Source organism: Bactrocera dorsalis, chromosome 5, assembly GCF_023373825.1.
Source record: "Bactrocera dorsalis isolate Fly_Bdor chromosome 5, ASM2337382v1, whole genome shotgun sequence".
NCBI classification, from domain to species: domain Eukaryota; kingdom Metazoa; phylum Arthropoda; class Insecta; order Diptera; family Tephritidae; genus Bactrocera; species Bactrocera dorsalis.
This window is the reverse complement of record NC_064307.1, coordinates 761,228-1,015,928: the sequence shown is the minus strand read 5'-3', so window position 1 is coordinate 1,015,928 and position 254,701 is coordinate 761,228. Positions and strand designations below refer to the sequence as shown.

General features: G+C 35.7%; 30 protein-coding genes and 1 pseudogene across 48 annotated transcripts in view; 14 read left to right on the top strand and 17 right to left on the bottom strand.

The window, feature by feature from the left end:
- The first annotated feature begins 3,442 nt into the window (after positions 1-3,442).
- Positions 3,443-3,894, top strand: LOC105232740 (larval cuticle protein 65Ab1-like). The gene has a single exon (XM_011214554.3). The coding sequence runs from the start codon at positions 3,513-3,515 to the stop codon at positions 3,822-3,824; it is 312 nt and encodes a 103-aa protein (XP_011212856.3). The 5' UTR covers positions 3,443-3,512; the 3' UTR covers positions 3,825-3,894.
- Positions 3,895-7,822: 3,928 nt separating this feature from the next.
- Positions 7,823-8,295, top strand: LOC105232741 (larval cuticle protein 65Ab1). The gene has a single exon (XM_011214555.4). The coding sequence runs from the start codon at positions 7,897-7,899 to the stop codon at positions 8,206-8,208; it is 312 nt and encodes a 103-aa protein (XP_011212857.2). The 5' UTR covers positions 7,823-7,896; the 3' UTR covers positions 8,209-8,295.
- Positions 8,296-10,579: 2,284 nt separating this feature from the next.
- Positions 10,580-11,148, top strand: LOC105232742 (larval cuticle protein 65Ab1). The gene is made up of 2 exons (XM_011214556.3): positions 10,580-10,765; positions 10,830-11,148. Exons 1-2 carry the CDS (start codon positions 10,656-10,658, stop codon positions 11,035-11,037), a joined length of 318 nt encoding a protein of 105 aa, XP_011212858.1. The 5' UTR covers positions 10,580-10,655; the 3' UTR covers positions 11,038-11,148.
- Positions 11,149-12,906: 1,758 nt separating this feature from the next.
- On the bottom strand, positions 12,907-13,638 carry LOC105232743 (larval cuticle protein 65Ag1). Its single transcript, XM_011214558.3, has 2 exons — positions 13,374-13,638; positions 12,907-13,290 (listed from the first exon to the last, which is right to left on the bottom strand). Exons 1-2 carry the CDS (start codon positions 13,499-13,501, stop codon positions 13,092-13,094), a joined length of 327 nt encoding a protein of 108 aa, XP_011212860.1. The 5' UTR covers positions 13,502-13,638; the 3' UTR covers positions 12,907-13,091.
- A 2,610-nt stretch (positions 13,639-16,248) lies between these two features.
- On the bottom strand, positions 16,249-16,812 carry LOC105232744 (larval cuticle protein 65Ag1). The gene is made up of 2 exons (XM_011214559.3): positions 16,612-16,812; positions 16,249-16,539 (listed from the first exon to the last, which is right to left on the bottom strand). The coding sequence occupies exons 1-2, from the start codon at positions 16,725-16,727 to the stop codon at positions 16,350-16,352; spliced, it is 306 nt and encodes a 101-aa protein (XP_011212861.1). The 5' UTR covers positions 16,728-16,812; the 3' UTR covers positions 16,249-16,349.
- A 2,734-nt stretch (positions 16,813-19,546) lies between these two features.
- On the bottom strand, positions 19,547-20,067 carry LOC105232745 (larval cuticle protein 65Ag1-like). The gene is made up of 2 exons (XM_011214560.3): positions 19,901-20,067; positions 19,547-19,828 (listed from the first exon to the last, which is right to left on the bottom strand). The coding sequence occupies exons 1-2, from the start codon at positions 20,014-20,016 to the stop codon at positions 19,639-19,641; spliced, it is 306 nt and encodes a 101-aa protein (XP_011212862.1). The 5' UTR covers positions 20,017-20,067; the 3' UTR covers positions 19,547-19,638.
- Positions 20,068-21,658: 1,591 nt separating this feature from the next.
- Positions 21,659-22,238, top strand: LOC105232746 (larval cuticle protein 65Ag1). The gene is made up of 2 exons (XM_011214561.4): positions 21,659-21,856; positions 21,947-22,238. The coding sequence occupies exons 1-2, from the start codon at positions 21,741-21,743 to the stop codon at positions 22,134-22,136; spliced, it is 306 nt and encodes a 101-aa protein (XP_011212863.1). The 5' UTR covers positions 21,659-21,740; the 3' UTR covers positions 22,137-22,238.
- A 2,002-nt stretch (positions 22,239-24,240) lies between these two features.
- LOC105232747 (larval cuticle protein 65Ag1) lies at positions 24,241-25,428 on the bottom strand. The gene is made up of 2 exons (XM_011214562.4): positions 24,966-25,428; positions 24,241-24,672 (listed from the first exon to the last, which is right to left on the bottom strand). The coding sequence occupies exons 1-2, from the start codon at positions 25,088-25,090 to the stop codon at positions 24,483-24,485; spliced, it is 315 nt and encodes a 104-aa protein (XP_011212864.1). The 5' UTR covers positions 25,091-25,428; the 3' UTR covers positions 24,241-24,482.
- Positions 25,429-29,071: 3,643 nt separating this feature from the next.
- On the bottom strand, positions 29,072-30,135 carry LOC105232748 (endocuticle structural protein SgAbd-6). The gene is made up of 2 exons (XM_011214563.4): positions 29,593-30,135; positions 29,072-29,474 (listed from the first exon to the last, which is right to left on the bottom strand). The coding sequence occupies exons 1-2, from the start codon at positions 29,775-29,777 to the stop codon at positions 29,282-29,284; spliced, it is 378 nt and encodes a 125-aa protein (XP_011212865.1). The 5' UTR covers positions 29,778-30,135; the 3' UTR covers positions 29,072-29,281.
- Positions 30,136-42,614: 12,479 nt separating this feature from the next.
- Positions 42,615-44,406, top strand: LOC105232749 (endocuticle structural protein SgAbd-6). Its single transcript, XM_011214564.3, has 2 exons — positions 42,615-42,866; positions 44,089-44,406. The coding sequence occupies exons 1-2, from the start codon at positions 42,733-42,735 to the stop codon at positions 44,276-44,278; spliced, it is 324 nt and encodes a 107-aa protein (XP_011212866.1). The 5' UTR covers positions 42,615-42,732; the 3' UTR covers positions 44,279-44,406.
- A 3,158-nt stretch (positions 44,407-47,564) lies between these two features.
- On the top strand, positions 47,565-48,193 carry LOC105232751 (endocuticle structural glycoprotein SgAbd-5). The gene is made up of 2 exons (XM_011214565.4): positions 47,565-47,821; positions 47,886-48,193. The coding sequence occupies exons 1-2, from the start codon at positions 47,682-47,684 to the stop codon at positions 48,064-48,066; spliced, it is 321 nt and encodes a 106-aa protein (XP_011212867.1). The 5' UTR covers positions 47,565-47,681; the 3' UTR covers positions 48,067-48,193.
- A 7,650-nt stretch (positions 48,194-55,843) lies between these two features.
- Positions 55,844-56,488, top strand: LOC105232753 (larval cuticle protein 65Ag1). Its single transcript, XM_011214567.4, has 2 exons — positions 55,844-56,039; positions 56,128-56,488. The coding sequence occupies exons 1-2, from the start codon at positions 55,915-55,917 to the stop codon at positions 56,324-56,326; spliced, it is 324 nt and encodes a 107-aa protein (XP_011212869.2). The 5' UTR covers positions 55,844-55,914; the 3' UTR covers positions 56,327-56,488.
- A 3,376-nt stretch (positions 56,489-59,864) lies between these two features.
- On the top strand, positions 59,865-60,581 carry LOC105232752 (larval cuticle protein 65Ag1-like). The gene is made up of 2 exons (XM_011214566.3): positions 59,865-60,047; positions 60,138-60,581. Exons 1-2 carry the CDS (start codon positions 59,926-59,928, stop codon positions 60,334-60,336), a joined length of 321 nt encoding a protein of 106 aa, XP_011212868.1. The 5' UTR covers positions 59,865-59,925; the 3' UTR covers positions 60,337-60,581.
- Positions 60,582-70,641: 10,060 nt separating this feature from the next.
- LOC105232755 (protein lethal(3)malignant blood neoplasm 1) lies at positions 70,642-85,389 on the top strand. Of its 6 annotated transcripts, none has more exons than XM_049457269.1 (7): positions 70,649-71,201; positions 71,276-71,384; positions 81,807-81,944; positions 82,016-82,927; positions 83,041-83,139; positions 83,218-83,529; positions 83,575-85,389. In XM_049457269.1, exons 1-7 carry the CDS (start codon positions 71,160-71,162, stop codon positions 83,961-83,963), a joined length of 2,001 nt encoding a protein of 666 aa, XP_049313226.1. In that variant the 5' UTR covers positions 70,649-71,159; the 3' UTR covers positions 83,964-85,389. The 6 variants fall into 6 exon arrangements, with proteins under 6 accessions (XP_029408838.2, XP_049313226.1, XP_029408837.2 ...); XM_049457268.1 differs by having other exon boundaries at positions 70,651-71,201; positions 83,218-83,472; positions 83,518-85,389; XM_029552978.2 differs by having other exon boundaries at positions 70,642-71,201; positions 83,221-85,389.
- Positions 85,390-87,099: 1,710 nt separating this feature from the next.
- On the bottom strand, positions 87,100-87,732 carry LOC105232820 (uncharacterized). Its single transcript, XM_011214688.1, has one exon. It carries the CDS (start codon positions 87,730-87,732, stop codon positions 87,100-87,102), a length of 633 nt encoding a protein of 210 aa, XP_011212990.1.
- Positions 87,733-87,846: 114 nt separating this feature from the next.
- On the bottom strand, positions 87,847-158,184 carry LOC105232756 (DNA-binding protein D-ETS-3). Of its 2 annotated transcripts, XM_029552979.2 has the most exons (10): positions 156,551-158,184; positions 148,018-148,386; positions 147,618-147,955; positions 141,341-141,433; positions 117,675-117,725; positions 113,704-113,787; positions 108,790-108,837; positions 98,920-99,109; positions 88,167-88,375; positions 87,847-87,983 (listed from the first exon to the last, which is right to left on the bottom strand). In XM_029552979.2, the coding sequence occupies exons 2-10, from the start codon at positions 148,248-148,250 to the stop codon at positions 87,847-87,849; spliced, it is 1,383 nt and encodes a 460-aa protein (XP_029408839.2). In that variant the 5' UTR covers positions 148,251-148,386; positions 156,551-158,184. The 2 variants fall into 2 exon arrangements, with proteins under 2 accessions (XP_029408839.2, XP_011212873.1); XM_011214571.4 differs by lacking the exons at positions 141,341-141,433; positions 147,618-147,955; positions 148,018-148,386; positions 156,551-158,184 and adding an exon at positions 119,550-121,023.
- On the bottom strand, positions 158,045-160,980 carry LOC115066595 (uncharacterized; annotated as a pseudogene).
- Positions 160,981-161,983: 1,003 nt separating this feature from the next.
- Positions 161,984-163,366, bottom strand: LOC105232757 (transmembrane emp24 domain-containing protein B). The gene is made up of 4 exons (XM_011214572.3): positions 163,061-163,366; positions 162,712-162,975; positions 162,453-162,620; positions 161,984-162,381 (listed from the first exon to the last, which is right to left on the bottom strand). Exons 1-4 carry the CDS (start codon positions 163,286-163,288, stop codon positions 162,325-162,327), a joined length of 717 nt encoding a protein of 238 aa, XP_011212874.2. The 5' UTR covers positions 163,289-163,366; the 3' UTR covers positions 161,984-162,324.
- Positions 163,367-164,905: 1,539 nt separating this feature from the next.
- On the bottom strand, positions 164,906-186,886 carry LOC105232758 (protein SCAI). Of its 4 annotated transcripts, none has more exons than XM_029552982.2 (10): positions 185,619-186,886; positions 173,575-173,715; positions 173,327-173,509; positions 172,105-172,335; positions 171,898-172,020; positions 170,886-171,029; positions 170,506-170,819; positions 169,646-169,900; positions 169,364-169,567; positions 164,906-169,292 (listed from the first exon to the last, which is right to left on the bottom strand). In XM_029552982.2, exons 2-10 carry the CDS (start codon positions 173,670-173,672, stop codon positions 169,048-169,050), a joined length of 1,797 nt encoding a protein of 598 aa, XP_029408842.1. In that variant the 5' UTR covers positions 173,673-173,715; positions 185,619-186,886; the 3' UTR covers positions 164,906-169,047. The 4 variants fall into 4 exon arrangements, with proteins under 4 accessions (XP_029408842.1, XP_049313330.1, XP_029408843.1 ...); XM_049457373.1 differs by having other exon boundaries at positions 170,886-171,014; positions 185,619-186,880; XM_029552983.2 differs by lacking the exon at positions 185,619-186,886 and adding an exon at positions 184,892-185,183.
- A 2,836-nt stretch (positions 186,887-189,722) lies between these two features.
- On the bottom strand, positions 189,723-199,488 carry LOC105232759 (putative mediator of RNA polymerase II transcription subunit 12). The gene is made up of 3 exons (XM_011214575.4): positions 198,163-199,488; positions 194,337-194,699; positions 189,723-194,271 (listed from the first exon to the last, which is right to left on the bottom strand). The coding sequence occupies exons 1-3, from the start codon at positions 198,388-198,390 to the stop codon at positions 192,163-192,165; spliced, it is 2,700 nt and encodes an 899-aa protein (XP_011212877.3). The 5' UTR covers positions 198,391-199,488; the 3' UTR covers positions 189,723-192,162.
- Positions 199,489-199,636: 148 nt separating this feature from the next.
- On the top strand, positions 199,637-200,239 carry LOC105232763 (U6 snRNA-associated Sm-like protein LSm5). The gene is made up of 3 exons (XM_011214579.4): positions 199,637-199,798; positions 199,864-200,060; positions 200,119-200,239. The coding sequence occupies exons 1-3, from the start codon at positions 199,750-199,752 to the stop codon at positions 200,146-200,148; spliced, it is 276 nt and encodes a 91-aa protein (XP_011212881.1). The 5' UTR covers positions 199,637-199,749; the 3' UTR covers positions 200,149-200,239.
- On the bottom strand, positions 200,177-200,958 carry LOC109579996 (uncharacterized). Its single transcript, XM_019992652.3, has 2 exons — positions 200,626-200,958; positions 200,177-200,564 (listed from the first exon to the last, which is right to left on the bottom strand). The coding sequence occupies exons 1-2, from the start codon at positions 200,956-200,958 to the stop codon at positions 200,256-200,258; spliced, it is 642 nt and encodes a 213-aa protein (XP_019848211.2). The 3' UTR covers positions 200,177-200,255.
- Positions 200,959-201,390: 432 nt separating this feature from the next.
- Positions 201,391-202,500, top strand: LOC105232762 (uncharacterized protein C3orf38 homolog). 2 transcript variants are annotated; one of them, XM_011214577.4, is made up of 2 exons: positions 201,391-201,526; positions 201,588-202,500. In XM_011214577.4, exons 1-2 carry the CDS (start codon positions 201,397-201,399, stop codon positions 202,379-202,381), a joined length of 924 nt encoding a protein of 307 aa, XP_011212879.1. In that variant the 5' UTR covers positions 201,391-201,396; the 3' UTR covers positions 202,382-202,500. The 2 variants fall into 2 exon arrangements, with proteins under 2 accessions (XP_011212879.1, XP_011212880.1); XM_011214578.4 differs by having other exon boundaries at positions 201,392-201,526; positions 201,591-202,500.
- Positions 202,501-202,744: 244 nt separating this feature from the next.
- On the bottom strand, positions 202,745-208,400 carry LOC105232760 (serine/threonine-protein kinase PRP4 homolog). Of its 4 annotated transcripts, none has more exons than XR_002184059.3 (12): positions 208,197-208,394; positions 207,693-208,106; positions 206,516-207,623; positions 206,200-206,457; positions 205,889-206,121; positions 205,730-205,838; positions 205,226-205,658; positions 204,989-205,092; positions 204,630-204,919; positions 203,290-203,545; positions 203,139-203,209; positions 202,745-203,070 (listed from the first exon to the last, which is right to left on the bottom strand). XR_002184059.3 is itself a non-coding variant. In XM_011214576.4 (9 exons), exons 1-9 carry the CDS (start codon positions 208,214-208,216, stop codon positions 204,716-204,718), a joined length of 2,883 nt encoding a protein of 960 aa, XP_011212878.2. In that variant the 5' UTR covers positions 208,217-208,394; the 3' UTR covers positions 203,743-204,715. The 4 variants fall into 4 exon arrangements, 1 of the variants encoding a protein (XP_011212878.2); XR_002184058.3 differs by having other exon boundaries at positions 203,448-203,545; XR_007422789.1 differs by having other exon boundaries at positions 203,139-203,545; positions 208,197-208,400.
- Positions 208,401-208,920: 520 nt separating this feature from the next.
- LOC105232766 (glycerol kinase) lies at positions 208,921-213,314 on the top strand. The gene is made up of 5 exons (XM_011214583.4): positions 208,921-209,384; positions 209,450-209,551; positions 211,743-212,635; positions 212,697-212,934; positions 212,994-213,314. Exons 1-5 carry the CDS (start codon positions 209,256-209,258, stop codon positions 213,201-213,203), a joined length of 1,572 nt encoding a protein of 523 aa, XP_011212885.1. The 5' UTR covers positions 208,921-209,255; the 3' UTR covers positions 213,204-213,314.
- On the bottom strand, positions 209,625-211,343 carry LOC105232765 (nitrilase and fragile histidine triad fusion protein NitFhit). The gene has a single exon (XM_011214582.4). It carries the CDS (start codon positions 211,185-211,187, stop codon positions 209,778-209,780), a length of 1,410 nt encoding a protein of 469 aa, XP_011212884.2. The 5' UTR covers positions 211,188-211,343; the 3' UTR covers positions 209,625-209,777.
- On the bottom strand, positions 213,293-215,766 carry LOC105232764 (BTB/POZ domain-containing protein 10). Of its 2 annotated transcripts, none has more exons than XM_011214581.4 (5): positions 215,065-215,766; positions 214,517-214,998; positions 214,078-214,275; positions 213,700-214,017; positions 213,293-213,632 (listed from the first exon to the last, which is right to left on the bottom strand). In XM_011214581.4, exons 1-5 carry the CDS (start codon positions 215,235-215,237, stop codon positions 213,436-213,438), a joined length of 1,368 nt encoding a protein of 455 aa, XP_011212883.1. In that variant the 5' UTR covers positions 215,238-215,766; the 3' UTR covers positions 213,293-213,435. The 2 variants fall into 2 exon arrangements, with proteins under 2 accessions (XP_011212883.1, XP_029408762.1); XM_029552902.2 differs by having other exon boundaries at positions 214,078-214,272; positions 215,065-215,683.
- Positions 215,767-215,901: 135 nt separating this feature from the next.
- LOC105232767 (PHD finger protein rhinoceros) lies at positions 215,902-233,583 on the top strand. 4 transcript variants are annotated; one of them, XM_011214588.4, is made up of 8 exons: positions 215,902-216,496; positions 217,768-218,267; positions 218,332-219,168; positions 219,304-219,498; positions 219,583-219,799; positions 219,900-220,089; positions 220,165-220,721; positions 220,939-233,583. In XM_011214588.4, the coding sequence occupies exons 3-8, from the start codon at positions 218,684-218,686 to the stop codon at positions 231,499-231,501; spliced, it is 12,207 nt and encodes a 4,068-aa protein (XP_011212890.2). In that variant the 5' UTR covers positions 215,902-216,496; positions 217,768-218,267; positions 218,332-218,683; the 3' UTR covers positions 231,502-233,583. The 4 variants fall into 4 exon arrangements, with proteins under 4 accessions (XP_011212890.2, XP_011212887.2, XP_011212886.2 ...); XM_011214585.4 differs by having other exon boundaries at positions 217,432-218,267; XM_011214584.4 differs by having other exon boundaries at positions 215,902-216,604; positions 217,432-218,267.
- A 4,101-nt stretch (positions 233,584-237,684) lies between these two features.
- On the bottom strand, positions 237,685-243,410 carry LOC105232769 (JNK-interacting protein 1). Of its 2 annotated transcripts, none has more exons than XM_011214589.4 (5): positions 242,882-243,410; positions 242,074-242,483; positions 240,086-240,867; positions 239,824-240,005; positions 237,685-239,749 (listed from the first exon to the last, which is right to left on the bottom strand). In XM_011214589.4, the coding sequence occupies exons 1-5, from the start codon at positions 242,989-242,991 to the stop codon at positions 239,677-239,679; spliced, it is 1,557 nt and encodes a 518-aa protein (XP_011212891.2). In that variant the 5' UTR covers positions 242,992-243,410; the 3' UTR covers positions 237,685-239,676. The 2 variants fall into 2 exon arrangements, with proteins under 2 accessions (XP_011212891.2, XP_011212892.2); XM_011214590.4 differs by having other exon boundaries at positions 240,086-240,846.
- A 6,332-nt stretch (positions 243,411-249,742) lies between these two features.
- LOC105232770 (tryptophan 5-hydroxylase 1) lies at positions 249,743-254,095 on the top strand. Its single transcript, XM_011214591.4, has 9 exons — positions 249,743-250,025; positions 250,098-250,307; positions 252,013-252,157; positions 252,218-252,383; positions 252,451-252,501; positions 252,644-252,925; positions 252,993-253,119; positions 253,343-253,575; positions 253,648-254,095. The coding sequence occupies exons 1-9, from the start codon at positions 249,909-249,911 to the stop codon at positions 253,940-253,942; spliced, it is 1,626 nt and encodes a 541-aa protein (XP_011212893.1). The 5' UTR covers positions 249,743-249,908; the 3' UTR covers positions 253,943-254,095.
- Positions 254,089-254,701, bottom strand: part of LOC105232771 (hypothetical protein) — a 3,172-nt gene continuing 2,559 nt past the window's right edge. Inside the window, exon 2 of the mRNA XM_011214593.4 lies at positions 254,089-254,701. This exon is cut by the window's right edge and continues 117 nt beyond it. Within this exon, the coding sequence (XP_011212895.2) occupies positions 254,491-254,701 (211 nt within the window). The 3' untranslated portion in view covers positions 254,089-254,490.

Here is a 254,701-nt window from a genome sequence, read left to right as displayed (position 1 = left end):
ATCTGTCATTTCCATTGGAAATTTACAAAGAATTAAAAATTAATCTCGGCAAAAAATGGAATAACTGTCGTGAACTCACTACAAGAGTGCATCGATGAACTAAAATATTTGTATGGCTATGAAGCACCATCCTATTGCACTTTGAAAAACTGGTACAACGAATTCAATCGTGGCCGACGCTCGCTCAAAGACGAATTCCGTTGACGCAGCCGTTGTGCCAGAAAACATCGATGCCGTACGTGAACTGATAATGCAAGACCGTCATGTAACATACCTTCAGATAGAGGCATGCCATATTGCATGAACACCTGGCCGTAAAAAAGGTTTGTTCTCGTTGGATCCCGCACAATTTGACAATCGCTCAAAAAAAGGCTGGTGTGGATTGGTGTAAAGAAATGTTGTAAAAATACGATCGCGGTGCTTCAAAAGACGTTTATAAGATCGTCACAGGTGACGAATCATGGATCTATGCGTATGAGCCCGAAACAAAACAGCAATCGACCGTGTGGGTCTTCCAAGACGAGCCAAATCCAACGAAAAAAAAAGAAAAAAAACATTTTCGTTGATAAATATGCCTATTTTCATTATTAGGTCAGAAATATATCTAGCAGACCTCGTACGATAAATTGGCCATTGCAATTGTAATTGCTGCATTGCTTCTCAAAAATTTGCACACACCGTACCGTTCACAATACGCAATGATTTAAATGAATTTGAACCGCGAGACGCTCAACAGTCGGAAAACTTTCATGAATTGCGAAAGTAAATATTCTACAAAGCGCTTTATTGTAGTTGACGTATCGACCCATTTGATTCTTGCTGATCTCATCTCGTTCAGGGCCAATAACCGTCATGTTGCATTTTTTTGGTGACGTACAATATTTGCAAACGTATTTGATCGATTTCACCAAACTGCAATATTCAACAATGACATGAGTTTTTAATGGGAATTAGACAACAGTGGCTTAAATGTTACGATCCATGAGTTGTGGACTTTGATATTCACTCCTCTAAATTGAATACTAAATATTCCGCCATTATCGTCTGGTGAGCTACGCCGATAGATTGGATATCCATCATTTCCAGTTTGCGTTCCCGAAAGAAAAGCACGTGGATAGTGTTTCGTGCATTTATTGTCAGACATACAAACCGAAGTAGGATTGTGATGTCCGCAAGGTCCTTGAACTTTATTGGTTTTCACCACTTGGTATAATTCTTGATCTATCTCGGGATCAGGAATTTCCGCAGAATTGATTTCATCTGGTGTAACCACCATCCACCATCCAAAGAAGAATGTGTGCGTGCGGCAAACCTCTTTTTTGCTACTCAACAGAATACAACCTGCATCTATCAGCACCATATAAACCATACGTTGCTTCAAGATAAAGTCCATGAAACATCGTAGCTATTGTTTGAAAAGCCGTGCTGTGACATCGTGATGATCTTACTGATTGAACGCGATTTAATCTATAGCTATTTTGCATTGCAAGTGAAATTCATCCGCCCATAATTCCGCACGTATGTCATCGTATCCTGGGAGTATTTCTTGCCTTGTCTTGCCTTGGGCTACCATATGTTGATGGCAAAGAGAACGCTGACCGATATAGCGCGACCTCTTCGTGGCTTCGTAACAAATTTCAATCTGTAATTGATCACTTTGTGTGAAACACACATAAAATTTGCATTGAATAATTTTCAAAAATTTTTCTTTTGAATAGCCGGAATAAAAAAGCAAGCGACCGAAATTGAACGATTCAAATAGTTTACAAATCAAAATATTGAAAAATAAAACAAACAAAAATTTAAAGAATTTGTGTGCTGAAAAGTATCTTTTTGGAATCGTCTAATTTTCCGACTTTTCTTCATTAAAAATATAAGGTATTTTTATTTCTAAACCTTCTCCAATCCACAACGAACAGCCTCTGAAAATTTCATCAAGATGGGTGCATCTCTTAGCGTTACTAACAAACAAACATTCATTTTTATATAACGTTTGTATGGGAAAAAGAAAAGGGCTGTTTTTAGGGGTTTTCCGGCAATTATTCGAAATTTTCTCGCCGTAAAAACCATCTTAAACGAATATTAAAAAAAAGAATGGGCCAAATTGGTCTAGGCGTTGTTGAGTTATGCGCTTAGCAACACCTTTAATGGACATGTCACAAATCAATAAAACAGACAAATTAGTAAAACTTGGCTTTTAATTATTTCCTCAACCAAATGTAAATAGACTTTTCCCATTTTGTCGCTTTTAAAGAAGACTCCACACAAAACCATTACAGTAATTGGATAGTGACCACGTTGAACTCTCGAAATGTGAATTTTTGAAGTCTCGGGAGTTTCTGCTTAGATTGTTTTGGTTTTGCTTATTACAAACTTTTTCAACAGCGAACATTTTTTCATTCAGAAAAAGGGTATTTTGTGGCTTTTGTTGTGTGCCACTGTAGGCCCTTGTATCTGTTGAGTCTAATTTGTTTCAGATGCGAAAATGACCCACCGCAGGCTACCATGAGGAAATCATCTCGAGTAAGTCTGGTCGATATATTTACTTTCCTTGACATAATTTTCTGTTCTCTGAGAAGATTTTTACAAAAGCGACCGCTAATGGCGAGTGGAGTGGGAGATAAAATAAATTTTTAAGATAAAAGGGTAAGGAAGATAATGAGAATTATAGATTATGAAGGTTAAGTGTTAGAAAGCCTATGAAATATGACGAATAAGGTGTGGTGAATAAAAGGATACATAACAATATGTATTAGCTGTAATATAAAGTAGGCTACAACTTCACATTGAATAAAATAATAAATTTAAAAAATTGAGAGCATTTTCGAAGAAAAGACTTCAAAACTTAAATCAAGTATATCCTAGCTCTGACATTTTCTTAACGTCGGAGTCATTTTTCGAAACGATAAAATCCAAGTTGATCATACTTGAAAGCCATCGACTCTCGAGTGTGTCGCAATCTTCTTCTAGTTGAAGCACTTAGTTAAACTACGTAATAATGCAATAAAACAGAAAAAATCCAATAAAACAATATATGTATATTTAATATTATCATTATAAAAGTTCTCAATACTGACGTTTTATGATATTTGAATATTCATCCCTTACTTCCGATATTTTCTCAGTACCTTCATAACGGTTTACATAATTACAATTACATCTACCATCGAGAAGTAGCTCGCAGAAAAAAAGATAACAACAATGTCATATTCTACATCGTTTAGCTGAACGCATTTCAAATACATTACATACATTTGAAACTGTAAATATGTTTGCATGCATTAAAAAATATCAGCCAAGCTAACTGGAAATATTATATATTATTACTTGTGATATTAACTTATATCACACTTTGGATTTTGATGACCGCTAAAACCAGATTTAACAACAATTGTGGAAGTAAACATATGAACATCGGAAATAATATAAAATGGCACAGCGGCTGAGCAAAAGTATCCACAAATTTGACAACTTTTATCGTAGCAGCACAGCTCCACCACAAACTAGTCAACATGAAAGCCGCCATCATCTTCGCCTGCCTCTTGGCTGTTGCCTTCGCTCGCCCCGATGTCTCCATCGTTCGTCAGGATGCTGATGTTCAGCCAGAAGGCTACAATTTCGATGTTGAAACTAGTGATGGAACCCAACACGCTTCATCCGGTGTCTTGCAAAATGTTGGTTCAGATCACGAAGCCATCGCCGTAAAGGGTTCCTACTCGTGGGTGGATGAGAAGACTGGTGAGAAATTCACCCTCACCTACATTGCTGATGAGAACGGTTTCCAACCACAAGGTGCTCATTTGCCAGTTGCTCCAGTTGCTTAAATTTGTGATCAAAGGAAGTTAAAGTTTTGTTAATGGAAAATAAATTAATTGCAATATTTGAAATTTGAAATCTGTTTTTTATTTACTATAGACATTTGCAAATGATATATACATATATTTTTTTAATATACAAGTATATATAGTTCAGAATGGCTTTGGCTTCAAGAATATAAAATATATATAAAATCATAGAACAGAATGAAATTAAATGTAATAATCTGAAGTTGATAACTCAAGCTGTAGCCAACGGAAATACACACGCTCAAATGGAAAGTTGGCAGATTGGCCGCGATTGTTCACCAAGTCATTCAATGGAATTGGAAAAAGAGTACCTAAGGTAAGACCCCTAAGAGAGTCATTGACATAACGGAACTAAGTGACCCGACGTAATTTTTTCGTATACCGCACTGAGGAGCAGTACAGCTTTTAATGTATTTTGATAGGTCTCTCGATTAAGCTGTACATAGTAGATATAGAATGGAACGATATTTATCAAAGAAACTATGCTTAACCAGGAGGCAGGGCAGTTTTATATAGTTTTCGTTACGCGTCGCACACTGCTGTCGTGTCTTAAAAGAATTTGGATAAGTATACCAAAAACTATCATACAGTTTCAACTAACTAGGATTCTACATAATGCTGCTTTTTCACGGCTAAGTCAGTGATTATTCCTGTAAGCCATAAACATTTGAGTGTAAACAAGATCAGAGAAGAAAATTATTGATAACGATGGTTTCGGGTAATGCTGAAAGCAAAAACAGTTAAAGAAAATGAATGTGATATTTACTATTAATCGTCATTAATTCATGTCAACATGGTGCATCTGATAGAGTTAATGGATAAAGTCAGAATCAACGGTAGTTCAACTCTTAGTGAGTTTGTAATTCTTCTTTTATAAATAGTATTAAAATTTTATTAAGTAGTTGTACAATTATATCGAAGTCAAAATGAAGGTAACTTGTTATTATAGGCCCTCTTCACGTCTTTCTCAATTTAGACGAGTACTAGGGCCATGCCTTACCTATGCTGGTATTTTTGTGCATTGAGAAAAATTGTATATATTTAAAATAAACTGAAGAACTTAATAAAAGTTGCCGTGTAAAAATGTTGTTAGTTCGCAAGCATCTAAATTGGCCAGCCATATACACCAACCTGGCAGATACATATATTAAATACAAAACCAGCTTAGTTTTTGTGAATAATATGTTAAACGAAATTAAAGTAAAACTGGAACTATTAGTAAATTTTATTATACGGATATATATTTAGATATGTATGTATATATATATAAATAATAGTTGCAGACAGAGGCAGGAAGTGCCGGTTGCAAATGTCAAAAAAATTAAACAAAACATCTCTTAGAGCAGTATAAAATAGCACAAGGCTTTTAATGAGTTCTACACTGAGCCAGCAACGTGAATTGTAAGAACACATAAAAGCCGGAGAAGCAAATAAACAAATTATAGCCTACCATGAAACTTTTATTTGTATTTTTCTGCCTGCTGGCTATGGTTTTGGCACAAATAAATTACGATTCGAGTCCAGATAATTTAGAGTTCGGGCCAGGTTTTCAATCGCAAGGCCATGTGGATGAGGGTTATGCTGCCGGTGAAGATCTCTTACTGCCACCACTTGAAGAAAATGAAAACGTCTACTGATTAACTGGTGAAACTAATTCGGGGATGAGCAAGAAATTATTAAAAAAAATTGTTGTTTGTACTTTTTAAGTATTGTTAAGGAATAATTAAAGGTCTAGTTCATCACGATCTGTGTATAACTGCTTTGTAGAGAAAATGTGTAAGATATAGATAAAAAATATACATAATTCGAGAATATGTAGTTGCAAAATTATAGCATCACAAGAGTTAAATGCAATATCATTGCCACAGTTGCGGGAGCACAGATGTGTTTATTTTTATATTATAAAAATTATGTTTCAAATAAATTTATTTTTTTTGCTTGAAAAAATGCATTTGTTAATTTATGGATATATACTTGTATAGAAATGAAATTGTAATCTACTTAAAGCAAACTTATCTGCTGGTTATCACATATTTATAATAAAACTTGCAAACATCAAAACCAGGGAAATACCTTAAGGTACTAACCGTCAATCTGAGGATCGGAGTCTAAACAATTTTATATTATATATACCTATCCTGTATATAACTCATACACTATTCGACATATTCCATATAAAGCTTGTTAGAAATACGAAAATCATTATATGTGGTATATGGGATTTGGGGGTAGTATTGCCCCGATTTACCTCAATCAGAGCGGCAAAAGTGCTTCGAAAAATGGTTCTAACTCATCCAAAATTGAGAATCAATAAAACGATTTTCAATGTTTAATATTTGTCTAGGATCTCTGATTCCGAAATATAAAAGACCACCTTCGTATATATAAAAAAAGTTCAGCAAAAGGAAGATATATAGTGTACTAGAGAAACCGTCCATGCTTTACTGTGGCTAATACATAGATGATACTACTAATACCATCTCTACGATTTCTAGCCAGCACCTACCTTTAACAGAAACGTATAAAGATTTCAAAAAGCATTTCGTGTTTTAATAAAGCATTGATTTTTGGGCGAAAAATACGGTTGAATTTGGGTTTTGCAACAGGGAAATCAACCGTTGAAAAGAGATTTGCTAAGTTGGAAAGAGGCGAAATAAACACCGAGGACAATGAAGGCAATGGACACCCTAAAGACGCGAAAGCTCTGTGCAAAGGGGATGCCGCACAAGTTCACAATCCAACAAAAATAACGAGTTGCTGATTCTGAGGAGTGTGTGAGTGCTCTTTAATGGTAACAAAATTTTTTTGCTTCGGTGTGACAATAGAAATCATTTCAAACTGGAGTCCAATGGACGGTCAGCCTAGTAGACTGTACATGATATACCGGTCCTCAAGCGTGGAAAGATGTAAAAGTCGGCTGGTATGGTTATGACGTCATTCCATTGGAATGCAAGTGGTATAATACTCTTCGGCTGATTACTGAACCAGTTATGATCCATTGCACTGCGTATTTGATTGCAGTTCTATTCTACTATTACCAATATTTAGAAATTGTATTATTTTTGAGGAAGGATAAGTTTGAAATTATCGCATATACTTCATCGTTTCCGTTTAAATATTGCACTGCTCTGTGTAATGCTTCGAAAATATTTCTGTGTATCTCAAATTATAATAGGCCTTTTTATTAACCAACAAATTTTTAGCTCGTGTGACACCAAATATTTATGAATCTGATATCAACTTAATTTTACGGTAATCCAAAATAATATTTTCATATCGGCTAAGAGTAAGAAACCACCTTTTGGTCAGGTGCTAGTTTTCCTCTAAAAATATATTTAATATACGAAATATCTTTAATATTTTTTCTAGAATACCAAATCCCGCATCATACCGCAAATACCAGATCTCGAAAGCTATGAAAGTTATGCACGTGTCTTTTTTGGAGGTTTATACCTAACCTCAAGACATGTAGATTCCGTATGGTTGATAATTAAATTGGAATTTCTAGTACTTTAATATGGAAAACATAAAGTATTAAAAAATTTAATCAAAAATGTAAAAAAAAAATTCACGAACGATTTTGAAAACTGTTCCTGCGGTATAAATGTTATAACCGATTGCTCATGGCCTGGTCGAATACGTTAATTTTTTTATAGCAATCGAAGCGAATTTGCATAAAAATTGTTGAAATAAACGGTAAATAATTTTATATTTAGACATTTTTATTAAGTCAAAAGAATGATGCGAGAACACATTGAAAGCAGCCATAATAAAATAAGAGAATTAAACTGGAAATTTGAGCGCTTCTACTATGCATTCTGCAGCTTATGCAATCCCACCGATACAATCTGCTCAATATAACGGGTTCATGATTAAAACCAGATTTAGAATTGATAAAAATAAAAACAAAATATAATTTCGTGAATGCTGATTAGAGAAATTTATGCAACTGGAATAATATAAAATGCCCGGATGAGTTGAGAAAGTTATCCACTAAGTTGACAACGTTTATCGCAGCAACATAGCTCCACCGCAAAACAAACCAATCACCATGAAAGCCGCTATCATCTTCGCTTGCCTTTTGGCCGTTGCCTTCGCTCGTCCTGAAGCTGAGATCGTCAAACTAGATTCCGATGTCGGACCCGAAAGCTACATATACGACGTCCAGACCAGTGATGGTACCCAAAAGAGCGAAGCTGGAAAATTGAAGAACGTTGGCAGTGAAAACGAGGCTATCGATGTTACCGGCAGCTACTCATGGGTTGATGAGAAGACCGGCGAGAAATTCACCGTCACCTACGTTGCTAACGAGAACGGTTTCCAACCTACAGGTGCTCATTTGCCCGTTCCCCCAGTTGTTTAAATTGTTGACGTGACGAAGTTAATGGTTATTCTAATGTAGGGTTTTTTATACTGTAAATAAATTGAATGCAATTTTTGAAAATCGAAATACTTTTATTCTATATTTTTGCTTGAGTACGAGAGAGGTATCCAAAAAATACATACATATGTATGTACGTACATCATAGTGCTTAAGTTTGGTGAAGAATGATAGATGAGAATAATAAGACACTAGCAGTTGGCATTGGCAGAAGGGAAGGCATGCGCATTGGATACTGAATTGTTAGAATATTATATTGGTGATATTGACAGGATATCTTTCACGGCTCCCATTCTAGTGGGAGTCCAACCGTGCATTTTGGCGACCGCCATGAACCGGTTTTTTGTTCTCAGCTATTGAAGAACTTCGTTGGGAACAGTTTTCATAAATTGAACAAATTGCGTTTTTGTTATGCTTTAATTGGTTTGTTGTAGTTGATGTAACAGCATATGGTATCGAGGTCATATATACACAAAAGTAAGTTTAATGGAGTCAAATTTTTTAAGAATTAAGCTTATATCTTGATATGATTGGTTATAGTTTGTGTCAATAAAATAATTATTTGTATAGATTCCAAGTCTATATCATTCATCTTAAACGGTAACTTTGCTTCTTCCCAAGTTTTAAGGAAAAAGAAACCAGCAATACGTTTAGCGTGCCAACCACCCCAGATAGCTTTTCTAGCTGCAAGGACGCGTAAGAAGTCTCCAAAGATTTGCTCGATCTGTTAGCTTTTTTGAAATGTGTATAACGGCTGATGTGAGCGGGGTACGAAAAAAGAGTTAGTTTTTATAAAGCAAAACAATTTTTTATGATTTCTTTTTGTGAAACAGTTAAAATATATTCACCAATGGTACATTATAATATTTATTATCAATAGTCAAGCCAATATGACATTTGAAGAACACTCCGTTAAATTTTCCTGGAGAAATTTAAAAAAATACGGCAATGCTTGCAAGTATTCGAATGAGTCTTGGAAAAAGTACACTTTTTTCGTTCCCATTTTTAACTCGATGCTGGGTCATCCGATTCTTTCGTTAGGATAGACCGGATAGGATTTTTCTAAATTCCAAGTTTTGTTGTCAAAGAAAATTTTGAAGTAAAAAACTTGATTTTTATCAAAAAAATAGAAAAATCTTTAGTGTTACCTCGTAAATTAGGTATGTATCGAAATAGTGTTAGTAGTAGTCCTATTTCGTATGTTTACTAGGAACTTGCTATATGACAAACGAGGGTGGTCCGATAACTGTTTAGTCACCAATAGAAAAGGCAACATTTCGATATAATGGCCATTAATTTAATTTTGGTTCTTTAAACTTCGCTTCAACTTCTTTAAACCACTTGAGACCTGCTCACGTCAGCCAAATATTTGACTGGCGACTGACGCTTTTAAGTTTGGAAGAAAAAGGACTCGCACTAGTCCAAATCTGAAGAACTTGGTGAATGGAATGCGGTTCATGCCTCGATTCGTAAAACTTGGTAGTGAAAACTGCGGAAAGGTGAGCTGGAGGAGCACTTTTATCTTTGCCAAATGTGGTAGTTTTTCTGCAGTATTCAATACGAAATCGTAGACTTTCGCCACCCCGTGGCGTTATTTTTGACGCACCAAACTGCGACAACGTTAAAACTTGTTAAACCAAATTTTGACAGTCGCTTAGAAAGCAGAAAAGTCAACTCATATACCATCCACTAACTAATAACCCTTCATTTCACTGCGCTCTTCGCCTTCCAAATACATATACAAAAACCAAATCACTGACTCTTAGTTTTGTTTAACATATTTCACTATAGCCAATTTCTTCATCTGGCAGTGACACGAAGTGTTTATTGGAACGCACACAGATAATACAACTTTAAGATTTACTTTTTACTTTCATTAACCATGTAATTGCTTTACGCTCGACCGACGTAATGAATTTAAGGTAAATGCATTTTTTCTCTTTATATCTTTTGTTTGTATATTTGAATAAAGAAATCAAAATGAAGAGAAACCATTTTCATTTAAGATTTTTTTTTATAAAATGTTGGCATACGCTGATATTTATTACCGTCAGCTTTTAACGCATGAAATTAAGTGACATCTTTTCGGAATGCATTTAAATACAGCAGAAAATTCTAAGAAGAAACGAGTTTTCAACAGAACAATAAACCTTTTTGTTTTCTCCTATAGACATTTGTATCAAGTTAATTAACAACAAATTCAAAATTAATTGAAACTCCGGTGTAAGTAAACAAAACTTAAGTTCTAACACAATTCGCTTGATATACAATTAAATATATATAGTTGCATCTTTTAGAATTCCCTTTCTAAAAGAAATTCGGTGGCAGAAAAGTCGAGTATAAATAAAAGCTGCGGAGTTTTAATTGCATTCAAAAAGTTCTAAGCTTTCGACAAAGCAACCCCTAGCCTTCGAAAGTAATCTGTTATAATGAAGTTTGTAATTTTGTGTGTTGCCATTTTCGTATTGGTCTCAGCACGCCCTGATGTGGAAATCATCAGATCTGAGTCGGATGTACAACCTGATCATTATACCTTCGAGTAAGTAAAATAAATACTCGTATGACTTTGCCGATGCGTGTTACATTTAATTTTAAAAATCTAGCTTGGAGACCAGCGATGGCACTAGCAGACATGAAGAGGGCGTCGTTAAGGATGCTGGCACCGATCATGCAGCCATAAGCGTACAAGGCTCCTTCAGCTATAAAGATGAGAAGGATGGTAAACAATATTCCGTTAGCTACATCGCCGACGAGAATGGTTTCCAACCGACCGGCGAACATCTCCCACCACTGCCTGCAATCCAGCATTGAACTGATCTTTCAAGCAAAGCATATCAACTTGAATTTATTACTTTTTCTCTTTCTATAGCAATAATTTCAGTTAAATAAATAAGCACTCGACAGCAGCAAAAAATTCAATAAGCGCGATTTTATTTAAACAGTAAACTAAAAGAGAGTGAAAGTAAGCGCGTAGAAATGATTTCAAGTGAGTGAAATTAATATGACTATTATTACAATGTGAAAGTAGGAACAAGAACAATACTTAACTTCAATAGAGAATTGCAATCTATTTCGTCTGTTATTAAACCGTTAAATGTACATGTTTATGGTTTTCAGTGATTCGATGGGCACCATTCGGTCATTTCAGTAAAAATATGTACACATGAAATACAAAAGTTTTTATAAATCCATTAGGGTAAGTCACGACGTCGATCTTATCAGGGATCTCACTTGGACAACTTAGAACGTCAGTCGATTGTGTTATCTCCTATATATTATAGATTCTTCCAAATTGAAAAGAAAGGGCTTGAACTTTACCCTCCTCTATATAAATCACAATTTGCATCCGGTATGACTATTCATCTTACCGTATATGTTCAACAAGAACTTTGCTAAGGACAAGTAGTTCAGAATATCACCTCCTCTCTAACTTAGGCCAAAAGCACAAGGATGTTGCAGTCACATAGAAGCGGGTTGTCGACGAGTGCATGCTAAGCACAGGCGAGGCATTGATCCAGTATTTGAACTTAAGGGGGGCGCCTGCTTTATAGACTTAAAAAAATAGATATTTTTGAGGATATTTTTGGAAAAGAAGGAAATAATTGATTAAAGTGAAAGTTAAAGTTTATAGTTATATATTTAAAATCTTTCAAAAATTTTCGGATACGAAATATTTGATATTCTGCCTTTGGGAAGCTTATCGCATGTGTATTTGACGGATGGCGGGCAGGGTGCAGGACGCAATTTATATATATTTGTTTATAATTTGTGTTTTAATTAAACTAAGAAAATTCAAAAAAAAAAGTGAAATTCAAAATTATTTTAAAAATTGAAAAAGGGGTTTTTGACCAAAAAAAATATTTCATGTTGTTTAAAAATATGTTCAAACTTGACTATTCTTGGTTTTTTTTAGTTTAAGTAGAAGATAATTTAACGCCAAAGATAATAAACTTTACCCCAATTATATACCCCAATTATATACCGCATTTAGTTGTTTTTTCTATTCTGCCCGCCAATTAAGAAAAATCGTAGTAATGAAAAACCGAGAAATCGCGCGTCAAAGTTTTCGTTTTCTGCCCATTCGCTTATATAAGTATCTGCTAGATGCTCGATCACTATTTCCCTTCTAGCTTCGACAATATTTCGAATTCCCATCTATAACTTTTGGGACATATTCCTAGATAATTTTTAAAGAGACTTAAGCAAAAAAAAAATATATTTTTTTGAAGCAGGCTCCGCCCTTAATGGGCCAATGGAGATTAATCTCGGTCCCATTCCAATGTAAAAGGACGAAGGCTACCTCGTCGGCTCGGCAGTTGCTAACGATTCTGCTATGACCAGGCACCCAAGTGAGACTAATAATGAAGTTGCTTGATGGTATTTCTAATGAACAGACTCTCCTTGACCAGCTTTAAGAGCATAGTTAGCGAGCCCAGCACTAGTATTGCCGCTTTGCTGTTGGAGTGAATCCTCACGTCTCTGAAATAGGCTATACTTCGTAGCTGTACGTCCACAGCCACCACCAGCCAAAAATCCACTGGAAGACTGTATGTTAGTAAACGTACGTATTTCCATATAAGTCACTGCGCGCTGTTTTCTACACCTGTCTTTCAATACTTACGTCAACAGTCTCACTGAATCAAAATGATCGATAATTGTTAAAATAGTTAAAATTCATAATTTTGTTTAGCTTTTTTGTATATTTCATACTGTTGCGTTTGACTTTGTAATACTTATATTATCTCTTCTATGACTACATGTAAAATACCCGTACAAAAATATATAACTCTTGGATTTCTCTTGCTACTAATTCTGTGAACAATTCCATGAACTCTTCCGTTATGCCTTGGGGACTCAAAGGATTTTTAGTGAATACCCACATTGGGTAAATGAGCACCTTCGGGCTGGAAGCCATTCTCATCGGCAATATAGTTGACGGTATATGTTTGGCCATCATCAGCGACAAATGAATATGAACCGCGCACAACAATCGTCTCATCTTCGGCGCCGATGTTTTTCAACTGACCTTCCTCGTTGTGAGTCTTACCATCGCTGGTTTCCAAACTGGAAGAAAAATGTTTAGTTTAGTTAATCAGCTGTTATTGTGATTTTTTGGGCATTTGCCCAAGTTTTCGCCCGGCACTTACGCGAACGAGTAACCATCAGGCTTCACATCCGAATCCAAGCGCAAAATTTGCGCCTGCGATGGATCATCGATGGGCACAGCCACGACGACGGCAATGAAAAATGCGGCGAACACAATAGCGATTTTCATTTTTGTTTTGATATTTTTGTATATACGAGTATACCGATTTGTAGGATATTTCCAAAAGATTCTGTTATTGCGCACTAAACTACACGGGTCGTACACACGCTTGACCAAGTTGATGACTTATGATTGCTGACCAAGTACGCAACACCAATTTATAGCGTTTCGACGACTAGGCCAAAACAATGATAGAATTATACTATAATAGACTATTATTTAGCTAAATAACAAAAAACAAAACAAACAACTAAGAGTAAACCGTGTAAAATGTAGTGTTTGCATAGATGAGCGGAGAAATCTCAATAATAATAATAATAACTAGTAAGTATAATTACTGGTGCCCGAAAACTATATAAGCTGACAAGTTTTATATTTTTTCTATAATTAATACACTCATCAGCTGAGACAAACGCGCATTAAACCCAATCACACACACACAAACTGTTTGGAAAAAACGCAACGGATTCTGCGCGTATTGTTGATGGCGCATGCAACTCAACTTCGGTTTTTCGCTTCTGTGTATTTGTGTCTGGGAATTAAAGCAATTCGTTGCGTATTTGGTATTTCGCAATTTATAAAAAATTTTATTTGGTGTTTATGAGTTTAAAAATAATAAAATTTCTCAAAAATGTTTCTCTAATATATATACTATGGCGCCGAAATGTAGGCAATAGTCATGAGATATTACGAACAAAAGTCAAATTCGAATTACTGAAAAAATTTAGTAAAAAATTAGGAAACAACTTTATGTTTAAGAGACCTAGGTAGAGAAAATTAAATGGAAACGCCTTTACCTCTTTCTTTGTGATTATTTTACATAAAATACATATCTATATAAATATATTTATATCTATTCTTGTTCATAAAATGTATAAATCAGTTCTGCAGAGCTTAAGACTTTAGCTTTTATAAATTGTACTGCGACGCATTGTAAAAGAACGCAACCGTTTCCGTAACGCAGCCTTGATGACCTTAGTTTTACAGGCGCACACTTATGTACACATAAAAGTGTAAACAAAAACCATATTTGTCATCCTCAGTTCAAAGTGCTTGTTGTAGATAAAGTCGTCATATTAGTGGCGGTAGTAAAATTAATTTTTTGTTCATTAACCTACACATACATACACACTCGTATACGACATGCCGTTGTTTTGCATGCACCTCAAGCTGCTATTGAAGATGGGTTTTTGTCTAAAAATGCTTTATTAGCATTTTTACTGAATTAATCATTTTAATTTGGCATATCTCATTTCTAGATTCCTATAACTCTGTTTCTTCGTCTAATTATTTATATTTACGAAATATTACTACCACATACGTATTTCTAGCAATATACATACATACATACACGTGTATAAGCAAGAGCTTTGACTAATTAATTATTGGCATTATTCGAAGCTTTAAAAATATAAAAAAAAATTATTTCAATAACTTTTATCTATTCATATATTTGTGACATATTTTTAGAGCCGTGTCGGCAGCAGCCTTTTGCGGTAAATTTTTATTAAAATAGTTACAAATATATTAAAAACTTTTTTTTTTTATAAAATTGTACAATATTTTCTGAACAGATGCCTCTACAGGGAGAAGGCTATAAAGAATAATATGGGCTGGTGGAAAGGAATTTTTAAATTTTCATGTAGATCGATACCAAACAGTGCAACCATAGCCATGCGGAATGTAGTTTATGAATCAAAGTTTGATTTTTGGATAGGTGGAAACAAGTTTAAAATGTTTATTTTTTTGTTTTTTTGTTACTTACAGTATTTAGTTCGTTTTCCAAGTCTAAAAATATGAAAATATGTCTATGTTAATCATCGATTTAATAATCTAATATTAAATTCAATGAATATCAATAAGTTTTTATCAATTTGTTTTCATGTTCACATTGCAATATTTCATTAATTGAATTAATCTAAATGAATGTGGGAAGGCACAAAAAGTGGCTGTCCTCACTGGAAGAAAGAGCATTAAGCTACTTCATTATCAGACCCATTTGGGTGCCCGGCAGAATCGCTATTAACTGCAAAGCCGACGAGTTCGCCACGAGGACACTCTTGTCCCTTTTATATTGGACAGGGTCCGAGTTGGATCATCTTTGGTTTAAACTTGTTGACCTCGCTTGCGTTTAGCTGGCGCTGGTCTAAGACCATTTTCTGTGCAGCTGCAAAATCCTCTCAACCTAGAGTAGATTGCAAGAGACCTACAGATATATTACCCATAGCAAAGTTCATCTTACTGCAATTGTAATAGTTATTACTGGCGATTGTCGAAAAGGCATTTTTTAGTAATTCTGAAAAATATTGCCGGACGGAAGTTATCAAAGTTGTATGTAGCAATATGAAAAGGCAATATTCAGACACTTTCTCTTCAATGTCCAGCCTTTGCTAGACTAAGGTTGAGACATCTCGGCAGTTTTACTTTCGGTAACCAGGAGTGGTAGTCAAAACTTCACGTATTCTAACCAAGGTACCTCAAAGTTTTATTTTCCTTTATTGGATTTATGAAAATTAAATTTTAATTTTTTCACCTTCATATATTGTGTTCTTTTTGTTTTATCTTAAAGTTTTAATAACGCTAACAAGATGTTACCTTTATATTCGAGTAATACGTATTTGTAATCGCGTTGTGTATCCTGATGCTGAAGAGATTATTAACAAAAATCAAACAGTCGTTTAATGTCAAAAAGGACTCGTTGTTCAGATCTCGTGCTAACGTTTTCAATTACAAACCATAAGCTCTTTGAAACTTCAAGGCGAATGTAGTATTAAATTTATATTTGTCTCTTCTTTATTAATTTAATACTAACTAAAACTAGTCAACAAGTAACAAGAAGTAGCATAATCACAGTAATTTAAGCGACAGGGATATGGGCACCTTGGGGTTGGAAACCATTTTTGTCGGCAATGTAGTCCACTCTGTAGGTCTGACCATCATCTCCAATGTATGAGTAGAAGCCGCGGACAGCGATAGCCTCGTCTTCAGAGCCCAAATTTTGAACCTCACCCTGCTCCTGGGCAGCTTTACCATCACTGGTCTCAACGCTTTAAAGTTAAAAGAGAAGAGGATAATATGAATATTTGCAAATGGGGTTTCAGAAGATGTTCGTGACTTACTTGTATTGGTAGTTCAATGGTTCGACCTGCGAGTCATAACGCAATGTCTCGGCATCCTTTTGTGGAGCTGCGAAGGCAACAGCGAATAAAGCGAAAAACACAATAACGAATTTCATTTTGTCTGAAGTGTGAATGCTGAGCGTGCGCAATCGTTGTGAACGACGTCGAGTTTGTGAATGAATAAAATTCGTCTGCGAAACGTTAGTTTTATAGTGTCTAAATGTAATCGCTAATGCTAACATCAAAAGTGTGTCGTAGGAGTTGCAAGAGATATGTCATGCTAATTAGGGCGACAAGCTACTTAGTGGAAGACCCAAAGCTAATGCTGCAACATGGTTTTGCTGTTGGAAAATGAATGCAAATAACATGCAAACTTTGGTATATAGCCGCTAAATATATTAGTGTCAAACAGGCTTATGCGGCCTGGAGGCAAACCACATGCCGACAAGACAACATTTTAGAGTTATCAAATGGACGTGATTATTAATAAATATCGTATTTTTACCGATTTGTATATGTGTGTATAAAAATAGTTAAATCTTTCTGGTCTGGCAATAAGTTTATGGATTTGCTATTTCACAAAACATCAACAAATTAATATTATCGGCCTATTTATAAATTCTGTTTTAAATAATGTAAAACGATTTCAGCAAGCCACATGAGTTGAATTACGAATTTCTGCACAAGTATATATCATATATAGCACTGCACTAAAATTTATGGCGTAGGTTATATGGAAGGAGTTTGTATCCTTATTTAAATTTTCTCACACACTTATATTATTTAATTTACCTAATTTGTCAATAATTTCATTAAACTTCTCTGCGCCGATTCATAGGCAACTCAAAACTTTTTATGAAATTAATTTAATAGCCAGAGGTTCTATCAATCTTTACCCCTAGGACTGGAACTGTTCGCGAATGAATTCATCTACGGCTGCTAACTGAAAACGAATTTGTGAATTTATAGGTAGAATCGGTTATCAACATTTAGTAGGATACCGTCTGTAGCTAATTCGTTTGTTAAACTATATATGTACGAGTATAGCTTCAGTAATGCTGAAGGCTATGGAACATTAATATGTAGGGTTTGTCCAGAAAGTAATAGGACTGATTTCCTTCTGCCGCGACTGTACAGCGAAGCGTACGCGCACCGACTGGATTTAGTAGAGGGCGTTTCTAGTTAACGAACATTTTCGCGCGACTTGTTTCTGTGAGTGGTGCAAGCCGAAAAGGCAGCGTTCGTTAGATTAGCGGTTCGCGATTAAATTCTGTGTGAAACTCCGTAAATCGGTTCGGTGGCACCAGGTCTTTTTGGAGGGCCGGGAAGAGGTTGCTGATGAATGGGCAATTCTAAACTGAAAACGATACTCATTGTCTTTTTTGACATTAAAGGTATCGTGCACCATGAATTTGTTCCTCTTGGACAAACTGTCACCGTCAAGTTTTACGGTGAAGTCTTCAAGCCAACAAGACTTCAGAGCCGATTGGAAGTTGCCCCACGGCAACGTTCCGGCTCACACCGCTTTTCTTCTGAACAGCCACCTACCTAGCCAAGGCCGACATTCCATTGCTTCCGTAGCCACCCTAAAGCCCAGATGCGGCCCTCCTGGATTTTTTTATCTCCTTCCCTGAAAAGACCTATGAAAGGCAAACATTTTTAGACGACAGAGGGGATCCAAACAGCATGAACCTTGGCTCCCAAGGCTACTCCGGAGAATGTCAACCGTTACGCTTTGAATGCTTGGAAATCGCGCTGGTAGTGCTGTATCGACGCAGAAGGAGAATATTTTGAAAGTTTTTACAGAATTGTTTTGATTGGTTCATTAAATTTTTTAAACCGACACAGCCCTATTACTTCCCGACCAAACCCTGTACTATATTGATAAGAATATTTTAGTAATGCAGTTGCTTTACTGTCCCTGTTAAGATTGCGGTTAAGATTTTGGTAGAAGCCTCACAGTCATCAGAATTACCACTTTGTTTGAGAAATAATCATGAAAAATGCGATTCTCATTATAAAAGTCTAAAGAAATGCATTGTAAAACTGATCCATAAAATGTCTGGAAGAATAGTTGTTTGCTCAAATTCCTTTATAACACAGTCTGAATAATTTATTTATCCAATTACAAAACGTACAACCAGCGGTTTAACTCCTCAAGAGATTATAACTCATTCGAAAAAGGGATTGAACCAATATTGCATAGTCTCGGGGCTATATGTATTATTTTCAAAACTACTAAGGCTGCGTTCACACTTTTTATTCTTACTGACCCTTTTCTAAAATAGTTTTTTATATAAAGTGTATTTTCACATTTCAATCTTTATATATAAAAAGTGACGTGTGACGTTGTTTGTCTGCAATGGACTCCCAAACTACTCAACCGATTTTAGTAAAATTGAGCACACTGTGTACGGTTCTAACCAACTTAGAAAGTAGAACCATTCATAAATAAAAAATACAGTGAAATTTTTATTAAATGAACGCTCTCTTAAGCGGACAACTCTATTAACTGGCTTGAGAAGGCAGACTTAACTTCTTTATATTTTCCAATAAAATTTGTTTTATATTCAAAATTAAACCTCAAGTACAATCCTTTGGATTCTTTTACCGGGACAACCTCTTCGCCTTTACACGTGATAAAATTTTCACTGTATTGAATAGAGTATTATATGAATAGTAGTTTGAAATATGTTCGGATATTGACATTGGATTTGAGAGCAACAGTTTTTTTTTTTACAAAAAAACGTACTGTAGTTGATGGAAATAGTACCGGAAACCTTATGCTTTGTAGAAATCGGATTTGTTCTAAAGTTCGAAGTGAAGCGGTGGTATTGCTATTGTAAATAACAAGTGGAAAGTTCAGCTATCCCAACATAAGTAAACGAGTTAATGCAAATATATCCCAAATTTACAGTAAACATTAAAAAAATGAAATACATTTTTTTAAGTATGTATTTTTGTTGTTTTTTTAATAATAGCTATAACTAGTTAACAAGGAACAAGAAGTAGTTTCATCACAGTCATTTAGGCAACAGGGATATGGGCACCTTGAGGTTGGAAACCATTTTTGTCGGCAATGTAGTCCACTCTGTAGGTCTGGCCATCATCTCCGATGTACGAGTAGAAGCCGCGGACAGCGATAGCCTCGTCTTCAGAGCCCAAATTTTGAACCTCACCCTGCTCCTGGGCAGCTTTACCATCACTGGTCTCAACGCTTTAAAGTTAAAAAAGAAGAGTGGGTTACACATATTTGCAAATGGTGTTTTAGAAGAAGTTCGTGACTTACTTATATTGGTAGTTCAATGGTTCAACCTGCGAATCATAACGCAATGTCTCGGCATCCTTTTGTGGAGCTGCGAAGGCTACAGCGAATAAAGCGAAAAACACAATAACGAATTTCATTTTCTCTGATGTGTTGAAGCTGATCGCTATAAACAACGTTGGGTTTGTGAATGAATGAAATGCGTCTGCAGGCGCTAGTTTTATAGCGTCTAAAAGTAATCGCGATCGAACTGCAAAAATCAAATATTTGTAGTAAGAGTTGAAAGAGATACGTCATGCAAATTTGTACGATAAACTAAATAATGAAAGATTCATACTATCGGCAATGCTGCTTAATCTTTGTGCGGTAAAACAAAATTTGAATTAATATACATACGTAGTAAATTACTATAAAATATATTCAGATGAAAGGTGATTATGTGACGAGGTAATGGCCAGAATATTTTATATTCTTATGCGATCCAAAATTTGCTACTAGGGAAGAGTAGTTTAAGGAAAATAAAAACATAATTTCTTACGGATCAGTGATGGGTTAAAAGGCCTCAAAATATTTCTTCCGAAATATTTTTATTGAGAATTCCGTTCAGAAAGCCGAATAAAGTTTTTAGGATGGCTTAACATACGTTACATGAAAACATTATTCATCCTTTACGAGCCTGATAAGGGTATATTATGTTAGGTATGAAGTTTGTAACATATAACAGTAAACGCCGGAGATCCTATAGGTATATACCATATACCTATGATAAGCGTGATGAGATGAGTGGGTTTAACCCCGTCCATTTGTCTAACCGTTACGTTGACGTGAACTAGTCCCTCATTTTTTGAGATATCTTTTATGTTATAAGAAACGCACCTGTGAATGGTGTTGCAGCAGCCGGATCTATAGTTTTGTTTGTTTACCTATAAATTTGTTGTAAAACGAAATTCTCCATAGAATACAGAATTGTAAAAAGAAAGAGTTTGCGAAGTTTGGCGAAGGAAAATTATGCACTTAACTTATCATAACTAATTTATAAATTCATATGCATGTTGTGTGTTAACTAATCACCCACATTCAGTTTAATTTATTTATATTTAATTAATTATTCGCATATTAACTAACCACACCAGCTTTGAGTTGTAATACCACACATATTTAAAACATCGATGGTATATATGTATGTATGTAATATATGGCCAACATAAGATCGTGTACACACACATGCACAAAACATTTGTAATTTGCGAATTTCATGCTCAACCTGCCCTCAGCTTGAACCTTTGAAGCGCCGGTATTAGCATTGCTGCTTTACACGTTTGTGTGCATGTTTAAATGCGTGAATATGTGTGTGTGTGTGCTTTGTTGGAGTAGGTTGTTGGTTACGAAAACGGTATTGTTATTGAACAAAAAGAAATGAGCGCATAAGAAAACGGGTTCCCAAAAGATGAACGTCACCTTTAGTCGCGGCCAATTAATGCATTACAACATTCCGCACATATGAAGCTGCGACGGAACGCCCTTAAAGTTGTGTTCAGCCAAAGCAAAGACAAAATGCTTCGATTTAAAATGAAAACAACAAAAATTAATAAAACCACTAGAAAGACAAAAAGACAAAATGATAAATAAAATTAACAACACCCAAAAATTTGTTGCAACGTCCGCTGCGATATTCAAGATCCACAAATAAACCAAATGAAACTAAAACAAGACCAAATCGTATAACAACAATGCAGAAGACCGTGCATGGCTTTAGCCTGTTATAAATACTCTGTCACACCATCAAATTGTCATCATTAGCTTACCAGCAGTCAACAGCGTTTTAGTAGCTCTTCAAATCGCTCCACATTTATCTTTTGCCAAAATGAAATTCGTCATTGTTTTCGTTGCTCTCTTCGCCGTCGCCATGGCCAACTCCGACCAGGATGCCCAAATCGTGCGTTTGGACTCGAATGTCGAGCCATTGAACTACGAATATGCGTAAGTAGAACTAAAAGAATTTTTACAATTACGTTCTACTTTTGAAAAAAAGAACAATCATTAATAAACAAATCGTATTTCTTATTGCAGCCAAGAAACCAGCAACGGCATCAGATCAGAAGAATCTGGAAAGATCAAGAACTTGGGCACCGAACAGGAAGCTATCTCCGTTCAAGGTTCATACTCTTACACCGGTGATGATGGTCAAGTTTACACCGTCAACTACATCGCTGATGAGAACGGTTTCCAACCACAAGGTGCTCATATTCCAGTTGCCTAATTTGTTTCAAAATTAGCGAAAAGCTGAAACGTTGTTGCCTAGTTGTAAATAGTTGAAAAAATAAAATATAAAATAATGGATTGTTAAGAAACACCAAAGAAACATGTTTTTTATTAACGCCTTTGATTTTTGTGACATAGACATTGGACGAGGTAATGAATCTATTTCAGTGTGCAGATATGTGTGATCCTTCACAAAAGAGGCTGCTTTTTAATTATTTAAAAGGATTGGACAACAAAGCAACATATAAATTATAATATGTATGTATGTAAGGAGCACGCATAGTGTCCATAAAAAAATCTTGCTTATAAAATGAAAATTAACAGACTTTTTACAAACTTAAAATACCAAACTTCATTTCAAAATTAGATGATATTTGGTCAGCCTTTATTTTGGCAAACGAAAAACTGTAATGGCTTTGCACTGAGAAGAAAAAATAAAAAACAAATCGGATTATTTGCCTGCGCTTGCCTGGATTACAGCAGCCAATTTGAAAAATGTAGTTTTACGAAAAAGCTACTTTCTAATGCCTGAGTGGCTACACATTATAAGACTTTAATCCAAAAACATTTAGACGAAATATGAGAAAATGTATGTGTTTCGAATTTTCACACTAGAAGTGTCCTTGGCATTTTGCCGGACTAGCAATATTCAGATGTGGCCGAGAGAATATGAGCAATTTTGAATAATATCGACGTTCCTAACAATGAAACATATCAGAGCAGTTGGAGAACTAGAAAAAACTGTCGTATTTACTTGCGTTCGCCTGAAAGCATAATGATTCAAATCTTTGGATTTAAATTTTTATATAGAGAGGAAAGAGATGAAAATAATCGGTTAGTTTGATATAATATATTCAATATATAATGTGTACGATTTCTGAAATAACAAGATTTATATTTAAATCTAAAATCGTAGATCGTGGAGCTTAAAATATAATAGCAGACAACTCCAGAGATAAGATCTACTTAGACAGCCAAGCAGCAGTCAAGATCAGAAGTGTATTGAAAAGCTGGGCAAAAATTGAGATATCACCAGAAGCGACATCACTTCTACTGAATGGCAGATCCGGATTGGTAAACGTGTCCGAGATTGGAAAATACATGCCTTTACGATAATCGGGACAATATCAAGGCAAGAAAGATTAAAACATGATGAAATGATCTATCGGGGTGCAAAATTGCAAAATTCATGTACAAAGCGGTAGATCAAAAATACACAAAGTTCCTGCCCATTCTTGGTAGAAGGTACTGCAGGAACAAGATTGGAATACTTACTGGTCACAGTCTGGTGGCGGCACACGTCTGCAGAATAAAGCTGACAAGTCAAGAAGACTGCAGGAAATGCCAAGGAGAAAGGACAAAGGGAAACAGTGGATAATCTGTTGTAACTTGTCCCGTTTTAGCAAGGCAACACTTCAAGCACGGATCTATGCGCAGCACACCAGCCTACCAGACCAAGCTAACCTATTCTAGTTCAGATATTATTTATATACATTCATCTTTTATATTAATCTTCTAAATTAGATAGTGTGCATATGTATGAAAACCAATTATTTTTTCGAAATTGTTCGTATTAGATAAAATATTAGATAATCGAAAAGTCATAATTCAAACATGTCTTTCTTAGGGACTCTTAGAAACATCGATATAAACGGTTAAATATTATGAGAGAAACAACAAAAACTGATTGTATACCAATTTTTATCTTTATCTCATAGAGCTGACTGTTCTATTCACATGAAGATGCACTAAGCGCATATTCCAACACTTAAATACTGGATTTTTGACTCGCGTATATATTCTTAAAAGCTGAAGGCTCGAAAGCCCGTTTTGTGCTATGAAAAGCGATCCATGCAGCGATACTCGGTGGAATCGAAGTTATAAAACTTATTTACCTTAACTTTCGAACCTTTTTTCCGTCAACTAGTTCAAATAATTGCATTTATAATTTTATGAAATTATATTTTTTGCTGTGAAAATTATTTTTATCAGTTTTCTTTGCCTTTACTTTTTGTGCATATATTTTCTACATCCTTTCGATTCTTTCCTATCAAATATTAAAGATTTCGATCAAGCCGGAACAAAATATCATTAAGACCAAGTTCAGTTATTTGAAGTCATTAACATAATGTACTCGGATTTATTTGCTCATGCTCGCATTACAATGTTTTGTGTTCTTCTTGTTCACTTATGTAAATAGTATCTGTGTGTATGTAGCTTAAACCTAGTTAACACAATGAATATAAAATCGCTGGATATGCCCGCTCGTTTGAAACTCAGTACTCGTACAGATCAGATGGGATTTGTGATAGAAAAGGAACGCCTACAAACAGTGTCAACCGTCTTAGACACGTGGCAGATGAGCGCCCTCCGGCTGGAAGCCATTCTCATCAGCTATGTAGTTGACAGTGTAAGTTTGACCATCATCGCCGACATAAGAGAAGGAACCACGTACAACTATCGCCTCATGATCGGTGCCGACGTCCTTCAGTTTGCCCTCCTCCTCGTGTAATTTACCATCACTGGTCTCAACACTGGAACCGTTGCAGGCACAGTTGCAGTTACCGGTACCGATATGTGGGTCAGCGGCACAACGCCAAGGAAGTAGTGTGAAGAAGAAAATGAGAAAGAACAAAAACAATTTCAGTAAGTAATTGTGTTTAATCGTCGAGGAATTATGCAAGCGGCTTGACCTTGCGACCTGACGCGAACGCAAGTGAATGGCAGCCAATTCAGCACGCATTTATACCATACATATGCACACTTTCCATTATGTGTATGTATGTATGTATGTATATACTAGACGTTCATGTTCATTAACACTTACAGAAATTTATATCCCTCAGGCTCCACATCGGAATCGTAACGTAAAACCTGTACTTCTTGCTGTGGTGCTGGCGCAGCCATGACGGAGACAATGCAAACAGCAACAAATACAATAACAAACTTCATCTTTAATGAGAAATTATGCAATCTTCTTGGAGTAAATGGGACACGGTTTCAAGCTGCTACTTCTTGCTTCACACAAACACACGCGTTTATCACGGGCTGAACAACGTTTTTTTAGTTGGCGACGTGGCGGATTCTTTTTTCCGTAAAGGTTAGGCCAATGATTTTTTGTATAGTTGGGATGCTGGATGGATGGTTGATTTGTTGGTGGGGCTGGCCGCTCGGTTAGTTGCGACTCGTCGGAGTACTGAACAATTAATGCTTGCCACAGCCTTTTATTACAGGCATTTTATACTCGTCGCGTGTGCACGTTTTAAAGCCCGGCGAAATACTCATAACTGTAAGTACTCCTATTCGTAATGGATGGCAACTCGATACTCGATACGCTGGCAATACAGACGAAGCGTCAACAAGCAAACTGACAATACTTACAGCTAATTGTAAAAATATATGCACGTACTTACATAAATATAAACATCCATACAGACACGTGGAGGTATGTGTGTAGCACCCAGCGCACGCCACTGCTTAAAGCGTCGCAAAGAAGATGCAATCGTATGTTGTTGCTGCTCTTTGAGGTGTGTGTGAATTTTGCAATTTTTAACAGCGGCGGCCGCAGCAGCAGGAACATTCACGCGAATTTATTGAAATGTAGAAAAAATGTCGAAAACTTGTTTTCCTGTTTCTTAAGCAAAAACAAATTGCTGGTATAAGTGTACTAAAGCACGTTGTGGTTGCACGACACTTGGGACTACACGCTCTGACCGAACCTTTGCTGCCTCATATGTGTAAGAAATGGTTGGCATTTCTTTAGACCATCAACTTTTGCTTTTCATTGAAGTTTCGTATGCAAATTTTTCACATTGCCTAAATTTTACGTGGGTCACATTTTAAATTTTCCGGATTGGTTAATTTTTTGGTATTTTTTTATTGCTAGAATATTTGGATTGCTTATTTTTAGTATAATTTTATCACTTATTTTTTAGGAAATAGATGTTTGCTTTTCCTAAGTTTGTCGGTCTATAAAATTGATGTTTTCCTAAAGTTCAGAATAACTTGCTCCTTACGTATAAGACGTGCTACTAAGTTCTGGCTTTTTTGTAATGAGAAGGTTGGATTTTATATTTCGGGATTTGACAGCCCTAATGTTTCAATCAGGCAAATCATAACTTTATCGTAAAGCCTGACATTTTTGATGTTGCTTACAGTAACTTGAAATATGGATCTCGGTCAAAAAATGAAATAAAATCCGAGCGATTATTTTTTACAACTTTCGACGTAGATTAAGTCAGTAACGGTGCATTGATGAACTTAATTAAACTTTTGGCGATGAAGCTCCATCAAAGGCTAGTGTTCATCGAGGGTATGGCGAATTCAATCGAGGTCGTAGATTACTCAAAGACGGGTTTCGTGAAGGTCGTCCAAAATCAGTTATTGTTTCGGAAACTATAAATGCTGTGCGCAAAGTGATATTGCCAGATGAGATAAAGGCACCTGTAGACATTAGTGGCAGCAGCATACCGAATGACTTCTTTTTGTTTCAGTATGTAAAAAATAAACAAAGAGGTCAACGTTTTTCGACACTGGAAGAGCCAGTTGATGCGTTCAGAATGCATGTTTTGAAGATATTTCATACGGTGAGGCAAAAGAGCTTTGAAAATTCTAATGAGTTAGGCAACGTGAGGCCGAGCGTTGCCATTCAGCAGAATTACTTGTTCGTGCTTTTCCTGGTATTGAGGTCATAAGGAACCCAAGTTCTTTGAATGCGAATCATTTCCAGCGCATGCGGTCGCTTTGAAAAGGTTCGTAGGATGACTTATGGAGCAATGTCTCCCTTTCACCTTATTCGAAGGTGTTTCATACAGACGGTGGTTAATATCGAAATCACCGTCATATAAACAGAGACTCTAATGTGGAAATGCAGTTTATTTTTCATATGTCTATGTTAAGTTTATTATGCTTTAAATAAATCCAAATTGATCACAATTAACTGCAGGAGCCATTTATTGACAAACTGCGTGATCTTAGTTGCGCACCTTATACTTAAAGTAATATGCTTTGTTGATATTGGAGATACCACGAACACTTAAATATTCTAAATTTTATTCTGCCTAATGTAATAAGCTGACCAAATTCTTGCCACCATTTAACTCTTTATGTACATGGCAACCATACCGTAACTAAAACGTAAAAAAGAAAATATTATCTACGATCACCAAAAAAATGATTGCCATAATCTTGCCGTCGGTGTAGCCTAGCACTATCTCATCTTTGAAATACTCAAAGGCGGCATCGAAAGTGTGATGGTCGCGGCACACACATTAACCGACAATACATACATACATAGATCATCAAAATCATGTAATGCTGCTATACATTCGCATGCCTTTATCCATTTATTTGCCAGATGTCAAAAGGCCAAATTATTGTTTGCACTTGATGAGTGATTGAACGCAAACCTACATAGCCATACCGAGGCGAACGTTGGCAAATGCGCGAAGTGAATTTGCGCATTTGTGGCGGTCAACTAGGTTGGGCAGCAGCAGCATCATCCACATCATCAACACCATCGGCAACCTCAACGGCAGCGGACGGTCACTCAGCCTGCTACTGCTAAGCCAATTGGTCGAATATAAAGTTTTGTTTCGTTTTAGTTTAGTTTGTTTGTTTATGTCTTCGTTTGCTACTTTGCGGCACTAATCTTGAAGTGTCAGTCAGTTAGTCATTCAGGCAGGCCAGACAGGCCGCCGGCGATAGTCACAACAGCAGCATCCCATTGCACGCTAACCTACTTCTATCAAGCGAACACAATATAGGCACATACATATATACTATGTGTGTATACATTTTTGATTGAATGTTTGTATGTACATACATATGTATGTATGTGCGTAGAAGTTGAAATTTGCATGCTCAAGCTCATAATCGCAAATTTACTTACTTGTAACTATTTGTTCATTTACTTTGTACTCTGTTTGTATAAATTTGTATGTGTGTGTGTGTATGCTATTCACGCTCACACTTATTGCGAGTGCAATCACATACTTGTACGTACATACATATGTATGTACTTGCCGATTTATAAGTGCTTGTACGTGGGTTGTTACTTTCGGTTAAGTTTGTAATCCGCGTTGTGATTTTTGCAGGATGTTTTGAAATATCTACATTCTTACATACGCACATACATACATTTTCATACATTTTAACTTTGTCAAACTTCATGCTTTAGGTATCATCATTCATGGATAATATCACTTATTATTTTGATGAAATTCGTGAGATTTTGCAGAAATAACGGTGCTAAGTCCGAAAAGATCTTTTCATACTTTATGAATATTTACTACGGTAATTTTAATGGTTGGTGCTGAAGAGTTTCTATGATATTGACCTGTAGTTAAATATTACCTCCAAAAGACGAATTTATAAACTCATACACAAAGCTATTCACTATAAAGTTCGAAAATCTTTAAATATGGGCAATTTAATATGGATAACTGGAAGTATTGACCCCATTCAACCCATTTGTAACTATTAGGAAAGGAATCTCTCTGAATTTCAATTACATATATGTATGTGGAGGTTTTAATATGTGAAAATTTTATACAAAGTGACTGGTTTAGTAAGACTTTCTATCCACCATAAACCTATAAATAAATAATTATTGAATAAATCGTAATTTTAGTAATCATTGCTCAATTTTCATTTATATTTATTTTTTGAAATTTATAACGATCGCATGCTTGTGAGCTTCGCAGTTCTATTGAGTATATTCTACAAAAGTAAACAAACTTGTATGAAGGCAAAAGTATAAACTTGAATCTCAAAATACATACAATGGAGTATGACGCATGCGCATAAAAGTAATGGGCGAATTAAAATCTAAATGAAGTTAATCCGCTATTACTGCTACGAATGACACACATGCAAAAGAGTAAAGCTAAAAAGGCTAAGCCTGTTGTGATTGTACAGAATTCAATAAAAGACTTTACTTCGATGCAGCGCTATTTATTAACAGTATCAACAACGACTAGACTATCCACATAATTCGTACAATACTCGTAAATTGCTTCATTTGCTTAGAAAATATTTACAATTTAACTAAAATATAACATCACAATACACGTACAACTAAATACTACCATATTCTGCTGCCGAATCTGCTTATAGATGCTCATAACCTAAAAAAATAAACACTTATGACGCTGGCTCTGGGCCCACCGGCAAATGGGTGCCTTGTGCCTGGAAGCCATGCTCATCGGCGACATAATTGAGTGTATATTGCACACCATCCGGACCCGTCCAGCTGACTGTGCCCTCGACCGATATCGCGCCAGCATGTTTTACCGTGGCCGTTTCCTTGCGTGACACGCCATCACTGGTCTCAAAGCTGTTTGTAGTGTGTGAGAGAGAGAGTGCGTGTGATGTGGTGAGTTGGTGGAAATGAATTCAAAAAGTATAATATATAGTTAATCCAGCATTTAAAATATAATTTATCAAATACATACGCAAAGTTATAGCCATTGGCACCGACATTATCATTGGAATAGTTAACAATCTGCACATCGTCATCACTGTGTGTTGCCGTTGTGGCTGTTGTTGTTGTGGCGGGTGTGGAATCTGGCACAGGGCTGGCGTTGATCACGCATGCGCCAGCGCATAGCAGCGCCAACAGCACACCAAAGCGTATCATTTCACGGTAAGCGCGCGCCTGATAATAGTACACGACTAGCGTTAGTTGGGCTCTAGCTTTGATTTATGACTTTTAAATGAATTTTGTCGCTTAAGTCTTTTGTCTTTTACGCTCCTATAAGTCGGCTGCACAGCTGTTGGTTGGTGCGTCGCCTCGCCTTAACTCTTGATCTCGTGTTTTCGGCCGGTCTGTCGACCTGTCTGCCAGTACTCGAAATCGGTGCAAACGTTTTTTCGGGACTGTTTAAAGCCGACAACTGCGCAACCAAATGCGCTGCGCAATAGCTTTATATACTACTAAATGGTAATACACAAACAATGCCAGCCACTCATGAAACACACACGATTCATGGGAGAAGAAAGAAGTTTTCTAACTTTTGTCCCAAAATAGCCGACAATTTGTAGACGTGTACAATAAAATACGCAAATAAGAGCATCTAATAAAAAGCCAAAAAAGCAACAGCAATAACATGAATATAACATGAAATCAAATAAACAACAATAACAACAATCTTACGGCTTCGAGCTGCTAATATATTAAAACGCTAGAATAGCCGCAATTGAAATTTAGATCCAAACTAATTTAGCATCAAGTCGAGTAACGTTTGTTTTAAAGTCGATCAAAAGCAAATCACACACGAATCAACAGTTGGCTTGTTGTTGCTGTCACCGCCGCGGTTTCTTGTCTCGCGTAGCTGCTGTGACACAAGGTGATGTTGATGTTGATGTTTGTTGTTTTGCGGTGTGTAGGTTGGCTCTGCTGCGGGGTTTTTGCGTTGTGCCGGCTGCTGTGCGAATGCGTTCAGCTCACCAAAAGCGAGGCAATAAAAAAGTCACCGAGGACTGGGGCAAATAAAACGACAAGACAGTAAGAGCAGCAAGCAATACACGAAAATGAAAGTTGAAGGTAAATACTAAATTTTACTAGCCATCTTTTGTCGTTCTGATACAGGCGCTACATATTAAGTCCAACGAAAATGGCAGAGAATACACCGGAAAAATACATCGTAAGAAATTTTCATCTGACGCGATTTATTCCTTGTTTTTGGTTACATTTGTGAGGAAAAATGTTGAAAATAAAGAATATTGATATTGTGAAGGCGACTAACTGTTGGGCTTTTATTGTTTGATAATTAAATTTGTTTAAATCGATTATTCCAATCTAATATAGAATCCAATCTTCAGGGGCAAACTGGGTGAGGTTCTTATGACTCGTAGGTAGTTTATTAGTCTATCATTGCAGTACGGGCAAAAGGCATTGAAACAGACTGTGGATTATTTTCTTAAGAAAATGCTAAACAAATATGATCAAGGTGCAGTATCCGACACAGTGCCATTAGATCGAACTTTATATACATGTGTACATCTGAGCAAATTTGATCTGGACTGGTCCATTTAAAGTGATTTATGACGAATCAAAGCTAAGTAATCATTGCAGAAGGGTTTTGGGGTATCTACTTTATCACGAACATATGCCAATCAAATATGGCGCTAAGCATTCAGTGAAGGTTCAGTGAAGTCATCGAAAACTAGCCTAACGCGAGTCGTCCACCCATAGCTGTTAATCACGATTACACTGAAAAAGTCAAATAAACAGAGCTTGGAAATGTTGGTCTTGACCAAAATTCGTTGAAGTCTCTGAAGGCCTGCCGAGGCTTTTAAAAAATGTATTGAAAATTGAATTGAGCGCTGGCATTCTTGTATTGGCTTAGAAGCCTATTTTGAGGGTGATTATAATAATTTATATTGATATATGTGAAAATGTCATTTTTTATCAGAGCAGACAAATTTGTTCTGATGATAATCGTACTTCCCTTTTATACGTACAGTATATACATATATCATATTAGCTATAGTTATTGCATTGATTTCTGCCAAGTGGAGTGTGCCAAAAGTAAATTAAATTTGATATTTCACCAACCAATACAAACTCTCTGAAATATACATACATAGTTGTGCACTTAGTACTTCCTAACAGATTTTATAATATCTACTTAATTACAAGCAAACACTTAAACGTGATCACGATTTTATATGCATGCATGTGTGTGTGCTCATGTGCATTAACGAGTTTGTTTACGAACACATTCATTTACTACCACAGCTCAATTATCTTTTACTCTCGTGCTAATGATTTCCGATTGGCATACTAACACACATTCCTCGTAATTGTGTAATGATTAATTAGAAGATGATTAGTGCGTTATTCGCCAATGACTAATTTGTTGTAAAATTCAAGAGAGCAATGTACATATACTTGTATGTATATAAACGAAACAATTTTTGTATTTGGTGATTTTGTATTTGAGCAAAATGCATTTTGCAAAAATAAATTAGTCAGGCAGCACTATCGCAAGTCATTGAAAACTGTTATATTTTATCTTATTTGTTATTGATATAAAATATATAACTAACGTTGTATTTTTGACGTCAGACAATCTTAAGGCTACTTTGCTAATTTTAGACAACTCCAATCTACAAATTCACCAACTAATGCGAAGATGTTCGCACAAGCGTTTTCTATGATCTACAAGCATGCACGCAACAGTATATTAACAGTTTAGGATTTGTTTACATAAATTTGTTATGCAATATTGTTAATCAATGCGAGCTCTTATGGCTTCTTAAGGTCAATAATACCATTAAAACTATAGCAGTTGATACCGCAGGCAGAAAAAATAACAAAAATGTTAATTCGAGCAGTTAGTTTTTAATTCTGCATATCATCGTATCTGTATGGGCATTGTTTACTACTTTATTTAGAAGACGGCAAGGTATTAATTTGCAAGAAATAAACAGTAGTACAAATAGTCAGAAAAAAACATAACACGTTTTAAAATTTACTTGAAAAGCCAAAGATATTTAAGTAAATGATTAAATGATAACTAACTATAACATAAATATTTACAACACAACATTACTTATTTTTAATCTTTTTTTATTTTTATTTAGGAATTAAGAAACATAACATAACAGGGCACAACACATTTTGAGATAACTTAGCTTAGTATGAAAACTCTGAGCAGCAGTTATTACAGCAAAATATAGCATAAGTAAACATTTTTATAGCACAGTAAGTTAAAGCACAACATCGGGTGGTTACTGCCAGAAATAATTTTTAGCAAAAAATTGAAAATCCATATATTTATAATAAAGCCAAATTTTAAACTTGTTTCTTATTTCTTACAGAAAAAAAACTGTCTTTACTTAGGCTCACCGTCAGATTACGTTAAATTAGAGGTAGCTACTAGCAAAGCCGAACTTCACTGTAGGGTCCCATCAAAAGTTTTTTGTTTCGAAAACGTGCGAAAGCTGTCGTGCAGGTGAATTTCTGAAAAATAGATGCAGAACAATATAGGTTGGTGAAATCAAAGGGATCTCTTTACCTCTTTAACCAGGTCGTTATTAGTCAGAAAATTGTAGTAGTAAACTGATATTTTTACGAGTTTTCTAATGTATTAGTGCTGGGTTGGTAAGGAATAGTGTAAAGCATACATACATTACGTAGATAAATTTGCTTTGCCATTGGTATTTCCGATTTTTCTAAAAACTCTTTAATTAATAATATGAGAAAAGAGAAAATATATCTGAAATAATGAATTTAAAACCGGTAATGTTAATACATATAAAAGTATGTATATAAACGTTTACCTTTATCTGTTTACCTATTGCACATATATGTATACATATATTCGGTTTATATATGTGAGTGAATGTATGTTTGCACACGTATAAAATAATTAGTTGACTCACCTTGATGCATCTGTAATATGGCAATCAAATAATAAACAACCAAAAGTATAAACAAACGCCCATAGCTGTTTAAATTTGTGAACTGATGTTCCAATGGCAGAGGGGCGATGTGTACACGGAATGTTGATAATGAATAATGCACTTTGCGGTATTTTGAAGCTGCTGCGGAAGTTGAAATGATGAAGGGCTCAGCTGGTTTTGAGTTTGAGAAACTATTTTAACACAAATTTATACTTGTACAATATATATTGTAACTATATTGATACCATATGAAGACGATTTATGCACATTTATATATGTAAATAAATGTATGCAGAACGACACTTTATGCTTATTTATAATATACAGTATGTCAACTATTTGATCACATACATTTCTAAAAGCATTCTTTTTTGTTCTTTTTTTATTTAAATAAACTTTTAAATAAAAGGGATAAGTTCACTAAGTAGGCCTATGCAAGGACAGTTAGTAAGTGCGGAATTACTCAAAATATGCCGTTACTTTTCAGAGAATATTTACAAATGTAGACAAACGCATATGATCAATTAGTTGACTTTGTGAAGTAAAGGAGTATTGATCGCCGTAATATTGCTCTGATTCAAGTACTTCTTTTGATTCTTCAATTAATGGTGCGGAATCGTTAGATTCTTGTTTTTAGTAAAAGGTGAGTATTTTTTTATTGTTTTTCTTTGTTATTTCTTAAGTTTGGCTTGACTATAGATGAAAAAATTAAGTGCAATAAAAATGGACGAAATTAAAAGGCTTATTCATTTAAACCCAACGCATAGCGAATTTGCAAGACTCGTTGGTGTTTCTATAGGCGCGATTTCAAAAATAAGACAATCAATAAGCCATTTATGTGTAAATTTTCGACTCCTGGTCGAAAGCCAATTTTGAATGCCACCCTGGAAAGGCGCATTATTAGGCAGATAAAGTTTGGTGTGCATGAGAATGCGGGCCAAATCAGACGTGATCTCTTTTGGAGGAAACCCCTAGAACCTTTGACTAGCCGTATTGTTCAACCAACGGTGAAGTTTGGAGACGGTAATGTAATGATGTGGGGGTGTATGAGGATGGAGGGGTAGGAGAGTGCGTAAAAGTTGCCGGACGAATGGATGCTAACCAATATGTCGACATCCTTCAACAAGGTTTGTGCAAGAGTCTGGATGTTTTTTTTTTTTTTGTTTTTTGTTTTACGAGGAGGAAGCATCGAAAGCCTGGACCCCAGTCAAAGTGGAACTTTAATCCAAACTAAACCTCCTACCGTCCTGTACCGTTCCCCCCGGTACCACCGTCAAAGTATTACGTCGGGAGGATGGTTGAGTGACACTCATGCGTACGTGATGGTCAAAATGCATTAGTTACAAGCTGCATTTACTTGGCCTCCCTGCCCGTCACGTCAATGTTAGTGTGTTTGGGTCGTCGTTGTTCGTTACATTTAACAGCTCTCTTCTCCGCCGCTGTTCGCTAGTACGTTGGGATTTCATAACCCTGGCTGCCACTTCGCAAGGAGCTTTCCATTTGTCTACTGATTCGACCATTTGATTTACCAAATTATCAGGAGTAGGGTCTACACTGAACGCATTTTTTAAATATTGCCTCTCATGGTTATGTTTCGGCCAATAGAAGAATGTGTGTTCTACATTTTCGATGGTATCGCCTCCGCAATAATCGCATGTGTCATTATTTTCGTGTCCGAATCGTTTCAAATATGCTTTGAAGCAGCCATGTCCTATGAGGATTTGAGTTAGGTAGAAATCTACCTCACAGTGCGGTCTGTTTAGCCATGGTTCAACGTTGGGGATCAGCCGGAATGTCCACCGCCCGTTTTCACTTTCCTCTCAGCGTTTTTGCCAGTGATTCACCGTCTCTGCCCTTGCGATTTCTTTCTGTGTAGTATGCGGTAACCTGTCATTTGTAAGACATTGAATTTCTTTGGCCAAGAGGTCTAAAGGCTGTAGGCCCGAAATTATTAGGGCAGCATCCTCCGATACTGTGCGGAACGCAGAGCATACTCTCAGCGCGCAAGTGGCATATATAGAAAAAAGGCCGCGACGGTAAGATTTTATTTCGAGGGCTTTTCCCCCATATCTGGACGCCGTACAGCGCGACTGACTTTAATACACCAGCTAATAGTCGTCTTCTGTTTTACTTTGACCCGCAGGGAATTTAGCATTAATCGGGTCAAGGCTCTGCACACTTTTGTAGCTTTGTCGCATGTGTACGCCTAGTGCTCCTTAAAGGACATCCTTGCATCAAGAATAATTCCCAAGTATTTGATTGTCGGTTGTGTAGTGATGCTTACACCCTTTATGCTGAACGTGGCAACTTCCCTAACTTTTCTGCCAGTAATGAGTACCGCCTCGGTCTTGCTCTCCACTAGATTCAGTCCGTTAGTTTCGAGCCAATCGCTTATTAACGTTATTGTCTTGTTGGTAATCGTAACTATATCGTGTATGTGCTTCGCTATAACCACAACAGCGATATCGTCTGCGAACCCAATGATGTGTACGTTTTTAGGTACCTTCAGTCGCAGTACTCCATCGTACATGATGTTCCAGAGTAGCGGCCCAAGTACTGATCCCTGGGGTACTCCACCGGTGACTTTATATTTTTTGGAGCCTTCGTTTGTATTGTGGCTCAAAGTTCTTTCCTCGAAATAGCTTACAATAATGTTGTAAAGATATAGAGGCACGGATAAGCTTTTTAGTGCAAATCCAAACCCGAGTCTGGATGTGGGGGCAAGAATGTGTCGGAGGTCATCTTTCGAAACACGCTTCTCGTGTAGCTAAAGCTTAGCTTCAAAATAACGGTTTTGAAGTACTCGACTGGCCCCCACAATCGCCAGACTTCAAGCCAATCGAACATGCTTGGATTCAGGTCAAGCGTGCGATTTATGATGTTCAAGGTGAGTGTCGGAATCTTGGCGATTTATGGCAGAAGGCTAAAAATTGCTGTCAAAATATTAGCGGAGATTTCTGTAGGAAAGTGGTCAAGTCCAAGCCCACACGAATTGAGGCAGTAATCAAAGGAAAAGGGGGTCATATTAAATTTTAAGTAAAAAAAATCATTTATGCCAACCAATTGATCAAATGTTCAGAGGAGACATTTTTTAAAATTCTATAAAATCTAGAAGTCTTTGAAAAGCAAATGTGTTAATTCTATTTTATTTTAATTGTTTTGTATATAAAACAAATAGAAAAGTTGCAAACAAAATCCTTTTTCTGATACCCAGGTGTGATCAAATAGTTGACATATTATATTTATTTTATGTATTTTATTCTAAACCTGAAATCAGATTAGAAGAGCAGAGGAAAATTTTTAAAGAAATTTTTCTTAACAACTAAGTTGTTAAACAAATTAACACTAATCCTTCAATTATCTCTTAACCATTTAAAATAAAATTTAAATAAATTTGTTAATGAATTTTGAACTTTGGAAATTGATAAACTAATTTAAACAATTAAAGACCAGCACTTGGTTTAGTCAAATTCATTGAGCACATATTGAAAGCGAGTCTCCTGCAGAGCTGCATAACAATAAGTAATTATATCTTTACATATTTGTGTGTATGTATTATACCTATATTCTCCATTAAAGCCGCAAGCATTTACTAACCAAAGTGTTGCTTCCACTACTGGCTGTAGCGCTGACAGCTTAACAGCGGTGGAAATGATCTCCAAGCGCCTGACAAGTGCGTTAAATGCATTTAACTTTATGGGTATAACAGTGTTGCCAGGTGTGTTGAATGAACAATAGATTGTCTGTGACTGAGAGATTCTACAAAAACATTTCAGTCCGAACGTCAATAAAAAGTTCAAAGCTTTTTTTTTTATTTCATCTAACGTTCCTTTTAGTCTAGTAGAGTGTTTAGTTTTCTGAGAAAATTTATAATACTAATGCTTATACATATATGTTTTATTAAGAAAGTAAAGATGTCGACAAACATAAAGCCCACTGACTGATGAGAGTTTTTTTTCGATTTTTAGCCAAAATAAGGTTTCCTTCTTAACACTTTAAATAAAAAAGTTAGTGTGTTTGGAATATATGAAAATAAGCGACGCTCATTTTGTGCAAGATGAAAGTAGAAAACCCAAAGACATAGTTGTTTTTAAAAAAAATTGAGGTTTTGTGAAAACGCTGTAAATAAAAAAGTTATATATTCTTCTACTTTGCTACATAACTTTTTCTACAAAACTCGTAGCTTTGCCAAAAAATGAAATAAACAGGTTTTAATTCTCAACAATTAAACCACGAACCTCCATAATAGAAGAAAACTGTCAACATAACTTTGTTTACTGATATTGATTTGAGGTGGTATTTTCGGCTTCGGCTCACCTTTGATACTATATTCGACCTATTGATAGTATGTTTCCGGGTCGTAAGCATGGATCCAAGACTCATCGCTAGTAATAATACGCTTTTTGCCATCTTGGTAGTGGGAAAGCATTATTTCTCACCACTTTTCTTAAGCACAAATGATCTTTCAAAATGGGCTTCGTTGATCCTTCCGATATTTCAACGATGCCAGTAAGATCTAAGACTGTTACTCGGCGATTCTAGTCTCAAGCACCAATTCTTTTATTTTATGGACGTGTTGATCATGAGTTGATGTTGATGGCCGTCCTGGACGTGGTTCGTCGTCAACGCGTCCTCGGCTCTATTTGATTAATTTTTACCAATCAAAACTACTTGCTCGACATAGATATAGAACTATATAATTATAATTGATCAGGATGACGTGACGAGTTGAAATCCGGGTAACAGTGTAACTTGAGTAAAAATTAAGATATGTTGATAAAACTACAACCACATCAATTTTCTATATAACACAGTTTTAATTCATATCGGATACTTTCACATTCCAGTATACAAATAAAGTTCCAATTAATGTTGCAATAATTATTTCTTGATAAAAAATATGTATGATACTAAAAATGACTTAATTTAAGGATTTTCGGACTTCAGGGTAATTTTATACCGCCTATATCGGGCCATATATCTCAGTTATCTCAATGTTTTACTAATAGCTGTATATCTTTGTGCCTAAAATGGATCAAATCGGGTGAAAGCTAAGCCTTGCCCCTATGTAACAAATAAGAGAATTTTTGAACATCCGACTGCCCTTAGTCTATACCGATTGTTACCATCAACAATGAGGTACCTTAATGAAACCCAAAGAGCATTCAATTGGTATGTTGATGATTATTGACTTAAATAAATGAAATCGATTGAGGATGATTTTAGAACTCTTTCACTATATTTTCCAACATTGCCAACACCTGAAGATATAAAATATTCGGTTGCACCCGAACTTAGCCATTCTTCACTTTTTTTGTTTTAATTACTTTTAAAAACTTTTAATCATTCCAGCTTGAGAAGCAGTGCTCTCGAGCATCATCAGAGGTGTTAATTCACTGGCCAATTTAGTGCATACGCTTATATAAATACTTACGAAAATCAATATTCATTGAAATGTTTATGAAGTGTTCACTTAAAGATAAAAGCCTCGAGCTGTCGCTCGTAAATATCGACCATTTTTTCTCAATTTTGCTTAATTCTGCCGTTAACAATGATATAGTACATCTCATCTTCTGTTCATTAAGATTTTTCTTCAACCAAATTAAACATTTCAACTTCCATACGCTGTTTACTAAGGTCATCAGCACGCTGTGATCAGCCGTTTTAGTAAAAAAAAACAAAAGCAACAACAAATTACAGCTAACCGAAATTGATGCTTGCGAGCAGTGCACCAACAAATTGAGCTGTTAACTTCTTAAGCGTTGGCGTCTTGAGTTGGCTAAGACACGCATTTGGTTTTTGTTGTTGTCCATATCTATCACATCTCATTGCCAAGAAGGAAGCAGATAGTTTCTTAGTTGGGTGACTGCAATATGCGAGCAAATCATCTATGCCATCAACAGCATTCGTATAATTTTTTAAGGTGCGAGTTCAAGTGTGAAGTGGGTGATACGAGTATACCGATATACGCTCGCAAATAGTACTAAATAATACACTGTACATATTTACTTGTACAATGACAACTACTACTACGATAAAAGGGCGGAATTCTTTATTACCATTCATGGCTTCAATGTTGTTTCTTTTTAATTAATTAATTTTAAGCTACTCTTGCATTGTACCCATACTTGATTTTCGGTTAATTTATTTATCTTAATCTAAACTTCACATACTTTGGCATATGTCTATGTATATTGCGGTTGTAGTTCTTCAGGAACATCAATTAATGAAGGCACAGACAAAACTGTCGTGATTTTCGAGGTTACCAAAAACATCATTGAAATTAATACCGCATGACGAGGAACACCATAAAGGTAGGCAATTAATTGTTATTGTATGTTTCAGTTTACTTTAGCAGCAGCTTCGAAATTTCACGCGAAGTGGGAAGTTACAAATATGTTGAATGCAAATATTAACATTAGTAACTTTTAAACTTGTCTTTTATTTATGTGCATATGTGAGTATAAGGTGTTTTATGGGTGGCGATTTTTTGTTTAATGGGTGTGTAAAAGAAGAAAAAATATTAACTTCGCAAGCACCAAAGTCGTCTGCGGTTTGTATCCATCTGTTTTTGATCCATAAAGATTTGATTTCTCTTTTTAGTCACCTAGTTCAATGTAAATAGTCAAATGAAAAAGTTTTCCGTACAATGACTATGATCTTGATCTGTCTGTTTGTATCTCAGCGATATCATTTGGCAGTTTGACAAATGAGAAGCTTTTTTAAGAGAAAAGATCACGTTCTAAAAGCTCAAATTTTAAAAACTGAGCCGCTAGTTTGCCTATTTACAAACAAATGGATATGACTAAATTTGTTAAGGGTATACTAACAAATATGCAAAAACAATCTCAAATACTGACAATTTTCAATATTTTTTGCACCCAGAACACGTTACAGTATATGTAGTACCGAGAAAGATCTAAACCAATTCTATACAGGTTTGTCTCAATATCCCATTGTCCTCAAGAAAGTATGCTCTAGAAAATACTTACACCTAATTATATATATATATGATTAACACGTTGACCGAACAATATCCTTTATGCCTTTTTCAGACATCTGATTTGCAAAAATAAGTGAAACTCATATATTTTAATGTTATGGCCAAGAATTTAATTTTATTATAAAAATAAGAGTTTGCCATTATGTTAAAAAAATAATTTCGGGCAAGTGACCTCCGAGCCGAGAGTCTCAATTTTGAAGCACTTTTTTGCCTCAATTAGGCCATATCTCATCAATAAAAAAATGCCTAAAAACATTCTAGTGGTGTTAAATTGAACGATCTTGGAGGCCTACGATACGAGATAATGCGCTCATTAAAAATTTCCTTCAATAAATTGGGAATGTCCATAGAGCACAACAAAAAGTGACTTTTTGAGATTGTAACGGCGACTCGGCAACGAGCTCACTTGCCATCTTTCCAACACTACTAACCATATACTTTACTTACAGTTGAAGAGGTCGAAGGCCATCCAGAACGAGGTATGTCTTCCACGATCTCTCGACCGTCTTTGAAGGATTTGTACCACATGTAGGCTTGTGTTTTTGATAAAAACTAATAATCGAAAGCTTTTTCGAACAATCGTAACAATTCCATACACGAAATCTCAAAAAAGTTAATTACAATTTCCGCGTGTAAATCAAGTAACAGCGAAAATCATTCTGAATTAAGTTATCTAAATTCTAGACTAAGACCATTATAAGTGCAAAGCTCTAATTATCTGTGAAACATGTTGTAAGAGTGTAAAAAAGATCTATTAATTCATATTACAAAAGTAATGAAAAATTCGACCGATATGATCTTCAAAAGAAGATTATGTTAATCTTTTAAAATATCTGAAATCATTATTGCTTATGTAGCAACGATGTGTCCAACTTCTATTACCATCCAATGTCTAACAAAGCACTCTCACAAACCGTGTTTAAACATTTTTTAAGTTGAATGGTTTTCAGTAGAACAATAGAAAAATGGTTAAAACAAAGGTGGCCAGAGCGCATAGAAGTTGAAATTCAACGTGTTGGCCACTTCACACATTTCCCAAAACGCACCGAGTAGCTCATAAATTACACCAAACATTGTTTAACAACCATTGAAGATCAATTGCTTTCACACAAATTAACAACAACACAGAAACTCAATTCAAGCACCTACTCAAAAGTACAAACGCCTGCGTGTGTGTACGCGTGGTGTAACATTGAATGGAAGCACTTAGATGCGCTTTGGCAAAGTAACAAAAACAATAATAGCAACAAGGCAAGGCGAATCGGCATAGCTCAATTGTCAAGCGCTAATCAGCAGCGTGGTGAAGTTCAAAACGTCAGTGCTGTTAATGGGTTTGTGCTGTCTTGCGGTTAATGACCGCAACGAGCATATTTTGTGCACAGGCGCGCACATATGCAACGCACACACATATACACCCGAGTCAAAATGACGATCTCCAAAACCTAGATAATCCGTTGAATTACATAATTTGCGCTTCATTATTCAACCGCCATGTACGCATGCGCGTAGTTGCGCTGAAATATGAGTGTATGTATGTGCGCGCACGCTTGCCTAAAATGATTTGCAGGCGGTTATGTTGAATGTGTTCGGCAGTTCATTATTGCCATTTTTCGATTTTATTGATGGATGCTGCAATGCGCTCTCTAACAATTTGGATTTTCAGTTTCATTTGAACGAAGTTTTATTGATATCTCCCTCGTATTTACCTTCGCAAGCACTTACGCACACATACCTACACACACTCGTATGCTGGTAACCATATGTTGCATATGGTGTGCCTGGGTGTACAAATGAAGTACACGCAGCTCATCATGCTCTTTTATCGCTTTATTGCTATTGTTGTTGGCGCAATTATTATTAGTTTACTTGTGTTAATTTATTTGCCTATGAGCGTAATGCACAGCGCACAGCGCATACTTCGCACATTCATAGGTAAATACATATGTGGGGATGTAAGTATGTAGGCACTCTCAACAAGTGCGTATAACCATGCTCATTATTGTACTTTATTGGATTTTCTGTAAGACATACGTATAAATAGCGACCGACTTTGGTAATTACACTGCATTAGTTAGCAAACGTAATTGGGATAACGACAAGCGCGGCAGCAATAGCTGAAGTTCAAGAAATAATAAAAATACCCTCTCAGAAATTAAAATATATAAAATCTCTCACCAAAATGAAGTTTACATTGAGCATCCTGGCACTCTGTGGATTAATCGCCTTCGCCTGTGCTGCGCCGCTCGATGACCCAGCTACGGCCCAAATTCTACGCTATGATAACGAGAACGCCGTTGATGGTTACAAATTCGGGTGAGTCCGCAAAAAAAGTGAAATCAAAAGTGTTACATTTGCGTGCGAAATTGTGGTTATGATACAAATAGACAAATCGAAAAAATGTATTTGAATTTATGTATAAAACATTCGATGGCGTGTAGTAAAGAAATTACTTTTTAATATTTACAATAAGGAAATGGAAAATTTGGTCAGCTATTTAATAAAACAACAGTAAAACTTTTTCAGTCCAATATTAATTGTTATTGTTTTAAGGTCCTTCGCCATAAAAATCAAAAATTTTTATTTTTGCCTGAAAATGTATTATACCAAACTTATAATTTATAAATAGCAAGACACTTAAAATTTATATATCATCTATTATTTCTACACCTTTTCCAAAAAATGCGTAAATATATGAAATGAGAAATTTTATAATTTTTTAATTTAATTTAATTTTTTTTTTATTATAGCTTCAAAAATGTCTGCTTCTACAAAATATTGCTCTAGACTTCTATGAGCTTGGAGACACCTTCTGTGCTCTCTTAGAATTTTTTTCAACACTTTAATAATTATTCCTATATAAAATATTTTTTTAAAGTTGTAAGCTATTCACAGTTGTGAGCTATTAAATCTGTTTTCCTTACCTCAATGGCATAACGTTGGATCAATAATTAGATACCAAAAACTATAAATTTGGCAAACTATAGAAAGATTTTAAGATTTTAGAGGAGGAATTTTGTAGGAAAAAATTCTTATCGTTTGCCTACTTCGAATATAAACCCTGTTAAACCTTTTTTAGGGTTCAACATTATTATTTCTAAACGATATATACATTTTCTAATTTTATGAGGTTTTTGGCTTGAAAAAAGGCTAACAATAAGATGCTTTTGGTGATTAAATAATTTATTCTGTTTCAGAATTTCTTATCACCAATGGTCATGACTGAAATTCAGATAAATGTATATTTCTAGAGTAACTTTATATTCTTGAAGGCATTTTATATAAAGCTTTCAAATACTCGACGGTTTTGTGCTTGAATATTTATTAAATTGCCAAGAGATTATAATTGTTGTGTTCAATCCTAGTAGTCTCTGTTATCCTTCACCAGAAAAAATATTTTAAGAAAATATCATTGAAATATTATTATTCAAATAGCTCACTCATTTTATTAAAATTATTTTTTCCGAAATTTTTCTTTAATTTTATTTACAAAAATTATTATCAAACAAAAATTAAATTGTAATTTACCAATTTACAGCTATGAGACTAGTGATGGTGTGTCGCGCCAGGAGGAGGCTGAACTAAAGAACGCCGGCACCGAACAGGAGGCCATTTCTGTGCGCGGATCGGTTAGTTGGGTAGCACCAGACGGTCAAACATACACATTAAATTATATCGCCGATGAGAACGGTTTCCAACCACAAGGCGATCATTTGCCACATGTCTAATGTTGCGCTGTGTAGAGGAGATACATTGAAATTAATCGTTTTTATATGCATGTAGTTATAGTGTAAATATACAAAAATATGAATTGTTATATAAGAAAGAAACAGTATTAAATCGGCTTATTACAATTCTTTAATATGGTTTAAATAACTTGTAAGTGTGTTTTAATAGCTATAGCTAAAGATTCTAACTGAATTTTAACCGAACCTAAGAATTTGTGAGAAATATAATTTTTGATTGTTTACGGTCGATTGCTTCAATATAGAATAATTTCAAGGCTTTAAGTAAATTCTCCGTTATCTCATTTTAAGCTATTCTCTTATAGAAAATCTGAAAAGCACATTATATTTAAAGTCAACAAATAAGTAAAACATGCTCAAGTTCGTTGCTTAAGTCTTCAGTTTTTGCTCACTATTCTGAAGCGAATTTCAAAGTTAATAGTACAGATATAGTCTGTATAGCTGGCTTAAATTATAAAAACATCGATTCTCCGAAATTTAGAAAAAAATATACAAATTTGAACTTTGGGTGCTTAGTCGCTTCCTGCCGTAAATAGAATAATGCAGAATAAATGCAGCGTCTACCAAGATGGATGATATTATTTAGAAAATTACACAAATTAAGAGCTTAGAATAGAAATATGACACCTTGGGTTTTTGAGTTTGTTAGGGGTGTACATAAAAAACATCGATTTTTTCATATTTTCAAAGCTCATCATTTCAATATATCTCCTTAAGAGGATTTGTCAAATATTTAATTAGTCCCGAACATTTCAATAATATTTCGAGCAAACCAGTACTGGGCGCTTTCACCTACAATTTAAGATGTTTTTTTCTATTTTTCTTGTAACTTTGTTTTTGCAACTTTTGTCATGTCTATTAAACCGATTTACTAAAAATTCGGTGTGGGTCTTATATAGGGTAGTCGAAAAAGTCTTTTCGTATTTAATAAACCAGATATGTACCATTTTGGTCGACCACTTTTTGCCATTTTTCCGCTAGAGACATTATCCCATCAGTGTAAAACTTTTCTGGTTTCTCGGCGAAGAACTGCGACAAATAAATTTTACAGGCGTCTCTTGAAGCCAACTTTACTCAATTAAAGGAGTTCTGCATTAACCGAAACAAATGGTATTCCGATGGTGCAAGGTCAGGACAGGTGGATGCATCAAAACTTCCCAGCCAAGCTCTCATAGTTTTTGCCGAGTTCTCAAAGATGTGTGTGATCTAGCGTTGTCCTGATAGAAGACGAAGCCCTTTCTGTTGATCTCATCAGTTGTTGACAGGAAAATATAGAATCAATCGTCCGACCAACCTGAGTAGCTCATAGTGGATAATTCACTTTCAATCTCACTAAACACTGAGCATAACCTTTCGAGCTGTTAATCCCGGCTTTGCGACCATTTGTTGAGCTTCACCACGCTTGGACCATGATCCTTTACGCACTTTATTGTCGTATTTGATCCACTTTTCGTCTCTTGTTACCATTCGCTTTAGAAATGGTTCGATTTCGTTTTGTTTCAGAAAAGAATCGCAGATGTTAATTCGGTCCATTAAATGATTCATAGACAATTCATGTGGTAAATCTTAAATCATAAATCTTCTTTTTATAGTCAGTCTTTTATAAATGCTTCAAAACCATTTGATGATGAATGCTATGTTCCTTAGCGATAACATTGCTGCTTATGTGATTATCTTGGTCAAACTTTTCCATAATTTCATCGACTTTTTCAACGATACGACGTCAGAGCACTTTATAGTACGACACAATGTGATTGACAGCACTGGAGATATACGACTACAAGCACACCTATGGACAAAATACGAAACGACTTTTTAGACTACCCACTATATGCTTATATAAATTGCAATTTTTTCAGTATTTTGTTTTTTAATTCAGGAAAGTCAAAAAATTTATTCTAATAAAAATAGAAATATGCATCCGAAATTTTTAAATATACTTTCATAATGGCTAATTTTGTGCCCTAAGAGGGATATCGGTTCGAATTATCTATCTTCAAATACTTCTATATTTGTTTTAGTACAGCTCTCAATCGTCCTTAGGATGATACGTTACAGTGTGGTGGTAGTTTATGTATATATGTATATTTGTTTTTTTTTTTTGCTTCCTTTTGTTAGTTTTCCCGGCTAATTTTGAGATTAATTTACTAGCTTCTTTCAAACTTTCATAATTATAAAATGTGGCAGTAATTTCAGCAGGTATTTATATTGTAGTTTCAATAGAAAAACTTTCTCTCGGTAACGCTCTCAAGAACCGCACTGTGCTGCACCGAAAGCACTGATGAGTAACATATTACTGTCATTATATAAATTCTGTTATTTATGGTATATGTTATTATATCTATCAATTATATTAATTCATCGCCGAGATGTATCAAGCGACAAGAAGAGAAATTCCGGTCTACTTATCTTGACCATTTCTATAAATTCATTAGAATGTCATGCCAAAAACAGAATCTTTCGAACAGACCAAATATATAAAAACTGCATGCAATATTCTTGTATGTAAACATACATATGTATGTATGTATGAATATTTGTATTGTGCTTGTTCTTGTTTCGCTCGCAGAGCTTCTAATTGCTGGCATCATCATCTATCAATATCATTTTTGCGCTAAAATACTAATTAATATATGGTATTGTATTATGAACAAATACTTTAATAAAGCATTAATTAATTTTTGACATGGCTATGTTGAACAGAAGCCGGACAAAGAAATTTCGGAGACGCCAACGCCGAAATGCAAGTCAAGTGTAGAAATACTTCACTTAAAGCACGGGGAAAATACACACATGATGCATAGATCTTTTGAAAATAAAAATAAAAAAAAAAATGGTTTTGAAAAAGTGATGCAAACAAATAACTCACTGTGGTCACAAACGTAGAAAAGATTGAAAAAAGAAAAAAGTGTGAGTTAATGTGTAATTAAAAGAGTTTTTGACAATTGGTACATGGTGAGGCAGGAGTGGCGGCGCAAAGTTCCGCTTTGTGAATTAACGACCGGCCTGTCCATCGGCTCAACAAAGATGTGGCTATACACAAACAAACATACAAAGACATAAGTGTGTGTGTACAAGTGGATTTTTTTGCGATGAGGACATTTTAAATATGTTTGTTTCATTTTTTACACTACCTACGATTGGTGAGTGTACCACAAAAATTAAAAAAAAAAGTTAATAATAATAAAAATGAAATAATCGTCGTAAAATAAGTGTAGCGCATCTTCTTCTTCAGCTTTCCATTTGGTATAAAAGGCTCAGCGTGGATTTGTGCAATATCAGTACAGCCAGTGCTTACACAGTGCAACCTACCAATTACTAAGGATTAAATCGATATCTCCAGTTTTTGCAGGAATTACAGAGAATCACTTAACGTTATATCAAAATGAAATATCAAGTAGTTTTGTTGTTTGCTTGCTTTGCCGCTGTCTGCTTGGCTGCGCCACGTCCGGATGAAGCTGACGAGAAGGCAGAAACACTGCGTCTGGAAGCCGAGAATAATGGCGTCGATAAATACTCCTTTGCGTAAGTTTACCTGAAATATGTAGAGGAGGGATATTGTATTTAGATATTTACTTACCCATTTCAGCTACGATACCAGCAACGGTATTTCACGCACCGAAGAAGGCGAACTCAAGACCATCGACGATAATGCGGCCATCGTTGTCCACGGCTCTACTTCTTGGACGGCACCGGACGGCAAGAAATTCGAACTTGTTTTCACAGCCGATGAACTCGGCTACCATCCCTCAATTAAACTAGTCAGCTAAATAATAACCCTGTGTTACTTAGCTTTACTGTGCAAATTTCGCCGCCGGAACTGTGTTTAAATTGTACCTAGTAAATATGTTCGAATGTGAATAAATATTAAATTGCATGCATATATGAAAATATAAATGTGAGTGTTTTATTTTTTATACTTTCGTGGTGGTAGCAATATTTTGATTTGAGCTGTTTCTTCATCAACGATGGCTATGGAGGTTGTTCTGGATAACCGGCGAATACATATTCAAGTGAAGTACGATGCAATATTTATGACCAGACGCCTCATGAGTTTCGGCCATTGGAGTCAGAGTCGGCGTCATTAAAGGCGTGGTATGGTATGTAATTATATTAAATTAACAATACGACTGAAAACGGGAATCTCTGAAGAATCAAACACAACATTTTCATTCGTTAATGCAGCAAAATGAATTGGGAACAAGAACGAACTTTTTCTGCAATTCGAAAAATATTGTAAGCCTGAAAACTCTTTGTTTTCTATGCAATTTACTTCTCTACTAAAATGGCCAGTTATTTTATGTTTTTATATTTATATTTCTTTTTAACATTTAGTTAGTTAGTTTTGTTCTTTTCATTGACTTTTACGAGATATTCGTAATCGCTTAACTGAAGAAAAATTAAATTCTTTTGTAGAGCAAAAAAATTCCTACAAGATTATTAACTTTACAAATAAAAATAATTGTTTTCCTTGAGTTATAAAACTCATAAAAAAGTTCTTTATAAAAATAAAATTTTAACCATTAATTTTTTTATACGGTTAGGTTTCCGAATAAGCATTTAGATCTTTTTTGAAGAGCAGTCAATTTCATACAAAATTCATAAAACGAAATATTTTTTCAAGCAGTTGGAAGCGAGATACAAAGTTTTCAATCTGATAATAAGAAATATTAGGAAAACGTTAGGAGGAGGACTTTCCCTTACAATTAAGAGCTCATACTTGGAGAGCCTTTCTTGGAGCTGTCTGTCAACCAATTTTGCAGAGTATCTAGTGAAAAAAAAAAAAATCGCTGTTTTTGACCCACCCTAATGTATACATATGTAGGTTAAAGTAGGCGGAAAAAACTTAGTTTCATATACTGAACTTATGGGGCGGTATGGACTAATCTCATTTTACCAAATTTGTAATTTATTTTCAAGACGTCTTTAGAAAAAAATACGTGAACTGAATGAAAATTTGTTAACCGGCTTATGAGTTAATTTTTTCTAGTGTAATTCACAAAAAGTAAAGATCAAGGCTTATCTTAATGCAGCACAAAAAAGGATAGAGGATCCTTATCAAGGTTATTTATATGCAGTTATAAGAGCTTTTTCTTAATATCAAAGCTTTCATATACCTATCACTATCGCTTCGGCTTGAAATTAGTATAAAGACATACAATCTAACGTAATCGGAATATATTTTGAATATATTCGTTGTTTAATTGATTTTTATTACTTAGCCAATTCTTAAACGCACAAAATGTGGTTTTGACGTTTTTCCTTTTTAAACTTTCTCGTTCTTAAACTTGCACTCATGCATAATTTAATAAATTTTGGATTATCTGGATTAATGCAGTTAGCAACACTTAATATTTCAAATAAAAGAACTCTTGACACGCTTATCTAATCACTTTTATATAATACATTGCACATTAAATCGGTTTGCTTGGGATAAGATATTTTAAAATTTAATTCTTTTAAGATGGAAATCATGCACGATGCAAGTTTGGATGCAAGGGTAGAAAAAACAAAATATTTTGCTCGCTATATTTCGACATATTTCATCCGTTTTGTATACTTTCCATCCCAGCTCTGTACATCGTTTGATTTATTCGCTTAAATTCATTCATGATTTGCATTGTTCTTGGACAAAAGCGACCTCGCTAGGCTAGTTTTGGCCAGTTCACACCAGTTATGCGCAAGTCACGACCGCACCACAACTCTTTTTAAATATTTCAACGAAAATATAATAACATTTCTTCAGTTTCAGCATATTAGCACAAAACTGTGGAATATAATGACTTATAAACCAACATTAAGTTATTTAAAAACCGTTTGCGTTCTGCATATTCCTTTGATTTAACCAACGTCCGTATTCGCACAAACAAAATTTCAGTCAATAATTCAGCTCAAAAGCGAAACCGGTATGCTCACCAATAACTAACTAAAAAACGTGTTTTATTTGTACTTTCGACAGTAAATACGGCACATTTTGATTAGTCTAATACATGAAAATGTCTATCCAAACCAAAAAGAAGCTTCACAATTTTCGAAGATGGAAAGTACTCGTGCTCGGTGGGCAGCTGCTATGCAACACGTGCAAGGCATTAGGTATTAGTTGACATGAACATATTAAATGACGGTCACTCAAAGAAGTAACGGAAGCTAGAAGCTAACATATACATAATTAGGAAATATGCTCATTAATATAAAATATTAAATTCATTAAGCAAATTATGCCTATTACTTTGCAGATTTAATCGACGTCAAAACTTAAAATTGCGCATATTCATGGTCGGAATAAGTCCATACATTTATACGCACATAACAAAGTAATATATTTTTGTTCACCTAAGCCTCAATGAAATTCAGGCAGAATACTTTCCTAACAATAGTGATTCTGTGTATCAAAAATGGGTTGAATCGGGTCAATACTTCCCTGAGCCCCCATATACTTAATATAAAGATTTACGTACTTCCTGGTGACTTTATGCTGGATATATCGGACAATATTTGAGTTATCTTAATGAAAATTTCAAAACAACTCATAACATAAACCACAACAGTATGTCACCGTTCCTAATGTGGATTCAATTGGGCAAAAACTTGATCTAGCCCCAAAAAAATAACAAATCTCATGCCGAATATATGTATAAGTCAGTGTACTTTTATATATAGTGTGTGTATACATATATATAAATTGCTTAGATTCCGATTCTAGGGTTGATGTTTTACATCTTAAGGTATTTCCCTGACTTTAATTCCTGCAAGTTGCAAGAGTATTAAATGTTCGGTTGCACCCGAATTTAGTACTTCCTTACTTGTTATTTGAATTAATTTATTCCTTTTTAGTAGTATTTAAATTGAAATTTGCTATTTTACTCGTCTCGTTCAGTAAAACGAAAATTAAATACTACGAACGTTGTAGTTTTGCAATCATGTAATCAAGTTCGTGTCTTAATTCGTTTTAAATTTGAAAATTTAGTTTGCTGTATGTATGGTATATTACTTTTTCGGACTTGACAGCATTCCCCTAAATAATTCCGGGAAGATTTTCTTTAACTTCAACAAAGACATCTGCCGTTTGTCCCGAAATATTTATTTTTTATTGCATAAAACAATGAAAGATCTCTTTCATTAAGCCTCTAATACAAAGAAAAACATGATTTAGAACAATTAGTAGTAATTTAATAATTCTAAATTCCCCAAATGTAAAATACATTTATTTTATTAAATTTAAATAATGAGATTTTTAATTGCTTACATAAAATTAAAAAAAAAAATCTCAAACATATACAAAGAAATTATTAGCGAATATATGCATAAATTAATATTTGTAAAACTTCTACGAGTATGAAGTGTCTAAACAGAAGCAAATTGACGGCAGAACGTAATTTCTCTTAATGATGATTACAGAGGGAGGATACAACAGCTCGCTGAAGTGCAAGCGAATATTGCAAAATCAACAGTTAGCTAATTCCAATAATTGCATAATCACCGGTGGGCAGGGCATTAATTATTACAATTAACAATAGGCACGATTTGGATTACACAAAAACAAAAACATTCCCTCAGTGGAGTAAACCGACTAACGGCAGTATTATTATTTACATTTTACTGCTAAAACACTCTAACAAGTTATATTTCGAAGCACCGCTAGATTGGAAATGCGCACAAAATTTGCCGCAAACACATTTTATAGTCTACGAGGGGTGGCGCACAACTGGAAACCTTAATTATGCATTAGGACAGAAAGTGAATTTGAAAAGCGAGGTGAGCTCATCCGCATGGAATTTGGGGAGGCAATAAAACACAAACTAAAATCTCAAACACAATAAGTAAGGTACCAAGAAGCAACGCGAAAATTGTGTCACTGCCAACTGTTGGCGAGTGCGTGTGCCAAATGCACGCACACAACTGCAGGACAGATCATAAGCGCGAGAAAGAGAGTGTGTATATGAGAGCGGCTGCTGAGCACAACTGAAAGATGAAGCAGAAATTGTTGTTTAAACAACAAAATGTCGTGCATTATTTACTATACAGTGGAAAAAAACAAAAACATATTTTTTATTGCCAATAATTTTTTTCATGATCATTTCATCTTTTATTTTTTTTTGCTTTTATATGTTGGCAATTTATGGTTAAATCTGTTTCAGCCTTCAGTTGACCAAGTTTTATTTTATTCATGTAAATTATTTTTTTCAATCTGAGTTTTTATTTTTATTTTTGAGAAACTTTTTAAAAAATACAAAAACAGAAATTCAAAAATAATGAAATTTTGGACATATATATGTATTCGCAGCTAATCATTTGGCATTTGGCTGAACACATTTTTCAACAGTTATTTTGTACTGCGGTAAAATGTTTTAGCAGAGTGAATAGTCTCTATGCAACTATGTAATGCATATACATAAAGTGGTGACGAGTTTGCGCGATTTTTACATAGTAAATATAGCTTCCATGAAATTTGTATATGAAGTGTATCTAATTAGCACGTATTTTTCAATAATGCGGCAACTTTTCCCAGAATTTGTGATATTACATTTTACCTTCCTTTAGCCTCTCAATACCGATCTTCACCATGGTTTTTGAATGAATTAATGAACTAATACACAATTTTAATAATATTTCCAAAAATTATATCGGTGGCTTATGGATAACATTAAATGGGTCATTAGAAGTCACCACTAAAAGGAAAGGTCAAACCATTAGAAAGTAAAATTAAATTTATATTAGAAGCTTGCACGCTATCCCTACTTTTCCTCAATAATCTCACTTTACTCAGAAGGAACCACCTTAGCAAATAGCCCACAAATATATGCAAATGATCGATTTAGTCATGCCCGTTTTTGAGATATCGGTCTAAAGTTATGCACAAATTCTTTCCTCCCAAGAACCTGCTAATTTGTCAGAATCGCCAATATTGGACCACTGTAGCATATACCTGCCTTACAAACTAACAGATCAAAGTCAGACCTTGTGTGAATAATTTTTTATTTGAAGATAATTTATCATGAAATTTGGCATAGATTATCGTCCAAGTTAACGATACCGTTTCCGTTTTTCTGAACGGACTACTACAGCATACAGGTGCCATACAGACTGATCGCACAAAGTCAAGACAACGATCTTTTTATACCCTTTTATGATAAAATATAGGTACGGTGTAGCTGAACTTAACCTTTTTTCTATTTAAGTCTAATTTTTTTTCTGTGAACTTTTTGCTTAGTGTAGAATGTAATATTTAGATGAAATTTATAAACATTAAGGCAAGCCTGCTGCTAATCTGCTAATATGAATATGTAAAAAGTCATCTTTGTATAAAACAAAAACAACAATAATAAATAAAACAAATAAAAACGACAAAACCGAGAAGATATAAAATACAAGATGATAAAAAAAATTCATTTATAAATAAATAAATTCAAGGGTAACTATCGAAAGTGATGAGAAAAAAGTCGAAGACCAAGACGTCAGCGGAGTAAAAAATTATGCCACACAAACTGCGGTCGCCGTAGATATTTTGAAGGCCATTATATGAATACAGGTAGAAGCAGATGCTCTACACAAACACACGTCTTTCTTAAGATATGCAAATGTATTGGCGTTTCAATGTGGTATAGTTGCTTTTGATTTTCTTGTGGCTTCTTGTTGCTATACGTATTAGCGTTAGTGTACTTTAATCGATGTTTTATTGTTGCTTTTATTTCATATGTTAATTAAGTATATACATATGTACATACAAGAGCTTCGGAGCTTATGTACACTGGAGTGTTGTTTATGTATGTACATACATATAAAGGGTGATTTTTTAAGAGCTTGATAAATTTTTTAAAAAAAAAACGCATAAAATTTGCAAAATCTCATCGGTTCTTTATTTGAAACGTTAGATTGGTTCATGACATTTACTTTTTGAAGATAATTTCATTTAAATGTTGACCGCGGCTGCGTCTTAGGTGGTCCATTCGGAAAGTCCAATTTTGGGCAACTTTTTCGAGCATTTCGGCCGGAATAGCCCGAATTTCTTCGGAAATGTTGTCTTCCAAAGCTGGAATAGTTGCTGGCTTATTTCTGTAGACTTTAGACTTGACGTAGCCCCACAAAAAATAGTCTAAAGGCGTTAAATCGCATGATCTTGGTGGCCAACTTACGGGTCCATTTCTTGAGATGAATTGTTGTCCGAAGTTTTCCCTCAAAATGGCCATAGAATCGCGAGCTGTGTGGCATGTAGCGCCATCTTGTTGAAACCACATGTCAACCAAGTTCAGTTCTTCCATTTTTGGCAACAAAAGTTTGTTAGCATCGAACGATAGCGATCGCCATTCACCGTAACGTTGCGTCCAACAGCATCTTTGAAAAAATACGGTCCAATGATTCCACCAGCGTACAAACCACACCAAACAGTGCATTTTTCGGGATGCATGGGCAGTTCTTGAACGGCTTCTGGTTGCTCTTCACCCCAAATACGGCAATTTTGCTTATTTACGTAGCCATTCAACCAGAAATGAGCCTCATCGCTGAACAAAATTTGTCGATAAAACACATTTCGAACCGAACACTGATTTTGGTAATAAAATTCAATGATTTGCAAGCGTTGCTCGTTAGTAAGTCTATTCATGATGAAATGTCAAAGCATACTGAGCATCTTTCTCTTTGACACCATGTCTGAAATCCCACGTGATCTGTCAAATACTAATGCATGAAAATCCTAACCTCAAAAAAATCACCCGTTATATGTATTAAAGTACCGGCATGAAGCGCCCACGCATTGTTTGAGCGGGTGGAGGTAAAGCCGTGGGAATATGCTTATCATACAACAATTAAATTGATACATTTTTTATATATATTTATATACATTTCTTTTCAAAATTATATTTACGCATACAAGTCTATATTTAATTAGAAATAAATATTTTAAAACTTAAGATATTTATTATTTCTTAAAAAGAAAATTATTGCTTCTGAATGCAAATATTAACCACATTACGTATTTGTATAAAAGTCAATATGCTTAAATGGCCCGGTAAATATAGAAAATAGGGATTCCTGATACAAATTTATGAGCTTACCTAATAGTGCTTAAACAAACTAATTTCATGCATTTATATATATTTATGCACAAACACAATATACAAAACATAACTTGTCAAGATGATGAACATCTACTCGCCACACACGCTTAAACGCCAACAAACATAGCGCGTGCGCAGTATTAGCGACTGAAGAAATTGCAATGTTTTGATGGCAAACATCTCGCATTTATTTTCGCGCGCTTTAGGAAATGCATTAATTTTCTTAAACATAACTTTGGCCTAATATTTCCAAACCTGTTCGCTGGTAATAAATATTCATTGGCCTAGACCGTCGATTTGTTATCAGCCATTTTTATATTCTCGCTATTATGATTTTAAACGGGTACAAACAATAACATAACAATAAAAAAACAGTTTTGATTTGCATTTTTCGGCATGTAGGAAAAATTGGCGTCTAACTAGTTTTACTATCATTCGAGTTAATTAGTTGCGATAGTTGCGGCAAAATAGTATAAATTGTAACAATCGCCATCACTATGTCATCATTCGCAGTTCGCTAGTCCTCGCCTCAACGCGTAAATCCTCAACTAAAACAAAATCAAAATGAAATTCGTCATTGTTTTCGCTGCTCTCTTCGCCGTTGCTCTCGCAGCTCCCGGCAACATCGATGGTGAAGCTCAGGTTTTGCGCTTCGACTCCGACGTGCAGCCCAATGGATTCAACTACGCGTAAGTTTACTTATTCCTGCCACCTCAAAGGATCTCATAATCTTTCAGGCAAATGAAACTATTTATTAACAATAAATTTTCATTGCAGTTATGAGACCAGCAACGGTATTAGCGAACAAGCTCAAGCTAAGCTCTTGAACGAAGGCTCTGATGCCGAAGCCATCTCCGTCCAAGGCTCATACTCTTTCGTCGCTGATGATGGTCTAACCTACACCGTCAACTACATCGCCGATGAGAACGGTTTCCAACCCCAAGGTGCTCATTTGCCCGTTGCCCCAGAAGCTTAAGTTGTTAATCTGATGTCTGACTAATTTATTGTTATTTTACAAAACGAAAAAGAAAAAATGAATTGTTGTCCGTCTCCAGTAATCTTCACACAATTGTTAGTTAATTGTCTAAGTAATCGAGGTTTAATAAATTTAAAATATTAATGAGAAACAACAAATAAACCGAAAGCTGTTTTTATTTGTAAATCTTAATCTTAGAATTTCTAATTTCATAAAAGTGGCCGTTAAGATTATATTGTTCTGTTCTGCTAACCTCGAAGGTTTTTAAGAATATTTACTTGTGATAATACCAGTTCGTGCTATTAACCTACTTGTCATTCAAGGCTATCTTAACTCCTTAAGAGAGCCTGCACTTTATATTTGCTAATCCTTGTAAATTACTTGGTGAATAGCTTTGGTATATCGTAGAAAGTTCAATCGATATAACAATACATGTACATTTTAAACGAGCTGTCTTTGGATATAAATGTCTACTAAAACTTTGCTAGAGGTCATGTTAGTATTTTTTAAAAGAAAATCATTTTATATTTTATTTGGGAGAAGAACAAATTAACGCTGATGGATAATACTGAAAGTAACGGAAAGATGAAATGATTAGCTTTAAGTATCGTTTCTATAGGAAGTTGCCTTGATTATACAAGTAGATGTACATATCTAATGAAAAATATGTATTATAATAAGTTTTATAACCCAGTTTCACACGATTTTCGTTTTAATAAGCGGTCGCATATTTCTAGATGATAGATCGAGAATCTACTCTTCGATTCTGGACATCCAAGATATTTGAAGAGAAGCCTTTTTATTACAGAAGCAAGCTCGATTATTTGCCACGAGATGCGCCCGCTAATAAAATCTACTATCTATTGAAGTTTGTCGCAATTGGAATCCTACTCAGCTCCTACATAGTGGATAATTTTCGCAATTAGCGGAGAATATAGTTTAATAATAATTTTTTTATTAAAGTATTTTGACAAGCCAGAATTGTTAATTATATAAACTATTGTTGATTGATAAAACTACTGTAATAGATGCAAAAATTTTTGAAACAAATTTGTGTTTTATGCAGTTACATTTGACTTAGTGTGGACCATTTAAGCATTCGGGCAATTTATATTAGGACCCTACGTTCATCAAATGTATAGTCCTGGTGACGAGCTGTGCGTTTATTAATATAATTTGGAAAGCGTCCAGCAATGTAAGAAATGGCGGCTCAAAAATGAGCCGAAACCAAAAATACCAAATTACCCTGAAGGCCTAGAAGACGATCTCACCCAAGCTTATAAAAAGTGTATGGAAAATTGGATTAAGCATTAGCACGCTTGTACAGGCTTTGGTACTAACCACTTTAACGATTGTTTCAGAAAAATGCTCACGTATTTAAAGGTAACAATCTTTTAATTTAGCGTTTATTAAATACTTATAAAAAGTATACATTTATATTTGGAAGACGTTGGGAGGTGTTCGCAGCAGGGTGGATGTACTAGTAAGTCGCAAACCGGACCGCTGAATGAAACGAATGTACATAGAGTAGCGGCTAACATTAAATCCCTTTTGTTTTGTGAGGTGACCACTGTAAAATTAATGAAATCGGATAATAACTCCGATATAACGGTTCTGTCAGAAGCTACTAAAAGCAGGATCAATCAATAAATAAATACGCCATACAAATTTTACAATGGAAATGGCGCGAGAAGGCTTTATAGGGGCCGGGGTCAAAATAAGACGATGATCGGGGCACTGTCCAAATTTAGGTTAAAGCCTAAATCTCTGGACCTGCTCTACCTATTTCAACTAAACTCTTATGTTCCATCATTACAGGTCAAAATTGGGAGAAATCAGATAAAACGCCTTCTTCCCATATAAAACTATTTTAAATACCATCTCATCTTTCAGTTTTCAGTATACAAGTCAAGAATCAATCAATGCATCTACATGCAACTTTGCACGAACTGTGTTCTTAAGGTGTACTTCCTTATAACTAAAAAATGTTCAAATCGAACCAAAACTCTTCAAGACCCTAGCTACTGAACGTGTTTACCCCTATTCCCAACTTTTTACCGAAAATGTCGGTCAATCCTTGAGATATATTATAAGAATTCAAACAGATTTTTTTCTGATAATAGTATCCCTCTATTTCAAAAAATGGATGAATCAGATTAATAATTACCTTAGTCTTCACATGTCTAATAAAAAATATTAAATATTTTCGAACTTTCGGTTAACTTTATACTGCAAATATCGGCAAAGTAGGGAGTTATTACAATAGAATAGACACCACATAACTAAAATCCGGACTTTCGAATATCCGGTTGACCTTATTGGCGATGGTATGTGAGGTTACTTAATGAATCTCAGAGTTAAAAATATGAAGTGATCTCAAAAATAGATTGAATCAGGTCAATTAACAATACAAGATTTTCACACATCCGCTTGGGTTGATACCGTATAGATTAGTCCATAAATATGATATCATTGCAAAATTAACTGAACGCGTAATATGGGATATAGTACAATAGCTTAATTCCGAAAATTTGCACCTGAAAGTATTTTTCCTTGGCAAGTTGTAAGATTATTAAATGTTCGGTTACACCCTCCTCCTCCTTTTCATTAGGAAGAATTATTCTGATCGGATCACTATAGCATATAGTTACCATACAAAGTAAAATATCAATATTATGTCTTTGAATGGAAAATGATTTACTTGTGAAGGGTATTTAGCTTCGGTGTAACCGATGTTAACGTTTTTCTAATATTTTTGTATTTCTTATAAAAAAATATTCCACATCTCTTGGGCTGTTCAAAGTTCTGCGAACTTTTTCTGACACTCATTCACATAGTTTTATATTTGTATTTATATCTATGTTGTTGATACGTGCAATTATGCTAATGGACACTGGATAAACTTATCCGCACATTACAAGTATCTGAATATTAAGTTTTAATATATAAATGTTTTAGTTTAATATTCTAACGTTTTCCGTATCACAGTGTTAGTGCTTAAACAACAAAGAAAAAACTTTAATTAGTTGATTTACTGACGACCGTCACAGCTTGTTTTTCACACGCGCCTCTGCTGTGATTCGATTCGCTCTCGATCCCCAAGCTTGGCAACTTAGCACCTACGTTTCATACATCATTGGGGTCAAGCTATAGCTACAGCCAGCGCTGTTCCGTCTTTTTATGCTTTAATGATATACATAAGTATATGTTTTTGAGTGCGTAAATGGTTGAGTTGATTTCCATATTCGAGTTTTTTTCGGTTTTTGGCCGATTCTTATTAAACGCCTCAACTAGCAAGAAATATTCACTAATGTCGGCCGTATCTTTAATTCATTTTTTGGTTAATTTGTTAGTTTAATGCTTTGATTATAATATAACAATAAAGAAGCTTTGTTGTTTTTGGACAGAGTTGTGATGGAACAGGCGTTGAACATTTGCATTTTAGATTAAAAGAAAAAAACTCAAACTAAATAACTAGTTTTTGCTATGATTCGAGATAGTTGTGGCCAAAACAGTATAAATTGTAACAATCGCCCTCACTATGTCAACATTCGCAATTTGCTAGTCTCAAAGAGCAGAGTCCTCAAATCAAAATCAAAATGAAATTCGTCATTGTTTTCGCCGCTCTCTTCGCTGTCGCTTTCGCCGCCCCCGGTGGTGATGGTGATGCTCAAGTCTTGCGTTTCGACTCCGACGTGCAGCCCAATGGATTCAACTACGCGTAAGTTTATTATCCCTGTCAGTTGAAAGGATCAAATGATCTTTTAGTCAATGAAGCTTCTAATTAATAATATTTATTTTTTCATTGCAGATACGAGACCAGCAACGGTATTAACGAACAAGCTCAAGCTAAGCTCTTGAACGAAGGCTCAGATGCCGAAGCTATCTCTGTCCAAGGCTCATACTCTTTCGTCGCTGATGATGGTCAAACCTACACCGTCAACTACATCGCTGATGAGAACGGTTTCCAACCCCAAGGTGCTCATTTGCCTGTTGCCCCAGAAGCTTAAGTTGCTAAATATTTAAAACAAATTGTTTAATTTTTTTTACAAATCCGTACAAATTCCCAAAATTATTGTTTTTCCCTCCTTGTAATCCTGATCCTAGTCGTCCTACCCTAACAACTGCCCTGATTGCTATTAACAAGGTGTTGTTATTGTTAAACGCTATGAGGTCAGTGTGATCAGTTGTTAGTCCTTAGAGTAAGCTACCAAAACAAAAAACAAGAGTAAAGAAAATAGTTACACCAAAAAAACCTGAATTTTTCTTGTTAACAATGCAAGGGATACTTAAATTTGGAGAAATTGCTATACCTAAGGGGCTAAGGGAAGATTTTATCTGCTTCTACCCATATTTGACATAGAACATGATATTATCAGAAAAGAATTTTGGGGAAATATTAACTGGGGGCCACATATACGGTACCAGGGGGCAAGAATTGTTGTAACCCAATTATTACAATTTTTGGAAATTATGTAGCACATCTAAAAGGTACTATATTTGTATACTGGAAAGGGAAAGTGTTCGAAGGAATTTAATTTATTAATATTTAAATGTCAAAATACGCATCAAATTTGACTGAAATCGGTCGAGCAGGTTCCGAGATATTAGCTAAATATGAAACAAAAAAATTCCCTGTGCATCAAACTACAGTTTTGTATCTCAATTTAGTGCTTAATTAGGGCATTTTATATGTTTTAGATTACTGGCATTCAGTGGGCGTGGCAATAATACGATTGCCCCCATCTGCAATACCACCCTCCTTGGGTGCCACTCGGATTTAAGCTTATGTCGTTATCCTGATAATTTATATATGTATAACCATACATCTATTTATATTAGTTTTAGGTGGCAACAGCCGTTAGGTGAAAAACGATTATAATCTGTAGCAACATTTTGCAAGAGTATAAAAATGGTGCGGCAGGTATGCCTGGAACCCATATAAAATTTGAGGATTCACATTACTTTGATATAAAGATTTGGATAAACCGACGAATCACAATAATAAATGTAGAAAGTCATAAGCTGTTCATAGAATATCTTATTGAAATGAAATGGGCATCACGTTCTGGTATTAGAAATGGAGGAAATCGGTTCAGCTCTTCCTCTAGTTAGCATGTACTCATTATAAGGATTTGCAAACTTTTGGATGACTTCATGCCGAGTATATGGTTCAACTAACTGCGACTAATTACCACATATTGTACAATTATTTGCATAGTCGCGCCCATTCAAAAAAAATATAAATACTTATCAACAATGAAACTGTTTCAGCTAAACAGTCACAATTCAAGATTTATTTCCACTATTTGCGTAAAAATATGGAAACAGTTATTCATAAATACATACATTAAATCATAGTGAAATTTATGCGATCAACTTTGAAATTAATAAAAATACAACTACATAAATAAAAACAGCTTTATGCCCATAGAAATCCAATTTAAACAACTGAAAGCAGCTTTGCAGCATACACATAGGGGACACTAACAAAAAGTTTCACTAAACAGTTTCACTGTACAGCAGGAGCTACAGAATCGTAGTATACATTTAGGCACTATAAAGCTTGAAGCTATGCTATATACACTTAAAAAAATTACCTATTTCATACTTGCAAACTAAATTGAAATAAATATATAACTATATATATGTATACGGATTCAGTAGACAACCAAAGAAAGATCTGACATATCAAACGTATACATTTATTATTTTCTTAATTGATCAGAGATAATTACTGGTTAAAATTTTCGATGATTGTGAATTCTTGCCATAGACTCCGAGTACCATCGTACTTCGGCTTGAAATATACAGCTTCCAGAAACCAAATCTAGGGCGGGAAACCAACTTTTTGATTGAATTATGATTTAAAGATCCCAAAATAACCAAAAATATGTATATAAATTCTTCTAGAACACTTTTCGTCTTTCTCTTGTGACAAAAAAGCACCCAGAAATTGTATTTATATTCCCCGAGTAAATGATATTTTAATTTTTGTATTTCTAATCAAATTTAGTGTGCGGAATCGTTTCATATGTAGGAAAAGACTTACGGGCTCAGTTTTATCAAAAACACAAACTAACGAGTTACATAAAGCCTTCAAAGACGGTCGGGAGATCGTTGAAGACATGCCCCGTTCTGGACGACCCTCGATCTCTTCAACTGATGAAGATATTAAAACAGTGAAAGATATGATGCTTGAAACTCGTCAGGCAAGTGTTAGAAAGATGGAAAGAGAGCAATTCGCGGAAGGAGCTGAAAGCCATCCAAAAAAGTGCTTATGAAAAGTGTTTCGAAGACTGGAAAAATCGTTGGCATAAGTGACTTACATTTGGTGGGGATTACTTTGAGGGCGACAAAATCTATATTGATGATGTCTAGTTTAAAACCAAACGATTTTTATTTATAAGCTCAACTGGGCTTCAAATAAAAACTAAAAGAACCTGTATAACCAATGAAATAAATATTTGCAAAGAGTATCAAAGAGCAAGGAAGCCGAAGAAAATTACATAACAGTACCGTTGCCGTTCTATGCGTCCTTCTATGTGCACATTTGTATACAATATTTTAAACGTATTCTTCTAAACATGGCAACAGCTACATTAAATTAGTGTACTCATCAATCAAAAGCAATTATCTGCATCAACAACACTTATTAAATTACAGTTAGTTTTATTATTAATTTGCATTTCCAAAGCTGTCGACATTCGAAAACTGACACCAGGAAATATTTATGCTGTGGCATATGCATTTGAATAACGGATTTATGCTTGACGCAGCTAAAGTTGTAAGATAATTGCAGCCGCGTGGATTTTAAACGTTGCAATGACATAAAAGTCAAATACAGTTGCCCTGCGGCAAGCGAAAAAAAAATATATGTACATCTGATTACATTCATAACATCGAGTAGTAGAAACATGACTAAAAAGTATTGTTATTATTATGTAATAACTCGGTAATAAAATAAAATATATCTATAATTTAGACATAAGCATAAACTTAAGCACACATCTCCTCGCAATTGTTTTTGTTGTCAAGATGCCTTGCTTAATTAGTATACGAACGTACATAATTATATACAAAATAGCTACATTAATCAGACACGAATCAATTGTTATCGCATTTTGATCAGAAAGTTAAGAACAAGCAATTAATTTACGAGGTCATTGCAGCAGCGATAATTCAAAATGTCAATGAAATGCATTCAACCGCAGATTAAAATGAGGTTGTAGCCAAGTGGACTGGTTGGCAACTAGTCGCCAAGTTATTAAGATGCATTATGGACATATGACAATTGCATATTTTACAAAATTTTCAGTCGCACTTGTATCTATAAATAGAATAATGATAATAGGATATACTGGCATGCTTCAGAAGCTAAATCAAACTGGTGTGATTTCGTTTTTGAAAACCGAATGATTTCATTTATTTTGAAGCCACTCCATTTCTCATCGCAATATAGTTTGTAGCAAATGACATTTGTTTTTAACTGATATGTATATATCAATTCTCTGAAAGTTTAAATTTTCTCTAACTAATATGAGTGCTGCCGTGAGAGTATTGCAAAATAATGACTGCAGGTTATAAAGGATTAGATTAGTAGGCTTTTAAGGCATAATTCAAATGCGATTGGAGTTACTTATGCATATCGATAACCATATATTAAGGCATCAAGAATTCTTCCTAGAGCGGTTATATGAGCAAATTTATAAATCTTTCTTATCAAACAAATTTAATAATTTGGATTAGGTTGAGGAAACGGACCGAAATGTAAAGTTATTAATTATTGCACTTAGACAGCTAGAAACGCCAGTTCGTTATGAGCACAAAACCGCTTCATATAGACAAAGTACCTTCAGTATGTCACACAATTTAATTTCAGCCACCTTACTTGGTTCGTGGTCTGACTACCGAGATGCTCTAACCTGGTATAGCAAAAATGGACAGTGGAAGAAAAGTGCTTTTGATGTTTCCTCCTCCCCTTCTTCCATACAACTTTGATAATTTGCGATGTTCTCAATTCAAGGGTGCCCTTTCGTGCGAGTTGATCCGTATTGCAGTTTCTAGGGACAATAACGAAGTAACTTGATGCTATTGCTAAAGGGGTCAGATAGTCCGTTATTAACCTTGTGCGCACTGTCAGCAACATCAAGGCCAGTATTATAAATTGTTCGGACGAAAAGGGAAAAATAGATATGACATTGCCTCATTACAACTGGGATTCTACATAATTGTTGTATTTCAAAGTGTTTACTATTATCAAAAGAATTAGATTCTATTTCTGGCAATGTGTCGCCAATAAATTAAACACAAGCGTTTTAATTAATATGCAAAGCTGAAAAGTGTTTACATCATAATTTTTACACAACATTTTTTCTTGCCTGTTGCAGCTACCACTATGTAGACATACGTATGTGTATAAGTATAGTACATCTATGAAAAGAGAAGCACATATGCGCTCACATATGACCATAAACTTGTGCTTCTCACATATTATACTTTATAATTATTTGCGCATCCGGCTCGCTTATGTTTGCCCATTGACACATTGGCTTAGCTTGCCACTTGATTTCGCACCGGCTCATCTCGTTCTGCTGTTCGATTGACAAACCACAATGTTTGGTTTATCGCTCTGGCAGCATTTTGCTTTGCATAAATCAACTTATTCGCTGATATGAAAACAAATATGCTCATCACTGCCTCATACCTTTACAATACATACAAACATCTTCGTATCTGCAACTGCGCACACACACATTCATAAGTTTTTGCTTGCAAGTAGAAAAATAATGCAAAATTACACACATGTGGAGTTTTTTTCTTCACTTCTCTCATCAAAGTTTGAGTATACGAGTCGTGAGAGATTCGTTGAGGAAAACAACATTTTTGACAAATCGTGTTTCTTTCAATGAATTTCCTGCATTCTTGTTTTGTGCATGCGCAAATGCTAAGTACTCGTATGTCTATTGCGATATTGCGTGGATTAGTGTAATTGGGCAAGTGATTTTGAGATATGGCTTCGGTTGTTGTTGTCATGATGTCTAAATATTGATGTTATCAAAAATGACTCGTCACTTGGAATTAGGAAGTACAAAGTGAGCAATACCAGAAGCGTCTATGTTGAAGGTTCGTGAATTATCGGAGAAAAGATGTATGTGAAATTGTAATCAGGTGAGTTTAATTTTTACTACACAATGCATAAACGCCCTTCCTTGAAATTTAGAGTTTATGTGGGGATAACTTGTTTATCATGGAGGGCTAATCAATTTTAGACAGTAGCGTGTGTCTCCTTTTGCGCCCAAAAATATAAATATAACTCCATTACAAGAAGTATTGTACTTTTAAGCAACAGTTATTTGAAATAATCATTGATCAGATTAGTCGCTTTAAAGGGTGTATAAGGCAGGATTTCATCTAAAGTACACCGTAGGATGCTAAAAATACTATTTAAGTGGTAGAATAGAGAAAAAGCTCCTTGTCCAATCTGCTATAATGTTAAAGCTATTGGGTCGAGAACTTCAGCGTCAACACGTGTTTGTAATGTAGCTTGACAATAGCATTATCTTGTGTCTAGTTATGTTTTTGGTAATTTTAATAAATACTTTGATGCAATTTTTTCCATACAAATTTAAAAAAATTTTTACATTCAAATACTTGATAAGTAAAGCCTGAGAGACAGAAATTCATTCTATGTCTTAAGAGGCCGTTATTTTACAAGTTTCATGAAAATCGCTGAAAGATCTAAGGCTATCACAAAAATCGTGTTTCAGAAGTGTTTCCACAATTGGAAGAAGCGCCACCACATTAATTTGGATGAACAAATACATTTTTTTTCTCAAAAAATATTAATTCCAGTTCCCATCCGCTTCTCGTAAATGCAAATCAGCTACTGTACAATCTTTCATAGTTGCAATGTCAGTGGTATTGATTTGGTTTTGTTGTTGTATTCAGTAATGTTTACAATTTCATCATGGGAAGATAAACGAAGGGACAACGTGGCACACAGCGCGTGCAACAACCAAATTGTTGCGAGAAAAGTTTGCAGATTCGATTATTTCAAGAAATTGTGGCATTGAATGACCTCTAATAAATTCAGGTTTAACACCGTTTGACTACTTCTTGTGGGGTTATTTGAAGTCATTGGTCTTTAGCAATAAACCAGACTCTCTTCAAGCTTTAGAAGTCAATATTGAATGTGCTATTCATGACATACGACTTGATTTAGTAGAAAAGGTGGTCGAAAACTTTACTTCACATTAAATAAAAAACGCTTCAATTTCCAGTCTGTGTTTTGTTTTTGAAAAGAAATTATATCACTCTTATTGGAAAATTCTAAATAATTGTAATAGTATCATACCGATATCATAAAAATCTTTCCCGTTATACCTTTTTAAGATTGAAGACGAACTAAAATTAAATAGCTTGGAGTATCTTATTTGTGTTACTAAAAGTGTTTTTTGCCAATAAAATTATATTTATGTTAATTTACCAGTCTGTTAACATCTATATGTGCCAATAACTGTCATTTAGCTACGATATCAATTATCGACACGACCTCCCAGTAATATATCCAAGCCAAATTTGTTAACTCATAAGTAAATTGGAGAGACGGCTATGTTAGTCAAAACAAAAAATAAAGAATAAATAATATCGCAGCTAAATCGATGGATACTCGCTGCCATTTAATAATATGTATATGTTCACGGTATAAATGCGCATAATCGTATGAAATATTCATAGACTGACATAAGTACATAATGCAGTTAATGCATTTTGGGCATAGACGCGACACGTGCAACGCTTTGCGGCGCATCTTTGGGCATCGTCAGTCGTAAGCAACACCGCCAATGCCATTGACCAAATAAAAAGTAATCAATGTTAATATCGACAGCATTTAGCAGAAGTTTTGAAGCCGTTGATTTTATGGCACTTAAATGTGGCTGCTGTGTATGTATATATGTATGTATGTTGGTGCAGCAAAATGGCAATGCGGCTTTAAATGCAGTTAGCTTTTGCCTCGTTGATGGGCAGTGCGATTAAAAGTCTATTACAAAATAATTTCCTTTAAGCCGTTGTGAGAACAGTGTTTAAGCCATTTGTAGCCTTGTAATACAGGTTGTTTTTTAGGTGAACACAAAATGATGCATAACATTTATACAGAAAAGAATTTGCTAAATGAAATTATTTAAATAAATTGCCAAAGTACAGTTGCAATAAACTTAGCGGATTTGCACAGATAAAACTATTGTAAACAATTGCATCGGAAATACAACAAAGGTTCATTTAGAACAGTTGCAATTGCGCAAGTAATGACTGAAGGCCGAATCTCTGGCTTGAGTTCAAAACTGGTTTCTCTATGTTGTTCAAATTTCGGTTTGACGTAAAGATTGTTGGAAACTAGGTCACCATTAAATTAATGGTACCGGTTGTTTTCCACGTTTTTACGACATCTAACTTTGGATAACCATATAAACAATATAGAACTTAATGAAGCTTAATAAATCATACACTGAAAGAAGAAATTGCGTTCTTGACAATTTTTACCGAGTTGCCCACTGAGATTCTAATAATATGGTTTCTGCATAGGAGTTAGTACGGAAGAGGTCTTTGATTAGTCAGTGAATAAGTAGATTTCGCCGTTGGATAATTTTACTCCTTGGTCGCATGCTCATTGCACCTATTCCAGAGGTTTATTCCGTCATTGGAGAAATAAAAGCGGTTCATTGCCAATAAGATAACGAACGGATTATTTCCTGTACTAGGGAATCCATCTGTACCACGTACGTTTCATATGTTCGGCATGATATAGTGGTAGAGAGTGTATTTACTTTTTCTTATAAATTATTTTATATTTCTTTACAATGATGCAATTAAAATGCGGATGTATTAATTAACATAACAATTTATATTTTTATATACATATAACATATTGCTTATATACAAAAAATATATTTATAAAATCAAATTATAATAGCCACTTGCATAATGGGTACCTCTTCCAATTAAGGTAGAACCAAGTCGCCGGTATTAACTTGTAAAGTATGAACAATGTGGCAGCTTCGCTTGCGCAATAACATATTATCTGCAACATCTGTCTTTGGCGCCAATTTACTATATACATTCTAAAGATTAATGTGGTGTGCTTTGTAATTTAATGGCAATATCGCAATGTTCTCTAGTCTTTTTATGGAAATGAGCAGACGGCATTAAAAGAAGAGGAGAAAGAATAAGAACTATTTTTCTCATGACTTTTAAGTGTAAAAGATAGTTGCCATTTAGTACGTCTGGTCAGAACTAATGACTTATTCATATTAAAAGAGTTTACTGTTACAGCATATAGTTTGAATTGAATGAAGAATAATGCTTAATTTATATTTATCAAAAACATATCTTAAAAGCAGGTTTTATGCATGTATTTGCATTAAAAAGTAAAATAAAAAACATGCCACTCTCACTTCTTGCCTTTTGGTTCTCAGACTTTCAGATTTCACAATATATTGTGTCTTCTTTTGAGGAGACTCAACAGGAGCTAAGCATATGTTGCAGCTACCTAAAATTATGTTCTCATGCTTGACTAATACATTGTTATATTAGCTGCTGTAATGTGATTGCTGTTGTTGTTAATCACATTTGTTTTTTTTATTCTAAATTCAATTTGACGAGAGCATTATCGAAAAATTGGTAGGAGCCTAAAACCGTGAAAACCGAAAGTCATTTAGCGTTACTGTGCTCTATATCTGTAAGGAGCTCTCTCGCAAGCATAGTTTTAGGTTAGCAGATCATTACAGCGCTTTTCAAGCAGAGATGGTTGTCATTAAGGTAGTTGTAGATGTTTTGTCTCAAATGCAGCCTCTTTCAAGGAGGTGAACATTCACTCAATTAGAACTCGCTCGTTTGAAAGGAGTATCTGATCTCACTATCGATAGCATCAAGTTATTTTATTAGTTATCACACTCTCTTGGGTGCCTAGTCATAGAGAAATCGCTAAAAACTGCAAAGCCGATGAGCGAACTCGCAAGAGAGGACAGTCTTGTATCGATTACTTCAGAATAAGAACGAGTTGAGTCTCTGTTGTGCTAGCCAACAACTAGATTCTGTTGGACTCTTACGTACGGAACTCAGTAGGTCTACAAAACTACTCGCACTCAATATCTTGCCGCAGTGTTAGGTGTCTTTACTGGTCATTCCCTAAAGACGTTCACGCGGTAAGGCTAAAAATTTTGTCGGAAGCTAGCTGTCAAAGTTTAATGAAGGAAAGTGAGGGGGAAACAACTAAGCACTTTCGCCTTCTTTGCAATATTTAGGTTGAAACCTTTTCTGTTTTTCAACACATAAAAATCTTTATTATACCCTCGGTTTGCTGCAAATCAACTAGTCAATAATTACGGAAAGTCGAACTTATAGAAAAAGGAGACAAAAGATGTTGAGAACCCTTGCTATACTCACTTTTATGTTTGCTGTCAGAAGTGAATTGACAACTCGCATGGAAAAATCGTATGAAGAATTCGAGAACCTTAAGATGAAACATAAATTACTTAGCAAATAGGAAATTAAAAAATCTCGTGATATATTAGAAAAATTGACACTTTGAGACGAATAAAATCATTTCTCCTTACAATCGAATAAGAATACCGAAAAGGTTATATTAATTTCCGATAAAACCCATAAGGTGCAAGATATGACGAGATGATTCATTACAATTAAATAATGAAATTACACTAACAATACGAGAACTAAGACGTTTGCTTAACCAAACAATTTCAGTTTTTTAATTATTTATTTTGTTTTTCCTTTCAAAAGCACGCAACAAATTGCGGTTCCGCAAACAAGCACGTTTTACCTTCAGACCGCTAAGCTAAAAAATGCTGATAAAAGATAACACAGACGCTTGAGTAAGCAGCTTCACAAACATAGCCGCACACAAATCCATACACAGCATTTGCTCACTGAGAGCTTACAGTGATTCAATGGATTGCTTCGTTTGACACGTGCGACGCATTCACAATAGACGACAGGTTTTCATGCACGTTGTTTTTGCATTGTGTCTGTGAGCGCAGCCACCCAACACCGCCAGCGCGAGTAAAAGTGCGCTGTCGCTGGCGTTCTACCTTCTATGTGAGTAGGTGACATCTACATATACACACACGCCATGTAGTAGGCGTAAAGTAAAGGCTTACTAGCATTACTATCTCTGTGTGTGTTGGTGGTTATAGCCAAGCAAGAAAGGAAGCAACAGCATCAGCACCAACACCAGGGCAAGTGAAGATCATAAAGCTGCGTTTGCGGCTGCGCATTAGTTTGTGCTGGTCTAATGTTTTATAATATTTACTTAATATTATTAACTTTGTCAATTTCGCTCAGAACACAACGAGGTGTGTTTCAAAACGGCGGTCAGACACGTTGCTCTAAGTAAGCGTACAGACAGGCAGGCGCGCAGGTATTGCTAAACTCGCTAAAAACGTCTCCACACACAATATTCAAAACCTAGCACCCAATTGAACGCGCCAATAGTTACGAACGCGCAGGCGTAGAACGAAGTGCAGCAAAGTGCTATTGTCGGCTGAGTGCAGTGCAGTGCGTGTCTACAAAAAATATAGAAAATCACAAAAAAATTTCATTCATAATAATAAAGCAAGTGCACCTAACCTTAAAGTGTTCCAAAATCTTAATAAATTATTTGAATTTATGTGCAAAAAAAAATAAATAGTTTGCAAGAAAGGCTAAATTATTGTTTGCAGTATTGAAATAAGAGAAACAAATTAACTTGTGCGTGGATAATTACCGTTACGCAATAGTTCACTTGTCTGCTCATCAATATTGACGAGCCGAAAAAATGCAGTTGCGTTTAGTGTCGACATTGCTTGGCGTGGTAGTCGTAAGTTGTTTCTTCGCCCATTGAGTTTTGGCGCTTTTCGGCACTAAATATATTTATTTTTATTTCGCTTAAAGCTAACGGTACTGCTTGATTACTTACCCAGCACAGAGGCTGCCTCGACTCAACGACCTTACGAGTTTGGTTTCTCAATCGAGAAGCAGCAACATCGTCATGAGAAAAAAGGTGCGTATTACAATGGTGGCATGCCAAAGATGTGGCGCCGCTATTGTTTTGATGTTGCAATGTGTTGTCTGAGCATACAGCTGTCTTCTATTTCGCTTACTACTTTTTGGTGGTAGTTTAGTAGGTGATAGAAAGTTCAGTTGCTTAAAAAATTAAATTCAAATTAGTTAGATACTTCTAACCTCAAGTACTTGTTTTTTAACATTATTTACAGTTTCATTATAAATAATTATATTAACTGCTGACATACAGTAACATAGTAATCCGCGAACCTAATGTTCAGATTGGACCCCTATAACATACAACGGTCCGATAAAATCATGGCATATATATTTTTCAGCACTTTTATGCCATAAAAAATTCACTTGTGAAAGTATTAGCTTCCATTCAATCAAAGTTATGGTGCTCTCTTGTTTCGAGGGTCTTACATATATAATAACATATAGTATAATATAGAGTAATTATTGGTTTCCTCACAATACAAATATTATGACAAGAAATCTTCAACAACTTTGAGATAACACTATTCACACTTCCTATCAAGGAATTAAAATGTGTTATTTTTAGTATCACTATTACCTCTACAATTGTTCTCAAATTTTATGTTGAAGACCTCAACCGATGTTGAATACTAATTAAAATGAAAGAAGGGTGAAGCAGTTTTGTACATCGAATACTATAATTCTGGATTGCACTTCAAAAATGCTTGGATTAAGGCCCCGCAGACGACACTTCAGCCATACAGATCCAGAAATAGATGGCCTAAGCAGATTTATAATGGGCTCAAGACGCTTTACAGATAAATGGCTCTATTCTAGAAGCTTTTTTTAGCTAGAATTTTCCAATGCACAACCTTTCGACTTCTGTTCCAAAGGAAATTTGTGTTGTATACGTATTTTCTCCCTACAGATGTTTTAACAGTCCGCCGGATAAACTCACATCGACATGCTTTCGAAGTTAATTCTTTTAATCATTTAAAAATTATTTGCTGACTAAGAATTAATATTATATGTCTTCTTTACAAAGAAGTGTAAATAAAAGTTACAGCTGGTCACATACACATACTTATTTCAATAGACTTAATGTTACAAAGATAACTAAGCAATATAAATAAACACAAAGTCATATTGAAATGATGGCTTAAATCATTTCTAGATGCTAATGTAAGCTCTCTTGACTACATATATTTATGCATTCCAATAGGTATATATACATATGTATGTATGTATGTGCACGCCCGTGACTACGAATTAGCTAGCCAAAGGCTATTAATAAAAGTGCTGATTGTGTAAAACTTTATGATTTTGGAATATTACCTGGGTGAGCTATGTGCGCTTATGTTTATGTTACTATTAAACATATACATTTACATATATATAAAAAAGACAGCAAGAAATATAATATAAGTATATTCTATATATGTACATCTGTATGGATTCGTGCACTTGCACTTTTGCAGTTAGATAACCTTTCGATACCAAAGCGGTCGGCTATTTAACAACTCATCATTGCGTCTGTCGATGCAGCAAACAACAATTGTTGCAGCATTACATACATACATACGTATGTATGTGTGCATTTGAAAATCATCAATCCTCTTATGGCTAAGTATAGTCTACACCGCTAAGTTTAAACGACAAACAATAATTCACAGAGATGTCAGCTTGAAAACATTAAAAAGACACCAGTTAGTCAATCTCGTTGGTTGCTTATGCCTGTGTGTGGGTGTCAAAAACGTGTCCGTGCGTGTATGAGCGCACAACAAAAAGAACGCAAGCGCACACTAATCGCCTCATTATGCTCAGAATAGTGCTGAAAGGTCAGTAAAATGTGTAGAATATTTAGAAATGGCATTATGCAACATGGAGGTTGGTGTAATTTATGGCATGAAATTTTATAGCTTTTCGAAAGCCTTATACAACATGTTGAACTACAAAGAACGAGCAAACTAACCGAAGAAATAACGCCATAAGAAAACTGGTACGATAAAAAACGAAATGCAAATTTTAATTTACCGGTTATTTATAAGGCGTAGAGCTGACGCTGTCTCATTGATTTTGCGCATGGCTATCTTGCCAAAAAGGACACAGAAGTTTCCAAATTTTGTGCTTTTATGCACATAATAGCGCAATATTAATAAACTTTTACATGTTTTCCCAGATTGTATTTATTTATATTAAGGTTTCTTAAAAACTTAATTTGATGTAAAAGGTTTGATATATATTTTAGAAGGTTCTGCTGTAGTTTTAAACTAGTTCAGTGGAATTTTCAAGCAAACTTTTTGATTAAAAAATGGTGTACCGAAGGAAATACAATAACTTAAGCCATAGTAGTTGCTTTCGAAACAAACCAAATTGATGTGAAGAGCAATTATTTGTAAATAAAACTTATATAACTTCAAAAACTTCATTCTTTTGCATTAATTGCAAAATTCTTAAATGAGATAGAAGTTAAAAATATAAATTTTTTTTAATTATAAACTACAAATTTCTATCTGTGACTGTTTAAAAATTAATATTTGAAAAGCGTTATGCCTTCGCATTATGCGCAAATGAGAGTTAGAGTATTTCAATTAGACAATAGTTAAGCTAATATATCTGCTGGCAGCTAAGCTTAAGGGTTTATAGTCAAAAATTGTAATAGTACAGGAGACCTAAACAAGCAAAACGTGGTAATTCTTTCTGAGAGTAAGGAAAAAAGAAGCATTTTATTTCTTTCATGCCGTTTTAAACATGTATTTGAGTGTGTAAAATATTTTTTGTATCTATAGATTTTGATATTCTGATTCACAATGGGGTCTACTAGGTTACTCTCCGATATTTTTTTATATAAAGTTACGACGGTATTTTTAGGATTTCATACTAGTTGAAACAAAATAAAAGGGTAATCTTATTTTCATACAGTTTTCAACAAATTTCCACTAGTAGAATGGCTTAACCCCTTAACATAATTCCAGCAGTTGTAATCCAAATGACGAAGTACTGACAGAATTATCAGCAGCTTGGCAGAATTTTGGGCTTTATCTGAACAACAAATGTAGAATTTTGACAGTTGACAACCATTGTAGCATTTCCACTTGAGAATTGAATTTTAGATAGATATTTTAATGATCATTTTTGGTAAATCTTCTTCAGTTATATTAAAGGGTTACTTGAGGTTACAATCTTGAAATCGTTTAATATTTTTTTTTTTTCAATTAAAAAATTAAATATTTTATACAAAATTTGTATTATTGCAAAAAAACGTATTTTATAAAGATTTTGTCATAAATTCAAAGGAAAATATATGTAGGTATTGGTTGGAGAAAAAACAGTGAAAATGTATTTTAGGCAGGAGTTTTTACAAAAACGGTGTTAAGAAAATAGTTGTAATTAAAACATTCGTTATTCAATACTTGATAAATTATATCTCGCAGACCTGTATGGAATTTCAATAAGATTGGTTGATTTGTTTGAAAAAAGTCTTGACAGCCAACCATGAAAGCACTGTATCAAGAAAAACGCTTTAATACTTTTGAAGTTATTATATAGCCTACCCCGCATTTTTTCCAGGCTTCATCTCTAGAACTATTCTCGAATCAATTTGAGCATTAAACAGATTTTATAGAATAAAACGAGATAATAAAAATTATTTTTTTCTGAAAATTAATTTCTGTGCAGATATTTTCTATTTAAGAATGAAATTTACAACTCTTGCACTATTGCCTTTTCCAAAATTCGTCAGTAAAAAATCAAACGACATACAATACAAAAACATGAACAAATTGCGTACTTATTTGGCTATTCGAATAATTCATGCCCAGATTGAAATTGAAATTAGCATAAAACCATTTCGTTTCACCCAAAATCGGCAAAAACCAGTAAGCATTCCAATACTTGACGTTCATAGACAAATTGGGCGGTAATGAAACTGACTTGGCTAATTTGAGAGTGTCAATAAATCACCTTTTAATTGCCGATTGATTGATAAATTTTATTATTACTGGCGCTTGAAAGATGTTTGCTGTGCTAAAGAGCTGTCAATTGGGACTAAGTAGCTGATTTGTGAACAATTGGATTCTCGACATAATTTATTATTTAGTGTCAAGTAATTGAGTGCAAACAAGGTTATTCTTCTCTCATTTTAATCCGTTTGTTAAAAAAATCATGTATGTCTAAGTTGAATTAAATTTTACTTTGAAATGAAAATATTAAAACTAAATTAAGCTCACGCACAACTCAACGCGTTTTCTTTAATTAAATCCATAGGAGACAGCCTTTCATGGCTTTTGAGTAAAGTAAATATGGATTTGCGAAAGCGCCGCATATAAATGAAATTATATTGCAATAAATTAGTTTCTGTATTATTTCCGAAACCAGTTATTGTTATAGATCTTTCAGGCATACGTCGCAATTATTGGGAATTCAATTAGCAAGTCGCAGAATGCTAGATAACACACCATCATCTTGAAGTGTTGACATTTCGGCTGGTGAAATTTTTGAATTTCAAGTAGAAAATAATCTAAAATCTGCGTTATATCGAAACAGGTGTTTGCGGTGTTTATTTTTTTCAAAGATATTGGCATCTAAAATTAGCAGCTGACGAAATCGCTACAATTGGATTATCTGCGCCATAACATTGCGACAAAAACATATTACAAGTACTTGTTTTTAATGAAATTGAGCTTTTTATTGTTCAACAATAAAGTAAACGCTTTTTGTCATAACCCTTTAAGTAATTGATATGTCACATAGAGAGCGATTGCCCAATTTATATTGTCGGCCTTTACAGATTTTTAAAAATGACGCTATTAATTTTAAAACAGAAGCCAAGTGGAACACTTACAAAGCGGTTATTGCAATAAATATCCTAATGTCTTTTATCTCTGAATTCTAATTAGATATCTTCAAAAAGAAAGACGGCCCTTTTCATATTTTTTCGTTTTCACGTCTCTGTCCATATTAATGACCCCATAACACTCCTAGTAGTTACTTTCGAATATAGCTTTGTGTTCCTTTAGTTGCTCCTTTCTGGTAAACTTTCGGTTTAGTAAAGCTGTAAATGTGAAAAAAATAGTTTTTGCATTTTTTCTTAATAATTCGAGCCACATATACTCATACTTCTTATTAACAGCAAAATCTTGGTGCCAGGATTTGCTATATTCTACGCTTAATTAAAACAAGTAAGAAAGAGCTAAGTTCGGATGCAACCGAATATTTCATACCCTGCAAATAGTTAGGGAACAACTTTATATTAAAAAATTGTTGCGAAAGATTTCAACATAAATTATTCGAGTAAATCGAATTCGAATGGAATTAACATGCAATCAAATTTGTTACTTTTATTTGGTAGTTCAATAACTATATTTTAATATATTGAGTTAATATGCAAAACGCCATCAAAAAGATCGGAATTGATGTTATTGACTACACATGTATATACGGTGTAAGGCCAACCGGAAGTTTGAAAATCTTTTAGTAGGTATATGAGAGATAGGTGTAGTATTGACTCGATGTCTCTGAGTTTCATTAAGTACCTCATATGCAATCAACAGTATACGAGAAGTAAAGAAGAGGTAGAGGAATTTTTCACCCAATTAGATCCAATTAGGAGAAAAATACGTCCACTAATTTTAACTAAGATCACTCACATACTGGCCGATATTTGTTGTATAAAGCCAGCCAAAAGTTTGAACTTTTTTTTTCAGCAATATGGCGGCCCAAGGGGTATTGAGCCAATTTAACTCATTTTCGGCAGACAGACATACTATTATCATTTCCTTTCCCTCCTAATTTTAATTATATTACACAATATTATAGGGTCTACATTTCCGGTATCTGGGACTTGAATAGTTATATTTCGATTTGGACAATTTTTATTCATAAGGTGGCACATCCCATAGGCGGTATTTGTACAAAGTTTTATCCGAATATATTGATTGGCTCTTGATTTGTATACTAAGAAGTAAATAAGCCATATTAAATTTAAATTGTTTTATCCGATTTCCCCCGTTTTCGGGGAGTGGGCATGGTTATTCTCCGATTTCACCTATTTTCACGCTGCCGTAAGAGCAGAAAAAATAATTAGTCTTTTAAAAATTTGGGTGATACAGCTTGCCCCTCATTATTGTGATTCGTTGTACACAATAGCTATTTTATATCTTAATGACGTTTTTTCGGCGTGGCAGTGGTTCGATTACGCCTTTCAACGAACTATAAATAGGTTTTCCGTTAGACTCCTTACCTATCGTCACATTTTAAACTTGTTCTAACATTGCGGAGAAACTGTTCTCTTTAAAAGCGCCAAAATAAAACACAAGAAAAAGGTATTTCCTTAAGAAAGAAAGGGATTATTTCTTGTAAAGGAAAGCCCATATTAATGTGAATGAAATAGCCAAAGTCTATTAATTATGCATAATTTGAAAAATATCCTGTCAAATTTTCATGGAGAAATATTAAAAAATACGGCCATGGAAGCAATTATCTAGATCGTCTCAGAAAAAAGTTGAATTGTAGTGTCTCTCATAACTTGGTGCTGTATCATATAATATGAAGTCAAGAAATCAAAACTATATCGTTAGATTATTGTTTTTCATGAAATTTTGGGAGTACTTTGAAGGAAAAAACTCGATTTTTATAGCAAAAAGATGAGTTAAGTTATTACTGAAAAATTAAAAATATAAACCAATTAAAAAACTCTCCAACGTTACCTCTCAAATTTTGTAGAGAAATAGTGTTTCAAAGTGATCGGTGCTGTAGTTTTGAAGTTATGAGGAGCACCGACTTTGAAAACGGACGTTGTGGGGAAAACCCTTAGAAGTTTTGAGATCTGATAGAAAACGTTCATAAGTTAGATACAAAAATTCTTATAATTTCGTTAATTATGTTCCCATCAACACATCAAAACATTCTTGGTATATATGTATTCACTTAAAACATAGTATTAAAAATAAGTTCTAACACCTGTACGAGTATGTATATATGTAATTTAGATATAAGAGGAAAAATTTAGGTTATTAATTTCATAAGCAAATAGTTTGGCATAACAGTATAAACTCGATGCACGACAGTAGAAACTAGATACCCGCATTCCCAAGACAAAAAGCACAAAATTTGTCAGCGAAAGTGCTTCTTAACACAATCCATACAAAGTCTTTTATTATGTAATAAATATCAACACTGTTTCCTAAAATTTACGGCTTTCTATCTGCGCATGTCCGAAAATCAAGTTGAACAAGGAACAAAAGCACTTTATTTCCAGTGAATAGCATACTATTGCTAATTAGGCGAAACATCAAAACTTTGCAGAACCGAAATAATCAAAACACAAAAAAAAGTAATAAATGCAAATAATGTGAAAATAATATACACATAAAAAATATAATAACATGTAGCCGTTGAACAAGTTTCGTTCCTGTATTTTGATATTGGGTATAATAGATACACTTCTAAATTGCAAAAGGAAGTGCTACAAAAATTTCGTATTGAAGAACTAAGCGATTTGCTTTATATTTTGGGGTGTGGTATTTTTTTGTAAATATTCAAACTGCAATAAGTTATGGCGATCTGATAGAGGTTATTCAAAGGGATCTGATAAGATTATTTATTACTTCTCCTTCAACTTGAAAAAAAAATTTCTATTGAATTTGAATATTTAGCATTATGTTATTAACGACTTTTGTTTGAAATAAATCAAACACACCTTTTTTAGACATAACTTAAAATAAAATTAGAAAATTTCGGTTACACCGAAGCTATAATACCCTTCATGCGTGCGATATTTTATAGCATAAAACAAAATATAGATTTTTATCTTGATTTTGATCGTTCATACAGTGGTCCGATCAATATCTCCAGAGATTGTAGCGTTGACTTGGAAATATATTTATATAATAAAGGGTGATTTTTTAAGAGCTTGATAACTTTTTTTAAAAAAAAAACGCATAAAATTTGCAAAATCTCATCGGTTCTTTATTTGAAACGTTAGATTGGTTCATGACATTTACTTTTTGAAGATAATTTCATTTAAATGTTGACCGCGGCTGCGTCTTAGGTGGTCCATTCGGAAAGTCCAATTTTGGGCAACTTTTTCGAGCATTTCGGCCGGAATAGCCCGAATTTCTTCGGAAATGTTGTCTTCCAAAGCTGGAATAGTTGCTGGCTTATTTCTGTAGACTTTAGACTTGACGTAGCCCCACAAAAAATAGTCTAAAGGCGTTAAATCGCATGATCTTGGTGGCCAACTTACGGGTCCATTTCTTGAGATGAATTGTTTGTCCGAAGTTTTCCCTCAAAATGGCCATAGAATCGCGAGCTGTGTGGCATGTAGCGCCATCTTGTTGAAACCACATGTCAACCAAGTTCAGTTCTTCCATTTTTGGCAACAAAAAGTTTGTTAGCATCGAACGATAGCGATCGCCATTCACCGTAACGTTGCGTCCAACAGCATCTTTGAAAAAATACGGTCCAATGATTCCACCAGCGTACAAACCACACCAAACAGTGCATTTTTCGGGATGCATGGGCAGTTCTTGAACGGCTTCTGGTTGCTCTTCACCCCAAATGCGGCAATTTTGCTTATTTACGTAGCCATTCAACCAGAAATGAGCCTCATCGCTGAACAAAATTTGTCGATAAACACATTTCGAACCGAACACTGATTTTGGTAATAAAATTCAATGATTTGCAAGCGTTGCTCGTTAGTAAGTCTATTCATGATGAAATGTCAAAGCATACTGAGCATCTTTCTCTTTGACACCATGTCTGAAATCCCACGTGATCTGTCAAATACTAATGCATGAAAATCCTAACCTCAAAAAAATCACCCGTTATTTTAATACATCTGAAAAAAGTCTCGCACATACTCGTAAGTATAAATCTTTTATCGTTTAGTTTGTATAGCAGCTTAGTGTATGCTATAAGAAACCGATGTCGGTTTTTCCAACAAATAAGAAACTTTTTGGAAGAAGGGACGAGTGCAAAATTTTAGATTTGTATCTCAAAAAGTAAGAGAAAACTTCACGAATGTACCGATAGACATAGGAAAATGCTACATCGACACAACTCATGACGATAATCATTCATATATGTATACTTTTTACATTTATTTGAAACATGAAGATTAGTATATTAAATATTATAGAGTTTAATATTATGCTGAAATTTAAAATCGACCATCTAATATCAAATCCTACTAAAGTGAAAAAACACATAATAAATCGTAGACGTGCGGATGATATACTTTATTGCAATGTATAATACTGTAGTCAATTCGTTATTGTATTTTTTTATTGAATTGAAAAGTTTCACAAAACAGAACGATGCATCGGATGTGGGCCAAGTTTGGAGAATCTTTCGAACCTCTTCTGCAGTGACTTTAATGCCAATGAAGCATCCTCAGTCGCGTTTTCATGCGGCGAAGCGTCTAAAAAGAGCATTCAGAGCTCGCATTCGTCACAGGAAGTGTGCAGAATATACGAATAAAACTACGAATTATAGGGTATAGGTCTACATCGCAGTTCTTCAACGTTTTCAATGCAGGAGTCGGTAGCTTGTTGTCTTTTGACTTAGCTTCTGCTGCCAATAGCACCGCCAGTGATCAAGTTCGCCTTTGAGCTTCAAACGTCCCACAATGTTGTCATTATTCAAAAGGCCTTTTAATCTGTCTATCAAGCAGTCATTAAGATTTTCCATTTCTTTCGTTTTCAAAGCACATATTTTTCCAGAATCAATAAACTTAGTTGAAATCTATCCAATACTTTTCTAGAAACGCCCGTCTTCAAATCTTTGCCGATTGTATCCAACAGAGGAATATACTCTGAGACTCTTTAGTATTCTTCGCAAGTTCTCACGCAAAAATTTTCGACTTTTGTTTATCGGCCGCAGATTCTTGGTTTTTCTTTGTCAATTTTCAGTTCAGTCGCCAATTTTTTCGTGTCTGAATAAATTGATCGAAAATGTTCCTCAGCTTTTTGTCTTCGATTTCGGAACGTTACTAGCAGATGATAGATACGTATCATATTTGATGCCTTTGCCAGATCAATCGATTCTTTCTGAAGAATCACGCTGTAGTTGCTTTTCCCGCTGTTTCCTTATTTTTCAAGTTACTAGTATATCTATGTAGAAAATCTTGGAAGATAAACCGCGGCGAATATGTCAATCGAACACATCACAGATGGAGCTAAATGCAGCATGTACTTCAAGTTACGAATCTAAATGATTTTATTAACAATTTAATTTGCTGAGATGCTACACTTTGTAGACCGTTTATTCCCTCTGAATCCGCCACTGCTTTACCATTAGCATCTTTTTTCTTTTTTTCCAACGTAATGTATTTGTTTTTTTGAAAGTAAAAAATCTGACATTTGAAAGTGCAACTTGAATTTTATTTTAATATATTTTTTAATGCTTCACCAACATAAATAATATGAACTTGTTCATCTAGATGAGCGCGGCATCGTTATGGGCGAATTTGGTTTCATAACCGCTGACGGCATTTATCACGTGACAGTCTACGCAACTGATGAGGAGGGAAAATTTCGTATATTAGCTATGCGCAGTTATCCCTATGAGGAGAATCCAAGTGAGTATTTGCGATTAAAGTGCACACCAAATGTTTAAAAATACAACCATATACTTGTGTAATTTTTACAGAGACAATCGAAATGGTGGTGCGCCCAAAGGCTAAGCCGACTACTCCAAAAGCTATCGCTCCACCTTCGCCTAGCACGACAACGGAGCGCGCCAAACCAAAACCTTTCGAAAAACACAATTTCAGTGTACAAGGTTGTTCCGGCTGTTTTATTAAAAATAACGCACCAACAACAACACAAAAGCCTGAAGATAAAAAGTATGACATAAGTCTCCTATCAAAGCCGCTCGCACCAGAAGGAACACCTGTTATTGGTAAGCAAATTGTTTCGCAAGTTTTACCGCAAGTTTTGCCACAAGTGATACAAGAGGTTCAACTAGTCGAAACAAGATTGAAACAAACAACCACAAATGTGGTACCCAGGGTAACTGCAGGTATAGGATCAGCTATTAATTTGGCACTATCAGAGAAGAATACACAACAGCAAACAACACAAAAAGTACACACTGCATTCCTGGAACCTCATCTAACAACACCGAAAGCACAGAAAACACCAAATTCACAATCCGCTGCCCCACTTGCGACACAAACAAATAATATAAATGCAGGAAAGCCAATTGCAGGATTTAGTACAAACACAAACCACCTGAGCCTTTCAGACAATGCACCCACAATCACACGAAAACCTCAACTAACAACAACACAAAAAGCACAGGGTTCAAAACCTACGCAACACAATTTACCACTTGCGACACAAACACAAATCAAACCGTTCGAAACACTTAACACTAACGGCAATAATTTAAATCCCGCTTTTGTGCAGAACAAAGCACCCAAAATTCCATCCGCAGTGGCAATTCCGCAAAATATTAAAACACTCGCCACACAAACTCAAGTAAAACTGTCAAAGCCATTTGAAACACTTAGCACAAACGCAAACCATTTGAGTCCTGTCATTGCGTCGAACGTAGCAAGTGAGTACACAAACCAAACTATATATTTAAATACACAGAGTTGCACTTTCGTTCATTTCGCTACAAAAATACTTTTTAGACGAATTTTTGCTATAATATTGCTACTTTTACAGATTCTGCACCACCTGGTACCACTTTAAATGCCGGAAAAGCAAAGACCTCAACCACCGGCGCAAATACACCACAAGCACCCGGGAAAACCGGCACAAACGGTTAGTGTGGTGAAGAGCACACACCAATAATTTCGGTTTGCTATAAATTAATTAAATTTTCTATTTCTGCAACCACAGCAGTTCCCAAAGCTCCGAGCAATCAACCCGCTGGCGGCGTTAAGGGTTCAACCAGTAGCATTTCAACCCCTAACACTCAAATTACCGCTCCGGCGATCAATGCTGGCAACACTGGCGGCGGAAAAGGCAACGCAGGCGGCGCAAATACAGGTATCGGTGGTGCTAGTGGTGGAAGTAGCGGCTTTGGTGGAACCAATAACTTTGGCGGAAATAGTGGAAGCAGCGCAGCAAAAGGAGCTGTAGGCAGTAAAGCAGGTGGTGCTGCAGGTTTTGGCAGCGGTGCGCCTGGCAGTAAAGTAGGTAGCGCTGCAGGTTTTGCTGGCGGTTCTCCTGGAAGCCAAGCTGGTAACGCTGCAGGCTTTGGTGGCGGTTCTCCTGGAAGCCAAGCTGGTAACGCTGCAGGTTTCGGCGGCAGTTCGACTGGCAGTAAAACTGGCAGCGCTGCAGGCTTTGTTGGCGGTCCCGCTGGCAGTAAATCTGCCAGCGCTGTGGGCGAAGCGGGGGATTTGTACCGCTTCAAGTATCTGCTTGACTACAATGGTCACCGGGAAACCGGCTCGCAAAATGGCAATAAGGAAGGTAGCTTCTACGCCATTGGCGATGACAATGTGGAACGCACCATTGAGTACATCGCGAATGAATTCGGCTACCAGCCGCGTGTGCGTTTCCGTAAATTGGACGCGCCTGTGCAAGCGAAAGAGAATACGCTGAAAGATTACGAGTTTGTGTGGTTCAGAAAGGCATAAGTGCCACAACAATGATTTCGCTAAATAATTTATAATTACATGCTTGTTTTTGTTTAATTTATTTATGCTGAAGTTGCTGTTGCAGCAGCGAGCGTATGTGTGGAGTGGCAGCAGAAAGAGAATACTCAATAAATTTAATGAAAAAAGAGCGTATTTCGAATTTTGAAATCGTTTTATTTCCACTCTGATTTCTTATATATTTTTAATTATTTTTGTAATTTCATTTACTTTATAATTAATTTTGCTTTCTTAATCACACTAAAACTTAATTCTCCAAATACACTGCAATCAATGGGAATTTGCACATTTATGTTTATTTAATTATTTAAATCTTACGTTTGTATAATAAATGTGAGGAGTTCCGTTAATTTATTTATACACATCGAGATGACTTTAAAATTACATTTTTTATAATAATGAATGTTATTAATTTGTAAATACATACAATTAGAGAAATGTTACTGCGAATTGGTACTAATCTTTATTTCATTTCTACATTTGTAGTACTGACCTTTTTACTTCATTTTCATTATTTTATACATTTATTTTGTTTTTGTATATTCAGCTGTCATATTCGATTCGATTTCTTAATTGCAACATTGACAAATACTCAGTAATTAATTAGAATGCAAGTGTCTTTTTGATTTAATATATTTCTTTTTTACCGTCAATTGTACATACACTTACACGCACACATACGTAGATATACATGTTATTTACTGTTATCGTAATTTATTTCATATAATATCATACACCAAGATATGAACAGACATTTAATACACACAGAAATCTTAATGCTCTTTCTTTTTTATTTTCTTTAAGACTTATGAGTACCGTTAAACATTAATTTTTAAATATACATTTAAAGTACATATGTAATATTTTTCGTGTTTTTGTTTATATATATATATATTTTTTTGTTTTTTGATTTCTTTTATTTATTCATTTTCGTTTGTTAAAATCAATAAAATACTTTTTATTTTTACTTATTTATATTTAAACTGTACATATTCATCTATCACAGTCCACCATTTTAAGACAAACATGAAATACTGTATACACATATTTTTATTTAACAGCTACACACAATCACACATTTGTAATTAGAATTATGTAAATAGTTAATTCTTATAAGTTGTTCAACTAAAATAACCGTTTTGGTTTGAGAAAAAATTATTTCGAAAAGTTCTAAAATTTTATACAATTTGAATAACCTCCAATTCTTAATTATCATAGTAGCAATCGAACCTCAAACACTGCCTTATAACTTCAGTAGGTTTATTTCTGAAATGCTAAGTAGTAGCTGCTTGAAATCCGGGAGAAGAGGAATGCGAAAATTGTCAGCGAAAAAGTAAAGCAACGGAAAACGTCATAACAACATTTGAAAATTAAACAGACCATTTTAAATTCCCAATTCAAAATTATTGGGTTTCAGAGGTTCAAAAAATTGTGTTTTTCCTATTTTTTTAATTTATAAAATCATATATTGTATTTTATTTATACAGTTAAATATATCAGAGATATATATTTAAACAGTATTTTGTGAAATTTGTATTTAAAAATTCTAAAAACTCAGCCGTTAGTAAGTGCTTTGTGAAAGTGAAATTAATTATAAAGTTAGAGAGTACTCGGAAGTTGAAACAGTAAGCTGCTTTTTAACAGTTCTTGATGCTCATTTATTAGTGTTGTAGATAAATGGGCACAACCTTGGTAAGTGCTCGATCAAATAACTAATGCAAATCAAATAGCATAAAAAATAATATAGTGATTAAAAAAGGGTTTATAGTTATTCTCAAACTATTTCTGGTTAAATTTAACTCGATGACTTTGTTTTTGCCTTACGACTTTGTTGACAAACGAACAGAACTCAAACCTAGTCGGTGCTGCCAGATCTGCCGCGCTGTGAATCTGTGCATCGACGGGAAAGTATTGGAGTAGGGAGATATATATCAAATGATGTCAGTTCACTATCTTTGTCATAAAATTCGGAAATGAATTCTCGCAACCTGTTGCAGGTTCGAAAGATCCGGAGAATCCGGACATCCATTTATGTTCAGTTCTTATTTTGATTATTTTCGAAACATTTTTTCTCAAACGTTGCAACGAAATATCGAAAAAAATAATTAATTTTAATATCATAATGGAATCACAAAATAACAAATAAATATTAATAAATACTTTACATAACTATTTTTCTCGTTACATACATACATATTTACACTTTATAATAACGATTAAATTTTTCGTTAATTTTAAACTTAAAATTACCTGTGGGCAAGTGGATTTATTTTTAAAAAGCGTCTTTTACGCTAAAATTATCTTACACCTATTGTTTAACTATTCTTCATTAATAAAATAGCACACGAGAAACTGTGCTTATAAATTTCGTTTAATGAAATTAATATTGCTGAAAATACACGAAGCATACATACGTACATCTATTTATTGAAAATGTATGCCAAAATTTACATTCTCTAGGAATTCTATAGTAATTTCCATAGAAAAACAAATTTACAAATTTCATTGTTTCAGGGGTTAATGCTAACAGTATCTTCAAATATGCCGCAAAGCTGAAGAGTGATGAAAGTATTCGAATAACATGCAAATCTAATAGTTTCTGATATAACTTTAAATCAGGTATATTTCAATGATAATGGAGCTGAAGGAGCTTAACGAGAAATAAAAAATTTATGTGACTACATATTTTTGCCGCATGTGTAGAAACATTTATACATCAAAGACTATTAACGTCTGTTGCTTGTTCGTTTTTACCTTCTTCTCCTTAACGATAATACTTTCAATGCTCGTATTTTACATATTTCCTTATCCGCTAATCTAAGCATGAACGATTTTTGTTTTGTACTCGAAATGAATGTAAAATGGTGTAATGGTCTTGGGTCTCCAGTTTGTGATTTATAAATATAATATATAGATACACCCACACACATATGGGGTAGGCGAATTGGGGTTGCTGGTCGGTTAGCAGCGGCTTGCTTGCCATTGTTTCTTCCAATTCCTACTGGTCGGTATACGAGCATAAGCATTGTTCTTGCGCACATTTGTTGGGACGACGCCTGGCAGGTTGGGCGTGCTGCTCGTCTCATCGTTATGCAAAACTTTCCGCATTGAAATGGCATCATTTTAATATCGTCGGTAAGCCTGTGTTCATTAATCGATTACCAACAACAAGAGAGTTGAGGTTGCCACCGCCCATACCCATGCCCATACCGACACCCACACCCACACTGATGCCGCCCAAACTTCCAAAGCCACTGCTCGCGCCGACGCTATGCGTTGGAGCAGCCGTTAGGGTTGCAGTTGCTATATTCAAATTATTGCCGCCACTGCCAATGCCACCAACAACACTATTGTGATGATGATGGTGATGATTTGCGCCACTACCATTGGAACTGCTGCTACTACCGCCACTGCCACCAAACGACGCTAAACTGCCAGCACCGCTACCGAAAGCACTCAATCCACCGCCACCACCGCCGCAGCCCGCTGCCATGCCCATCGCCGTGAGTCCTAAACTTGCATGTACGCCACCACCGCCACTGCTAGCGCCAATGCCAACGCCACCGGCGCCACCACCACCACTGCTGCCATTAATGCTGCCGCTGCCGCCATTGCTATGACTACTGCCCACCGAGGTGAGACAATGCAATGTGGCAGCGGCATTGATGGCAGCCGCGCTGCTACTACTGCTGCCGCTACCACTGCCGCTGCTAATGCCAACACTAACGCCTCCGCCACCTCCACCACTCATCGAACCAACACTACTGGCTGCGGCAGCTGCATGCGCGGCGTGGGCAGCATGGGCGCTGCTGCCGCTAACGATGGCGTTGCTCTCATATTAGAAGCCCCCGCCGGACGATGATGGTCATGCATAATGCGGATAGGAGCTGAGGTGAGGCGCAACATGCGACGGCGTCACATGGCCCATCGAGTGCGGCTGATAGAGATTTGTGGCCGGGTTGCCCCAATTGCCCCACGAAGCGGCCGATGGGAATATCGATGCTGTAATAGAGAAATAGAGAAGTGGGAATGTATTATTAGAAATTCATATCAGTGGAGTTATAAAAAACTTCTGCCAACAGTATAGTGTAATAAAAAGTTTACGATTTCAAAGGTAATAAAATAAAGACGTAAACAATAATTGGTGCTGGGAAAAAGAGAAGGAAAGTAAAGCGTGTAAAATACCTGACGACGATGTCATACCATGATGCGGACTCATAAATGAGCTCAGTTTGGCGCTATGATGATATGGTGTCATGAACAAGTCACTCTGGTACTTGTAGGTGGGATCGCTGGCGGCGGGTTGTGTGGCGGCGGCCAAGCCTTGAAAGTCGAACTTGTACGCATAACGTTTGCCATGCACTTTTGTCATAATGTTCTTGTCATAGTAATATCTGTTGGTGAGATAAGAATATATTATATTTAGTAATGTTTAAACATTATAACGGTATATGTTCGAGTTATGCTCAAGGTTTCGATAATAAAAAAAAAACTGTACTATTTGACGTGTTTAATATTCATTTAATCGATTCATAAATGTTTAGCCAATTAAGACGGGAGCCGCTTTTAAAACTCAAATCTTATCTCCGCATAATAAAGTGCTAAAACGAAACTGGTTCACTCACTAACAAGGCAGAGAATATTAATTTTTCAATCATTCACATAAAATCGAATTTATTTCTACAGGAAATATTTCGTCGCAAGGGAAGCTGTGGCAGCTCTGGTTATGATCTGTTTATGATGTTTCGAATATGGTAATCAAGGTAGTCCGCTTGCAAAGAAATATATTTACTATTCAATAAAAGGCTTGGCCTTCTAAATTCACGTGATTTAGAATTTGAAAAGAACTGATACTACTTTAGAACCTTTTGACGACTCAGCGATACTTGGTTTAAGTTTATAAATATGAACGGATTCATTACAAAAAACCAATTGAATAATTAATAAAAATGAAGTAAAGACCTCTAAAATTAAATATTAGCCTCAATACTTTCAATAGCATTATAATAGAAGAATAATAAAATACTCGTATATGGAATTTCCTGCATCATTCCATATGGACCTCCAAAAAGAAAAAAAAAATTATAGTAGAAATTGTTTAAGAAAGTTAAATTAAATTACAGATGCACGCCTAGCAAATCTATTCCGTGTGTTTGAATATATTCTTCTATCATTTCTAGCTCCAATACTTTACCAATATTAACACAATTCGCTCTTGGCAACTTTTCGAACTTTTCATCATCACTAAAATATAAGATTTGTGACCCTAAACAGTTTGGCACGCTTACAAGTTCAGTTTGACAAAACCTGTTTACAACCTACAATCCTGTCGAACCATTTAAAACTGCCGAAAATTAGTTGTAAATTTACATATAATCACATATACATACATATATGTGTCTTAGTATTTGACTAACCGGATATTCGAATAATTTTTTTCGGTTTGCAGTATCCGAATAGTCGTGAGTCATCGACTATTCGATTAGCCGCTCATGTTCGACGATCCGGTTAACCGTTCGTTTTCGATTATTTCCATAGTAAGCGCTCGACTTCTACACATTTTTTCTACGTATATTTCATAGTTTGTAGAAAAATTACAGTATATATAAACCCAATTGGCATTTTAACAGTTTTAAAACAAAGAAATCTCAAAAGCTGCTTGAATTTCAAACCATTTTCATATATTGGAATACTCGAAGCTGAGTCGTAGTAGAATTGTATTTACAGTCATACGAACGGTTACGAACAGGCTATTCGAGGTTTGAGGTTATTCGAATAATTTTAAGAGACCTAGTATGTATGTACTATATGTATAACAGGAAAAAATTAATTGAAATTAAGAATTAATTAGCAAGAGCTGGAGTGGTAGAATAATTTGATTTTATTTCCAACTTTTTTCGTTTCGAAAACGTGAAGTGTAGACCAAACATAAATTGTTGCGAAAATTTACATAAACTTTTATGCAAAACTATGATGTTTAGCATAAAGCAAAGCGCGCAAACTTAACGATGTCATAACCTAGTGTGCGTAGCATGTAGACAAAGCTAAGTTAATTACTTATTCAAATTTGATTTGATAAGAAAACAAAAGTTGACAATCCAGTATGTTGAGAAAAACTTTGAAAGAAATTTTGCATAATTTCATACTTTCATTGGACATACAAACATACGTTATGTATATTTTCTAATAACGAATAAAATATTTCTGTTTAGCAAAAGTTACGACAATCAAGAAAATAGTGTCTATTTGCTGTTTGAACCTTTCGTTTTTCGTGAGTTGTTTTTGGAAGAAGTTGGATAATAAGAAATAAGAAAAATATTTGGGTTTCTAAACTCCATCACACCAAGGGAGGTCTACACAATAAGTAATTGTTCAATATGTTATCTATCAGTGTTATGAATAAGTTATGAAATACCGAACTAAAGCACTGCCTAAGCTATCCAAAATCCAAAAATAAGGTGACCGAAATGAGATTGTCGACCTAGAGCTAGAAATCAATTATGTTACAAGCAATAAAAAAAACTTCATCTTTATATCTTTAGACACAAATCGATAAAGGTTTAAGTTTTGTGGATTAAATTGTAGGTATTTTTTGAATTTTTCTAAGCATAGTTTTAAATTGTTACTTCAATACTTTCTACATTACTCAACGCCTTTCCAATTAGAATGAAAACCACTTTTCTTCCAAAGTAAGTAACTATAAAAAAAGAACCTTAAAATGCTATAAAATTACTTAACACAACCGCTTTTATAAAATTTAAATAATTATACTTATATAAGAAGATTGGAATGAGATATCTCTATATACAATATGTGCAAGCGTCCCTTTGTATCTTGGACTATATTTATGTCACACATTAGGCTCTACATACACATATGTATTCCTATAATACAATATTTATGATTATATACATATATAAATAGAGTTGTGCATATTTGGAAATGTCTATTCCTTTGTTGATTGCCAAATTGTAAGCCTCCCCTTTATTCACAGTTGCGCTCTCTTTGTGCGCTGTTGCTCGTCCTTGGCTTTTTTCAAATTTATTTGCTTGACTTTTGTGCGAAGTAATTAAGTCACCGAGATTACTACTGTGCACACAAGCACATTCATCTCTACACACACATATCCCGTTACTATGTAAATATTGTTTTTACAAATACGAAATGTAATAAAAATTCTCTGTAATTGCTAGATGGTGTTAAAATGCAATCAAATGGGGTCCCATGAAGGCAGCAATTTGTCAATTTCGTGCTTTGTTCTTTTTTCGTATGATAACCTTAAACTTTTTATATCACGTGATAACTTTATTTAGTGAAATTAGTTAATCGATACATAAAAGATAATTTAAGATTAAATTTATTCGAATGATGTATTGTTAAGATATATTAATACGTAGGATGCCCTTTATATTCCTGGATTTGCTAACCCTCGTTAAGCTCCATTTATAACGAGGGTTTATTGATGGTATGGTTAATTCAATCGAGGTCGTAAATCGCTCAAAGACTAATTTTGTGAAAGACGTCCAAAATCAGTTGTTGTTCCAGAAACGATAGATGCCGTAAGGAATCTACTGAGACTAGCAAACTATCAATATTTCTTGAGGATTTGATTTTAAAAAAATTTGTTAGATCCCACACAATTTGTCAGTTGGTTGATTGAAATGTTAATTAAATACGATAACATGTCTATAAAATCTAGACAGGTGATTTATTCGCATGAGCCCACAGCAAACAGCAATCGACTGTATAGGTGTTTAAAATGAGAAGTCAAAAATTTTTGACCGCTGAAGAGGTGGCTTATGCATTCAGAACACATGTCTTAGAGATACCGCAATCAGAGTGACAAAAGTGCTTCGACAATAGGTTTAAACACAAACAGAAGTGATCTTTAAGGAAAATATTTTGAAATACAGTTAGGCGATTTTTGATGATGTTTTTGTGCTCTAACCTCGAAATATAAGAGACAACCTATGTAATGTATATCATATTTAAAGTCTCTGTTTTATATCCTGAACCGAGTATATTAAGTTTGCCACGAAGTAACAAGAAAAAGGAAACGGCGGAGACCCTACAAAATATATGTATATCTGTCTGCATGATAGAAATGGTCGATATTTTTCTATAAACTCCCCCAAAAGGGAAAACTTCCACGATTCATTCTGAACAACTTTGCTCAATAAAACTCACTGCCTCTATATCGGTTTTAGACCCATTGTCTCCATGGCAAAGTTCTTTAGAATGATGTGTTGAACATTTCCCTGTAAATAAACCTATTGTATCTACTCGACTAGTTCTTCGATTTTTAAGATATCGATCTAAAATTTTGCCTACGTCCTTTTCATTCTTAGAAACTGCTCTTTTGTTGAATATGGATTACCCTAGGACAAAGCTCCCATACAGAGGGTTCAAACTCAAGTCCTTAAATGGAAAAGTTTTTATTTGACAAGTTATCTTCAGGAAATTTAACATGAATTATTGTCCAACACAACTTTACAGACATTTATATATACTTTTACTTTTTTTATATACTCTAAAGAGTATTATACTTGTAACTTCGTTACAACCACTGCTAATATTTTTTCTTGTTTGCATGATAAAATGTAACGAAATATTTTATATTACTGGTTAATGAACCATTGGTCACCGCTGACTAAATACTATCCAAATTTGGTTTTCGTATAGAACTACACTAGAACTCCTCATAAATTCCGTAAACAGTGGGAGCATAAAACAAGTTGACAATTAAAACTTACCAAAAACACAAAAGATTTGACTATTTCAAAAAGTAATCGGCACCATGAGTGGGAGTGATATACTATCTTCTCAAGAACAAAGAGCGAATACCAAAAAGTGGGAACAAAAGCTTTGGAAAATGCAGGAGGCAAACCGAGAAAGTGAAGAAATGCATGAATTGAAAAGTCTGACAAACGATGGGGAGTGAAAATCAACTCAATCCAATTGTAAAAGTTTTGGAGGAACAACAACAGCAATGGCGTCGCCAATTTCTATCGAGTGGCGCAACCGTTGAATGGAACAAAACAAAAACGAATAATTGAAGCAATGGCAATGGCGTTCTGAGTAAAAACGTTAACGAAATGGAAACAGCAAATGTATGAATGCTTATATTTACAGCGCACGGTCATGTCAATACTTATGTATGTATATCATAAATGGTATGCTATGAAGAACAACAGGCTGGCACAGTAAATGGAAGGTGGCCATTGGAAAAAGCACTGAGTTGCGTTGGCTGAAAATTGATTGCTCTGCAACACTCATACATACATATGTACATATTCATACGTATGAAAGTATGTATGTATGTACACGCATGAATGCAAGCTTTCGCCAGAGTTGAGTAGTAGAGGCAACTTCCGGTCGAAATGAATGAACAAAATGCAGCCAGTCAGGCAATCAACCGAAACTGCAAGCGCTAGTGTATCCAAATAACAACAGCAAAGAGCAAGAACAAGCAGAGAAAATAACAAAAATGTCTATGGTTATTTGTAGCTTGTTGCTGAGTAGCTGAGGAGTTCGCAATTTTTCATTATCTTTTGAAGAATTTTTTGATTTCAATTTTCATTCGTTGGTAAAAGAGTCCGATGGCAATTGGCACGAATTTAATTTATTTGAAACAATTATTTCTGTTTTGAATTTCTTCATTTTTATTTGTTTCATTATTTTTACTCACAACAACCAGTTGACAATCGACAGGCGCATTCATTTGCCATTTTATTGACCAGAAGCTGACAAAAGAGCAATAAAATAAAAAGGAACGCTGCTTGTCGTAATTAAAAAGAAAACAATTAGTGACAGCAAAAAGTGTCAGTTGTCAACAGAAAACAAAAGTTGTCTTTATTTTTATTACTTTTATGGGTTTAATGTTGCCATTGAATGTCATTTGCTCATACAAATGGTAATTATGTTTGTATAAAGAATGTGCCGATCACTGTCTCTGCTGGCTCTATCTTCCATTTAACACATTATTAAAAAACAGTTTAAAATGCACATTAACTACGTATGTCTTTGTTTGAAAATGTGTCAAAGAAAATGTTGGTTTGTACACACAATCATGAATCAACACTTAATGCATTTATTGTAGTTTGCATATTTATTTTATAAGTTTTTACTAGAAATTTTGCTTGTACGAGTATATTGCATATAAATATTTATTACTGAACTCTTAGTTTGATGTCATCAGTTTTTTACACTATTCCCAGATTATTATTAGTATTGCATTATCAAATTTGGTTTAAGAAAAAAGATATTTATAGCTTTCTTCATCGATTCGCCGATTCTCTGTTTGCTAACTTTGCTACTGACCTCTTGTTAAAAAATTTACTTGTAGACAACAATTAGCTATTTATTTATTTACTTATTACAAAGACAGAGAAATAAATACCTTTAAAAGCAAATGCAAACCGTAACCAGAGGACCGGTTGAGCTTCCCTAACTCGAATCATAATAATCCGCAAAAAACTTGGTCTATTGCCAATGCAAGAGTTTGAGTTATGGAGGACTTCGAAATATAGAAGTTCGAGTTATGGAACTTCTACTACATATATTCCCTGAGGTTCAATAAGTTAGCACCATTATATGGATTAAAGTCATCTGGATTTTATAAATTTGTTAGATGGGGGCTAGGTCAAGTTTTCGCCCAATTTTATCCATTTTAAACACAAAGATACACTGTTATTAGTAAAACACACTCTCTCAGTTTCATTTTTACTCAAGCTACAGCTTGCACGGATGGACAGAGGAGCGGACATTTTTTATTGATATAAATATAATCTCGGTTTAAACGCGTTTTCCTTAATCTGGTGTGTTTTTGTTTTGGTTTTAGTACTTCTAATATAAAGTAAGATTTTCATTGAGTAAAACTAGACAATTTTTAGACTCTATATCTAGACATCTTCACGTTTGATTTTTATTAAATCTTAAAGCCTGCCGCATAATTTTTCACAGTAAAGAGCTTAAGAGTGGGGATCACGTGATTTATCGCGATAACTTCGTAATCTGTACACAAGAAACTATCAAAAGATGTTTTAGCCTCCATGGCACCAAAAAAATATTTTTAGGCTATAAAGCTTTCGTTTATATTTCATTAATTATAATAAGTCTCAAATATACTTTTAGATTTTTGCCCTCCTTCTATTCCTTGAAATATAGCTGAGTTTACATAGTATTTCCTTTAGCTCTGGTTGAAACGTAAGATCAAAACTGCCTATCTGTAGCGAATAACGGAAAATGTATATACTCTTTATCAGCGTCCTTCTCAATATTTTAATATTTACACAAAAGTGCCCAAATCAATGCCAATTGACCAATTCTCCACCCAATTTGCTATGTACATATTATTTAGTAAAAGCTGTCCGAAAAGAAAATAAAGCCTTATTTACCCCTTTTAAAGTATCGTTTATAAAATGAGAGAAAAAATGCTGTCAATTGGGCTGTCATTTGCAATCAGCACAAAGCAGAAGTACTCACACGTACTTCAATACACACGCACATATCCATATATATGCAAACACACACTTATACTTCAAATTTACATACACACAAACATAAGTGCTGGTATGACCGAAAGTACTGTCATTGTTGTCACTTGGCATGTGTATATACGCAAATAAGCCAAAGTAATCTCAACTGGAATGCCAGCTCAAGTGGAAAAGTGCCAGCGAATTGCCAGACAAAAAATAAACGCAAAAAATGGAAAAATTGCCGTATCTTTAAGCCAATTTGGTGGCTGTGATTTTTGCGAATTTTCTTACAAACAACAGCAAAGCAGTTGTTGCACTGCCAACCACAACAACAACATTGATATGTGTGTGTATTACAACAATCAAAAGCGGAGTCGTCGATAATGCATGCAAATGTTGTCAAGTGAAATTGTTGCTACCAATGATTTTCAGTCCACAATCACTTTGATGTCGCTGGCAGAAACGCCAACAACAACAAACCTATGAATGAAAAATTGTGATTATGTGAGTGTTAATGCTGACTGTGTTGGTGTTGCTGATAATGAAGCTACCGATTATGCTTGCTTGAGCCACATTCATCCCACTCACAATCAGAAGTGTGTGTGTGAGTATGTGAGATTTCATAGCTGGCGTCTTGTGTGTTTGGCATTTAAAAGGCGGTAGCAGTGAAGGAGTTAAGCGAATCACTAATGCATCTCATCGCGCGTAGACAGCTACAAGTGCATGATTCTTATGCTGTTCAACGCTCAATTTAACTTTGATGTTTACTAAGAAACTCAAGCCAACAACTTCTGCAGATGCTCGTATGTGCCCTAAAGTATGCTTTCATTTTTCTTGCGTTCATTTTTTATGTGCACAAAATTAACCATTCAAACACTTGTCGTTTACGGTGTGTTTGTTGTACCATATCACTTGCATGTGTGTGGGAGTATGTGTGCTTGCGGCCCATATGTGTCATGGGAGTGTTTGTGATTAACACTAGCTCAATCAGGCAACAATAACATTAAGTAAAAGCTAGTCATCAGCTACATCAACCTCAGATCAGCGCGGCATCCTTTTACGCATGTACGGCACATCCTCATTGTTGGCGTCAAAGTGTCTGGCTGTCGCCTTAATGCCTCATTTGTGCTGTTTATTCATGTGTTAATGTACAACATTAACCCTAAAATGGTATGGTACCTTGGAGCATCGTTGTCAGCATTTGGCACTCAGTGTTTGCATGTGTGTGTTATATGTTATTTGTCCTTTTCGGTGTTGTTTGACTGTTGGACACTTGAAGCTGTCACTAAATGGCTTACTTTAATCCTTTTTTCTGCATTTGTTTATTTGCCAATCAATCTTGCTCAAGGGTGTTGTTGGATTAGCTTGATTGCTCTGTTCTTCCTTTTAGTGAGTTAAACGGCAGAATTGTGCTTCTCGTCTTTCATATTCTTCAAGTAGTTTGGTGTTTCGGTCAGTTTGTGATTTTAGACGAATTTCGTAGATTAAACTTTTTTGAAAAAATTATATACTTTTAGTGGAAAACTTTATAGTTATGTACAAATTATGTGGACCCGTTTTTCATTCGTAAAATGCGGCTTTTAAAAGTATAACTAAGAACTGTAAGAATCTATCTTGAGGATTTTCTGATCGCGAGTTTGTTTATAAATATTGAAAGAGATCGGACAACAATTCGAGAGCATTTCTAAATAGAATTCAAATCTACAAAGTCTTCGGGTTGTTTTCAAGACCTCGAAAATCGGGAAACTATAAGTACCGAAAACCTAAACGCACGAGGCTTCATCTTTCAAAGAAGTCATAGAGAAATCTAAACCTTCTTAGAACCTTCAATATACAAAAAAAATCTTAAAACAGCAACTATAGTTGCCTTCAATGATAATCTATGCGAATATATCTTGTCTAATGAAATAGTTTTCGACATCGGCAGTACCGCCACTTGGACAGCTCTTTGAGGAGAAAAGTACGTAGCGAGATTTCAGATCAGTTAGCTCTGTATGATATGAAATAACAAATTAAAGTACATATAATTTTTGGAAAAAACATTGATTTCTTTAAAAAAAATTTGTAATAGATGTTAGGCTAAGTTAGGTTACAAAAAAAATATATGATGTCAAAGATGTATTGAAAAAAGATTTCGACTTCGCAAATATAATATTGTTCTACAATATATTTCTACTCCCCGTTTGCTGCTAAAAAAAACTTTATAAATACAATTAAGCTGCACAGTGGGCATTTATTGTGTAATAAAAATTTTCAAATTACATTTCATTTTTGTTGTTGCTGGCTATGGCTTGCGCCATCACCACGGCGGGTGCTCTAAACACACCACAATTTTTGATTTACTTTTTCATTTCCAATCCAAAAAGTATGCTGTGCTCTTTTATTTGATTTCGGCAGACGAAAAACAATTTATTGCAACATACACACACATTCGCACGGAAAACAGTGACATATGGCATATGTGAGCTTACCTTTTATACGTAAGAATACAAACAAAATTTATTTTATTGCATTCAGAATGATTGGGCGGTTCGGCACTTTAATCGCAAAGCACACAAATCAATCAATGAAAATGCAGAAATATAACATTTTGATTTTTGGTTGGAAAATAGCACTTTGTGCATGATTTTTGTTTCTTTTTTGAAAAAATAAGCAATCGATGGAAGTCTACAAAGACCAATAGCACTAATCAATACCCAATTACCCTGATAAATGCCGGCAAATTGGGCACATGCTCGCATTTTGAGAAAACTAATCACACATAAGGACAGGCGTTGCTATTACTAAATATACATACATATAAATATTCTAGATAGCATTGAGCTTGATAGCGCTTGAAAGGTGTGTAATGAGCCTGATATGCCCTTATGTATTTACACACAGTCTTCAAGACAACATAATCTAGTTAAGTATTCCAATCACAACCGTTCAACACAATAATTTCGCTCATCATGTGCCCTAATGACCGACCTTAATAAAGTGGTTCAAGCTGAGCAGTCATCACAGCAGCGCTGCCAATGTGGCATTCACGCTATGTGGCCACTTGTGCGCCGCAGTGATTGCTAATTAAGCACTAAAGCGGCATCATTCTGGTGAAGGGTGAGCCTAACGCGCACATACACACTTATCTACTCATATATAGTCACAGTGAAAATTCCACGAACCACCCTACTCCGTTTCAATTTGTTTATGTAATGCTGAAGGTATTAACATTTAATTCGTTGCACTTAAACCACAATAACAACTGTCTTTTTAATGTGCGCATCCTTTATTTTTGTTTTGTCACAAATCGCATTTGTCACAGTCGATTGTCAGTGCTTTGTGCCGTGCGTGGCAGCAACAATTGTCGTAAGGAAAAAAGTTTTGGCTCTTTCTTGTTTGTGCACTATTCATGCATTCATATTTATGAGTCGTTTATTTCTAATTCGTAAAAGATTATTGTTGTTGTGCATTCAACTTACCTTAACGCACGACTCAGCTTATCATAATTCATATTCGGTTTTGATTTGCGTTCACCCCATCGTCTGGCCACCTCATCAGGGTCGGTTAATTTGAATTCACCATTTGTGCCTTCCCAGGTAATGCAAGCCGCATTGCCAGAGTCGGATAGTAGTTCTAGAAGAAATTGCCATAGCTGTATTTGTCCCGAACCTGTTTGAGGTGAAATGAAAAAATAAGTTATTAATAAGTTTGTATTTTATAAATAAAGTGTGAAAGCCTATATTTATTAAATTTATATTCTATTTTTAAGACTCATGATAAAATCATGTATTCAAAGAGGTAATAAGATCAATTTCTATCTCAATCAATACAATATAGCTGCAAACGTTTGCTTCCTCATTTTCTGATTCGAAAAAGCACTAACTTCCATAAAACCTTACCCAAATACCAAAGATTTCTTACAAGAACTTTGATCGTTGATATTGTCACTCGATCTGAACAATTTGTTCAGAGATTGTAATTCATGCCAAATCCTGTCATTCATTGTGTCAAATAAAATAGATCCATACTTACACATACAGCTTTTGTCTATAGTGGTTCGATATGAGCTGTTCTGATAAACGAACAACTTCTTGGAGATAACATAACGTGTGAAAAAACTCAACTCATCACGATGAACATTCATTCATACATACTCTCCCACGTTTCCTCCTGGGTGTACACACCTGTTCAAGGTCTGGTCACCAATTTTAATTTAACCCCGGAAATGAAACCGGATAATATTTTAAATAATGTAAAAAATATCATATAAAAATTATATCAACAACCTGAACCTTTCTTGAGTAAAGAAAATTATCTCTGTTTTTCAAAAACTAAGATTTTAATCAAATTTCTGTTACATAGTTTTTATTTGCTTTCTTTGTACCTCGACGAAGAACATATTTTCCTTCAGCATTTATATTAATTAAATTCTGACGCGGGCCACTTTACGCCATTTTCAAATTACTAGTGCCTGAAAGTGTGACACTGCGCCGCCGCTGGTAGTCGACAACCATAACCGTGGAATTAGCAATTTCGCCTAGTTTTTTCAGTACTTTACTTTTAGCATGCTAACTCACCATAAGCCATATCCGGTACCTCCAACAAATGATTTAGTACAATTTCCTTTATATATATATACTTGCATACTTAATATATAATAATAAACACATGTATGCATTTTAAATCATTATGCTCACAATGCTTAACTATGTATAAGGATTTCCTTTATTGCTTGTATATATGTGAATACTTAATAGGTTTCTAGATTTCATTTAAATTTCTGGCTTATTTTTCATTAATTCTTTATAAAAGCTGCCTGAGAAATGTTTCATAGAAGTTTTAATAATTAAACCTACAAATTATCAACTTCATCCATCTGTGTTATACATATAACATTTGCTGGAGCCGCATAGCTTTGAAAGCAAAGCTAAAAACTGTAAAAAATTGTTTACGCTAAACATACTTGCAGTAGTAGTAATAGATTACCATGAAGTAATGGCTATAAGGTGGCGATTAACAATTATTTTCATATATGTACAATTCATCATCCTCCAACTTCGAATCGAAATCACAAGGTAATGAAAAAATATTGCATACATTTACAGTTTTATATGCATTTTCTCTACAATTTTTGCATATTGCTTGCCTTACGTGTGCTAATGCAACATTTCCTGTAATTTTTGATTTTTTCCACCAGCAACATCAAAGCGTACATTAAAATGTCAAGCTTTTCTCGAACTTTCAACACTTTTGCAGCGGAAAATAATTTTGCAATAAAAATTCATGCGCTAATATTTTAATTACCCACGTCAGGCCATTACGTGCGAGCAGTAGGAGAAGGACCCTCGCTGACGGCGGCGGCTCTTTTTGCGCACAAAAATGTACTCAAATAAATTATATAAAGGACATGAAAAGTATAAGAAAACAACAAGCAAGTCAGCAGGCGCTGCATATAGTAATAAATTAAAATATTTGCATCATTTTTCCACTTTCCAACACTTACAAGTAAATAATAAAATAAGTCAAAAAACTATTTCAGGTTACCCTTTTATTTTCAAAGGCACTTACTGCCAGAGCAAGAGTGCTTTAGAGCTTTGGTACTCTGCTTTGAGCTTCTGTTTCAGTTAATTTGCTTCAGCTGCAGCCACTTTTCAACGACACGAATGTTGCATCAAAGTGGCTAAGGCCAAAAACTATTCTCTACTACATATGTACATACTTATGTAATCTAACTGGCGGCTGCCTAGCAGTTTGTGTTAATTTCAAAGGCAGAGGCTACATAAAAGTACCTGCGCTTAAAGCCGCGACAAAAATGTTAATTTAATAAAAAGCGGAAACAATTAGTTGATTTATTTTTGCTTTGATGTTGTAGTAAATAAAATTTACATGAGCGGGAGGGGTTTAGAGTGATTTTATACTCGTATATGTGTATATATAACGTTTAATTATATACATGTATACATTAAAATAAGAAAACAATAACTCGGTTATTATTCTCATTATATTATTTAAAATAAAAAACAGTTTTTTTACCAGTACTTGGTTGTTAACGATCAGTTTGTATTACAGTTATACGCTATAGTAGTCCGATCCAAACAAAATATTCGGAGGTTGTAGTGTTGTCTTGAAAAATAGGACTTGCCATAATACATGAAGTTATTTCGTCATATAAAATAATTTTCTATACAAGCGCTTTACCCCGATTCATTAAGTTGTATGGCAGCTTTACGATATAATGGTCCGGTTCCAGCAAATGAGCAGCTTTTTGAGGAGAAAAGTACGTTCGCATGGCTGAATCGGCTCAGCTCGTCAAGCTCTTATTCTGCAGTCGATTTCAAAGGCATTCAGAATAGTAATTCAACGGTAATACTAAGGATGGTTACTATTTGCTTATTGGTATTTTTTACATTAGTATTTTCAGAAGTTATGATATTTGGAAGTTTCTATTGTATAAAACCGTATTTTTTCAATATTTAGAAAATTTCCTTGCCATTTTTGTTTATACTCGTATTGAAGCTTCTTTAGTTTTTAGTTTCTAGAAATGGCCTACAAATCTCTAATTCAGTATGCAACAATCACTATATCAGAAGCAAGAAATACGGCCGTGTTTTTAGAAACCAATCTTTATGAAGTAAAATCCAAAAATAAATTATAAAAATTCCTAATCTAAATATTTTCATAGTTGTCGTTGAAAACAGAGTAAACTACGATTCAAATTATAATATAGTGATGGAGCTAAAAGCGCGATTTTCGTTTTATGTAACTTTACTACAACGGTCAGACATACATGCATATGATTCACGGAATCTGAGAAAAAAGGCGAATCGAATAAGCTGATGGTATAGACAAAATCCGTTAAGAACATTCTAATGGGCTATTTTCATATAATCTGTTTTCAAAAGCAGTTTGATAATTTAGTTATTATGATATGATTTTTTTCAAGAGAGCAAAAAGTGAAAAGTAGAAGTCAGTTAATTCAAAAAGATACTAAATGTTTTGTTGTTATTTGAAGTAATTATGTTGTCAACACATTTAAAAGCCATTAACAGCCACGTGACCGCAAAACGGTTCAAATCATGAGAAACAATAGATTATTAAAATGACGATATTGTACAGATATATATATACATATGTATGATGTTCAAGCACACTTGTGTGCAGAAATAGACGAAGAATATACATTCATGCTACTCCTAAAACCTCTCTATTAATACCAAATTATTGGCAACAGAAGTATAAGCTTTCTCCTCAAATCAGCTTTAAGATCTCTACAGTTCTGCTGTAGACAGGCAGTACCCTGTTTTTATTGCTTCTTTGCCCGTCAGTGCTTACGATGATTTGCAATTAACGCAATATTCATGATGTTGTTGGCATTATCACACATGAGTGGTGTTAAAAAGGCATGAAAGGCTCAATAACAAAAGGACGCATAGATATTTAAGTATATATGCACCGCACATTCATACATTCAAGTTATGCCCAGACATACACTAAAAGACACAGCGCACTTTCTTTGGGGCTGACATTTTCATTCGAAATTTTTGGTGTATTCAGAATTGTTCATCCCTTATTGCTGCGCACACTCATTGCGAAGAGTTTGAACCCGGTTGGGAAATATTAACTGATGAATTTCAGCATTAACTCAAAGTTATGTTAAACCGGACAAGTAAATTTATAAACAAAAAATAGTTGGGATAATTTTTTTTCGAAAACATGTCATAAAAATGTGTACCTCTATTCAATTATTGCCTAAGCCTATAAAAACATACTAATGGTTTTTTGAGCAAATATTACCTCCGATTTTCCTACAGGGTATTGTCTCGTCCTCTTTTACTTGTATTCAATTCGATCTCCTTTTTCAGGCCTTATACTGTTTGCCACAAAGCACCTAATTGCCAAATGATTAAGCGATTTATGATTGCGTATACTTTGAATAGCATGGCGTAAATAATAGCAATATTCTATAGTATTATACACCTTCAACATTTTCAGTGACTCAATTAAATAATTACATATTTTGTTCTGAGAAATATTATTGAATTTAAAGTTCGAACATGTAAATATTTTTATATATTTCTTAATACCAATAAAAATATGGAAGTAAAGAATCTTTACGAAATCCTCTCATTAGGCATGATGAGATTATCTGTTTTTGCTATTGAGCCAACTCTTTTCTAAAATTTTTGTACAAGGTTTTGGTTGATAACTTGTTGCAATTTTGAAAGTAATTTTATATCATAGAAACCGTCGTTCATATCAGCAAAAAACTTTAATTTTACAAGCTTTTATTGAGGCAAATTTTTCACCAAGAATATCATATGCCATAAATAGGGACCAAGCTTCTGGAACTTCTGGTACGTCACTAATTATATGTGTGGCCTGGCGTTGTATAAATGGAACATAATTGTTGACAGCGGAGGTCTTAAATAGAAGTTTTGCTGTAAGAAATTTGTTCATAATAGATGATTCCTTGTCACTCCCAGCAAACATATAGCAAAACCTTTCTGACCATCAGTGCAGGGTTGGTCGCCGTTTGCGCCAATATTCGACCACGCCCGTTTTCACTTGGTATTGTCAAAAATTAACCACTTTTCTGAAACAGAAGCGATATGCAGATGGAAATTCGGTCCATGAAGTTTATTGAGCTAACTCGTGTGGCAACTACACTGCGTTCTCAAACTCTCCTCCTTCTGGTCTAACCAGGTCGAAAGTAAACGACGCGAGGTATAGGTTACTAAAGTCAAAAATTGTAAAAATAATGGTTTTCTTTTTACTAGAGCTTCCTGTGAAAAGTTTGTCATGACAACATCAATATAACGCCATACAAAATATATCAGAACGTCAATAAACGTCAAATAAATGTTTTAAGTATGGAGATTGCACTATGAAAAAAATAAACCAAAAAAAAAAAATAATTATATTTCTATATATAAACCTTAGACATTTATCTCCCTTAAAATTTTAAAGGCACCGAAAAAGGAACTCTCTGCAAGTAACGCCCTTAATTTCTTTATCTTACAATTTCACTTAGCGCGCTGCACCGTTATAAAAAGGATACTCAAAAAAATAATGTATTAAACTAAAGTGAAGCAATAACTTTCGCATACACATATCACAGAAGTAAATCTGAACAAAAGCAAGTTGCAATAATTTTCATGTTGCATGCTTAAGTGCATTTAGGCGAAACCTGGCTGGAGGCTAACGTCACTCCGTGGCAGGGTCTAAGCAAGCGTCCTAAACACGTAGCCCAAGCGGACCGGACCTGCTGTAACAAAGCGGTTCCGTGTAAAAAGGAAGCCATAATTAATCAAAAACAGCATTTTTGCCACCATCAGAGCGAAAGCGCACGGCAGTCAAACCGGAGCTGAAAATGAGTTTTCACAATATTTTACCACGATTCCTTTTTTCTCTTTTTTTAGACATAGTCGTAACGACAGTACAATTTGAGTGCAGTTAAAAAAGAAAAACAACGAAGAAAATAAGGTTCGTGGAGCTAAAAACTGCAGAGAATTAACACAAGCGCTTGTATGTAGGGTCTGTGAGCAGGCCAGCAACAAGGTACAACGAGGCAGTAAAGTACAAAACTGGCACTTCGTACTGAAGTACAACGCCTTGCTAGCGTGCAGGTCTCGAGAAATCACGACAACTTTAAGAAACAACACGAGCCTGCTGTGGCAAGAAGGAAAATTGAATGTGAATAACATAAAAGACGAAAGCGCAACATGACCACCCACTCAGACAGCCGTCCTTCCGTTCTGGCAAGTCAGTCTGTAGGTTCATCAAAATGGAGCTAAAATTTAAATGCACGCGAACACACAAACACGCCACCATCACAGTCCCACCAACCTTCTATACTATATATGATACACACGCACTCACATGCAGTTGTAAGCGTAGTAAAGGCGCACATGGACACAATTTGGTTGTCGCGCCGGAAAATAGTGGGCGCGATAGGACATTTTTATGCTAATTCCGTTAGCTTTCAGGGGAGACGAGGACGTTATAAAATGGCGTTTTCAACGTTGAATTGGTTGGAGAAAGTATGGATTTTTGGGACACAAACCCGTGCACACCCTTAGTTGACGAAGCCTTGTAAATACATGCATACAAATACCTAAGTGTGTGTGTGCAGCAGTCGTGTTGGGGAGCTGGTAGCGGTTTGGTTGTTGGCGGCTGGCGGTTGGCGAGTCAAAAACATTTCGCAATTGTGGTTCACGGTTGTAAAGGTTATGCAAAATAAGGTCAGCATATGCCAAGCAGTCAGCCAGGTTATGTCTTGCCCATAAATATTACTCGTGTTTTGTTTGTTGATTTCGTCTGTTAGTCAGAAATAAAATATGTAGAAGTGGGACATTTGAAATACATTTTTTGTGTGCCTATGTATTCTTAAATTTCATGTTTTTGTTAACTCTTTCGTCTAATGTGACTTTTGTCTACTTGAACACTTCATTGACGTTGCTTGAGCAGCCAAAGGTGCTGTTTCGTTACCGTTATGACTACAATTTTCGTGCTGAAAATACATAAATAAAGTTGCTTTCAAGATTTTATTTCAGTATCGAAATTCTTTAAATGAGTTGATTGCAATTTTACGTGAGTTTAGTTAGTGATATAACCGACTTTGTTGACTAAAACAAAGGAATCATATTTTTTTTGTCAGATTTATTTTTGAAAATACTAACTAGTAGTTGATATCAAAATTCTTAGAAGCGTCATAGGAAAGATCATTTCAGAAAAGAAGTGAACATTTGAATATAGTTCGCAAGAGTATTATTATGCAATCTTAGAAGGCAATTTGCTATAAACCGTTGTTTGCAATAATTTTGAAGTTATTAATTTGTTCCAAGTATTTATAAAAAAGTGTTAAAATCAAACTGGCAATGAATGATGAAGCTTGTTGTCAGAACTTCGAACTCTGCACGGCGTGCAAACCTGTACTTATAAATAAATTTCTTTTTCGAGATATCGATCTGAAATTGTGCACACGTCCTTTTCCACGGAATAAGCTGCCCCTATTGGACGATATTAGACCATTATTGCATTTAGCTTCTATACAAAACAGAACGATCGGAATCAAGTCCTTGTAAAGAATCTTTTTTATTATGTAGCTTCCGTCCAACCGAAGTTAACGTATTTTCTTGTTTTCTTTAAAGTTCTGACAGAATTGATAAAAGTAGGACTAAACATTTCAAAATTAATAAAGAATGGGCTTGAAGTAAAAATTAACTACTAAATATCAATTAAGAACCAATTAAATAAGAAAATAATTTTTTTATTTCTCCAGAACTTTTTTCGTTCTATCATATCATTGGCCCCAATATATTTGTGCCTACGTTTTTTTTCAATCCTCGAAACAGTTGTTAAAGTCAATTTCCAGAATAGCTTTCAATGCGTGTAACGATTCACGTTTAATGTTTTCAATTGACACAAAACGGTTTCCTATGAGCGGTTTTTTGAGTTTACTGAATAGTCACACGGAGTTAAATCAGTCAAATACGATGGATATTGGTTGAAAATTTGACGAAAAACTTACGAAGAATCATTGCAGTATGCGACGATGCATTATCGTAGTGCAAAAACCCAAAAGTTTTGGGCACATAATTCCGACCTCTTTTTGCTAATAGCTTCTCGCAAACTGCGCATAACATACAAAATTCATTCCTTGTTGAAAGTTTGGCCAGTCGAAGGGAATTCGGAGTGCACCACACCTCGATACTAAAAAAACAGTCAACATAGCCCTGATTTTTGACCAGCATTCAAGTGTTTTTTGCGGCTTCGGCTCACCTTTGCCCCGATATTCGGTCAATTGATAGTCTGTTTCCGGGTCGTAAACATAGATCCAAGACTCATCGCCAGTAATAATATGATTCATTACATCTTGAGATTCTGAAAACATTGTTTCACAGACGTTAAATCGACCCTCTTTTTGAAAAAATTTAGTGATTTTGGAACCAATCGTGCTTTCGCTTTTCTTAGGCCCAAATGATCTTTCAAAATGGTTTTCCTGATCCTTTAATATACTCCACACACAAAATTTTCAAACAGAACTCATTAATGAGTTAATAAAATTTTGGCTACTGATATAAAAACTGTCCGTTAAAAAGGTAAATACAAGTATATATGTATATGTATATTACATGCCCAAGCTGTAAGCGCACAAGATTAATGAGCATTTATTTAAGTCAGCCACGCCCATAAAACATTATATTTTTATGCAACATACAAAAGGCATGCGTTATGAATTTTTAATGAACTCGAAGCGAGCCACATTAACACTTTATTTCGATCAAAAAGAGTTGTAATTGATGACAGCTACAATCTGGAACCACGTAACCAAACATAATAGTCCATTAAATGCCACCTAACACATAACCCTTTCATACAATGCGCCAAACCCTTTCACACTGTCTGAAAACAAAAACTTGAATAGTTTCTCACAAAAGTCAACTGATAAATTTCTAGATCACGTGCGCCAGATTTACACACACAAAAATACAAATAATTTGCACACAATAAAAATATGATAATTTTACAAAAGCAGGAAGAAAAAAATCATGACATACAGAGGCATAGACAAGTAACCCAATTCGGGCCGCACCCCTATGAAAATGTAGCAAGTTCGAACTGCGAAAGGGATATTTTCACGAAACAGCTTGTCTGGTCGGCGCACGCCACACATACAGGCGCACTTCGTTATGGATGGAGATCTGCAAGGGTAACTCAAATAATTTGTACTTACGTTAAACTATAATTAATTCAAAGGTTTTTCGGGGGAACCCCTTAAACGCAGACAGACAGCGCCGTGAGACAATAACTTTTGAGTGATAAAAATCACACACTCGGCTCGGTTACACCTAACTGGGATTTGTATTCACACTAATAAATATTTTCAAGAGTTTCGTTCAGCTGCATTCATAAAAATGTGCATATGTTTATGCAAATGAACAGCATTGCACGAATTTTTCGTAATAGCATGTTGCAAGTGAATTTTAAGTAGTTTTTCTATTAACTTACTTATGTGCACACACATGCACTCACGAAGGAACTTTTTTAACCTGCAAAATGCGTGGGGTAAACTGCCATCTGAATGCAGTCACCAGGCAATAAGTTGGCTCGATACTCTTGCCAAAGTTGTGCACGTGCTCACTTGACAGCCGCTTGACATTTAAGTTGTCACATTGGAGTGTGTTCGAGCTGTTGGCGTGCGTGCGCCGATTTAATCTCAACACCTGCATCTTTATGCTTTTATGACTTTAAAACCAATACGCGCCTAAAACATTCAACTAAATATAGTAACTGTATTCACACAACTCAGTAATATATTTATATATGTATAGCGTTACGTCACTCACCAGAGCTGGCTAGTCGACTGCTGGTAGGCCCAAACATTTGATATGGATCTGGAATAAACAATTTAAATAAATAAATACTGTTAATACTTAATTTGCATACTTTATATATCAAAAATATATTTATAGCTGCAATCGCACGATATACTTCGTTTTTTAGGCGAGTCTATTTTTTTTTATTATTAATGTACGTAATAATGAAATGCAAACTTTGCTTATGTTAAAAATTATATGTAATAAATACATCATAAAAAATGAAAGCAAGTAAATGGTTTCTATCACAGGAAACACACAAAACTCTAATTTTCAGTTCACAATTATAAGACGAACATTAACTGCATATATGCACATATATGACCTCGTTTTAACTCGACAGGGACCAGAACACTTTTTTCCTGAAATTTACTAAACGATGTGTATGAGCGCATTTACCATCTAACAAATATGGGCGGGGCGGGTCCATTTAAACTGGGCGTGCAAACCGAATCGAGAAATGTTTTTCCTATATTTTGTACAACTATATTTTACGTGAAGTTTAATTCCTTAAAAATGTTGCAGACATTTTTTGGGGAGTCTACGAACACAAGTATTTGACTAACACAGATCATACAGTGTTGCCTCAAAAACTATTTTGAAGGCGATAATAAGATGATATAAAATAGGTTCCCTAAACATTTCAAGAGAGGAAATTACGATGGGCGAAATATTTCCCAATTGTGTTGAAACCTTTTCTGACAGGCCTCAAATTTACGTAGCCGTATCTCTTTTTTAGCAGGATATGCTTTGAGGGTGGAAAGAGTTCAGTCATTAACAATTTTTAGCTGTAAAAAGTAGTTATCGAGTTGTCCAGTGAAAAGACTTTACAGAAGAAAATCTTGATGAATATTTCATTCATCGCTGCTTTCTGAGCCCTAGAGAGTCAAATATGCTATGCACTATGGAAACCCAAGTTTGAAGTTTCATGTATACTTTCGTATATTTTACGCCGGATTAAACTAGTTTCATTCATCCTATACCAATCTCAGCCACTTTTATGATTTAACTTTTCTCTAAAATTAACCATTAGGTTCTAATTGTCGCTTCTGTTCGGAATCAGTTCGACTTCCAACTTACATGGGCCAAAAATGTTTCTGCTCATTTGGTGTTATTTCACAATTGGGAAAAATACGATTAAGATAAGTTTTTTATGGTAAAACCCCGTCGAACGACTCCTGTTAGAAAAATTTCGGAAGCTAGTATTAAACTAAAGGCCTGCGGTTCACTACTAACAACAGTCTCTAATAAATTATTTACATTTTAGTCAACATTTAGTACATATTTGCTTTCTGAAAAACGTTTTTAATTCTTTTTAATTTAAATTTTAAATCAAGTAAGAAAGGGCTAAGTCTGGGTTCAACCGAACATTTTGTATTCTTGCAACTTGCAAGAATCTAAGCCAGGGGAATACCGTAAGATGTAAAACGTCAACCAGAGGATCGGAATCTAAGCAATTTTATATTTACATATAATCTATATAACTCATACACTGATCGACTTATTCACCATAAGGCATAAAAATGTTTCTGGATTTCATCACATCCAAGCACCAATCATATAAAACAAAGTCAGCCGGATGATCGAAGATCCTCGTAATAGTTATATATAGGCTAGGTCAAGTTTTAGCCCAATTGTTTATACATATTTTAGATAAAACGATATACTCTTATGAGTAAAAGATCTTCTGTAATTTTCACTGAGATAATTCAAATTTTGGCTGATATATCCAGCATAAAGTCACTCTGAAGTTTGAAAATCTTTATATTAGGTACATATATGAAGACTCAGGAAAGCATTGACCCGTTTTAACCCATTTTTGAACACTGTGACATACGGATATGAGAAGAATGCTGCGTATTAAAATCCATCCCAACATCAAATTTTCACACCCGCTCACATAAAGCTCTCTCATACTATCTCGGAGATAAAATTTAATGCCTCTGGCGTCATTAGTTATTTGGTGTATTCAGACCGAACTTGTTAATCTGGTAGTTCGTTAGTTGATATTTAGTTAAAACACTTAACTGTGAACATACTTTTTGCTGTACATCAGTAGTGGGTGTAAATTTTGTTTCAAAACAGCTGATTCAATTATATTAAATACTTAAATTTGAAAAATTTATCAGAAACTAATTTGTAGTGGACAGCAAATGCATTTTTTTGCAATGAATTAAGTTAAATTTTGAGGCAACAACGCAAACAAAACAACTGAGCGATGTTACCAAATAACGAAAAAACTATCTTGCTTGCCAGTACCTCGTTACTCGGTAAAACGATAATCTGTTAATTTTATAAAAACAAAACCCACGTATAAAACTATCGAGTAACGACTAACGAATTAACAAAGTTGGTCTGAATACCCCTATTGGTTTATTGCGCTTTTAGTAGTTTTGAACCGTACAGTTATATGGGGAGTGATCGGGGTTATCCTCGAATAATGGTTAATAACGAACCCACATACCAAGAGTTATAAAGATATCTCAATTTTTACTGAAGTAATAGCTCGCACGGACGAATACACACAGTCAGCCGGATTTCAACTTTTCTCGACATCCTGATCAGTTATGTATATATAACCCAATATCTATCCCGCTTAGGTTTAAGTATGTGATACATACAACTGTTAGGTGAGCAAAACTAGAGTATTATAGTGACAACAGGTTGCAACAGTATAAATATACTATGTATATATGTATATAAATATTAATTTTGATGACGATGATATATGAGAATCGGAGAACCTTCCACTTATTTTATGAAGTCTTTCTACATACAACAAAGGAAACAAAAATAAATCTCTACATAATGCCATTTCTGATTGTAAAAAGAGAAAACTTGCGCGATCTTATACTTTATATTTATAACGGAATACAGAAATATGCATTACTTAGTGCCATTCCGGTACGGCCTGCAAGCGTTTCCGATTTATTTTTATTAAAAAAATGGCACGTGTGTAAGCGTACTCAAGGACTTCTGGTCACACATTTATGCAGACATATCCTTCTTCGCAAGTTTTTCATACACAGCAGAGCACTCGACGGTTGCCTAAATGCATTTCGAAAATACATTTGCGAGTACCGAAACTTGAGTGTTGTTTTCTAAGCGTATGATGCTTGAAAGTTTTCAGCCTGTTGCCCAACGTTGCGACTTTTGTCGACTAAATGAATTTGTAAATATGTATGCGACGGCAGTCATACGCTGATATACAGTATTTATGTTTTTCATATCCTGCCACCACCACTTCTAAACACTCATGAGGCACACATTCACTAAAATTTGCCCAGATTCTTTATTAAACGGCATTACTGTCGAGGCTTCAGCGTTCGCATTGTTTCAACGTTATATTCACACAAGTATATATGTATGTATGTAATATATATTATGTATGTAAGTACTCAGCGGAAAACAATTGCATTTGCAAAATAAACGCAATAATGTGTGCTCGCCGCTCGCTAATGGCTTGCACAATAGCTGCAGGAAGGTTACATTTCCTTAATATGCGTCGAGTTTATTCGCATTTATTATTTAACAATTACTGGTCGGACTCTCAGCATGCAATTGTAGATCGCATTTTCTCTTATAACTGGTATACTCTGCTGCTTGTCGGCATAAAGCCTGCCAATCCAACTTCCTGTCCGAAGCAGACTGCAATTCCAGCATAAGTCTTCAATGTATCAGTCTACTCACGCATGCTATAACCGATAATACATATGTAGATTTTACTATGCATATATGCACACCTCACTGCCTTCTTGTTCATTTTTGCGGGGCAAAAAACCTTTCTCCATTGAAATCTTAACAAAAGTCAGACATTTGGCTTTTAGTATGTTGGTTTTAGTCGTTATACGACCTTCTGACGCGTGCCTCCTATTGTCCATAATGGCACGCGTTCATCTTCGTGACATTTCGACACAGTTTACGCATGTAACCGTATTTTTTCCCATTCATATACGCCGCAAAATAATCAAAACGCATTGAATGTCAATTTTGACAAGCCAGATACCGCAAATGAGCACTAACTCAAACATCAAGTCTCCGTGAACGAATGCAGCTACACTTCATTGCACTTTTATATTCGAATTCGCTGATTTCCGCCCACCCCTGGTTCACCTAATCAATGCTCGCTCGGATTTTTTATACAGCTTCAACCTTAATTGAGAACGTTTTAAGGCTTTTCAATTGTTTCATTTCGGTCGCTTTTAGTTATGTTTCATTTTCCTCCACATTTTACACTCTCTTTCTCAAATATAAAACTCTTTATTTGTCTTTCAAGTGTCTGTGAAGTGGAGAATTTCGGTTTGATTTGCTACTGTGTGTAAATATGTTTATAAAATGTGGCAACTTTAATGCGCTCGCCAGCCAGTGCGCCAGTCAGTCAGCCTTCAAAGCACTCACAATACGAAGTAGCTTCGCTTTTGTTTTGGATTTTTTGTTTTTCGAGTATTTGGGCACACTTTAAAGTGGAGTGTATGGAGTGTTTTACCTTGCGCACAATTGCACACATTCACTTGCAACAATAGTTACTTGATGCGTGTGGTGGCCTAAGTGTTGTTGTCGTTCTGTCGCTTTTTGTTACGTCTCTGTGTCAATGTCGCTTTGATTTCGCATTGTTTTGTGGCAATATTTCCACACATGCAGCAGCGCTTTTAAAGCATTTTTAAAATATTTACTTATATTTTTTGTTCTCGTTTTAAGGTTTTCACTTGAGTGGCACTCAATGGAATTGGCATGCAGCAATTTGGCATAAAATCCCACATCATTCAGTACACTATGAGGTAAACGTATTCCAAATCACTTTAGTTTTCATTCCTTTCGAGCGTAAAATGAGAATAGAGCGAATTCAAATTATTCGATGTGAAAAAATTAATTTTTGGGACTTACCGGGCTGTCTGAGATGTGAATGCGGATCAAGCGATGACTTGCCGACGCTCACGCCCACGCTGCTTAGCGCATTTGAGCTGTAGCCTAAAAGAAAATTAAAAAAATTTAAAATTTATCACATGCTTAGATCTTTTTCCATTAAATATTATTCGAGTTTTAGTGAAGGCAAATTGAAGGGAATTTTTCAACTTTTAGATGTTATATACTGGAAGGAAAAATAACAAGAGAACATGGTAACTACGGCCACATCCCTCTACAGGTACGGTTCTTATAGCATAAAAAGGTATAAGGTCGGTCAGTGTGTATGACAGCTACATGTTATAGTGGTCCGATCTAAACAATTTATTCGGAGATTCAAGGGCTAGTCTCGGATAAAAACCCATGTCATATTGCGTTAAAATATATATATTATCAAATAGAAAAATAAACAAGGACTTAATTTTGATCAGATAGTTTATATGGAAACTATATTTTATAGTGATCTGATATAAACGGTGCGAAATTTCAGAAAGATATCTTCAAAACTACTTCGAGTAGATATATATAGCTAAATCGAGTCAGCCCGTGACGCTGTTCATTTATACACACACGGCAAACGTATTGTGTTTACTAAACTAAATATTTTTCAGTTCAAATATCGTTATAACAAAATATGAAACAGAACTTATGTATATGGAGACTACATAGCTTTGAAAAATCCGTATAACCAAGTACATGAAACTGAGTACTATTATAAAATTCCACAAGGTAGCATTGTCAAAGGATGACATGAAACTGATTTTTAAAACTTTTTCTCAATACTTTTGGCAGAAAAAACTTCTTCGAAAATATACTATGACTATAAGGTATTATAAACAAATCCAGAGAAATTACATACAACCTTCCTAAAGTACAGTATATTTTGCCCCGCAGTCCACTGAAAACTAAACAGTAATATGCTGAACATTACAAAACCCTGAACTCTAAATTATGGTACATAACTAAATTACTCTCTCCCTACAACGAGCATGTCTTCTGCAGAGAGCGCTTCAAAGTGACATAAAATCACCAAATTATGACTGACAGCTGAAGAAGCCACCTCGGGGCTAATATCTTATCAACCGCAAACCGATCTGTGCATCAAATACCCTTTTTCAGAGCATTGCACAAACACCAAATGACACTCAAAATAGCAAACAACAAAAACACCAAAACAAAACCGAAATCACCACCAAAGGTTGTTGGCATGAGGAACTTTTTAATAGATTGTGATTACAAAGCGATGAAACAATGCCGCAAGCGATTCAATTTAAAATTGTTCCAGAACGCAACAGTGCGAAAGGAAAACAAGCAACAACACAAACAACGAGCGCAACACAGCCAATCGCACACAACACAAAGCGGCCAGCCGAATAACAATGAAAGTTGTTGTGTTGCCAAAAAAGCGAAGGAGAAGTGACAAAAGTAGGCGCTATAGAAATTACACCCACGGGCGATGGCACACAACTGTGACACCGCCGGCAGCAGCAGCGACAAAAACAACATGCTCGTGCTTTTATTTTTCTATTTTGGTTGTCACTTTGCGAGAACACGCGTACAACAACGCACGAGTGTACGCAGCCAGCATCGAAAAGCGCAATCACAGTTAACTTTGTGCAACAACAACAATGGGTATGCTGGCGTTACGAATTGGTGTGATGTGGTGTGACAGCGATGTCGCTGATGATGTCCTTTGTGATGCCACTCAAGCGACAAGCGCGCACAATACAAAGCGGGGAGGTGGAGCGACTTGAAGGCAGTGTGTGGCATGGTTTAAAGCCAAACTTTTGGGTTTTCGTATTCCATTGAATTTGTGCTTTATGTTGTGAGTCACATGCAACGAAGCTGAAACTCCACAGGACATGCTGTGATTGAATACAAACTTTTTCACTTACTTTTGCGTGGCGAAGTATAAGAGTGACTTTTTATATGAAATGTTGCACAAAATTTATTTAATGGCAACAATTTTGAGTAAATATAAAGAATTGGTAAAGAGAAATTTTAAATGAAGAGCCATATTAAAACCTGTACCCTTTTGCCAGATTGGTGTAAGGCTTTTTTATGTTCGTGTGAGGTTTGATCGTCATATATGTACCAATTAGTTCTTTGCTTACGACAACAGAAATTACTAAGAAAAAACATTAAAGAACAAGTTTGCTTGAAATTTGATGTTTTCAATAAAATCACGACTACGAAATCGTTCAAAATATTGTAGAAGAGTTTTGAAAAGATTTATTTATTAAGAAAGAAAGTAGTTGACTGACACAAAGCACTCAATGAAGTTCCTGAAGTCATAGAAAGCCTGCCTCATGTCAGTCGCCCATCCACCTCGGTTAAAGACGAAAATATCGAAAAAGTTAAAGGAACAGTACTTCAAAAATAACTCTTAGGGATCGATTCAAAAAATTTTGGTTGATGTTTTTGGGTATGCAGCGGTTTAATTCTTAATCTTATACAAAAACGACGTTGACTGATGGCTTTCCCAGTCGAGACTTATAACGTCTTCTACTTCAGTTTTCTATGGTTTAACAATGTTTCAAAAGTCATAACGAACATACTTACCAACATATTTTCTAATTACCTTCTACTAAATTGTAATCAAATATTATCACTGATAGATTTCTTTAAAATTAGGTAAATGAGTACTTACTATTTACAATATATTACACATATTTCATTAGTTGAAAGATCTCATTTGATTAGTCTGCCAATTTATATTGTATGTATATTTGAGCACATTAGAGCTAATAATTTCCCTCCTTCCCACTACATGTCAATCAATAAACCAAGAGCTATCCTCACACCTAAATAACTTAAGTAAATTCCCTTTCATACACAATCATCTTTTCATGCCATTATCTCAAACAAATCGCCCAACCCAAATGCGCATATATTTACATACAAAACCCATGTTTCTGGTTAAGATTACGACTTCTTTCAACCAGTCATTCAATTGAGTAAACATATGTATGTGTGTAAGCACGAGCTCATTCGTATGAAAATATTATTTGTTGTTATTGACTGTCGATTTGTTTAAATTGCACGCTTGAGTGAGCTTATTGTAGAAAATTGTCGAATGAAGTCGAACAAAATGCACAAATACAAACATATGTACATATATGTGTATGGCTTTTGTGAAGGGAAGAAGGGCATAACCATTTAGGCGCATTAATAATGTCGATCTACCCTTTAGGAAAACATAAATTGCATGAATTGGCGTGAAAACTATTTATTGTAAGCCAACTGACGCCAATGACACTTTCTTGCAGGGTACTTATGTACATACAGGTATGTATGAGTGTATTCATTCTCCTCTATGCATACATTCGGTTAAGTTTACACACATGAATGGGCAACGCCTTTAATGTGCGTGTTCACAAGGACTAATCGAATACAAGAAATGATTTTCACACCTTTGCGCTGTCATTTTAACAGTTATGTATGTATATGTGTGTGTGTGAGTGTGTCTTTCTGGTAGGCGTCGATTTATTGAACTAGGGTAGGCACATGTACACGCACCCATCTCCATCTACAATGTGTGGTGCATATGCCATATACTATTTGTACAATCGACTGGGTCTGCACCTGTAAATGGGCGCGTTCTGCCGCAGGTGCTGAGAAACTTTGAAACCAAGAACAACTTTTATTGCCACTTAGAAGTTTTAGAGCGAATTTTAAGTAATTTTAAGCAATTCAAAAGTTTATTCATTATGTTATATGTATAAGTTATAATTACTCAAGAAAAAAAATTATATATTTATTTTTTTCATTGTAAAAAAACAATAGGTTCTTGAGTGAAAAGAGGCCTTAAATTACAAATCAAATTTTATTGTCGTTCCTGTTTCACATAAGAAGATGTTAAACTTTTCTTTTGATAATGCAACAATTATATACTCTTTCAGCGCAAATACAATAATAAATTAGGCAAGTTTATAGAATGTTGTTTAACTTACCCTGCGACTGCGAGGAGCCATGTGATCCCCAAGAGGACTTGTACGAAGAATCTGTAATGAAAACGATAAAATTTAATTACAACATTTATAATTAAGGAAATTGAAGAAGATAAATATATAAATAAATATTATAGAGATTTGAAATAGGAAGAGTAGGCGATTTCAAAAAGCCACTGTGTGAAGAAGACTTTTCAGTTTCGAAAATTGAAAAAAGTCAAAGGGAAATAAATCTATTGAATACATTGGCGATAACATGTTTTGCCAAAAATTCAGTCAAAATCGTTTTCGAATATAACGGCGCATTATCGTGGTCAAAAATCCTTGAATTTTACAGCCACAGTTCCAGTAGTTTGCAACGATTTGCTACACAACCAAGTAGTATTCTTTATTAGCCATTTGATCCCGTGGAACGTTTATGTATATAGTATACTTGGTTTTTTCGGTTTCGGCTAATTTTTAGACAGTTGCGACGCCATATTCATAAACCCATGTCTTATCAGCAGCAATAATGCGTTTAATGAATGTGGTGCGTCTCTATTGCGACTTCTACTCGACGTCGTTATTGCTAAGATTCACGCTTCATACTCAAAAAAAATCAACACGACGATTGTTCTCTGTTTCTTTAACTTGGATGGAGGACTCGAATCACACAAGCTTTCGACGACTTCACGACCTTCACTGTATGCTTTCTGCCTCTCAAATACTTATGTTCGTAATAAAGTACACCCCTAAAAAACTTATGCAACGTTTTCGAGGCTTAAGTAGCTGGTGGTGGTTATTCCATAGAAAACACAAAATTTCTGGCAAACTCTTTGTTAAATTTCTTTCTATGGCAAAAATCGCCTGACAATAAGATTTCGTACTAAATTTCATACTAAGATTCCGTTCCAATAACTTTGACATATCTGGAAGAGCAATTGTTGAAAATATCGATAAAATATTTATTCGATTGTTTCGATTGTCTAGGAACTAAATATTTCTGTTTGGAAGCATGCAAACAATAGGTAGTTGGATGTACAAGTGTCACATGAGTTAAGTGGCTTCCATTTTATCTGAAATTAATGCATAATTTCTGAAGAATGATATGTCTAAATTAAATTTATTTAAGATGTTTGGAGCAAACTAGACGAAGTTATGAGTACTTTTATTCCTGTCTTATGAGCGTATAATATCAGATTTCGAGCTTATGTTTTTCCCGCACTTCATGCTTTCAAATTTGATACCTATCACAAGTTCAACACTACTGCATTGAACGTTTTCAAGTATTGAATGTAATTCATATATATAATTTACGAAATACGAATAAAGAGTTTTATAACAAATCAATCATTTTGTTTTTTCAAATAATCCCGTCTTTTCGTTCAAAGGGTTCCCAAAAAGTGAAAAATTTCAATATCATAAAATCCTCCAACGTTGTCTGTGCAAAGTGATGATCTAACGATATGATTTTGATTTTTCGATATCAGATAATTCGGCACGAAGTTATGAGAGGCACCACAATTCAACTTTGTTCCGAGAAGTTCCAAGGAAATTGCTGCCGTATTTTTTTATAATTCTCCATAAAAATTTATAAATTATTCTTCAAATGTCATAATGTAAAATTGGTTTTTAACTTTTTCATAAAAAAGTATAAAATTGCGCTCTTCTTACACTTAACGAAAAAAAACCTCATGGACCAAATTTCCATTTGTGAATCACTACCAAATCGCAACAAAATCTATCCATTTCTGATGGTGGATATTTGGTCGGATCATCCCAACTGTACTAAAGAAATCATTATATTTTACCTTACAACAATCATCAGTCCATTTCGTCACAACATCTCAACACAACTGGTTGAAATTAAAACATCTTACAATATATTGTGGAACTCACCTGCGAATAACATTGAAAAATTGCTAAAACTTCCCGTCGAACGTGACAAATAATCAGCTGATGTTTTAATGTCAAGCATCATGGCACCAGGACACAAATGGGCGGCGGCAATTTTTGCGTTATCCAGCACACCGCCGACGGCAAATGTGCGCAGTTGCACCAAGAAACTCGCAATGCGCTCACAATTGTTTACAGTTAACTTTGCACTAAGAGTTGCACTAAACCAGCTTCAGTTTCTGATTTTACACTTTTTGGGTGCGAATAGCACAATGTAATTTGAATAACATCAATTTTGTTAGCCGCACAAGAACACCAATTTAAATTAGTCATAAAAGTCGCAAGAATTCGGAGGAACAAATCGGTTTATAGCTCAAACAATGTCGAACAGATTTCAAGTTTATACAGTTGTGAGCAATAAAATGGCAAAATTAGTATGTGGAAACATGCGCTCACGTCAAACCGCAACCGAATCCTTCAAATATTTATATTTGTATGTAATTGTGTCGGTCACACCGGAAGGTAATAACACCGGAGACCGACAATTTGGTTCACCGTTTTCACTAACTTACACACAAAAGTTTTTCTAGTGCTCACGTGAAGCTTGCGCTGGAACAATGCGCGCTCGCAAATGTTTGTGGGCGGTCGGCACAAGATGTGAATTGCCGTAACCGACACTCCTTCAATTTAATTTATTTCAAATGTAACAACGCGCATTCACTGAATGTGGATTTATTTATATGTGACTATGCCTAAGTATTTGTAATACATATATTAAGTGTAAATGTATAGGTGAGCGTTTTCAAATGTGTATGTGTAAGTGCGCGCTGGCCTCTGGTAGCGCGCGGTCGGGCTAGATGGTACCTTACTTTGGCACACTGGCGGAACAGGAAAAGGAACGGGAAAAATGACGATCGGAACCGGTTACCGTTACCGGACACCTCGGCTTCCGGACAACTATGGTCGCTGCCGCTGCCGCCGCCTTCACTGGAACGCTGACTCTTCGTTGGCTGCACAAGTACTTCAGCACTACTTATTTATATCTTTTTCAAGTGCGTACTCGTATTGGCGTTATGTTTGCGCATAGATTTGTCTGTATTTACATAAGTGGATTAATATGTAATTAATTTCGTCGGCGCTGTTCGTACAACAATTTGCTTAGTCTTTTTAGCTGCGCTGAGCCTCGTCAATAGAAAGTCACTTGAAAATTTTCAATTCTGAGAATTTGTGCTCAACAGTTTCTATTTCCCTTACTTTTACTCAAGGATTATTCACTAATATTTACTTAGGTTTACACCTGTGGCGCTGTAGGCCTTAAAGTACAATACGGATTATGTAAAACTACAACAAACACTTCAGTTCAGCTCGTAGCAGTGACTGCTATTTTTGTAATATATTTATGTATGGAATACTTTGCACGTTCGTCTTTATTACACCGGATTGCGACCGATCTGTGGCACGGCAACGTAACAATTGATTTCATTCCGTCACCAAATCGCGCATATCCTGCCCAGTTACCGGGCTCTGCCGCAGCCCAATTGCAGTCGCCGCACCGTACCGCACCGTGCCACACCGAACAACCCCCTGCCATGCTGTGTACCGCCAACACACCCAGTGCCAACCGCGTTGAGCGAAAAGCACAACAGCAACAGGGGTGAGTTTGCGGATGTGGTGAATGTGGGTTGGTTGGCTCAACGCTTGACTTCGCTACACACACATGTACAACACCCACCCACTAAAGGTTTGCACATTTGGTTTTGCTCACTAGTGTCGTTTCGATTTCATAGCCTCAACTACACTTTAGGGGTGTTGCTCTGCAGTTGTTGTATGCATGTTCGCTTAATCCCAGCGTTAGCGCGTTAATAGCAAGAGAAATACACTAGAATCACTAATACTACACAAAGCATGCAACATTAATAACGGTACATGCATAAAGCACCCATATTGCTGCCAACACCAACACTTGAAGCCCTGCTCACACACCAACAACCCATTTTCCGTTGGTACACCAATCAGCGTCAAGACAAGGTGTGGCCTACTCACACATGCACAGCGCGCACACAAAAGCAGTCGACGCACGCACACATTTGTATATGCACAAATACATACTGCGTGTGTGTGCGCTGGTTATTCTCAATACAAAAACGAGCTTTACAAATGTTTCTACGCATCAATGAGTTGACGAGAGATTCAACTGCTGGCAGAGAGAGTGAGAGCGCGTGCGGTGCTGGCGTGCGAATAGACAGGATATGTGGGTAGGAAGAAAGGAAACGCACAAGGAAAATAGTCGGAAATTTTTGCCAAATTATTGAAAAACATACAAATTAATATTGAAAAATAATAAAAATATATACAAATGTGATATGCAAAATTGCGCACCGCTGAAAGCCTGCAAGTGCGGTCTAGGTTAATAAGCGTATATATCACTATACCTGTAATATTGTGGTTATACGTGGAAGTCTTACTTTTGTCAAAAGTAAAGAAATATTTAGAACCATTTTCATGAACCCAATTTTTACTCTTTAAATTTATATTTATTTCTTCCAACATTTATTTGTTATTATTATCATCAAAACTAATCAGAAAATGCTAACATCGTTAAATATAGATTAAATGTATGAAACTATTGTAGCCTACGACCACTGAATAAAAAGCTACTTCTAATACAAAAATATCAATTTACTGTAAGCTCTATAATCAACTATAATCAATCTCGGTGCCTCTCAAACAACAACATTAAGGACAAGAACAGGGATAGGGGAATATTACAAGAACGGAAATAAGAGTTCAATCAAATATATGTACTATATAGTAATTAATACTGAAAATTTCAAAAAAGGAACGAAAAATAAAAATTCAAGATCAGTCAAAATTTTAAGAAGGATTCAGAATTTCAGCATAAAAACTCAATCGTAGCGCCACAACTCGATAAAAAATTAATACCTATTCCGAAATCAACTTCTCACACACCATTTTCTGTGTGGATGTGTATGGCAATTCGAAGCCTCTCTCCGCTGAACGGCTCCACAACACCATTGCCAGCACCAACAGCACGAAGTAAGCGTGCGGTGCCCTTTCTAGTGGGTGACACACGAAGCAACAAGGACGGATGTATTATCCACTTCCTTTTTCCTTCCACCAAACACAAGGATATTACCGTTTCGTCGTCATTGTCGCCGCACTCCAACACACATATAAATATTGCTGGGGTAATGGGTATCCACCATCGCACAGCACGTCAAACTCCTCGCGTCGCGCGCACTCTCTTTCTCGCATGCCCAGACGCTGGCTTGCTCTTTCCTTCATTATGACACAAGACTTGGTGGCGTTGAGCAGTGACTAGTGGGGCGCTTCGTTAGCGTGAAGATTGAGCAACACAATGGTGGCTCCAGCTCCATGCTATACCAACTATCATAGATATATATATATATATGTATGTATGTGTATGTTTACATATTTCTTTAGTTAGGGATATGCTACTAGTTGGTGGCAACTATTATGGTGCTCATAATGCAGGCAAACAGCTACTAACTTTAAACACTCATGTAGCCGCAAACGTGAGGCGCAAAGCGTGGGTGCAGCGCCCAAGTACCAACGGGACGATTGAGCGGTCGGTTCAAGGCGGGCCGGCGACACTGCGCTCAATAAGTACGATTTTTTCTCTAACTTTCCTTAAGCGTTTGGGCGTGTGTCATTGTGTTTTTGATTGTAGGCTAAGGAGTCTTTGAGAATGAATGGCAAGGAATGCGAATGAGTTCTACGCACACCGTTGCCATATGATAGAGGAAGGAACAGTTAAGTGGTGCCCACTCACGCCGCTGACTTACTAGCTGATTGTAGTAAGCTTTGTATGTTCTTATACAAGTATATGTATGTGTAAATGGGTATATTTATGTGTGTATCGGTGTATGCAAGTCATTAGTAACGCCTGCAAATTAAACATTTCGACATAACTACAAGCACTTATATACACATAAACATATACAATGTGCATATGTATGCATATTATGTACCCTTAGCACGTCATTTAGTTATGGGGATATTAAAGCTTGTAGCTTAGCGTATAAATACCTTGTACGTTCGAACAACTCGCAAATATTGATATGTACATAAAGCGCCTAGTCGGACAATTTCTATGAAATCTATCTAATCTTTAATTAGGTCCTGTTTTCTCAAAGCTCCCTTGTTGCTTTATACTCTTATACAAAAAATTATTTTCCCTTGGGCTTATTCTTGTTAATACAAATTAATTACTATCTCAAAGATAGATAATAGTTACTACGCACTAAATACGAAACGCAAATAAATGATCTTTTCGCATTACATTTCCATCAAAGTAGTAATATCTCCCAAAAGTTATCAATTTCAATTATTTCAAAGTTTAAAGAAAATTAGTTTTTGTATGCGAAATTCGATGTTATCAATCAATTTAGTTGCCATAGCCAAAAATCAATTGGTCGACGAAATATTTTGTTTCGTTGTGTAATTTGCTTAAAAATATGTCTCATTCTTTCTCTCATCTCATCTCATCTCATCGTTTTTCATATAAAGGAGATTAAACTGTTTCGTAACTTATGTCTGTTCTGCTGGACATTTTAGCAAACTTCACACAATTTCGATATCAAAAACAGAAGGAATAAGAATAGAAATGCATACGATTATGCATCGACTTATTTCATATAACATGGGGTTTTATAACACTCAGTGAAATATTTTCACTCATATTCTGATCGGTTTACCATTTTGAATGACAAAAAATGTCACATGACGACCTTTCAGTATCACTTTACGCAGAGCATCAATAGTTTCCAGAACAACATCTAGTTTTTACGACATTCACAAAATTCGTTTTAGAGTAATTTACGACCTCGATTAGTTACACCATACAACCGCTAAACACTAGTCCTTTATACAGATGAATTAAATTCATCGATATACTGTTGCTCAGTTAATCCACGACGAAGGTTGTAGAAAATAATAGAGCAAAAATGTTCGCAATATTATTCCAATTTTTGGACGAAATGAATGTTTTAAGTGACTGTAAACAACGCAAATGATGGTCGTTTGTCAAAAGTATGAAATGATATCAAAAATATAATATATAAATTGTTATTCCCGAAATATAAGAAGCAACCTCGTGAAATACTTATTTTGACGCATTTACCGTCCGATTACAATGTATAAAGTTAAAAAAGCACCTTATAACATCATTTGATGGCTGAGGAAAACCATATTTTTTCATATATATTTACATATTTTTCGGGGTGTAATGTCAGAATAATGAGAGCATATTAACTAAAAAGAGCTTAAAGAAACCTTCTTCGACAATGTTTTGTTAAGATTCTCAAGTTCGCATTTTTATTTACTATTATAGAGGAATTCAGTAAGTTCCTAAAATTTCTTCATTACTGAAAGGAATTATTATTGTTTTTCAAATGAAATTGAAAAACGAGAGAATGCGAAAGTGAAATCATTGAGATACCAGAAATTTGGGCCAAATCGAAAATAGATGTTACTTCATAAACAAATCTTAAATTTCCTACCAGTCTTGCTGCTGCGTGCACAAACTTATACATGCGTATAAATGTTCATACTCATACACACACACCAAGTCAAAAGCAGCCAGTGATTTTGCTCCTCTTAGGCTGTGTACTGGAAAATTCATTTTGACGCCAGCGTGCCAGTAGCCGGCGTTGTGAGAGGAAATGAAAAGTGTGAGGTATTTAATTAATTTTTGAGTTCACTGAAAAACAAAAAACAAAATTAAAAACACCGCAAAGCAACAACAACAACCAAAGTTGAGAAGCAAAAACGAGCAAAAATAGAAAGCAAACTTTTGCAAACGCCAAAGGCAATCTCTTTACGAGCCATTCATTTCAACCCCACCAATAGCTCGCACCTATCCACATAGACATCGCAATCCCGTTTGCAACTACTGCCAACCATGGCAGTGTGCTTACGGTGCTTTGTGGATTTGTGTGTATGTTGACTTAAAGCGGCACGTAAATTGAACTTGTGCACACTTGAAATTCCTACTTTTTGTAACAAAAAAGGCAAAAGGAGCAAATCAGAAGAATGCCTTAAAGAAAAACGAAAAGTGTAGTTGTAGAAATACTAAAATAATATATATATCTATACATATATACATTGTTGGTGTAGTCACTCAAATCAAATTGTTGCCGAAGTTTAATATCATTTATTTACCGTTGCGTAATGTTAACTTCACACACACGTACACCATCCTATACACACCTACAAGGGCTTATGTGTATTTAATAGAGTAATACCACGTTACTCATACGCCATGGCAAGCAATTAAATATTTTGTTCTGGGTGTGTAGAATAAAGGCGTTTGTGGTAACTAATGAGAGGTTCTAACACACACATGCACATACATTCCATACATTCATGGGATTTAAGCTACGTGCTAAGCAAAGAACCTAGAATATAGAATGTATATTATTCTAGACATTTACTTCATGCTTCATGGCACCGTGACCAAGCTCTAAAGTTGTGTGGGTGGTCCAAAAGCAATTTGCTGTTGAACGCATTAAGCGTAGCCGAGCGTGCAAAATGTCCGAGCAGCAAATAATAACCCTTGGAGCTAAGTGCGCGAAGAGTGCGGCACATTAAAGTAATGCTTCGAGGCGTTGTATGCTAATTACCGACACATTTTCTGAATTAATGTGCGCAAATGCATATATACAAATGCATACACACACAGCTAGTACTGGTACTAGTTTAAACTTATACTCCAATCCATTAAACATCATTCAATGTTATGACCGAAATGCCATTTACCCTCATTGTTATTGTTGGGTGGCGCAAAAACACGCCTTCTCTTGCGCTTGTACAACGCCACCAGCACGTCCCTGCCCCGCCCGCACTTGCTGCGTGTTGATTATCTAACACCGAAAGTCAACTAGACATCAACGCAAACATCACAGCTCGCTCATGGCTCAATCAACCGGCATTACTAATGCTCACCGGAGCCAGAGGGGTCAGTAGCCAGTCGCTGGTCCACAAATCGTCGTAGTATTATTTGTACGCAGATATACGTTGCGTTCACTATCTTGATTGCGCGCGACCGTTTTAATAATAAGAAACGCAATCAGTGTGCGATTTGTTTTCTTAAGCAACATATTGGCGCTGTGTTGCGGCAATATTGCTTGCAACACGATATTTGTACGGCTGCCAACGCTCTGCTAAATCAACAACAAACATTAACTAACATGCAACAACAACAATAAATGATAAAACAACAACAATAAATAATAATAATAACAACAACAAAATACACATATACTCTTGATATAGTTGCGTGTGCGCATATTTGTTTGCGTTATTGTTGTTGTTACAACAACACGTGCCCATTAATGACGTATGAATGATATAACACGCGATTGGCACGTGTCGCTCGCTTTACCACCAGCTTCCACCACCAACTATTGCTCATTTCTTCAGTAACTTAACTGTTTCTTGGCTTATAAAATTCTTGTTGTTATTATGATTTTAGCAACGCCCGCTCCTTCATTGCTGTTTTTTTAGTAATTTTTTTTTTAGAATTTTTTTTCTGCTCTTTTTCGGCATAACTATTGTTATTGTTGCCTTTGTTGTTGTGCTTATATTTATGTTGGTACTTTTGGTCGCTCACTGTGGTGTGACCATGCCCCGTTGCTGTGCGTAAACCAAACTTTCGTTGCGGATCAAAATGCAATAATGCGAATTTGTTGAGTGGCAGCTACTTATTTCCGCCTTTAATGTGTTACGCAGTTATTCTTTCATTTTTGGCTATGGCTCATGGCTAAATACTTTTGCTGCTTATGGTGAGTAGTTCTGTGTTTTTAATTATATGTTGGTATACATATATATTGCGAAATTTTGTAGAGGCATGCTTGTACTATATATATAACGTAGTAAATCATAACCAAATTTGGAATTCTTTTCTCATATAGATTATAAAATACTTACTAATCAAAATAAAAATAATTCTCAAATTTATTATTGTTGCTGCACCAATGAAGCCCTTGATTCCTTCCTTTTCCTTTACGGAAATGTTTCCTCTCTTCCTACTTGGTGACTACTTGAATATAGTGAAATTAGCTTTTGAATGAGACCTTCTCTTCCTCTGCTTCCATCAGCGGATACTGAATTGAAAACCTTCAAAGCTGGAGTGTTCTCTTCCATCCGGACAACATGATCTAGCCAGCGCAGATGCTGTCTCTTGATTCGCTTAACTATCTCTTACAGCTCAACGTTTTATTCACTGTTGTTGAGGCCAATTATGTACATAAACATGATCGGTGTATTCCAGCAGCTATAAACTCTTCCAGAAGATTGTGTAGAAGATTTCCAGGTCTAAAGCCAAACTAATAAGGTCCAATCAGTTGGTTGACGGTGGGCTTCAGCGTTTTACACTACGCTCGTTAAGACCTTGTATGCGATATTAAGGAGGTTTATCACCACTTTAATCGACGAAGATTGTTTGGGTCTCCTTTTTTGCATTGTGCAGATTAGGTTACAATCGTCTGCCATGCTTTTATCCGACCATATCTTGCAAAGAAGCGGATGGTTGCACGTAGAACTGATACTTCGCCGCCGTATTTGAACAGCTCGGCCGGCAATCCATCGGCCCCTGTCGCTTTGTTGTTCTTCAGCTATTTGAGCATCATCATAGTCGGGCAATGAAACATCTATTCCATGGTTATCGATTAGGGAATCGGGTTCGCCATCTCCAGATGCTACACTTACACTGCCGTTCAAGAGACTGAAGAAGTGTTCCCCCCATAACCCATTTAATCATCACCCAGTAGATCACCACTTTGGTTGTAGGACCCATGTCGCTAGAATCTTGAAACCTGCTGTTAGTCGGCGCATATTTTATATTCGATTTTCCATTGTTGTTGCCTTATGTTGAAACAATTATCCCCACAAATTAATGGTGCCGCAGCCACCGTATTCTCCAGCCCTAGCATCTATAACGAATCTCTGTTTATATGCGAACTAGTCCCTCAGTTTTAAAGATAGCTAAATTAAATTTTGTACACGTTCGTTTCTTTCCAAGATGCTGCTCATTTGTGTGATCCGCCGATAATAAACCACTACGTATATCAGATATAGATGCTATACAAACTCGATCAAAAATTCTTCAACTACATCAAACTACATATGATCAAAGTGTAACACAAGTGCCTTCTGGAAGATAGAGAAAACCCTTCTCGTTCAGAAAAAATTGACAATGTCAGGTTATTTTCCATGTAAAACCACAGCCAAGCATTGTAATTGAATTCGGCATATGATTCCGTTTTAGCACTATTTATATCGAAATCAAACCTGAGCTCGAAACACAAATATGAGATTTCATAATCTTTTTCTATAAAATATATCAGAGCTCAACAAAAAAAGCTATTTTTTCGCAAAATAAAATTTAAATACTGCAAAAAATTAACTTTCCTAATATATCGGGTTGATTGACTAATTGCACTGCAACCTTAGGTCTAGTGCGCGATCGTCTAACCCATAAAGACCCACCTAGCCCCAGTATATTGATAAAGTCCAATAAACTGCTGGACGCCAGCAAAGCGATGTGATCCCTATTTAGAAACATTAATCCAAAGGCTTTTAACCTTCGTCTGCGGACCGGTATGCAGTCAATTAGCAGATGTTCTAGTGTTTCAAGCTCTCTATCGCGGAACCGGCAATTTACGCTAAAAGCTAGGCCCATGTTGTGTAAGTGCTTCTTCAGCTTGCAGTGGCCAGTGTAGAATGCATAGGGAGATTGATTACATATTTAAACATACTGAGGTTGTAACTCCAATTACCAACTTGGTTCGGGTTACAATACACGAAAATACACAAAAATAAGCTTCCCATAGAAAAATTTACAAAAAGTCTTTGAGAATTTCCCACACTAAATAATTATCTAACTGTCGCACAGTGGACCCTCACAACAACACGTTGTCTCTGCAAACAAATTATAAAACGTAAACGACCTTCAACATATTGTCACTGTCCGATTACTAGTGCGACTGAACAATGCAACCGATAATTGCGTAATTGGTTGACACAAAAGACGCCGATGCACCCTTTTGGCCTACAACAATTGTTGCCCGACTGGAAAACAACAAACGGCAGTACTTGGTATGATCATATTAAAAAATGTCAATGTTGCATTGTTGATTTTTTTGGGAAATTTATTTGTGGCACAATAACTTTCACACACTCTAGAACAGAGTAGCCGAAAAAATGCGTGACACATCATCTAGTAAAACTGATAATCACACATTGTGGCACCGCTAAGTCAAACCCACCCCAACACTTAACCAGCAATGACAACAAACAGCAAACAAACAATTAACATTGCAACCAGAACGAGGAGAGGGCAATGCAATGAGTTCAGGTTGACAGCAGCGTACGGTGTTTGCTATCTGCTGACTGGTGGCTGGTGACTGTCGTGTGTCCACGCAGCGAGCTACTGCAGGGGTGGCGGCGCTACCAGTTGAGTTCACGTGTCAAACGCTATAAATTACTGCGGTTACAGCTCGCCATAGACAGCCGGGTAACTCGATATACAGTATATGTAGATATGGGTGTGCGTATATATGTGCGCACATAGGCAAATCGTCGACAGGCCATGGCCACTGTCAATTGCGCAGATTGACTTTGTCATTTCGAGTTCCCAATAAGAACGTGTATGATTTTTATATTACCTGCCACTTGCATGTCATCCCTTCAGTAGAGCGCAATGCTTCCCACGCGCTAAATAAACTACACATTCATATATAAAAACGAAAATTCGCCTGTCATCTCTATTTAGTTAACGAAAATGTAATATTGGATCGTGATGTCTTCATTAGCACGTAACCTTAGTCCCCTATAGATTTTAGATGGGTTTGCCGCATACAAAACTTTGAAGACAGCGGTAATATGTATTGATTGCCTCATTGGAAATTCCATGAAATAAATGAAGAAACCATGTAAACAATTTCTTCTAAGGACTTTAAACGCAATGATAAGAAAACAAGAAAAAAAGGTTAAATTCTGATTTTGATAGGTCTGTTTGAATAGATCCGAACGACCAGTTCGGAAATAGTGGCGACGCTTGGCCAATAGATGACTTAGAAATCCTTATCTTACTTTGTAAAGTGCGATCGCATTACGCTATGTTTATAGGATCAAATAAGATTTTATCGATTTTGTGTCGAAGAAACATCTGTGATAGTTTTTCTATTGTCTGACGCAGTATTGTTTTAACTGGATAAAAGGAAAAACATATCGTATTTTATAGTTACAGAAAAAGCTCTATGTATTAAAGCCTCAAGCCATCCGGACCTGGCAGCAAAGGATTACTATCTGTTCTTCTTTATGAAGAATTGTTTTGCTGTTTCACTTTTTGGCCAATGGGAACGAGTGTTCTAAACAAAGTTTGTATCCATAGATATTAAACTCTTTCATCATCATACCACAGCGTCTAGTAGTTTCCCATTTCAACATTTGAACGTCAGCTATCGAAAGTGAGTGACCTCAACGAAAATTGCCACAATTTCACTTTGTCAGGGCAATAGCCATAAATTAAACTATCGACACTACAACATTTAGCAGTACACTTCGACTTAGACTTACGGCGCACACACACGCTTCTCTCGCACTTTGTCGAGACAAAATCGCATAGACACATAAATCGCATTGACAAGTAAATTGCGCGTAAATGGTCAACAAATATTTATTGGTCACTTCAAGTAGAGGAAAAATGCCGCCACGCCGGGTTGAGCGACGGGAGAGCTGAAAATGGCCACAAATCTAATGCAAAATGTTTCGAAATGGCAATGCAAAGGCAATAGCGATTTGTGCGCGTTGACTGTTGCGCGCGTCGGCAATGCGGTTTCTCAGCCGGAGACGTTTCGACAGCGTTACCTCCGGTTGGAAGTTCCGTTTCCGTTTTGAGGTAAACGGTGTTTGTATGTTAGAGGAACGCGCAATTATATACGTGTATTTATGTGCAAAATACATACACATTCATATGCGAAATACATACGTAGCCTGCACATATCCAGGTTTGATGAGCGTGCTTTCCTGATGCTTTTTGGAATGAATTGCCTTTTAACCCGTGTAAATTTACGATCACACTTTCTATTAAGTTAATTTAAATGTTTAAATATCTGCAACATTTTTTCTTAATACCGTTACTGCTGAACGAATTCTCAGCAATTTAATAATAATTTCAGACTTCGACATTCTGAACAAATTTCGTCATGGCACTCCCGCCACTCCACAACCGTTTTTGCTCCCAATTTCATTTACTGTAACACCACACCCATCTACGTAATTTAATTTCCGGCCGCTCAACGAAATATTCAGGCACAAATTACTTTCCCCTCCTCTTTCTTATGGTGGGCCAAAACACCAGTAAGCGCTCAGCAGTCAGCACAGCGATTCGCAATTTAATTTTGTAACATAAGCATTTGGATTTTAATAAACTTCACGGCACAAACGGCATTGCATAGAACATTTAGCTGATAATCATCAGCCTGAATAATCGACATAATCTTCGGCATCGTCAGCAGTGGAGGCAGTAGCGGCGACACAAACGCTGACACCAAGGCGAACAGACGATTTGAGCTTGGCTCAGCCACCAGCTGTTCTTACAAAAACAACTGACTGAAGCCGAATTCGTAACTTCAAGTGCAAACAAATTCATATATACAAGTACACATATTATACACATATGTACATATGTATGTTCATGACGTTACTGTGTATACCCAATAGGGAGAGCCTTAATTTAGGCAGGCACATATTTAATTGATCATATATACACATATTCTTTATTATTACATAGAAAAATTATTAGTAGAAAATTTGATAAAATCCACTCTTCTATAAATATATGCACATACATATCTAGCAAACATATCTCAACCAAAATAGACAAAAGCTGTCTTCGATTCGCCATTTTTGAAGGCGGTCTTTAACAGTTTTTAGTACAATAAATGCTTAAAATACACGTAAGTGTAAAAAATTAATAAAAATAGATTTTAAAAACTTTAGATTTGAAACGAATTATTGTTATTTATAGAAAATGTAAAGAGTGAACGTTCTTCCAAGCTCGGTGGTTTTTGGTGTGCAAAGAAGCACTTTTTACCAAAGAGAAGAAAGCAGAACACAATTACGTCTCTAACATAAGTCAGGTTAGCGCAAGTTTACTTGAGCGACTATAACAGCTTGTTCGATCATCCACTCTCCAATGCTTAACGAAACGAATGCAGCTTATATACCATATGGTTGCACCGAACTTTACCGCTCCTTACTTTCAATTGTTAATCTTAGTATTAGAACTACTCAGAGGTTGGATCATAAAGAAATGTAGCAACACTTCTCATCGATGTAATTTTATGGAAAAAACTTTATTCCAAGGAATACTGCATGTAAATGCGATATAATTGCGCACATTCAACTCTTGGTCGTTTTTCCTGCAGGGTATGTGCGTATACATAACATAGGACAGCATGAAATTATCTAACAGCATGCGGCGAGTGGTGCGAATTTCACCGTCAAATATGTCCAGACTTGAATTTTGGAAAGTTCCTTACTAATATAAATTAAATTGTCTCGACATTAAATGGAAATATATTTAAAAAAATATTACAACACATTTAGTACCATTTTAGAATATTTAGAATATTGACAAAAGGCATTTTGAGCATACATATAAATTAGCGAGAGTTTTTTAAATCTTACACCGTACCTTTATAGAATAAGGTAAACTATGGTAATTTACAACTTTTATCAGCTACACGCCGAACTAGTCCCCCAAACAATTTTTTTCCATAAAATTTAGCCACGTAGTAGCCTTCTTAGTAAATGTACTTAAAGTTGTAATAAATTTGGGGGCCTTAAATTTACCAATTTTAGTCTTACATACATATATTTTATTTTAACACCCATAATTGATTTAAAAAATCAAATAATCCTTTAATAAATTTTTGATCAATATAAATCTAATGTTTTTCGGGCTAGTTTAATTTCATTCAGAAATTTCTAGTTAGAAACCGGTATAAATAAGACCAGTTTTTAGCCTCACTGCTGGGTATTCCGTACCTTTAGTATAGAGTATAGAGCATAGCATTCATTTTGGGCAGCCGCTTATCCACGGTGTCCTTATTGGCACCGCGTGTTCCGCTAAAGTTGAAATTTAATTCACCAAATGAAAGCGTCGCCTTTTTGGCAAGCACGTACCTACATAAATATATAGAAACATGCGTATAAACGAGTATACGCTCTGAAAATAAATGGAAAATGGTGAATAGTGAATGGAGATGAACAGTAACAACGTTTTTTTTAATATTTGGCAATTTTCTGTGCTGTGCGTTATACAATAGGTACTAAAATTTTATGAAATGAAATTCGGTGCCAAGTTTCTCATGTCATATTTCGCGCACTGACGCGCTTAGCTTGTTGGCACGTCTGTCGACGGCTTGTCAGAGATGCAAATGTAAAACTATTTGCATTTTTTCAACTAGAATGCTGTAAGAGCCATCTTTAATTGCAGGCGACTTAATTTACTTGTGCAAATGAAAATAAAATTTGGGAACCTTTACTTTTTTTCTTATCGCTTAAAGCTTACTAAGTTAAGAAAGTTGAATGAGATTAACTTGAAAGAAGCAAAACGAGCGATGGAATTCTAAAATTATTTTGATATGGAAGTTCTGTGAATGATCACTGGTAATTCCGTCTCAAAGATTTACATTGATTTTTTTATGAGTTGCGGCTATAAAAATTTATGAGGGGCCAAATGTAGTATGAATATGGACTAAGGTAGTTTACAATAACTGTGACTAAACTTTAATCTCCGGGGATATATTTAATATATAAATACATTTGTTACAAAAACTAAATCTGACATTCCTCCTCTCCTCAGAAGGCATAAACCCTCGAAATCTTTTTAATACCAGTAATTCCCCCACTCAGTTCGAAAGTTCATGATTTGTATTGAACTTCAACTGACCTTTCTAGCTTATAGTAAAACTTTCCTCGCCATGCAATTAAAATTTCCATAACAAAGGCATTAAGAAAGAGCTTCCTAAATATTATATTTTCATAGTTCGCACTGCAAAATTTTCTCACATTTCGCATTAAAATTTAATGGGCATCTAACCTTACAAATGTAGTTCTGCTCCTACCACCTCCGACAATAAGAGACACAGCATGCCAGAAGCTCAAGCTCTTTATGGCAATATAGTAAATGTGTGTGTGTTTGTGTTCGGTTTCGTATGAATTTTTATTATATGTGTAAATATTTTTATGCATGGCCCTTTTCGCAGTTCACTTCACTTGCGACCATTAGCCACTTTTCGCTCTCCGCCCTAGGAGAAACCGACGCTTGACTTTTTCCAAAGTCATTATCATCCCTTGGGACCTTTTTGCTTTTGGCTTTATTACTCGTTTGCTTTCATGAGTTGGTGATTTGGTGCTTGACGGTGCGTGTTACCGTTGCAGGTCGAACGGTGGTGAACGGCAATGATATGCATACCCATATGGGCATGTGTGTGTTAGAAGCAATGAGTGTCCGAGATTGCACGCGAGTTGCCATCATAAATCATGTCATGTTGATGTTGTCGATAATGTAATTGTTGTTGTTTTCATTGTTACTCCGATTGTGCCTCGTTTTTGTTGGTATTAGTGCTGATCGAAACAATATGGAAAATGTTCTACTATTTAAAAGCGCTAAACTTATGTTTTGGGTAGTGAGGTGGAAGGGACTTCGCGAAATTGTCAAAGAGGCTGGGAAACTTTCGATTCGGAACATTTTGTTCATTTCAGAATTAAAATGTACTACATAACTATTATAATACATATTTTCGGAGCATCTAAATTTTTACAAAAAAATGAAAATCAATGCTTTATTAAGGCAGGAAATACTTTTTGATTTATTTTTTGTATACTAACACAAGTTGCCTCACCTTCTCATTAACTAATAGTTATAATCTAAATAATAGAAATCATATAGATGGTATTAGTAGTACTACCTATGTACGTAACAGCCACAGTAAAATGTGGACGGGTCCTCTAATAGAATATAGAAAATAGTAAGATTATTGAGAGGTTTATGTGTATTCTGAGAATAAACGAAATTTTAAAATTTTAAATTTCGCAGGAGGATTCGATTATCAACATTTTTTGATGTAGATATCCCTGAACGATAAATTTTCAGCTTTAACGATTTTATTTTGTTAAAACGTTGCTTGTTCGTGAATTTTTGGCCAAAAACAATATTGAAACGACACCAGCCGCCATATTCAGACATGGCTTTAGGTACATTTTTCCTGTTTCCAAAAATAGAGAGAAACTTAAAGGGTCGTCGTTTTACAAGACACATGAAAATCGCGGAAAAAGCTAATGGCTATCCCAACAATCGAGTTTAAGAAGTGTTTCGACGGTTGCAAGAAGAGCTAGCATAAGGTCATAATATAGATAGGAGAATATTTTGTAGACGGCAGTACTAATGTAGAAGAATTAATAAATATTTTTTTCAAAACACAAAAATTATCATGATTGTTTGCACACACACGTTTAAGCATACATATCAATTATACCTTAAAAATGGGATCAGCCAGTCTCAAAGAGTCCTTGCAACAAGCTTGTAATCCAATTCTGCTATTATATTTTCATAAAAAAATATGTTTGCCTTTGAAATTGTATTACCTTTAGTCTATTCAATAGTCTTGGTTTCACTTCTTAGACTCATTTTAGTCATCTTTTGATATTAATTTGAAAATCTGCATAATAAAATTATCATATATAATATATAAACTTATTTATTTTCTACGTAATTTCAAGGCTCATTCTTTTTTCAATGAATTCCCTATTCAAGTGTAATCAATATTTGTGTATAATATTTTCCTAATACTCAATTGGCTTTTACACATGAAATCACATTTTCAATATCCAGCACTAACTTATGCTCATAAATCACCTAAAAAGCTTTTAAGAACACCCTACACATGTATTACGCTGCTGAATCACGCTTCCAACTAGTTCGTTCACGGACTCTCTCATTCCACTTCAACAAATCAATTCACGAAAATTTATTGCTCAAACGCACACTTTTATTAATTGTTGCTATTTTTTTACTCGTACCGCTTTTCCCACGCTAACCATTCGTGTACCAGCAAAATCTTGTTCCGTAACCCGCTGCCGCTCAGCCCACATCTCACCTCACTCCACTGCGTTCGCGTGCCTTTCAATTGCGTTTTGATCATTTTATGATCTCCTCGATTAGCTTCATTGTTCCAGCAACAATGCCAAGAGTCAGCTTTACTGCGTACCACCACCATCATCAACAACAACAGCAATAATAGTTCTGCACTGCACTGACTTGTATGACACAGTCTATTCTATTATTAGTGAGTGTGTGTGTGTCGAATTTGACTTTCTTTGGGGTGTTTCAGCCAGTAAACTGTCAGTGAACGTCTGCTACATGCCATTTTTAATAGGATTACCGCTGAAGTGCACTTAAGCGAGCGATTACTTGTTGTTGTGTTGTGATTTTTTCGCATGTATGTTTACAGTAGCAATGTGTTAATCAAATCATCTTGACAATTGTTTACAAACTTTCCCACTGCACTGCCCCGTTGTGCGTCCACGCGTCCCACTATCTGAGCTGCATTCAGCGATGAGAGAGAGTCCCATTGTCAAGCATATAACGTTGAAGTGGATGACAAGGGGATTGTTTAAATCGGCGATTAGTCAAGCTAAAGTGCTTAAAGTCGTCACTGATATCTCGTTTGTTTATTTATTGATGAGAATCTCGATTGCTCTCAAAAATCTGAGTAAACAATAAGTAGATTAGGAGACCATTACGGAACTCTAAATTCCCTAATAAGCGATTAGCCTTTTGGAATAAGAAACTAAGATAATTATAATAATGATGGGTTTGGTAAAATAACTATAGAGTTCGATCTCGGTAAAGATCCCGGATAGAGACTTTCATCTGCTGGTCAATACTGAGTACACCAGACCTGAGTGGACCGGGAGTAAGTCCATGTAGACTTACATAAAACATGCACAGTTTACATAAAAACTTGAAGCAATAGTTTACTAAACTCACAATACCAAAGAAGAGCTAAGAAGCATTAAGGTAGAGACAATTTTCTGTTTAATCTCCATGGGAGAGATTTCAAAGAGAACCATCGTTTGCCCCATACTGCGACAGAAACACCAAATAATTTGCCTTCCGTGTGAGAAGTCAAGAAAAAAGACGAGAGTCCTTCCTTCATTGCTTCATCAATTATATATATTTTTTTTATTATTTCATTTTATTTACAATCGGTCGTTTGACAATAAGCAAATGTTATTATATCTAAGATTCACTTTGATGCTAAAATTGCAATTTGTCAATAATACATACATAAATGCATTTGAAATATTAGATTTGTACTATATATCACAATTCACATGGAGTGTTTGCAATCAACCTGAGTGTTTTCGACTGATATCTTTGTACTACTTCTACGTTCGATTTACTTGCAGTTCCCCAGATTTGTATTCCATATGCCCAAATCGGTTTTAAAATGCTTTTATATAGACTAAGTTTCGATTTGGGTCCCATTAGCCAGGTCATTTTTTTCGTCTTGATTTTTAACTGATCTCGTTTAGTTTTTATATGTTGCTGCCATGTTAGTCTTCTGTCTAAGTGCATTCCGAGGTACTTATTGCTAGTGCAATCTGGAATAATTGTTTGATTGAGATTGACGCTGGGGCAATCTCCTGCTTTCATGGTGAAGGTAACATGCGCTGATTTTCTTTCATTTACCATAATGTTCCAATTTCGAAGCCAGGATTCAACTGCGCTCTGTTGTTTTTGAACAGTTTCAGACGCTTCGTTTGCAGAGTAAGCAGATGCAAGAATGGCGGTGTCGTCCGCATATGTGACAACAGTTATATTTTCGTCGTTTATTATTGGCATGTCGGCAGTGAAAATCGTGTACAGCGTTGGGCCAAGCACGCTCCCTTGCGGAACACCTGCTTTGACTTCATATATGTCGGAAGTGTCATCATTAATTCTAACGTAAAAATGTCTGCAATCTAGGTATGACCGAAGAAATAGGTAGAGTGGAGCTGGTAATTTAATTTTTATTTTATATAACAACCCCTCATGCCAGACTCTATCGAAAGCTTGTTGAATGTCTAAGAAAACTGCCGAACAATACTGTTTCTCTTCGAGACATTTTTGTATGGTTTTTATGATTCTGTGGCACTGTTCAGGGGTTCCATGTAGTTGCCTGAATCCAAATTGATGGTCTGGGATAACGGATAAGGAATTCAAAAGTGTCAACAATCGACGAAGAAATATTTTTTCGAATATTTTAGAGAATATTGTCAGCAAACTTATTGGTCTATAAGAGGTTATTTCATTCTCGGGCTTGTTTGGGTTCGGAATCATTATAATTTCGGCACATTTCCATTGCGTAGGAAAGTGACTTAGCCTAAAACCACAATTAAAGATTAAATTGTAATAATTGTTTGATTGTCCATGCATCAATATTATCTGGGCCAGGCGAATTAGAAATTTTCAACTGACACTTCTGATTGTACTTCAGTGAGTGTTACGTAATGTATTGGTTTATCCATTTGACATGGACTCTCAAGAAAAGTCTGAACATTTTGGCGCTGGTGGTTAGTATTGAGAGCAAAAGGCTTGAAAGTATTCGCAAGGTGGTTGCCAAAACCGTCGACTTTTCTTTTGCCAGATCTACACTAAGAGTTGCTTTCATCTTTTATCGGTACCTGTCGCTTCGGAGGACGTTTCAAGTATTTCGTAGCTTTCCACAGATTGTATTCATCGTTTTTATTTGCATGAGCGTTCTTAAGAAATTCTGCAATAGATTCTTCTTTCAGCTCTGCCAACTTGGATTTTAATTCTTTAATTGCTTTATTTAGCCTGGTTTGTCAACCGGATTTCTGCTATTCTACCAAATTCTTCGAAGTCGTCTTTTATTTTGTACCATCTGCGCTATATATTATTATATCATTATCTCTCTTATTTTAACCATTAGTTAAGAGGTATAGAAATATACCCAGGCCACCGATGTAATCTAATAACCCTGATACCAAATTTGTGTATTCTACGCCATTTTCATAAACTAAATCGCAAGCTCTCTGAAAGACTGCGTTCATCAGCTGATTTGTATCCTTGTTCACTCTTTTCTAAAACATTTCTATTATATCATGCACAGTGGCGTAGCTACAACTTTGGGCGCCCAGGGCCAAGGATGTTCTGCCGCCCCCCTTTATCTACCTACCTACTAGTTTCTTGAGATGGTTCGAACAAAGGTGAATTTTTACAAAATGTCTTCTATTTAAGAATATAAAATTTAGGAACTAGAAGCTACGCAAATTCTGAAGTTCCAAAATTCTCACAATACGGTTTTTGAGGAAATTTACAAGACATGTAGTATTCAGATGAAACCGAGCGCAATTGCAACCATAAAAGGAATTTCAAAATGAATGCCGCATTTGGTAGTAGTGAAATATTATGAACAAGAACACAAAGCGTGCCACCCGATCAAGAACGACAAAGTGCCTTTCATTGTCATTCCCTCGCTTACAAAAAACAGGCTTGGGCGACAAAAGGGTCCATATGTGAACGCATTCAAAAAGGATGAATGAAAATCAATTCTCTTCTTCGAAACATTAGGCCAGATTCTTCAAATGCGTTGACTAGTGGTGTCGTTGTTCCGTTTCCCCCAAAAAACAGGCAACCATTTCCTTGGAAGTGCTTCTTGGTCGAACAGCTTTCGCCAGGTTCGATTCATTTGAAACGCTCATACAGCCGACTGCTGTTTACTTTCGGGCTCATGCGTATAAATCCATGATTCATCATCTGTCACGTTGTCATAGACATATTTTCAAGCTCCGTTGTCGTTTGTTTTTAACATTTCCTTCGACCAATCGTCATCAGCCTTTTTTGAGCGATCAACAAATTGTGTATATCCCCAGTGGAACATTTTTTGTTTACAATGAAATATTCAGGCAATATTAATCTACTATATGCTAGGTAACATAACGATCTTGCAATATAAGTTTGCGCACAACATCAATAGTTTCCGGAACTAGAACTGATTTTTAATAACCTCCACGACATATTGGAGTGGACTACGACTTCAATTGAATTCACCATACAAACGATAAACACTGGCCCTTGATGGAGCTTCATCGCGAAAAATTTAATTAAATTCATCGATGCACTGTAGTGGAGATAGTCCACGTCGAAAGTGGTAAAAAATAATCGCGCGATAGTGTGCGCTTTTTAAATCCAATTTTTGACCAAGATGAATATTTTAAGTAACTGTAAACAAGGTTTTGAGTTGTCAGATTGCAAAATTTGGGTTGCGAAATCCCGAAATATTTTAAAATTTGAACAGGTCATTAAGCTGTGTCTAAGGACGATATACTTGTATTCAATCATCAATCAGGGATGTACATACCCATATGAATATATATACATAGGTATTACGGAATTCGTATTGATTCTGCAACACCAAGAAAATTAATTCACAACGCGCTCTATCGTCGACTTTATGCAACACATCATTACCGTTATGGGTTATTGTCCTAGCTGCGCCATAAAAAGCTGCGCAGAAACGGCAAGAAAACTTTTTTGGGAATTCTGCGGCAAATGCATATTGTTACGCACGTAAGTTCCCATAGCGGTAATAAGTGGAGTTGAGGTTATACTAATTATAAAATTATGCTTTACAAATTTATATGCATAAAATATAAAATGGTGAACTTACCGGCTATGCATTTGCTGGAGCTACGATGATTCTCACTACTCGTGCTTATCGCATGCGGCGTGGATGAAGACGAACACAGAGAGGACGATTTTTCTGTGGAAAAAAAAATCCTTTTGAATTATGGATGTATAGTAAGCATGTAGATAGTGTTTTATAAGTAAGTAAAAGTAAAACCACTAATTATTTTGAGAAGTATTTATTTTCCTTTTGAGTCTGCATAACTGATTTGCATATCTAAAATACAGTGTACAGTTACTTTTTAATAATACCTAAACACACGTTTGCATTTGTTCCGAGCCACATGGTCTGACAGCCATTATTTATCGACTATCAGAAGTCGAGTGGCTTCATTTTCCCACAAAGCAGCCGATCCCTAGTGATATAAATTTCGACATCGTTATTGTTGCACAGATAATTGTCACATAATCACAGCAATTATTTCTGGATGTTGATATTGACAATTTGCTGAATGGCTACGGTTAGATCTTTAGAAATCACTTCAAAGCCGTATACCAGTTGGTCTTACATATATACAGAAGGGTGAAAAAGTGAAGGGGACGGTACATATATAGGAATAAGCGGCCGGACGCGTCTAATGTACCGAAGCAGAACGAAGAACGCACACCACTACCAATACATCCACCAGCATCGCCACCACCACCACCATCGATAACGTTTCATATTCAATAAAATTTTTGCAAACTCATTAATCGAAGGGGTGGAGCTGACTGATGTTCTTTTATGTTGCACGCAATTATTGTTGTTGTAAATAGCGTGGTCTAATTGGCGTAAATCTTTGTTTGGTATAAACAAACTTGAGATTAGAATGTTAGAATGTGACCAGCAAGAAACAAACAAGGATTCCACATTATCCTTTTAACGCTGTATTGATGCGCGTTTCGCTCAAGTAGCTGTTTAATGCGCGTGCGAGCGTACGCTCATCATTGAGGTTGTAGCGTGACACGCCGAAAACATGTACGCACACACGGACAATTGAATCTGCGCGTAGGTGAATGTGCTTGTGTATATGATGTTGTTGTACAATGAGGCACACGCGTCGATAATGGATACCATGAAAGCTTTAAATATTGCCAATGTGGGAGCACTTCTTTAGCGCACATACAATGGGACTCAGGCCAAATTGTTTCGCTTCGTTTTAGCAAAAAATAGCAATTTTGAATGAGAAAGAATTTATCCAGCATTTTTTAATTTGTTTCAAAAAATTAAATAAGTTCTAGTTTTGTTACTGCTCCATCAGAAAAGGTGCACTCTTGGAAATTGTGAGTGCTGTTTCCGAAGACATGATTAGAAATTGGGTGGCTACTTGGTTTCTTCAGATGTCTTTTTTGCTAAATCAAAGCCAATTAAGTCTCTAGTATATCCTTAATAACCATACCTATCTCTACTCGCAGCGTCACAGGCAAAAGATTGAAAGGACAACATTACCAAAATGATAAACTTCATAAAAAAGTTTAAAGTCAACCTCGGCAGTAAGACGAATTGAAATAACTCCCCGCTCGACCTATTATTGAGGGACGCACTATAAGGTAGAACAACAACGGCTGAAACACTTCGGAAGGCATTGGTGCAGGCATCCAGGTACTGAAACCCTGCATCGCGGTGGCTTCCCCAACCATAACGGATCTGCTCCGTAAGGAGGAGAGAGTGAGCAGGAAAAGACATGGGCAGCAAGCAGACTCATGCGCCATTTAAAGCTGCTAATTAGAAATTAATTAGAAGTTAACAAAGTTTGAGAACATTATAAACTTTCACAAAAACAAATTCCGTCAACTAGTCGCATTTTACATTGGACAACGAAGGCCCAAGAAGGCCATGTCGAATGTACAACTAGGCATATACTCTTGTGTCTTGTCTTGGTTTTGTGAAATGGGGCTAGAAACTCCTACTCAGAGTACTGAGCCTTTGGGATTACGTGCGATAGAGGAGATGGGTAGATCGAACATAGAGGACCGTTTCTAGATATAGATTATATAGAAAGTCATTACAGAAATTACTGATTTACCCTATGCTAATTATAACCCAAATACTCATATATCATAGAAAAATATTTTCCTTATTTATTAATTTTCTTTTCTTCTTTAAGTATTCATAATTCTTTCAGATTAAAGAATCTTTAATACATACCCGAGAGTACAAGAATAAATCAGACAATACGAGTATACACTAGTAGTTATAGGCGACCGGTTCATATAGGTTTATATAGTATGTGTGCACGTGTGTATTTAATGCGGATGGCTGCATACGAAACCAAAACAGCAAAAACAGAAAAAGCTGAAAAAATGCCATCTTCACAATTTCTGCAATTATTTTCACTGCGAAAGAAAAATAATGAGTTACGCATGAGAGATTCTTTTCAAGCAACCCAAGCATGGCGCATCAACGCACACTGATACTTTTCACAAACACACACACAACAGAACACGCTTGTTAGGAAGCTTAAATTGTGGCATGAGATAACTTTGGCTTAACGACAACCAGGCCAACAAGCATGCCAACAACAACAACAACAGCAGTAATAACAATAATAATGATCATAAAAGTACATAAAAAGGATTCGCTAGCAGAGCACAATGCGTGCTGCACCCACACACCCACGCATATGGAAGAAACACAAAGGTTAAACGCATGCATATGTATACGGGTGTATATGTACTTATATATGTGCCCATGCCCTGTATCTTATATGTATTTATACTTTGCGCTTTTGTGGGCGAACTTTTGTTATTTTCCAGCATATAAACTTCTTCGGGGCATCTTTAGGTACCGTGTGCCATCAAAGGGCCACACAACAGCAAGCGACCAGCAAACGAAATATGAGGCATAAAGGTCGAAATGAAAATGCCACCATCGTTAAGCTGTGTACATGTGGTTGTTTATATGTATGCGTATTGCGACTGAACCCTTTCTCTAGCCACCCACGCGCACATTAGCTTGGACCAGCGCGCCACCCTTGCAATTTGCAAAAATTATCATAAGAAACGAAACGGTAAGGAAATATTTACTATCACCCAAGTAAAAGCATAATAAAGACGACCAGTGAAAGCCCGTAAAGTCATCAGGGCGTGCACGCCACCACTTAGCTTATGGAAAAGTATGTGATATAAAGAGTACCGGCTGGCCATCTACATAACTTTGGCTTTCGACTGACACTTTTGGTCCCATTTTTTATTACAGCGATTTTTATTATTTATGACCACGCTGATAACTTTTCACTTCCACTTTGGTCCGACAGAATTTTTGGGCAGCGAGAAATAAGCATTTCGCCGAGGTAACTCCGTACACCTCATCTTCGAAGGGGAGAACGGAGATCACTGGCTATGTGGCGTTGTAGTGAAGCTATTTTGAGCACCAAAAGCTTTGAGTTTTAGGGCCCATCTTTCTTTTTGTCAAACACATACCACTATAGAAACGACAAACGCTTTGCGTTATCCACTCACAATGGTAAGAGTTGAAGAATTTACGAGCAATTTATTCAAATCAAAGCTCATCCATCTTTGCTTGACTGCTTGCGAGAATTCCTTTCATTCTTTTGTCACATAAATCGCTTTAATTATGATTTAATAGCCGTTGTTGGAAATTTTTGTAGGAGAGGTCATTTCAATAGGCGTTTCATATTTATTTCACACAAATCCGAATCTAAAGTAAAATTTCTTCAAAATTTACTTTTATGAAGTTTCTACACAATGGTTGAAGCAAAAAATCTACGCTTTTCATACCTTTTACATTTTAATTCATGTGCAGCTTAAAAGAATGTTGGCTGAGTGAAACGTTGAATGATAAAGTGCCTGAAATCCCTAGTACGTAGCTGCAGTCTGAGTCTTCAACAGAAATTTAAATAGTTTAACATTTCAATAACATAAATTTCGCATCTCTACGTAAAAAATATTTAACGCCAGGCTTAGAACACATCACTTAAAAGAGTAAAGACCACAACAGGTCATTAAACATGGACTGGACCATTTAAACTACGCGGGAAAATCGAACCAATTAAGTTTATTTTCCTAGATTTATTTTCCTGCTTTTATTCCATTGAAGGTTTGATCTCGACATCTTAATTAGTCATTGTGTTGGATTCAGAGAGATAGCAGAGAATCTCAACATCACTTATGCGTCGAAACAATACATTTGGTTTAATGCTTCGAATATGTCAAGGCTAGACTCATACCAAAAAGTCTGAATCATTTACAAACACGACTTCGAGTGAATTTATGAATATGGCATGGAAACTGTCCAACAATCAAGAAAATAGCGCTCCAATGCGTCGAAACCGAAAAAACAACCGAAAATCGCTTAGTGTCATCTTAATCTAGGCTTATAGCAAATGTATGGAAAATTGTATATAGAGTGCCTAAGCTTGCATTCACTCAGAGGCCTATGTATTTTGAAGACGCTAGAAAAATTTTGTATTAAAATACGTTGCCATGAATTTTTTTGGTATGCCTGAGTAAAATTTGATCGAATTTTATGTTTCTCTAATTAAGTACGTGGAATTCCCCGCAAAATAAAAGAAAAGCTAAATATTTTTCTATTTGTTTAATATAATCATTTAAATGAAATCAGAATAATATTGAATAAACTAAATCAAACCAACTTTATTTGCCATAAATAGGCAAATAATTTTTTTTTTCACCATTTCTCTGTAAGGTTTACGTTAAATCCTTTCAACTGCGGTTCAATTTCGACAAATTCTTCTTTAAGTTGGAGTATACCGCTCAAGCATTTTTGATTTGGTCACTTTTTTAGTTGAAACAGATTAGAAACAGCGAGCGAAGCTCCTCTACTACCAGATAGTTTGGGAGTTATAGACTCTGACCTAGATAATAATAAGCTTATGTCCAATTTTCGAACTGACGCTGATGTCGTTATATTTTTTTGCCGCCCAAACCGGTTATTTGTAGCCGAGAGGACTATGAGGGACTCTAATTAGCTATTTGAGAATTTGATATGAAAGGAAATGCAGAGGATTAACCGGCTCAATGTGCTGGACTCATGTCGCCCGTTTAACTGCAATGAAAGTTTACGTTTGTAAACCCAGTCTTCCCTTTGACAATAAAAGCCCTTAGTTGTCAAGCAGATATTTGAAACTAAATTTCTAAGCCATGGAAAGAGAGTGACGATTTCTTACTGCCAAATATGTACATACATAGATTAATGTCAGGATTTCTGATGTCAAGCGGAAAGGTAGTCTGAATTGAGGTAAGACAAATCTTAAAATTTATTTTTAGGTTTACAATAAGAGTAACACTAGAAATTCAGACATTACCAACTAACATTTTATGGTGTTACAAGTGCAACAGATAAAAGAACAGAAGAGAATAAACCTTTCGCTGCCAAAATATATGATTTTTTTAAATAATAAAATAAAGGGGATACGCCAATTGTAGGTGATAAACCGCGAACTGTCACGCCCGAGACTCACACTCTCACGGCACATGGGAGCTGTTGGCTCGGTGTGATGTCGTTGTATAAAACGGATGAAACCTGTAACTCAAGCCATAAGGTACGCGAAGACTCATGGCCAAGTGACCATTTTATTGCCACCGCGTAGAATAGATGGCATGAATGGAGCGGAGGTAGAAACCACTTCAAACATGTTTGTGTGCATATGTACAGGAGGACATGCCTACAAGTAACCTCTCCCATACTTTGATTTTTTTTTGGCTTTATAATGTTGTTTTTTAATATCTCGAACGAGTTAAGTGATTTTGTTGCAAGTTAACTTTTTACTTGTTGGTGCAATTTGTACAGCGTCACAAATAGACCCATCACTCGATGTTCAGCGTCGAGTGGGTATTTGTGTGGCTCGTGTCTGCAGGCTTTTTAAATAGGAAATGTCCGTGTTATTCGCGGTTTGCATGTTTGGCACAAATTCATCACAAAAAATGTGGCAAAAAAGTTGCACCGAGTATAATGATGTTTTTACAATTTTGGCAGACAGCAGCAGTGAACGTACGACCTTCGAGTGGCCTGTTTATTGGCCAAAAACAAAAAATCTTAGAAAACACCACCTTTGTGGAAATTGAATTAGCAAGTTATGATCCTGCGAATTCTCGTAACTACCTTCGGTTAAATAAAGTATTCGCGGGATTTGCATATATTAAAGTTGTACTTAAGTGAAACGTTTTACTCGCTCTCCTTTTATTTTTACTACTGAGGAAATGCACATCCTGTGTTTAGTAACTAAAATATTAAATATCCTTACTATTATTTTATAATTTTTTTTTGGGAAATGTTGATGTCTTCATTGGCCACTTACCTCTCGACTTGCTCTCCACCGCGCCGACCGCTTCGTGTGCGCCGGGGGTCAGCGGTGGCGGTGCACTGTTCGCGCTGATGACGCCGTGCTGTGAGACGGGTGAACAACCGGTCACCGGTTGTAGGTTATCTAAGCGATAGCGTTGGCCCGTGGTGGCCGATGAGACGGTGGTGATGCAATTGCCGTTCAGCACTAAACTCGGCGCGCTCGCCACCGAATTGCCACTAATGCCGCCGCTGTTGTGCACAATGCCGATGCAATTGCTGCCATTTGTCGGTTGCACATTGGGCAAAGTGTCGCCAAGCGTATCGCTGAGCCGTTGCGTTGAATAAATGTCACTAAATATTAACGGTAAAAATTTTGTAATGTTGTGTTTTTGTTATTATTTTATGTCTCTCACCTAAACGCACTGGAAGCGCCGAAGAAGCTGCTACGATCTTGCAATGCCGCCTTCGCTTTCTCAACGCTTTGCTTCAGCTGCTCGAACGTGGACTGATGGAAGCGATATGTGGACCAATCGGGTGAGCACTGGCCGAGCGTCAAGCAGTCTTCGGTCTTCACCTGCGCCAGTGTCGGCGGCGAGACGCGCTTTAGATCGAGCGCGGTTTGATATGAACAGGAATTCTCATACATGACTGTGTCGTATATATGCTCGTTTGCTAATTGCCGCGCGTACTGACAATGTTGCTGCAAGTTGTTGACGTGGTCGAGCCGCTGTTGGTGCGGGTTATGCAGAGTTGGTGGCGGAACACCTGTTGTCCACTTGAGTCTAGGTAATAGAGAGAAAGTAGCATCAGCTGTTGTGGTGATATATGGATTTGAGAACAGACAAATAGTTGGAGGGAGAGACCTGATACAGATAACAGCTGGTTAAGGGTTGACAAAAATATTTTTCCTGAATTACATTGCTGCATACCCTAAGCAAGTTTAGAAGCTGCTCATTTGTCAGAACCGCCGATATCGGCATATTGTAGGATATAGCTGACATAAAACTGATCGATAAAAATAGATTCCTTGTGTTGAAAACATCTTCATTTGTGAAGGTTATTATAGCTTTGTTGCAACCAGAGTAAACATTTTTTTTTGTGAAAACAAGTAATGTAAATTTATCCACCGTTCTCTTGTTTGAAAGATAGAATTCAGAATAGAGAACTAAGAATTTCGAAAAAATTATCAATTGATCCATGGAAAATTTCCTGTTTAAGTCAGTTTTAATATGATCCCACTCACTTTTTTTGAATTTCGTCACCCCCGTATAAATTTACTATCAACAAACATTTACTCGAAGTTTTTTCATTTAAGAACCCGATTAAATACCAGTTTATAACTTTCATAGTAGAGTGCTCACCTCATCACACATTCAAACGTCATGGGAGCACTTAAATTGTTAGCGAAGAATTAATTTTATTTTTTACTAGCGAGGTAAAACAAAACGATTTCCTTTATATGTAGAAAGAGCTTCAGGCTCAACAAAAATAATATGAAACATTTCTCAAGAATAAATTTTCATACGTAATTGTCTGAAATTCAAATTATGACTGCAATTATTGCGAAATTTAAATTGCAACTTTAATTGCCAGCGCTTGCACTGTATTGCAATTCTGCGAGAATAAATGCATAGATAAATTACAAATGTGCTCGTATTTGATAAATGGCAGCCGTGTGTATGTAGTAGATACGCTTACCCATACATTTGCACATTTAAATGCATAACTGTATGCCACTATTCATAACTGCGTGTACCTTTGCAGATATAATTAACAGTCATTTTCATGCTATACTCCCCCGTAGTAAATAAGGCCAAGGTATATTTGCATATAATTATGTAGCAGCTATTAAATCTAGCAGAGATAAATAGGTTTCCCACTAAAGAGATATACATGGGTATAAATAGCGGCATTATTACATATAGGAGATATACAAATATATAAAAGGCTGGCAGGAAAACTTATAAGTAGCGAGCTTGTGACGCCATTTTAAAATTTATTTAGAAAAAATCAGGTAAAACTCCTATTTTAAACACCAGGAAAATGCTAATACCCACTGAAGAAAGTTCACAATGAGTTTTGAGTAACTACAGTGGCCACCATAGCAAAAAGGACGACTGGAAAATTATGAGCTTTAGAATAGTATATATATAAGTTCCGTTGGAAGGACCAAGTGGAGAAGGAACTGGCTTCGCTTGGAATATCCAATTGGCGCCACGTAGCGAAAAGAACGACTGGCGCGGGGTTGTTAACTCGGCTGTAATCGCGTAAGCGGTGTCTACGTCAATTTAGAAGAAGAATAGTTATAATAACTGAGAAAAATAATAAACGGCTTTTCCTAAATTTCATCTGGCTTAAAACTCGATTTGTGTCGAAGAACATCCAACAAAATTAACAAAAATTGCATAAGCATTCTTCAGGGCCAAATAACCATTATCTGGAACTGCTCTCCTTAAATTGGCTACTAACGCAATGAAAATACTTTACAAATGTAATATGAAATATTAGAGTTTAAATTTTTAAAGCAATGCTATTTCTTGCAGGCTACGTTTGATCTCTCCTATACAGTACGTGCAGTAATACCTGCTCCACAACGCACGTCGTAACCATTCACGGCTCATATTTTCGTTAACTGTCAGCTGTCATGCTGCACTAAAATAATTATTTGTTTCTTCGCCACCATTGTTGTTATACATTCAGCATTGTTATTGTTATTGCTGCATAAATTATGCGTATAATTTATGGGCTCGCCGAATTTACGGCATAACTATAATGCGTAGGTGAATGCTTTATCCTGTTTGTGAGGTGGGTCCACTTTACTGTAGAACCAGATAGATACTCGTATATATACGAAAATACACCTTGCAAACAAACGCACAAACATAACATTTGCAAAGTGGCACAGCAACATTATTCCATTTAAATTTACACAATACTGCAATAGATAGTTATTTACAATGGGCATGACGGTCTTTGGATATTCACATATTTATGTACAGGAGTACGTTTGTGTGCCTCATATTTCGTGCGCAACTATTTGAGCGTAAATTTCTATTTCAGCTGGTAAGCGAAGTCACCCACCGCCCACCTCTATTGCACCTCTCGCAAATTGCAATGGGAAAACTGGTGCTCTGAATGGCTTTGCACACTCACATAACCTCACATGTTACTCGAGTGCGAGACAAAAGCAGATTCAATGCGTTCAACGGGTATCTTGTATCCGCTGTGTGCTTTTCATGAAGGGCTTACTGTTTTGACTTCCCTATGTGCATAGATTTCGCAAACAAATTATGGTATTTGTACACTCGTATTTACCAGTAGGCGTTTTGGGTCTGTCCATGTGTTTGTTGTTACAATGTTTTGTTGTTGTTCATATTCAAATTTGCTTGTCCTCGAGATATCATCGGATGTTGGTAGTAGTTTGATTTATGCCTCCAAAATTTATACACCAACCAAATGTGTGAGCAAAGTCATTATTCTCAAAATTGGCTAATAAGGGTCTGTGTAAAATATTCCAAAAGTATGTGTTTGTATTTAAATAAAAATATAGCTTTAGCTTGATCTTAATGAAATTGAGTAAATCGAAGGCTTCAAGATTTACAGATTTTTTCCATTGAATTTCTAATAGCAGTCCGATGTGTAAAATCCTTACCATCCCGACCCTTTCGGAAAAATAAAGTACGTGTAGATTTCGAGCGCCCTTAAGCGTTCATTCACTGTGACGGGCTCAAAAAATCGATATTTTTATAATTGACCAATTGCTTTTACTGTAGTAAAGTAATTTTTAAAAATTTCAAGTCTTTTTAAAGACACAGTAGTTAGAAGAAGGAGCTGTTCGGTTCAAAACACAATGTTTTTTAAGTTTCCTCCATCGCATCTCAGAAACGATTTGATCGAATGACTTGAAATTTGTAGGTAACACTCAGCACATGTACACAAGATAGTATCGGGAATTCATAAATATAATTTTTGAATCATCATCCAATTTTATTTTATAGCCTTCACAGTAACATCCATTTGAAGCGATGCACATGCGCTTCTTCCAATCGTCAAAACATTTTGTTATAGGCACTTTCCGGGATGGCCCTCAGCTCTCGCGTCGAATTTGTTTTGATGTCTTCAATTGAGTCGAAGCGTGTTCCCCGAAGTGGATATTTCAGTGTGGAGAAAGGCAAAAGTGAATACGGTGCTTGCTCAATGATATTTGTTGAGTGTTTGGCCAAAATTTAACACAAATACGTTGATTTAAATTTTAAAATTCGACAAACACTACTGAGGTCGACTGACATAAACAGCTGCTGTAAACACACTGATTGACAGATCGCGCTTATTTTTGACATCATAATTAAGAATAGTTGTACCAACCTAGGAAAAAAAATTACCTGTCTTCCATATAAGCGGGAGATAAGAGAGGGAAATGAAGAATTCCAGATACTTTCTTGACAGGGTGTAAATGCTTTTGTCAATCAAAAATTTCAACATTTCGATTTTTTATAATAAAAAACAAATAAAGACCGAAAATTCGAAAAAATTTTTATAATTCACTTCATGTAGTGCCTCTGTAAAATTCTATGCAATAATGGGGAAGAATGACTATCTGCATATTTTGTAGACCATACAAGTATACCCGATTTTGTGGACTGGAGTGCTTGTCATAAAAACGATGTCTTATTTGAATAGGGTAACGACATTTACAGATATTTTAATTCCAATCTATACAATCGCCTACAAAGCAGACTCTTTTCTAACAAATACAAACCTTATTCGTAAAACCAAAGTCATCACTAGTAAGAGAGCGTTTAATGAATCTAAGGCCCTCTGCTATGTTGTGAAGCTTATCTTTGCGACCTCTACTGGACGTAGTTTTTGTGCAAGATTCTGCTCTTTTGGTAGAGTCTAACATAGACTTCATACACCAAAAGTCATTGGGAAGATGTTCAGATCTATGCTTGCTCTCTGATGCCAACACGACGATTTCCGAGCACTGTATCCTTGATTTTTTTCGGTGTTTTTGCCATGACTTGAGGTGGAAGGACGACTCACATGAGGCAAGCATTCGATTACTTCGAGGCTTTCATTGAATGCTTTGTGTAATTCCAATATTTGTATTGGGGATGAAGTAGAGTCTCCAAAATATCAATGCAACATTTCCAACGAATCCGTAGCATTTGTTCAATAGGAAACAACAAATTTAAAGCAAACTCGTTGTTCAACTACTTTTGGTAAAAATCGCTAAACACATTTTTCGTGTCGTAGACAAACAGTTGCCAAACACACACTAATTGGCACATAGAGATCAAACTTCGCACGAACCCAGAAAGCAAATTGAACCAACCCAGGTAAAAAATTTTGCCTATTCGATTCGCGTTCAGTTTAAAACCAGTCCAGGTCAAATTTGATCACACGTTATAATGGAAAATGCATCGACCTGGTAAATTTTGTCTTTCAAAATTAAATGTAAAAGCTTAACCAAACTGTAAAATAATATTACGGTATACTTGTACCTTTCTCGATAATAACATTGTTATGTCTAAATTCTATTTGAATATAAAATGTTGTCGGCCCACTGAAATTCTTCTATTTCTGCTCTCTCAAGATTCGTTATCGATTATAAAATATCGTTGATACCTTTTCTATATTCCCATCATAAAGCTATTAAAGAGCCTTACTCCATTTTTTTATGAAAAAATATAGAGAATACCATGAGTTGGAAATATGACACATTTTATAGACTACTCAAACACTAAAGCTCCACTGATAACACAAATTTCAATAAACCTATCGATAACAACTTTATAACGCAATAACAACAAAAATATGATATTTACCAACAAACAGTAAAACAACCAACTTTCTATGCAAAATGAAGTATTTGACATTATAATAAACGGCCAACACACGCCTTTGCCATCCCACATACGCCACCCCTCCCTCTTATTTGTGAGTATGTGCGCGAAGGAAAGTTAAAACGAGCATATATCATCAGCCAATACCAGCAAGCATTGAAAGCGTTTTGAGAGGATGAGGGGTAGTCGATACCGCCGCTGCAAAACGGTCATACGGCAGCTAATGTGTTCGGCTGCTATCGCCGTTCGCACCGGAAGCTGCTGGCGGATGGCTTAGCGCGTGTTGCGTAACGAGATGTCGGCGAACCAAGGCACCGGCACTGGCTGCTTGGGCGGTTGCTAAGACGGTGGTTGACGGTGTGATTGTTGCGGCCCGATAAATGCAAAAAATATGTTTCAACATCATTATCACTTTTTTCGGCAACTCCTCGGCATTCGAAAGACCAACCTACAATTCGTACTTCAGCCAGCGCACAACCTTACAACCCTCGGTAGCAGCATCTATTTAATCAGTGCACTTTATTTTTAATTAACAACGACGCTTCGGTGGCAGCGCCTTAATGGTTTGTAATCTCAGTTTTATGACACTTAAAAAGAGGTCGTATGCCAAAGAGCCAAGAAGTGGGTGGTAGCATAAACAAATTACGAGATTTTTTGTATTCATATCAAATTACTGTAAATTATATGATTAATTTTCAAGAGGTTATTCTGTAGAGAGTATCCATATAATTTTGTGAAATATTGATGATGGAATTACAATTTTCAAGTTATTGAAACTTATTTAGGAAAAAGGATTCAATATTATAATTTAGTTAACTACTTTCCCTAAATTGCCGTATGCTTTAATTTATAAAATTTAAGACATTGAAAGTTTTTTCTTTTCTCTAAGATTACTTTTTCTGCTGCAGATAGTTTAATTTATAGGGTTCAAGTAAACACATATTAGTTTTAAATTCAACTTCGCCTTTGCAACTAGCGTCCGTCAACTGGAATTAATTAATATCTACGAAGATTTTCTAGATTGAAATTTTAAGTGCAGAAATGCAAGAAATTGTTTACTGAGGCTTCAGAATATACCCTCCTTAAAACCAATGCAATGCTTACTTTATCAATAGAAAAATTTGATGGTTGCAAAGAAACGATCCATATCCACTTCGCGTAAAGTTTTCACATGTCCCAATTTACATGAACGATATTTCCAAACCGTTTTAATTATTTTTACGTTCTTCCAAAGCCCTTTCGTTTTTTAAATCCTTTCGAATTTAAGTAATGATCAATCCACTTTTGTACCTGCCGCACTTTATTAATAACAAGAAGAAGTGTTAACTAAATACAAAAAGCGTTATCAGCCAACGATTCTCATCAAAAATGTTACTTAATAAAGGAAAATAAATTTACATATATTGACTTTGATCGGTCAGTTTTTATGGCAGCTATATGCTACAGTGGTGCAATGTTTATTCGGAGATTGCAACAGATTGCTATTCTATACCGATTTTTTTAAAGATAACTTGTCAAAAAAAGATATTCGTCAAATATCGGCGATTCCGACTGGGAGGACAGGACGTGAGAAAATTAACAGATCGGTTTCTTAAAATCTGAGACCCCAATTGGCGTATTTATAGGCAGGCTGACGAACATGGTTAAATCAATTACTTCATTCTGATCGTTTAAGTATATACTTCATAAGGTCCCCGACGTTTACGTTTAAACCCTTTTAAGCGTACAAAAGTAAAAAAGCGCTGACTCGAAAAAATTTGCGGATATAATCATGTAAATATTGGCGAACTAGCACAGTTGAAGCAACTTGCAAAGACCATAACACACTCTCTGTTATCAGTATTTTTCTCTTCTAGTACTATGTATTTTATTTCATTTTTAGAAAGCTTTGCCCTTAGCTTATATGTTATCAAAATATTCTCGGTTATGAGCACTACTTTTCTGAATTAATATAAAACAATTTTCGATGCTATTAGTCAGCGTTCATGAACACGATTTGAAAGAATATACATACTTTAAATGCAAGAGTCGCAAGGTTAAGTTCAAAAGTTATATTAGTTATTTTTATCAACGTAACCATGCTAATTCTTATGTTATCATATTTGTGGAATATTTATTTCTTTTGCTTTCCTATCTCCGAATACGACAGGTATTTGCCACCCTTCAGAACTAACCAATTTGTAACCTACATCAAAGAAAACCAGTCGACAGCTAAAAATTCGCCCGATTAAACTTAAAAAACCCATCCTTATTTCAAATTCTAAATCTCAACACTATCTCTTCACAATTCGAGAACCTTGTTCCTCTATTTATTAATTATTTAAAAGTTTATCAAAATTGAACGTGTAATCAATCTTCATTCCTCGATGGAAGGTAAAAATTTAATCAGTGATGAGCTAAAGCGAATGATTTCGATTTTTAAGTTTTTTCGTTGAATGGTAGAGCTAAAAGAATGAGGGTAAAAATAATCTAAGCTTGGTCTCGTAAAAGTTAGACTGTCAGGTGTGTGGAAATGATTCCACCTTATCGTCTGCCTAACAACTCTTTAGCATTTGGCGTCAGGTAATTTTTTAGTCATACGGCATAGGTACTCATTGAACAGACACACCCAAAGTTAATAAAGGCAAACCAATTCGATAATCTTATCTGAGAACATTGTCAATTAAAAAAACAGTTAATATAAATAAACATCCATAACGACAAGGGAGCTCACTTGTCTCAATTTTTTCTAAAAGTATTTCTCATTCTCTCAGAACAAATAGATTTCTCAATACGAATTAGAAGTCGAGAAATGATTTCGAAACATTTAAAAAAAACTTGAAAAATTTGTTTTTGAAACATATTTGTATTAAAACAGGAAACAACGTTAACTTAGGTTGCACCAAGGCTAGAATACCCTTCACAAAGAACGTGTACAAAATATTAGAGGCGGACATGGCTAAATCGGCGCAACTCATCATGCTAATCAGTTATATGTACACTTTATAGGGTCTTCGACGTTTCGTAGCAAGCTTAAGATACCCTGTTCACGATATAATGTTTTAAAACTTTTTATTACTTTACTTTTTATGTAATTCTTAAAATGATTTTTATACTTTACCTAATATTGATGTGATTTACTGAAACGATTTAACAAAGAAACACGTTGCCTCTGTGGTTTTCTACTAAAAGTTTTCTCCTTTTCTATAAAATTAAAAAATTTTCAAGTTCTACGCACATTTAAATTCTTTATAGTTTTAACTATACAAGTACATATTATTAAGAGTTATTAAATATTTTACACAAATATTATTATTTTTTTATTTTTCATTGGAATTTTTTTTTTTCAAAAATATTCTTGGACATTTTTGTTATGTTTTCAACTTTTGTAAATATTTTGGTATCTAAATGCACTATCAACGATTTACTTAAATAGTTTTGACATTTTTCTAATCAAATCGCATTTAGATTGCATATAAATGTAGAATCAATTGTGCAGAGTCGTTCACCAGCGCGTATACGTAACCCGACAATTTGCTTGCCGTCGCCATTTTCCAAATGACACGCTTTGTAAAGCGGAAGTGAGAATTTGTCAGCAATGCAAGCCAAGGCCGGCAAAGTTTTATTTGCACGGAAATCTAAATTCTTTACTATTTACTACATTTGGTTGCACAGTGTATTTTTTTATTATTTTACAAACAATTAATATGTTGGCACAATTCACGAATTTTTATCAAAAAATGCAGTTGCAGCATTTTTATTTTGTTGTTATAGTTTAGCGTTCAAAATCAATTATTCCCGTAAATACCACATTTTTTCATGCAGACACATACAACCACATTATGGCTATGTAAGCACATGCATTATCGCATACGAAATCGGACAGCGTCGTCTGGAGAAAACCGAAATTGAATTATGACAAGGAACGTGAAATTAATAGCAAATCAGAAAAGTCACTCAAACGAGTTCGAATGTGTGAGAGCAAGAGCCAAGCGACGGTATTTTAAAATGTTGTTTTCACTAAATATTTATACGCCACAATTTAAGCACCAGCTTTTTTCTTCGATTAATTAGATTTGCTTCACGCCGCCAATCGCGACAAATGCCAAAATATAGTCTAGCCGCCAAATTTGATTTAAGAGCATCCACCTACCGTCCGCATTGACATATGAACGGCTCAACAACTTCTTCGCTCTTTTCTTATAACAGTTATTTATTATTTGCAGCACTCACATTATTGCCACAACACCATTTTCCCGTTAACTTGGGCATCCAGTATCTGTGTGCGTGCTTGAAAATACATTGGCATTCACTTGGCGTTTGTGTGCGCGTTTGATAGTTGTCAACGATTGTGTTTATGTGTGTGTGTGTGTTTGTGTGGAAATTTGCTATTATTTGTTTTGAACTACCCGCCTAACGGTCACTGACTAACTGGCGCACTGTCCGTTCGTGCAACGCTATGCGACTGCCATGCACTATTAGTTATTTATTTGCTCTAACTCGTCCTGATGAGCAGCGTTGAGCGCGCAACACTCTGCCGCACACCCGCACACACACATACTCGCATCGGAGGATACATGTACTTAGTGATTTTTATATGTGGTTTGTAATTTCTTTATATTATATTGCGGGAAGTATATGGAGCGCCGTTAGGATTTGTGGTCGCTGCATCTGCGGTTGCAGCTTCGTCGGCGATGGCGGCGGCGGTGACTCGGGTGGCTGTTGTTTCTGCAACTCCTACTGTTTTCCACTCCTTCAGTGGTTGTTGTGCTGCAGCAAGCGCCACGCACATAAGGGCGGCGAGATTTAACCGCAAAATAACGTAATTTACATTATTATGGCCGCAGCGGCGGTTGCGCAGCTCTTTTTTGACGCGGCGGCCGCAATTTGTATACTTTTACTTTTGTTATTGCTGCAGTTAACTCTCAAATGATATTAAATATATTTTATGTGTGCGTGTTTTCGCTCAAAACGCTTATCTAAAGTTGTTAGCGTGCTTGCTGTTGTTGCAACTTCTACCATGCATCCTGCAGAACAAAGCCAAGCTGGCCGAACCAGGCGGTTCACACAGCGTTTCTGTTTACATGCATGTATGTATGTATATATAATATATGAATGTCGTGAATATGTAAGTAATACTGCTACATACATATGTATGTATATATGTATATTTATATGCATACTTACATCTAGTAGATCATCCATTTCGTTTTAAGATGGCGTCTCACTTGCTACACCAACACACAGACTAGCACTTGTGTACTGTGTGCCTTCGTCCTGGCATTTGCGGTTTGCACACTCCTCCTACATTTCTCGCTGCGCTCGCCTGTGTCGTCTCTGTTATTGTCATCTTCGTTGCTGCAGCTGCTGGTACAGACAGTCTTACCAGCCAGATAATCGCAACCAGAAACCACAGTTGTTGCTGCTATTCCTACTAGGTTTTGTAACAATACTTTGTTGCTGTTGTTGTTGATATTTTATCCTTGCAAGGATGCGACGGATGTTAACCCTCCACCTAGATATCTTTCCCGAATGGTGGAACGTGCATGCTCTAACATTTACACTTACCCATACATACACACATGTACCCATACGCAAAGAAACATACATATATACAGACATATCATAAAATATGTGGTTAGTTTAAATGTTCATGCGGCGCATGCGCCGCCCAAAGCTGATAAGCAAACAAAATGCGCTTGCTAGCCAACGAGCAGATGAGCAACAGCGCCACCACACGTACACGAACACGCACACACTCGTTCACGCATGCAGCTCATAGCGACTATTTGGGGTTTTATCTCTTCGTGGTGGGCGGAGTTTACGCACTTTACGCGCAGCATGCTCCCGCGTCCATCTTTGGGGGTTGAAGCTGGAAGCAATGGCTCTGCAGTAATTATTTTAAGCTCTACAGTGTCAGCGATAATTGTCATGTAATTGTTAATACATCAAAATGATTATGAGTGAATTTGCTAAACTTCATCGACTTATTTATTTTTAATTTACATTTAATTTGTATATATAAAAATTATAATGCATTTTTTAAGGTTTTATTTAAAGATATATGTATGTACATACATACATATGTATAACAACTAACCAAGATTTTTAAGACAATAATATATTATAAAATAATCTCATTACTATTCACAACAGTTTTAAAACGCACTGTACTTAATTGTAACTTTAAATTTTATTATCTACGACCCCAAGCCTACAGTGGTGTGATTTACTCTAGTATAGGGAGCAGTTTTTCCTTTCTAAAATTATAAACTCAAATAATAACTAATTAAAAAATAACAAAATTTTATAAATATAAATACGAGTAAAAAAAATTGAAACACTAAAACAATAACAATTAAAGAAGTTCTATGTGAGATAACTAAGGGCATCCCGGTGTTGGATCGACGATGGTTACTTGATAGAAAAATCGATGTCCTGAAGTACCGTTGCGTGATTGGCTGTGTTAAAGGCAGTTGACAAGTCCAACGCCACGAGGATCATTCTCTAGCAAGGTGGTTTCTCGTGAAGGACTACCTGGGCGTTTGTGACGCTAAGTGCTGTGGTGGTACTGTGCACTTTTCGGAAGCCATGCTGGTGGTTCAGGCTCAGGTGGTGAGTGAAGATTGGGAGTAGGAAGGCCTCAAGTCAATTCACTCCTGAAGAAAGGAGAGTAATCGGACGATAGGACTCTGCTTTGTTCGCGGGTTTTACAGGTTTCAGTAGAACCTGGGAATTTCCACACTGCTTTCAAAAGTGGTCAACGACAGGTTGAGAATTTTGGTGAGATAGCTTACTCCCGTCGAGCCTAGCTGTTTTAGCATCAGCATGTTGATTCCACCAGGGCGAATCATCGTTTGGCTTTGTCTACCGAAGGATGCACTGGAAATTTCCGGCTAAAATAGCACGCTCACTTCTTCGGATCCGAAGAGGCATAGCCATTGAATTGAGTTTCAACAAAGCCTTGACAGTGGTCCAAAGCTTACTCACACCGATGGAGAGGCCACAGCACTTCAAGTGCTCTATCCATTTTTTCTGCTTATATTGGTTTACCATTTGGCGAATCTCCAAGTTGAGATCCCTTTTTTTGGGATCAAAGGGACCGGCATGGCGTAAGGTGTCGCGCTTGTTAGCTTAACCAGCTGCTTCACCTGGGAAATTAGGACGGAGTTCCGCTATTCTTTCAGCCGGAATGAAGTAAGCCGTAGCTGTTGCGATCACCTTGCGCTCGCCAACGATTACGTCCATAGGAATGGATAAAGCGGTAAAGGTGGTCTCGGTAAATTTTATGAAGCTGACCCAGTCAGTTTTGTTGAAGAGTGCGGTTGACCTCAGAAAAAAGTCAGAAGGTTTTTCCATCGAGATAATTATGGGCAGATAGTCTGATGCGAGAGTTCTCAAAGGTCGCCAGGTTATGCAATTTATCATACCACCACTCACAATTGTAATACCGGGCGAGATTTTACAGTTGCCCATAATTCTGGTGGGTGCCTCGTCATTCATTGTAAACAATGTCAGGCAGAATGACAGGTAGGAATGCCAAATATCGTGGTGCGGGTTAAAATCGCCTATATACACTGACGTTCAAGGGTAGTTTCCCTGCGGTCGATGTCGCCATCGAAAAACCGATATTGCACAGTGTTGTGCAATATAAAGGCTAAGCCTCCACCGCCATATCGATCGCGATCTTTATGTAAAACCTTGAAACCTGTGCAGCTCAGAAGATCTGAGCGGCTGTTTAGCTTGATTTCTTTGACCGTAGCTATTGATTCGCGTTCCCGGCTCATGAATGCAACTATCTCCTCGATCTTGCTCTGGAGTCCGTCACAGTTAAATTGTAAAATACGAGTTGAATCCGAATGGGAGTTCTGCTGACTATTTGAGCTCCTGTAAACCGTGGAGGCCCTCTGTTGGCCACTCAGATGGAGTGGCGGCGCAGAGAACGAACTAAGTGCAGATTACACAATCATAGCGGCTAAGGTCGCAGTAGTGCGTTGGCAGCTTGGGAACACGTAACTCGTGGTCCACTCCCTATGTATCTTAAGGCCTAAGCAGGTATTAAGATGGCTTCATCCATTGCATGTATTACACCTAACCGAAGTGGAGTTTGGATGGAGCCTTTTGGCGCAAACGCAGCAGAAGAATTCCTCCGGGTTGGCCTCCATGCCAGCACGAGTCAGGAGCATTCCCAAATTAAGAAAATTTATTAGAAATGTTTTAAGTGTTATTGTTTTTAAGCACTTCCAACGTTAATACTTTATAGTGTGGACAATGTTTTTAAAATCGATAGCCAAATAGAGCGTAAATGAACGCGTTGCGTAAATCGGAAAATTCGCTCAACTCGGCTTCGAGCGTCCTCTCTGTGGGCACCCTAACGTAAAAAATTATTGCGATGCACTTATTTGATAAAACTAAAAACTTATTTGAATAATTTTTTTTGTGCTGTTTCACATTCCATGACTATATGTACATACACATGGATATCTGGTCAATGACGGTCCAAATTCTTCTAAATTATGTTAAATATGATATCCGATAATAACATACAAATATCTTTCCCTTTTTCATACAACTTCTTTTATTTTATAAAAATACACACATTCTCACTTACATACATGTTAAGCTGAAAAATATTTATGAACATTTATGTGATAAACTGTCAAAAAGAGCACATTAGTATATAATTTCAAAGAATGCTTCAATCAAGTCTTTTTAATTCCTCCTTTCATCGAAAAGTAAATAAGTGGCAAAATGGAAATTTCTTAGTGCAAAAATGGTAGTGTTTGATTACAAAAATACGTAAAAATTAAAAAGAATTTCTTGTATTTGTTCGTAGCTCAGTAGCTTAAGTAGCAACAAATAAAATTAGACGTTGGAAGTACAAATCACCTAAATTTAAATTCGTGACTTCGATGACAATTTCACATCAAAAAGTTTCCGAACGAAAAAGACCTAAAAAGTAATTAAATTTTATTCTATAATTTAACACTTTTAATATTAAGAAAATTGTGAACGTGACCAACCTGTATGGAACATGCCACAATAATGACGGCAATTTGGCAAATGGAGAAAGTTTGAATGTAACCGTTATTATCATTGAGTAATGCAAAATCACGTGCTTCACGATTTCTGCTGTAGGACTGATGGTTCAACATGTCGTTGATGTTACGCTCCACAGTGCCAAGAGTAACCTAAAATAAATATTTTGAAATAAACACAAAATTGTTTAAAGAACAATCCTCCCAGCCTCATAGAGAATGTTCAATAAGTTTTATTACTTACTGTAAAATTTTGCAAATTCAGTTGCAGTTCTTCAATTTCTTTGGCATATTTGTCCCACGCATCATATTTCACGACTGTGATGTAAATATTAACCAACTTGCCGGCAAAACGTGAGAACTGATTATCAATGCAAACGGAATAATAACCACCGGGCGATACTTGGTCGGTATAATCAGCAGTTGCCTGCCACTGATAAGGCTTCACAATTTGATTCTGCGGATTGCGCACTGCAAAGCCGGCCATACCATCACCGCCGCGTACAACCTAAATATTACGAATTTTCAAAATCAATACTAGTACACATTCAAATATTTGGAGTTTCTGCCAAACAGCTGTACTCCGAACTTACACTGAACGATACGTAGAATGTGGCACCCGCCTGCACGTATTGGTAGTAGCAATCCTCTTTACCAGCGTCAATGTGCACCTTATAGTCCATGGCTACCGCTGGCAGATTCTCATACCATGGCTTATGGATTTCCTGTGTAGTTTCATCATTCGACGTAGTGAATGTTAAGAGACAAATTAAAATAAATGCCGATAGTAATAAACTTGTGTGCCACGTCAAAAAACTCATCTTTTTGTTTTGACTTTCACTGTTTCTGATTCGCTTGCTGTAAGCGCTATGGTCAAAACAACGGATGACAGCACAAAACGAAACAACAACAAAAACAAGGCTATGTATACAAATCACTGAAATCAGTGCAATGTCGTTTTGACAGCTACAACGCTATTGTAAAAATAAGGGTTGCCAATAGCACAAAAACGCAGCTGTTTAATGAACCGAATACTTTGTGAATGTTATATTTGTGACAATAAAATTATTTTTAAAATGTTTGGACGGAGAATAAGCGTAATTAATTTAGTTTGTTTAGTTGAAACCTGCATAGGTATAAAAAATAATTTCTTATAATTCAAATTATTATTCTTTGATTATTATTTTTTGACTATTAAATGGATTCGATTTTGATTTAAAAAGCTTATTACTTAATTATTTTCTAATCAAAAATTATTTATATACATAATTAATGAACTAAAAATTATTTTTATTTTAACGGCAAAATTCTGGATTAAAAATGAAAAATCGAATTAAGGAGAATCAAAAAAATAGAAAATATAATAAATTAGAAATTAATTACATAAATTAAACTATTGACTTTTATTTCTGATTTAAAATTAAAAAATCTAATTAATTAGAAATTAATTAACCGTAAATAAAAAATCTAATATATTAATAAGGAATGAACTAAATTAATTTGACTATTAACTCTTAATCGCAAAATAGGAATTGAATTTTAAAATTTATTTTTAAAAATTAGGAATTTAAACTTTACTTCTACACCAAAAATGATTAAAGTAAAATATACGCAGCCCTGCTTCGATTAGGGTGAATAAAAAATCAAATGCATTTTTTCGAACGTGTGCTTTATTTTTTCTCGCATTTTCAGCTTTTTATTTTATTCTTTATATTGTATGTATAATATTTTGCTGTTTTGCATTCGCCATTTCGTTATTACTTTTTCATTTATTTGATTTGCTATGCTATTTACCTTTTATCATTTCCATCTTCTATACATTTTATTATTATTGTTTACAATTTTCTTGTTGTCATATCTCGAGCATTGAATTCGATTCACATACATACATACAGGTATGTATGCTTGTCTTCAACTATTGTTATATTGTATTTGCCTTAAGAAATCACTTCCACTACCAATTCGTTTTGCTAATGATTATGAACGTGATAATGATGATGTTGTTGCCTTTTGTATTGGTGCACATGTACTAGTGTGCATTTACGAATATGTATGTACGTATGTATGTATGTGTTAGCATGCATGCACTTCGCATCTATGTATTTGGTATGTTTGTATATGACGTATGTAATTATTTATGCATAACAGCTTCAATTAATACAGTTAATTCGAGTTCGTTTGGCTGTTTGACATTAAATGCGTTAAGGATTTTTGTTGTTTTATTTAAGTGGTACACCTGCCAAACTTTACTGTTATTGTAATATGTATGAATGTATTATCTATGTTTGTTTGCGTGGGAGTATATGAGTAAGTGGAGCCTTTGGCCGGACATTACGGCAGTGAACCCCTAATTTGCTACTACGTATGTTTGTTTGTTTGCTTGTATGTATGTACTGTACTTATATATGCATTGATCAGATTTGGGGGGTACAAATGGATGAAAGCGCTTAAATTTTATTCTCAATTTGTTAGAAACTAACTTTCTTGGACTTCTTTTGTATGTATGCGTATGTGTGTATTGGCTGAAAGTACACGTATGTATGCAGTTGTTGCTCCTATGTAAATGCTTGCAATGAGTTTGTATATCAATATGTTAGTTGATTAAATGCAGAATATTGTTTATTTCATAAAATTTTATGCTTGGCTGCCATAATTTGTTGTTTATACTTTCGCAGTTTAGTATATTTGCTAAGATTTATGTTGAATTTATTAAATATTTTTACCGGCTCTCAAGCGAGTTTTCATTCAATGAACGCCAACCAGATTGCCCTGCATGACCCACCAGTTAATTACAAAATTTAATATATGTATATATATATTGTATGTATGTATATTTTTTAATATTACTTTAAGTTATTACATAATTGTTTTGTTTTATTTTTTTCGTTTTCACTTTCAAAATGATTAAACAAATGTAGGTGGCAAGTTTGAAACTCTTATGGGCGTGGTTTTTTCTGATTTTTTTTAGTTTATTTGAGAAAGGAAGTTACTTCATGGTTACGTAAGTACTTTTGGGTTTTATAAATTCCACCAACTTATGTATTTTTGTATGTACATATATACTACTAAGGATTTTGACTTGTAAATTTTTTTGCACGCGAACAGTATATAGTATATAACGGTCATTTAACAAAGCGTAATTAATAAAACTCCAAAGGTTATAATCGAGATTTATTGCAGTACACTACAGGTATATAAGGTAAATAACTATGTTTGTATAAATATGCTGGCAATTTTAGGCAAACATTTTGTTTAGCAAGATAAACATCTTACAATGGACTGAGGGTTAATTTGTCTTGAAAAATATGCATTTATGGAGATTTATATAGTTTTAAAAAATCACTTGCTCCTATAAGTTTCCAAATTAAATTATTTAAATATAAATATTGCTCAACAACAAGATCAAAGATTTAATGAGTGTTATATTTTGCAACAAATGTTTGCTTAAAAGTTTTGGACTCCTCAAATTGCTTAAAAATCAGCCTCCCTCAGCCGCATTGTGGAAACATTGCATTTACGAAAAAGCATAGGAAGAGGTTTGTGTTGAAACAAATTTGTATAGACATTTTTTGCTAACTCCCCCAGTAGTCTCAGTTTCCTAAGAAATATCAAACAATTTTGTTCGATTTTCCACACTTTTGCTATTGTTTTTTAATTTTTAGTTTTTGTAATAATCATCTTCAGCATAATGTTGTCAATACATATTACAGCCATTTTGCCATTTCACCATTATTACACGCATTTGCCCTTTTGTTTGTTGTCACATATGTTTATGTGTGTTTGAGTGTACTCGTATATACCAATTTCGTTCGTCTCCCACGCTATTTGCTGCTCTCATTTGCCTATTTAATGCTATTGATTTGCTTTGCTGCTTTCACTTAATTTTGTATACTATATATCATAATTCATTAGTATAAATTTATTATTTATATATATGTATGTATATATATTTATAAGTATGTATGTATATGCTATTTTATCGTAATTTAAATTTATAGTTATGGTATTTATATATATACTTTTGTTTCATTGCATCGTATAAAATTTTTCCCGCAAAAATATATTATAAAATGAGTATATTTTTTATGTATTCTTGTATTTGTATTAATTTGTCATATTTATCATCAACATACCTAGAGCATTATGTATATTACAAGTGAATGTTGTTGCTGTCTAGCCATTCACACAAACCTACCGCGTTTTTTGTTTATTCATATAGTAAAAATACAGTTTGCTTCGTACGTTTTAGCTCGATTTTCTTTTTCTTTTTGAATTATTTGTAGTTATTATTTAGTTTTTTGTTTTTTTTTGCTTTATGTATTAATTATAAGCTTTAATGCTTATTTTTCATTTGCGTATATGTAGAAAGTGAGCTAAATTTAACTGTATTTCCGGCTTTTATAATATTTACTTTTCTTTCATTATAATACTTAAATTTTATTTGTATTTTTATTAAATTTTTTTCTGCGTTTTAATTTTTCATGTATTTGCATACAACTTATGAATTAGCAAATCGGTGTTCAACTGTTGTGTTTTGAGTGACCAGTCATGAGCATAAAGGACATTTTGTTTGTTTTTGTTTTAGTTGCCTTTTGGTTGGCAGAAAGACTAGTTAAATAAGAGGTAGAGAATAATAGATATATGTAAGTACTTAACTGAATTAATTGCAGCTTTTAAAGCTTCATCTTAACTAACAGCACTGGATGCTTGTGGGCATCCTAATATTTAAAGCTTTTATACTCATACCGGGACGCAACAACAGCGTTTGCTGTACTTAAATGACTTTGCTTGCCGTTGTTGAAAAAATACAGAGAAATCTGGCTTAAAATTTAATTTCTAAAATATAAAAGCTATTTTGTCACAGAAAAAAAAATAGTTGAAAAAATACCGCCATAATTATTCAAATTTATGCGCCCGAATGTGGATTTTTTACGAATTTGTATGGATGAGGATATGTAAAAATTTACTGTCACGTTTTGTCCGAGGTAAACTCCTAAACTACTAAGCCGGATTTAGTAAGATTTATATCTAAAATAAAATACATGAATTTAGTAAAGTTGAGCACATTATGTTCAATTTGATACAACTCTTAAGGGATAGGATTGTTTATATCTCAACTAAAAATACGAGGTCACATTTTGTCCGGAGTATAGTGCAAAACTACTGCACCGATTTGAGTAAAATATAGCACTCGGTGTCCAGTTTGATCCAACTTACAAGATGGTATAGTTTATATACTAATTCAATATATAATATTAAACAATTTATAACTAAAAATATGACAAAATAAATATATATATTTGTACATGTGTTCAAAGTTGTAAAAAAATATTATTATTATTATTATTAAAGTTTTCAGTAAAATGCAAATGCAAAATTGCTGGATAAATTGTGACTAATTAAATAGACCTGAATTCTACGTACAAAAAAAATAAAATTCCAACAAATTTTTCAAAATTAAAAAATTAAAGAGGTATGTTTTACAATTCCATTCGAAAACAAAATAAGTTATAGAACTTTAAATGAAATGATAATCAAAGTTTGGGACAAGCTGGATTGTTCTTGCTTCAGATTGTAATACAAAAAGGTATTAAACATTTACGTATTTCTTAGAAATATTTATCAAGAACAGCTACAGTGTTTTTCTGTTTCAACCAAATTTTCACACATTGTAGAACAAATACTTAATAATATTGTATTCATAAATATAACCTATCCATAGACTGAACTTAAGCTTAACTTTATCGGTTAAGCTTTTTAAGGGGAAAGTATTGAAAAGAAATATATTACTTTTTAAAAATTATAAACAAATTATTTGCAAGTCATTGAGGCACAGCAAGCAGAAATCTGTATATCCTCTTTGTCAAAGCGTATACTCTTGATAGTTTTCTGTCCTGCCCATATTATTATAAATATATTTCGGCTTTTAACTTTACAAATTTTCCCAGCGTTATACATACATACGGAGTTTTATATGTATGCATGTAAGTACGTCTTCAAGACTTTATTTTTATGATATTCTGCATCAATTGAAGCTCAGCAATATTTTTCTGGTTTAGCACTAATTTATCGCAATAATTAAATCTCTTTTATTTCGCTCAGTTGTATAATTTGTTAGCTGTCATAAACCATAAAGTATATCTACAGTTTATTATAATTAATTGTGAGAAAAGAAATAAAATTATTTTTTTTTATTTTTTCCATTTTTAGTTTTTTTACAATTACTGCATTTGTAATTAATTATATTTCTTTTACAAACTTTCTTGTATGCACCTAAGTATGTATGTTGTAAAAAAGTCGCTATGGAACCGATACTAAGAAAAAAATAAATGTAAATAGTTATATATATTTCATAGAAAATTACAATAATTTTATTATAATAAATATCGTAATAATTAAATTTATTTCTTCTACTCGCAATCTTACAATCACTCCTCATCATATTGCCATTGCCATTGCCAGAGTTAACTTTTGCCAACTTGCGTGTTTGTCTTGCTATTGCTGTACTTCTAATGACTATTGTTTGTTTTACAAGTAAATTTAAATAATAAATATTTTTACAAGTATTACTAAAAAATCATCAGTCGCATTCGGGTCCGTCGGAGAAATGGCCGCGCACATCGAGCGCCGACGCTAATTGGAATATAATATGCGACAGTGATGGATGCTCGAGTAACTCATTGGATGGCAATGGTGGCTCGCATCGTGGTCTCATATGACGTCCACGAAAGCCACGATGCAATCTCAGTACAACATCACAGAAGACGAAACGTAGTATTAGCGTACGTAAGAAGTCATCACCGAAGAACTGTACGTACGATGAGTCTGCAATGCAAATAATTTTAATCTCACACAATCTTATTACCTACACACAAATGAAATAGGTATGTACATACCTATAAAACCTATGCCCTGCTCGATTTCATCGATGCGACAGCGCGTCACAAGTCTTGATGCCTCTGTTATGAAGCGGTCTACGTGCGATTGGCAGCGTTCCCAATGATGTATGGGCACATCACCGACATTACAGATGTAGCAGAGTGCCGTCAGTGGGGAATGCAGGAACAATGTGAACAGTGAACCATGATGTTGGACATCAGCTGTACAAAAGTAATTGAAATTATGAGTGATGACTACCATAGATAACATATTTATGTGGAAGATATGAATTTGATTACCTTGGAATGCGGGCGGTACATCCTGCGGTGACATTAATATGACTAATGGTTGGCCAAAGTACCGGGGGATGTGTTGAAAGACAAACGAATTATCCGAATCGATGATAATGAACATTGGTCTTCGAGTGAATGGATACAAGTCTCCGGGATACAAACAATGATTCTCCTTGTAGGACTTCCCTCGGCACGCTATGCCACCGCCTTCGACGCCATCACGCTTGACGCTCGTAGCAAGGCCACCCAATTCATAGCCATCTATAAATTCAATAAAAACAATGGTCACTAGAACAATATTCTACATTTTAGCAGTACAGGTTCAACAATATATTTTTCTTTTGATATAATAGCACAGCGAAGAAATAGGTTCACTATTCAATTTGTCAAAATTTCTGTCAGGATAGTTTATATTCTTTCATTAAATAAGCCGCTAGCTATTTCGCAGCGAACTCTAATCAAATTTCAATATTTTAGACACATCTTTTTTCTTGTGTCCAACATTAGGTCCTCAGTATATTTCAGAAAGTCCCATCCTGTATTCTCTATGACCGTTCTGCTTCAAACTAGTGACTTCAGAGTGATCTCAAAGATTGTATACAATGTGTGGTAGTTCTGGGACGGTTCCATATAGTTTAACAGACGCTAGAAATTGCTTTAACCGCGGTGACCACCGAAACCTCCTTAAATACATTCTATTATTTAATGCCCATCAAAGTAGTCTTTAATAAGTAGTACATGTTGGGGGAATTGTTCACTAAACAATTTGACTTGCATGACAAATAGAACTACTTCCGTAAGAGAATTTTCCTCACTTAAGAAAAATCTAATCAAAATAATTAGAAACTAAGGATTCTGTTACTTACAGTCCTCTGGATGTTTTGTAGTCGAGAAACAACCATCAGCTGACATGTATAAGAGTAATGCGCCTCCTGGAGGCAATTCTTTAAATCCACTAGCTAAGAACACCAGAAGTTGACTAATAGAAGGCTTGTATAGTAAATATTTGTGAGGATTGTCTCTATAATGACGGCCATTTTCTAAGTAACCCTTAGAACCTGGAACACCATATGGTGGTATACGGCTGGCAGCCGGGCTGGCATCGTGCCCGTGCATGCCATGTGTGATGCTCATCGGATGCGTTGATTCCGTTGGTTCCCGTTCGAGTGTTTGCAACATTCTACAACAATAAAAAGAATAAATATTCAATTTTACAACGTTTAGATTAGACTGCATTTGACTTTACCTAAACATGTCCATTGTTAACTCTGAGAACTTCGCCTGTTCGCACGCCGAGCCAACAATGAGTATCTCCTGCAGGCTCAACGTCATGTGCGGCGAACGTTCACATGGTGGCGTCGTTAGCGGCGACAACCTAGAACCGGAACCACTGAATATCAGTTGGTGAAGTCAAGCTATTCTAAAGAGACGGCAGTGTGGGCCCGTGCTTTCACAGAAGAATTGAGAATGTGATGCTATAAATGGTGTGAGTGTGTGGGAAGGTGGTGAGTGTGTGGAAGTGGGCAGTGGGCGTGCCGATTGTTACACGACACGCACTGAATATGAAAATTGCGGCGAAGGGATTTGCTGGAGTGTGAAGTGAGGTTGTGATTTGACTGATCAACTGACTGACATGTGTGTGCAAGTGACGCGTTGATCGGTGAGATGGAGTTAACTTAACAACAATAATGATAACAACAACAATGTCATAAGCAATTTACTCGTGAAAACCATAAAACATGCAGAACAAAATAAAAATCGCATTTCGAATTCGAACGTTTCAGCGAAATAAAACAGTTATGCGCGCTGTAATTATGTAATTATGAATGCATGAAATGTGCTGGCGATTGAGAATGAAAATAATGTATGCATACATGACTTTGATGTTGTTATATGATTGTTTCGGATGTTTCAAGTCTTCTGTGATAAGCACAATAACCTATATATAAATATCGTATCGCTTAAAACAACAAAATGTTATTAATAACCATAAACATAACTTATTTTTAAAGAATATTTTCTTTTTTTGTTTTTGTTTTTGCCAAATCAAATTAAAGTTCGAAATTAATATGTAACCAGAGTACCTCCCAAAATAAATATGTACAATTCAACACGCAGTATTATTTTACTCTTTTTTTAGTTAGTTAGTAAGTTAGTTTTTTAGGTATTAATTAAATTCTATTTCCTCCCACAGAAAGCACGGGCGCGGGCGACGGCGTTTTCACGGCGTCCGTGTTTAATTTTGCGTTTTGGCTCACCTGTGTGAAAGTATGATGGGATTGGAATCCGCATGAAGAACAGCCACGGCAGCTTCAGCTTTTATAAAACCTTTAATCTCTTCTAAAACTAATGACCATTCTAAATGGTCTTCTGGCTCGTAACTGCAATGGAAAATCGATTTTAGTTGAAATTCTTAGACAATTTTTCAATCAAAACTGATATGCTTTGCATTTATGCATAATTACGTTGTTGTGTATTCCTGTATTTGCTTTTCCAGTTCCGTCACTAGCTCACGAACCAGCTTCATTTTCTTCAACAGCAAACAAACAACAATAAATCGCGCATAGTAGCGCAACTTCTTCACCATTAAATCGGGCCGATCTTCTTTGATCGCACGCGAGTAATAAGCCCTACCCCTAATAGCTGCATAAAATTGATAAGCTTCGTTCAGGTAGTTCGTTTCGCTGGTTCTTAAACTGGGAAGTAAAAGAGTAATGATTATTTATAAACAGTTTGATACCGGTATAAAGAATTCCTAGTTATAAAAATTTGTTTCTGTTAATTTTAAAAGCAAACGAATTGTAGTGTATTCAGTTTTGTGTGCTTTCTAGAAAATAATCGAAACCTCAACAATTTTTCAATATCTAAAGTCTACATTCTTCTGTCGGGAGCTCTCCATGAACCCTTTTATCCGATAGGAAGCGAGTTGCTATTCCGATGTCTTTTGAATGCTAGGGCTGAGCCTATGGACCTAAAGTGAGCCTGACTAGCGCTTCTTGGAAATAATCTTTGTTCTTAAAGGGTCAGGTAATTTTTTTTTTATTGACTATGTAAAAAAACATGGGGAAAATTAAAAAAAAAGAAAAATAAATTGGGTTTTTGTGTTTTAGATGATCCAAACATGAGACATCGTGTCCGCTAGTGAAAAAACGCATCTCATTCACCCAGCCATTTCTCCGACGGATGTCATCAAAAAATTTCGAAAAAATTTATTTATACACTCTATGATATACCTCATGATATGTAAAAAAAAGTTTAATTGTAGAATAAAAATTTCTATGAAAAAAATGTCAAAAAAAACAAGCCAGATTACCCTACTGACTCTTAACTCAAGGACTATGCACCGAAATAAAACTAAATATATTCCCACTATCCTTAATTTTGGATAATTATTGGAAGTACGAAAAATATATAAAAAGGACAGAAGTGGTACAACAAATGATTTTCGTGCCTTCTAGCACTTTTCGTGCGGATTTCTGTAACATTCAATATCCACATCTATTACAAGACTATGCTCACAATGTGACGTAAATTACTTAATTTACAAACACATCTTTTGATTATTTATCTAAGCGTTTTTCTACTAAATCCCAATTTACAATGATCCAAGTGTAATTTGTAAAAACAAATAGAGACTTCATAGTATGCACCCATTCCGCAATAATAAATGTATTTTAAGCTACTTACTAGTAATGATAATAAAGCTGTCCAATTTTGCTTGCAATTTCGCCTATTTGCCAACGCTTCAGTCCGTATTTCGAGTCCAATACCATGCGATGCTGTTGTTGGAATTTCCATAATTTCGTGTAGACATCAAATGTGCGCCCGAAATACGCCTGCCACTGCCTGTGACCATATTGTGGCAGGTCTCTGCGAAAAAACAATTAAATATTAATATTCAAATTTACTGACCGAAGGTGTAGAAGTTAGCTTACCTGAGTCCGTTGAAGAGTTGCTTAGACTTTTCGAGCAAATGACAAAACTCCAGTACTAACTTTCGATCCTGTTCTTCTGTGGATTCCATTTTCACCATACCGTTTCAATTTCTAATGTGTTATGTGTAATTTATTAAGGAGCTGAAATGTAATGCCAGAACGTTGGAAAATACAAACTATGAATGAGTACAAGTAATTTAGGTAGAGATTAATTGAAATGATATTGGTTCTTGGAAGAAAGGTGTGGTTATCACACAAAAAGCAAGCGGTGCAGGCTTTACATAAAAAAATTTTCATTTTTAATACAAAATTGTTTCAGTGTTTTTTTGTATTATCGCCCTCACCGTACAAAATCAAAAACTCATTGCGCTCTTTCACATTTGTGTACTGAACTATGAAATACTTGCATACCGAATGAATGGGGAAATGCGAATTGCGGTTGTAGCGGCGACGTCTGTGGCATACTTACGAAAGTGATGACTATCCACAAGGTGTGCGGGGGCCTTCAGCAGATATCTATGAGTGGCACTCACATTGAAAAAGCGATTAAGCACTTGAATGTATCTAATATTCTCGCACACACGCACACACTCACAAACATTGCCAATTAAATCGTTCAAAGCAAAATAGTTTTAAGAAGCCGAGCACGTGCAGTGCGGCGCGGTGCGGTGCGGTGAACGTGGTAGACGTCAGTGGCTCAAATAAACAAACTGAATCATCTTTTGATTCAATAAACGCTGCTGAAGGCATCATCGACGCCAAACTTGGCGGCAACAACACTAGTCCGATATGATCATCATCATCAACAGCAGCTGTTGTTTGAATATGCACACACACACACATACACATGTATGTAGCGAGGTGGGTACACTCGTTTGTTTGCCAACTATGCACAGATATATGCACATACTAATGTATGTGCTCGTCTGTACTATTAGCTACATATCTGATTGCACTTGAAAGACAACAAAATATGGGAAATAGAAAAAATTGATAATATGAAAAATCTGCACTCAATGACAGGCTGCCAGGGGAATCAACTACATATTCGTACACGAGTGAAAGGCGACTTGGCGTAGGTGCTGCTGTGGCGGTAAAAGTGGTGCCAAAGGCACGGGAGGCACTGTGCGGTTAAATGTAGAATATGAGTGGCACACTTGACGTGCCAAGTGGAGATGAAGCATTGGCTTTTGGGGTAACTTAGCACAAGTATTCGATGATTTTGTTTTATTTTTTGTGTTCGATGCATCGATAACTGCTGGGTAGTGGTAAATATTTTCGTAATATATAAAAATGTGCATAATGGAGAAGAAACACAAAATACGTACGAGTATTTTTGCATGCTAAGACACGGGTATTTGATTAGAATGTGAGTGATTCCAAGCAAAATGGATATAAGTTTGTATTTGGATATTGTAGAAGAAATCAAAAAATTCAAAGCAAATTTACATTTTTTTATTAGAAAATTAATTCATATTTTATTTTATTCTAAAGTGGAATTTTTTTTTTCACTATTGGGCTATTTTCCCACATGTGTCTTATATTTTATGCCAATACAATTTTTGGTTTTACATATAGTACATCTTGTAATACAAACTTATTTTTGCAAAAAAAGAAAACAACAAATCATAAAAAATAATTAATAAGAAAAACCATGCAGTCACAGCACCGAAGTTTAAATACCCTTCACAGGTGCACTTTTATAACATAAAATGAAAAAAAACTCTATAGCTTGGTTTTGATCGATTAGTTTGTATGGCTGCTATATGTTAAACTAGTTCGATCTGAACAATTTGTTCGGATATTATAGCTTTACTTTCGATAATAACTTGTGCCAAATTTCGTGACGATATCTTACCAGCTGTTGCTATAGGGGTCCGGGAGGATATCGGGATATCGGGAGTTCTTAAAAATAAGCAGCTTTTTCAAGAGAAAAGGACGTGCCAATATTTTCAGAAAGACACCTCAAAAACTAAGAAACTAGCGTATCTACAAATTAATTAATATTTAGTGATTGAACATTTTTCTTAATTCTCTGAATGAGATGGAGTAACTTTCCACCCTCATAAAATGTGTAAATTAAATTACACAAACACTTTAAAATCGGGGTCGCCTAACGCATGTGGAATGCCCCATTTGCATATTTGCATGTATATATGTTTGTATTTAAGTACACGCCGCTCATTATAGCCCTCAAAACTCTAGCGCCTTGTTATTGTGCTACGGGGCCACTATTGACTTACTTATTTTAGCAACACACAAGTGCACCTATTCCATACATATATGTACAAATACACACAACTACACAAGAGGGTAGGCATAAAATGTAGAGTAGGCAGAAAGCATAAAAATACTTTTGTAAAAAACCACTAATGCGAAAGCACGGAATAAGAGCGAGAAAGTAATACCAAACACACACACACACACACATGTCAGACATTAAATTCCATACATATATATATGTGTAGGAGAATGTGCTTGTGTTAATATTAACTCAAGTGCGAACACCGCGTCACGCGTCATATGCAATGAGGCGAGAAATGGGCGAGAAAATATTAGTAGCCAACTAAAAATTCAAAAAATAAAAAGCCTTTGCACACAAACAAAACAGTTAAATATAAAATGGGTTAAACCAAAACTGGTACATTGTAACATTCTCAAAATGCATATGTAGAAATGTGTGCGAAAACTCGGTTGCGCTCTTTTAGCTGCCTATGAGAATGAAAAAGTTACGTATACGCCATGGATGTCACACGCAGCCGTCCGCAGGGTTACTGCTTTCAAATGCATTGATTTCAAAACACAAAGAAATAGGCTGCACTTGCATAAAGGTTTTGGACGAAAGCTGCAAAATTTGGAGCTTATCTGCTTTTGTTGCCAGCAATTGTTGTTTTTATTGCATTCATTGCAGTTTTTAAAGGCATTGTTATTTGGCTGCGGTTGGCTTTTGCGCACAGGAAACGCTTTTTGTTAAGCGAATAATTTTAAATATGAAGATTTTTAAATTTTTGAAAGTTATAATGATTTTTAAATACGGATCAGGATTAATAACATTTTTGTATTATAAGCAGATTGAAAGATTTGCTATTTTACCTGCCGAGAGATGATCTATTCTAAAAAAAACTTGTTTGATGTTGGTCAGAAATTGAGCGTTAACCCAGGTCCTGCGGAACGATCACGCTCACTTTCAACCCCCAACCAACTATAAAATCCAGTTTTTAATCAATCATCAGTTATACCATAAACAGCAGAGATAAGTTCGAAAAATTCGGTAGATTCGATTTTTCTATAATTTTTATGATTAAAGAAGAATATAATAGCGAATATACAATTTTTAAATACATACCATTTTCGATTAAATTGAAAAGAAAATTAGATTTTAATTTCCAATGTTGTATGCCTGGGTTTCAGCACTTTTAAAGCGTTCAATTTCCAATATTTAAATTTCAATGGTTTGAGAACAGGAAATGAAGAAAAACAAAAGCAAGCAAACAATAATCACAACTATATGCAGAGATGCGTTGAAAAAATTCCAACAACAATAACAAATAGTAGTAAATGATGCTTGTACAACAAGTGTACATAGTAACAACAATAACAATAATGGCTATGAATGCATCTTTGTGTATAAATAATGCAGTATTTGGTAGACAGTTTGACAGACTGACAGGGACGGCTCAAGTTTCCAAAGTTTACACAGATTCACCCAGCAGTAAATAAATGTTTTAGAGGAGTAGTAAAAAATTATATCACATTGGCCTGATTGAGTTTTATAAGTGTTTAGACTTAAATTGCAATATTAATTTGAACAGCGTATACTAAGTTTGCCACGAAGTTTGCAACACTCAGGAAAAAACTTCGACAAAATCCGTCCGCCTGCATGTACGCGAACTAATCCCTCAGTTTTTTGAATAACGATCTGAAATTTTTGCCCATGTTTCTTTCACCACAAGAATTATTATTACTTATTTGTCAGAATCGGCGCACTTTAGCATATAGCTGCCTTACAAAATGACTGATCAAATCAAGTTTTTGTATTAAAAAATTTAATAGATATCTTCAAGAAATGCGACATAGATTCCTGTTCAAGTCACCGCTTTAATCTTCAAAAATATTGCTCAAATTGGACGACTACAGCATATAGGTGCCTTACAAACTGACCAATCAATATCGAGATAAAGATCCTTCTCACTATTTTATGCATTAAGCAATGCGCCTGTGAAAGGTATTATTGTATATAAGGATCAGAGTTAACAGCTTAAAATTACCTATAATTGTTATTAGGTATATCGCCTACGAAAATGTTATAAGCAGAGTTCTAAGATATTTATTTATTTGTATGTAAATATTTTATACACGAATTATATACATACATATGTATAACCAAATTGACATTGCGGTAGATGCACTCCAAAACGAGCAATATTCACTCGTTTCGTTCTACATTTATCGTTCACTGGGAACATCTCATCAATTCATTAACCTGCACAATCATACTTATATCTGCATATGTATGTGTATATATGTATACATATAAGTATTTGCTTACTGCCTTTCAATTGCTTTAGAACAACAAACAGCAAATGTCGACAAACCCAGACGAATGCTCCGCCATCGTTCTCGTCGCCGACGCATAGAGCATGCCGCCAACGCTAAATAAACTTCATAGCGTATTTTTCTATTTCTATAGTGGGAAGCTGCTCAAAGTACGTACGTGCTGACTGGAAAATCCAACTTAGTAGTGAATCACATGAAGAAAAAACACCAAAAAATAAATAAAAACCCATATGGGTATACTACATATCACTGGGTGCGTATATAGCAAGAGTTAGAATAAATGTAGTCTAACGAGCAACGAGAGAACGCTGAATAGTTGGCGAAACGAAAAACTCATATTCGCACTTACTGCTCATCAACACGTTCGTTACATCGTACTTCAAACCAGCGGACGCGCCTCCAACTATGCAGCATTTTTCAGTAGCTATTCTCCCACATACATACTCATATACATATCTAACTTATTTATTTCCAAATGTGTGTTTGGTTCACCTCTTTATATTTTTGAACTATTTGCAGGTATTTTTTATGCACGTGTGTGTGTGTGTGTGTGTGTGTATTGCTGGATTCGTTTAAGTGCTCTTTTAACCTGTGCTCTGTATATACTATACATATATACAAGTGGCTACCCTCTAAACTATGGCGCTTTAACCTGCGACAGGCTATAAATAAAATCATCATTTAGGCTGCTGAAATGCTTAAATTTTGAGCGGCGTGCTTAGCAGTTGCCTAACAGTGGAAGATAATAAAATTTAAGACAGCCTCAACGCATCGTCTAAACTGTCACTCTGGCTCATCTGCCTTCTCGTCTACGTTGCTTACAATTTGTCTAGTGTTCTGCAGTCTACCACGTCTGCCTTTCATTCATTTGATTGCCCAGTTAGTTTAACGGTTTTGTGCAAATAGCAAGCATTTCAAACTTTTCTTATTATATATTATTATAGTCAACCAAACTACTAAATATATATAATGGAAGTTACTTATTTGTACATACATATTTACATAAGCACACAAACTCAAAAAGTCCACCAACGCTGGTGTTCCGTGAATCCGTGAAAAACATTTATTTTTAGATAAGTACTCTTCCACACCTTGTTTCTCAAAAATATGAACTAACTTAATGTACTAATTTTGTACTCCCGCAAAATGATTCATGGAGTATAATAGTTTTGTTCCCTTAAGAGGTTAAATGTAGTCAGAATTTTCAAAAAGTTTATTTTTTTTTTCGTTGAGTGTATATCTTAAAAATATTCTCTGAAAATTTCACGTTGATCTGATAATTAGTTTTTGAGTTGATCGATAAATAACAAAGAGAGCTCGGGCACTTCAAAAAGCTAGTGTGAAACGCGTTTTTCTCAAAACTATGTTTTTTGAACTGGTGCCAACTGTAACTCAAAAACCGCTCAGGAGATTTTAATGAAATTTATACAGCTTTTAGAATACATAATAAACTCGGGCCTGATCGAAGGAATTTTTTTTTTAAAATTTCGACTTTTTAAGACCATTTAACTGTTGATTTTTTCTCAAAAATTTAGAAAAAAATTTCTGAGGCCGCCATTTTGTTAATTTTTGAAAAAAAATCCTTCGATCCGGCCCGAGTTTATCTATTTATAAAACTAATTTTTTTGTCCGACTGATTTTAGATGAATCTCCAAGGAATATAATTGTCACCGCAAGTACCTTTTTTGGAACTGGGTCAACACAAACGCTTATAACTTTGGAAACTAATTTTTTATTTTGAAATTTTCGTGACTTCAAGTCAACACATTCTATAATAATGCCATATTACTACTTTTGTAAAATAACACGATTTAATAGCAAAAAAAATACTGAAAACTCTCATTTCTTCGTGCCTCTGACTACCCTTATCCTCTGTGTGTCCTTACACTTCAGTAAATTTAAAGCTCATTTTTCACAATCCGCAATCCCTTCAATAGCAACTTTGACATCATTTCTTTCTGACATTTCTTAATACGGTATGAAAAAGGCTGAAATCAGATGATAACTACCCTAACCCTCACTTAGTAACTATCTGACTATAACTTCTGAAGCTTTGATACCGAGTGTTAAGTTGTCCGTGCATTTGCTGATTTTATAGCGAAAATATCGGGGAATATATACGTGACTTTTAAATTTCCGTTTGAGTTCGGTTAATATCTCAAATTAAACTAATGAATTATATTAGATGTGCTTTGCCAAAGTTTTTCACTCCATTTGATTCCATGTAGTTATTAGTACAGCCCGCATATACTACATGTATTCTAATTATAATGTTTCTCGATATTCTAGATGATTTTATACCAAATACTCGTACACATACCGATAAATTTGTCAGTTATCTTAAGTACGATTGACACATCTTTCTGAGACTATTTTGTTTTAAATTTTAAATTTAAATGAGACCGGTCTAAGGGAAGACCTTTCCCTAGCCACAATAATATAGTGATTTTCGACCTAACAATTGACTTTGAATATGCAAGATATTTTATTCGCATTAAGTGAGTATGTTATATAATGTTCGGCTCCAATCGAACTTACGCGTTCCTTATTTGCTATTTTTGAACTTTTTTAAATTTAAAAACACGCTCTAATTGAGTTCATATTCATTATTCAGGTCATTTATTATATTGTTTGTGGATAATACAACGTAGTTCGATAACCTATATACCATAAATGGATCATAAGAAGCTTTCTATATCAGTTTATACATGCATTCTGTATATGCATACCGGTGTATAAGTATGCACATATGTACATAAGTACATACATATGTGTGTCTATATATTGCGCGCATCGATCCAAAAATAGGTTAATTTTACGCGCTCAAATGAATTAAATCCTCCCATAAATATACTCAAAATACATGTATTAAAATATATATGTAGACATATGTATGTACGTCCTTAACGGCAATTACGACGAGAGCCGAAAGAGTTGAAAGGACTTGCTGCTGTTTATAGATGTGCTTTATGGTTGTTGTCAGCCTTTTCATTATTGAAAAGTGAGAAATTTTTGTCACATGCAAGTCTACGCTGAAATTACATACATATGCATATAACGGTTTATTAGCGAGTATGCAAAAGGAAAATTAACATACATTGAAATTTATTTGTCTGCTAAGAAAGGAAAGTTTATTTCAGTCTCATGTTCATGTATTATGGAGTTAGTTTAGAGACCCTTTATATATATCAATACTATATAATTGTATTACGTAAACAATTTCCTTGTTTATTGTGCGCATTTAATGGTTGTCTTAAAGGTTTATTGATTTGATACGTAATTATTATAATTATTTGAGCGCATAACTCGGATTCATGTGTATATGTGCGGCTATACAAAAATTGTTGACACGCAATAAGCATATTACATTATTTATTTGCTAATAAAGTCATAATTGCAAAACAAACCAAGTAAGGGAGAGCTAAGTTCAGGTGCAACCGAACATTTTATACTCTGGCAACCTCAAAGAATCAATGCCGGAGAAATACCCTAAGGTGGAAAATGTCAACCAAAGGATCGGAATCCAAGCAATTTTGTATATACTATTAATATACCATATACTCAGAAAATTTTCCCTGCGTTTCATTGAGGTACCTTACATATGGAAGGTACCAATCGTTTGGAACAAAGTCAAGTGGATGTTCGAAAATCCTGGTAATAGTTATATGGGAGCTAGGTCTAGATTTCGCACAATTTTAACTCTTTTAAGCACAACGATATACTGAATGTAGGCGATGCCGCGCTCATCGTCCAATTTTCGCAATAGCTCCCATAAAGCCCTCTCATAACATCTCGGAAGTAAAATTTAATGACTTTGGCGTAATCGCCAGAGTGACCGGGCCTATCTTCCGATTTAATTCATTCCCATTTACGAACTCATAATTTTTTTTTGTACTAGTAACCCCCGTACCAAGTTTCTTCAAGATATCTAAATTTTTCCTCAAGTTACAGCTTGCACCGACAGAAAGACAGTCACCCGGATTTCAATTTTTCTCGTCATCCTGATCATTTATATATATATATTAGTTTTAGGTGAACAAAACTATTATACTCTGTAGCAACATGAATACTTAATTTTCTGAAATGTCAGCTGAAATAGCGGTTGTTGTTATTTAATACCCGCTTGGATGCTAAAGTTATGATTGATTGTCATCAAAATCATCTAACGGCAGGCTGTGTCGACAGGTCGGACCATTGTTAGAGGGGTGTTGGATGAGTGGAATTTGTTGGATTGCAGAGAGGTGACAGTATATACATACATGTATATTTGGTATGCCGTGCGGGGTCAATTCTTAATAAATACCTTGCTAAAATATAGACCACAAGGTTGTGCAAGAGTCACTCTAGATTCTCGTGACAACTGAATCTCTTCATCTGCTATAAGTGGTGGTGGTGAACCAAATCGCTGGGACGCATTCGGTTAATTTGTTGATGGGTCCCCTGTGAATGGCGGTCATTGCTTGTCTTCTGTTAGTTGCGTCCATAGCGACTATGAAAACATTTCAGCAGAACTGTTAGGAGACGAGTGCACTGTGTTCCTTAACCGGAAGCATGTAGGTCTCACTATATAGGTTTTCGACAGGAGACGTCGTACGAAGTGAAGTATTCTGAAACATCTCAAACTCTGCGTTTCACTACAACCAGGCGACCATATACATAGGTGCTACATAGGCCAGATCGGTCAAAAGATTTCGTTGCATGCTAACGCCTAGCGACTTGAGGACTTTGTTACGGCTATGTATGCGTAGTACAGAATTACAGGTTGTCAAGTTATTGCCTAAAATCTTAGTCGGAATTTCAATATCATATCAGTATAATATAAAGATCTACTTCTTTCTTTTCTCTGGTGGTTGCGAGAATTTTTAGATACTAAAATTAAACAGTAGTGGCCAAAGAACACTGACTGCTCAGATAGTTCACGATACACTCATTCAGCCGTAGAGAGAGGACCATCTATTAGCGTTGTCTAACACTACTAAGATGGTCCTTTTGATTTACGCCATGAACTATCCAGGCGTTTATGACGCTATGGGATGTGGGGATAAGGTATTTATACACAGTTTGGTAAACTTTGAGAAATATTAGTGATAAGCAATTTAATAAGAATTTGGATTTGTTAAAAACCAAAACACAAAACACCTGGCTTTAAGCATTAGTCAGACATTCAATATACACATTCACGATGACTACATATGGATGGCGGTATACAACTATAATATCCTAGTTCTCCTTTAAGAAGCGTGGGAAATATAAATCTATTGTGAAGTACAAATTTCAATAATTAAATTAGATTTTAGACAGAATACAACTTCCACAGTTTTTTATTGGCTTCCGAACACCTGCTTGGTAGTCATGGCTCTCAACAGACTTAATTCTGCACACAAGCGATAAGAAGTTATAAAAGTGCATTCACTTATTGTTACTATTGCTTTTGATGACTACCATATATTTCTGAAGAAAATAAATATTTCAACGTAGCCTTTTCAGAATGTGTAAGTGGTGTAAGAAACTTTCATTCACAATTAAGTCCTTTCCAAGAAAACATTTTTTTTAATTGCTCAGCAATTGAAAATTGTCAGCAATTAACACATTTCATACACACACACTCATCTTAGTAATGTAACGGGTTTTTCGATTTAATTACAGCTGGCATTTAATTCAATAATAGAAATTAAGTCACGCAATTCAGCGAATACGAAATGAAGGATTTGCGGTTATACTACACTATAATAATATACACAGCCTTACTTGGAGTAGGACTAGGACTAGGTATAAAATAAAATATTCTGTAATGAAAAAATAGCATTGTCTCATTAAAACAAGAAAATGCGATAACTTCGCCCTAACAGGCGTATTTCTTACAGTTAGAATAAGAGGCTATAAAAAAAGCTTTATTTAGATTTTGATCGGTCTGTTTATATGGCAGATTATCCCGTTGCCTAGGATAATAATCGATGTCAAATTTCGTGAAGATATCTGGTAAAAAAAGTTTTCCTTGACTTGATTTTCATCGGTTAGTTTGTATGGCAACCACATGTATACATATGTACATATGTACATTTCATTTTAATTTTGAAAGTACGCTAGATGATTGCCAAACATGTACATAGATGAATATGCGAGTATAAATAATATGTGAATAAGCTTTTACACTTTCCCATACACGCACACAAATATATTTTTATATAAATTATTTATAGAGTTGTGTACGTTTAATGTTATGTATGCGGAAATACAAATGCAGTGGCCTACTTTTAGGGTGCCAAGGCGGTGATTCTGTTTTTTTTCTGTGGTTGTGATGCTGAAAAGGACCTCAATGTGCTCATTTGCATACATACATACAACGTCATAAATAGTTGATTCTAAACATTCTTTTTAAATATATAAAGTATTTAAATTTTATATACTCGTATTATCACTTTTTATACATAAATAGGATATTATATTAGAGTACATTTCTGATTTAATTTTTATTAATGTGGAATTAGATCACTCACTCTTCACGCGAATTTTGCTTAATTCAATGGTTTAGATTTTCTCTTTTTTCACTATAGAACTTTTGTTTATTTGTCGTTAGTACCGCTTTTCATTGCGATCATCACTTTTTTAGTCTTTTATTACGCTTATTTACTTTCTTTTACCTTTTTACGATTTTTATAATTCAATAACAATTAATTCAATTAACACTTTTATTCACTATTCATAAGTAGTTTAAGGTACGTATGGACACACACGTATGTACGTATACTCATTCACTTACCATGCCTATTGACCTAGCCTAATTTATTTAACATTTATAAATATTTGCTTTTGGCACGATTTGACAGCCAACATTTTCGTAAAGCCACTCAAGCAACTACTCTCCACACACGCACCTCGCTCACAACTCATTGGACAACTATACGAATTTTTAGTTTCACTTCCGCATCTGCATTTAGCATCGGCACACGTTCTACTGGCGATAACGGCATTGACTGCGATTCCGATTCGAGCTCGTGAAGGCATCGTAGTGGAAATATACATATTTACCCCTGCAATACGAACTGATTTTCAGAGCTTCATTCAACGAATTTAACACAACAGACAGAAATCACACATGCACACATAGCCATATACTATACGAATGTAAGTGGAAGTGGCATATTGACCTTTGACAAAGTAATCGCATATGCTGCACGCACTAAACAAGGTAATTATCGCTATTTAATATTAATGGATGCGAATGTGAATTAATTAAAAAACAGCTAAAACTCTTATGGAAAATTTACGCAAATATTTTTGGCGCTTCTAAATACACACAAGCACAAAACTTGACCGCTGCAACCACGCACAGAGTCACCGTGCCGTTGGTGGCGCCTACGAGTCCTGCGCGTGCACGCGTACAAGCACACAGACAAACACTCGCACTCCACAAACCACCAACCGTGTATGTACAAGGATGCGTGTGTTTGCAGTTAATACGGAAGCATTTCCACACACGTTTGTACCTTTTTGTGAAACCGCAGCTCATTGTGTTGTCGTGTTTTTGCTCTTCGCCATTATCCTTAGCGCCGCTGCCGCTTACTCGTATACGCTGCCGCTGGGCAGTTGCCACTCCGCGGCGAGACACCCACTACAAGCGTTTCCGTGCCAGCTCTGCCTGGCTTCACTGACTGGCTAGTTTGCTGTTGTTGTTGCTGTTGCTGCTGCTGTTTTCGTATTTATCTTTGCATTCAATTCGTCTTCTGCACTTGAATGCCTTTTCGTCGTCGTTGTCTTTTCGCATGAATTCTGCTATTTTCGGTTTACTTTGACTTAACGTGACTTCGCTGTTTCACACTTTGCCGCGCTTGTCACTGCTTTCTTTGTGTTTAAGGTCCTTACATGTCCTGCCCGGCAGACAGACTCACCTACACATGCTCGCATAGCAAACCTGCAGTGTGCTTTTAGGCGTATATATTTTAAATTTTTTTGCAGTGACCACTGTTCACACATACATACGTCACGATATCACAGCGATATTAAACACCCACACGTTTTACTTCGCGGTGCGGAAAAACAATTTCGGCCCGTTGTTCGATTCCGTCGATGAGAGCACACTTCGAGGCATCGCTTCAAACAATAAATTCATAGCATTTGCCGGGTTGATTTGGATTTTTTCGAAACCTAATCGCGGAATTCTATTAAAAACTGGAAGTAAATCATTCGCGGCATTTTAGTAAGTCCACGAATAGCGTTTTGTGGCGCTTACAGTTGGTCGATTTACGGCGACTCCAGTTGTGCCCTGCTGCCTCTGTACACGCGTTCGCCTGACCAATTTCGCGTTACTGCGCGTGGCTCGGACCCGTCCTCGAACTCGGACTCGAAATGTGTGCCTTTTTAGTCGCTGCTTTTGCTTGTACTGCTGCCGTTCAAATTTTGACATATGTTCGTATGTGCGGATTTGCCGGTTCTGCGGTGTTCTTTCGTTCGGTGTTCGCTTTTTCTTTTTTGTGTAACTGTTGTTGTTGCTGTTGTTGCTGGTAACTCACTATTTCACACTGACTAGCTACTTGGCGTGTAAAAATTTTTCATCATCAATATATCAACTTTTCATCGTTATTTTGAATGAAATTTCTATCGTTTTTAATGGCTACACGTTTACACTAAATGATTAATTGGTTTTCATTAATTTAAAACTAGTTTACTAGCAATTATTTGATGATTTTTTCCTATTTAAAATTGTGCTCACTTACGTCTACGTATTGTTTCGATATTGAACTTTTTCGGATTTACATTTTTAACGAAGGGTGGTTTATTGATTTTTTACACACCGCACACACCACAACGACCTAACTGTAAGTATGCGCATGCGCAGTGAGCAGTGTGAGCAGAAAGTGCTGAGCATTTCGCCAACAATTTGATTGCTGAGGGTAATTTCGTAGTTTTTGTGTGGGCGCTGCTTTAGCGCTCACAGTGAGTATTGTACTAAGCTTACGTTTCCCAAAGTAAATGCAGATATTTCAAAATCGTTTATTACTCACCGCATTACTATTACAACAGGGTTCACCAAATGCTTGTATTTACTTTCTCAATATTCAACAAAAAAAAATATAAAAATATAACTCATTTTGAAAATAACGAAATTCACAATTACTATTTCTTTTACGAAGGGATGTGTTGCAGCGATTTTATTATTTTTTTCCAACAGCCCTCTAAGTTACTTATTCCTATTAACAATAACATTGAGGTTTTCGGTATTAATCCTGGTACTAAATACTGTAAATTGTATATATGTACCTTAAACTAAGATCTGTGAACAGTGGCGTTTGTGGTTTACTACTGTGGGCAAAAATTAGTAGGACTTTTTAATTTATGTTACGCGAGAAAACCCATTCTTGGAAATAAGATTTCTGGGTTGGTAAGGTTGTCAGTGACATTTATGTCAAATGTCTCATCGAAATAACCATTATTGCTAAGTGTACACTTGTCTTTCTGAACGACATGAAGTGAATTCGGTGGTTTTTACGATGAGCGAAATTATTTTGTGTCCGGGATCAAATTTGTGATGCCCAACGTTCAGAATGTTGGAAGAAGCCTTCGGTGATAATTGCTTGTTGCGAGTAACTGTTTTTGATTGGTACCAATTATTCAAAAGGGCACGAGAACGCGTTGACGACGGTCCACGTCCAGGACGGCCATCAGCATCAACTGACAACACGTCAATAAAATAAAAGAATTGGTGCCTGAAAATCGATGATTAATAATCAGAGATCTTACTGGCATCGTTGGAAAATCGTAAGGATCAGTGAAAACCATTTTGAAAGATCATTTGGGCCTAAGAAAAGTAAAAGCACGATTGGTTTCAAAATCACTTAATTTTTTCGAAAAATAGCGTCGTGTTAACTTCTGTGAACGTCTGCTTTCCGACTGCCAGGAGGTCATGAAACGCATTATTGCCGGATCAAAGTCTTACTATTATTTTCTTATAGTAAACAAGCGGAACAAGCGAACCTGAAGAGCTTCTTTAGCATTAGATGCCAAGAGAACGATGGCTCTTGTCTAAACCTTCATTTAGTACCAAATGGCTTGAAGAATACTTCCCGATCTGGATTTATTACCTAGCGCTGCTCATTGTCGCATTCTTATATATTTATTACGAAAAGGCGTCTACTTACCTTCGCGCAATTTTTCTATTTCATTAGTTAATTCTTAAACTTTGACATAAAAAAATTACACTTTGTTTTAAAATTCTTGAAGCTTTCATGAACGCAACGCTGCGGGGGGACATAGTCGACTTCGTGTTAATTTTTCGGATCTTGAAACCAAAAAACAATTTTTTTATAATACTTAAGGGGTTAGGGGTAGTCAGAGACAGGAAAAAATGAGATTTTTCAGATTTTTTTGCTATTAAATCGTGTTATTTTACAAAAATAGTAATATAGCATTATTATAGAATGTGTTGACTTGAAGTCACGAAAATTTCGAAAAAAAAAATTTAATTTCCAAAGTTTTATTATAGTTGTTTGTGTTGACCCAATTCCAAAAAAAGGTACTTGCAGTGACAACCTTAAGTCCTTGGAGATTCATCTAAAATCAATAGGAGAAAAAAAGTAGTTTTATAAATAGATAATCCTGCGCCTGATCGAAGGATTTTTTTTTTCAAAAATTGACAAAAAGGTGGCCTCAGGAATTTTTTTTTTTGGTCTTAAAAATTCGAAATGTTTGAAAAAATACAAATCCTTCGATCAGGCCCGAGTTTATTATGTATTCTAAAAGCTGTATAAATTTCATCTTCATCAAAATCTACTGAGTAGTTTTCGAGTTACAGTTGTCCAGTTCAAAAAACATAGTTTTGAGAAAAGCGCACTATAAAAATTATATTAAACTCGAAAGAACTTCTACTACAGTTACACCGAAGCTCCAATACCTTTCACAGCGCCAATTCTTGTAATATAAAACGATTTATATCTTGATATTGATCGATCAGTTTGTATGGTAGGTATACGCTAATTTGATTACTTTCTAAGAGATCAATGGCGCTTTTGTGTACATTTATCCAAGTCCACGACTTCATTTACTTTTAGTAAAGTCAACAACCTTTATTTACATTTGGGGTCAATGACCCCTTTGTATACATATTATGAGGTCAATGACCTATTTGTAAACATTTTATGAAATTAGTGACCCTTTTGTTTACATACAGTCAAGTCCACAACCTTTGGAGTCAATGTCGCTTTTGTTTTCAGTTTATGAAGTCGATGAGGTGTTTGTTTAAATTTTTGTTGAAATTTTTCCGAGGTCAATAACCCCTTTGTTTACATTTTATAAAGTCAATGACCTTTTGTGTACATCAGTGTCATACTTCATAAAAAAGAAAGAAAACCAAGAAAAAAGTTGACTTCGGTTGCACCGAAGCTATAATAACCTTCACAAATACAAAATGACAGATTTGACTAAATCGACTCAACCCAGATAGATCATTTTATTTATAGGGTGTTCCCTATAGGTGTTCGATCGTCATTATTCGACGATATCGTCAATGGATTGCAACCAAATTTAGTTAAATATATCATAGATTACGGACTAATTTAGTTTTATTGCCTTATTTCACTTCCAAACGAAAGGTTAAATTTAATATTTTGAGTTGATTTCAAAGCCAAACGTCAACCAGAGAATCTGCATTTATTTGATTAGGGATATGAGATTTAGAAAGAGATCTATGGTAAGTCAACCCCACGATTTGGGGCTCGATAGGTCGTAACCAAAATGTCGTTGATGAAATCTTCTTCCTAGTTATTGCAACATATGAAATATTATCCAAGATCTTATTTTTTTGGTTTCTGTTTGTTTTTTTTTTTGGTTTTTTAACACTTTCCTTACCTCTTCAACTCGTAAAATAATGATTTGAATAAATATATGTTAGCTATTTTTGCTTCCGAACACAAATCAAATTTTTCCTATATTTAACACAGTATATTATTTGCAATTTATTCATTTTAAACATATAAATATGTAGGTATTTTTTAATATATGTGTGTATGTACTTCATACCTACGGTGCGTGTCTCTTAAAAAATGCAAAGTATTATGTTGTATGCGCCACAATTATTGTATATAACTTACACTTTGTATGTATGACCGTACATATGTATGTAACATATAAGTATGTGTGTGTATATATTTGGTTTATTCCTCAATATTTTTATATTCTTGTGCTTATTAAATATTGTTAAACTAAATGCAGAAATTGCTGCTTCACACATAAGATTAAGAAAATATCGCCTCTATGGACGCATAATCATAGAAACTTTACAAGTATATAATATTTAAATATGTGCTATGTAATATCACAATTCATTGAAATAAAATCATTTGCTTTTAATTATTCTGTTAAAATCTGAGAAAGTTGTGGCAACAAATTTTAAGCTTAGCAGACATAAGTAGACCTAAAGGTGGGCATGCAATTCAGTCTTCAATAAAAAGATACTAACTATAATTTATAGGCAAAATACTAAATAAATTTTAATTATATTTTTAATTTTTGATTAATACTACTGAAACGTATTCGCAGTTTAGTGCAAGCTTATAACGTTACTTTTGTATTTCTACGTTAAAATTTTATTTATCTTTGGTTAAATATGAGCACTAGGTTTAACATTTCATACGTAATACATATGTATGTATATACAATAACTATAGTTAAGTTACCGTAATTAAAAAAACTATAAAAATTATTTTTCCCCTCACTGTATGAACGAAATCGTTTTGTTGCTGGCATATATTGTATCATTAATTTGGCTGTTTGAACTTTAAAGTAATTGTTTCGGAACTCTATTATTATTGTTATTACTTCGGTTGGTCTAAAAAACTGCCCACGGCTCTACTCTACACAAGCATACATAAACACTATATGCATATATGTATGTACATATAAACTCCTACAAATTTGTTATTGCATTGTTTACTTTTCGAGTCTTTTTTTTCGTTTTAAAATTTGTTCGAGAGTTTCGTTAAAAAATGCTTAAAACTTGGCTCGTGTAACGTTTCGTTTTCTTGTAATATCGTTGTATGTAACGGATGAGTAAAATTTCAGTATATTGTGCAATATAATATGTTAATATATTTGGCTGTACGTTTTAAAGTTTCTTTGTCTCATTAATGTTTTTAATATCTAAATTCATGCATACATATACATATATGAACATAGTCATAAGTTCGGATTTTACTTTTCCTTTTAAACGCTTCTTCAATAAAAATTTCCTTCAGTATTTATGCGGAGAACTTTGTACGAGATGGGATTTGGCATTATCTTCGTAGACACCCAACTAAGGCAGTTAAATTTAAAAAAGGACTATTTCCTATATTTTTTCAAAATTATGGTTTGGCATTTCAATGTAACCTAATTAAGTATTAGCTGAACTAATGTATTACTGCCTTATTATAAAAAATTCTTAGCACGTTTTTTATACATATCGGTCCGGTATTTGATACATATTTCCTCTTCAAATTTACAGAGGTTCCTAGAGAATATTCTACACGATTATTTTATATATTTATGTGTCTCCTATCGTATATTCCTTAGAGCGCACTTATGCCATCAGAGTATCAATAGACTTGCAGCAACTTGAAGTATAAAATACTTCTGTGTAACTTAATTTTGATACATTTTTAACCTAGATCCCATATAATCGTGATGTTAAGCAACAAATAGAAATTAAACGCCGATTATTTTTAAGTCCTGCTTTATACGGACTTATTATCGGAACTAAAAAACTCCAATTGAATAATGCCAGTCACGCGAATATATTGTGCTAGAAGCTAATCTTCTTTAAACTACATAGCCTGTATCTACAAAATTGGGGCGATATTAAGTCCGTAGCCCTCAACTCAACTAAAACACCAGAGTTTCGTCCTTAAATCCTCAATAAGCTTCTAAACTTTCTGTGGCCGACATTAACTTAATTTTTGTTTCCCCTTTTCCACTTTCTACTAGCTCATCCTTTCCAATGTAAACAATTCTTATTTAGACCAATTTTCATTTTCCTATTTCATTGGCCTAAACGAGCGTGGCCTACAATCGTGTCACTTCGGATACCGTCGCCACATCTCCCGAAACGCCAGTTGTTGTCGTCTGCACTGTGGAAGTGCCGGCGTCCAATGTCGGACGTGGTAAGTGTGAATAGTAGCCCATCTGACAGTTGTTGTGATGTGAAACTTTTGCCGCCTGATTAATTTGATATTGTGCCGCCTTGAGGGCTTGTTGCTGCTGCTTCGTTATACAATCACACGTTGTTTGCGGCACTGGTGCTGCAATGAGTTCTTCCGTTGATTTAGCCATAATCTTCGTTGTAGTCGTTGTCGTTATAAGTTCTTCGACGAATTGTGATGGCGGTGGCGCATAGTTTTCCACATCAGTGTAAGTGGAGTAGCGACCGTAGGGATTTTTACGTGGTATGGAGTGACGTTGTTGTGCGATTTGCAGTTTCATAGCGGGTTTTACGGTCACCGTGTCTAAGTAGCCATAGCCAAAGCCGTAACCGCTCACCGCTTTGGTTGTCAGATTATCCCATGACTTCGGCTTTTGTACGTATGTGGCTTGTGGATAGATCTGCGAAGGTTGCACTTGTGTGGCAGTAATGTGATAACGTTGTTGATAAACACCGTGTACGTGCGCCGTTGGCTGTTGTTGCTGTTGATGGTGTTGTGTATGCGGCTGTTGTTGAGACTGTTGTGCATGTTGTTGCGGGTATTGTTGGTAAGACTGACGAGATTTGGTGGAGTGTTGTCGGGATGCTGAATGCTCACTCTTTGGATCCCAGTACAAGGTGTCCGTACTAAGCGATGTGGTATAAGAAGTAGAGTCGGCTGGCGCGAACTCACTCGATGTACAAGAATGTAGGCTGCAGTGGCTCATTAGACCGGTGGTCAAATCATAATAACGAGAGCGCATGCTGCCATTATGAGAGTCGCAATTACCGTGTGGCTGTGGCTGTGGTTGTGACTGTTGCAGATGTTGGTGTTGCTGTTGTTGTTGTTGTTGTGGTGAAAGATGATGGTGGTGATGATGTTGCTGCTGTTGTTGTTGCTGTTGCTGTGGCTGTGGCTGCTGTTGCAGCATGTCTTGTGCGGTATGATGATGATGATGATGCATGTGATGCCGCGTGATACCCGGCGAGGTGTGTGAAGTCTGCGACTTAGGTCTAGGTTGACGTTCCTTGGAGTCACGCTCGCGATCACGATGTTTATGCTTGTGTGTATGTTCCTTATGACGTGTCCGACGTCGCGTTGGCACACAATGCGCATCACAGCACGGACTTGCCAGATCATAAGCATCTAAACTGATATTGTCGCCATTGCCATTACCATTGCCCCCCGCGACGTTCATACCGCCAGCACCACCCATTGTAGCTGCAGCAGTAGCTGCTGCTTTTTCTGCCGATTTCCACCGAAAGTGACCGATACAGGGATTACACGAATGACCATAACAATGCTTTGAGGACTTGTGTGACTTTTGTGACATAACTGGCGTTGTGGTTTGTTGATGTTGCTGCTGCTGCTGCTGTTGTTGTTGGTAATGCTGTTGTTCCACTGAGTGCTGTTTATTTGGTGGCTTATGCTTTTCACAAGTTCGCGGTGGCGGTACTGGAGCTTGTGCGCTGGCTCCGCTCTGTGCTTGACTCAAGACGCTACGATGGGAAAGACTCGCCAAGCCTGTGGCCGTGTCTACTGATTCTGTATGACGTAAAATGAAGTGCTGATCACTTGGACTACGCTGTATGCCCTCAATACCACAGCTGGAGGTAGCTAAATGCTCGCCGCTGCTATTGGATGTGACCGGTTTCATTACATAACGATAGGTCGGATCCAAGTAATGATATGTGAGCGTAAATTGTGCTGGTGGTGGTATGATAGCTTGCTGTTGCGACTGAAATCTTGCCATGCTGGGAACATCTTCGGTGGAAAGTGCCGGTCGATAGTACGGCAAATTTTCACCATCTGTTGGCGATGTACCGCTTTCGGCGTCAGTCGGTGACGTGGTGGCTTTCTTGCGCGCTGGTAAGCTATGTGTCTTCCACTTGCCTTCGAGTAGTTCACGTTCTCGCAGACAAATTCGCTCCAGTTCATTCATTTTGCTATGCAACAAGTTTTGTAATTGTATGTAGCGCATGTGGAGATCCACCTGTGAGAGGCACGTAAGTGATTACAACAAAATATTACTGCAATAAATTATGGATTCATACATACCTTACGCACACAGTCTTCAAAAAGCACAACCATACGCATGCGCGTATCACAGCTCTTTATAAAATCGACAATTGTCTTATGATCAGCTTTCTCCATATCACTACCGTTTATGGAGAGTATAACATCACCTTCACGCATACCAGCCTTATAAGCCGGTCCATCATATTCCACATAATCGACATAAGTGATCATTTCTACTTCTTGATCCTTCTTATAATGAATGCCATAGCTCTGCAGTGTGAAGCCGTACGAGTCATTCTTCTTTTCAATGATAATGGTACGTCTACGACGATCTTCATCGGGTTTCGTTGCTAAAAAACGTTCCGATCTGACACGTCCAATGATATGCGTTGACTGTGACATCTAGAACGGAGCAAGAGAGAAGGGAGTTTAGTTTTTTACACGTAACAATATACTATATTTAAATGCTACAAATACAAATAAACCGTAGCTTGTATAAAGTCAATCTTAACCTACTTTATAACAAAATTTTAGGTTATGAAACAAATATTTTTCATTAAAAACTTATTAGCCCATCTAAACTGACGAATCTCAGCGGTACGAACGTCCTCAAAACCAACTCAAAGTTCCTGCAAGATAAAAGTCTACGATTTCGTATTAACCGACCGACGATTGAAGGTACGTGAAATTCCTGGGACAATAGGCATATCTAAAGATGGCGTGAATCATAGCTTTCACAAATGATCGGAATTGCTTCGACGCGATGGATGTCACATTTTTTCATGATGTACTCGGATTGATGCTGTTTAAGCGCAATCCGAAGGAGTTTATGCACGACAATCAATGAAATTCAGACCCACCGGTACACAACAGAGACTAGGGAAAAAATTGGGGTTTTCATCCGGCGAACTTTCCCCAAAAAAAGCTGGGACAGCGCTGTCGTCCGCAAATACAAAAACCACAATTTTTTGGGAGTCAGAAGCTATGATATCCATCGGCTACTTGGAAAGGAGCAAATCGGTCACTTGGAAAGAGTTTCATGCGGAAAAACCCGCAGCATTTGGCGAAAAAATTTTGCTCCCCCATAAAAATGCACTGACTCAGACGCGATGCAATGAAATTAAGGATCAAAGAAGAGAAATTTTTCGTGGTCAATATGTATACTTGAGAGAGTAGCTGTCTGGATTATAGAATCTATTAGTCAGCCAAAATAAATGGTCATCGCTGACCATTTTGATTAATTTTGCCAGGTTGAATACTAATTATTCCGCTAAGATAGATGCAAAAAAACACAGAGTTTTTGTCTAATTAGAATTAATTGGTAGAGCTCTCTTGTTGTTGGTAAACCTTGTTGATACAAGGTAAGCCTTTGAGAGCCAAACAATTCACGGATTGAGAAATATGTAACGCTGTTTTACCATAAATAACTAGAAAACTGGCAAGTCTTTTCATGTTACAAGTCCATCAAGAATTATAATAAACAAAAAGCCGCAATAAAACATCATAGTACTCGCACTCACTTACATTCAGCCTCAAACCTTTATTTAGCATACTGGCTACATACATGTGAATGCGCATTGAAATAATTTTCTTTTTGGTTGTTGTCACGCCCAGAGGCACTGCTCACCATTTCTAAGCGCATAAAATTCTCGTTAGTTAATGACAACTTTTCCTATGCCGTCCCCTGGTAACTACATACATATGTATGTACATAAATACATATTTATTTATATGTTTTGTATGTTACTATAGTTGAGTATATAGAAATTATAAGCAACTACGGAGCATTTTTTCACAAACTGCATGTTTTAAATATGTTACTATATACCACTTAGCCACAGGTATATATCGTCACCTGAAATGCAAAATAACGTATCATCAAAAAATTCGAAATTGAGTGTCTTATTGATTACGCTTCACTACTTCAAATTACATACATAATATTACATATGTTCAACATTTTCTGGTTCTGCGGTCATATTTAAACCAGTTTTAACCAATTTTAATATTATGTTCCATTTTATTTCGTGTTTCATTCATGCCACTGAAAATTTCTGAAAATGTTGTTACGTTAGTTTGCATTTCAGGTGACGATATGTAGGTACATACATACATACTTTTTCATGTATTCATTAGTGGCACCATAAACCTTCTACTTTTAATGAGTTGAAGGCAAATAGATTTGAAAATTATAATTATATTTTATGTAACCACAGATAAATTTATACTTTTTCTGATATACATATAAGGAAGTTATCTACCGATTTTAAATTTTGTAGCACATCTTTTTATGTTAGATATGACGTTCTCTATAGAAATTGGTGTCTTATCAAAATTTTAATAAAGTATCTGATATACTATATACTTAGTTGCGAATTCATTTGCTTTTCTTTCCATTCCCAAAGAGTTCATGTAGAACAGAGTTGAGGATAACTCAGTACCAGAACTAGAACTACTAGTTTAATTATTTATTTGTTTAAACTATATATACTTATATGTACACACATATATGCAGTAACAGTTAAACCAGGCGCTAAATTAAAAGTGTGTGCCATTGACATCACTTTCCGATTATTAACACTTGATTGAACTCTGCAAATGATCTTGACCACACGTATCACCCCCAGTTTGACACTAGGGGGATTCAGCCCGAACTTGTTAATCTGGTAGTTCTTTAATCGATACTACGTTAAAACACCTAACTGTGAACATACTTTTTGCTGTACATCAGTAGTGGGTGTAAATTTTGTTTCAAAACAGCTGATTAAATACTTTTGAAAACATTTTTCAGAAACTAATTTGTAGTAGACAGCAAATGGCTTTTTTGCAATGAATTAAGTTAACTTTTAAAACAACAACGCAAACAAACAGCAGATAATCTGCTAACTTTACAAAAACAAAACCCACGTAAAAACTACCGAGTAACGACTAACGAATTAACAAAGCTGGTCTAAATACCTCTACTGATGACCCATGTGGTGCACGTGTTTGCTTCTTTTAACTTTTTATAAATAAGTAAGAAATTGGTGGCTGTTTGAAAAAGCTGTACTGTTTGAAAGTTAGGAACCTACACTTTAACCTCCAAATAATGGTCCTATATTATCTGATTAAATTTGACCCCAAGTGATCCATTTTGCATTGGAAGTCATTGAGAGCCTGTCTGCCTCATGTGAGAAATCTATCCACCTCTGTTTCTGACAATAACATCGAAAACGTTAAAGAAATCGTCGTTTGACATTGGAGAGATAAGATAGGATCTCAGCAACTTTTAAGGAGTGACTCGACACATTTTGGTTTATATTTGGGGTCATTACTAATATCATATCAAAATACCTCAATCTTTTACAAAAACGTCGCAACAGAGTGGCCTGACAACGTAACTGAGGAATTTAAATTTATTAAAGGCGTGGGTTTATATGTAAATATGACGTCGAAATTATCAAAATGATTTACAAAAAATGTGTGGGAAATTGCATTTAGCTTAACATGGCTCAGAAGCCTATTTTGACCAGAAGTGTGCACCGTCTGATGAGATGTGAAAGCGGATGTTTTGAGCATTTTTTTAACTTTTTTCATAAAAAATGTTTGTATTAACATTTGATTTACTCATCAATTCTTATTAAATATATAAAATAGAAAAAGAGAATTTTATAACTGAAAGAGGAAGTTTTTAATTTTATTTTCCAACAGCGCTCTTTTCCAATACTGAACAACCCTATTGAAAAGCTATTCAACTGAAAAATGTTTACATGTACATAGCTTTTTACTTGTGATGACAATATGATTTTTGCCTTATGACTTATATTCATCATCAGCAACACGGAAAGTAATACAAATTCACGTCAAATGCTTTTAGCATACAAACCTGCGAATAGTCGAGCTCCTCATCACTGGCATCCAGACTCTTGTGCTTATTGTGATACTTGAGACGGCCCAAACTGCCAGTACCGTTGACATAGTGGGTTGTTGAACGTTGTTGGGCCGGTGCCGCGCCGCCAATAACAATCGTACCCAAACTGCCAGCACTCGGGCCGCCAGCCGAGGCGATGCTTTGGCAACTGGTACTGATAGGATTTGCATTGACCGTGGCCATACTCGCATTTAATTAAGAACTCTTTACTTTATTATATATGAGTTGAAATTTGGCAAATGCACTTCTAACGGCTATATAACCACTATATATGTATTTATTCACATTTTGTGTACAAACCTTTCGCTTTGGCTAAACTATGAACTAAATCGCATATTTTCTTGGATACACACTATATACATATGTATGGGTATATGCTATTGATTAGTACTTTCTCTTATGGTAAAACACATTTGGATATCTCCAATTAAATTTAGGGTATTTTAGGTGTACTTTATTTAGTTCGCGTCATTAATATTATATAATTGGTATTGAAGTAATTTAATTGTATATGCATATGTATACGTATTTATGTTTGTATCCGCCCGCACAACGAAACAAAAACTCCTCACGCTTCACTGGGTTTACTCATTCAGCATGCAAATGTTAATATTTTCCGGCTTCCCCTTTTTACAATTTTTTCACTATAAATTTTTTAGCTTTTGATAAACATTTCCGATATTATTTAAAATGCTAATAGATTTTTTTCTTAATTTAACACAGTTTTTATTGTGTTTTCCGATCGTTGTTCTGCGCAAGCCGAAGTCATACACTATACTGTGGTACTTTTCACCACAAAAAGGCGAAATTGGTAATGTCATGCCCAAATGCCACCTACAGACACACTGATTAAAACATATTTACATACTTATTTATGTTTGTCGTTGAGCTTATATCGCATTATGTTTCGTTTAAACCACCTCAACATTCAGTTATAAGTACATGTATGTACATATACATATGTATTCACATCATCAATAATGCTCAACAGTGAGCGGAAGTGCCCCCATCTATAACGGTAATATATACAAACGCATGTACATACATATATGTTTTATAGGCATTTCAATTTTATGTCTGTATGAATTTTTGTATACTGATTGCAGTACGTTTGAACAACTGATTTTATAGGGCACATGTTGCAATTGGAAAATGTTAGCCTATGCGCAGGCGTTATATATCGGGATGAGAACAGTAAACAAAGCAATCGATAAGCAGCTGTTTATGCTAAATAGTTTTATTCAATAACCATTTAACCAAAAAAAATAGTATTTGAACGAAATAAGCGTTACATTTTAAATACGCTAAAAAGTTTTAATACCAAAAGCCTATTAAATTTCTACTTTATAATTTAATCGTTAACCGATTACTCTAATTCGTAAACAAAAAACTTTAAATGTCTGAATTGAAGTAGGCAACCCTACCCTGCCGGCATAAAATGTGACAATTGTTACAGCTACTAGAAGAACACTTATATTTTTCTTCTTTCAGTTTTTACCAGTAATTTTGTGAAATTTATTTAATAAATAAAATAAGTGAAATATGACTGCCGTACCACCACCTTCAAATGTATCAACTTTATTACCACTTGGTTAGTATCTCATATTACGTTTAACAAATCGTAGCAACCCCAACTAATTCTTACTGCTTACGCAGAACTTGTGGACAAATGTATTGGATCTCGGATTCACATTATAATGAAGAACGATAAAGAGATGGTGGGTACATTATTGGGATTCGATGATTTCGTAAATATGTTATTGGATGATGTGACAGAATACGAAAACACGCCAGAAGGAAGGCGTATCACTAAACTCGACCAAATTCTGCTCAATGGCAACAACATAACAATGGTAAATACTTTAGCTTTCTCTGCTTTTATTTCTATATATTACATATTTTCTTTTATAGTTAGTGCCCGGCGGAGATATTCCGGAATGAAATAACGAGTGGTAGAAGATTTATATATTATATATTTTAGAGTTTTAACTTTAGTATTAAGGACTATTGAATACAACTCAAGGTTATAAAAGTTTTATCATTCTTATTCATGGCGGGTAAATTTGTACACAATCTCGGTATAGGTTTCCTAGCTGCCCTTCATAAATTATGTCATTAATGGCTTTCTTAGCGTAAATCTGTTGTTCAGGCGTCATCTTTTGTAGTTCCATAGCCCAAGTTTCGGCCAACTTAAGTTCATACTCCCCTAATGATCCAGTATGAGAAATGTTCGCAGCGCTTGATTGCGTTCCATATTCACTTTTATTGAGTTTAATACTTTTGTCGGGAAGTGTAGAAGATTCATCAATGATTTCTATACTTAATGGTTCGCCGTCCTCGTACATAATATGAAAATTCTATTAAAATATACATATTTCAATGTAGCTTTGTTTCACACAGATATTGTTGGTAGCTTACCTCTTCTTTCGTTTCTATATGGTCTATTAGAAATTTCATGTCGTCAAAGTACCATAATTTGGACACATCACGTCTTTCTTGTGAAAGACGTTTTACTTCTTTGCGAAAATTGGTTCGCAGCGTATTAATTTTTTTGGTCACATCTTTCCGATTTATGTTTGTATATTTCTCTCGAAATTTACGAACTAAAATCTCATAAGCTTCATTCTTTTTATCTTTCTTGCGGTATTCCGGCGATTTGGCGTCCCATAACGCTGGAAGAGACTTATATACTTTAAGACAATCGATGATAAAAGCTCGTTCTTCATTTTTCTCAACTAAACGCATTTTCATTTATTCAAATTTATTTATTGCACAATGACAATCTCAATAAAAAATTATATTCTCAACCAAAAGTTGCACAAACTAAATTGAAGACTGCTTCAATTAAATTGACAGTAACAACTGTCAAACAATAAAATGTCGTTACCGATAGTGATGTAAAATATTGCTATGTTTGTGTGGTTAATTATAACAGTTGTTAAAATAAAAGTTTGTTATATATTAACTATTAACATTTTTGCATTAATATTATTTATATATACTTTTTTTAATTTTAATTGTTGTTAGGATTTACGAAAAAATTCACTCATCTAAAATTACGGCGCAAAATATTTTTACTATATTTCATGCAGCCCTGGTTAGTTAGGAAACAGCTGATTCATTTGTTTACATTTTTGCCATAATGTTGTGGATAAAATAAGGATAAATATCAAATTTAGAAAAGGAGTCATGCCAATCACCGAGCGGGAAAAATTAGGTATTGTGGACTTTTTAGTAAGCGAGGAGCAGAATGTACCTGCATTGTTACAAGTGGCGAGATCAGTCACAAAAAATATATGCGACGTTGCAACAGCGCAAGGTATAGTACATAAACAAATTAGTCGTAATTTAGTAAATCCCTAATCACTTTTCTTCTACAGAAGCACTTGACTATGTATATATACAAATTGGCGATACTCTAACCTTGCTTAACAAACGAGCCATAACTCGAGAAATGCTATTTAAATATCTACATCACAGAAAAATTCAAGTTAATGCAGACTTCACCAAGGGCGCATTAATTACAAAAATTATAGAATATTGGAATACTTTCCAAATCAAAACTGAACACATAACTCATTATAATGATAGTGTTGACAATCAAACGACTTCATCACAAGAAAAATCTTTTTTCAGTCAGGTCGATTCCACTGTTAACGATTGTAATAACAAAGAGGCTCCCTACCCCATTCACTTGCTGGCTCGCAAATTTACAGAATGGTTTTTTAACAATCTTAATACGAAAGAATTAAAAGTCGAAGATTTTTGGACAGATGCAACGCTCCAACTGCGTATAGCTGCTACGGATCAAATTAATGATTACGAATGTGCTGGTGATAATGAAGTTATCTCAAATCTTCTAAAATCAAAAGAACAATTTGGTTTCTTCTTCAATCCGAATCTTACACATGCTGGCGTTCAAGGACGAATGAATGTGCATGGCTTAGTGTTGGTACTGGCATGTGGTACGCTGCACACTGAACAGAATTGCGTTGGGGTATTTGAGTGTACATTTGGACTGCTACGTGATCCATTTGCTGAGAACAATTGGAAAGTGAAAACAATGCAATGCATTTTACGCAGTCAGATAGCCGCATCAATGCCTAGCTTATGCGAAAGTGAAACACTCAAAGAAGCACTTTGCTTGCCGATACCGGAAGGTGAAATTACGTAGGATATATACATATAACATCACTATTATAATTATTTATTTGGAATTACTAGAAATATTTATTAAAAATAGTCTAATTTCATTTGTATTTATTTGTTTCTAAATAAAGTTGTTAAAAAATATTTCGAAAGTTATACTGTCGGCGGCAAGAAAAGCGAAGAATATATAAAAGTATTGATTGATAAAAAAGAAATAAGTGTATGATAGGAATTATACCTAGAAAATAAAAATACTTTTTATCTAAGAGTTAATGAATTAAAATTACAAGGCAGGCCGTAATTTTAGCTTTATAACTCCAAGTATTTGCTGATTTCTTTTTTTTACTTGAAAATCTGGCTTCACGAAATTTATTTTGGAATATTGTACAACGGTACAGTCTCCGAGGAAATTATTCAAAATGGAGCATTTAGCTGTCATATAAACTGATCTATCAAAATTTAGTATCTAATCTTATGTATATGGAATTATTTTACATGTGAAGGTTTCTCTAGCTAAAGTGCAGCCGAAGTTAAAGTTTTTTCTTGTTTACATTAAAAATAATAAAATATTTGCATCGCTTTTCTTGTCCAACAAATTACCTTAATTTCTGTACTATATCTTGCAGTTTTCACTCAATCCAATTCCTCAGCTCCTCCAAACGTACGAGCTCAGCAGTTAGGTTTTTTGAAAAAGGCAATGTATCCTTCCCTTTCCTTAAAAAATTTAAATAATTTCTTAAAACAATTTGGTTTCGTTTGACCTTACAAAATGATGAACTTACTGCCGATGAAATAAATTTATTTTTTACACAGACTATAGTTAAAGCATTTAACATCGCTGTATAACAGCCGTCTGAAAAATTAAGAGAAAAACAAAATTTGGTTTAGATAAAAATGCAGTGTACATTTTTTAAAGTTCATAATTTCGTTTACATCTCCATTGCAATCACATGGCGTCGAAAATGATTTGGGATGTGATCCGTGCAAGCAAATCGATTCTCACGCTGCTCCGAAATGGAGATTTTTACGAAATTTAAGTTTAGTTTCATCTTATCAAAATAAGCATAGCTTCAATCCCAAATTATTATTACCAGCGCAATAACACAAAACATGCTGTACTCTCGTTCGACGCAAAATGTGGTGATAGGCATCAGCACGCCTGCGCTTATGCGTTGCACAGCGATCAATTCTGAAATTAAATTAAATACTATAGCATTGTTTGGACATAAATAAATTATAGTACTGGTATTAATACATGCGGGAGAACCTCAATCTATACATGTTTTTATGTACGATTTTGTTATTTTTGACAACACTTTCATCCTTTTTTAAGTTAAAATTGAGCATTGTTTTCGAAAAGAAAACAAAATTCAAATTATATACAAATTTGATATATATATATATGTATATATTTAGATATCTCTAATAGTACGACAAAGAAAAAATAAACTATTTTTTTAAAACTCCTCCACTTATGACCATGTTTCAGCCAAAACTGGAATAGAACCATTTTACTTTCACGTACATTGTGCAATATTTTTGCACACATGTATTTCGATTATTTTTAATTTCATGGAAAGTTACCATATGTAAAAATAAACATTTCTTATTACAACTTTTAAGAAATTAATGTTAATTTTAATGTTTTATATGCGATTTTTAAAAGAAATGAAGAAATTCTAATAGTTGGATTCATTTAAAAGAAAATTAATTGTAATGCATGGTAAATCAAAATATTATCGAATATTGTATGCATAAGTTGACTGTAACAAAAAATTAAAACATCTTGCAATATTTGAAATATTAACTAAGACCGTTTAATATGATACTAAAACTCCTGGATTTTTATATTATCATGATGTTTAGACACATTAATCAAATTAAATTATTGATTTCAATTCGATTTACATTCCAATTTATATAACAGTGCAGGTTATATTATGTAGGTCAAACTTAGAACTCTACTAGTTGACATGAGCTGACAGAATCTATTGGTTTTGTACTTTGGCAAAAATAATTCTTAATAACTTCTCAAACTAGCCGAGATTTCTAAATGGAACTTAATTAATATTAAACCGCAACTCAATATGTTCAGTTCTGTCGTCCTTCTCTAATACCTGCTTGTACACTACACTTGTGTACATAAAACATTTGTAGAAGATGTATCATATAAATTGTGTATAAATAATTGTATAATACTTAATTTATAAACACTAAAACTGCCAGCATGTACCATAAAATACATTACTAGCAGCATATGAGGAAAGAATTACATTGTGTGTATGCCTGGTGTAATGGCGTCCGTTATTTCGCATATCGGTTCAAATAGCATCAAAACCATTATTATTAAAAACGCCGTCTACATCTTTTCTTGAATGAAAGGATGTGTGAGTGCTTGATTCAAGGAAATCCGTTTCGATGGATCAAGTGCAAACATATTATCCAATAGATCTTTTAATTGCGTTACTTTACGTTGTTGATCATCTGGTAAATTCTGGTCAGCAATAAGTTCTTGTTGCAAATTTCGAGTAGCTTTTATTACAGGCATTACAACGATTTTTTCCTACAAAAAATAATATTGTTACTAAAGTAAATAAAACAATATATTCACGTATACTAATAAAATAATTACCCGTTCTGTGATTTTGTCAATTTCATGATAAAGGAAGTTGCAGCTCTGATCAAAATGTTGGTCTTTGAATTGACCCTTTCGAATAATTCGATTTGGTATTTTCCCTGGAATGAATAATTGAGAAAACATTTATAGGTTTTTTTGACAATTATTTATGGAACGTGTCGCTTGATGTATAAAATTAAATTAATGAATTATTTGCAAACCTGATGGAAACAAATTTCTTAATAGTATTACCTTTTAAGTCCATGAAAAATTTCAGCATTTGGTTGTTACTCTTTCCACTAAAGAGTATTTTACCCGTGTATAACTCATATATTGTACAACCCGCAGACCACATGTCAATGCCATAGTCATATGTAATGCCCAATATTATTTCGGGTGCACGATAAAAGCGCGATATCAAATATGGTGTAATTTCGTTGTCGTTAATAGTTGATGCAGAACCAAAATCACAAAGCTTCAAACACAAATTATTCTCATTCACTAAAATGTTGTCGGGCTTAATATCTGCGTGGAGTATGCCCGTCTTTTTGAGCAGCTTAAGAGCCAAAAACAATTGTTGGGTATAGCTCCGCACCGCTTTGATGTGTAAACCTACATTTTTCCCATATTTTTTAAGCACTTCTCGCAGGTTCATAGATAGTGGTTCAAATACCATACATAGATGCTAAATTTAAGAACAAAAATATTATTAATTCATTTATTTATTTTTTTTCAATGTACGCGATTGATTCTAACCTGTTTGTGAAAAAAATGTCTGAAAAGTCGTAAGCAATGGAATCTATCTTCGGGATCAGCATCATTTAACTTCTTCAGAATCTCCAATTCACGCAGACCAGTTTTGTGCCTAAAATAATTGGTTTCATAAAAGGAATTTAAAATTATATCTTTTCTTACATTATTTCGTTATTACGTATAATTTTTACAGCCACGTTAGCATTTCCACGTGCTTGATCACGAGCTCTTACTACGTTACTGAATACACCTTGTCCGGTGTACCCACTAACAACATAACGGTTGTCAAGAATTTCTCCAATGCGCACACGATAGTATCCTTCGGCATCGTCCCAATTGTCAGTCAATGCAGGATTTTCAATTTGCGTTTTATTCAACACTATTGTATTAGGAGACTGAACAAGAAAATTTTTTTTATAAAAAATCCAATTGATTTAAGCTGAAATAAAGACAGTTACAAGCAATCGACTCACATCGAAATTAGAGTCCACATCTTGATCTGCAAACATATCCCACTCGGGACGTTTTTCTTTTGTAGAATTTTTTATTTTTTTATCTTCGTCCATGTCCTTATCCTCCGCATGGGTGGGCTCTTCAACCGAAATCTTTGTTGGAGTGGTTTGTATCAACGGCGCAGGTTCTTCTAAATCATATTTGATAGGTGGACTGCGATCCCTTTGAGAATGTGTGAAATTTTTTGGTGGTGATGCCTCCTTTTTACCACCAAGTTTCTAGTAATACAAAAAACATCTTTATATGCTTTAATACATTATAAACGTAGTATTTTACCTTTAACAACTCTTCGCGCTGCTTTCTTCTCATCTCTATAATTTTCTCCTCTTCGTCTTCATCCTCGTTAATGTCAATATCTAAGTTGTCGCCATCATCACTACTTGTGTCTTTGATTTCAGCTTTTTGACCTTCACTGAGCGATCCACGGTAGCGATCCTTATCACGTTCTCGACCACGATCTTCACCTCTCCAGCTGTCTCTTTCGGATTTTCCATCGCGTTGACGCTCTCGTTCCACTCGTCGCCGATCCGATTCTAATTTACTACGGCTATGGGAACGCATTCTACGTTCTCGATCACGTTCACGCTCTCGGCCACGAGAGTTACCGTAACAGTCTCCACCACTACGCTCTTGCTGCCTAATTCGATCATCTCGCCCACGGCGATCACGATCACGGCTATTTTCACGTTCGCGTTGTTTATCGCGATTTATTTCAAGTCGAAGATCTTCTTTGTTTCTGTTTTGATCATGGATATCGCGCCGATGCCGACCACGGTTGTGGCTGTCGTCACGACGTCGATGAATATTTGTCTCCGATTCTCTACGCAGCGATCGACTGCGGCTCCGTTTGCCAGTATGTGGATGTCGATCTCGTGAACTACGTCGTCCACGCGTTTCCTGCAACTCTTGGTGAGCATGACGATGTTGTTGGTAATGGTCACCTAACGACTTCCTGCGAGGTGATGGCATACGCTCATCTTTACTAGCAACATAAGGACGAGATGACTTGCGCTTAGATTCAGGAGTACGATGTCCTCCGCTAGAATCATCCAATAATATAACATCAGGTTCATTTGAAATATATTTTTTACTATGTTTACTAATAACATTTTTACTGATTGACGATGAAGCTGACAATGAACGCGTTTTGACTGGCTGTTTGCTGTTAGTATTAATTTTTTCATCGTATGTAGTTCCCTCTGCCGTTTCTTTGTAAATACTGCGGTTTACGATTGGAACTTCATTGGGGAGACTATCTTCACTATCGGACTCTGATAAATATGCACCTAAACGAGCTTGAAGTAAAGCCTTCTGTTTCATTAATTCTTCGAGGTTGAGTTCGTCTTCTATGATAGCAACATCTGGACTAGCTACATCGTTTTGACTGTATTCAGAGAAATAAGAAAGTCAATAACATATACATATATCTTAACAATAAAGACACATAACTTACATTTCACTTTCACTGCCGGATGATGCTACTTCCATAGTAGGATAAATATTATTTTGAATTGTCTTGGTAATCTCCTCTACCAGACTTCCGGGGTCAGTTTGAAGATTTGTTTTTGTTATGCTGAACCCACCTCCATTCGCTTGCTGATCACATCGTGGATTGACATCTTTGCTGACTTTGTGCATTATTTCTGTGAACTTTTCATTAAGAGCGCCACTACGGTGTTTGTCACCAATATCTTCAGAAACTGATGACTCGCTGTGTTTGTGGTGTCTTTTCTTTGACTTCTTGTGCTTCCTATGGGATTTTTCACTTTTACTGGTTTTCCTATGTTTCTTTTCCTTTTTAGATTTTTTGTGTGATCCCGAAGCATATTTAAAACGTTTTTCCGTAGCTGAATCACTAGAGTCATAACTGTGAAGTGGAAATTTTTATTATACATACTTTTGTTATTTTAAACACGGAGGAGTCATAACCTCAAATGTATTTTTCATTGCTATTTACCTTTGATCTTCGCTAGACATGGTATACAAATTTTTTATGGAATCACCTAAGAATTTAGCTAGCCAATTGGCTTTTGTCAATATAAATAATGTCTTTGCACGCTATGTAAATAAATTCTATAATTTCTTGTATCTTGTAAAATGATATTTTTCCATACCAATATTTGCTAATAAAATATTGCAATGCTTTAAGCGAACTTAGCTGCGATTGATACCAGAAATACAGGGTAACATTTTAACAAGAACAACACTTTTCACAGCAAGCACTTGCGCTGCAGTTACATGTTCAGGATTTTGCTTTCAAGTTTTTCACACGAACTATTTGTAAAAATTTACGGAAATTGAAAGCCTTGATGTGTTGTAAAACAACTTGCTAGTTTCAAGACGCCGTCATCATCGAAACCACTTAAAATTCTTGATTTGAATTAATAATATAACTTGATTGAAGAAATTAACATCATCTTGACTCTGTAAGGTCGGGGGCATTAAAAACATAATAAAATGTCAGAATATTGAAGAGTTCATACAAAACTAAACAAATAAAACACAATAATATTTGTTCAATTCACAACCTGTCGTAAAGCATCGTAAAATCGAAAAAATTATAAATTTTTACAGTTGTTTTTTATAGTTTTACGATTTTACGATGCTTTACGACAGGTTGTGAATTGAACAATTATTTTATAATACACATGTATGTACGTTGAGTAATTTAGCAGTACAATGCTTCTAAATGCGACCGTGTTCAATTTTTATCAGTTTCTTATGTCATAAATTTATGCAAAACCGGAAAAAGATAAACAACGATAACAGTGATAAATAGCAAATAAATAAATAACTTTTTGGTAAAAAGCTTGTTTATACATACATATGTTTACGCAGATTATACAAATTCTCTCATGCTGGTATATCTGTTGTCAAGAACTATTCAATAAAAGTAATATCAATCTGCTATTATCGGCGTAAATATCAAAGTTCAAGGGTGCAGACATCAAAAACCACACAGCACGAAAATAAAGAAGTCGCCTTTTTTGTCAACAGAAAAATAAATTTGAATAATATGTCGCTTGGAAAATTAGTTGGATCCATTGATGAAGGAACAACATCAGCCCGTTTCATGATTTTTCGAGCCGGTACCAACAATGTCGTTTGTTATCACCAAATTCCCGTACCATCTATTTATCCGCAGGTTTGGATTAAAATATTTAAAAACTCATATTTACAATATAAGTAAATTGTTATCAATTGTTGTAGGAAGGATGGGTGGAACAAGATCCTATTGTTATATATAATGTGGTAATTGAGTGCATTGAGGAAGCCGTAAAGAAGCTCCAGAAACTAGGAGGTTCGGTAGAGGTAAATTGTGGAATTTGTAATACTATATACTTACTATATATATACTATACACGTAAACTAGTATTCTTTAACACGATTTAAATATATATATATTTTTATTAATTTAGTTATGTATGTATATACATACATAAATACAAATGAATAACAATTTTTACACATTTAACATTTCATAACCAATCCCTATTTTACAAAAGCGTATTTCTTTGCTTGATGCAGCAATATAAATTTATTGTCTATTCATGAAGCTGCGGTACTTTTGAGCTTCAATTATACGATCCTCTAGTGAGCGATCAGGTTGGTCCAAACATCGATCGTCCATTTTAGTATATATATGGTCGTTTTCCTTAAAGTCCCGTGGACGGCGAGGCAGAATGTGGAAATGTACATGCGGTACTGTTTGACCGGCATCGGGACCATCCTGAACGGTGACTGTTGCAGAAGTTGTTTTATAAAAATTCTCAAGCATTCTTTGCACCTTACAAACTGTTGAGAAGAGATCACAAATTTCGTGACACAACAAACTATCCAGACGCTGAGTCACTCGCTTTGTTGAAACCAATACATGCCCCTCTACAACGCAGCGTAGATTAGTAAATGCAAAACAATGCTCGGTTTCGTAAAATATAGTTTCCTTTTTAATAACATTATTAGCAAAATTATGATCTTGAGTAATATCTATTGTTCCCATTCCAAAGGAAGTTAGCGAGTAAACATCATTACGCTTATGTTGCATTACTGGCATGTTCTTTTGCACAGAATTATTTTTGGTTAAATCAATTTCTGCTGTTGCGATCGTCAAATCATTTTCCTCACAATTCGCCAACACCTTCCCCCAGGGGTCAACGATTAGAGCATGACCCCAACTGGTACGCTTACTGTTGTGTGCACCAATTTGAGCTGCGGCAATAACATAGCATTGATTTTCAATGGCACGCGCTCGTAATAATACCTCCCAATGAGCTTTACCCGTGGAGTAAGCAAATGCCGATGGATATGTGAGTATTTGGGCTCCAAATTTGCGTAAAATAGAACTAGCTTCTCCAAATCGTAGGTCATAACATATTTGCATGCCCAATAAACCTATAGGGGTGTTGACTGGGGATACCAGATGGGAACCTTGTGTCACTACATCTGATTCACGAAAACGCATTTCCTCTGTTTCGACATCAAATAGATGTAACTTTCGATAGACGCTCACAACTTCACCAAATTCATTAACCAGTACATGTGTATTATATATTTTATCGGTTTTAACATTGTTTGTATCGAGTATAGACTCATGAATACCACCCAGTGATACCCACATTTTATTGGTTTTAGCCAATTCCTTATACTGAGCCATAGTTGCACCTTCCAAAGGTTCTGACAACTCCAATGTTTGTTTTCGGTGTTCCCCAACGAAATCACAGCATTCTGGCAGAAATAAAAATGTCGCATTTTGCGTTTTCGCTTTGCAAAATAATTCTTCAACTTGTTTCATATTGTTAGCTTTATTGTTTGTGGCACACATCTGCCCGATAGCAATAACCTTGGATGCTTGGTTGGAGGACATTTTTGATGAAATATAGGCAAAGCCAAAATAGTCTGAAGGAACAGTTCCACCTACAAATTGCTTTAGTCTTTGGAATAACAGCATTGATAAGGCCACTTTTCAAAACTTGGTCACAGTGTATACTGTGTTTTCTGCTTTTATTGTCTTATTTCGTTTATTTTCTATTTGTGCAAAAAATGTCAAATTAATTGAGTGATAAGTAAGTTACTCACCATCTGTGCTGTTTTTTCACCATGGGGCCAGGGTTGTTATTTTTACTTCCATAGTCAAAAATATATTTATTCTGATGAGAATCAGTTTATTTAAAAAAATTATTCGAACTTAACTGTATTTTACTTTAATTGTAATAAGAAAATGTATATTATGCACAAATATTTTAAAGGTTTAAAATATTTTTTAAAAAACTAGTGGTAATGTTTTAACAATATTTTTCTATAAGAAGTATTTAGGTATGTATGTATGACGTCTGTCTGCGAACAATTGTACACATATGCATGTATGTACATATGTATGCATACACAAACAATTTTTCTTTAACTCATTATTATTATATGTATCAATTGGTCTTATGTTATAATTTTGAAATGTACATTTAATGCATTAATTCCATAAAAATACTTCCATGTTTTATATTTCAAGGACATCGTGGCTATAGGTATTACTAACCAAAGGGAATCAACCATTGTTTGGGATCGGGAGACGGGTAGACCATTACATAATGCCATTATTTGGCTGGATAATCGCACATCTAGTACGGTTGATGAACTAGTAGAGACAATACCAAACAAATCTCGTAATATCAATTATTTAAAACCGCTATGTGGTCTTCCCCTTTCCCCGTATTTCTCTGCGTTGAAAATGCGTTGGATGCGCGACCATGTTGGAGAAGTTCAAAGAGCCATGGAAGCCAATACTTGTCAAGTTGGGACAGTCGATACTTGGTTGATTTATAAATTGACGGGAGGTCCTAATGGAGGAGTTCACCTCACTGATGTGACAAATGCTTCTCGTACCATGCTAATGAACATAGAGACGTTAAGATGGGACCCACATTTGTTGCGGTTTTTTGGATTACCACTTTCTATGTTACCACAAATACGTTCAAGTGCAGAGCATTATGGTGATGTAACGGTTGGCATTTTAAAAGGTGTCCCCATTACGTCATGTTTAGGAGATCAACAGGCGGCACTTGTAGGCCAACAATGTTTGAGCCATGGGCTTGCAAAATCCACTTATGGAACGGGATGTTTTCTTCTCTATAATACGGGAACATCAATGGTGCAATCCAAGCATGGTTTATTAACAACAGTCGGGTATCAATTGGGACCACGAGCACCGCTAATGTATGCATTAGAAGGTAGTGTTGCGATTGCTGGCGCCGCCATAAATTGGATGAAAAATAATTTGGAGTTATTCGATTCGGTTAGTCAAGTTGAAGAGATGGCCAGCAAAGTCGATAACTCTTTAGATGTTTATTTTGTTCCGGCATTCAGTGGACTGTATGCACCATATTGGAATCAAGAGGCTCGCGGGTAAGTCCTTTACACTCATACTTGGATATAATATAAATGCAGAGGATACACTTTATTTCAGTGCCATTTGTGGTTTGAGTGAAGAAACAACCAGTGAACATATTGTACGTGCTACTCTTGAGGCTATCTGCTTTCAAGTACGAGACATTTTAGAATCAATGCGTAAAGACTGCGGCATACCAATGACGAAATTAATGGTTGATGGTGGTATGACTGCGAATAATTTATTTTTACAATTGCAAGCCGATCTGGTAGGCATTAGTGTGGTTCGCGCTAAAATGCAAGAAACCACTGCTTTGGTATGTTCAAGGAAGAAATGTGTTTTATATAGATTTTCAAATGTATTTACTATATTTAGGGTGCGGCTTTAGCATCTTATATGGTTGTAGAACCTAGCTTTGACATCACTGCACCGCTTGCTGGCAGCTCAGGCCAAATGACCACTTTTAAACCAACTATTGGAAATCACGAAAGGAATATGCGTTACAAAAAGTGGAAAATGGCTGTGGAACGTTGTATGAATTGGGATACTTCAACATTAACCGAAGCTTCGAAACTCGACTTCTAAGTTTCGGATAGTGAATAATGTTTTTGTTTTAAATTTACATGCTTATGAAATGTTGAGTACTAAATTCATCGAAATAAAAAATAAATCGATTTTTAGTAAATAGAAAACGTATATTAATATCATAGTTGCATTTGGTTATACATATGAAGAATCAGTGAGTAAATACATCCGTCTATATATCATAAATGAGTTCTCACAAATGCTAAGTTTTGTGTGTTTAGGACATGTGGATTTAGATTGACTCTTCGATAGTTCCACCAGAGGCCTGTTCAAGTTCGTTAAGCATTATTACTCCACCTACTGCCTCGTCAACGGCTACTGCGACAGGTGCACCAATGCCTCCACCGCCGGCCACTTCGACTTCAGGAACGAAAGGTACACGTGCCTCAGCATTAATATTCACTTCTGGAGGCCTTATTGGATTGCCACCTAAGTTATATATGAATTGTTTTCTTTTAAATGAGTACATTTTATTATTAATAATTGTGTATATTACTTGCGTCGAGTTCTAAAGGAGGATCTGCATTAGCCTCGGCCAAATTTGTTACTGATTTTGATTTAACACATTGAAAGTCAACGTGACGACTTTTCGCTTCCTCCTTCTCCCAAGACATGTGTATAAAAGGACGTTGTACGTAGCTGTAAATTACTTCTGCTCTACCACCTGGTCTTCGACGAATTTTTTCTTTGTGCGTTGGATATCCTTCGATTCCGCAGCGTATTTTCTTTAATCCACGATCTTTCATTACTTGCTTGGCAACGTCACGATTCTCAATATATTTAAAAAATCGATGCATAGCGGTGCTGTGCACAGCTGGAATTATACATATTCTAAGCTGGTAATAGAAATATTAAATATTTCTTAATTACGTACTTTGGCAGTATTCTTCACCCATTTGAGGAGGAAATTCTTCATCCCAGTCTACAACGTCGTCGTCTAATAATACTACAACATGACACTCTCGGTCACCACGTTGAGCTGACGCAACCATTAAGGGCAGTATTAAATCTTCAAGAAAAACTTCGAATTGTTGGCGGGCACCTTCGTTGCTGAGTTCATGTAGTAAACCTCCTTTTAGACGACAATACATGCGTGCGAACATATAAACGTATATGGGGGAAGGGGAAATAAGTACGTATTAAAAAGTCGAAACAACAACGAGAAAGAGGGGAGAGAGAAGAATGCTACTAAATAACACTAATTTAGTACAGATTTTTATGAGTAATGGTGCTCTAAATCTTATAATAACATGTTATCGATTCCTTAATGTTTAACTGTTTTGTGTATATAGATAGACTTTGAAAAAACTCACGTAAATTCTGGCATCGAACTGTGGTCGCATCAAATGGTATCAGTAAATAATCACACGCCTCTTTTAGTTCTGGTACAGATACAGTTGGAGGACAGCGAATTATTCCAGTTTTATAGTACTCCAAAATAGCACGGAAAACTGTGTGTGAAATCCCTTCAGCTACTTCGTATTCGCCGCGTTCATTAGGATGGACAAATTGAAAGCCTGAACTGAACATTGTTCCTAACATGGTGTTTGGATGTGCAGTTACCAAAGCTTGTTCAATGACGAAGCGGACATTGTCTACTAACAATGCAATACGATCCCCGGGACGCATTATAGCACCACTTCCAGGATTATTAGATGAAACAGCCCCTGTTGTGGCCGTCTTGTCATGTTTCGGAATAGCACCACTTGCCGCATTCATATTGATTCTCTGTTGTGTCAGCTGATGATGGGGCTGTGATTTACTACAAATATTGCGCTGTAAATACCCGCTGCTCCTACAGGAACCAATGAATAATTAAAGAAATATGTAGAAAAAATATAATTTTTTTACTATATTTTACCTATTTCTATTTTTCAAAATTCTACGACGTCGTTCCTCAGCTTCAAGATTTTCTTCAATACTACTGCTGTCACTGTATGAGTCGCCGACGTCAAGTTGACTTTGCTTTGTCGCTTTTGTAGAGTTGTTGTTGCTACTACTACTATTTCCAGAATTTGGAGAAGTTGTTGACATCGTTTCCGTTGGACTGATGAAGCTACAATTGCTTCTTAAACTCCAACCCTCTTTTTAATAGTCGATGGTCGCTCGACGTTTGTTGTTTCCACCGCTTTCCTCGCGTCTATCTTCGCCAATTTGTCCAATGTCCCAAGAACACTTTCTTACTATTCCTTTGTTTTTGAGAAATTGGAAAATTACATGAGCCATTCAACCCCACACCCCTTCTGCGTTTAATGATATTGGTGACTTGTTTCGCTTGCTTCCTTATCTTGTTGTTTTTATAGTGACTAAGAAACTTTTAATTTTATGTTTTTCTCCAAAATGGTTATTGTTAAAAAGTACTTGATAATTTGGCAGATTATTTTAAGGCTGTAAAAATTTGAGCAGTTTACCAAAGCGTAATCGAGTGTAGTATAAATGTCTAGCAAGCGCTAAAAATTTCAGAAATTTTCACATTACTATTCACCATGGCTTTCATTCTAATCTATTTAGCTGAAGTGTCAACATCACAATACACCCCACAATATGCCTAGAGATGCAATTGGCACTGATGTTTTCAAAATTATAATTGGTTTGCTTAGCTAATAAGTTTTCACTACACCATGAGTGATAAAAATAATCAGTTGAATTCATTATTTTAAATGTATTTAAAGACCAAGTCATTCTTTATTTAAAATGTTTTTTTGCAGTTAATGTATAATATTGTGGACATATTAATTATTTCTTCATTATCAGAACTTCATCAAATTTTAGTCTAAACTTATCTTCTAATATGTTTTTACCAAATTTAGTATTTTCATTAATTTATTTTAAATTAAAGTTTTTGTGGCAAACATATTTCATAATGTTTTTTCTTTAAATTCTGCTAACAGCTGCAATTCAAACTGTAAAGGAATATATGTATCGAAATAACAATATTCTATTTGCGGTTTTAATCTGATAAGAAATTGTTTTCTTGTACATTTATACTTGCTATTACGAGAGATGATTGAGACGATAATAATCACATCACTGATTGATTTCATTCACAATAATGCAATCAGTTTTGAGAGTGTCGGATTAGCCATCTGGCGGCTTATTGAAGGAATGACAAGTGCAGCGAAGAAGTGGCTAAGGCGAAGTAAAAATGGAGTGTCGAAAAATTAATAATGGCGACGACGTCTTGTAAATATAAAAGAAATTGAAGAAAAGCAATTTCTACGGTGTGAATTTATCGAATTTCTCGTAAAAAAATATAAACTAAAACAAAAGTGCGCTTTGCGCATTAAAAAATGGTAAAAGTTGTGTGTGTAGTGAATGAAAATGTGTACGACGAGAAATTGCGGCGGCAAAAGTTAATTTTCTTAGCTTTCGATTGTAGCTATTCGCAAAAAAGGGAACAAGTAGGAAACAGCACCAGCGTAGAAAAAGTATTGTGCTCTTCGCAATATATATTCACAAATAGATATTGAAGAGAGAATGATTTAATATAAAAATGGTGTTTCTAATCGGTGGCCTAATTTAGTGGTGAATATAAGATTTTGTATAAAATAATTTTCATGTCGTGGATATATTGCATGTACTCTATACGAGCAAAAATTTACCATTTAATTTTACCAAAAGATCTTACCGCATATGTGACTATCCTGTTCACTCGCACGTGTATATGAATGGGTTCGTGGGCGACGGCTAGTGCGCTTAGTGTGGTTTTGCAGTGTATTTAGTTTTGCAATTGCGCGGAATTCGCCGCATATTATTAGTGTCATCTGTTGGTGAAATAATGCAATTTTTAGAATTTCCCGGCGAATTTGAAGAAGGCACAGGCCAACGAATATGTGGAGAAAAAACAAAAACAGTGTAAACTATTAATTTATTCGCATGTAATTAGTTGAATGATATTATGTAAAAAACAATGAATGATGAAAAGGAGGATCAATTTGGTGAGCGTTCTGCTCCACCTTATTGTGATTCTCCTTTGAGGGGTTAGTGTTATTCCTTATGTGCAGCTCTTCCAAATCATAGTATATAAAGTGGAAATCGAACGGTGCACCAAGTAATTTGTTTCTGTATGTAAGAGTGAGAGAGTGAATAGGTGAGAGTGAGCAAGAAGTAGATATCAATCGAAAAGACGAATAGCGAAGAGCATAAACGCAGTGCAAGGCATCAAAGTAAAACGCAGAGATTTCTTAAAAATTTATTTTTAATTTATATTTCACTTTTTCAAAATCAGGTATATAATGTAAATTTGAAAGGCCAACAAAAAACTAACATTTTTGAATTATACTATTTGATGGATACAACGTGTTTGAGACTTTCGAAATATGTAAACCCATTAGATATTTTCCAAAGTGCAAGGAGATCTTGAAAAACAAAAGAAAATATACACAAAATACACACTGCGAAAACTGATGCACAATAAAGACGGAAACTCATTCTAAAAGAAGGCGATAAATCGGTAAAAAGAACAATTTAGCCAATAACAATAATATATACTTTACCCGATTAGCTGCAATATCCAGTTCAACTGACAACAAATAATTTTAAAGTGTTTATCTCTGTAACTTAGCGAAAACATAAACGTGATTGTTAATAATATACGCGCAAATAATAATCATCAAAGACTATATCATACCTAACATTCATCGTACCAATTCTATGGTCATTAGTCAGCGGCATAATTTCCTCGCTACCAATTGGTAAACACTAACGCTCTTCTTGAATAGTTCAAGTGGGCGGGACGTGTTAAAAACAAAACTGTAGCTTTGTTGGAGCAGTTTTCAAAATTCATCAAAGTGGCGCGTTACGGGCACGGACAAGAAGCAGCGTCTCGCTCCATGTTTTCCCGACGCTTGCGACGACGTGTACGAGACTTAACGCCCCGCCACTATCGTACGTGCATACGTAAAGTGGCTAAAATTCCGAATCCCAACGCAAAAATATTAACACATACATTTTCAATAAAAGTGGGGACCAGTGTACAACCTGTACCACATGCTCATTTCCAGCAAAAACTGAAGCAACAACAAAGACAGCATTTGGTTAGCCACTTAAGGATTTAAGCATGTAGTAAGTCTTTTTGCTGATATTAAAAATGATCTCTACAAAACTATAATAATAAATCTAATTTCAGGTCTAATAATAAAAATTATTCAAAAGTGCAAACGAGAACACTTTCAAAGTTATAGTAGTGTTTATCCAATCACAATAAAAATCCAGCAACTACACGTTAGTGCATAAAGCAATCAAAAATTAAAAAAAAAAATAAATAAATAAAAACTGCACCATTTACTAAGAGTCACCAAACCAAATAGAAAATCACAACATAATTATTTAATGTTGTGCCTAAACACATCAATTAAAGCGGTGTAAAAAGTGACAATTTAATTACTAGATTTATTCTCCTAAAATACGTAAACCGTTGAGTAATTTGTTTTTTCTTGAGTTCACTTGAGCGAATAGAAATCAACTGTTACCAATGAAAGATGTCACAAAGAGGTAAACGCGGTAATCATCAACATCATCAAAGACTCGACGTCGAGCCACAACCTCCGCCAACAAAGCGACGCAAAGGTCGGCCGCCCAATGGTGGTGGGGGTAGCAATGGCAGTGGAAGTGCCGGAAGTGGTGGAGGTGGCGGTGGAGGTGGAGTAGGAAGTGGGCTCAATGGCAGCATTGGTGGCGGAAATGGTGGCAGTCATAGTGGTAGTGTAGTAGGTAGTGCACCTCTAAGTTTACCATACACCGCTTCCTCTTCAATAAGCAATAGTAATGCTGAAAATGAGCAAAACAGCGTAGTCGCTTTAATACCAGAAGAAATGGCCGCATTAGCTTCCACAAGTGCTAAAGTAGCAGCCAGCCAGGGTTCTTCATCCTCGGCGGCAGCGTGGCAACCGCGTTCAGTGGCAGATATTAAAATTTCAAGTATTTACAATCGAAGCTCAACGGAGGCACCAGCCGAGCTCTATCGGTATGTATTAAGGATAATCTTATTAATTTCCAAAGTCATATGTTATATGATTTCCAATTAGTAAATAAATTATATGAAATGACGTTTATGTTATGTGCATACATATATGAAACCACTTTATAATTTTACTTACAGCAAGGATCTCATAAGTGCAATGAAATTGCCGGATTCAGAGCCTTTGGCTAATTACGAGTATCTCGTAGTAAACGATCAGTGGAAGCAAGAGTGGGAAAAGGGTGTGCAGGTGCCTGTAAATCCCGATTCTTTGCCAGAGCCCACCGTTTACGTGCTGCCAGAACCAATAGTGCCGCCTGCGCATGACTTTAAACTGTAAGTACCGTCGACTTATTAAACATAGTCGATAGATACATGATCAAGTATTGCAATAATAATTTATATACATCTGCTTCTTAGTCCCAAAAATCGCTTCCTGCGCATTACGAAAGACGATACTTACTCCAGTGAGTTACATTGTCTTACAAATGTGGTCACTCAAGCAGAGAATACATGTGCCTACGATATTGATCCGGTCGATGAAGCTTGGCTGCTATTACTCAATTCCGATCGAGCGCAGTACGGTGCTTATTCCATAACGGAAACACAATTTGAACGCGTTATCGAAGAATTAGAGGTGGGTGTTAAATAGTTTGGTTGATTTTCCAAAAATTATATTTAGTCGTATAAAGTTAGAAATAATAATAATATTATAATTCATTTGTTCGTGTGTGCAGATACGATGTTGGGAGCAAATACAAGTAATCCTGAAAAACGAGGAAGGTCTTGGTATCGAATATGATGAAAACGTTATCTGTGACGTATGCAGATCTCCCGACTCTGAGGAAGCGAATGAAATGGTATTCTGTGATAATTGCAATATTTGCGTACATCAGGCATGTTATGGTATTACAGCGATTCCATCAGGTTCGTAAACCACCAAAGCTAGAGGATTAAATAATATCGCACTTCCTAATTACATTTTTACATATTTCTGATTAGGACAATGGCTTTGTCGGACGTGTTCGATGGGTATTAAACCGGATTGTGTACTATGTCCGAACAAAGGAGGGGCAATGAAATCCACTAAATCTGGCAAACATTGGGCGCATGTTTCCTGTGCCCTATGGATACCTGAAGTAAGCATTGGTTGTGTAGATCGCATGGAACCAATCACGAAGATCTCGAGCATTCCTTCGAGTCGTTGGGCACTTGTTTGTATTTTGTGTCGAGCACGTGTTGGAGCTTGCATACAATGTTCGGTAAAAACCTGTAAAACCGCTTATCACGTGACATGCGCTTTTCAACATGGCCTTGAGATGCGAGCAATTATTGAAGAGGGTAACGCGGAGGATGGTGTTAAACTGCGTTCATATTGCCAAAAGCATAGTGTTAGTAAAGGAAAAAAGGATGGTAGTGGTACACATAGCAGTAGCACAAATAAACATAACAGTACACATGGTGCAGCTAATGAAGAGGACGATTGTCGGCGACGCAAAAGTCGAAAATCTGATATGACATCAGAAGAACGCAATCAAGCGCGGGCTCAACGCTTACAGGTGAGTGCAGAGCATTCGATTTGAAATTAAATGGCTTTTAGAGTAAACATGGAAGATGCGATCCAAATTTCCTTAGCTTCTTTTTGTATAAGCTCTCTCAATCAATATTTTTTAGAGAGAAACTGTTATTTTTGAAACTTTGAATATTAATCTATACATATATTTTTATATTTTTATGTGTTTATTCATAATTTTCTTTATAATGTTCTTTTAACAGGAAGTCGAGGCTGAATTCGATAAACATGTCAACATTAAGGACATTAGTTGCCATTTGTTCGATGTGGATGACGATGCCATTGAATCGATTTACAATTACTGGAAGTTGAAACGAAAATCACGGCATAATCGTGCTCTGATTCCACCCAAGTCGGAGGACGTAGAAATGATAGCGCGTAAACAGGAACAACAGGATCTCGAGAATCACAAGTTGGTCGTACATTTACGTCAGGATTTGGAGCGTGTAAGAAATCTCTGTTATATGGTTAGTAGGCGGGAAAAGCTATCGCGATCCCTTTTCAAGCTGCGCGAACAGGTATTTTACAAGCAAATTTCAGTGCTTAGCGATGACAGTTTGCGGGAAGTTGGTGGTGGTGTTTCCAATGTGCCCAATGCGGTGATTGATGCTAACTTAGATGATAGCTTCAAAAATGCCGTTATTTACGCGAATGATGGTCCAACGCTGTACGATAGGTTTTATTCATCGAATAGCGGTGAAAGTATTCCTGCACAGTATCAAAATATTAACTTCATTTTAGAGAAGCTTTTAGGTAATGTGAAGGGAAATAAGGGAACAGGCAGAGGTTTAGGTGCGCGCACATCAACATCACCCACAAAACGAAAGAATACGCATAATTCAACGGCAACGGCAAATACAACTGCAAACACGAGTGCAAACTCGGTCACTTCTAGTGCGAGTGTTCCGGGTACTGGCAACAATAATAGCAATAGTAATAAAATCTCGCCAAATAAGAAAGTAAACAATGGTGCAATAGCAATAGCACAAGCGGGCGGTGCGTTGGTTGCGTCGTCGTCTACGTCATCGGCAGCAGGCACAGGAACGGGTAGTGAAAAACAGATCAATTCTAGTCGCCGCAGTTCAACTGGTGCAACTGGTGGTTGTGCCGCAAACTCAACAGTTCCGGAGAAAAATCGACTTTCGGCTTCGAAAAGTAACACAGTTAATAGCAATGTTTCGAATAATCGTACGATGTCAACTGAATCGCGTTCTCGTGGTACGAAAAGCGGAAATGTCGGTGAGAAGAGATCCCCTATGAAAGGCTCGACAAAACGTACGCATGACAGCAGCCAGTCGTCTAATAATAATTCGTCAGGGAGTTCATCCTCCGGTGATGATGACTCGTCATCGGAGGAAGAAGGAACGTCAACCGATTCGGGCAGTTCTGGTTCCGATGATGAATCAGACTCAGGCTCATGCACAACTGCATCGACATCAAGTGCCGGCAGTGGTGCGCAATCCGCTAGAGCAACCACAAGAAAATTATCACCTGCAAGAACAGGTAGCACAACACATGCCATTGCGACGGCTTCAAATCAAAATAAAAAGAAGCAGAGTTATGTGCGATCCGCGGAATTGCGACAGAAGCAAAGACGAAAAAGTGCTAGCAATAACATCGCCGCCACAGGAACTGGACGAGGTGATACTTCTGCGCCGACAGTGCTGTCCAGTTCTAGTGATGAAGAACCAGATAACCGATCAGTACCTGCCAAACATCAACACCAACAACAGCAACAGCAATCTAAGTCAACAAAACAAAACCATATTAGTCCGAAAAAATCTACTAGCCTCAGCACAACAACAACAACATCGTCATCTACTGCCCCAACAACAGGAGCACCGCCAGTCACAGCGAATCGTGGACGAGACTTCCTATCACAGATGGCCAAACAGTTGCAAGAAGAGAAGGGCTCTGAGAGTACATCCAGCGACGAAAGTGAGGAGTTGTTGCCACTAAAAGGGGCTGATAGAAATACAAACGGCACGAGTGGAGCGATATCCGCAAATGCTGGTCCAATTTCGTCCCTGATGGGTCGTACGGCGTCTATTGTTCAACAAATATACTCAGATTCCGAGAGCCTCTCTGGCGGCGAAGTCGATAAGGACGAACGCGCCATGGAGAGTAATGTAAGCGATTCGCAAAACCAACAAACTATACGTACTAAGGCAGCACTTAAGGAATTCACTTTGCAACAACAACAACAGTCATCCACAGCCTTAAACAGTCGTGGGAAGAAGGAGTCGACGTCAAAGACTATAAATACACAAAGAACACTTGAGCGGAAGTTGGATCAAAAACAGGCGTCAGGCGGCTTAAATAAATCCACAGTTGATGCTCAGAGTCGAGGTAAAAAGACTAGCGCGGCGGCAATCGAACGACAAAATAAGATAACGGCGGACTTATTGGTTGTACCACAGCGACAGGCGGCGAAAAAGGCGTCGGAAAATATGCGTTCGACAGGTATTTATACGACTTCTACTGGGGCAGCGGTTGGTACGGTAAATACCTTAAATATGTCCGATCGTGAAACAACAGAAAAGGCCAAAGAACAACGCTCAGACAAGGAAAGTGAGAGGGTGAAAGCAAAGGAATCTGGCATGAAGAGCGAGGCTGATAAGGCTGACAAAACGCGTGCCAAAGATAAAACTCTCAGCAGTAGTGTGGTTAAGGCTGCTGAAATCGACTCCAAAGAAAAAGAAAAGGAGAAGGAAAGAAGTAAAGATAAAGAAAGGGAACGAGTAACAGGAAAGCGCGGACGGCCACCGAAGATAAACCGCGAAACTGAATCCGTTACAGTTCCAATATCAGCGCAGAAAGACAATGAACAATCTTCCAAAAACGAGTTCAACTCGCCAAGTCGAGGCCGTAAGGATGAAAAGAATGCCAGTAAAACGGCCGATGTTCACCATGCAAAATCCGCTTCAATAGCAACCGAAAGGAGTACACGCCATTCTATCGATCAAACGACGGTTGATGCGGGTAAATCTAGTGCTCCAACGACTCCTAAAACAAATGAATTGAAGGCGAACAATATTCTCGTAGCTTATGTGCCCCAAAGACAAGCTGCTAAAAAGGCTGCTGAGCAACTTAAAAGCAGTGGTAAACTTCCTGCCGTAAATGAAGCTATGCCTGAAGAGAAGGAGCGACAAGAACGCAATGAGAAGGAAAGCAAATTGAGAACACCCGACGGCCGAAGTACTCGCATGCCGCCTATGCGACGAATGTCTATGCGGGATAACACATCTCTCACTTCGAAAGAAGCCGTAGCAACAGTAGCTAAGACTCCTACAAGTAGCAGACGTCGCTCTAAGGATACATCTGTGGAAATATCGTCACAACAACAGCAACAACAAACTCCTACCAAGAAGTCTACTGCTGCTGCAGTACTGTCAGAGTCCTCAAGTTCTGGTTCAGATGGCAGCACTAGTTCATCCTCATCGGATGGCAGTAGTGACAGCGGTAGTAGCAGTGACTCCAGTGATGCAGAAAGTGAAGTGGCTGAGGAGGAAGAAAGGCTTACTCGCGCAACCGCCGCCAATAAACGATCACCTCGTAAATCAATTGACAAGCCGCCTGCCGCGGCACGACATAACTCATCCTCTAATAACACTACCAGTGCAACGACAACTACCAAGTCGCCCAAAAGCTCTCCACAAAAGCAGCTGCGACGCAATATTAGCAACACAAGTAGTAGCAGTGGTAATGCCGTCACTGTTGAAGAGCCTGCAGAAAATAAACAGCCGAAATCGACCAAACGTAAATTATCCTTGGATGATAAGACAAAGAAGCCGACGGTCAAACAAGCTTCAACAGATGCAGCTGTTGTGGACGATGAGGAGGAAGGTACTGCTTCGGCTCAACTGAATTCAATGTGTACTCGTGCAATGCGTCGATCAAAGTCCGGGCCGTCGTCGCCACCTCATCAATCGCAGTTAACGACTGAAACAGATAAAAAGGTAGATCAAAAGCTGCAATCAAAGTCACCGAAGTCAATACCGTTGACACACTCAATCTCTTCAACTTCCGATCGCATATCCGAAAGTGATAGTGAAAAGAGTAAAACTGTTCTAACGTTAACTGAGGAAATAACGCAGCGAAAGGCTTCAAATAGCAATTCAAATAGCTCAATTGCTACAAGTCAGCAGGGTAACAGCAAGAATCAGAATAAAAATCAAGGTTCTTTGGATAAACTGTTAAATAAATTAGAGCAAGAAGCAAGCAGAAGTTCCATGATTGGTGCAATGGATACTGGAACACCGCTACCAGTCTCACTGTTACCATCAAATATTCTGGACGAAAAATCAGATGCCAAAGAAATAGCGTCAACGACGACACCAACGTCAACATCAACACCAGTCGTTGATGCAACACTCACAGTTCCACCTGAGCCTCCAAAGATTATTATTGATACGAAAAATGAAAGCGGTGAGGTACCAATGGATATTGATGAGGAATTAACTACGGCACCGACACATACGACGCTACCATCGAGTAAGATTTGTGACTTGGAGGATATCGACGAACGGCCACCAGCAGCACCCATGCCAGCTTCCCCACCATCCCCAGCAACATCGGTGTCGGATGACGAACTGTCGAATGCATCGGATGAACGAAGCTCCGTTACTGGCGGTAGAAGACGACGACGTCTACATAGAAGACATCGACGTACACGACCTGGAAGCCCGCCATTATCACCCGAAGAGGAGCATACACATCACACTCAACACTTACTAAATGAGATGGAGCTATTGCGGGAGCTTGAAGAGGAACGAAAAATGGCGGCTAATGCCAGCAAATACTCAGCGTCATCGTCATCGCCGGCAGTGGCCGTTATACCGCCCGAACCGCCAGAAATTATTGAGTTGGATTCGAATTCGAATTCTACGGGTAGTGATCGACTCAAACAACAACAACAACAACAACCACCACAAATTCTTCACCAACAAAAACAACAAATGCAGCAACAACATTCTCAGCGACTGGAGGAACCTCAACAACAACAAGAGATTACTGGACAAATTGCACAAACAACATCGGTACCACAAACACCTGCCTCGCCTTCGTCCTCACCTGCTTTGGTGGTTGACATATCTGGCGGAACGCCTATACAAAAATCTAATACCGAAGGCAATATTAGCATACCGCCAACACCTCTTAACATTTCATTACAAGAATCTCAGAATAATTTGGATGAAAACTCTCAAGGCACTGCGAACATAGCCGAAATGAATAGCAGTAATAGTCGACACCAACCGATCGTAGACACGATACTCGATATGGAAGATAATGCACATCAAAAGCAACGACAACAACAACAAAACGCATTTGCAAATGCTTTAATGAGTGCAGCTTCCTCATTTTCGACAAATGCGAATGCTGATTCGGTGCTGGATGAGCCGGCTGATAGTCTGAGCCTTTTGGGCACTTCAACTAAAGAATTGTCGGAGGAAGATAGTTTTCTTGCTACTCGTAACTTGGTTGAAAAGCTGCGTAAAAAGCGCATACGCACTGACGAGCCTAAGGAAGCCGACCTATTGAAGCCTCCTCCCACACCCGCCATACCCTCAGTATTTCCATTCCACAATGCTGCCGATCCTGAAGACATTATACATGTACAAAAGGAGAATGCAGAAGCAGCAGCTGAGGTCGCTGATGTAAGTAGTTGCCTATTCGCTCGTCACGGCAACAAAGCCAACAGTGGATCGTTGTTGCCGTTAGACCAGTCAAATATTAATGAAGTGAAAGACGGCAATGTCTTGGCTACACCACCGGTCACATTGACACCTACTTCCAATGCTTACAACCGTACGCCGCATTCTGTAGTCACAACACCAAATGCAACACCGAACTCGAATGCTTCAATGAATACAATGAATGTGGTTGCCAGCGCTAATTTGCCGAGTACGAACAACAGCAATACTAATCTCGGATCATTGACATTCCCCGAGCCGGTAGTGGGTTTCATGGATAAAAACGTCGCGTCTGATATATGCAATGTACCAATTTCACCGTTACAACAACAGCAAACGCAACAGCATGCGGGCAACTATGGACAGACACAACAGACACAGCCACAACCACCACCACCGGATGTGGCAGAGATAACTTCGTTCCTCGAAAAGGAACTCGCCAACAAAGCCAACATTAAGGGTGGAGCTGTAAGTTGTTTCAACAAAATGCCAAACACCGCGGGAGGAAATGTTAATGCGGTGCCTGGAGCGCCAGATTTTGTGGATTTGCATGCTGCCGCGACTGCAAAGGATAATATTGACTTTACCGGTGCTAATAGAGGTGTAGGTACCAACAACAAGTTAGTGGTTGATTGTGATTATGATGAGAATACACGGATGCAATCGCCATATGCGTTGCGCGCCACGCGGCTCTGGAATGAGAATGAAATGATCGCGGCACGACGCTCGTCATCGCCAAGCTCAGTTTCGGAATCTAACGACCAAACAAGCGCAATGGAAATGCAACAGCAACAACAACAACATCAACAGCTGCAGCATCAGCAAAAACAAAACCTACAGCATTTGCAACAAGTGAGTCACTCCATGCAACAACAACAGCAACAACCACCCCCACATTTACAGTCTAAGGATTTGGTGGGCAACAATGCACTTAACTCTCAGGGAGCGACACTGCAACAGGCAGCGGTAGCGCAAAATTGCAATAAGGGCTACTTCAACCGGGTTGACAGCTACGATATACCGTTTACCCATACCCAACAGCAATCAGCGCAACAGCAGTCGCCTTTGGTCAATGGCATCGATTCGATAATGCGTTACAATCAAGGCTACAACCAACAGCAAACAACGCCCACGCACACGCCACAACAGCAACAACGCCAGACCACACCAAATCAAGGTAATAATCAGTATAACGGCGGTTCTGTCGGCCTTTTTCACAATACTCCTGCGGCTATGCCGGTCATGAGTCAAATGCCTTTTGTGCCCAATTCTTCCGTCGGTGCTATGTATCCAACATCGACAAGTATGAGTGGCAATGTTGCGATGACAACAACTACTGCTCAGCAGCAGCAGCAGCAGCAGCAGCAACAACAGCAACCGTCTAATGACGTTGGAATGTACGGTATGCGCAGTAATGATCCCAACACAACAGTTCCAAATACCGCCATGGCTGGTACAGCGCCGCAAACTCAATACGGCGGCGCTGCATTTACATCTTCAACACACAACTTGGCATTAACAGCGGCCATAGTTGGTACACCGGGTGGCCCATCGCTATTGGATCATCATTCACCTCACCACCATCAGCATGCCATGCATGCCCAACAATCGGCGGTATCGCAACAGCAACCGCAAACTGCACAGTATGGCATGGGTGTGGCGTCGGATAACGCTGCCGCGCCTGGCTTGTACAATCAAATGATGAGTACCTGCGCCGAAGCCATAATGCCCGTGCCGTCTTCGAATCAACACCAACAACAACAGCAACAGGCGCAAACACCGCAAAACACATCACCCACAAAGGAGTCGCCGTCGAAGCGTTCATCTTCACGATACAATCAGCAACAACAACAAACTCCACGCAACTCGCACAAGTCGCCACAAATTCAGCACAAATCCCCTGGCAAATCGCCGCGCCAAATGGAGCTGCTTAGTAAACAGTTACAAATGCAGCAACAACAACAACAACAGACACAACAACAGCAACAAGCGCTGACTGAATACACAAACATTCCACAGAAGCCGCCACCGCCGCCACCTAAATACGATCCATTGACGCATACATTGGCGGGTAAACCCCGGCAGCGTGCACCACGTGGTACCGGCGCTGGGTCGCGCGGCCGTGGGCGTGGTCGTGGTCGAGGGCGAGGTAGTAGCGCCACCAACGCGGTCATACCACTACCACCGCAGATACAGCATGATGGTAATACTCATTATGTGAACAATTTGGTCGGTACGCCATTTGAATTCAATTACGATGAGGATCTGACAGCACCGGGCGTCGAGAACTTGCAATCGCTGCGCGATCGTCGACGTTCATTTGATGCTCGTTGCAATCAACAGGCGGCATTGTCCCATCCACATCAACAGACCACGTCCGATGCCCAAAAGTACACCAGTCCATCGGCGTATGGCAGTTGCAAAGTTCGCGGTGCTGGCGCCAGCGTAACAAATTCTGCCACCGCTAGTGGTTTGGTGAACTGTAACAACAGCGGCAGTGGCAGTCGTAGCACATCGCATTTAGCAGACGCGCTCAAAGCGAACAATGCGAGCAGTTGTGATCACTCCAGTACACAGCAATCACTTTTACATTCCATTGTACAGCCTGTGCTGCCGGGTCCGGTGGACATGCGTACTTATAACGTTTACGAAGCATCAGCATCACAAGAAACATACAACAATAATTTGTTGAGTGACTTCGATTCTGGTGCTGCAGAGCAAACACTTCCCGAGTTCGATGAGGAGGATGAAAAGGAATTCCAATCGGCGTTACGTGCAACTGGTTCTACCATCTCCACAAAGCAATTAACACCAGCTGCAAGCGGCAATAATACAACTGCAGGCAACATCGGTGGAAATGTTGGTGCGACAGCGTCAAGTCTAATAGGAAATACGAGCACTGTGTCGGCGTTGAATAACGTTAACACAACTGGCAGTGGTCTCTCGAACACGTGTGCATCCTCCATTATTTCGGACCTTATAATGCCAGCTGATTTGCAGACTTCAATGGAGACCACCTCCGAAGAGGTCTCTATCGATTCGGATACAACGCTCACAACAAAGGCCTCACTCTCTGATTCGCGTAATCAGCTTAAATTGAAAATCAAAGGACCACTTGCATGTCCTGACGGCAGTTACAGTTACAATTCGTCGAGTACCTCGATAAGTGTACACACGACCAATATGACACAGGCAGCTGCCGGCATTGTGCAAACATCTGTTTCAATTCATAGCCAAATTTCGGCCGGTGTGGTTAGTGGTGCGTCTGTAAGTGGCGGAGGCAATAGTAGCAGCGGTGGCATGAACTCTCGACGCATGCGTAAAAAGGAGTTGCTCAGCCTGTATGTGGTGCAAAAGGACACCAATATGGATGATTCATCTGGAGGACTGCCACCTACTGATGTAGGTTTGACAAATACCGTTGATAGTTTACGCAAGGGTGATGGCTTGGGTGGCACGCTTGATGAATACGGTAGCGAGTTGGGTCTGCAAGGAAGTTCGAAACGTTCTAAGAAAAATTCAGGTCGCGAACTACGTTCAATGGATGGAGTTAATGATTTGAATGATAGCAGCACGGTTTTGGGTAACGATGGACGCCGGCGTAGCGCTTGTTCATCAGGCAGCACTGATGAGCGTGGTGGAAAAACTGGGGCAGCATCAAGTGCTGGGAAGCGACGAGGACGCAGCAAAACGCTTGAGGGTTCGGAAGATGAGCCCACACCAAAACTGAAGATCAAGATTCGTGGCTTAGCCGATGGAAGTGCTAGTGCGACGGCAATTAGTGGTAATTCTACGTACGATAACACCTATCAATATGATATGTCGCGCCGAATGGTTAGCTGTCCTCCTAAGAAACGTTTGACATCAAATTACACACCGCCCACTTTAGAGGATTATCGCCGAGAGTCGATGAACTATCGCAAAATGGTTATGCAAGACTTTGGCGAAGACGATGAAGAACGCACACGACGTGGTGCTAGTAGTAGCCTATTAGATACCTCTATATTACCACCTGCTAAAAAACCAAAGTCTTCCAAACCGAAGAAAGACAAAAAAGAGAAGAGACGTAATAAGGAGAAACAAACTTCTCCAGCGTCTGGAGTGGGTGATATGGGTATGGCAGCGACTGTTGTTGAGAATATGGCAAGTGCCTCACCAGGTGAACCACCAAAGTTGATTATACGTATAGGTAAACGGAAAGCAGATGTGCCCGAGAATCCAGAACGTTCCACCTCCGCTGAAGCTGCAGCCACACCACCAATGAACGCTGCGCCGATACGCTTGAAATTGGCGAGAGCCTCTGATGGTGGTGGTTATGTTATAGGAAACAAAAAGAAAAAAGAAAAGCGTACACCAACATCAACCTCCACCCCCACAATCACACCCGCTTCAACACCAGGTGGCAACACAAACATCAACCTATTGGCGCCAACGACATCTTCAGCACACACTACACCTACCACCAAAACCATTAGCGATTTCACCGGCGACGACTCAGCAAATTACAACTGCAATATAAGCGGTGATCGTACAACACCGAATGTCGTCGATGTGCTAAATAATTTTGGCGACGTCAACGTCGCAGGTGGCATTAGTAATCGCGAAGAAACCGATCCGCTTTCGTCGACGCCAAAAGAAGCGAGCACACCGTCCCCGCGTCTGGTCATCGATACGTGCAAAGGTGTTGATGTGCATGATTCCAACACGGCGAGCTCCCTGGCTGAAGCCATGTCCATAAGCACGGGTTTAGGGGGCGAAATTGGAACTATGAGTAGCGCTTTTGCGCCCATAGCACCACTTACCGTTAACTGTAATGAGCACAGCAGTGGCAACAGCAACAGTCATAGCCATAGTGCCAGTAGTAGCAGTAGCGGTGCCAGCGCCAGTGGTAGTAGTATAAGCGGTGGCAGTCTAAACAGCAACCACAATACAGCCAATAATGCCAACAACAACAACAACAACAGCAACAACAATAGCAGCAGTAATAGTCACAATAACAATAATAATAACAACAATAATAACAACAGTAATAGTGGTTTACTTCCATTAAACAAAGACTGCGAAGTCAGATGATAATCACGAAATTGGTCCCCGCTCAAACATCAGCGGTTTTAGTGGGCGCCATTAGTTATATATATATGTAGTTAGTTAGTAAACGAACAGAAAGTGGGCGCATGTGCAAAGGAATAAATAAGGCTAAGCATTGAGAGCAAAAAGATCGCTCGGCGCGTAGCGAAACGTACAAGTTGAGTGTTGGAGCTTAATTCTTTTAATATAATTAAACATTTTTATTTAGTATGTTTTTAGGGAAAAAGTGTATAATACGTCAGAATTTTATCAAAAGAACAATAAGAATCACAACTAAACATCATTTTATTTTATACATTTTATTTGAAAAAAAAATAAAAAAACGCATTTTAACGTGTATAACTTTTTAACTACTTGATTGGGACACACACACCACTCCCCGAGCCATGTTGTTTTTCATTAAATGTGCACAGCAAGTCAAATGCCCTTGGTTACACAGCATATATGCATTCAAATGCTTTAAAAGAAATTTGTCGTAAAAATAGATACTATATTAAAACTATGTATATTTTTAGGTTGAATTATTTTATTAGAAAAATTATTTTTATATTTATTGAATCAATTATTACATAAAGAAAGCGCATGTCAGCTCGATTATGTGATGGGCGAAATTTTTTTCTTTGTATTGAAATGTTCCGTAACATGTTATTCCGCAAGAAAAACATTGTACATTAAAACTTGTATATTATGTTCATATTTTGTTATAAATAATTTTATTTAAAGTCCAACATTTAGTTATATGATGATTTTACACGCCGATAACTAAGTGGTTTAACCCAAAAACAATTAAGTCTAATAAAAATTACTTGTTTTTTTACATATTTGAAAAATTGCTATGAACTTAAATTGCCTTTCTCGATTTGTACATTTCGATGCTAAAATACCATTTAATAAAAATGCTTTTTAGTAAACCGATTTCGAGAAATGTTTGTATGTATGTTCATAAATCGCATTGCAAACTTAGATTAGACTGAAAGATTTACTTGTTTGACTGAGGCGGCATAAAAAAATGATCCTAACGAGTCCAATGCAGGTTCTACATAGTTTTAGTTTATTCTAATTTCCTTTGTGATAAACGGCATACTGAGCGCTAGTTGTCAGCGGTTTGGCTTTTTTTGCAAGTTTAGTATTGGCGTTGGCACAACCATTACCACGTTTCACCAACGATTTTTTAGAATAAAAAATTTTAAATACCATTTGTATATTTTGGGTCCTAATGAATGCTCCAATTTTAAACTAAATGACATTTAAATGCGCAGTTGTACATACAACACAAATAAAATATTTGTAAAATATTATAAATATATTATTAGAGAAAAAAGCATTGTTAAACAAAAGTCGCCGTCGTATTAGTTTAGAACAAAAGGAAGGATCCCTTAGCAGTTAGTAAATAAAAAAAATTATAAATTAAACAAAAAAACAAAAGCAACTTAGTCCTTACAGTGAGTATGTTTGTATGATGTGTACACACCACCCAATTTGTAGATATGTAAGGCATGAGTTTAGCGTGGCAACAATAGTATGTTTTTATTTGTATTTGTATTTTCAATTACTACATTTTTAATTTGTTTTAGACGCATAAGTGAAAATGAAAACAATTATTATATAAAGAGTATATATAAAATACTTATAACTGGCAAAATAAAAAATAAAAAAAGTAAATATATACATACATTACATGAAAAGTTAGTATAATTAAAAAAATAAAAACAAAATCAAATAAGTGGAAAGTTAATGTTAATACAGTTGAGAATTAAATAATAAAATGCCAAAAAACCCGCAGTAAACTGAAATAAGTATATGATATACATATAAATACGATTGATATATATACATATAGATGATATATATATATATATATATATATATATTAATACAGTGGTAAAGTATGCAAATGGCATCGCAGAAATTAGTTTTAAACAAAAATAGAAACTTGATAATGCTGATGATGATTATTATTATATTAAATTTATTATTGTATTAAAATTAATTAATTGATTAACTGAAACTAATTAATGTTTAAGTAAAACAAGCAATTAAGAATAAACATATTCCAAAATTAATAAACACTTTCAATTGAACGTACTTATGTATATCCTATATACTATAATACGTTTGTGGGTAATGGGAAAGGTGTCTTGGTCAATTTTGACGCACGCATATAGGTCTGTCTATATCCATAAGTAATTGATTGGTCGCTAATTTGCTATATCGGCTTAGAAGTCATTTTGAAATATAATTTAGGAGGACACAGAGAAGTTGCATTATCCCAGCATAATCCTCTTCACTTCTTCATGCGTTGTTTACAACATTGGGTAAGTCAACTTTAGAATTTTCATTCAAACGGGATATCAAACCCAAATCTATTTTAAGATATATCATTATTTTGCAAAAAGTCACGATCTCTTCTGCTTCGGATTTCAGTAAGGGCTTTAGTAACCAGTTAAATTGTGATAGCGTTTTCTTGGAGTTGTTCCTAAATTTCGCTTCAACCAAATTCAACTTTTTTTTGCCGTATTCGATGCGTTCTTACTCGTTTGCTAATTTTGAGCTTTCTTCTTTTGTGGAAAATTGTATCAAATTGAACGCAAGACTATTTTGCTATAATTTTGATATAATTTCTTTCTACTATTTTGGTTTTTGTTCGATATGTCACTTTCCCACTCTCCAAATTTTGCCAAATCAAACTGATTTTTCGTTGTTCTTTAAAATGCGTTTCAAATAAACCCAGTGGGAAATGAAGTTAATGAAAGGAAGGAAAATTGCAGTTATATTCGTGAGTGCAGCGTTAGATGTGTGTAAACATTTAGTCGATGCCTGTAAATTCGTACAATCGTCAATTATCTTTATAGTGTTAACAATAAATAGTAGGAAATAGAGAATTAATTGTGCAAAGTAAGACTGACGACGGCGTTATCTGCTTGTCGTTCCGCGGCTCCTTAATACTCACAAATGTATATTTGTACAGAAAAGTGTAGTTGTTGTAATATATAAATTTTTAAAGAGATTACAATGTATTATAGTATAGTCTGTACTATACATGCATATGATGGCATAGTTGCACCCTTGAGATAACAGTTATAGTCGAGTAGTAGAAAATATTAAAAAAATAAACAAAAATAGCGTGTAAAAATAATAGTATAGAGTTGGTTTTTACATTTTCATCCATACAATACTATAACTTGAAGATAATTTTAAAAATGAAATTTCAATGAATTGCTCGTTACATTAAATGCAGAAAATAATAATACATAATTTATTAATAAATAAGTCCAAACTAGTCTGTTGGTAGTCATATTTTCCAATTAGTTTTTTTTGATATTGGCAACTCTACTTAAAAAAAATATATTTATGAGGATCAAATAGTGTTTTGTCTTACAAAAAATAAATATTTTTATGGACATATAAATAAATATAAAACGTTGGAACAAAATCATTGTGTAAACATTAAAAATTTAACAGTAAAATAATATTATTGTAACAACAACAAAAAAATTAATTATAATTAAATTGTATAATTCCTAAAACAGCTCTTTAAAAAAAAACAATAATTCATTGCGCATATTATACAACAGTAACTAATTTCCCGTAATATTTGGAATATTATTAACACAAATTAAAATACATTGAAAATTTGATAAATAAATATTAGGTTGATTGAAACCCTCTCAAATACGCCTAAAAATTAATTAAGACGTTTCTTATGAAAACATATTTCTTTTAAACTATTTTTATTTCTTATAAAAGAAAAAAAAGAAAAAATTAAATATAAAGAACTTTAACAATCAAATGCTTATGTTTTAATATATATACATATGTACATATATAATACGTATGTATATAAAGTTATGGAAATGCTCGAGAGTTTTGTATGATATTAGCAGTGTATATGTATACGTATTAGGGAAATAAAAAGCAAAATGAGAAATAATATTTAATTTCTGAATATTGCAATTACTACATTTTTACATGCTATTTGTATAAAGTTTTCAGCAAAACAAATAACAAAACAATAAAATGCCAAAAAATAAAAAAAAATAAAAAAAACAAATTTTAAAAGTTAAAAACTAAAAATTAAAAAAATAAAATTAACTAATAAATACAAAATTGAAATGAATTAAACTATAATTGAAATATGGCAAGGAAAAGGCAAACATAAAAATAACCCTACCAAATCTATATACTAAACACATACAATGTTGTATATCACATGCATATAATAGTTACACATAACACGCTGTTAGCAATATATATGAAATTAGTTAAGTTCGACAATTGTACATACATATGTATTTTTATTAAAAGTATGTTAATTAATATAGGTCAAACAGAAAACTTATTTAAAAATATCTAAAATATAGATCAATATGTTATTGACATTGATATTAACATAGTTATAAGACCAAAATATCCAAATAAAAAAAAGTAGTATGAAAACGATGATAATCAGAAGAAAAGCTTGTACAGATATTTAGTTTGTAATATAAATAGAAAATAGAATAATTTATGCATAAATATTAAAGCAAAGTGGTTTAATTTGAAACGAGAGTATATTGCATAGCATATATAAATTGATTGAGAACATTCATTCTAAGGACTATGCATCCATCACGAAGTATTTACTGCTATTAATTCCATGGTTTTTGGGTTAGGTAACGCTTACCGCTTTAAATCCTTCTTCTGTTGCTGTTCTGTCAGCAGATATTGTATTTTTCTTGACTACCTTTAAACACTCAAGAGCTTATTTGAGACGGACTTGTTCATTTAAACTGCACGCTCAAGCCGAATCACTGCTATCGAATCGTTGAAAATGTTGCAGTGGTCTTTGAGGAATCTAATTTATCACGGATACAAATATTTGAGTTGCACAAAACATTCAGTGAAGGGAGTGAAATCACCAAAATCTTGCCTCTTGACATTCCTCTATCCATCTCTGTTAATGACGACAACATCGAAGATAGCAGAGGACCTCAACATCTCCTATAAATCGAATCACCTCATATTATGGTTTGTTTATGTTTTGGGTATGAACTACATACATACATACATATGTCAATGATAGACTAGAAAATTTACTTCACACAGTAGCTGACGAACGACATTCATCGAACGCATCATTACCGATTTCGGAAGTGCGTTTTTATTTTGTATGGATGGAAGTGTTTCTTTTTTATTAGTCCGGATCATTTTTAATGTATGCTCAGATTGGATCCGACATTTAATAACCAAAGATGTGTTAGGCATTTAATAGAAAGTTTTAGTTTTGCTACACGTTTGTTGTATGTTTGAGGCTTTCTATTAGCGATGTTCTGCTCTACATAACCGGTACCCTGAATTTATACCGCGTCTATCAAGAGACATGACGTAGATTTGACAGCTGGTGATGACCATGTTTGCAAACCGATTTATATAAATTTTGTCAGTGTGTTCAGCAAGGCTATTATTTTATCATATCACGCTTCACTTTGGTCAACGCATGGAAATTGTCCAAGATTATTACGCAAATTCACGTTCTCAGGGTTATCAGTATAACAGAAAACAGATCCCGAACAAACACCATTTTGTTAAATATATGAATACTGTCATGAACATATCGGTCGAGTATTATGTGTGGGTATCACTAGATTAATAGATAGATTGATTGATTTACAAGTATTACCGTAATTACGAATGATTATCATAAAGAGCGTAACATCTCATATTGCAAATGCAAAAAGTCATTAAACCTTGTGACTGCAATAATTCGAAGGCGGGGGAGTTCCTTACCTTCATTCCTTCAGTATTCTGATCATAATCCAAAATTGTTGGACAATGCAAACTATTAAAAATGCTCTACCAAGTTCATAATTGTATATGTACGTAGTATATACATTTATTTAAATATTATTCTCATTTTTCATTTTCTTTATGGTTTACAATATATATTTGTATATTGTATATATGTATGTATATATATTTATTAGTAGTTTATGTAATAATACTTATGCATTCTATTTATCGAAATTGTGAGTGTAACATACTCGTAAGTATTGTATGTATGTTAGTAAATATGTATATATATGCATGTGTGTGTGTTTGTTTTGTTCTTTATTGTTTTTCACAGAAGAAATTTTCGTTTATTGACTCAATTAAAAATATGTATTTATGTATGTATGTAACTGCATATAATTGTTTTTTTTTTTTTGTTTTATATAGTTGATTTAATTAAATCATCTTTTCTTTCTAAAAATATCAACAAATTTGACTTATAATCTTCAAATCTTTCGAAAGCTATTCTTTGTTTGTTTTGAAGTCGCCAACGATTCTGGTGAGCTTTAGATACATATGCTTTTTGTGTGTACGTGTTTGTGCATTTGATAGCAAGGAAATCAAGTTGAGCTACATACATATTTGCTAAAATAAATGCGTAGATGGAAAGATTTTAAATTTAGAAAAACAAATTTATAATTCTAGTGGTTTAAAGATTTAAAAAATTATTCCTTGGAGTGACAAGAATGTATTTAAACAGAGAGGAATAAACTTAAACATAAGTGGTGTGGAATGAAAGATGAAGAACTCATACCTTGAAAAATGTGTTTGATATTTCACAAAAAAATTAAAAAAAAATTTAACTAAATTTCTGCATTTCCTATTGCTATTGGTGAATTTTAATCTGTTATAGCTGTAATTATTTTATATGCATATATAAACATATTTTTTGCAGTTTTTGAATTTTTCTTTTCTTATGTTTTAATATGTATGTTTTGTTTGGGTTTTAACAGTACTAGCTCTTCGAAAACTTTTGATTGCTATTGTTTGGTGTTAGTTGAGTTTTTGAAAATGCGTGTAGTTTATTTTAGAATAATGTGCTTTTCGAAAAAATCAACAATTCATTAAGTGTCTTGAGTTTGCTTAAAAAAATAGTTTTTAGACATGCTTTCCTCACAAGGTCGCTCCACTGTTCCCTTCTTAAACATTAAATATATTTAAATGATTTTTCAACACCTTTTACATATCACTCATTTCTAAAGCGCGCATTGCGACTGCGACATATTCCTACAACTTATTTCTCTCACATTTTCTAAACTATTTACACTCTTATTAGTTATCGAAAATTATAAAAAAAATTATTGGTATCTTTTTGGTGAAATAAATGAGCATTCTTCTTATTTTCATAATTTTTAGTTCCAGAAATAAGAAAGAAATGTTTTTAAAAAACTATATTTGTTATAAAAAACGATTTTGATTTTCATATGTGCATGTATTTATATTGCAAAAATATTTATTAACCGATATTAAACTATCATCTTAAGTAGAAATTGGAAGCTTACAACTAATCATAGTCAGTAAGAACTTATAAACATATATTAGCACTCATATTAATATTTAGTTGCTTATTTATTATAAATTAGTTTAAAGTTTAAGAAATGTACAATTAATAATATATAATATTTCTTTAATGATCAATGAAATGAGCTAATGAATTTTTAACATAACCACGGACGGTAATGATTGCGAGGGGGATAAATTAGAACATAATATTTTTTTCATCTTAATTACAATGATAAATTGTGAAAGTTTATTTATTATTATTAGAAAAAATTAAAGACCCTGCTCCCTCTTATCTGCAGGCCCATTAAAATAAAATAAAAAAAAAGTTATATTGCCTGATGTAAATATTTCGTCTGTATGCCTTATTATATTCATGTACTGGTACTCAATGCTTTGAGTTGAAATTTTCGAATAAGCCTACTTCTTCAACCGCAAATCTAAAAAACTATTTGTATCAATAGAACGGGCGAAGTGTGTTTTCACGAGTACTTCTGACTATGACAACTAAACGACTATTACTAATTATTCTCCTAAGTAATTGTTGTTGCTCAATTAATTTGGAATAATTTGAAACTTTATATATGTATGTATCTTTTGTTTCACTTCAATTTTTATATAATTTAATTATTTTCTTTAAATAAACACGAGCTTGAGAGTACATATCACCTGTTAAAAGTACTCACTTCACACTTGTTGAAGACAACATTTTTAATTTTTTTTATTTGTGTTAACGTGTGTTTGGGGGAAAATAAGCGTAAACCACAAACCAGCACTAGCAATCTCTATGCAATACTCGTAGTAACACAGCGCATCCATTTTATGAACCAGTCAATACGAATAGCTTACAGCTTACTCTATGTATATATCTTCAATCGGATATGCTGTTTCTATGAATTTCTGATAGAAACGTTGAAATGCTCGACTGCAAAGGTAAGCAAGTAACAAAATTAAAAACATTTTTTAAGCAATTAAAAGTAATAAATTATTTGAACTCACCCCACGGCTTCGGCTACGGGTCGTGTCGACTCAGAGCCCTTGAAGACATGACATGCGAAACGTTGCACCGTTGGATGCTTCGTTATAAAGCCAATAAAGCGGTGATCACGTGGATGAAATGCACAGAATGAGACATTCTTTAGTGAGTAGAAGTAATCGATGCAGGGTTTCTTGTCCTTCTTCTGTATGTAAATAAAAAAAAATCACAACGGTTATCAATTCGTTTTTGATTTTTGTGGACTTGATAAACCCAATAACTCACATTTGGTCCAGAACGGTCTACCATGCGCAAACCCTGATCCGACACCTCCAGTATGCACACTTGACCGGCTGGTGAGTTGCCATATTCACCAACAATCTTACGCACTGCTTGGCACACAACACCGGTTCCCTTGTGAGCTAATGTCTCTACCGAACCCAAGTAACCGAGCAAATAACGCTCCTTCTTCACCTGTTGCACCGTCGGATCGAACTCATTGTAATCCAAATCAACCGCATAGGCTGAGGGAAAAATACCCTGCCGACCAGTGCGAAGATTTACACCCTCGCACCAGAGATCGTCAGCCTCTTTTTGTACGTAAATAGCATCGCCAATTTCAATTTCGATTTCATCATGATGACGAGGTATAAACTTGTGTAAGCCACGATGTGTAGCTTCAAGCATTTCGAGTTGGGAGAAGGGCACACCACCGAATGGCTGAGGAAATGGTGATTGTGAAACGGGGGAAGTGATTTGTGGTGACATACTTTTGAAATCATTTGGGGAATGTGCTGTGCTGTGGCCACTATCCACATCGCCCAAACTCTGTAAACGTTCGGAATCTGGACTGGAGTCCTCATCTAGTAGATAACCACATTTCAGTGTCAAAAATGAGCGTTGATTATTTCGTACTGTGGTGCCACCATTTAAACCATTCATATTGCCGTTAATTGTATTGCCTGTGATGGCGTTATTGTTGTCATTCAATTGATTGCGCCCATTATTCATTTCGTCAGCCAATGTAGTCTGCCCATAGCCACCACCTAAAAGATGTAGAATGGAAGCTGCAACGAATGCGTTCGAGGAGCACATTAAAAACTCACTACAAATAACAAACGTCTCCAATTGGTGCAAATGATAGTCGATGCAAATTTTGTTGAAAGAAAATGAAAAATCTCTATGGAAGAGATGACTACAGTATGTGGTGTGTATAAATACATTATAATTTATTTTGTAGGGGAATTATTCAAACTTTAATCATGTCTCGTCTAATATACTTGTATTGTTATCTCGAGCATAAGTGATATGCTTGGCGCAAGCTTTAAAATACCAGGTTGGAAAGATTTGTATCATCCATCTTTTTGCCATATGGTAGTGATAAACGATATTGAATTGTCATCCCTTGATGGATCCTATATGCTTCTATTATTAGAATAATGAATCGTTGAATCATAAAATTGGAGAAGGAAATTTTTCGTATCAAATGAAATGTGAATGAATGAAAGATATGCATGAGTGAGAAGTCGTTCCATAGAGATCATAAGATTGTGAACTTCATATGTGCAGGTAAGGAAGAAAGCATCGAGTAGAATATTCATAAATTCTGAAAGTAAAACTCATTTTGGGTTTTAGAAGTTGAACACAGAAACATCTATACAGATATTTAAAATTATGAAAAACGGCCGTCTCTTGGCTAGATGATTTTGAAATTCGTTGAAATCTATACTTAGATTTTGTACAAGACTCAACAATATCCCGGCATTTGAAGAATGAGTAAATATCTAGAAAAAAATATTGTAAGTGTTAGTGTAATGAGAAAAACAAATTCCGTCTAATAGTTGCATTCTGCACTGAGCAATATATGTAGGCTCAAGAAGCAACTGTCCAATATGGGCATTGTCTTGTGCAAACTGCCGATTATGCGATCTGGAGTCGGAAACTCCTAAGCACCTGATTCTAGATTGCACAGCAATCTGTAGACGCAGGTTTACGGTTCAAGTTGCTGGAATTCATCAGAGTGCTGCGCTTTCGGGAGTAGAGGGGAGGGCACAATGGTTCTTGGGTCTCAGTTTAAACCCCTATTAAATTCTATTCTATTAAAGTGTTAGAGTATTTGTGTTGAGGTAATGGCATGTCAACTACAACTTTAAACTACAAATTTCAAGTACACAAACAGTTCACAAACATTAAAACAGTAAAACACGAATGATTATTATATACAACTGGATGTATGTATGTATGTACAACTAGAACCACTACTCGGAACTTACATTTCTTATTCTTTGGTATTTCCGGTAATTTTCGTCGACGTCGTTGTTGCTGCTGGGTTGCACCAATTGCAGCAGCTGTATTGGGAGAAAGTAATAATTGCGAACCGACTACGCAATCAGTGCCGGTTGTATTGCCCGTGCCAGCAGCTGTACCAATGCCAACCAGGCCACCAATTGCATCCTGATGATTCAACGGATGATGACGATGTGAATTGAAGGAGTCATTTGTGTCCAACGAGCCGTCCGAAGAGAGCGATACCACCTTAAGACCGTCACCGATTTCATCATCCTCTACTTGACGCTGCAGTTTTGTTGTTTCACAGCAAAGATCTCCACCGCCGGCATCTTCCTGATCAGAGGCATCACTCTTCGAAGATGGAGAATCCTCGAGGTCGTCATTCGGTATTAAGCTGCAGAGGTAAAGTCATATAAGTGTACTCGTATATATTTAAATGAAAATCGCTAAAGTGATTCATGTAGTGTACAGTTAGGAGTCCATTTAATGCGAATGCCGGTGAATCGAGAACGATTTTTGAACTTTCTTCATAGAAATTATTTAGTAGAATTGATTTTTCATTCACGGAAGACACGTACTGAGACAGGCACTTACGCACAAAAACACACGCACACACACATAAGAAGTGGACGACACAAAATATATCAAAACACTGCACACATCCGCTGAAGAGTCGTGCTATTTAAGCTATGCTTGTGGGGAGGTCTCAAGTGCCCCGTTATGTCTTCATCCGCACATCCGCTAGCACTTTACAATCATAAATTTTTGTTTGTTTGCTGTAGAACTACTTACGAATAGAATGTATGGGCGTTATTTTTCTTTTGGCCAGGGCTCATATAAGTTTGTATCTGATGTGGCTCAAAGATGGGCCTGTGGAACTCCTCGAATTCGCTGTCTGCCATGATGCTATAACGTTGCTCCTCTCCTCCTCTACGCTGTATGTGTCTATTACTATTATGGGCTTCTCCTTGCTGGTGTGTGTGTGTGCAGGTTGAGTCTTTTACTGAATACCAGATGCCGTAATTCAATAAATTTTTTTACACTTTCAACACTCACTAATATAGCACACCAGCTATATTAGCACACACTTTTATCGTTGTATTTTCGATAATTAAAATTTTGCGCAACGATTTTGTGGAATAATTGAAGTATTTAAATGAATTTTTGCGAAAAACCGATTTGTGGGCCCTCTTTGCCAAAGCAAATCAGGCGTCGAATGACTTTTTCACTCTTCGATCGATAATTTCCTTTTCGTTTTTGTTGGCTTGTCGCTCGGCTGATTTGGCTTCCACTTCGTTTGGGTCGCAGCAAATGTCCATGGCAGAGACGGTGAGCGCCTTGGAAGTGACTTTGATGACTAAAGTGTAGCGGGGGTGTCGCAACAACAGCGGCGGGTGGCCGTACTCACTGCTGTGCTCAGAGCAGTAAAGGGAAATTTAACTGTCAAACCGTTAAATTGGGTTTGAATAGAGAGCGGATTTGGGTCGTGCGGGAGGTGGCGCGATTCTACTCATGCATCCTGTTGTGTGTTCGGGGTTTTGCGTTGCTATTTTTGTTTACAACAGCAGTGCCACCACATCCCCCGATCTCGGTACGACATGTGTTCAGCTGTGTCAGAGGGTTGTTTGGGGATGATTTGGGATATTTAAATGTCATTTTTGCAGAAGCTCGACAGTACGAGTAATTATCTGAGCCACATTTGGGCTCTGTTTACAACAATGAAGAGACGAACTTACGAAAGAATTGAGCGAAAAATGTCAGATTATACTGGCAAGCAAGCATGCGCAGTGTAGAGTGTAGTATAGCTATTCGTAAACAAAATTGACAGTTGTATAAATTGAATGTTAATCGAATTATAACAGTTAATAGGATTGTTTAGCTTATTATTAGATATTTAAACTCTTTTGTTTGTGACTTAAATGAATCAAAATATTTAAAGTGTAACGATTTTAGAGTTAGCAAGTTTCTGGATACACAGAAATTAACTTTTTATTTATTGCATCAAATGCATCATGAAAAAAATTATTATATTATATAGTTTGAACATTTTTATATCCTGAACAGAGTATAGTAAGTTTGTTATGAAGTTATAACACCCAAAACGAAACGGAGACCCCATAAAGTATACTATATTTATAAATGATCAGGGCGATACAGTAATGTACTTTTTGAGATATTTCTCTGAAAATTTGCATACCCTTTTTATTTCCCAAGAAATTGCTCATTCGCTCATTCGCTACCACACAAAAACTATTTTATTTCTGAAGTTAACGGTTTTTTGTTGTTTTTTTTACTTATTTATACGAATAAATGTGAATATTGATATGTGCTAAAATTTACCAATATTTATCGAAATAACACAGTAATAGTTTATTAAGTCACTTAAATCAAATCAATCATTTTTGTAGAAAAGTTGGCTAAAATACACCACTTTACTTGACTTCTTAATTATGTTAAATTATATACATATATCCCTCCTGAAGGCAACTTTCTTAGATATATATTGTCGTCTTCCAATCTTAGAAACACCTCTCTGCAATTTCTTTCATGGTCCATATTTTTTACGTATAGTATAATGATCAAATTGCTTTTGGGATCTTGAGATTGTTTGGAGTTTTTATTTTCAAAAGATACTATATTTTGAAGACTTCTCTTTCAGATATACATATATGGTCATCTTCCAATATTTTTTTTTCTCACTAAAATTTGCTTCACGTTTCATATATTATCACTTTCGGTCACTTTCAAAAAAATCGTCTACCTCGTTTGCTCAAAAGAACTTCAGGATCTTGTAATTGGTTATGATTTTAAGAAAGTCGATTAGATTTAAAAATGTAATAAAAATTTGTCAGTTAGGATTAATATCATCGAATTAGATCGGTGGATTCTTCGAAAAGGAGTTATAAGAAGGATTATAATTATCAAACCAGGAACAACTGTTTTCTTATTGGGTTTGTTTGTCCCCCAATGAACAGTGAACGGGGAACAGGTGAGATGAGAATGACTTAGTTCATTGAGACTTTAAGAAATGGTTCCCCCCTGAGGTTTGTAATAGTATCATTTGATAATATCAATAGCAAGCATTTACTGATGTTTTCAAAAAGATTTGGAAGAACTAATCAAGGTTGGTTTGAGAAAAAATAAGCAAATTTGTGGATGGCATAAAATTTAAATTATTTAAGACCAGTTTAAAGTAGATCAGAGGATTTGATGAGCTTAAAACTTAAATAGAAATGTTTACGATGTAAGGATTAAATAAATTAACATATATATTTATGTATGAAAATAAATGCTTATGTAGTATACATACATACATATTTCACATCTATTTATGGTAATATCACCCAAGCAATTGCCTGTGACTTGTTGATTCAGACTCATAGAAACTTTTAATTTGATTGAATCGATAACTGAGTCCTTGTCCTGTTTCCTGTTTCCGTGCGTATTTAAACCGATAAGCATACATATGTACATAGGAACATGTGTGTGTGTGTATGCAAATAAATAATTTACTGTACAATCCGAGTGTTCCACTCATATTTGGTTGCGCTGGCGAAATCCTTCCACCACTTCCACTTTATAAACCTAAATATGTATGTAGGTTATATAAATACTTGTATTGCAGAACGAGGGTGCTTGGCTGAGAATAAGATAATTTACATCCAACTGTGTATTTCATATTTATGTTGTCTATGCATCCATTACTCATATCATGTATAGACCAAAAAAATCTATGAATGCATTTCATTAACGCCTTGAGGCGCCTTGGAAATAGAAATTAAAGAAATGTCTGTCCGTGACGGAGAATCCGGCAAACACATGCAAGAATTGCTTAGATACTATAATATATTCCATGCCATAATTATGTAACATTATTTCTGTTTATATCTATGTATATATACATACATTTACTCATGCAAATGTAGATGCGAGTGTCTGTGCGCTTTTAGCCAAATCGAATAATATAAATCCCCTTGAGTGCGCCTATAAATGGTTTGCTTGGCAAATAAACGTTTTATTCACTGACACACAATTACTTCCAATCACTGAGTGGCGATTGAAAAGACACGACATACAAATAAATAATAACAAAAATAAATTATGCACAACAAAAGAAAAAATTGAAAAATGTTTAAAACAGTATATAATGCTACGCTCCTCTGAGGAAATTTGCTGTTGAATGCAACGGAAAAGGAAGTCCAGCTCAAGCATACCAAAGGGATGTATTGTGGACAAGGTTAAGTATACGCCTTTGTATTTCGCTATTCTTTACATACATACATACATACACATGCATGCATGATTCACAGTTACCAGATTGCATGGAGAAAAATGTCAGTTTATCATTTAGTCGGTCATTTATTAAGTCCGTCTCTCTGTCAATAGTCGTTGGCAGGCAGCGCAAACGTTTTTCACACACCTACATCAATTGTATGTTGTCCGATGCTTTCGTATGCGCATATTTTAATAGTAAGCAGCTAGTTTTATTTTTACATTTCCAAGTACTTTCACACAATTGATTTCCCACCTACATTTACATCGCCTATCGAAGCACTTGGAAGAGCGTGATGATGCCGCCAACCGAAGGATACACAGTCCTCACGCATTCGCTTTCACTTTACTTTGATGGTGAACTTGAAAGCAGCGCTTCTCACGGCGCTCGGGGGGAGGGTAAACATCTTGAGTCGTTTAACAAATAAAAGCACTCTGACTATTATCAACGATTTATTGCGGTTTATTCAGTGAGAGCGAGGAAATGGAAGCGCAATGTTAAGTGTGGCTACTTGAGGCTACATTTGATGATTTGTTAACAATAGTTTGAAAAGAAGGCGCAGATTTTTTTCATTAAAGTAGTTAGTTGCGTTTAAGCATTTATACCAGTATGTTTATATATGTACGTACGAGTATATAGAAACAATGTGTCACGTTTTGCCCACCATAACTCCTAAACTATTGCACCGATTATACTGTGTCCAGTTCGATCTAACTTAAAATATAAGATAGTTTATATCTCAATTATGTTAGAAGTCAAAATAATTCATTAATAAAGAAATAATTATTTATTATTATTCAGAGGATTGTACAAGTTTATGGCGATAATTATGCCTATCCTGTAGCAGAATACACGGGTGATTACAACGTTTTCAAAGTGGTCGCGAGGACATAAATGACGATCAACATGTGAAAAATCAGATGAAATCATCATTGAAATTCATGGAAATGGAATTGAACATCTCCAAAACATCGATTTATCGCATTTTGACCGAACATTTAGGCTTACTAAAGGTGTGTGCACGGTCTGTTCTTCACAAATTGACTGACGACCAAAAATTGCTCATTCGAAGGACGATTATTTGACCAAAAATCACATTTTAACCATTAACCACTCCCCGTATTCAATTGATATGGCACCGTGCGACTTCTTCTTATTCGGAAAAATGCATTTGCTCATGAAAGGAAAGCATTATGCAGACGTAGAGGCCATTCAAAAGGCATGCACCGGCATACTGGCGGCCATACCGGCCAACGAGCTAAAACACTTGTTCGACATGCTTTTGGACCGTGCAAAAAGCTGAAGCAAAAGTAGACTATTTTGAATAAAAAAAATTGATTTTGTCGAAAAAACCATTTGTTCTGTTTTTTTTTAAAGTCCTGTTTACTTTGGAACGCACCTTGTATGAACCGATCATATGGGAGCTCAGGGTATAAAAAAGACAAGGTGTATACTATACTAAAACCACAAAAATGGTACTTTTTTGAAATATGTATATTTCACATCGATAATATCGAAAAGGTAATACAATGACTATGACCGAATATGGTTTAAAGAGGTTTGTGAAATAACGGATTTAAATAAAAAAATTTGAAGCGAAAAAAGGCTAAAATGGGATGCTATCATCTAAATATATGTATGTTAAATTTATTTATTGTGCTCACGATGATTCAATAATGAAATCACGTGAAAAAAATTCGTTTTTCAATTCAAAAAAACTATGTATAGTTTGTTGTGTACTAAAAATAGTACAAGTGTCTGAAGCCCAAAAGATTGCAGTTTTACTGATAAGACTGAATATAAATACCTTAATCTTGGGTTAATGTGTTCTATTAGTACATATGTTATACATATACGAGTATAGTATACTCAATGCACCGGTACTAAATAATATATAAAATATTTTTGCATAATATTTGCTGAGATCTCTGTTTCTCTCTTTCCCTCGCTCTCTACCTTTCTTTATAAAGTTATTGGATAATCGATTCTTTATACAGAGTGTTTAAATAACGTTGAAGCTGTAAACTAGAGGTTAAAGGTTATTATATTCTATTTTTCGATCGCTCTTCAAGCGACAAGGACATTTTTCCGAGTGTATTATTTTCATAAAAATCATTAGCCATTCGAAGTGTTAACTAATATTTATTGTATTATTCATGTGCCTCATAACTCACTCATCCAAGACATATCCAAAAAAAGAAACTTACTTGGGCAAACATCGAGCAACACTTTAAATTTTATTAGGTAAAGTTTGTAAATTTGTAACCACTGTGATAGGCCATTCTCAAAGGTAACATTCAAAAACAATCCAATGAACCAACAAGCAAATCATATATTACTAAAGTAATGATAGATATGACATACTAAATAATTGGGGCGCGCGTTTTTAGTCATCATTTACTAACTACCGACTTCTTTTGGTTGCCTTACCTTATGAGTAAGCTTCTTCTACGTCAGAAGAAGCAACACCGGCGATTTCTTTTTACTTTCTTACATTCAAAGGGGCTGAAACATTAATTACCAGCATTATTTTATAGATAAAACCAGCATAAAATACACACGCTTCGTAGGTTTAACCTACTTTAAATGAATCACCACGATTGAAATAATGAATTGCAGATTGCAAAGGGATAAAAACGACAGCAACAAAACAATTTAGGTACGACAAAGTTTCCTTTTCATTGAAATTAAATGAGTCGAGACTGTTTTTTGTTATTTTGGTTTTTGCTAACTCATGCAACTTCGCAAAAGGCCAACAATTTTACGTCATCCACCAATAGATAGTGTCAACTGGAAGAGCTTCCTCTTGATACAGTGTTCCTTTTGGCAAGTCGTATATGCCCTCCTGACTGTGTCATGATTTGGCCAATCATATCTAGCAAACGACAAACGTATGAACACGCATTGTGCAAACACCGTTAGGTAAGTGGTATGGAAGGGGAGATAGGAGGAGCATATACATATGTATGTATATCGCTAAACACATACATACTTGCAGCAAAAGAACTTAAGCACGCCAACTTGCCACTTGTAGAGTATTTGCCACTGTAGACACCAACTTGTTGCTACTGCGACTAAGGGCGGGGGGCCGTGGGTGTTTGAAGAACTCAATGTGTAAATATCAGTTGCAGTCTATATATTCTTGTAAATGTATTTTCACGCATACGCACGTTTGTTTGTCCGTTGGCACGACTATCTCGCCTCAGTTTGTGTGCGAGTCAAGTTGAATGTTTTGCCGATACTGCTGGTGGGAAGGGAGCAGGGGCAAATGCTAATACGAGCAGAACAGTTTGTAGTTGAAGGTGAAGTGAAAGTTCGGGGATATAGTCAATCATTATCCCGCTGCCCATATGTAGGCTATAAAAGCGCGTTGCACAGCCTGCGGATCTTGCAGTATCCTTTCGGAAATCGGTCTGACAAGTTGTGCCGAAAGCGCGCATTCGCTTTGAACAACAAGCAATTTTAATTCAATTCATACATTTTACAAATTCACTGTGAAAATAAAAGATAATTGTGCAAAAAACACTTTAAATAAATTTTATTAAAATGAGCGCTTCTGGTAAAAGTTTGCTGGGTCTTTGGCTCTATCGTAGTGGCGAGCAGGAGTGGGCTGTGAAACAGGGTAGCCCACTGCATACGTTACGCAAAGAACATCGCAGTCTAGTAAGCGTTTGCGATTTCTAAATTTAACGCTTAAAAGGCTATTTTATTTCATTAAAAAAAAACACGTTATAGGATACCTCGAATTCCGAAAGTGGCAGTGAGAAAGGTAGTATTGATTTGAGCGATTCGAATCGCCAAAGTTCACCAGGAGATCGAGTGTCCATAATTTTCACCTTGAAAAATCAAGTTGGGAATTTAGCTAGAGCGTTGCAAGTATTTCAAGAGCTAGGCATTAATGTTCTACATTTGGAATTATCGCCTTTGGAGAAGGCAACCAATCAGGTGAGTTGAGCAATTGAAACTGGAAAGAATGTACATATATAACTAAGAAGATAGAAGAGTACATAAAAAAGTAAAAGGAACGCACCAAAATCCCCCTAAAGTGGTGTCAACTCGAAAATAAGTTAAAAAAAAATTTCATTTAAAAATTTTAGAAAATTATCTCACTTATTTTTAAGTTGACTGCGAAACATCTAAGACAAAATTGTAGCAAATGTGCAAAAAATATAAAAATTACCCACTTTTTATAAAAAAATACTTTATGGATATCCCCTGAAAAATGAGAAAGAAAATTATAGTATATACACGGAACATTATATATTTTTCTAATCTTTAATTGCGCCTTAATGACTGTGCCATATTTGATCATACATATATCAATATTAATTTAAATTTTATCAATATTGTCCATTTTTTAAATCCACAAAGATAAATTCAAAGTCTTTAAAACATTTCCAAAAAGTCATTGCTAATAATAAAAAAAAAATACAGCTTTTTTAGAAAAATAATTCGACGTAAGAATTTCTGATTGAAAATTAGGGGTTTTTCGATTTTAGTTCGAAAAAAGGAAACCTTCTTAATATTTAAAATAAAAAATTTCACATAAAAAGGTAAGTTTACTCCAAAATATTGAAAATAATTTATTTGTATTAGATAATAAAAATTAAGTTTTGAAATACAAAAGTTTTAGACTTTTTATTGCCTACAACTTTTCCGCATAAATTTTTCTACAAGACTTGTAGTGTTGACAGAAATCGATATACTCCATTTTTAACCCTTATAAATACAACCACGCCCTCCCCATCCCTCTTCCCGAGCTTGGATCGCCGTAAATTATTTTTATTTACATTTTTCCTATATTATATTATATCTTACTATTATTTTTGATGCTTTCCTAATTATCTACCGATATTCTAATTTTCTTTTTAATTTTATACCTCGAAAACTTGGTTTTATGTATGTACATATCCCTCAAACTGTTCAAGATAAAATAACCGAATTCGCTCTAGGAAAACGGTGCTGTTAAAAATTACTGAAACGAAAATTTGTTCAAATCCAATAAAAACTCTTCAAGCCCCTAGGTACCGAATATGTTGACCCGAATACTTATAGTTGACTTTTTACCGAAAATATTGGTCAATGTGTGAGATATGAAATTGAAATGCAGAGAGATTTCTTGATAATGGTATATTTGTTCGACAAAGATGGGTTGAAATGGGTAAATACTTCCTCTAGCTCTCTAATATACAATGTAAAGGTTTTCGAACTTTCGGGTGACTTTATATCGCACACTTCAGCTAGTATTTATCTATATCAATGAAAAATGGCTAAAATTGGGCGTGAGCTTGACTCAGCTCTAATATAACAAACATCTAACACTTTATGTCATACGACGGTTATGTGAGATATCCTAATGAATCTTTGGGAATATTTTATTAGTATGTGGCATATTAATACTATGTAGTGTAGACAAAAATATGTAAAATAGGGTCGATACTACCCCCCTCTGGTTTTGTACCTTACGGTATGTCCCTTGCTTTGATTCTTTCAAGTTGCAAGATTATAAAATGTTCGGTTGCACCCGAACTTAGCACTTCCTTACTTGTTTATGAAATTATTTATTGATGCGATTTTCTATTCTATATCTTCTTTCTAGTACTAATAGTAATTATTTACACTTTCACTCGTAATATTTATTTACATAAAGGCTGACGTTCTCGTCGATGTGGAATGCGATGCTCGACGTTTGGATAAGGTACTGCAAATGTTAAACCGCGAGGTGCAGTCTGTAAATTACACCACCATACATCCGATGTCACGAACGCCATCGTTATCAGCCTGCTCCAGTTTTGGTAGGCCACAAATCCTCTATTTATATTCGAAAAAAATAATTTATCTTCTAACTTTGGCAGACTTTGGAGAAATGGTCTGGTTTCCACGCAAAATATCCGATTTGGATAAAGCACAAAATGTGCTAATGTATGGCTCGGAACTCGATGCTGACCACCCAGGATTCAAAGATCCGGTCTATCGTAAGCGTCGCGAGACATTTTCTGCTATTGCTAACAACTACAAGAGGTAGGCGTGCAAAAAATATCTATTTTAACTTTACCTTACTTTCACTCAATTATTAAAAAATCTATAGTGGCCATGCAATACCACGTGTGACCTACACACCTGAGGAGATAAAAACGTGGTAAGTTTTTGTTGTAGTGCTAACTTCATAAAACCGCAAGATATACATAGTATGAGTTTGAGTTTATGGGTGATAAAATAGTAGACAAATGTTAGATAAAATTCTTATACAACTTTATTGGTGCCCAATTGTCTCAATACAGGGGCACTGTCTTCCGTGAACTTCACCGCCTCTATATCAAGCATGCAGTGCCGGAGTATATGGAAAATTGGCCGGAATTGGTGAAGTACTGCGGTTACCGTGAGGATAATGTGCCTCAATTGGAGGATGTTAGTAACTACTTGAAGCGTAAGACGGGATTTCAGCTACGTCCAGTTGCTGGTTACTTATCGCCACGCGATTTTTTGTCTGGCTTGGCTTTTCGTGTTTTTCATTGTACGCAGTATATTCGACACTCATCGGATCCATTTTATACGCCCGAACCGTAAGCTCTTCAGTGTTAGATAAGTTTATTTAGAAAAAGAAACTTTTTTATTTTTTTTCATGTAAAGTGACTGCTGTCATGAGCTTCTGGGTCATATGCCATTACTAGCTAATCCAAGTTTTGCTCAGTTCTCTCAGGAAATCGGTTTGGCTTCGTTGGGAGCCGCGGATGCAGATATTGAAAAGTTGGCAACGGTTGGTTAATATTTGAATTTCTTAAAATATTTTATTATTATTCATGTGTTAAAGAAATGGGGAAGTGAAAGGGTTCGGAGAGTTATTAAGACGTATGCTAAAGGTATCCAAGCAGAAAAAAGTTACAGTCTTTATGCTCAATCAATTAGGAAGGAAGCAATGTTATTCCAAATATTACTGCTTGTTATCTGTAACAATAAATTAAAAAATATTTCCCCCCCAGTTATATTTCTTTACGGTGGAATTTGGTCTCTGCAAGCAACAGGATAACACTTTCAAAGTATACGGCGCTGGACTACTAAGCTCTATAGCTGAACTACAGCATGCCATAGCCGCTAAAGAGAAAATCAAAAAATTCGATCCGGAAGTTACGTGTCAAGAGGAATGCATCATAACCTCATATCAAAATGCTTACTACTACACCGATTCATTTGAGGAAGCCAAAGAGCAGATGAGGTATATAGTATACACGCACATACATTTTTATTTATTTATAAATTTTTGCAAACAACTATTTGCGTTTATCAGAAATTTCGCTGATAGCATACAACGCCCCTTCGGTGTGCGCTACAATCCTTATACCCAAGAGGTCGAGGTGCTCTCGAATGCGCAGAAGATAACCGCTTTTGTGAGCGAGCTAAAGGGCGATTTGAGTCTGGTTTGTCAGGCAATGCGCAAGATTTCCGCAAACGATGAACAATTGGATGTGGACAGCATTGCAAATATGTTGCAAACAACATTGCATGTGCGCGGCGATCGAACGCCCGGCAGCTCGGTAAGTCCAGATAACTCAGATAACTCGCAGCACTCGGTTGGTGAATAGAGGACTGAAGTATTATGAGATGATGACAAAATGCCGAAACTGCTGGACCTTGGAACAAATTCTTAAGAATATATATTGATATTTAAAGTAAAAAAAAAAATAATAATTTTGAACATAAAAAATAAAAAAAATTAACACTCAAGAAATGGATGTATGTATGTATAGTATATAAAAATTTATTAAAAAATTTCCGTCTGTATGTGAATATTTTGCAATAATAAAATTAAACTACACAAAACATTATAAATGTGCTTAAACTAATTCGCATATTTTCGTAAATATGTATAATGAAATGGTGCCAGTAGAAGCTCTTATCAAATATGAGAAAAATTGTGTATTCCGTCGAATACGTTCGCTAATGCTTTGATCTTAATACTAAATTAGAACTACAGTTATTTGTTTATTATCTAAGCACCTGCAGCAGTATAATGTTCTGCAAATCTTCGAGTTTTTTAATATTTAGTGTTTGAAATCATTTTTCTAGGCAATCTATCTTATCAAATCTTAAACTCTAATTTTAACTAGCGACTACATATCCCTTAATCGATTTATCTATTGTAAATCATATCACAATCGTTCCCGATGAATTGTTTGCTGATGAAATTCGCCGAGCACTCCACCAAGTAGTTGGGTATGGTCCAAATATTGAAGATGCTCAACAACGGCGATACGCGCTGCTTAATGCCGCTGACTATATAACAGTAGGAGCTGCGAAACCAATTCCTCGACGCTTTCTCGACACCTTTATAGACTTTCTTC

Bases quoted from the DNA above. Each gene is read 5' to 3' on its own strand.
- LOC105232766 (XM_011214583.4), top strand. From the start codon at position 209,256: ATGTCGCTTGGAAAATTAGTTGGATCCATTGATGAAGGAACAACATCA. The intron at 209,385-209,449 runs GTTTGGATTAAA...CAATTGTTGTAG, and splicing joins TACCATCTATTTATCCGCAG to GAAGGATGGGTGGAACAAGA. The intron at 209,552-211,742 runs GTAAATTGTGGA...TTATATTTCAAG, and splicing joins AACTAGGAGGTTCGGTAGAG to GACATCGTGGCTATAGGTAT.
- LOC105232760 (XM_011214576.4), bottom strand. From the start codon at position 208,216: ATGTCTAGCGAAGATCAAAG. The intron at 208,107-208,196 runs GTAAATAGCAAT...TCCACTTCACAG, and splicing joins ATGTCTAGCGAAGATCAAAG to TTATGACTCTAGTGATTCAG. The intron at 207,624-207,692 runs GTAAGTTATGTG...CTCTGAATACAG, and splicing joins TCCGGCAGTGAAAGTGAAAT to TCAAAACGATGTAGCTAGTC.
- LOC105232820 (XM_011214688.1), bottom strand. From the start codon at position 87,732: ATGAGTGGTGGAGGTGGCGGAGGCGTTAGTGTTGGCATTAGCAGCGGC.
- LOC105232742 (XM_011214556.3), top strand. From the start codon at position 10,656: ATGAAGTTTGTAATTTTGTGTGTTGCCATTTTCGTATTGGTCTCAGCA. The intron at 10,766-10,829 runs GTAAGTAAAATA...TTAAAAATCTAG, and splicing joins CCTGATCATTATACCTTCGA to CTTGGAGACCAGCGATGGCA.
- LOC105232758 (XM_029552982.2), bottom strand. From the start codon at position 173,672: ATGGTGAAAATGGAATCCACAGAAGAACAGGATCGAAAGTTAGTACTG. The intron at 172,021-172,104 runs GTAATTATGCAT...TTTCCATTGCAG, and splicing joins ATACAGGAATACACAACAAC to TTACGAGCCAGAAGACCATT. The intron at 169,293-169,363 runs GTATGTACATAC...TTTGCATTGCAG, and splicing joins GCAGGGCATAGGTTTTATAG to ACTCATCGTACGTACAGTTC.
- LOC105232746 (XM_011214561.4), top strand. From the start codon at position 21,741: ATGAAATTCGTCATTGTTTTCGTTGCTCTCTTCGCCGTCGCCATGGCC. The intron at 21,857-21,946 runs GTAAGTAGAACT...TTCTTATTGCAG, and splicing joins CCATTGAACTACGAATATGC to CCAAGAAACCAGCAACGGCA.
- LOC105232749 (XM_011214564.3), top strand. From the start codon at position 42,733: ATGAAGTTTACATTGAGCATCCTGGCACTCTGTGGATTAATCGCCTTC. The intron at 42,867-44,088 runs GTGAGTCCGCAA...ACCAATTTACAG, and splicing joins GTTGATGGTTACAAATTCGG to CTATGAGACTAGTGATGGTG.
- LOC105232762 (XM_011214577.4), top strand. From the start codon at position 201,397: ATGCCAATCACCGAGCGGGAAAAATTAGGTATTGTGGACTTTTTAGTA. The intron at 201,527-201,587 runs GTATAGTACATA...TTTCTTCTACAG, and splicing joins CGACGTTGCAACAGCGCAAG to AAGCACTTGACTATGTATAT.
- LOC105232763 (XM_011214579.4), top strand. From the start codon at position 199,750: ATGACTGCCGTACCACCACCTTCAAATGTATCAACTTTATTACCACTT. The intron at 199,799-199,863 runs GTTAGTATCTCA...CTGCTTACGCAG, and splicing joins ATCAACTTTATTACCACTTG to AACTTGTGGACAAATGTATT. The intron at 200,061-200,118 runs GTAAATACTTTA...TTTCTTTTATAG, and splicing joins ATGGCAACAACATAACAATG to TTAGTGCCCGGCGGAGATAT.
- LOC105232753 (XM_011214567.4), top strand. From the start codon at position 55,915: ATGAAATTCGTCATTGTTTTCGCTGCTCTCTTCGCCGTTGCTCTCGCA. The intron at 56,040-56,127 runs GTAAGTTTACTT...TTTTCATTGCAG, and splicing joins CCCAATGGATTCAACTACGC to TTATGAGACCAGCAACGGTA.
- LOC105232764 (XM_011214581.4), bottom strand. From the start codon at position 215,237: ATGTCAACAACTTCTCCAAATTCTGGAAATAGTAGTAGTAGCAACAAC. The intron at 214,999-215,064 runs GTAAAATATAGT...TGGTTCCTGTAG, and splicing joins ATTTTGAAAAATAGAAATAG to GAGCAGCGGGTATTTACAGC. The intron at 214,018-214,077 runs GTACGTAATTAA...GTATAATTCCAG, and splicing joins GGGTGAAGAATACTGCCAAA to CTGTGCACAGCACCGCTATG.
- LOC105232748 (XM_011214563.4), bottom strand. From the start codon at position 29,777: ATGATACGCTTTGGTGTGCTGTTGGCGCTGCTATGCGCTGGCGCATGC. The intron at 29,475-29,592 runs GTATGTATTTGA...CACTACAAACAG, and splicing joins GCCAATGGCTATAACTTTGC to CTTTGAGACCAGTGATGGCG.
- LOC105232770 (XM_011214591.4), top strand. From the start codon at position 249,909: ATGAGCGCTTCTGGTAAAAGTTTGCTGGGTCTTTGGCTCTATCGTAGT. The intron at 250,026-250,097 runs GTAAGCGTTTGC...AACACGTTATAG, and splicing joins GCAAAGAACATCGCAGTCTA to GATACCTCGAATTCCGAAAG. The intron at 252,384-252,450 runs GTAGGCGTGCAA...AAAAATCTATAG, and splicing joins ATTGCTAACAACTACAAGAG to TGGCCATGCAATACCACGTG.
- LOC105232741 (XM_011214555.4), top strand. From the start codon at position 7,897: ATGAAAGCCGCTATCATCTTCGCTTGCCTTTTGGCCGTTGCCTTCGCT.
- LOC105232745 (XM_011214560.3), bottom strand. From the start codon at position 20,016: ATGAAATTCGTTATTGTGTTTTTCGCTTTATTCGCTGTAGCCTTCGCA. The intron at 19,829-19,900 runs GTAAGTCACGAA...TTAACTTTAAAG, and splicing joins CCATTGAACTACCAATATAA to CGTTGAGACCAGTGATGGTA.
- LOC105232769 (XM_011214589.4), bottom strand. From the start codon at position 242,991: ATGGCAGACAGCGAATTCGAGGAGTTCCACAGGCCCATCTTTGAGCCA. The intron at 240,006-240,085 runs GTGAGTTATTGG...ATTTACATACAG, and splicing joins TAGACCGTTCTGGACCAAAT to AAGAAGGACAAGAAACCCTG. The intron at 239,750-239,823 runs GTGAGTTCAAAT...TTACCTTTGCAG, and splicing joins CCCGTAGCCGAAGCCGTGGG to TCGAGCATTTCAACGTTTCT.
- LOC105232759 (XM_011214575.4), bottom strand. From the start codon at position 198,390: ATGGCCACGGTCAATGCAAATCCTATCAGTACCAGTTGCCAAAGCATC. The intron at 194,700-198,162 runs GTTTGTATGCTA...GCTCCGTTCTAG, and splicing joins AGGAGCTCGACTATTCGCAG to ATGTCACAGTCAACGCATAT. The intron at 194,272-194,336 runs GTATGTATGAAT...TGCCTCTCACAG, and splicing joins TTGAAGACTGTGTGCGTAAG to GTGGATCTCCACATGCGCTA.
- LOC105232757 (XM_011214572.3), bottom strand. From the start codon at position 163,288: ATGAGTTTTTTGACGTGGCACACAAGTTTATTACTATCGGCATTTATT. The intron at 162,976-163,060 runs GTAAGTTCGGAG...CGTAATATTTAG, and splicing joins CATTCTACGTATCGTTCAGT to GTTGTACGCGGCGGTGATGG. The intron at 162,621-162,711 runs GTAAGTAATAAA...TATTTATTTTAG, and splicing joins TGAATTTGCAAAATTTTACA to GTTACTCTTGGCACTGTGGA.
- LOC105232765 (XM_011214582.4), bottom strand. From the start codon at position 211,187: ATGCTGTTATTCCAAAGACTAAAGCAATTTGTAGGTGGAACTGTTCCT.
- LOC105232740 (XM_011214554.3), top strand. From the start codon at position 3,513: ATGAAAGCCGCCATCATCTTCGCCTGCCTCTTGGCTGTTGCCTTCGCT.
- LOC105232751 (XM_011214565.4), top strand. From the start codon at position 47,682: ATGAAATATCAAGTAGTTTTGTTGTTTGCTTGCTTTGCCGCTGTCTGC. The intron at 47,822-47,885 runs GTAAGTTTACCT...TACCCATTTCAG, and splicing joins GTCGATAAATACTCCTTTGC to CTACGATACCAGCAACGGTA.
- LOC105232747 (XM_011214562.4), bottom strand. From the start codon at position 25,090: ATGAAGTTTGTTATTGTATTTGTTGCTGTTTGCATTGTCTCCGTCATG. The intron at 24,673-24,965 runs GTAAGTGTTAAT...CAACGGTTCCAG, and splicing joins CCTGAGGGATATAAATTTCT to TGTTGAGACCAGTGATGGTA.
- LOC105232752 (XM_011214566.3), top strand. From the start codon at position 59,926: ATGAAATTCGTCATTGTTTTCGCCGCTCTCTTCGCTGTCGCTTTCGCC. The intron at 60,048-60,137 runs GTAAGTTTATTA...TTTTCATTGCAG, and splicing joins CCCAATGGATTCAACTACGC to ATACGAGACCAGCAACGGTA.
- LOC105232743 (XM_011214558.3), bottom strand. From the start codon at position 13,501: ATGAAAATCGCTATTGTGTTCGCCGCATTTTTCATTGCCGTCGTCGTG. The intron at 13,291-13,373 runs GTAAGTGCCGGG...TTTTTCTTCCAG, and splicing joins CCTGATGGTTACTCGTTCGC to TTTGGAAACCAGCGATGGTA.
- LOC109579996 (XM_019992652.3), bottom strand. From the start codon at position 200,958: ATGAAAATGCGTTTAGTTGAGAAAAATGAAGAACGAGCTTTTATCATC. The intron at 200,565-200,625 runs GTAAGCTACCAA...ATATTTTAATAG, and splicing joins ATATAGAAACGAAAGAAGAG to AATTTTCATATTATGTACGA.
- LOC105232756 (XM_029552979.2), bottom strand. From the start codon at position 148,250: ATGTATGAGAATTCCTGTTCATATCAAACCGCGCTCGATCTAAAGCGC. The intron at 117,726-141,340 runs GTAAGTTCACCA...TTTTCATTACAG, and splicing joins CTCCAGCAAATGCATAGCCG to ATTCTTCGTACAAGTCCTCT. The intron at 99,110-108,789 runs GTGAGTGACGTA...CACCTCAAACAG, and splicing joins CAGTCGACTAGCCAGCTCTG to GTTCGGGACAAATACAGCTA.
- LOC105232755 (XM_029552977.2), top strand. From the start codon at position 71,160: ATGCAGTTGCGTTTAGTGTCGACATTGCTTGGCGTGGTAGTC. The intron at 81,945-82,015 runs GTGAGTATTTGC...TAATTTTTACAG, and splicing joins TCCCTATGAGGAGAATCCAA to AGACAATCGAAATGGTGGTG. The intron at 82,928-83,040 runs GTGAGTACACAA...CTACTTTTACAG, and splicing joins CATTGCGTCGAACGTAGCAA to ATTCTGCACCACCTGGTACC.
- LOC105232744 (XM_011214559.3), bottom strand. From the start codon at position 16,727: ATGAAATTCGTTATTGTGTTTTTCGCTTTATTCGCTGTTGCCTTCGCA. The intron at 16,540-16,611 runs GTAAGTCACGAA...TTAACTTTAAAG, and splicing joins CCATTGAACTACCAATACAA to CGTTGAGACCAGTGATGGTA.
- LOC105232767 (XM_011214588.4), top strand. From the start codon at position 218,684: ATGTCACAAAGAGGTAAACGCGGTAATCATCAACATCATCAAAGACTC. The intron at 219,499-219,582 runs GTAAGTACCGTC...TCTGCTTCTTAG, and splicing joins CCTGCGCATGACTTTAAACT to TCCCAAAAATCGCTTCCTGC. The intron at 220,090-220,164 runs GTTCGTAAACCA...ATTTCTGATTAG, and splicing joins TATTACAGCGATTCCATCAG to GACAATGGCTTTGTCGGACG.